Source organism: Stegostoma tigrinum, chromosome 36, assembly GCF_030684315.1.
Source record: "Stegostoma tigrinum isolate sSteTig4 chromosome 36, sSteTig4.hap1, whole genome shotgun sequence".
Classification (NCBI taxonomy): domain Eukaryota; kingdom Metazoa; phylum Chordata; class Chondrichthyes; order Orectolobiformes; family Stegostomatidae; genus Stegostoma; species Stegostoma tigrinum.
In genome coordinates this window covers 20,047,049-20,292,509 of record NC_081389.1, presented here as the reverse complement: position 1 = coordinate 20,292,509, position 245,461 = coordinate 20,047,049, and the positions used below count along the sequence as shown (strand labels likewise).

Below are 245,461 nucleotides of genomic sequence, written 5' to 3'. Positions count from 1 at the left end.
ATCCCCAGAGGTGAAGCACCCCATAGCCGCCTTCCTTCTCCCTCTCTTTGACCTTGCCCATCTCTTACTTCCCCAACTCGTTCTCTCTCTCTCTCTCTCTCTCTCTTCTCCCCCCGCCCCTGATCCAGTCCAGTGCATGAACCCTCGCCGTCTCCCGCGGCTCAAGGAAACGGGTAGGCACCCTGCGGAGAGAAAACAAAAAACCCACCCAAGGCGTATGGGTGGGAAAGGACTTCTAATTCCCCACTGACTGAGATTGCAAACCTTGGATTGAAGCTGCTTTTCTTATTGCCCCCTTCCCGACCCTCCCCAATTCTGGGAGATACCTCTTCCTCGTTACTGAGGCTGACTGTATTCTCTTCCTAATTATTCCCAAAAAATCCAGAATTGGAACAGTTTGCTGTTGTAAATCACCAGTTACCTGTAGCTTGTGAAGACTGGCTGAGTAGATCCTCTGCTTCTAATCAATATTAGACTAGTCTTCCAACCATAGAAGACACATTTTTGCCTTATTCACGATGTTTCTTGGTGTTGCTCTGGATTGCGTGGACTGCATTTCTTCCTAGGCAGCACAGTGTCAACCCAAGGTGTGAATGAGGGATTTGAATCTTGGCTAATAGATAGTGGCAGAATTTCAGCAATGGATTTTTGGTCATCTGCAAGCAGATGCAGAATGTGAAGTCTTTCTTTACACTTGAATAGTTCTTGCGGACATGAATGGAACATGCAAGGCCCAGCAGGACAGTTGGACACCCCTTCCTCCAGCTGTTGGCTTTAACACTACTGCTGGCGTTTCACCTCTGTGCAAGCGCACGATTTTAACAAGGACATCTGAACAGGGTTGTCTCCAGTTGAATGCTGTAAGATGATTGGGGAGAACAGCAGAATCATAAATGACAATTCCCCCTCATGCAGCTGAATCCTACAGTGTTGCACGAGTGGACTGATAATGTACACTGCTTCTTTTAGCTCTGTACCTGGTCAGTTTATGTTGGACTAGAGGTAGTCTTCAGTGTTGGCACTGGATTGATTTAACATTGCTACCAAAGTGCTTGTGTTGTGCAATATGCATAATTTTCCCTTGGCTAATTCCCATGGCAAGTATTTAAGTTTACAGCTCAATGTTCCTTTTGGGAATTCCAGCCACAACTAGCAAAAAAAATCTAGTAGCTCTGAAATAACTGACACTGCCGGGTTGTGTGCTTTTTTTTTAATAAAAAGGCGCAAAATGATTTGCCTATGTGCTCAAGGGCAAGGGAACCTGCTGTTCTCCAGGTTCTGGCCTTTGATTCCAGTTTTACAATATTTGAAATGGTCTAACAAGTCATCAAGGCAACTCCCTAATCTGTGCATATAGGGATGGGCAGTAAGTGTGGCGTTGCCAGTGTCACCCTCATCCCAAACCAAAGCATGGAAGAGCAGAATGTGTAGTTCTTTTGTATTATTCATGGCTAAAATTCCACCATCTGTGACAACACTGAGTGTGTTTATAACATCGTGCATTGAGATTTTAATCACAATGTAATCAATGTGATACATGATTTAAGTCTTAGCCTGGCAGCAGTTCAAGGTTTGAGTTGTACTGTTTCAGATCTCTACAAACTTCATACTACTAAAATTTAGTAGAAGCAGCACTCTATCTTGTGTACTGTGGGACCTAGCTGCAAAGGTGTCCTTGTTTACTGTTGGTTAACAGTGAGTGTTATAATATTAGGACATGCATTCAGATTATTCCAATTTTGTGTGTATATATTGAATTATACTTCAATCTTACTGAATTGTAAAGCAAGCCACAGCAGACTTTTAAAATGTTTTGGGTGAAAACTTTGACCCCATTAACATTTACAAAATGTTTGTTCAGTTAACTTTTGTCTAAAGACTGTACAGTTTAAAATTTGGTTTGGATTTATGTAAAATTCTGTTCAGATAAATATTTTTTTAAGCATCTGTATTGTGACACTTCATTAAAAACTTATGCTGCACTATGTTTTCACTTCATCTCTCCTGCACGGTGCATCTGTCATCATGTGCTTTGCATGCATCTTCCCTCAAGTTAATGGGTTGGGTTCTGAATCTCTCCAGCAAAAGCTTTACAAAGCAAGAAAAAGTTCAGATGCTCTTAATTCCTGGATACTGCTGTTCCAGTTATTGCTTAGAGTGAAGCATTTTGCACAAGAGAAACATTTGGGATGCAGTCAATCTCAAAAGATTTAGGTGCCTCCACCTTTTTGGTTATTTTTCTTCCTCACTACTGATATAAACTGCCCTGATCAACTTATTTAAAAAACTCGATGTGGTTGGAAAGATGAGTGCCAAAGCAGGGACACTGAATTTTGAAAGGCTGATTTACTCTCAGACTTTGTTGTTTTCTCCTTACTCGTGACTGTTCAGGATAATCTCATCACGTCTAGAATCTTACAGCATTAACATGGAGAATTTGTGTGCCTCTTCCAATATGGATTATTATAACTTGTCAGTGGGTAATGTGTATAAGTAAGAATCAATTGAGATTACTTATTCAGTCAATGAATAGGTGCCTCTAGATCAAGGTTTCATCTCTAAAACATAGCTAAGGCAACCAAGGGATAATCATAAGCAATAATTTTCAAATGTAGTCAATTCAAGTAATTAACCATAAGCACGTGAAAGATTTTTTAAAACATCATGCTCTATGATTTACTGGACACTGATTTCTGTCCAAGTGAGGGTTGATATTTTCCCCCCCAGACATCAATGCTAAAGACCTCTACTTTTTGATTAGAGACACATTGGCATTCAGATCACATGCAAAATTTGCAGGTACCACAGGGTGATAGAACGTAGGGCAGATGAAATTCAACGGCCAGTCAGAAAAGCTAAACACAATTTGAGGACTTTTTAATATGTTCTTGGGATATGACAAGGCCAGCACTTGAAGTCTGTTCCAGTCCCTTTAGAGCTAAAGGGGCAGTTAAGAGTCAACCATATTGCCACGGGTCTGGAGGTGCATGTTGGCTAGATGAGGCAAGGATGGCAGAATTCACCCCACCTTCAACAAGTGACAGTGAATTGGACTAATTTATTACATTCAAATCCTAACACCTGTGACAGGCTTTGAACAGTGAGTACACTGCATGTCATATGTCCCACAGAGAGACTGACTTAGTGAGCTGGTCAAATTTTAAGCAGGTTGATAAATAGCTGGGATTTATAAAAAGGCATGTTCCCGTGAAGGTAGAGAACACATTCACTAAAATAGCTTGAGGGTGTGAGTTACCTGAATAGATCAGACGAGTTAACTTGTTTTCTTTGCCAGAAAGGCAAGGAAAACGTCTGAGGCATCTAAATTCATGAAGTGATTACATGATAGTAAAAGGTGAAGCTGGTTGCATTTCTAATAACCAGAGGACATAAACCTGAGGAGTGACTTTTTTGGGGGGAATTTTTACTGTGGTGGGAACTGAAAACACAAGAAAATGTACAAGGATGTGGCGAAAGTGTAAGTGCAGACTTGATGGGCTGAGAAGCTGCCTCTGTGTTAGACCATAAGAAAGAGGAATAGGAGTAGTTAATTCTGCCCCTCCAAAAAGAACATCATTTACCCAAGTGACCAAAAATCTGAGCCTTAAAAAAAACACAAAAAGGACTCTGGGGCAAGGAGTTCCGAAGAGAATCCTCAGAACAAATTCACTACAACACAGGAACTATTTCTGTAAACACAAATCTTGTTTTCAGTCACCATTTGACTAATGTTTCATCTCAGGATTATCAGAAATAGTAAGATGCATTTACCTATCCATTGAAGACAATTCTCAATGTTGAACTTTTTTTTTAATAAAACATAACATTTACATGATTGTAACAATTGAATGATTACAGAAATTACACCAGATTAGAATTTTAGCTCCCGTTTTTAAAGTACTGCAATTCACACCACACCTCAGTTCAGCCAACAACTCAAAGCAGCAGAACACAAGTTCTGAAATGGCAGGGTGCTGCAGAATAAGTACACTGGTTATTGTAATACAGTAGATCCAGGCTAGATTATATGAATACTGATGGCTTGCATTTTCACAAAGAAACAGAGTCTGTCATCAGCAGTACAGAATACAGAAAGCTATGTGCTGTGTTTGGGTCAGTTGCATGCAAAAATCTTATTGTTTTTCTAAGGCGGCTATGAAAAGGCACCATCTCCAACAACACTCCCACACACAGTTGCTTTCTTAAGATAAAATGAATGGCTTGACAAAATAAGCCAATCTTCCATCTCATTTGGGCTGTGCTATTAATAGAAACACAGGATGTAAAAAAGGTGAAAGTCATAAAAATATGCTGCAAAATACTTGCAGCCCTCAACTTTTGACAACTTAATAAATTAACCTGCCTTCTGTTTTGTCTTCTATATAAGATATACAAAGTATGCATTTCTGGCATTTTGTATTCCAACATCCCCCTCATACTTGGTGTGAAAATTTTTTCAAGACTCAGAACAGCTTGTAGTTTTCAATTCATTTGCGGAGTTCGGTCTCACTGGCTATTCCTAACTGCCCTCAAAGTGGTGGTGAACCCCCTTTCTCAGCCATTGCAGTTTTTGTGGTACAGGTAAACAGGGTTGTTAGGACATTCCACAAGTTAACCCAGTGACTGTGAAGGATCAGTGGTATAGTTCTAAGCCAGGCTTGGGAGGTGATGTTTCCCTGCATCATCTCATCTTCCATTCCATTAGGAATTCCTGTATTTAGGAAATTAAAATTTTCACGTTGGCAGAATATGTTCCAAGTGGCATTGTTTAATTTCAATGCCAGGGAAGCACATTTGTCTAGACCATTCAGCTAAAGGAACCAAACATTTATAAAAATATATATAGAAGGGTAAGAACAATCTTTGTAAACACTGGTAATTTGACTAGTTTTGACAAAAGCACATTAATGCACTCAGATTCTGTACACCAAAAATAAACCTACTAAGTTTCATTATGTGCTATTTCTTTTCTAATACTGTTATCCACATACTAACTCTATGATCAGGCACTTCACTTACAAGTAGGGTTGCCACCTTTTTCTCGTGACCTTAGTTTGGATAAGAGTTGGAATGAGATCAGGGAGTGGGATCATCATGACTTAAGTCTGCAAGTTATGACATTTATTTGAAAGTTCAAAGATTAGCGAGCACACTTGCATCATAAACAAGAAATAAATATAGGGCCGAAAACTTGTAGTGTCTAGTTTTGTATCTCTGGACAATACAAAGTTCAAGAAGCTTTCCAAAAATTTGGAACAATCCCACCAATTTAAACAGTAGCATTTACAAAAGGGGGAATTTAAGCACCAAAATTTAAGCTCTATCAAATAAATTCCTCAGCTATTTGAACGCAAGTAGTTCAAGCTAAGTATGCACACTTTAAACAAAAACAAATTTTATTCAAGGTGCATCTTTATCATAGCAAAACATCCTTAAGTGCTTCATGGCAACATGATCAAAAAGCTTGACAGAGCTAAATAGGGAGTTATTTGGGCATATGGTGAAAGAGGTAGCTTTCTAGGAGTATCTTAAAGGAGAGCAAGCAGGGAGGCAGAGAGATTTGGAAGGAAATTCCAAAGTTTAGAATGGAGGCAGTTGAAGCCACAGTGGTTAATGGTAGAATAAAACTAGGAATACTCAAGAGGCCAGATTTGGAGCAGTGCAACTATCTTGGGAGTCTTATAGGCAGAGGATTACAGAGGTAAGAACAGGCAAGGCCATGGAGGGATTTGAAAACCAGGACGATAATTTTAAAATTGAAGCACTTCCCATGTGGAATCAAATGCAGATCAGGAGGCAGTGGAGCAATTGGAGAATGTGGCTCAGCATAAGCTAGGATGCATAATCTCTTTTTTCTCCAGGAAATATTTGTCAGCCTGCACACAAGTAAACTGCAGTAGTACAGGAAACAAAGGAATGATGATTATATTGTCAGGTGATGAGCTGTGGAAGGTGTGAAATCAGTTGATAACAGATGGAAAAGGCAGATTTTGTGAAGGATTTGTTTTCAGAAGCTCATCTCAGGTCAAATGTGGCAAAGTTGCAAGCAGCCTTGTTCAACATCAGTAGCTGGAGGTTGGTAAATAGAGTTCTTCTCATATTCAGTTGGTGGAAATTTCAACTCCTGTAATACTGTGGGTCAACAAACAAACACTCTGACAATTTCAGGATGGTAGACGAGGTTTATAGGTAGCTGTGTAGCATCAGCATACAGGCAGAAATTGATGCTGCAGCTGAAAGACATCATAGAGGTGAGAAATAAGATGCAATCAACAATAGATCTTCAGGGGATGGGAAAGGTAATAGTGTGAGAACTTGACGTCATTGTAAGTGATTCTGACTATTGGTTCGACATAGACCCAGGTGAATGCAGTTCTATCCAGTTGGAGGATGATGGAGAAGCACTGGAAGAGGACAATGTGGGCAAGCATGTCAAAGGCTGCAGAGACAGTTCATGAAGGATGAAGACTGATACATTTAGCTTTGGTATGTCGGAACGGCATTTCATGGGGACCTCGACAAGAGCCTTTTTGGCACAGAAAGGACACAATATGAGTTTCAGATTTACAGTTCTGGTAAATTTAAACAGTTTGGGTGGCAACAATGGCATATTAAAGCATTTTGGAGGGGAAAGAGAGGTTAGAAATTAGGCTGTAATTTACAAAAGAGGAATCAACAGCATTTTTTTTTCAAAAAAGGAGCAAGAAAGACAATGACAACAGAGGAAAATAGTACCTGAGGAGAGAACACAATTAAAATCCACTAACATTGGAGCTAGGAAAGGAAGTTAGATGATCAACGGTTTAGTGGGAATAGATTTGGGAAGGAGGTGGGTCTTGAGGACAAGACGAGCTGGAAGAGGCTGAGGGTAAGAGAGAAGATAAAAATGAGAAGAACTGCGGATGCCATGAATCAGAAGCAGAAATTGCTAGAAACGCTCAGCAGGTTTAATGTTTTGGATCCAGTGACCCTTCCTCAGACCCTTCCTTTAGATATGGTGGACAACTAGTTTAGTCATTCATTACCAGATCGTTATAGAACGGAATGGATTTTTCTTCTGGAAACCATTTCTTACATGTTCCAACATTCTGCACCCTCACCCTGCGTGAGGAACTCACGGAGATATCACTAGATTGTCATTAAAATTGAGACCATTCAATCAACTGCCTCTACTGCTTCCCTCTCTCCCGTTTGCTCATTAGACCCAACGCCAGCTAAAGGAAGGGTCTGAGGAAGGGTCACTGGATCCAAAACATTAGACGTGCTGAGCGTTTCTAGCAACTTCTGCTTCTGATTTATGGCATCCACAGTTCTTCTCATTTTTATCTCATCATATCCATTCAAATCTGCGTTCCTTCGACATAATGAGTTGAAAATGAGGGATCCACCAGAACAAGAGGCTAATGGTTTTCAGAATGACTGGGACAACAAAAGCATTAGCAGACTGGTAGCGGCATATGATGGACAGAAGACCAGGCCGTTAGGATTTTGAGTGTACTGTCTTAAGTGTTGCTTTCCCTCAGCGGGTACAACAAAAAAAAAGAGGCATGAGGGAAGAAAGTGATCAGATCTGTGAATGACACCATGATAGCGGAAAAACAATGCAAGATGTCACTGTTTTGTGTACGTCTTTGGGGTTGGGGGCAGAGGTGGGGGGTGGGCAGAGAATAGTTCTGGTTGTGAATACAAACTGGGATGTTTGTATCGCCAGCTTAAAAGAAAGGTAGGACAGCTTAAATCTTCAGAGAGAGAAAGCACATAATGAATTAAGATGGGAGGTTGAATTCACCCAAGGAGTAGTATTAGTTTTTGTGTATCCAGTCCATCTATAAAATATCAATAATCCTCCCAGCATTTCCACTGCTCTGACTAGCCACAAGGAAGGGATGGAATTCAAATGTAAACAAATGAGTCTGACAAATATTCCCATTCTAACAGGTGGTTAAAATGAAAATAATGGCTGAGTGTTGATGATCATCATTTCACACTGTAAATGCTCTAATGGGGAGAAAGTACAATCACATGTTTGGGAAAGAGCTTCGAGGTTATTGAAATTCAAGAGCTACATTTTTGCAGATTTCAGACAGGAAATGTGACAGTTGCACTAAGGGGCAACACTTACATCTGGAGTGGCTACAAAATGCAACTTGGCCTCTGGTACATGCAATTTTATTAAAAGTTCACCACTTGAAGGTCAAAATTTCACTCAGTCGCAGAAAGCCACAAAGTTTTGCTGTACGAATCTGATCCATTCATAGTTTAAAATAGGATCTTGAGACTACATATGAGCATGCCAACAATTGCATGACGTTCTGCTGACCATTTTAATAGAGAATTTGGCATGTTTGATTTTGTAATTACTTTCTTTTAAAAAAGAAGGAATCAAAAAGAATTTCATGTAGTATCAGTGAAATATTCATACAATAACACTTGAGGAGTTGTTTTGAAGCACAAGAGGCTGGAGACACAAGAGTATGTCTGTTCCATTTGCTAGCAGTCAGTTGAAACAAAAGTTTTTCTTCCCAGCTTCTACTTACTCCAAGTAACTGGGTAAAGTACAATTTTAGCTGATGCTTTGTTTGCTTTTGTTAAATCAAGAAAACAGAAATCTAATCAGAGATAATGGGAACTGCAGATGCTGGAGAATCCAAGATAACAAAGTGTGAAGCTGGATGAACACAGCAGGCCAAGCAGCATCTCAGGAGCACAAAAGCTGACGTTTCGGGCCTAGACCCTTCATCAGAGAGGGGGATGGGGAGAGGGTTCTGGAATAAATAGGGAGAGAGGGGGAGGCTGACTGAAGATGGAGAGAAAAGAAGATAGGTGGAGAGGAGAGTATAAGTGGGGGTGTAGGGAGGGGATAGGTCAGTCCAGGGAAGTGGACAGGTCAAGGAGGTGGGATGATGTGGTAGGTAGGAAATGGAGGTGTGGCTTGAGGTGGGAGGAAGGGATAGGTGAGAGAAAGAACAGGTTAGCGAGGCAGAAACAGGCTGGGCTGGTTTTGGGATGCAGTGGGGGAGGGGACGAACTGGGCTGGTTTTGGGATGCGGTGGGGCAAGGGGAGATTTTGAAGCTGGTGAAGTTCACATTGATACCATTGGGCTGCAGGGTTCCCAAGCGGAATATGAGTTGCTGTTCTTGCAACCTTTGGGTGGCATCATTGTGGCACTGCAGGAGGCCCATGATGGACATGTCATCTAAAGAATGGGAGGGGGAGTTGAAATGGTTCGCGACTGGGAGGTGCAGTTGTTTATTGCGAACCGAGCGGAGGTGTTCTGCAAAGCAGTGCCCGAGCCTCCGCTTGGTTTCCCCAATGTAGAGGAGGCCACACCGGGTACAATGGATACATATAGCCGTAGACAACTAATTATAACTCATAGCATATTACAGCATGCCAGAAAAAAATGACCAATGTCTTCTGCCTCTATTGATAAATATTCAGATCAGTTAAGCTGCTGTAAAGTAATACTGATATGTTGACATATCTGTTCCCTTTTAGTATGTATATATACACGCCACTCAAAACAGGGAACTCTTTCCACATATACACAATCACTTCAAAATATAGAATGGATTAGAATTACAGTCAACAAATATCTGTCGCACAAGGCTGCTCCATGAAAGAAAAGTTAAGAACACAGATCAGGACAGTATGCCTCTTGAACCAAAGATGCAGGCAGCTCATTGTACTCTTCACAGATCAGTGGTAATGCTGCAACCAGGCAACATCCAGGTTGACCTCTTGTTCCATTTCAGAAAAGAAAATCATTTTGGGATTATTCATGCCCTCTGGCTACAATTTTCATGGTATTGCTCTAAACTTCCACATGGTACACTAACACATTCAGGAAGGGACCACTAGCTGAAAAATTTCTAAAGAGTATCAGTGAAACTACTGACACCAATCGGTGTCCCCTGTTCAGTCAAATGATGCCAAGCTCACCAATCTGCCTTCAAATCCAAACAATCCATGCATTAAGTAATCCAACAAAGAATTGTTAAATTATTACGCTAAAATGATTTTTTGTTATTTTAAAAGATAAACCATATTTTTTACTGCAAAATAAAACTGGCAGAGACAGGAAATTAATGATACTGCAACTCGTGCTATTATAAAAGGCCATGCTCAAGATTTATTATGTCTATCTCAACTGCAATAAAATCACAAAAGATGTTATCACCAGGAAGACTTTCAAAGATATGACTACCATACAGGGTAAAGACTTCTACGATTTCTAATTCTGCATCCCTAAACACCAATATATTTAATAACCACCATGCTCCAGCTTCACTTCAACTCCCATCTTTTCACTATGGTTTGTCTGTATTCTTAGTGTTTTAGTTGGGATGTCATAGCACAACAACATGGGGTTCCAAGTACTCCACGATCGCCATTGACCCAACTCTACAATGGAGCAGCGAAAAGGCCGAAACCAGCAAAACAAGTTAACTGACTGCAAATATTTTTCCCCACTCCTAGCAGCCCTGCCAAAGATCTGATAAACCAAAGTTACATTTGTCTGACAATATGTTTTTGTGCAACTGACCCAATAATGCATTTTTCGCAAAGTGGCTGTAGTTTTGTTTTTTCAAGGCATGATATAAGTAAACATACAAATTGTCATAGCTTCAACAACAAACGTCAGAGCATCCATTTTAAGAGCAAGTTAGAGCTTGCATATGTGCCTAAGGAAAAAAAAACGGAAAAAAAAACATTTGTTGCTTAATATAGGCATCACATTCCAAAATGTAGAAATCTATTACGTACACTTTAAATACTGCCATTTACAAAGTCAGAACATTTACAAAAATTGCACATTAATCCAAATTTGGTGGGAGAGTAAAGGGAAGAGGAAGGCGAGGAAGGGAAAGCAAGCAGCAGTCACAGATTACTGGAGCTGGAGGAGCTTCACAATGTGACTGAGGGATTCGACTGAAGCAAAGGCCAAGTACTGACAACAAAGCCAGACCTCAAGGCTAACACTGCACTCTATATCTATGGCCTTCTCTGCAAATTTGATCATAAGTAGCGTTCGTTTTAGGTCCAGCCAGCTTTGCAATACATTATTTCTCTCTACAGTGCTGTTGAGAGAGTTGAGTGTTTGGAGCAAGTCATCACGTGGTCCCCATAGCAGGCACTGCAGGTAGACTTTGGCATCTGAAATGAGGATGCGCTCTGAGGGATTAGGGTGCAAGAGGAGACTTGCCAGCTGCTGCAGCCCCTGGGAGTAGACGGAGCGATTAGGGATGGCAGGTAGGTCTGTTCGAGTGTATTCCTTCTCTTTCAGTTCTGGATTTTCTTCAAATGGATTGGGTAGGTGCAACATCTCATAAATGAGTATGCCTGTTTGAAACTCATCACACTTTTTGTACTGAGTGATGGTGATGATCTCGGGAGCTAGCCGAGACTGATCCTTCAAGGCCTCAAGATCTATCACCTGACTTTTCTGCTTGGCCTGGGAAAAGTTACTGACAATCAGTCGGGCCAACTGTGCGTTTGGGTTAGTATTTTCGGATTCACAATTTCCTGAGGTTCCTTGTCGACATCGCACCAAAAGCAAATTCTCCAGCCTCAAGTCACAGTGTGTAACATGGTGTGGCTTTAAGTGATTGAGGCCGGCACAGAGTTGCAACAGTAGTAAGCACACTTGTCGCTCATAGATTTCAGGGTTTCTTGTGTGTCGTGGTGCTGATTCACGCACAAAGTCAGCAACGGTTTGGTATGGGACCTCTCGGGTGATCACCACGACTCGGCTTCTGTGTTTGCTGGATGTTCCCTTGCAGGTGGGGTTGTTGCTTTTTATGGCGCTTGAAACATCTGAACTACCTTCATTTTCCTCCTCTTCTAATACTGGGGTGTTGGGATCCTCCCATGGAAGCATGCGGACTGGGACCTCAGCTAGGAAGTGCCCGCAGTCCTGTTGGATGTTGAAGTGTACGGCAAGGCTCTGTCTTACAGCCAGGCTGTGGTAGTAGAGCTGTTGGGATGCTTTAGCTTGACTTTTACAAATCTGGAAAAAGGGTAGAAGATACAAGTTTTAAAAACAGGCCAGTGTAGAGGGCAACTTGCTTAGTGAGCGCAAAAATCTAATACCATTTCTATTGACACAAATTCCTGCACATTGCTACCACCAGATGGAGCTTCAAAATCTATGGGTAGCCACAGCTATGCAAGAGAAACTTACATTTACAGCGCTTATACAGAACCCACAGCACAAACAGGTCCTTCAACCAAAGGTTCGGCTTGGGTTTATGTCCATATGACACTCTTCCCATCCCTCTTCATCTAACCTCAATATATTTTACCATTTCATTTTACCTCATGCCTTTACTCATCTTTACTGAAATGCCCCTTTTACCATTTTTAAATACTCCTTGGGACATCCAATTCCACATTCTAATCAATCTCTGTTAAAGACTTTTTCCTGAATTGCTTGTTGGATTTATTTGTGACCACATTACGTCAAGATGCCCTAGTTCTAGATTTCCCCACAAGCAACACGTTTTCCCCAAGTTTACCCTAGAATTTCAAATACCTTCAACTGTGACCAACAACCTGACAAGACATTTGCGGAGAGCAAGCGATTCAATTATACTGAATTCCAGATGATGCCTATGAAGGTATAATCAGCCTTTTGTATAGGGGAGAAAAGTAGCTCAGGCTGAAAATTACAACTGTGTATCTCTCTCCCCCTTCCAGCAAGAGACAGTGGGTATCACTCAAACACAGGATTCCCTGCTCAATTTACCCTTCCTAAAATATTTAGTGACTTTAAATGTAGGAAAAGCCTCCATTTGCTTCAGAGACATTACATTCTCATTTCAAATACATGACAGAAAAAGAAAACATGAAAAGTTGAAAACACATATGACCAAAATGAGAGTTGAGGAGGAAATTAAGAGGAAAGAGATAAAATGGTTTTAAGGAGGTATTTCAGCACCTCCAGTGCAGATGGCTGAAGACTTGGATGTTAATACTGGAGCAAATATAGAAAGGGGGTATAAACTATCGGCCAGACTGAGAACATTTTAAGACGGCAAGTGGATGTTGGGCAGGATGACAATTAGAGATAGGGAAGCATAAAGACACGAAGCAATCTAAACACAAAGAAAAAAATATTACATTTAATGCTTAATGGATCAGATATAGGTCTGTAGAAACATGCCTGTCAAGCGTGCGAGACTTGATGCAGTGTAGGATATGGCTCAGTTTCGGATGAGCTGAAGTTTAGGAAAGATGGGACATTGTCAAGAGAACATTGCAACAGCTATCAAACCACAGGTACATTTGCTTTCCAATGTATTTTGTATTTTAAAAAAAATACAGTTAACAGCAGCCAAAGTAGGCCCACACTGAGCAAGCATCACAGACATACAGAGGAACATACAGACACTTTCAATGGCTCAGGTAAAAATTGATAGCAAGGATCCAGGTCTGATTCTCAAGTCTGTAAGATATGGATTGATTTCAGATATTACTGCTGTAAGGGCCTTGGTTTTGACTGACAGAGGTCCATTAGTAGCATAGACATATCAGTGATAGAATAACCAGGCTCAATTGTGATACAGCACCAAGGAGCCTAGCAGTATTCATAGCCCAGACAGACACACGGACACGATTCAATTATACTGAATTTCAGATGATGCCTATGAAGGTATAATCAGCCTTTTGTATAGGGGAGAAAAGTAGCTCAGGCTGAAAATTACAACTGTGTATCTCATTCCTCAGTCATTCAATCTACTTTTATTGGGGGAAAGACTAGTCCTGATAATTTTACGTTGTTCAGAGCATGAAAACATGTGAACTTAGTAACTATGACAGCAAAGTGGAAATTTAGTTGTGAAGATTGAATTATCAAATAATTTGGAGTAAACATTTTTCATTATGACTCACCTATTTGCTTTACCAATGCACCGTTAATAATGCTCTACATAACACTATGAAAATTAAGGTAACACATTTATTATTAAAAATCAATCACCAACACCACCTCAGTCACAAACAGCAAGGTGATAAACTTGCATTCTGAACTATGCCTGAAAAATACCTGAATTTTCAGCAAAGATAGGATGGAACTGTCTCCAAGGAACAAAGTTTATTTATACTTCATTGTGGATAAGTTCAGACAGTTCTTTTGAAGTACAACTAGAAACTTTATAGTCACAGGGAAAATGTCACAAAAAGAAATGACAGAAATGAAACACTGAGTTCCTAACTGGCAGACAAGTTCCTTGAATCCATTTTCTCCCCCTTGGTCCAGGAACTCCCCACCTATGTCTGTGACACCACTCACACCCTCCACCTCCTCCAAAACTTCTGATTCCCTGGTCCCCAACACCTCATCTTTACCATGGACATCCAGTTCCCCATGCAGATGGCAGATGACTTCTTCCTGTCCCGCAGTCCCGACCAGTCCCCCTCCACTGACACTCTCATCCACTTAGCTGAACTCGTCCTCACCCTTAACAACTTCTCTTTCAATTCCTCCCACTTCCGACAGACAAAGGGGGTGGCCATGGCTAACCACGTGGGCCCAAGCTATGCCTGCCTCTTTGTAGGATACATAGAACAATCACTCTTCTGGAGCGACACTGGCCCTACCCCCCACCTCTTACTCTGTTACATTGATGACTGTATTGGCGCTACCTCATGCTCCCACGAGAAGCTTGAACAGTTCATCCAATTCACTAACACCTTCCATCCCAACCTTAAGTTCACCTGGACCATCTCTGATACTTCCCTCTGCTTCCACGATGTCTGTTTCCCTCTCCGGCAACCACCTGGAAACCAATATCCATTTCAAGCCTACCGACTCCCACAGCTACCTAGAATACACCTGCAAAAATGCCATCCCCATTCCCAATTCCTTCGCCTCCGCCGCATCTCCTCCTGAGATGAGGCATTCCACTTCCGGGCATTCCAGATGTCTTCGTTTTTCAAGGGCCACAAGTTCCCCTCCACAGTGGTCGAAAACGCCCTTGATCATGTCTCTCGCATTTCCCACAACTCATCCTTCACACCCTGTCCCTGCAATAACAACCAAAACAGAATCCCCCTCATCCTCAAGTACCACCCCACTAACCTCCGGATCCAACGCATCATCCTCCGACACTTCCACCATCTGCAATCTGATGCCACCACGAAAGACATTTTTCCCTCCCCACCCTTATCTGCTTTCTGTGGGGACCACTGTCTCCGTGACTCCCTTGTCCACTCTACACTCCCCTCCAGCCCCACCACTCCCGCACTTTTCCCTGCAACCGCAGGAAGTGCCTCACCTCCTTCCCAGGCCACAAGAAGACCTTCCACATCAAGCAGATGTTCACCTGCATATCTGCTAATGTGGTATACAGTATCCGCTGTTCTTGTCATGGCCTCCTCTACTTCAGGGAAACCAAGCAGAGGCCTGGGGACCACTTTGTGGAACACCTACGCTCGGTTCACAACAAACGACTGCACCTCCCAGACACGAACCATTTCAACTCCCCCTCCTTGGACGACATGTCCATCCAGGGCCTCCTCTTGTGCCACAATGATGCCACCCGATGGTTGCAGGAGCAACATCGTATTTTGCTTGGGAATCCTGCAGCCCAAATGGTATCACTGTGGACTTCACAAATTTTAAAATCTCCCCACCCCCAACCGCATCCCAAAACTAGCTCAGCTCGTCCCTGCCTCCCTAACTTGTCCTTCCTCCCACATATCCCCTTCTCCCACCTAAAGCCCCACCCCCATCTCCTACCTACTAGTCTCATTCCGCCTCCTTGACCTGTCCATCCTCCCTGGACTGACCTATCCCCTCCCTAACTCATCTTTACAAGCTCCAACCCCACCTCTTTGACCTGTGTGTCTCCTCTCCACCTATCTTCTCCTTCATCCATCTTCTATCAACCTCCCCCCTCACTCCCTATTTATTTCAGAACACCCTTCCCCTCTCCCATTTCTGAAGAAGGGTCTCGACCCGAAACGTCAGCCTTCCTCCTCCTCTGATGCTGCTTGGCCTGCTGTGTTCATCCAGCTCTATACCTTGTTATCTCAGATTCTCCAGCATCGTTGTATCCTTCTTTCTAACTTCCTTAATGGGCTGTGGTGAGAGTTACCAGGTAATGTAGCAAGAACATTCAAAATGACCATCCCTCAAAGACTTGAATTACATCACAGTGGAAACTTCAGTTAGTAGGGTTAAAGAGAATCCAAAGGGATCTTATAAATACATTAAGGACAAAAGGGTAACTAGGGATAGAATAGGGTCCCTTAAAGATCAGCAAGGCCACCTATGTGTGGAACCTTAGGAGATGGGAGAAGATAATAAATTAGTTTTTCGCATCAGTTTACCGTGGAGAAAGATATGCAAGATATAAAGCGTGGGGAAATAAAGAGCGATATCTTGATTAATGCCCATATTACAGAGGTGGTGCTGCTCGGCGCCTTAAAACACATTAATGTGAATAAATCCCTGGGACCTGATCAGGTGTACCCTGGAACTCTGTGGGAAGCTACGTAAGAGACTGCTGGGCCCCCTGCTGAGATATTTGTATCATCGATAGCCAGTGGCAACGTACTGGAGGTTACCTAACGTGGTGCCATATCTAAAAAAAAAGATCGTAAGAAAAAGCCAGCAAACCATAGACCAGAAGACAACAAGGTGTACAGCTGGATGAACACAGCACGCCACGCAGCATCAGAGGAGCAGGAAAGCTGATGTTTCGGGTTTGGACCCTTTTTCAGATATGGGGAAGGGGAAAGGGGATTCTGAAGTAAATAGAGAGAGACGAGGAGGTGATGGAAGATGGATAAAAGGAGCAGATAGGTGGAGGGGAGACAGACAGGTCAAGGAGGCGGATATGGAGCCAATAAAGGTGAGTGTAGTTGGGGACTTAAGGTGGGGGTTGGTCAGTCGAGGGAAGACCATCAGGTGAAGGAGGTGGGGATGAGGCTAGTAGGTAGGAGGTAGGGGTGGGGGTTTAGGTGGGAGGAGTGGATAGGTGGGAGAAAGGGCGGACCGGTTAGGGAGGCACAGGAATGAGCTGGGCTGGTTTTGGGATGTGGTCAGGGTCAGGGAGATTTAAGCTTGTGAAGTCCACATTGATACCATTGAGCTGCAGGGTTCCCAAGTGAAATAATAAGGTGTTGTTCCTGTAACCTTCAAGTGGCATCATTGTGGCACTGGAGGAGGCCCAGAATGGACATGTCGTCCAAGGAGTGGGAGGGGGAGTTGAAGTGGTTCACAACTGGAAGGTGCAATTGTTTGTCACGAACATCCACCTCCCCCTCACTTTCTATTTATTTCAGAATCCCCTTCCCCTCCCCTCCCCCATTTCTGAAGAAGGGTCCAGACCCGAAATGTCAGCTTTCCTGCTCTTCTGATGCTGCTTGGCCTGCTGTGTTCATCCAGCTCTACACCTTGTTATCTCAGTAGCTCAGAATCATTACTTTAAGCCAGTGGGAAATCTCACATTTAAAATTTTTTTGATGAAAGACTAAATTTCCGCCAATTATTCCCTACCCACTTTGAGCATGACATTCCCCGTTGCAGGAATTTTACTACTCCAAGGTTGTCTCGTATCTCACATTACATTCCCAGACACTGTGACAAAGCCAGACATTTTCCAGTTGCTACTGTGTCGTGGAGAAAAACAAGTTTACTTTTGGCAGCTTTTTTTGGAGGGATGAGGAAAGAGATTGGGGCATGTGGAATCAAACCTTTTTTGATTGCTAATTTTAGATATCAGAAATTTTTAAATTTGACTGATCTCTCAAAAAAAACATTACTGAAGATTCTTTTAAACTGAAAGGAAGAATGTAAATATTAATACAAAGTTATATTAACACTTACTAGCAAATGGAACTCCATACAATCATGCAAAAATATAAAACGTATAGGAAGATGTCAGGCACCAGAGCTCATTAACATTATATGGCATTAAAACAAACAATTTATGATCCCGCTGGCCTTTAGATACATGCTGTCAGCCTCCACCGCTCCAGAAAGGAGACGATAGAAGTCTATAAAATTATGAGATGCAGCTGATGGTCAGAATCTTTTTCTTAGAGTTGGAATGTCTGATACTAGGGGGTTATGGATTTAAGGTGAGAGGAGGAAGTTTCAAAGGAGATGTGAAGGGCAAGTTTTTCTATACAGAGCGTGGTAGGAGCCTGCAAATGTACTGCCAAGGTGTTTAAGGGACTTTTAGATAAGCACATGAATATGCACGGAATGGAGGGATACAGACCAAGGGCAAGCAGAAAGGATTAGATTAGTCTAATTTGGCATCGTGTGCTTACGTTCTATGTGTATTAAGCACACGTAACTCGTCTGCTTAAATTTTCTTGAGCTCTTCTAAAGATAGACATTTGTTGAAATTGTTGAAGCAAAACTAAGGCAAAAGCAATCAAATATGATAAAAGCGACAGATCACTGCTGACTTGAGTGGGTTAAGAACAACACTCCCGTGCAGCTGTAAAGTCCAGGAATCTGTCTGAACAAAATAATTGCTGTTTGATTGCGTCAATTTCAACAAAAACCAAAAAAAAATGAATTCCCTACCAATATTTTAAGGCTGAGTGTAAACTAGTTTAGAAATATCTAAACGTGTTTCTGGACAAAGGTTAACTGACATCTAGAGTAAGACTAGAACATCAGACACCTGATTACTTAAAATGACTCTAAGAGTTAGCATAGTGAGCTGCACAACAATTGCATTAATTTTGTTATGTTGTATTGCAAGAATTTGTAAACTGGAACCTGTACACACCCAGGGTATTCCTGAATTCATCCAATTTTTAACCAGCCCAAAACCAGATTTCTGGAGAGATGATTTACTGCTACATTAGAACAATTATTTGTATTAATATTGTAACTTTAAATAGAGCAACTTCTTAAAGTGGTTCATGGAGATTTAACAAGGCCAAAGTAAATGCCAAGCCAAAGGAAGAGATAAATTTAACTGCTTCTGTCCTGAAAATCCCAAACACAGAGATACAGCAGGAAACTGATTGGTCACAGTGAAAATTGGGCAAGGCAGGATTAACTGAAGTGACACCTGAGGTGGCAACATCCAAGGCAATTGTGAAATTAACAATATTTTCAAGGCTGAATTTTGTAGTTTACATTTAAAGCATTTTAATAGTGTGGAAAATGGACTAAGTAAAATATTTTATCAATAAGCAGTTGCAAAGCATCCAAAATGGAAACTATAGTTAAGCGCTTACGACCACCTACACAGAAACCCTGAAGTAAGCTGCCAAATCCTAATAGCCACAGTTAATGAACCTAAATTTTTAAAGTAAAGTTGCATCTTTGCTCCTGTACTTAAAGGCACTTATTCAATTATGTGTTATTAATTATACCTAAACTTTAAGAAATTTGACCCTGCACTGCAATTCAAAACATATGTGAATTCTCAGTATCATATGAGGCAGGAAAAAGAAAGCTCTCCTTAAATTGTGCAAGTTGAAGTGCGAGTGGTTATATTCCCAAAGGTGAGGCAATCAAATGTCTGTTTCTTTGCCTTATCCCTAGAGCTGTCTGTTGTGCAGTTGAGTCTGACGTTACTCATCATACAGATGCAGGTGGCCAATAGATAATGCTAAAGCGTACTTGCTGCGGCAGTACCCAAGCACCAAATACAAACATATTCACATTCTCCTTTATAAAGGAGATCATTACAGACTCTTGGTAGCACAGTACTTTCCAAGTGGAGTGAAACATTGACTTTCTATTGTATTTGCATTATACTCTCTACTGACGTGTAACTGCAAGGAGAAAGACTTATGGGCACATTTCATTTAACTGGTCCTAAACACTTCTACAGGTTATTCAAGGAGAAAGTCTGCAGGCTTTCAACCTTTGAAATATTGAACTTGGCTCGATGTTTCTCTCTTCAATTTCATGCAATAATCACCACCTTTGTACAGAAGGTGTATATTTGGGAGGGGCAGAAAAAATAGAAGGTCAATGATTAACCACCAGAATAAGAGTAAAGCCTCTCTTTGGCTTTACTCTGAATGACGATTATTTCTGTGTGACAAGATACAGCACACAGAATTAGCAGGCAAGGACAGGCCATTCACCCAGCAGGCCCATGGTGGTGGCTATGTGACATAAAACCCTTTCCCTAACCATCTAACCCAAGCACTCGATTTCCTTCTGCCTCATGTATTTACTTAGCTTCCCTTAAATTACTGAGATTCTGTCCAGTTTTCCAATGAAAGTTGCAAATTTGTTGCTTTTGCTATGGTTTTTTGGTGACCAGATTTTGGTACATTAAAGGGTAGTAACAATGTGGAGTGCTCACCTTGATTGCATATTGGTTATGAAGGTCCTTAGCGTAGGAAGCTGTGTAGTAAACTGCATCACCTGCCTCACAGCAAGGTTTATCACTTGTCAGTCTGAAGTCTGACCAGTTGTCCAATCCAAAGCGAAGCTGGTTCTTTTGGCCCTCCATAAACCTGTCCTCACATTTACCTGCAAGTTTCCGCAGTGATTCTGTATGGAGGTTTCGAATCTTCATGATTACCTCCTCTTTGTTCTCAATACCTTTGTACAGTGTGTGCCTTTGTGGTTTTTGTATACTTTTACCAGGTCTCTGAGGAATACGATTCTTCTCGGAGAGTGAATCCAAGCTGTTTGAGTACCCCTCCTTACAGCTGCTCATAGTGAGGCTGCATGTACTGTTGACTGTTGATGATGCTCTGGCCTTTGTCATCGACTTGCTCACTGCTCGTTCCAGTGAGTCGCCTGACTCATTGTCACAGAGTCTGGCATCTGAACTGAGTGAGGAACAAGCGCTTGATGCATCCCAGTTTGCATCCCCAGGATACTCTATGTCATACAATGGATTTGCCAAATTCACATTGTGTCCAGAATTTCTTCCGTCTATCTTTTTCTGGGCATGGTCCTTTGATGTGGGATCAGTATTCGCACGGATTATGGTCTTCTTTGGAAGAGGTGGTGGAGTTGGCTGACTGTCTGACATGGTTTCCTGTTCTGTAGATCCCACAAATGCAATGGCATCATCCGAAGCTCCTTTTACTTGTCTTGGCTGCTTCAGGGGTATCATGTTGGCCCGCGATTGCCCTATGCAATCATGTAAAAGATGATTTAGTATCACAGTACAGTCACCCAATGTAGCACACATTTGAGTAAACAAATAACATTTTGGATAGAAAAACACTTCGGATTGAACATACCATGCCTCCGAATGCTAGTTTGAAATCTGCTGATCAATTTAAGATTTAGCCTTAGTGGAATGGAAAATAGCAGTTTTGATCAGTAAAACATGATCACAATGATCAGTGGTGCGCTGGAGTTACAGTTCATTCTCCTGCTTTTAGTGAATGAAGACCTTTACACTACAGACCTACTCTCACCGATCCATAAAAATAATCAAGGAAGAGGCAGCACGTAGTGAAGATTTTTAGACCAGTAGATTAATGTACTGCTGTCTGACACATTATCAGCTGTACAATAACTTCCATTTAGTTGGGGCTTATTTGATTCTTATCCCATTTTCTCTCTTTACATAGTTTGCAAGGAGCAATTACCCTCTATGTTGCACATAGATTTATGTTTGGCAAAATTAATTCAATCTATACTAGAATCAACAATGCATTAAGATTGGTTCCAGAGAAAGGCAGGAAGAACCAGTTTTGGTTACTGTTGTGATCACTGAATCTAAGATTATTCAACTACAACCAGATATTGGGCAAAACTGGTTAGTTGCGGAGTTAGTTAAAAAGTGAATTACATGATGATGATGATTTTAATGTAGCAGATATGCCGTAAATATATTTAAATTCTTTTTTTGAGTGTAACTGCCTGTGTCTGGACAAACTAAGGACTGCAGTTTCGCAAGTGCTTAAAACAAAACCATGAACTAAAATATTTTCACAAAAGGTTCTCTGAAAGGCTACATTCAAGAAATAGACACGTGCATATATGGCTCACTATGCTGACATTTAATTTGATTGCATTTATTTGCAAAATTTTTTTACAGCATGGAATGTGATTTTGAAGTGATATTTCGTTCTCCTGTAGATTATGATGAGTCAATATATCTCTATATCAGAAATCAGTGGTTTAGTGCAGGCCAGCATTTTCAAATTCAAAATTTCTACTGACAAGTAGGACATATCTAATCCAGTCTGAATAATAAACATTCTTCTCACATGCATTTGCAAGTAGATTATTAAAGGGGACCAACACATTAATGTAACAAACATTTCATACATTTCAGGAATCACGGGAGTCAAGGAGGACTCGAAGATGACATTGTAACACCCCTGCCCCTCTGCCTTCTTAAACAGAAGACAGGAAACTGTATAACAAAAAGTGTGAAGCTAGATGAACACAGCAGATATCCTCTGATCCTTCGTCCAGATCACTAATCTCAGGAGCACAAAAGCTGATGTTTCGGGCCTAGACCCTTCATCTCTGATGAAGGGTCTAGGCCCAAAACATCAACTTTTGTGCTCCTGAGATGCTGCTTGGCCTGCTGTGTTCATCCAGCTTCACAGTTTGTTATCTTGGATTCTCCAGCATCTGCAGTTCCCATTATCACAGGAAACTGTATGCCTGTTAGCCTGACCTGGTTCATTGGTAAGATTTGAGAGTACACTATTAAGGATGATATCATGGAGTATTTGGTAAAATAGAACTGAGTCAGTACAGCTTCATCTACGGGAGGTCATGCCTGAAAAATCTGTTTTAATTTTTTGAGGAGGTAACAAGCAAGTTAGACAAAAGGAAAGGCAGTGGATGTGATTTAATTGGATTTCTAGAAAGCCTCTGACAAAGTCCTGCATAGGAGGACGCCAAATAAGTTGAGCCCATCATGTTAGGGGCAAGGACAAAAACAAAGTTGCTGGAAAAGCTCAGAAGGGTCACTGGTCCTGAAACGTTAACTCTGTTTTCTCCTTCATGGATGCTGCCCTTAGGGGCAAGGTACTGGCATAGAAAGAAGATTGGCTGACTGGCAGAAGGCAGAGAGTAGGGGTAAAGGGGTCTTTTTTAGGATGGCAGCCAGATAATGAGTAGACTTCCACAGCAGTCAGCGTTGGGACCATAGCTATTCACATTATACATGAGTGATCTGGACGAAGGATCAGAGGATATTGTTGCTAAGTCTGCAGAAGACACAAAGATAGGTGGAAGGATGTTGGTGAGGCCTCTTCTGGAGATGATGTTTCCACTAGTAGGAGAGGCTAGGACCTGAGGGCACAGCTTCAGACCGAAGGGATGACCGTTCAAAACTAAGACGAGGAGAAATTTCTTCAGTCAGCGAGTGGTTAATCTGTAGAACTCATTGCAGCAGAGGGCTGTGGAGTTATCAAGTGTATTTAAAGACAGAGATAGAGAGGTTCTCGATTGGCAAGGAAATCAAGAGTTACGGTGAGAAGGCAGGAGAATGGAGTTGACAAACATATCAGTCATGATCGAATAGCAGAACAGACTTGATGGGATAAATGGCCTAATTCTGCTCTTGTGTCTTTCTCTATAATCCTTCCAGGGCAACTTTGGGGATCTCATTCTTTACCAGGCAGAAACACACAGTATGAATGATGATCAGCTACTCATTTCCCACTCTTGCAGATGGTTCTACAAGACAGTGCTTCAGTAAGCTCAGCTTGGTTAAGATTCTGTTTTAGCTAGCTAAATGCCATTATTATCTCTGCACTAAGTTAAACATCGCCTAGTCCTTGGCCTTGCCAATGATAAGCTCTCTGGAGCTCCAGGGGTTGAGGTAAATGGGCCAGAGTGCTCTTGTCAAACATCAACCGATCACAATAAATACCATTAACACAGAATGTTAAAAAACAAGTGTTATTCATGTGCTTGGCTACGAACCGAATAACTCATTGCAAAAACCTCAAAACTATTTTAATTAATACTTTAGACAATAAATCCCAGCGATGAGTAGTCATCAAAATACAAAAATCATATCTAAACCACATCCACTGGAATCATTCCCACGGTGGAGGCACAGCAACCAGATTTAACTCAAGAACTAATTTCTGGCCAAAGTTAAGAATTCCAACAATGCAAGGCTGAAGACTACTTCAAAAGATACTATGGAAGGAAATGTTTCAATTTCCTAAAAAGATTAATGAAGGCAGAACGGTGGATGTAATGTGGACTTCAGTAAGGTATTTGACAAGGTTCCACATGACAGACTGGTTAGCAAGGTTAGATCACATGGAATACAGGGAGAAGTAGCCATTTGAATACAGAACGGGCTCTAGAAGACGGAGGGTGGTTGTGGAGGGTTGCTTTCAGACTGGAGGCCTGTGATCAGTGGTGTGCCACAAGGACTGGTGCTGGATCTACTGATTTTTCTCACTTATATAAATAATATGCATGTGAGCATAGGTGGTATAGTTAGTAAGTCTGCAGATGACACTAGAATTGGCGGTGTAGTGCACAGCGAAGAAGACTACCTCAGAGTGCAACAGCACCATGATCAGATGGGCCAATGGGCTGAGTAGTGGCAGTTGAAGTTTAATTTATATGAACATGAGGTGCTGCATTTTGGAAAGGCAAATCAGGTTAGGACTTGTACACTTCATGATTAGATCCTGGGAAGTGTTGCTGAACAAAGAAACCTTGGAGCGCAGGTTCATAGTTCCTTGAAAGTGGAGTCGCAGGGTGATAGGATAGTGAAGGCTTGCCTTTATTATTCAATGCATTGAGTACTGGAGTTGGAAGGTCATGTTGCAGCTGTACAGGATGTTGGATAGGCCACTTTTGGAATACCGTGCGCAGTTCTGGTCTTCCTGCTATGGGAAAGATGGTGTGAAACTTGAAAGGGTTCAGAAAAGATTTCTAGGGATGTTGGATTTGAGCTATTAGGAGAGGCTGAATAAGGTTGGGGCTATTGTCCTGGAGCATCAGAGGCTTTCAGACTGGAGGCCTGTGATCAGTGGTGTGCCACAAGGATTGGTGCTGGATCCACTGATTTTTCTCACTTATATAAATAATATGCATGTGAGCATAGGTGGTATAGTTAGTAAGTTTGCAGATGACACTAGAATTGGAGGTGTAGTGCACAGTGAAGAAGACTACCTCAGAGTACAACAGCACCATGATCAGATGGGCCAATGGGCTGCGTAGTGGCAGAGTGGGGTGTGTGTATATGGAATGAGCTGCCAGAGGAATTGGAGGCGGCTGGTACAATTACAACATTGAAAAGTATCTGGATGGGTAATGAATATGAAGGTTTTAGAGGGATATGGGTTAAATGCTGGCAAATGGGACTGGACTTATTGAGGATAGTTGGGGTCATGTTAATAAGACATGGAGAGTGATGATGTATTGGAGGTAAGCAGAGGCTAATATGGTGAGTTGGACACCTGCAGGACCCACTTGAAGAACCTACTATTTAATCAGGAAACATGTACATATGTTGCCATGAACAAATACCTGGGAATGGGCACAGTCACTTCGGATGGTTCTAGATGCCAATCAAGGGAAATTATTAGGAGGTGGGCGTACATTACATATTCAAAATGAATAAAACGGGGGTGGATGTGCTGTTGTAGTACTTGTTAGAGATTTGTGCTGAGTATTTATCTACACCCAGGAAAGGTTCTGATTGAAACAAATTTGAAATAAACGGAACAAAACTGATTTTCATGTTATGAAAATGTGTGATAATACCTGGAGATTAATGAGGAACTTAAACAGTTGATAAGAGAATCCAAAATAAGCATGGTCAGATTGCATTTAATCTTGAATAACATGGAGAAAAGATAAGCAGAGAGAGAGAGATCTGGACAACGATTCGGATGGTTGTGATGTTGGACGGGTTGTATGCATAGGTAGGTAATTAAATTAACTTTACAGCAAAGGGCGCAGCAACTGTTCTCAACCTGGGATGCAACTCTGCCAAGTAAAAGCTGGGCAGCACGGTGTGACTTACTGTGGGGAAAAGCTGGCTTATGGAAGCTATTCTAAGTATTCAAGATTCTTAAAGGGATTGATGAATTGAAACAAATAACCTGCTTGTGATTGCCAGATACTCTAGAGGCCTGGAGCAACTGGTTCATACTCAAGGGACAGAAACATCAACAGTTTAGTTTTCTCTATATGGAGATAAAAAAAATTGGAAAGGGTAACTCAGGGAAGACTTGGAAACATATGGAGGAAATATTTAAGGGGGGATTGGACAAATAGCTGACAAAATGGTCAATTGATAGGTAATGCATTAGATTTGGAAGTAGCCAAAAGGATCATGTAATAAGATTGTTTATTCTATTGGTCAATTTACTGTTCCACTCTTACGAATAGTAATTGTTCATTTCAGTGAGAAATAAATTACAATAGCAAGTAGTGATCTGTAGTACAAATATTAATTTCCAATTCAAGTTACTCTTCCCGTCATGAAGATACTTTTCCAGGAATTATAATACATCTTTTTTTCCCCAGATTCTAGCAATTATGTAATCAGAGATGTTCATGCACTTCTCTTTAGATTCTCTCATCTGACCTCTACAGCACAGGGACTTATGACACATAGCAAAGGTAATCCAAATGTAGCCAGGGCCACTGACAGTCCCAGCTCACTCCTCCTCACCTGCAGCCCTCAATAAAGCAGTGGTTCCTGGAGTCTCTGAGCTTCCATCCACAGCCCGCCAGCTCTGTGATTTTGCTGGAGCAAGGATTACATACATATAAAAGAATAAGAAAAATACAGAAAAGGAAGAGAGAAAGAGAAACAGCAAGCTTGGAAAAGTGAAACCCTTAACGAAAGCTTAGTAACTATTGTACAAATATTGCAGTTACATTTTACCACTCAGCAATGCCACTTGCCGTACCGATGTCTCACAAGAAATGTTTTTATTTTAAATCCTGACCCAATGGCATGATAATTTTCCAAATGTTCAGGGAAACAGTCATATTTTGACAGGGCAATGATCTGGTGTTGCCATTGTGCATCAGTGCATGACCAGTGCATTAATAAAAATGAATTTTTGACAAAAAAAAATCAGATTTTAAAAAATGTTGGTGGACAACTATAGGAATCATTTGCTAAGCAGAGAAAGTTTTCATGGTGACAGATAAAATTGTTAAAAATAATCACAGGTTTGTTGCAGAACAGGCTGAGAAACTCATATCTGGAATAAGTGCAACCATCACTGAATTCCTTCCACAGGAAGGAAAGTAGCAGGGTGTTATTACTATTCTGGAATGGATTCTCACGCACGCAGACTAATATATGATGTATTCTAGATATGACGTGCCTTCTGGAAGGTTCTTGTAGTGACTCAACATTTGCCCTATCTAGACTTTTTTTTAGAACAGTCAGTAAAAATGCTGGTTTCTGGCTGATAACTCTGTAGCAACAACTACATTTTGGACACCGCCTAGTATGTGGCTCATTATATAAAATGCACAATTTCCATTCCACCTATTCTAGTTTGGACATGGTAGTGACATTGCCTTGGTCAGAAAACATGCGTGCACCGCAGAAATGGTTTGAACATGAACAAGGAGTGACTTCACCAGTCATGTGAGGTAATATGTGACAAATCAATCAATTGAAACAGCAAAAAAGCTCAGCTGGAATTAGTTCAAACTTTTTTCATTTAGTCCTCCATAAGAACTACGGTTACCCACTGAACAATTAAGCTTGTTTCTTGCATGTTTGCATTTGCAAAAAGAACTGCATACTTATGAGGAAAATGCTCAAAAGCTTTTTGAACTCAGTTCAACATTTTGTAGATGATTAAATCACCTGGGATATGTACATAACTGTGTAGCCATTTTAAAAATGAGCACAATGATTAGCAGGGTCAGTCCACATTAACAGGGAAATGTGTTTTGTTTTGTGAAGTAACATTGTATGCTGGAAAGTTCATTTTCCCACAACTGAAAACAAAAAAAAACAATAACCAGCAACAATTTGCAATTACATAGCACATTTAACATCAAAGATATCTCGTGATGTACAGATGACTCAAAGAAAACTAAAATACATAAAAGTACCATCAGTGAACAATTGAGAGTGAGGAAGCGTAACCAAAAAAGTGGCTGAGATCATGAACTGGTCAGGCATGTAATAAGGAAGAAAGATGGAGGGCTTTTGAGAAGCAGTAATTTCTGAGAAGCAGTTTTGTAAACTATATTGAGAGTCATCAAGACTGTCACCAGTAATGGGACAATAATGGGCGTGATACACAATTAGCCTGAGTTGAAGGAATAAATGGTGAAAAGGGAATATGAAGCTAGAGAAAGTTATGAAGATAAGGAGACTTAGCCCATTAAAAGGGTTTGAAGACAGGAAAATGATTTTAATTTCAATCTTTTGGGTGAACCCAAATATCAACACTAAATGGAATTTGGTTACATTGGGTTCACTGGGTTAGTAGGACAAACATTAAGAAATAGTCAAATAATTCAAAAACAATAAGAATTACATTATTACAAAGCCTAAGACTGGTTGAATACACTAGTGGTTATCCTCCAGGAACATGGGGTTTCTCCAGAATCAAATGGATTCAAAATGACATTGGGGAGGTGGTTGTGTCACTGATCTTGCAATCGGGAAGCCAGGCTAATGTCCTGGAGACTGGGGCTCAAATCTAATCATAGCAAGTGGTTAAATAAGAATTCATTTTTTTAAAAAACCCGGAATTTAATAAAACAAAAAAAATCGAGCACAATGGCAACTGTGTAATCCCTGCTGATTGTTGTAAATCTGGATCACTGTAGGGAAGGAAACATGCCATTCTTCCTTGGTCTGGCCGACATGGAACTTCAGACCCACTGAAATGTGGGGTGACTATTGTGTGCCCTCCGAAATAACCCAGCAATCCACTCACTTACACAGCAATTATTCAAGGGCAATAAATGCTAACCTTACCAGTGATGCCCACATCCCACACGCAAAGGAAGACTGGAACTGAGTTGATCTTCCAGAGTCGACGCAATATGGGGACATCTGAAACAACCAGGTCCACAGAAGACAATCGAAACTCACAGAACAGCCACACTAATGGGGCAGGGTCCAGGAAAATTAAACTGCCTCCATGGGCTGATTCTTTTTTCCCCCCCATTTGGCCACAAGAAGTACTGAACATATCAATAGTCAATTGTCCTGGCTGGAATAGCAGCAGGAATTTATCCTGTGTTCTGTCCAATATTAAACCTGAACAAGATCAGGATTCTTAAATTTTGGCTCTTTTCAGTTTCTGGCCAAGCTCTAGATATTGGATAAGTGATATTTCCCTCTACAGGAATGTATGTTTCATCAGATATATGGAAATTCTACAACTATGACTTTCTAGGTTTGGAGATTTTCAACACTCTTTCAGCTTTTCATTTGTGTTAGGTACCCAGCTGATCAAAGAAAAAAATTCACACAGATATGTAATTGTCATAGGGGACTCATTCTTGCAGCTTTCTTTAGATTTTATGCATTAGGGTAGGAAAATTTTACATTTGGTAAAAGTCTGAAGTGTTCCCATGTTAATTACAGAAGTTTGTTTACTTTTAAAAAAAAACAGTTTTTAAACTAAGAAAATCATGGACTGAAAGGCATATTTGAATGATGTTACAGAAGTTCGATTTTTCACAACAGAGCGAGAAGAAAGAATTTTTAAGCATGTCCTTTATCTGTACTCATGCATCGAATTGGTTAAGAATCAACTTTGTCTAAACTTGTAATTCTCAAAAAAAAGACAGCCTCATAACCTGCAAGACAGTTACCAATTATTTATTATGGCTCTAAAAACTAGAACACGATGAATGAAAGCCAAATCTGAGACAATGACGGTGTTCCTGCTGTGCAGTTAACATGTTGAAAGTGCACATTCCTGCCATATCACCGTAGCTTTTCTTTCCTCACCCAGTGTCTACATTGGTTTGTTGAACACTTCCAGCAATTTTTTCTTAGTATAATGCACAAAGTTAAAATGTTACAGTCCTACCTTTAACTGAACCCAGAAATCATCAAGCAAGGAACTTGAAAGAAAGAGGTGCCGTCATGTTGGCCCTCTTTACACGGTACAGCATTTGATAGGGCGTTTAAGCTTTAATCTAATCTCTTCCTGTTCGTTCTACCTAAACAGGATTGCCCACATTACAGCTGCATTCCTCACTCTGTAATTTACAATACTTACTGGCAGCCAGCAGGGACACTCATATCAATTAAACATTTGTTTTGCACATACATAGCTAGAGTCAGAGGCTCGATTGATGAATTTTAAATCTGGCAGATCTGGAAAAATGCAACAAACCTACAGTAAAAGAAAAAGGATAAATCAAATCTTCTTTCTCCCCTACACCTTACTACCAATTTTGTTGGCTCTTACCCAAATTACTATAAGTAGCGCTGCTGATACTTTCATCAGTGGATTCACTGCCTGCGTCCTTATCGTCCTGAGATCCTGCATTGACCAGCATCAAAGTCATTGTGCCAGGCGTTTCTTGGTTCGTTGATGCTGATCTTTGAACTTCTGATACTTGTGGTGGCATGTCTTCAACGGTCACCTCACCCGGAAGGCTGCATGAATAAAACGAAGTTTTCCTTCAGTCTTCATTATTAATAAAATGCTCATACGTAATTTATTGGTCTAACAAAACTCAGCCATTTATCTTGAATACTGCACTACAAAAATATTTCTAAGTTCTACCTCACCATGTGTTGGAAAAAATGCACAACCTAAGCACAGTATGCATTAAAATTATTAAGTAAAGACTTGCAAGAACTTGTTAGTTCAAAGATCCCTGGGCAATGTTAGCTTCATTTTACAGACTCTTCAGTAAATCTTGTTGCAGGCCACAATGCAGCAGAACAGGTTCTTTACCTTTATATACCCACAGAGAGAGAGCAAATCCTAATTTTAAATACATAATTTCTCACAATTTCTACAGGGCCCCATACCACAACAAAGGTATGTTTATACTTAACTAAGGTGTGTCCCATTTGATAACCATGAAAAGCCTTTGGTGTTTACAATGCAGTTGGTCAAAATGCCAACAACTAAAACCAAAATTCTCAGTGTGCTCTCAAACCCCGAAGAACACATTAAAAGATCATTCCTGGGACAATTAATTATTCCTTTTTGCTTCCAACTACTCATTTCAGCATTTTCTTGAAACTGTTCAGTACAAATTGAATTGCAATTCATGAATTTCAAGTCAGCATAAAACAGCAAAAAGCATCAGCTTTGTTACTGTACAACAGCTCTCACTTCCTTAAAACAGAAGTTTAAACTCTTAACTTACCTACTGAAATCACTCACACAACTTCCCATTGAAACAAGTGTTTTGAATTTGCTTCTTAACTTCATAAACATGCTTTGAAAACAGTTGATTAATTCAGAGCTCTAAAGCTCTGCGACAGTGATATCATCAGCCAGACCTTCCTACCTGGGGCTGAAAACCTGCCAACACACTCTACCTATAGTATATTGAGGTCACTGAACTGACTCAGACTTATTAACACTTACAGAGCTGTTGCATTCAACTTAATTTCACAGAATCCCATTCTACACTGTTACAGTGTAAAGCAATGCATGTGTTAGCACCAAACTAAAGACTCAATCAATATCTGCAAACCTATTTTTAAATTTGAATGTAAATCATGCAAATACTCTTTCCCAATTACAGCCACAGTTTCTTACTATGTAGTGCCAGTTTAGAATAGTATCTGAAAATCAAAATGAACTTTGCAAGTCTGCCTTTAGGAAAAACAGGAACTTTTTTTGCTCTTAGTTTGGAAGCTGTCTGTCTCCACCGTACTTTTTGTACTTTTCACTCACAAATGATAAATAACCATTTTGGACATGTTGTACTCTCCTTCTTCACCTGAAACTACTACAATCTCCCACAATTGTGGCATGAGTAAATGAAAGAGAAGAATTGAGCAACTCATTCCATGGCTTAGAGCTGCTGTGCACAGCAATGATTGTTATTTTATACATTGCTCCTTTGCAGTAGAGCTGGGAGGGTAGATTAGCTACTGTACCTCCACTGTCTGCCTTTCCAGGTAGTTATGTGGAGAATAGGTGGGTCATATTTGTCATGTTTGATTGTTTTGTAGGTGCTCTCTCTTTGAAAGCAGACATGATAGATCCACAGCCAATAGTTATTTGAATGACCATTTTGGAATTATAACTGACAAAGTTACTACTCTCAAGATACCCTATGAGGAGACGTCTTTTAACAAGGGAATAGAAACATTTAGGTGACAAAACTATTTGAAAGGTGGCAAAAAAGTTATGCAGTATCACAAACTACAAAAAGCAACCTAACATTCTCAATGCACTTATCTACACAAAGCAGAATGTTGCTGTAATACTTGGACTCCAGAGTTCCTCGTACTCTACAGTTTCAAACTTCAAAACAGAGGAGCGCATAATTAAGACAAATAACCAAAGCAACAAACTCTGTTGTAACAAAAATACAAAACCTGTTGGATAGTTTTTTTTTAAAAATGGGATGTGGGATCATTGGCTTGGCCAGCATTTATTGTCCATCCCTAATCAACCTATTTGTGGGTCTGGATCACACAGCAGATTTCTTTCTCTAAAGGAAATGAGTGAAACAGATGTTTAAAAACGACAATGGTTACATGGTCATCATTAGGCAAGCTTATAATTCCAAATATTTTTTGAGTTCAAATTTCATTGGTGGGATTTGAACCCCTATATCCCTAGAACATACCTGGGTTTTACTAGTCCAGAGACATTCCAACTTCACCGCTGCCTCTTTGGAAGAGATAAGAGTGACTGAACATGTATTTATATGGATTTTCACAATTTCAAGACATCCCAAAATGTTTTACAACTATTTGATGTGTAACCACTGTTTTCATTTTGGAAAAAAGCTAGATTTACGTATAAAAAGCACCACAATCAGCAGTCAGATAAATGAGTGGGTAATTTGTTTTAGATATACTGATTGAAGACTAAATATTGGCAAGGACATGGAAAAACGTTCCCAGTTTTGTTTAAATAGTTCAATGGGATATTTGAATGTCCACTGGGAAGGCAGACTAGGTCTTTGTTTAATACCTTCTTCAAATAAGATCACCTCCAACAGTGCAGCACTCCCTCAGTAATGCATAGAGGTGTCAGTTTTAGTTATCCACTAATTTCTGGAGTAGGGATTGAATGCACAACCAACTGACTAAAAGTCAACGGTGCTTCATTACCCAGACTAATAACTATGTAATATGTGTACAAGAATATAGTTATTAGCTTATAAACTCAGTGCCAAGCACAGGAGACCAGTTCTTTTCTTTGGTAAATTATCTGATTTTGTTACTACTTTTCTCAGTCATTGAGAGATCAAGTTGTCCCAACTAAAACAGGGAAGCTGAGATGTAGGGTGTATATTGCATATATATTTCACAATTATTTTTAAACTAACAATTGTTAAAATGATCAATTAAGATTTCCGTTTATCAGTACTCAAGTTTTCAAGCAATGCTGCTTCCAACTAGGGACAGTGTTACTGTTGAGATACACAGGTACATAGTCATGCTGGCTTTACTCTGTGATAAATACTGTCTGAAAAACACCTTAAAAATTGGAAGATTGACTAAATACAATCTATCCTTAAGAAACTGAGATGGAAATGCTTAATTCTACAGAACCTTGAAGGTCAGTGCATTCACTATGAATGTGATTACATGTGATCATTATCATATTAGTCACCTCTTCATTCAAATACATATTGTACTCTGCTCCTTACAACTATTTCACAATGTACACAGAGCTACACATTAATTACTTGTCATAAGTCAGTAATCGGAAGTCACCAAGACAGAAAGCAAATTATACATGCACTCATCAATCTTGAGTTCTTTGAAAGTTCTAAAGAATTAAAAGCAAATTTGTTGTTGTAAAATGTAATCTGACAACAGATATTTATTTGTTTCAGTTGGATACTTAAAACTGGCACATACTCATAAATAAATTATATGATTATATTTCAAAAACCCAAGAAAAATTGAATGAATCAATAATTTATCTTCATTCTAAAATTTTTCTTTTCTCACATCTGCAACATCTTGTTGTCAGCAATGTGCTGATATCAATTTTGATTCACTGATAGTTTCTACCATTGGATTATGATCAGAATGTAGTCATTCAGAATCACCTGATGTTACCATAGCATGCAGACTTCAAATAAAATGCTCAAAAGGTAGATTTTAACTCTTAAATGATCATTTAAAGCTGTCAGTCATCCAGACATGACAGAAGCGAGGAGGACTGTTCCATTTCAAGGCCTGGCACATGTTTGAATAAAACCTGCAAGTAGCCCATCCCAAACAAGTGCCCTGATGCAACTCACTGTCTTTAGTGCAATACTGGGTGCCCCATAGAAAGTCTGGTCCAGATTCAGACGTTGGAGAGATGGTGGCAAAGAGGCAACTTGAGGTTGAGCAGACAGCATTATTTCTGGACCTCAGAGTCGCAACCCTGCTCAACAGCAATTTACATTTCTACAGATATAGCAGGAACTGCCGATGCTGGAGAATCTAAGATAACAAGGTGTAGAGCTGGATGAACACAGCTGGCCAAGCAGCAGAGGAGCAGGAAAGCTGACATTTCAGGTCTGGACCCATCTTCAGAAATTTCTGATGAAGTGTCCAGACCTGAAATGTCAGTTTTCCTGCTCCTCTGATGCTGCTTGGCCAACTGTGTTCATCCAGCTCCACACCTTGATGTGTTACATTTCTACACAGCCTTTGACATAACAAAACGTCCCAAGGCATTGAATCACATTAGGGAAAGGTGTTGTCAAAATGGTAGTTTTTAAAAAGGAGGATGAAAGAAGGCCAGAGGAATTTAGGGAAGGAATTCTACAGAAGAGGGGCAAAGTAGCCAAAAGCACCAGTGCCAATAGTGGAGCAATTGAAATTGGGGATAGCAAGTGGCCAGAATTAAAGGAGCATGAAGACCTGGATGGGTTTTCAGGTTAGAGGAGGTTATAGATAGCAATGGACAATGTCACAAAGATATTAAAACAATGGTTAGAACTTTCAAATTTAAATGTAAAAGAAAATAACTAAATCAACACTCAATTCTAAAAAGCATAAAAATAACATGGATTCAAATATCCCACTAACGTACATTTATAGTTGTGCTATACAATAATGAAGATATTAATACAATAACACAACAGTAAATTTACTTGCTACAAATGTAGTTTGCTTTTGCCACATTTCCCAATGACATATCTTCCTGCTTGATGAGTGGCAGTTGCCCAAACTCCAGACAGCCTTTGCAGTTCAGGTGGATGGAAGTAGGAAGGGAAGGAGATATTGAGGCAGTGACCATTTCTGCTTCTCAGTGCAGTTTCTGGGAAATCTCCGTAGTAAGGGGATACTTATGCACTGCCTTGTAGAATCAGTTTTTTGCTGATTTAGTAGATTTGAGGATATGCCAGCCAAATGGAATTCTGAGCTACAGCTGGAGAGGTGTGTTTCTCACAAGCTCAAAGCTGCAGCTTCACGCATAAAATAATGTCAAATTTTCAACTAAACATTTCCTAAAACGTGAAAAAGTCACAAAAGAAATTTTATTAATTATCTTATGCTACAGAAAAATTCTGATTAATTTGAGAGTCAAGAATGCTTGCAGCTTTCTGCTGTCTCATAGAATCGCAGCACGGAAGCAGGCCATTCAGCCCATCGAGTTCACACCAACCCTCTGAAGAGCATCCCACCCAGAACCACGCCCTACCCTAATCCTGTAACCCCACAGTTCCCATGGCTGACTGACCTAGCCTGCACATCCCTGGTCACTATGGGCAATTTAGCATGACCAAACCACATGAACATCTTTGGTCTGTGGGAGGAAACTGGAGCACCCGGAGGAAACCCACATGCAGGCAGATAGTCACCTGTGGATGGAATTAAACCCGGGTCCCTGGCACTAGTCAGACAGCAGTGCTAACCACTAAGACATTATGCAACCCCAAAATACTTCAGATTAAAGTTTGTTCAAAATGTTCCCAAATGTCAAAGGAGGTCAAAAAATAAAACTTCTGTGAGCTTCTATGAAATTCTTTCATAATGCCGAACATAAGTGAGATTACCCCCAGGTATTAGCTTTAATATTACTTAACACTGACACATTCAAAATTGTCAACTAGCTGTCCACTGAGGCAAGATTCAGATTAGTCAAGATTTTGGAAGTCCACCCAATGATGCAAATAAACTGGCAGTGAACATGGTCAAATTCTGGTCCAAAAACATTTAGAATGTGAATTTTGGTCAACCATTCTTGTCAAAGCTTCGGTAGAGAAGAGATGCATAATAATACCAAGATCTTCATTTTTTTTTTAAAAATCTGCTTGCCTCAAAGTAATAGCTTCAAAGAATAGATCAAGGATGTAACAACTGATGAAACGTTCTGATTAGCATAAAGATATTTTGTACAAAATGAAAACAATGTATCAGCCAATTAAGAATACATTTCTTTTTTGATCAAAGTATCATGATGTCAGAGGTGAACTCAAAAAGAATTAAATTCCATTATCAGAACCAATCCAACCTCTTTTCCAATGGGATTGCAATATAGTGTATACAGTTTATGGAAGTTCCGTATCTGCATGCTTGAGACTGTAAATGAAATACTAGTTATCATCACCAGGAAAAACAATCCAATCTATTTGTCATTAGTATATTTTTATCGTTAAAGTCAAAAAAAGTTCTTAAAAATCCTCCCGTAAGCTCATCCCAACCAAAAATACTGGTAGACAAAATGAACATTTGCTACAATACTGCAAGCTGAGCACTTCAAAGTGAATAGTAACCTTGAAACTCATCCCCAATTTCTTTGTTCTTCCTAGAAAGAAAATGGCTGCCATCTGATTTGATCGTAGAGTCATACAGCGCGTAAACAATTCATGCTGAACACAATCCCAAACTAAATAACCCACCTGCTCCTGGCCCAAATCCCTCCAACCCTTTCCTATTCAAGTACTTTTCCAAATATCTTTTAAACGTTGTAATTGTGCCCACTTCCACCACTTCCTCAGGAAATTCATTCCACACGTGAACCAGTCTGTGTAAAAAAAATTCTAAAATTTCTATGCATTAAATAGGGCCTAAAACATCCCAAAGCACTTCGAAGAAGGACAACAAGCCAAGTGGTAATAATACAAGAAATAGGGGAACAAGTTTAACAAAGGAATCAGCTCCACAAGACTTTTGAAACTGGGGACAGAAGTAACAAGGCATTGGGTATATGGTTGCAGACCCCAGGGCACATAAGCTGCAACTATGAGAAGAACTGAAGGAGGGGAATGCAAAAACTGAAGGAGGGATCACATGGGAACAACCAATTTTAAAGCAGATTACAAGGCAGGTTAGTGAGGTCATGGAAACGGTGAATGAGGAATTTAACATTCTGGGAGCAACGTAAACAACAGAGATTATCAGGAAAGAAAAGTTGGGAGAACAGGGTTTGAAGCAAATTAAGGGAGGCCAGTCAATGTTCTAAATGAGTTTACGTTTGTGCAGAATGGAGCTTTAGCCTTGAGTTGCACTGCCCACAGGCTATGTCGTTTCATTATATCAATGGATTTTTATGCAAACTTGTAAAAGATACAACAATGCTTGACCTTGTATCATGTTTTCAACAAGGCATTCATAAGCATGAAATCAAATTTTAAAAAATGACTGAGCCAACTGCAACATCTTTAAGATACTTGTGCAAATGTTTCACAGAATAAATAATTCTAAGGAGCATTTTAAAGGAAGTAAGTGAGGGATGCACAAGAGGCCAGAAGTGATAGAACAGAGAAATCGTGGAGGCTTGCAGATCTGTAGATTCATTCAGAATAGGGATAGTGCAAGGACACAGAGATGCCATAAAAGGGAGTTGAAACCAAGTACAAGAATTTTAAATGGGCCAGATGCTCACAGGTCAGCAAGCATACAGTTGATGGATGAACAGAACTTGGTATGATTTAAGACATGGAAAGCAATGTATTGAGTGACCTCAAGTTTGTGGATGGAGGAAAATGGGAAGTCAGCTGGGAGAATATAGGAATAGTAGAGTCAAGAGATATGAAAAGCATAGGTAAGGATTCCTGAATCCTGAAAGATAACCATAACAATTACTGCTGCCTTGAATTCTCATATGAATACTAGAAGTTTCAACTTGTCCAGGCATTGAAAATTCCGACCATTCTTTCAGAATTCATTATAAAAAGAGTCTGTGCAGAAAACCTCTGTTATATGAGCAGCAAATATAGGCATGTTTTACACATGCTCATAACTTACAAAAATCAATAGCTGCACAATGAAATGCTATCATACTTTTCTTTGATCCAATGTGAATTCTGCGATTTCAGTATTTTACGTAAATAAAATATAAGCACAATGTTAAAAGAATAATTTTCCTTGCTGTATTATCTACAATAATTGAACTGACATGAATCAGTTTTATTTACTTTTGTGCATTGCAACAAATAATTACATTCTTTTGATATTACTGTCAATCAGGCCAAGTATAATTAAGTAAATTATTGACTGAAATGTAGTGCAATGATTACTACTATGGAAAAAAGTCAATTGAAACAGAACAAAACTGAGCACTGGAGTTAAAGGTTACAAATTAATCTCAAGATTCTCAGTATGCAATTCAGTGCAATAATTTTTTTCCTTGGTCTTTCTTTGTTTGGCTATCCAGGGAAAGGGAGCAGAGGAATATTATTAGATAAGGGATATTCCAAAAGCAAGATGAAGTAGCAAATTTCTAGTAAAACCTAAGGCTTTAATTAAACCAGCAGCCCCATGATTTTCCTCAGCCTCTCCAAGTGCAGACACACCTCTCCTCACTCAGTTATTGGAACAGGCCTACAGTGTGGGGAAAAAATTCAGGATCATTTTGTGCTGTTAAAACATTGCTGTGGATAGGTCTCAAATAGCCCAATTTGAAATTGTGGTTGCTGACAAAGGCTGGTGATATATAGGGAATTGGATTATGTTTTAAATGGATACGCGACTTGCTTGTCAAAATGTGCACAGGGACGTTTTTACCCTTTCAAATGAAGTCACCCTACACAGAGGAGAAATAGATTCAATCCCTTTAGAAATTCCCAGTGGATGTGACAACAACGGGAGGGACAAGATCTTGAAGTAATCAATGTTCAGACTCAAACAGATCAGTTTGATAGCTTTTCTCTTGTGACGTGGTGTAAATGAAATACAAGGGTAGAGAGTTTTGAGAAGATTTGTAGCTCACGTTGAGGTTCTGGATGTAAGTTTGCTCACTGAGCTGGAAGGTTCGTTTTCAGACGTTTCGTCACCATTCTAGGCAACATCATCAGCGAGCCTCCGGTGAAGCGCTGGTGTTATGTCCCGCTTTCTATTTATCTGTTTAGATTCCCTTGGGTTGGTAATGTCATTTCAATGTAAACACATTGATTTGGAGCCCATCTACCACCCTCTGAGAAAAAAGAACAGGAAATGACATCACCAACACAGGAAATGACATCACAAACCCAAGGAAACCTAAACAGATAAATAGAAAGCGGGACATAACACCAGCCCTTCACCGGAGGCTCGCTGATGATGTTACCTAGAATGGTGACGAAACGGCTGAAAACGAACCTTCCAGCTCAGCGAGCAAACTTACGTCCAGATACAAGGGTAGAGTTGCTACTTGATTTGCTCTAGTAATATAAGGACTTCACAGAAAGCAAATCAAAGATCCAAGAGATGATTGGTTGACAACGCAACTGATCAATTCAAGTAAAATTCACAATATAAACAAAAAATGGGTGATCTATTTTCCTTAATGTTCTGCTATATTTGGAGAATTCTGAAAATTAACAGAAGTAGCGTACTAAAGAGGTGGAGCAAGAGCAGGAAAACACGAAAAAATATTCACCCATATATTAAAATGAAACAACTAAAGGCACATTTGTGAAACAGGTTTGAGCACAAACAAATGAATAGACAAGAATTTAAAAGAGGACTTGCTTAACATTTGATAAATAGTAAAACAAAATCTAAACAAAAGGCAACACTTACTTGTTACATTTCTTTGGTGGAGGTGGTGGGGGAGAATTTTGACTGCTTACAGTTTCTTTTTCACTTTCAGAAACATCCATTGCAGGCTTCTCATTGTCCTGCAATCCAGATACCATGCCATGTGCTTCACTGCCAGTAGAGTGGGTTTCAGTGTCTATTCCAACGACATCCAGTTTGTCAGCATCAGTCTTTACACCATCAAGTCCAAGCTCCTGTTTATAACTCAGTATGGCAGTCAGCTTCTCAGATGGTTCTAACATCTTCTGATCACTGCAAAGGTGATGTCGTTGTATGGGGGGCGGTGGCAGCATGTGTATTACCCGTCCATTTAGTCCAATTAATTTGTCTTTATCTTTTTCTTTCTCCTCTTCTTCGTCAGTTTTACGGCGACGGAAAAAGCTTTTGAATGAGATCCATCGCTTTGGTTTGGCCTCCTGCAAGCGTTGGCGACCCTCTGGATTCAGTGGTGCGGATTCGATCTCGGGTGTCCGTACAGGACTAGTTGGCTTCCCCCAGTTACTGAAGTGCTTGTGCAGAAGATTGCTGGCATGGTAAGGGGATGATGTAGAACGTGGAGGAGGAAATGGGGGCAGTTGTTCGCTTTTAGGGCTCAAGCTGGTTGCACCAGGAAATTGTACAGTACTTGGTTTAGATGTGGGGACAGTGACCTGCTTTGTTAGAATGCTTTCTTTTTGTCCTTTTGCAAGAGTGTTGTCCATCACTTTGGATACTTCAGTTTCACTATTTGCCTCTGGGGAAAATAATGACTTTGGGCGGACATGGACATCTCCATTGCCTTCTGAGATGGCAGGTGGCTGAGAGTAAAGTTCTTCTGCACTACTGGCTTTAGATTGTGTCTGAGGATTTTCAGGTGGCAATTGTGGGGGTTGAATAGATGCAACAATTTGTGAAAGCACAGTGCTTGCATTTTCCCTGCTTGCTGATGATGTCTGCCTTTCTGGAGTTTCTTCCCTTCTGGCTGGTGAATCTTGAGTAGCTCTCTGAATCCTAGAAGGAGAGCTGTGATTGGATCCAAAGTTTTTATGTGGTGAGGACTGAGACAGAATTTGCGCTTTGTTTTGGGCATTGTTGAACTCCTGCACTTTCTGTGCAACAGAGCCAAACACCTTTCGTTCTGTGCTACAGCCTGGCCCTTTTACTTGGGGCACATCTGTAGATTTCCTTACTGTTGATCCGATTTCTTCATATGTATGACTTGCCACGTTTTCTAAAGATTCCTTTTTCAAATGGGATCCACTTGGACCCAAGAAGCTTTTATAAATGGCCAAGTTGTCATAAGCGTTTGGATTAATTACTATTGGTACTTTTATAGCCTTGTGCTTTGAACTCTGCGCATATGTTGGTTCATCATGTATAATGATGGGGAAAGGGGGCATTCCAGCATTATTATAACTATTGAACTTGATCTCAGACAGATTTGGAGACTTCACAGGAATAGTTTTTGAAGTAACATTTGAAGTAGTTGGTGACGTAGGAGCTGATTTATGACTCATGTGTCTTGGAGGTGGTGTAGGACCAGAACTACTTGACATTAAAGCCACTCTGGGCATTTTCTGTCGCGGGCTAGTGCTAGAAGTCCACACTTCTTGATATCTGGTAATACTTGACTTTTTCTGGTTGCTTATCTGACTTGAGAGTGATGTGGGTGGGTTTGCACTCACTGGTGAAGTCTTTGCAGATTGGAGAGATTCGGATGAACTATCAGTCTTTTTATTGTTCATTGAGGCAGATACGTCAACTACAGTGTACGGTTTGCACATCCCTGGTGGTTCTAAATCCACAACTCTGTATGGCTTTGCTTGTTCTTCCTTTGGAATAATATTAATTGTCACAGTTTGCCCAGAGCATTCTGTGGAATTCATGGTGAATTCCTGCTTCTCACTTTGTAGTGCTATCTTCCCATCCTTCTCTTCCAACCTCAATGCAAGAACAGCTTTATGAGTTTCTAGAGACTTTGCTGCTGTGCCTCTTGCTGGTTTAAATGGAGCTTGCTTTACTTGGGAAATCTGTCCATTTTCACTTATACTTTCATAATCTGGTTCTATAAACTTGGTACTTTTGCAGTCACTTGAAGACAGATCACCATTACAAAGTTGTTGATGTATGGTTTTGGTCGTTCCAGTTTGAGATCCCTCTGTCATCGAGGAATCAGGAGATGGAGATTCAGAAGATAATATGCTTGGCATACTATCCTGACCATATGGGATCAATGTTTCATCACCATATCCATTTAGAATTTCATCATAACTATCATCGTAGTCAACAGCACAAATTCTCTGCAATGACTGCTTTCGTAACGGCACTGTGTTCCACTTTTTATCACCACGGAACCTGACAGGAGAGAGTGTGTTGGCCCTAAAATTAGCAAAACGTGGTTGACCACGCATACGTATTTCCATTGCCAGCAACTCTTCATCACTTTCATCCCAACTTTCTCGCTCTTCAGTTGCATTCTCACTTGGTTCATTATCCACTCCTTGATCACTGTTAAAGGAGCAGTCTGGGTAGCAGAAGAGTCCTCCTTCATTGCTGATGATATCAGAGCTGCTGCTGAGCATTACATGTTTACCTGCATTCTCTTTCATACCTGCCACAATACAGCTAGGAGGAAGCTTCCTTTCCAATGACCGCTGATAACATTTATTAATCCTTCCAAGAAAAGACTCTCTGTCACATTCTTTGCTTTGCAAGTGTGGCTCAGGCTCAAATTCAACAATTTCCTTCAACACATCAGTTAATCCATTATTATTGTTGTTGGGTATTCTATTGTTAAAACCTCTGTCTGGCTTACAAGCCCTTTGAGTATTGCTGTTGTTCTCTTCATTGTTGTTATTGTTCACTGGTTTCCTGTTGAGAAGAACACCATTCCTATTCCATCGTTGCTTATTTTCACAGCTTTCCAATACCTCCATTTCTGTACTCACAGTCTGTCCATCCATGACCATCATGGTGGGCTTCACAGCAATTGTTGGCTTCTTGGCAACAGGAGGTCGGAAGTTACCAGTGCCTGACCTACCCCGGTGGTTGTTGCTATGGTTAGCATTAGTTTTTAAATTCTTATGCGAAAGAGGAGGGGTTTCAGTGGCAGCAGATAAACAATGCAAACTTTTGGGTTTAAAACAGTTCTTGCATTCACCAGGCTTCCACACGTGCTCAGTGAAGGTGTTGCAGGCGGACATTTTTCGTAGAGCTATTCATGAGATACCCCTTGCTTACTGCATTCTACTACATTCATTGAGAAGTTTCACTTCTCAATCACCAAGTTCATTGTCAAAGTTCAGTGTCAATCTGTACCTAGGAAAGACAGAAAACACTCATTAAGGAAGAGTGCATTGAGAGAAGACTCAGTGCTTGACTTATACGTAGATGGGTAACTAAAACTGAACTGTTTTAATTTCACTCTCTTTGCCCTTACAAGTGTGAATTTGCCAGAATAAATACAGACTGCAACCTTTCTTCATCTATTTTCTCTCCCAACCGAAATCTCTGACGAGTATGAGAGATAATACAATGATCAACACCTCTACTGGATCCACAAAAACAGCAGTTACAGGATTAACAGGCATACAAACAAATAAATTAGGGGGAGTACACTTTTCTGCCCTTTGTGCCTGCTCAATTAGGTCATGGCTCATCTGATTGTGACCTCAATGCCACATTCCTGCTTACCAAAGTTATATACCTCAGCCTTAAAAATATTAAAATACCGCGTCTCAATTTCTCCTGGAGAAAGATTGTTCCAGACTCCTAAAGCAAAAACAAAAATTCTTATCTTCAAGGGGAGGTGAAGCGAGTGAAAGCAGATGATCTTCTCAGTCTGGAAATTTCTGAAGTGGAGAAATAGCTGAACTTCAAGGATGGTCGAGGATTTAACAATGGAATACATCTATCCAGGTTCACTCTACATTTTGCTGAACTCCATTCATTTTAGTACACCATCAGCACTAACACAGGAGATAGTTTTGGAGGACATAGCCATATTACACATCCATTAGTAATATCTGCAGAAGGAGATGAAGATCTTTAAACTATTATTGCATCTTGCTTTATTCTGCTTGGTTCTGTATTGCAATTGCCCTGTAGCAACATGGATGTGGGACCATAGAGTATTCACGTTCATTAAGAAAAGCTTCCTTCACTGCGTCCCAAAAAATTGCCTTAGTGTCAAGGGGCCAATTCCACTGAATGAAATTGGTGTACTGCCATTTTTTTTCTCTCTCTCTCTCACACACACACACACACACACACACACACACACACACACACACACACTCTTCTCTAGCCCTAGTGGAACGGCCAATTTGATGCAACAAGGTTGTGCCCGACTGATTCTGATGACATGTATTTCGCTGTACCTGATGGAGGAAAGACTTTCAGAAATGGCTGATAGATGAAAGGCAGTGTCCAAACCAACACATTATATCTGCCTTCTCCACCTAAGCCTCTAAAATGGTCAGTTGTCCCAATTAACCTGTGCCAGCTTTTATGCTTCACACAGCCTCCTTCCGTTCCTCTTCCTTGATCAGTATGATTTCTTTTGAGTCATGGGTTTATTTGCTTCTACTTAAATGCTACTTGCCACAAATAAGCTGGTGATTGCTTTTTCTTTATATAATTGGGTCCAATCAATAGATTATTTACTGTTAAACACTGATTCATTTATGGAATGATTGTCACGTCTGGGCCGGCATTTATTGCTCATCCTAGTCATCCTGAGAAGGTGATGATGAGCTGCCTTTTTGAACTGCTGCAGTCCATATGCTATAGACAGGCCCACAATGCCGTTAGAAACGGAATTACAGGATAATGACCCAGCAACACTGAAAGAACAGCGATATATTTCCAAGTCAGGACGGTAGGTGGCTTTGAAGGGAACTTGCAGGTGATGGTGGTGCTCCTATGTGTCTGCTATCCCTGTCCTTCTAGATGGAAATGATCATGGGTTTGGAAGGTGTTAAATGGTTGCTCATTATTCTACAAATGCTATCGTAGATTTTCTGATGGCCAACTGAAATCCATTAATTGAAATGGATTACTGTCATATTCCTATCTATTACCAGATCTAAGTATACATTTTTTCATGAAAAAAAATTGTTAATCCTTAACCATTTGTTTGCAGAAATAAATACTGTACGTTGTAACTCAAACTGCATCAACATTTGCATGCCCTATCAGTGTGGTATAAAGTTAATACACAGATCTTTTTGCTCCATTCAATCTTAAGAAAAAAAATGTTCACCAAATGCTGACTGAAAAAGTTTGAAGATCTGAAAGAAATGACATGGATCATCCAGCCCACAACCCAAAATATACACTCTACACCATCCTGGATTATGTCATACTTATATAGTAGCTCCCTAAAGATAACTGAAGTATTTTTCCTTGATTGTATCAGTAACTAAATGAAGCTTCAAAAGAATCACCCAAGAACCTTGAATGATCCAATTTCATACCTTTGACCCAGCAAAATCCTATATTCCAAGAAGTTTTGATTGATGATGATTAAAAAAGATGAGCTTGCAGGTACAAGTTTACAGATCATTACAACTATTAATAACAACAATTTCTCAAATGAATTTTAGGTAGTTCAACTCAACTTAGTTGTGCAATTGACTGGCTGACTATAATGCAATGTATTTTTTTAATTGATCATTTACAACTGCAGAAGACGACAGCAACATTACTTTGTAGTAATACAGTCTGATCAACAGAGGGCATGAAGTCACCACATATTTTTGAGGCAGTACATGTATTTACAAAACTTCTCACCATTTTCAAATAGAATTCTACGCAACTTTTGAAATAAAATCATTTTAGGGCCACAACTTCAGAGATGGGATAGCAGGAAGGGTTGCAGATATGTACAGTACTTTGTCAGCAATGGTGAAGTTGTAAAGTTGACAGAGGCTTAATGTGCTCCAGTGTTGATATCTTAGAGGACATGGAAGATTTTTAAGAGAAGGATAGCCTGTTACCAGCAGCAGGGTGGACTAAAAGGTAGGAAAGCAGTTAACCAATTAACTTTCTTTATACAAAATGCAGATTAGCTCACATTTCGACAAAGCAGCTTGTAATAGTACCAAAGGAAAGATGTTTCTGCAGTCAAGGCAAGATTGGGAACTAAACATAACTAGTTTATAGTTTACATAGATGCACTTATCGAGCAAGATTTCCTGGTAAAAGTGAAACTTCACAAGTTTAAGCCATTATATTTCACCGAAATATTAGATCATGATATTTGAATATTAGCATGATCTAATAATCAAGAATTTTAAATAATGAAGGGTGCATCAGAACAGAGGAGCTGGATGTTAGCTTGAATTCTAAGGCAGTTCATAGCAAATCCAAGTAACCATTCATCACACAAGCTTGGAAACCTGTAAAATACATTACCCCACTGCCACAGATGCAAAGCAAATAAGATCAGTCAAATGGGATACATGTATTCACTTAAGATGGAGGACAGGGAATTTGAGACTTCAAAGTACAGAGCACTGTCGCTAATAAAATAAGACTACTATTCACAATAACCTGACTGGCATACTACTGTACTCTTATTTACCTCTTCCCACATAGTTATGTTAAAAGCAACTTCTATACTCACTTCAATATAAAAAGATGCAGTTCAGCAAATACTGTATTTAGGTAACTCTGTAGATTGCAGTCAAACATGATTAACAAAGTAAAACATTCCAAATTGTTTCCCGTCTGTATAAAATTACACGGAGAATTATCAACATGACTCATTACCACAGTACAAAACCAAGAGCAGATCACAAATTCACCATTGTACAATGAAACTGAAAGTGTATTTAACACATTGGGTAGGAATCTCTTCGGTGTTGCTCACAAAGTTTTACTGTAACTTTGTACAAAGTGCAGTAGATCATAGTTCAACCAGATTGTCAGTAAAATTACAGTTATAATGAGAATAATTCCATATAAATTCTCACTCATAAGCTCCCTTCATATTATTAAATGCATTTTTATGCAAATAATTGACCTGCAGTTTTTTATTAATTTTAAATTACTACCATTTGTAGGATAAGACAGTTAAATTGGTATTTCTTTGCAACTGCTATTCACTAATGAGTTTTGAGAAGATTTGTAGCTCAGCTTGAGGTTCTGGATGTGAGATTGCTTGCTCTGCTGGAAGGTTAGTTTTCAGATGTTTCGTCACCATTCTAGGTAACATCATCAGTGAGCCTCTGACGAAGCGCAGGGGTTATGTGATGTCATCACCAACCCAAGAAAACCTAAACAGATAAATAGAAAGCGGGACATAACACCAGCGCTTCATCCGAGGCTCACTGATGATGTTACCTAGAATGGTGACGAAACGTCTGAAAGCTAACCTTCCAGCTCAGCGAGCAAACTCACATCCCACTATTCGCTAATTTATATCAATGCTAGCAAATTCTTTAAAGGATTACTGGATTTGAATCAGCACAGTCAGTCTCAAAAATTAATCAGGCCAAGCAGCATCAGAGGAGCGGGAAGGTTGATGTTTCGGGCCTAGACCCTTCTTCAGAAAAAAGGGTCTAGGCCTGAAACTTCAGCTTTCCTGCTCCTCTGATGCTGCTTGGCCTGCTGTGTTCATCCAGCTCTACACCTTGTTATCTCAGATTCTCCAGCATTTGCAGTTCTTACTATCTCAAAAATTGATCAGTTCTTCCTTGGGCCATATCCTATCAGGTTTGATCGAAATTCGTGTGTTAGTTTTTTTGAGATAGTTTGGTTGCCAATAACAAATTTTTTTTTAAAAAATTGAATGGTAAAGGCCCTGTTTGAATGCAGCTATGATAATCCACGTTAATCTAGGTGTTAAAATGGTTATAAATATCACATTCATTGTGACAAAAACATAAAATGTAAACTTCAGTCTGAGTTTCAAGACCTTCTTACCAATGAGTCTGTCTTTTGCTAACTTAGTAATAGAGAACACTAACCATATGAAGACAATTGTTATGTGTATGCAATAGGTATTCAACCTGTTTTGAAACAAAATTAAAAACAGTACTAATACAGTCGTTAAAGGTGCCGGGGTTAACTGATTAACACAGATATAATAGGGGAAGAAAGGTGGGACTGGTGCATGGAAAGAGTAAGAAGACTGAGTAATTATTAAACAAGCTATTTTGGTTTTCTGTTTCACTAACTGGCTCAGATGTGATAGTCATTCAGGGTGGAGGCAAGGAAACAATATCAAGGTTATCTTATTTAAATAACCTAGGTGATAAGAGTCTGAATAATGTATTTTTGTTCCAAACAAGCTTACTAATGCAGTTTTACTAATTCATTATTCAAAAATATTATAAAGGAACAAAACTAATTGTGGAGAATATAAATATTCAGCCTCACAACAATATTCCAAAGCTTGTAATTAAGTTTAAATGTTCCACTGCTGGATATGAATTACCCAGTCTAAAAGTCAGATCTGCTTAAAAATAGAGATAGAAATCATTACTTATTAAATCATTTAAAATCTACTGTCTACCATATTCCTTGCAGCACAGGAACAACCAAGTAATTTCTATGTGTGGGATGTGTGCTCAAGTCTCATTTGATCTAATGTGATGAAAAATCTTTGTTTGCCACAACCCTATCTAAATTGAATGATCATTTCAAGCGTTGTCAGTATGTCGCCAGATGGCATTCGCTTCTGTTAATTTGGCTTAAATCAGTGGTCTTATGAAGGCTGGGTGGGTGACAAACACAAACTGATTTCAATGCTAAGCAATATATGTTACTACACAAGCATAGCACCATATAACAGGCAGCAAAATAACATTAAACAGTGAAGAGGACACTCAGTGGTCCTCCATATCTCCACCATGTGGTGTTACCTCAGTCCTTCTTACAATTACTCAATTCTTCCTTGAAGCTTTGTCCTATCTTGGTAACTACAAAGCTGAAGAAATGTATATTTATTCAGAGCTTCTGAATTTTTGTTTGGGTCAGGGGAGACGGCATATTGCTCGAATTCCAAATGTCAATGTCTAAAATTGGAAAGCATTCTATTTCACTGAACTTACATTCTTTACAATCTAATTAAAACATTAGGAGGAGTTCCATGTGGCACTTGGGATTAAAGTGATCAAAGGAAATGGGGGGGAATAAGTGGGAACAGTGGATTGAGATGGATGATCAGCCATGATCATATTGAATGGTGAAGCAGGCTTGAAGGGCAGAAAAACCCTACTTCTGCTCCTATTTTCAGTGTTTCAACTGCACAAGGCATTTGATACACAAATTTCTGGAGTTCTGATTTTTAAAAGTTAAAAGAAATTCTATCAGCCTTTACTGCTCCCAGTAAGTGTATTCCTTAATTCGGAGGTCAAGACATATTTCACTTCTAGTAATTGCAAATTTAACAGCTGGAAACTGATTCAAAAACTTCAGGAAACACAAGATAAAAGCTGGAGACCCACCAAAATAAATATCAATTGAGCTGTCCTGACCAAACTGTACGCCAGCAATATTTATGAAAAATAATTCTGTTCAGTTTTATTCATTGCAAAACAAATTTTCAGCTAATCTGTTTAAAAAAGGAAGACTCATTGGTAATGAAAACCTGAAACATGGACAGATGTTGACAGTTGTATAATTCTGTCACAATTAGCATGACAATCTTAATTATCATTGGAAATCTCTATCACTTAGCTTAATTTAGATTCAAAACACAACTTTTTACCTCCAATATTTTCATCCCTTTGTTGGATTGTTTACACACAAGATTGTCACAAAAGATAAACGTGAATGTAATCTAGTTGGGTACTTCCCCAGGAAGAACTGAAAGATCGTTTTTTGGTAAAATGCAGACATGATCCTGGAATTTTTAAAAGTATTCATTAACACTAGGAAATTGCACCAAGTGACTTTTTTAGGCTATTGCTGATTCTTGAGAACAACATGAATTATCTCAGTTGTTCTGGGGCAATTTTTCACAGGGATCAAAACATTACTTTCTAAGGCAGATTAGCAGATGTGGATTGACTTAAAGCCACAGCCCCAAAGTGACACAGAAGCTCTGATTAAATATACATTTCTTCAGCTTTGTAGTTACCAAGGTAGGACAAAGCTTCAAAGAAGAATTGTAAGAAGGACTGAGTTAACACCACATGGAGGAGATATGGAGGCCCACTGAGTGTCCTCTTCACTGTTTAATGTTGTTTTGCTGCCTGTTATATGGTGCTATGCTTGCGTAGTAACATATATTGCTTAGCATTGAAATCAGTTTGTGTTTGTCTTCCAGCATTATGCTCAAACAATTTCTTTTTAAATGACAAAGCTCCTATGAAAAGTAGATGCAACTTTTCTCTTTGTTACTGCCAGAACTCAGCTAAGGTTTCCCAAGTTATTACAATTTCAAACAGGATACCCCAAATTGTCAAGTTCCCAGGTAAACAAAATGAACTAACTTTCCTTTTGATTCACCTGCCCTCTCAAGTTAATTTACAGAGGATTGCATTCCCTATAGATACCTTTCTTCCAGGCCAAAGGAACTTTGGTTTTAAAAGAAACTAATTTGACCAGGCTTTCTTGAATTAACATAAAAGTTTGGATTTATTAATTACTAAATGAGAGATGAAATAATACAACATACACAGGTAAGAAATGAGAACAGAATTAAATAATAAAAAGAAGTTAAGTGACTGCCTCTGGATCATTTATGAAAAGCAGACAGTGGAACTTAGAGATGTAACCAGTCAATTTTGGGATTCTTGGCTTGGCAGATTAGTTGAAATTCTCTCTTATTTCCTTTTGGTAGTTGGCTGGCAGCACTCAGAAGTGAGAGAGTCCTTTTGTTCGATTTCCCTTTCGACTGGGTTGGTGGCAAAATAGCCGCCTTATAGATCACAGAGCAAAAAACCTGCAACATTGTGTTGCCTAGTGAGTAGTTCTTCACAGCACATTATTATTCAGGACCAAGCTAGTATATATAAGAACATCTCAGTTCACTGGCACTCATACAGAATGAGGTTGAATGGCTTTTAACACCTGTTTTGTATATTCTTGAAAGGGGAAAACTATGTCCTTTCTTTTATCATGTTACAGTCTCAACCAATTCCCAGGAGATTGGGGCTCAGTTTGTAGTGCTTTTCTGCCTTTTAAATCCAACACTTTGAAGATTTTCTGGCACTTCGGGTGTAACATTCCAGGGTCTCCCTCCCCAGACAGCCACTAAATTTATATCTATGGTCATCTTTTGGCAGTATGTCCTGTTTTTTTCTCAAATGTTGTAATTACAAGTTCAAAATGTCTGTAAAAACTTTGAGGTTCCTCCATCATCACAACAATACATGTTAGAGAGATTAAGGACTAATATTTAAGGGCAAACTGGATAAGTCCAGGAAGAGACCAAGAAAAGGAGAATAGAGTGACAAAGTTAGAATGTAGGTAAGGAGAAGCTACTACAAAACATTACTATTAGTATATACCAGTGCACTAAAAAGGTCTGTTTCTGCTTGTACGCTCTTTATAATTCAATACAAATATGCAGAGTGGTTGCAGACTAACAATTTTAATCACTATGGCAGTCTTATTGTACCAATTAACACAACTTCATGTTTAATTACAGACATCCTGTAAAACTCCTTTCACATAATATACTATTAATCTATAATTACTTTCATCATAAAATGTCCTGCATCCACATTCTCATCAAGATTTGTTGACATGCATAAAGTACATTCTATTGGGGTCAGACTGCAAGAGACATAAAATTGAGATCCTGAGCAATTAGGTAAATTTAGACATGGTTTGTACATTTAATTACATAAGCTATTATAAGTTCCCCGCACACCACCGTCTCGCCTCCCCCCCATCAAAAATTGGAAATCTACTTAAATTATGTTTTCTCTGTTGAGGCAGCGGAAGTTTTAGAAATTATAAATCAAAATAGCACTATTCAACCAGAGGATTAGTTTCTAACACTCCACATAAATATATCACAATGGAACATTTGCAATCAGGGACCCTCCCAAGAGTCAGGAAAAGGATGCTTCAGTGTAATATGCAACAGAAACAAGGAAAGCTCTCATCATGCTTGTCCCTTGTTTTAAAGGAGCAAAAAGAGATTGGAAACACTGAATAATCAGTGTATTTGAAATGATTCTTTATATATAAAAATTTACAGGGGTCATGTTACTCAGTGCTCCCACTGCGGGGAGGTTAGGGTCATCACAAGCATGCATTTGCATATCCTGCCTACATCCTTTCATTAAGGAACAATTTCTACACCACCACAATCAGGCAAAGTGAAAATGTAAGAATCATGATGAGTAATTTAGATCAGTGATCAGTCAGCACAGCTGTTGGTGTCATTAACCATACAAGTTAAGGAAATTGGGATGATAGCACTTTGAGTTTTTCCTCAACCCCCCACATCCATATGCACACACCATCTCCTGCAGTAGAAAAAAAATGATTAAAAGCAGCTTTCTTACTTTCAGGACAATCCATTCGTACAAGTAATCAAAATGAAAACACAGACTTTTAGGAATAAGAAACTTCGCAAGGTACAAGTCTATAGAATACAATGTTGTCAAATGAACAAGTGAACTACTTGAAATGTCTTCTGACAACTGGACTGAAAATACGTTCTAATGAGAAATCACCGACAACATTTTGGAATCCTTTAAAGGAACTAGCTAGCCAAGGCTTTATTTTGCATATCATGTTCATACCTGATCCACTGTACAACATCATGACCAATGACTGAAGTAGTCCACTCTGGCAGTAATTCAGTCACCGACACATTTATCTTTCATGTCAGTTTTTCAATTATATGGAAGAGTATAGGGCTGAGATAAACAAATACACAACTTCAGCGTACTTATCCACATACAATGAGTTTCAAACGACTATGAATGTCACATCACACAAAAGTTTTAAGAAATTAGATTGTGATGCCTGCATGTCCATTTTTATAAATTCATCCATTTGTCAGCAAACTACATTCTTCCCTCTGAATGAGGTGAGAAAGGTCACCGGCTGAGTAACATTGTGAGATTTAGATTAATGGATACTTTGGTATTCATTCAAGAGTTAAAGCAGGGAGTTCTGTAGGCTTAAAACTGTAAGAACAAAAACTTAGAGGTCATTTCCAAATTCATGCATTAAAATGCAACACAGCTGTTTTTTATCCCCAAAAAGCTGTCTACAGGGTTACAATGCAGTAATGTCTCAATAGTTAGTAATGTCTCAATAGTTAAGAGTTAAGCTGAATGAGAAAATTCTGTGCAGCAAATAAGAACAAGTTCTTAATAAAAATAAATGTCCCTGGAGTAGAAATTACATTAAGCATATGAGTTGATTGGGAGCTTGTTACATCTTGAGGGGAAATATCGATTAACAATATTATATAACATGTATAACATTGTTTTTAAATTGACTACAATTACTTATTAGATCACTTTGTCCGAAAGTTTAATAAAAAAAGTTAGTGCTAGTATGAAACAGAAAATACATCAATGTTTGCATCTCTGCTCTGGTTCTCAATCCTTTTACAAGCAGGAATTCCCTCCCTGGTCTGTCCAGAGCTCTCATGATTTTGAAAACTTTTATCACACTTCCTCTCAGCCTTTGCCTCTCCAATCTATCCTCACAACTGGAGTTTCTCAAACATGAGACGATTCTCGTTCAATCATTTCTGCATGCTCTTTAACGCTTTCACATCATTCCTAAATGGTGGTGCTCAGAACTGTACTCCAGCTGAGGCCTAAGAAGTGTCTATTCAAGTTCAACATAACCTTTCTGCTCTTCTACTCTGTCCATATTGAAGAAGTCTATGTTGCATACTTTTTATCACAACCCCACCTCTTCCTCCGTTACATTGATGACTGTATCGGCACCGCCTCTTGCTCCCCAGAGGAGCTTGAACAGTTCATCCACTTCACCAACACCTTCCACCCCAACCTCAAGTTCACCTGGGCCACCTCCAACACATCCCTCACCTTCCTGGACCTCTCAGTCTCCATCTCAGGCAACAGCTAGAAACTGATGTCCATTTCAAGCCCACTGACTCCCACAGCTACCCAGAATACACCTCCTCCCACCCACCCTCCTGCAAAAATTCCATCCCCTATTTCCAATTCCTCCACCTCCGCTCCCAGGATGAGGCATTCCACTCCCGCACATCCCAGATGTCCACGTTCTTCCAGGACCCGCAACTTTCCCCCCCACAGTGGTTGAGAACGCCCTTGACCGCGTCTCCCGCATTTCCCGCAACACATCCCTCACACCCCGCCCCCACCACAACTGCCCCCTGAGGATCCCCCTCGTTCTCACATACCACCCCACCAACCTCCGGATACAACGCATCATCCTCCGACACTTCCGCCATCTACAATCCGACCCCACCACCCAAGACATTTTTCCATCCCGACCCTTGTCTGCCTTCTGGAGAAACCACTCTCTCCACGACTCCCTTGTCCACTCCACACTCCCCTCCAACCCCACCACACCCGGCACCTTCCCCTGCAACTGCAGGAAGTGCTACACTTGCCCCCACACCTCCTCCCTCACCCCTATCCCAGGCCACAAGATGGCCTTCTATATCAAGCAGATGTTCACCTGCACATCTGCCAATGTGGTATATTGTATCCATTGTACCCAGTGTGGCTTCCTCTACATTGGGGAAACCAAGCAGAGGCTTGGGGACTACTTGGCAGAACACCTCCGCTCGGTTCACAACAAACAACTGCATCTCCCAGTCACGAACCATTTTAACTCCCCCTCCCATTCCTCAGACAACATGTCCATCATGGGCCTCCTGCAGTGCCACAATGATGCCACCCGAAGGTTGCAAGAACAGCAACTCATATTCCGCTTGGGAACCCTGCAGCCCAATGGTATCAATGTGGACTTCACAAGCTTCAAAATCTCCCCTTCCCCCACCGCATCCCAAAAACAGCCCAGTTCTTCCCCTCCCCCCGACTGCATCCCAAAACCAGCCCAGCACGTCCCCTCCCCCCACTGCATCACAAAACCAGCCCAGCCTGTCGCCACTTCCCTAACCTGTTTTTCCTCTCACCCATCCCTTCCTCCCACCTCAAGCCGCACCTCCATTTCCTACCTACTAACCTCATCCCGCCTCCTCGACCTGTCCATCTTCCCTGGACTGACCTATCCCCTCCCTACCTCCTCACCTATAGTCTCCTCTCTACCGATCTTCTTATCTCTCCATCTTCGGTCCGCCTCCCCCTCTCTTCCTATTTATTCCAGTTCCCTCTCCCCATCCCCCTCTCTGCTGAAGGGTCTAGGCCCGAAACGTCAGCTTTTGTGCTCCTGAGATGTTGCTTGGCCTGCTGTGTTCATCCAGCTCCACTCTTTGTTATCAATGTTTGCCTGAGCTGTTTCAGTAATAGCTGTAGTGAGCAGAGAAATACTGAAACCATTTATGTCTACCCATACCAGATTGCTAAAAGGCTTATAAGAAAGATAATGAAACTTGACTTCCCCAAAACCACTTTCCACTGTTTGTGAAATACACCAAATTCTCACATTCTTGTCAGAGAATCATAGAATACCGTAGTGAAGGCAGCATTTGGTTCATTGGTTCTCTGAAATGTCCGACTTCGTCTCACATTTAAGTATTTTCTTCACTACCTTGCAGGTTTGACTTCAACTATACATCCATTTCCATCTTGCAAGTTTCTACGGTATTTGCATGCATCACTCTTTCAGGCAGTGCCTTTCTGATCTCAACAAATATTACGAAGAAATTTTCAATTCCCCTCGATTATTCTAATTGAACTATTAAATGTATTACTACATCTTCCATTCTGGTTATGAACACACTTTACAAGGTAACACTTTCTCCCTATTTGTTGTATCCAAGTCTCTCATTTTTTGACATGTATAATTAGATGTCCATTTAGCTTTTCATGTAAAGGAGAACAATCTCAGCTTCTCCAATTACTCAACCCTGATATAAATCAAGGCAAATGCCATTAAGCCATTTCCAAAGGCTTGATATGACTTTTCAAAACATGGTGCCCAGAACTGCCCACAATATTCGAGCTACCACTCCAGTTGATGTTAAACTATTGATTTGTAAAGTTTTAGTGCGTATCTTTGCTTTAGCATTCAAAATCCCTACTTACAAACCCAAACATGCCTCAATACCTTAATAGTCATAACCATACATATCACACACCCTATTCAAGCCAATAAAGCATCACCCTCATTGTCTTCAGCTATCTAAAAAGATCTCTAAATATATCAAAATCTCTCACTAATTTCCTTAATCTGCTTTAACTATCTCACTGATCAGAGCTATGCATATGTAAACACGCACCCTCAAAATACTACCAATTGATGAGACAGTTTCTCCACACTGTTGAACACCGAACAATCACTTCATATTAATCTGCATGAAACCTCTCTTTCCTCTCTGTTCCAAAAATATTCATAAAAGCTGTAAGAACTGCAGATGCTGTAAATCAGAAACAAAAATAGAAATTGCTGGAAAAGCTCACAGGTCTGGTAGCATGTGTGAAGAGAAATCGGAGTTAACATTTTGGGTCTAGTGACCCTTCCCCAGAACTGATGGCAACTAGGAAAATGCTGGTTTATATTCAGAGCTTAGGGTGGGGGAAGAGGGTAAGGAGTAAATGGTAGGTGGTGACAGAGCCTAAAGAGAGAGAACAGTTGGACAGACAAAGGAGTGGATAACGATCTGGCTCGAGGATGAATAACTGTGAATGAGACTGTTAGTGGCTAACATGGGTTGTGTGCAGTAGCAGACTATGTGATCACAAGGCTTGGTGTGTGGAGGTAGGGGCTAGGACACTATTGAATTCATTAACCTTAGGGCTTGAATTCTCCAGAGTCTAGAAGGCTGCAGGGCCCACAAGTGAAAAATGAGATGTTGCGCTTTCAGCTCACACAAATTCTTTGGAGCACAGCCGCAAAACTGAGACAGAGATATTGGTCACGGAACAGAGTGGTGCACTGAAGTGGAAGGCAACTGGAAGCTCAGGGTCACTTTTGCAGGCAGAATGTAGATGTTCTGCGAAGTGGTGACCCAGTCTACGCTTTGTTTCTCCAGTGTGGAGGTGACCACATTGTGAGCAGCAAATACAGTAGACTAGATTATGTGAAGTGCAGGTACAATGCTACTACATCTGAACGGTATGTTTCGGACTTGGGATATGGAGGAGGCACGTGGGCACCTGTCAATGAGTTACACCTTCAGTGTTTGCAGAGGAAGGTACTGTGAGGCTGTTGGTGCTGGTGGTGGTGGTAGTTCCCGGGGGTGGGGGATTGTGTTGGCAGGGAGAACAGGAAAGCAGAGTATTATTTAAATGAAGAAAGGCTGTAGAATGCTACAGTGCAGAAGGATCTCAGGTGTTATTTCACATGAACCACAGAGTGTTAGTATGCAAGTACAGCAAGTGATTAGGGAGACAAATGGAATGGTGGCTTTTATTGCAAGGGATTGGAATATACCACCAAGGAAGTCTTGTTACCACTGGACAGGCAGTTGGTAACATTGTAAGTGAAGTACAAACGGACAGTTTTGGCATTCTTACTTGCAAATTGGAAGCAGTTCAGAGAATGTTTGCTAGGCTGACTCCTGGGACAAAGTGGTTATCTTCTGAGGAAATGTTGAACAGACTGTGCCAATACATTATTGGAGTTTGGACAAATGAGAAGTGACCTCACTGAAACAGAGAAGATTCTGAGAGGGCTTGACAAGGGAAATACTGAAATGTTGCATTTCATACGAGAACCTAGATCTAGAAACCACGGTTTAAAGATAAGGAATGTAATGTTTCCATTTTCTGTTGAAGTGTTTAGCCAAGTGAGGGACTTGGTATCTCCCTTCTGCGGCTCTGAACGTTACTCATTATTATGATCTGTGGAATTCCCTTTCCATTGTAGCAGTTGAGGGTGCCTTGTTGAATGTTTTTAAGGCAGAGACAGATTTTTGAACAGTCAAGGAATTAAGGGTTATGGTGTACAGGAGAGTAAGTGGAGCTGACTCCACAAAAAGATCAGTCATGATCTCACTGAAATAATGGACCAGGCTCGACGGACTAGATGGGCGACTCTGCTCCTATTTCTTGTCATATTCTTGTGATCTCAACTGATAGCACAACTGGACAAGTCAGATCCCAGAATGAATAGTGTCTTGATCAGTCATTTTCTTTTTGTTTAGCTCGTGGCGTCTGGTCATGGAGTGTCAGATTTTCTTTAACAACAGAACAGAAATTTATTACACAAATGAAGAAAAAAAACAAACTATCTAAACACAGAAAACAATTAGCAAGATCTAAACACAGTAAAAGCAAGGTTCTGACCCAGTTCCAAATACTATCCATTACAGAAACCCAAGTCTACAGAGATTACACCCCCATCACATTGAAGTTTTATTTAACTGACACTTTACAGGTTCTTTGCTGTGGAATGTGGAGACAATTTAATGAGTCTATTCCAAATCTGCTGACATGAACAAATCCGAAAAAGGCACAGATTTCTAAGCAAGCTCTCAAGGTTTGGATGCCTTAAAAGGATTAACCATTCTGCTGTGGTAACTTGTTCCTTGAACAACCCTGAGACGTTCCTTTCGGGAGAGAAACTAAACTTGCTTCTAAACTCAACCCTGGTGTCTTCTGAACTAATTAGAAACTTATTCAAAGCTAAATTCTTCTGAACTAAAAACAAAGCTAATTGCCTTACAAGTTTACTCTACCATTTGTAAACCCAACTGTACAAACAACTTTCCATCAACAGCACAGGAGTCTGCAATAACCTGCTTTCTGATAAAATGCTAGATTTAATCACTATTCTGGAAGGACTCAATGACTCAATTTTTTCGAAAACTTCACAAAAAGTAACCAACACCATTTTCTGCTCTTACATCACTAATCATACACCCAGTCATTCTGATGCCTTTCAGTAAAATGCATGGTCATGCAGGCAGGGGTTTGTCACTGCACATCCTTCTGATACCATACTTAAAAACAGTTGCAAACTCCAGACACTGCAATTCAGGAACTGCCCTTCATATTACAATGCATCAACGTTCAAAACTGGCCTAGAGGAATGATAAACTCAATCCCCACATCACAGACAGGGGCATGGACGTGTGGGTGAAGGAGTTGGAGGAGAATGGCCTTACTTCCACTCCTATGTCTTATGGTCTTATAAAGCAGCCCATTTTCCAGTCATATCTCTAGACCAAGCCAGCCCAGACACAAATTGCAGACTGGGTGAGTGTTGCGTGTTGGCTGAGACAGGATGCCAGCAGTGCAAGTAGAACAGTGATCTGTGGTCAGTTAGAAACAAGAGTAAGTGCTACCATCTTGACTACTATCTTAATCAGGACTACCACATTAACTGTCACTGCAAATGCCTCTCATTACTGCATACCTCACACCCACTCGGTGGCTCACACCTATCTCATCATCCAAAACTATGCATATATCATGCTGTTTGTGCACCAATGTGCTCACCAAGGCACTTCACTTGCTCTCCTGCTCCTGTGTCATCAGTAGCTATTCTTCTGTCATATGCAGTCCCTCCCACTACCAAATTGTAAGAGAAGTTGGTGTCTCCCTCCTCAGCAGCCCAAATGATGTACCTGCAATATCCATTCTAGATGAAGTTGACCTGTAAGACTGATTGGTCCAATACAGGACTTCAAGAGCAAAGATCCTTAGAATTGGATAATATAAAGCTGCTGACCAACGATGGCCAACCTCCTGCAATTGGATGAGCTCTTTGACTGGCTGGGATTGACTGTTGTTTCCCCTCACTCCACTGATTTTCATACATGGTCATTTGCTTGAAGCACAAGCAGTTTATTTGCCACATAACCTGCTGGCACATGCTGCAGGTGAGACGTTGATACAACAGCACCATACAGTGCTGCAGTTGTTTGGATCAAGCCCGTGGTACATAACTTCAGATCTGCAGCCACCTTTATGTGATTGCACAAGCTATGCTATTGCTGACATGATTTCCAAGCATGGTTTCAAAAAGTACACCAAGTTCACCAATGACTTCCCTGGAGAAGTTAGCCTCTGCAACAACATTTCAACTAACAAATCCAGGTGCACATGTCTGAATCCATAAAGATAGTAGCCAGCATATTACAACATACTGATTAATCTCTGGAATCTGCTGGTATAAACTGTGATTCAGCTTCTACAAAGAAGGTGTATAATAGTTCCTCCAATAAACACCATATAATGACAATTCCCGAAACAATAGGTACAGATAGAGACATATAGCATGGAAACAGACTCTTTGGTTCAACTTGTTCAGATTTCTCGATCTAAAGTCCCACATGCCTGTGCTTGGCCTGTATCTGTCTAAACCTTTCCTATTCAAGTACCTGTCCAAATGTACTTTAAATACTGTAATTGTATGTGCAACTACCACTTCCTCTGACAGTTCATTCCATATATGCACGACTCTGAGAAAGAGTTGTCCTTCAGGTCCCAAATAAAATCTTTCTCCTCTCACCTTAAACCTATACCCTCTAGTTTTGCGCTCTCCTACCAGAGGGTAAAGGCCTTTGTTATTCACCTTATACAAGCCCCTCATGATTTTATAAACCTCCACAAAGGTCACCCCTCAACTTTCTACTTTATTCTCAGGTGAATGAAGTCCCACCCTATCCAGCAATCTTTATAACTTAAATCCTCCAATCCTGGTAACATCTTTGTAAATCTTTAGTGCATCCTCTCCAATTTAATATCCTTTCTATAGCAGGGCAACCAAAACCATACACAGTATTCCAGAAGTGACCTAACCAACATTCTCTACAACTGTAACATTACATCCCAACTTCTAAATTCCATGATCTGAGCAATGAAGGCAAGTGTGCCAAACAGTTTCTTTACCACCCTGTCTACCTGTGATGCAACTTTCAAAGAACTATGAACCTGAACCCCTGGGCCTCTATTCAACAACTATCCCCAGGGTCCTACTATTAAGTAAGTCCTGCTCTTGCTAATCTTACCAAAATGCAACATCTCAAATTTATCTAAATTAAACTCCATCTGCCATTCCTCGGCCCATTGGTCCAATTGATCAGATCCCTTTGTAGTCTTAGATAACGTTCTTCACTGTCTACCAACCAACCAACTTTGGTTCATCCACAAACTTACTAACCATGCTTCCTATGTTCTCATGCAAATAGTTTATATAAATGATAAACAACAGTGGACCCAGCACCGATCCCTACATAATACCGCTGGTTACAGATCTCCAGTCCAAAAAGCAATCCTCCACCATGAGCCTCAGTATCCTATTGTCCAGGTAATTTTGGATCCAATTGGCAAACTCCCCAAATCCCATGTGATCCAAATTTACTAATTAGCCTACCATGTAGAACCTTGTCAAGGGCTTTGCTACAGTCCATTAGGTAACATCAATTGCTCTGCCCTCAGCTATCTTCTTGGTCACATCCTCAAAAAAAACTTAATCAAGTTTGAAAGACACTATTTCCTATGCACAAAGCCATGCTGACTATTCTTAATCAGTGCCTGCCTCTCTCAAACGTTTGTAAATCCTTTCTCTCAGAATGCCCTCTAAGGACTTGTGAAACTTTGAAAACTCTCAGCAAGACAATTTCTTTCATTCACCTTTTCTTACAACAGTAATTTAGCACAAAAGCAGCACGCAACAAACTATATAAAAATTAAAAACAGCCAAGTGATTTCAACAAAGATCTACTTGAGGATCGAGCCTTTGCCTGCAGAGCTCACCTCATATGAATGCTGAGGAAACATGCTCACATTCATTCATGATAGCTCGTTACCAAAAGAGCTGTTAATAGCAAGTTTATGCCAGACATGGAATATTAACTTAAACATGGCAGCACTTTTAAAACCAGTCAAACAATTGTCACTCAAATGGAGTGGCTGCCATTCTTTTAGTGTAGTATATCCTGTATCTAAATTTTTTCATTCAAATCTTAAAACTATTATTGGAATGAGAACCAGCTACATGATATTCCCTAGCAGAACTATTAATATCTGCACTTGGATGTCTCCAGAATGCACTTCAGTGCGCAGCTTTCCATTTCCGCATTATCTTTTCATCACCAAATCCTACCTTCATAAACAGCAGTAACCGTAAACAACAAACAAATAAGAGAAGAGAAATGAGCATTTTTACAGCAACTTACCTAGGTTCGAAACATTTAGAAGCAATGAATGTTCACAAACAATGAATTATCTTTTGCAGTGGAGTTGTTACTGTATGGGAGACCTAGATAGGAAAGCATAGTTGACGCACATACAAACACCATAATTGTGTAACAGATGTAAGAAATGAAAGTATTAAAACATTTTAAAAAAAGGAATAACAGCTCACATGAAAGCACTATTTAGAATCCAAACCCTATGGTATTATTTTAACAAGTCATCTTTCAGTCACATCAACCTCCTGGTACTGAAAGATGTGTATCATGTGAAATCAATCAACTTGTCAATAAGCAATTGGATCCATGCTGGCGCCTCTCACCCTGTCAACTTATGTAAAAAACTTCAAGAAGCACCTGTTGTCATATTGACATAAGCATCACACACTGCAATGCGGTAGTGATATAAAAATAATTTAACCAATTAACCCTTTGACAACTGAATCACCAAGTTATTTGAAACAAAAAAAAACTTGGCATCTTTTGTTCTGTCAAACTGTATATTTGCTTCCCAATCTATACTTTTAGAAGGTCAGGCAAGGAGTTGAGCAGGAGAATACAACATGTGCCTTATAGTTTTGTTTACACAGCCACACTCCAAAATACTCAGATTTATCTAGAGCTCAGTTAGTCAGATGAGGAAGCTTCTCTTAACTCCCATATTTTGCCACATGCCCTCATAAAGCTAGCTTGGTCCCCTACATGCCTACCACAGTGACATTATCCAAAAACATATCAGATTCCACCAGTGATGATACAATCACTATGCAGCGTCCAAATTGTTAAATAGTTTGTCCAACATCAAGAATTGGATGAGAAGAAAGTTCCTCCAGCTAAATATTGGGAAGATCAAAACAGCCACAAGTCTTCAGTACCTACCAGAAACCTTTACTCACTGGCCTGCAACTTATTTAACTGTCCTAATATCATCTTCATAGTTCTGTGTCAACTTTTATTTGATAACATTCCTGCATAATGTTGTGACATATTTCAGGCTTCATAAACACGCAAGTTATCGAGAACTGAAGTTTTAATCAGTTAAGTGGAGAAACTGCAAATGGCCTGTATGCCACAGGGCTGTTGCAGGAAGAAAACAAATTTAAAATTCCTCCTGGTGACTTCCTAAGTGAGGTTTGGTACTCATTCTGGACAAGACAAGGTCTGTTCCAATTCCTCAGGTCGAGCTCAAGAGCTGCATTACTCCAAAAGATACAATCTTCAGGAATAAGTCAATAACAGAGCAAATTAAAAAGTGAGTAGAAACATATTGTAGTATATTTTATTAACAAGATGCTTGTCACGACAATGGCAAGTCTTGCTTATTGTATCATTAAAAAATCCTTAAAGAGTAGGTGCAATATGATTTTTCTTGGCTTGATTTTGAAACCAAATTGAGAAAGTATGTAGATTTCAAATAAAAGCTTTGGATCCCTGTCTCACATTTCCTATTTGCCAACAGTCTGACTCAAGTATTTCTGGCCTAATTGCTGGGACACACATTGACTAGTTCAGAAGCCAATGAAGCCATGATTTAGAGCATAATTATATGCCTAATGTTATAACCTAACAATGACAGTTAAAAAAATATTGCTTGTAACATGCACAAAAGACACATCAACAAGAACTAATGATTAAAATGTAGTCATCAGAATTATATATAATATAATATAATATATAAATATATTTATAAAAACAATATACTGGTCAATTGAAGTGCTCATTTTGTAAAAATTGTGCATTTTGAAGCTGATTGCAACTCTGCTTCTCTCTGTCTCATGCATTGATACAATAGCCTTGATTGCTATGAAAGGTGCTTGACCCTACTCTTTAAAGTTGTACTTTAAAAAATGATCATTAAGAAGTTATGGTTTGTTCAAATATCACATTCACCGTAACAATACTGGGAAACTGCACATTCAAAAGATCAAATTAGAATCCAAGTTCTACTTTTTATTCATCCGTGAGGAAAAAAAATTAGCAAAAGTTTTCTTGTAAATTTCAGAGATTTGAACACAATAAACACTTTTAAAAGGGCAATTTTATACTAACTGAATACACTAACAGAGAGAACAGTATGGCACAAGAGCCATTCAGCCCCAAAGTCCAACTCAGCATTTTTCCCCACACTATCTTTTTTTCTAATCCTACATTTCAGCTTGCTCCCCATATTACTTAATGCAAGTCATTTCTTCAGAACAATTCGGAAAGATTCTTTCAATACAACTTGAGGGCTCCCTGGTACGAAGATGTACAACAGTTGGCCCCCATCTTTCACCAAAATAAGTATTTTATAAGATCTACCTCAACTCTTATGACCTTCTATTTATGCCCTTTAGTTAGCCTCATGCTGACAGGTGGAAACTATTGATCACTATTCACCTCAACATAATCTTTCACAATTTTCAAAGCCTCTATCATCAGGTAATCTTCCCAGATTCTTCCCTGTACTAGTGAAATAAGCACTAGCTTCTTAGCCAATACTCCTCATTCATAACTTAATCAAGTCTTGAGCCTCCAGTCAACAACTAATATCAATAGTGGGACAGGGTGGTCTGCTTCACCTGACAAAGATAAACTGGATAAAAACAAAACGTGCTCTTTAATTAATATCTTACTACAATAAGAAGAAAATTGGCTATATGTCAAAAAGAGCAAATCAAAGGCACATCAATTGAATGGGGGGAGTAGAGTCAGGGTAATCCACAAGTTTAAAGTACTTGGAGCCTAGTTTGACCCTTCACTTCTCTCTTCTCAATTCTAAAGCCATCAGTTTTTCTGGAAAGTTTAAAAAGAAAAAGGGCTTTCCATTCAGCAATTTTTGGGTCACTGGCCATCTCCAATTGCTTAATATAACTTTTACAAATTAGCATTAGGCTATTCAGCCCTCAAGTCAGCTCTGTTCTTGGACAGCAAGACAGCAAGTACTTTCCAAAGGATAGTCATGCTCTAGAGTCATACATGTGCAGGGAATCTTGTGGTCAAGAACAAAGTGTGCTGCCAATGGAGCCACAGCTGATTTACAAAACAATTTAACTTAAAATCTTCAGCAGATTAAAAAAAGAGTCAGGAACCAACCTATCTGACTTACACGATGTTTTACAAATTAGTCAAAATTGCCTTATTTTTAAAATGTTAATTTGAGCTTTGATCTTCAAGTCAGAGCAGATGTGCAATTCAAAAGCATCTAACAAGATTTCAAATGCCAATGATGTTCAAAGGAACAGCAGGCAACAAACACATCTAAAACTAGGTGTCATCCACATTACTTGCTCACGACCGTCTCAGGGAATTTTGCTACAAACCGGAAGAATAGCACACTGCCATTGCCAAATCATTTTGTGCACAAAGTCAGAAGTCACATGAATTCACAGGCCAACGGGTTTATTTGAAAACACAGTCTTTCACAGCGCTGGTCCTTCATCAATTGAGCTGGTACATTTTTGAAACGATACGCCTCCAGAAACTTTTTTAATCTCTATTGATCAAAATTGCCACTCAAAAACGTCAGTGAATCTATTGGTTAACATCCACAGCACATTCACGCTGTATCAAGATTTCAATTCATGAGTAGAGAACCTAGCATTTGACAATGGATGTAGTGAAACCAATTTTCTCATTGTAATGGATTCTAAAACTACAGCAAATGTTCCTTCCCCAATTTCTTTTTAAAACAAAGCACTGGTAAGCTTGGACAAATCACAGTTCTTTCAATGTGTTTTCTTTCGTTCAAGCTGGTAATCAATAAAGTCAGTAGTTCACAAACACATTACTTGTACTAGAATGTTGAGTGATACCTGAAGTATTTGCCTGAGCCCTCTCGACTACTTATTGGCTGATTTAAATGATAGAACATAGGACATAGAACAGTACAGCACAGAACAGGCCCTTCAGCCTACAATGTTGTGCCGACCATTGATCCTCATGTACGCACCCTCAAATTTCTGTGACCATATACATGTCCAGCAGTCTCTTAAATGACCCCACCATGATCCTGTACTGCGCAATTTAGAATTTATTTTTACAATAGAGCTTCAAGGTGATGATGAACTGTGGGAGAAACTACAGCTTGATTCAGGACACTGATGCACAATATTTCAGCACATTAAGTGCACAAAGATGCCTTCATTAAACTAGTTTGTTGTGGTGCATGAAACCAAACCATTTAATCTACATACAGTCAGATAAAGTCAGATCAAGAGTTCTTGAAACATTCATCTAAATTTTCAGGCTTCCAATTATTGCAATCCATGAGACTAAAGTAGAAATAAAAGACGTTTAATAATCAACTTCATTTTTGTGGTGACCCTTTGTCTAAAGTTTGCTGTTTTTATTTCAAGTATCAAGCTTTTACAGATGAATATAAAAGCAAAGACCAGTTGGCCTTTTGAGGCATTTTCACACCTTCGTAAGATCATTGCTGATCTGATTCACTTTTCATCAATTTAACGTTACTAAGTTTATTGCACAATGATCTTATGCGACCTGGATGAAACTTCGTAAACCTGTTGAAGCAGAGAAGGAGGAATCAAGACCTCATCTACCTATACTTTAATATATTGGAAGGCTGTCCAGTTGTCCAATTCCCACCATCAAGATGAATCAGGATCTAAGTTCCAATGTATAGTCAGTTATTAATTCAGGTCCATTTTATGGAGAAAACAAATAGTCATGGCATTTTGATCCAGATTCACCTGCACCAAGTCATTGCTATACAATAACTTTAACTCACCAAAACATTTGATAATCTAGTCACTTGAGATTTTTTAATGCTGTAATACACTATGAATTTGATGAGAGTAAAATAACGTAGATACTGAAACATTGAAATAATAGCAAAAACTGCAAGTGTTCACCTGAATGAGCAGCATCTTTGGTGAAAGGTCACCAATCTGGCATTAACGCTTTCTCTCCCCACAGAGGTTATTAAACCTGCTACATTTTTCCAGCATTTTATTTCATATTTCCAGCATTTTATTTCATAGTTTATTTTATCCAATAAAATGGATTTAGAAGCCATTCTAGACCAGACTGTTGAGCAGCAGTTCTGTATTTGTTCCTGTTGAAGGAAGGCCTATAGAAGTACTAAACAAAGAACTCTGGATACTGGAAATTCCAGACAAAAATAAAAATTGCTGGAGATACTCAGCAGGTCTGGGAGGATCCATTGAAAGAATGCAGAGTTAATTTTTTTGGGTCCAGTCCAGTGTTTCAAAGGATTATTGGACCAGAAACATTAACTCTGCTTTCTCTCCACACATGCTACCAAACCTGCCGCGTTTCTTCAGCAAATTCTGGCTTTGTGTGCTGTAGAAGTGCTAATGCAAAGAAAGCCTGGTTGGCTGTGAAGCAGTTATCTGGCCAGCAATTATTACCTTCTTTGAGGGGAAAAAAAGACAGACAAAAGCAAGAAGCACTGTAATGGGACTGAACCAGCTTGAATGGCAAGCCAGTCAAATACATTAATGGTGCCTATGGATGTATAGCCATCACTGAGGGCTAGAATACTTTTCATCTAAGTACCAAAAGAAAATATTTGCAGGTAGTCTTAACAAGTCGGTGTGTCCTACCCAACAAATAACAAGAAACCTGCTGAAAAAATCTTGTAAGTTTTAACCCACTATACTCCAACATATATCTGTGCATACTTGGCATTCATACCAACCTGTGGCTAAGCCACTGGACTTGGCTAAGTAGAATTCCAAAAGAAAGGGCGAGCACATTCTATTTGTGAACAAGTCTAGAATGCTTTGTGTAGATAACAAAGCTCTTGATAGTTATTTCCTAAAAACTGATCGGAAGAAGCAGCTCCCATTTTTCGAAATGAAGCAAATTCAAATTAACTGTTCATATACAAATCATGGCTCCTCTCAATATGGAAACTTACTTTTTTTTCCTCACAGCTATTGAAATTTTAGAACTTATGTCATGGTTCGATTGTTTAAGGAACAATAGTTCTATTCACTTACCAATATTCTAGATCTTGACAATATACAGTTTGTGAAGAATGTACAGACATCATCCTGTTCAGTTAAACTGAAGCACAGCCACAGTCTACAATTGTTAAGCTTTACATCTTTCCAAGTATTAAGCCACTTACCATACACGAATGTTGTCTCCATTTCTAGTATTGCCACAGACCACTGCTTATTTATGACCATTGTTTAGGAGCTTTTAATTCTACAGGCAGTAATGTTATGGGACTCAACTTTAATCAGGTATCATTATATAATTCAGTACAGCTTTTTGTGTGTTTTTCTGCTATGTTGTTTGCAAGGTGTCTGGATTGAATGTCTGAGATAAATAGCATCGTCATATGGAAAAAATGCACTCTAAAAAGAATGTTGCTGCAGCGTACAACTAATGCCATAGCAACTGCTAAAATATTGGGATTGTATGCCAGAGACTAAAGCAACCACAAGCAAAAGCTAGACGGCACATCGTTTCAGCTGTAAATCACTTCAGCCATTGGTCAGCTGTTACCTGTCATATTTATAACCAATCTCAGACAACAATGATGCAGATCCTTAAGTGCTTCTTACATGTGGTTTAACTAAAGAAAATAAATTTATATTTCCATTACTTACAGCACAGATTAGTCTCACAACTATACAGGGGATACCTCAAACCAATTGCAATTGATAGTATTAATACTGGCTGGAGCATTTTTTTTAGCTTTACCGTCCCAACTTTTTAAAAAAAAGTTATTAACGTTTAGATTAATTGTCATATGTCTAATAAAAATACAGTGGACAGTTTCTTTTCACATACATGTGACACCATGTTCTGGCACCATCTTGCAACAGTGAATATCATGCAAAATTTTTCTATTATAGAGTTCATCTTTTTCTACTCCTTGTTCCTCCTCCACTGCTGCTCTAGTTGCCAATTGACATCAGCCAGGGTCTCTAAAATGGGCTCCAGAGTCTCTGTAACGAGCCCTGGGGTCTCAGTTTGGGCCTCAGTCAGCCCCACTCCTGCAACTACTGCATCCAAACTAGGAGCCATTGGCCGGGGAACCCGCAGGTTCAATCACTCCTATTCAATCTGGTGCTCCTCCAGACGCTGCTGCCAGTCATCGGCGTCCTCCACTATTCCTATCACTGATGTTCCTTTCAGGCACCCAGGCCTAGCTGCAGACTGGGCAAGGGGAATCAGCCTGGGACTTGGTCCTCGCTCACAGGGATAGCTTGGGCTGGGGTGGAACCACATCTGCCTTGTACTGGCATTGCTGCTGCCACCGCCGGAGGTCTCCTCCTTCACTTGGCCTCAGCCATTGTCACTGTCCAGGCTGTAAAGAAAATTAAGAAGAGAAAGAAGAAAAAAAAAGAGCAAAAGTAAAAAGAAAAAAGAGGAAAAAAAACAGGTGGGAGCAGATGAGCCCTGCTACTCTGCCATCTTGAATGTCTTGTGGGTTTTGGATTTATTGAACAATTACCACAAATCTATTAAACTCACACTTTCACTTTTTAAAGTATGTTTGATCTTGTTCTCCCTCAATATTAATAAGTACACTTTGCAAAGGGGACCTCTAGTCACTTGATAGCAAATGGAAACAGGAACAATAGCAAAATTGTTTTTACTCCTTAAATGTAGGAACAGAGGACCAGCTGTTGCTCCAAATTAAGATCAGCTAACTCAACACAAATCAGATCAAACCAGGCATCTTCCAGCCTGTTATGATTTAGTGTCACATCACAGGATGCGTTTACTTAACTACGCCTTCAGAAGCATTCAGACCCAATTCAAAATAAATTGTTTCAACTTCAAAAATCAATACCACATGCCTAACTATCTATTAATTGCTAAAACATGAAGATATACAGCATCTTGTTCTGAATGGATATCTTTATTATTTTGTCCATTGACCATTACAATCAGCAGTTGCGTTTTACGGTGAAGTTGCATACTAAAATTACGCCCATTCATTGCAGTTTCCCACCTGGATATGTAGCTTCATGTCTTCCTGATCTCAATTGCCTATTTTTTTTTCCCCAAATACAAGAACTGTGTCATGATTAACACATGTATTCAACAAGAATGGGCTTGAGTAACTTTAGCTAAAATAGTGTCATTTAACACTGACTACCAGGTATAGTTTTAATTGTTTGGTTGTGTGAGGATCTGAAAAGGTTAACATTCTAAAAAAGTGGAAAATTTCATAAGGTTCCCTTGACTTATGGCAGAACTTAAAGAAAAAAAAAACAGAAGCCCTTAAGATTCCTTCTGTTGGCATAAGAAATTTGTTTCATACCATCAACGAGATAGGAACCCGAGACCATTCAGGATTGGCACAAATGTTTTCCATTTCTTTCAACATTAAAAGAACATTGGGAGTGCAAGAGCCAGCATGGTTTGTGAGAGAAAGACAAGCAGTGAGATTGCTACTGAGTAGCACAGCCAACTTGGGCCAATCGATAAATCTGTAACTGATGCAACTTGCAGTGCAACATAACTTGAAGAAGAAACAGCTGCGGCAGATTCAAATCTTATGTTAGATGCGAAGGCGATTCAGAAGAGAAGACAAAGCAGAATATTTGACTTCCTTTTCTTCCCAGAAAGAATTCCCAGTAACTATGAGAGATGTTGTGTCGTGCCAGAAGCAATTATCAAATAGTAAAGGAAGGAAGTGAACATGTTAATGATAATGCAGTAACTGAGAACAAAGAGTCTAAACGCATAACCAAGTTGAAGTAAGACGTTTACATACTTCGGCACAATTCTACAGGTGGATTGAGAATAAAGTTCTGTTGACACAAATTGAAGATGTCTTCCATACAACTGGGTGCAAGTCACTGCAGGGAAGGGATGATCAATGTCCAAGAAATTGCCTCGTTCGGAGATTCAGGATATCACCAAAAATAAATTGCCTTGTTTAGCAGGGATGCCATCTTCCAAGGGGGAAATCTAAGCGATTAAAGATCCCCCAGTTTAAAAAGGGACCTATCGATCTCAGATAGTCAAGGAAGATAATTCAAAATAATTAAATCTAATGTCTCAGAAGTTATTCTAGATTTGCAACATAACCTTATCCAAAATGTTTCCCCTAAAAACATTACCGAACAAAAACCTTCTAAAAAAATACTGCATACATAATTTCAGCAATTTTAACTCTTCATTGTCTGAGTTATATATTTGTATAGCATGTATTTTAGATTATATGGTATTTGTTTAAGATTTCAAATTTTGAAATAGTGGCATATGACTGTTTACCTTTTTTTGAGAAGGCATTTAGTAATTAATGCCATCAGTCTTTTGGAATGATAATTTTAAACCAGTTTGTGTCAGAGTACAGATGATTGAAGGCCTCCTGGAGAGTTAATGGAAATTTGTTTACATTGTACAGTTTGATGAAAGGAGGAAAAAGTAAAACATTAAGACATTAGCTTAGCAGAAGTCTTAATTCAATAATCGCAGACTGAGAAGTAACTGACCCTTGCTGAAATATCCATTTGGATATTCAAGTGAAAGAAGAATTGTTTCATGTGTGAGCCATCTCACGACTCGAAGAGCTTGGCAGAAATCACTGTCTAGGCACAAAAGAGGGAGAATGCAGTCAGCACAAACAAAACTTTCAGTACCTTGAAAGAAAGGGGAAAAAAAAAATTGACAGTGAAAGAATGGACTGCCAACCAATTTCCATTCACAACAATGGTGCATGAAGCAGTCTGGCAGCAAGTCCTTTGAGACAGGCACATAAACTCAAAGTAACACAGTCTTAGTCTCCAGTATTAAAATATCCTGACACTATCTTATGACAATAAATACCAGAATTACTCAAATACAGAGCTTTGCAACAGAAAGAAGTTGCCAATCTATTACTCCTGTCCACTAAAAGAGGACTCTCAATTCTTATAAGTTTCAAGTATGTCTCCATTATGCTTTTAAAACTACTTAAGATTTTGCTTTGAGCCCTGAAGAATGTGGCATCCTAATAGTTTTAAATGAAAGCCCTCCAAAATAGACCTCCTATTCTTTTGCAAACTGCCATAAACTTATACCATCTGGTTACTGAATCAGCAGCCCCTTGAATTGTTTTGCAAAGTTAATATCTTGCACCTTATAATGTTAGGTCCTCTAGTAATATACCCTAATTTCTTGTTTCTCCAATTTTATTCAGTTTAATCATAGTTTAACCTTCTAATCCAAAGCCTCGTTCATCATTTTGTTCTCCTCACTGGCATTCTGGGGAAGGATACCATAAAGGAGAGTATATTCTTAGTCTGGACGAACCACTACTTGTGTAAGTTGCAAGAATCTAATTACAACACTTAAGATATTTTAAATGAAAAGCTCTCCTTTTTCAACATGTTTCAACATATTTTTAAAACAACAGTGGCAAACCTTTCCAATTAAATCTGCATTAAAAGTGTCCCTTCAAAGTTGGAGATAAAATTAACGCATTGTACTGTCAAATTATCTGCAGTGGAATAAATATGCTTGCTGTATAGAAAGCCATCAAAGCCTTTTGTTATTCTGCAGAGTAAAACAATGAAGGTCACATTCCAAAGCATGGGTTATTTAAATGTCAGGTACATCAGTGTTTGTACAGACCAAGGCAGTTCTTGCTGTTTTAATGCAAACCTGATTGAAAAACTGCACTTTTCATGATAAAGAAAATAACTTGCTATGCACAAACATAACCGCCACATCAGAGAACATATTATTAGGACTGCCAAACAGACCATCATAATCACTTTCAGGTCTGGAAAAATCCAGTGATTCATGCAATAACTTGTAAAATATTCACACTTTACATGGGTGAAAACACAGATTTTTGAATGCAATGTCTGAGTCTAATGCAATTGGCCCAGAGGATGACAAATGTTCACTTTCCAATACATTACGTGGCAATATTCTGCTGACTATAGCAGACTGCCAATAAACAAACTACTTAACTCGTTAATGAATAAAAAATGTTTATTGTTTGACAAGGAAAACATTTCTGCCAAGTAATATCTCAAGAATAACTCGAAACTATGTACTTCTCCACTTTTCATCATCTGTGGATAGGAATTAAGATGGGGGCACAGCAGTGAAGAATCCTCAAAACTATTCCAGCTCAACATTTGTGTTCTATTCCTAACCTACTTTGCCTCTCAAACATCTTCATGTATCTACTAAAGCCTCACTAAAATCTGTTTATTTTCTTCATACCTTGAAGCACTTCCACTGGCTTCCCAATTTCTCCTAAATATAACATTTTCAAGCTTTTACAACTGGTAGTATAATCAATTGCCATAACTGTACTTCTATCTCACCAAGTGAAATGTCAGAAAAGTAAAATGCAAAGGAGAGGAATTTGTGATGCCCAGTGTCAGTAAGGTGAAAGCCGAACAATTATTCATCATTAGCCTATGGAGACATCAAAATGAACTTGTCAGTAGAATTATATAATTTTCCCAGTTTCTTTTCAAACCAGTTTCAGGTCTGTCAGCACTTTTTCTCCCATTTTAACTGTTCCGAATCTCTTACACAGTTTGAGGGCACTACCTACCAACATGCATGTCCCAGCTCTGGTGGTCTTTCACATTCTACCACCTGCAGAGCAGGCATGCAGCCCTTCAGCCATCTCCACTTTCCAACACATCTTGACAGCAACAATTAATGACTTACTAACTGTGATATCTAGCAGCTGAAGAAGCTCAACTAAGGCCTCCAGGCAACACAGCTGGTGCAGCGTTTGTTCGCCACAGGGTACTTGGCACTGAAGTCTTTTTAACCCACAAAATGGTACTTAGTGTCCATTTTGTGGGTTAAAAAGATTTTAGTGCCAAGCACACACTGGAATTTAATACAATTCTCCATTTGTACTGATGCCAGGCCTCCTTAACCCGTCACAAAATCAGATTTCCAAACAGACAATCTTTACATGTGACAATGATTTTGAAAGTCATTTTCCTTATACTGAAGCCTTCTCTCTAATTAAAGCAGACTTCAATTTATTGTAATTGATCATATACGACAATCCTAACCAATTGTTAGCAGAACAGACAACTTGCTTAATTCAGAGTTTCATTTCCTGCTTTATTTTGGCAAATAGACCTAATCATTTTAGGGAGGGCACAGCTTTTCTCAAAACTGTCCTGCAGTATATAGATGATGTTTTCACATTGACAGGATTGACAACAGGAGATGAATGAAGAGCTTCCAGATGTTCTGTTATAAAATGCAGATTGTGTTGCAAAATTGTGAGAAATAGGAGCAGAAATGGGCCACATGCGGCCTTTGTCCCATTCTACCACTACTTGGATTCGTTCTTGATTGGATACATTGTGACCTATGAATAATATGAGTCTAAATCTAATTCAAGATATATTGCAAGTTCCAGGTATGCTATTTTGCACCCAATTGCTAGTAAAATATTAAAATGTCAAAAATGTGTCTATCCAAAAGGTATAGATTAGTTCAGTTTCAACTTTGGAAAATGCATTTTTGGTTGTTGATCACTGTGATCCAGTAATTTTCTTACTCAAATGTTTCAGATCAGTGTACAATAAACAATGCTGAAGATGCTGAAAGTAAACATGATGGCAATACACCTTAAAGTCACCTAACACTGATTCATCATGAAAGAGTCCTGTAAATCATTAGTAATATATACACCTGTATCTATACATGTATAAATAATTCAAACTATCCAGTGCTTCAGTAACAAAGCAATGGTCACTCTATCACTAAGTGTACAATATCCCCAGTTCATGAGCAGCAATATTCAAAGTCACTTTAGTTAATCACAAGTGTGATCCAAAATGACCAATTCCAGGTATATGGTGCAATACAATTAAATCTGAGGGACTGCCACAATTTGTATAGGGAAATTAAAACAGGTCCTTATTAACATGCCAATATTGTACCATCAGTGCGTAGCAATATACATCTGGCTAAAAGCTTTCTCAGTCAGTGGCATTGTATTCAATTTGTAATTTATTTGTTCATGGATTGTGAGCATCATTAGCACAGTTGTCCCTTAATGGCCCTTGAGAAGGTGGTGAATTGCTGCAGTCCATAGAGTGTAGGTTTAGGTAGCGAATTTCAGGATTGTGACCCACCGAGAAGTTAGGACAGTGTGGGATTTGGAGGGGGATTTCAGGTAATGGTATTCTAATCCATTAACTGCCCTCATCCTTCTAAGAGGTACAGGGTGCAGGTTTGGAAACTACTTTCAAAAAGTACTTCAGGTCCTGCTGTGGTGTGCACTGATACACAGTGATGCCACTGTGTAACTGTGTTGGAGGAAGTAGACGCTTAAGGTGATGAATGGGACTTCAATTAAATCAGGCTGCTTTATCCGGATTGTTGTTGGAACTGCATCTGTCCAGACAAGAGGACAGTATTCCACTACATTCCCGATCTACGCCTTGTAATGGTGGGGGTAAGAGGCTTTGGGGAATAAGGCAGTGAGTTCCTTTCCGCAGAGTTCCTAGTCTCAGACATGCTCTTGTAGACAGTATTTATATGACTCATTCAGTTCAGTTTCTGCTCAGTAACAACCCTAAAAATGTCGATAAATAGAGGATTCAGCAATGCTCATGCCAAAAAAGACTGTCAAGGGGAGATGGCTAGATTCCCTCTAGTATGTCTGTCCTCCCAACCTGATGAAGAGAATGCATCTCAAACAGCATTGAAGACACCTTCCCAGAGCCTTACGGTGGCATCTAAACATAGTCCAAGTTTCAGGGTCATATAGAAGAGTCAAAATGATGACTGCCTTATACACAAGGAACTCTGTATCAGCACAAATGTCACAGTGAAAAGATTCTCATCCTTTGGTGTACGAAGGAGGAATTTGCAGATTAGATGCAATGTTGAGTCTCCACATCAATGTTGGTGTTAGCTGAGAGGAAGCTTTCCAAATAAGGGGCATGTGCCATGTTCAGGAGGATTTCTCTGTTGATCCCAATGGAAGATAGATTGGAACTTGGGTTGGTACAGATTGGTAAAAGAGCTTGAGTCTAAGGTCTAAGTTGAGGCCAATTTTTTGGTATGCTTCTGCAATGGAGTTAGTCAATATTAAGCTCAAAGAAGGCACCCAAGTGAGAGGAGAACTAAAGAAACATTTCAAAGACTCCCTGAACTTTTCACTTGAGAAACGTAACACCAATGTCAATGCATGGGAGGTCCTTGTTCAGTAGAAACCAATTTTGAGGATGCTCCTGTACGAAGGGATGTAATTCGTTGAGAAAACTAGCTGGCAATAGGAAGTTTGAAAAAGGAAATGGAGAAATGAGTGTCAACAATTTCATGGCTAAGGACCAATGCCACCCCCAGAAACACTTCCCAAATTCATTGCCAGAAATGCAAGGGCCCACAGAATCCACAACCAGTGACACACAGTTTTCTAGGTGGATAATCATACAACCATAATCAATAGCAAGTGTTTGCTGATGACAACATTGCCTGGCACTCAGGTGCCACACGTTTCTTGCCACCTATCAGTCCAAGCCTAAACATTATCTAGGTCTTCCAGCATATAGGTGTGGACTCCATCAGTAATTGAGGAGTTGTGAATGGGGTTGAACACTGTGCAATCACCAAATATTCCCTCTTCTGACCTTGTGACAGAAGGAAGGTCATCAATGGAAAACCTAAGTATGGTTCAGCTTGAGTCACTACCTTGCGGAACACCTGCAGCCATGTTTGCACTGAGGTGATTGGCCTCCACTGACCACAGCCATCTTCCTGTGTTGGAGATGACTCCAACCAGTGGAGAGGTTTCCCTATTACCCACTGATCTCTGTTTTGCTAAGGCCCTATAATGTCACAGTCAATCAAATTATGCCTTGGCTTCAAGAGCAATCACTTTCACCTAAAGTTTTGCTCTTTTATACACATTTGGAATAAGGATGCCACGAGATCAGGAGCTCAGCGGTCCTGACAGAACAAAAACTAAGCATTAGTGAACAGGTTATTGTTGACTAAGTGCCTGTTGATAGAACTGTCATTTTGATAAAGATTAAGTGTAATCTGATGGGACAGGAATTGGCTGGGCTGGATTTGACCTACTTTTTTTGTGTATAGGACATATGTGGGCAATTTTCCACATTGTCAAGATGATGTCAATATTGTAGTAGATGAGCTACAACCACGGCTAGCTCTGGACTACAAGTCCTCAGTCTCAGAATGAAAGTAGCAAGCCATTTAGGATTGAGAAGGAAAATTTCTTCAGAAGGTGATGAGTCTTTGGAACTTTCTATCCCAGAGGGCTGTGGAAGCCCACTCATTAAGTATACTTCATGCTTTTCTTTTTCAAGACAACACAGTATCAATTTTGAAAATTTTAACACCTATTGTGAAGAATATTTATCTGCTTTTAGTGCTCCCTACATAACCAGATCCTGTGAACTTCAGCAATTTTCCCATGAAAAAAATATAGTTACTAATGTCACCATTATGGAGCAAACTCAGTAATACAGACTAATGTGGACAGATTGTCAGATCAGCCATGATGTCATTGAGTGATGGAACAGTCTCCATGAACCAACTGGTCCATTTCTGCTCCTAAGTCTTATGACCTTATAGTTAAATAACCATGATCTATATGCCAGAGCAGGCATGAAGGGCTAAGTGGTTTACCCTGTCCTATATTCCTATGACTAATTTGGACACATCATAATCTTTGAAGAAAAAAAGTTACATTTGTTGAAACTGTGCATTGCTTATCTCATCTGTAAAAGACGCAAATCTGTAAAAATTGCTCTAATGCTTTATGACATTGAACATTAATCCATTAAATTACAACTTCATTTGTTTTCTGTATGTACTGATGTGTTTCATCCATAAAATTAAGATTAGTCACACCACTGGTGCATTTTTCTCTATCATAATAATCTATAATAGCATTAGTCACTCAAAGACATTATGATATCTTACATTAGAAATAATTGGACTGGTGGTTCCCAACAAAAGCCATCAATTTGGAGTACTTCAAACATTAAAAACGACGTTACAAGATACAAGCTTTTCTTTTTCAAGACAACACAGTATCAATTTTGAAAATTTTAACACCTATTGTGAAGAATATTTATCTGCTTTTAGTGCTCCCTACATAACCAGATCCTGTGAACTTCAGCAATTTTCCCATGAAAAAAATATAGGTTTGACCTGTCCAGGATATTCCACAAGCAAAGCTCCTCAGTCTGGTCATTGGGAGATGCTATATCAATGGATATATTTGGTTTTCTCAATCTTTTGATGAAGAATATCATTTCTCTGATTTGGTCAGTAAAAGCCTTCATGGTGCAACATATTGTACAACAAATTTTGAAGCAAACATATTATGTTGCTTTTCAGTAATGAAGGAGGATGTACTGAAGGTAGTGATTAGTAAGCTCTGTGTGTTTCCAGCATTTTCTATTTTAAATTACTGCAAGTGTTCTCTAAAGTTTGAAGTCTCAGTTGGATTTATCAGTAATTTCTAGAAAATTCTCCAATATTTTTCAACAAAGCTGCTTTGCTCTGTTCTTTTCTTCCAGCAGCACAGAGTTATAACAGTAATTTCAGAATTTAAGCAGTTAAATATCAAAAATTGACTTATACATGGATTAAAACAAATTTCTAAGCCTGGTACTGAGTCATTCCTAAGCATTTTGCATTGTCCGATTTGTTATTAATACAATTGCATTGATGGCTGTGAAAATTTCAGCATGCTAAACGTACAATGAAATAAAAGCTCCACTTACAAGTCTGTTCAGATTTCATCCATTACAATTTCCAAAAGAGTTCAGGAGAAGCTTCTCTGTTTCACAAAATGCTGTTTACCCCAGAGATCCTTCTCTCTTTTCAGTGCCCTCTTCTCTGGTGCTAGGAAACAACAATGATTGTTACTCACTTAAGATGCCAATAGTTAAATCATCTTTTACTAAACACAGAACGCTGATGTTAAGATCTCCAACTGCACAGGAGGATTTCCAATTCAACACTTACTGCAAATTAGCTAGAACAAGTTCCTTGCAGCCCTGTGTGTGGCCTCTTGTCTGTTAAGGAATGATGTGCCTGAATCCCTTTCCTCCCATTTCTGACTTCAATATCCTGGCAAATTCATCTTATTTTTATAGTGCAGGCTGACAGATATTTGAATTCTGCAATAGTACCACATGCCAAAAAAGCAAAGATAAAATCTAATTTAATCATTTAAACTCTGGGGCATTATCAAATTTAAGAAAGGTGCAATTTTTGTACACTGGTATGGCTCAATTTTTTTTAATAAAAGCAGCTGTTTAACACCACCACCACAAAAAAAAAGTGGAGGTGGGGGTTGGGACAGGGAAAGAGTGAGGGAGAAGCATTTTCAGCTCAATTAAAAGGACACAGTTCCTGATGAATAGTGATGAATGTAGCTAGACTAGCTTCCTAACATACATCGCCTATTGACACCATATGGTGCAATCACCACAATTACTTCAAGTAATGATCCTGTAAATAGCTAGGTTTCCATGCCAAAAAAAACCCAACAATGTACAACTTAATGAGATTTAAGGATATTCCATTTCCAAATATATTTCTGTAACACCAGAGTTCAATTACTGGTGGTTAACTTAGCTAACTGTCATTTAAAAAAAACAATTCCCTTGCATTAACCAATCATGCCTTCACAGAAAATTACAATTAAAGGATTTTTATTTCTTTAATTCTATTACATAGGGAACAGTAGAATGAAGGCACAGGTGCAGTAGATTTCAATCAACTACAGCCATCACATGCCTATTTTACCAAAATAAAACATCCTTAATTTTTTAACTTTTGCAGTCAAGCTCCCTTTTGTTCAGAAAAAAAAACAAATGTCTTATACCAAAGTAACGATCTAAAGAGAGGGGTTTGGCATGGATTCCCAATTAACAACTGTGTCATCTACAGCTCACCTCGTTTACTCGAAACCCCATGCTACATGAAGTTATGATATTACATTGTTATGAACAGTACTACTTTATACATTAATAAATTCTGTTATTAATATATTACATAACAATGTTGAGAGGGACACGAGTGCAGTGGTAGTATCTCTACCTCTGGGCAAGGAGTACCAGATTCAAGTTCTACCCAGTCATCTCATGTCTGAACAAGTTGATTAATATTATCCTTAACAGTGTTGCAAATTACTAACTAGAAGGGCAGTTCAACAGACAAACATCCCAACACATTACCTTGTAATGATTTATCCAGTGAGAATATGCAAATATACTTTCATAACAGCTGGGATATTATTCAATGCACAACATTTTGACGTTATTGACCTGGGCCAACTGAGTAAGTCAAATTGTGCCTTTATTATTTGCCCTCAAATCTTAAATGCATACTTTAGGGATTGAATGGTTATTTTATTTTCTGAAAATAGTGAATCAACATCCTTCATTTTGAGATGGAGATCAAATCTTTATCTTTTTAAACTAGAGAAAATACGTACTGGAACAGAGGTTAATATCACCATCAGGAAGAGGTGAAGAAGACACAGATACAAAAGATATACTAGGAAGCTGGAAAGCTGTATGATGGCTGGGGACAGCAGGATCAGCTTAGGTCACACTAAACCAAATCGTTCAGTCTCCCAATCACCAAAGTACAAACAACCAAAGACATATGTCTGGACCATGTGAAAGTCCAGACGGCACTCTCCTATATAGGATTTGCCCAAGATGTTTGATCTAATCTAGAATTGGAGACTTCAGACAATTCTAATGGAGTTACTTGAATAGCTGACCAAGAAATGTTTAACAAAAGAAATCTTTTAAAAAGTAAAGTCATTGGCACGTAAGCTTGGCTAGAAGTGACATAATTCAGTCTAGTCCTTTAAACTTACAGGAAATTGGTATCTTTTGATTTCTAAACACCAAAAGGGTACCCCAAGAACTCACAATGATAACCCTGCTATCCCATCCCCAATCCCCGTCCAACTCCTACTGCCAGATCCAATTATCCTGCCTCAACCTCTGTGCGGCTCAACCACACCCCAACACCAAATACCTACCTGATCTTTTTGGCCATTCCAGCCACTTCATCCAACGCATGCGCCACAAACAACTTAGCCCCACCACCCTGTCCCCCAGTTAACCTCAAGAGTTTGAAAAAGACAGTCCATAATAGTTTGCATTAAAGAACATCTGACCATGCTTTCTATAAAACAATGTATGAAAGGAAAGGGAAATTACTCACTTAAACCAAATCTAAAGTTGAATAATAAACCACCAATGCAAAACAGAACATAACAGTGAGGTCACTCATCCAATCTTCCAGAATCTGTTAACAGAATGTGGGCACTGCTGACAAAGACTTATTTGTTGCTAGTCCCGAAAATGGCCGAGACGGCAGTTGTGAGCAGTCATCTTGTTTGGACTGCTGTATGTACGCTATTAATATTATGACACAAGGAGTTACAGGATTTTAAACTAACGACAGTGAAAGAACAGAGATATAGTTTCAAGTCAGTTTCAAGTATCTCAAAATGATAAATGCTGCAGTGGAACAGCATAGACATTTTTAATGAAGTATTTACTTTATAGATAGACAATGTGGGTATTTTTAAGAAAATCGAAAGATAGCAATTTGGCACTGGGTTTAATGGATTCAACCCAATATGGTTGTCTTACCCTAGTTTCCAAAGACTTTGCTTTTAATTTTGAAAATTAAACTTGATCTCAACATCTTGCATTTTATTTGAAGCTGTCTTAGTTAATACCAAGAAAAATTGAGCAATTGCACGGATGAGTGAGAGGGTGAATAGCTCTCACTGAGGAAACAGTACAAATCCATATCCGCAGTTACCAACATCATGAATTCCTGAGTTCAGAAACAGCTGAATTTTTTTTTAAGAAATGGAGAATACTTATACATTGAGACGCATGTGGAAAATCTGAAATGCCAGTTATTCTACCTCTCTCTTTCATCAACAGTGGACTCTAAGCTGGTCAGGATAGTGAAGAAAAATTGAAAGGAATATATTAATTGTTTTTAATAGCAAGAGGAAATGGGGACTGCAGAAGCAAAGAACTCCAACCAGTCAAAGACATAAATCAATAGAGACTGCACTGGCAACACAGACGTCACAGTGCTTGAAGACTGATCATAAATGAAAACAATACAGTACGGGCGCTCCTTTATCTCATGTGTAGGGTCTCAGCTTTCAGAATCAGTATTAATTTTCTGTCCTGTAATGTTTGCATGGATGTATTTCTATTGATTTGTAGCTATGCATTTTGTATACCATAACATAGTAAATATACAAACAGGAAAAAATTTCAATAAGTATTTGCATCAGAAACGGCGGCATTTATACAACCTGACTTCCTCAGGCAGCTCAAAGCATACTCGAGTGCTGAGTAAATTTGCAAGCCAACGCATAGCTTTTCTGATGTGCAAAACAGCAGGATTTCATTTATACCTCTGTTTCAGTATAAAGTGATTCACTGGGTACACATCAATACCAAAAAAATTGCAGTACAACTGGGATAAGTACCAAACACACCATAGCTCTTGGGGGGGGGGGGGGGGGGGGGTGCAAATTCATTTCAGAGCTCACAATGGTTTGAGCTCCCAAAACATTTTACTAACCCATTTGTGTACTTGGTATTGAGACTCCTCAGAATGGAAAATGTTCTTCGGACCAAAGTTGAATTTCAGAGCACTCTCTGTAATATTTATGTCGAAATGTTTATAATGCACTGTTAGAAATTTTATGAATAAAGTATGGTTTTGGTTTAAAAAAAGTTTGCTAATCCTGTTTGAACATGTGTTACATATTGTCATTTTCTAAGGTTCAGGAGAATGTGCTGAAAGACACACCAAAGCATGGGGCAGTAGCAGCCAAGGGCTCAATGGAGAAAGGTCACTAATGGAGACCCTCTGACCCTAGAAAACCAAAGAACTGGAAAGTGCCTCAAATCTCCAACGAATTTTTGGAATGAAGATAAATATACCATACTGAAATAAACAGATCTACATTGCATAATTCAAATTTGACACTGCATGATTTTACAAATTTTAGAAATGAAATACATTGAGAGAGAAAAAAATTCTTCCAGATTCATATCAACTTGGCTAACATCGCTCTTTGATCTGTGTGAAACTGATAAAGCACTGTCAACAACTCACGAATGCAGACCACCACTTTTGGCATCAACTTGGTTGCAGTAGTTGTCAGAAAGATTACAGAGTTTGTCCCAGTCCATCTTTGAACTTCATTCCTGACTTTCTGCCAGTGCTTTCTGCCTTGGCCTTCACATGTCTCAAGGTATCCACTAGGTAGTGAGATTATTTGCCCATTGCTGGCAGTTTGGTTCTTGAGTGTCAGAGTGCATACACATGCTGGCGTGCTTACACACTGCATGTCTGGGGACAAATTCGCATTCCTTTGAAGATTTAGCCCGGGGCTGTGGGGAACACAATTTGTCAGCACAAGGATGTACAGCACAGAACTTGCCTATTGGGAGGCTGTGTACAGGCAGAATGAGAGTTGCATATTTGGCTCTCCTTCATATTGCTCCTGGCCAGTACGGTGGGCTGAACATGAGAAGAAAACTAGCACACAAAAAGTGAGAAGCATGCTAATGCTGACATTGCACTTCTTGTAATGTCAAATTTAGATTGTTATGTAATGCAGCTTTACAAATCAACTATACTTATAAGTCAAAACAAATCCACTTTCTAAAGGAGGCAACTTTACGAGACAATGACTACACAACGCTTAAAAATCTTGTTCATTTTGAAAATGTTGCTGTGAGCTGCACAATTTGCTAATGTAGCAACTAAATTGACAGTGAATTAACTTTGATATATTACTGGCTCCAAAAGCCAAACAAACAATATTAGGCACAGAGAAGAAAGCTGATGCAATTTGTTAGGTCATGCAGCTAAAGGAACTGATTTTCTCTCAGATTTGGTGACTAAAGCTGTCTGACTGTGCTTGATATAGAACTGTATGTTAATAATGCTGAGAGTTAGACACCCATCTGAGATATATGCCCCCGTCCAATCTTTGGTGCATCATGACATCATTTGATGACACCTCAAATTAAACTGCAACATGCTTATGCACTAATAATGTGTTATGGCCAGTCAGCATAAATATTACTTAATTGTTGACACAAATTTAAACAACTTTAAGGAAGTACAGTTTTAAACTTCACATTAAACAAAACAAAAAGTTTTAAAACACAAGCCAAAGGGCTCCTGTGCACTGCAGCACTAAAACGTGTGATGCTAGAGCTTTTGGACTCATTAAAGTACATCTAAGCTGGCAAGCTATGATTATCGCCACAATCAGTGCGGTGTATTGAAACTGGCCAAATTCCTCTGTGATGAGCGCTAGTGAGAAACAGTCAGATACATACAAATGGAGACAAATCTGGCAATACGGTTGAATAAGAGACAATCTAATTTAAGATCAAGTTTGAGCAGTGGTTCAAATACCATTTCAAATGTAAAATTATATTCTAGCCTGAAGGAATACTTCAGTGTTAAGCAGAATAAACTGAGGCTTCTTTTCTGTTCTGTTGGTTCAATTGGATATCATCGATCCCACAGCAATATTTGAAGAACAGGGAGTTCTTTCAGTTTATTTCTCCACACTATTCCCTCAACCAGCATCCGAAATAAAGCTTAAGTTAACATTCATCTCATTTTTCACTTACAAATGATTGCCTGCCTTTGGCTACAATCAGAAATAATTCATTAAAATACACTCGCTCAGTGTGTAGCTCCATAAAAGTAAACCATTTCTTTCTTTTTAATTGTTCCTGGTAAAGGAGAAATACAATTTTCCATCAGTTTGGTGCAGTTATTTTCAAATGAGCTATCATCAAGGAGTAGGACAGGACAGTTCAGGGAAACAAAGCAGGATTTAAGAAAGGAAAGCAAATAATGCAGGAAAATAAAGGGAATATTGCAAGGGAGGAAAGTGAAAACTAAACTGTGCCTTGTGTTTCAGGTAGTAAAATACATCCTATTCTTTGTTGAAATCCTATAACAACCCTCGCACTTGATATAAGCTGTGCAGAAAACCACTCCAAGCTCACAGTCCACATATAAAAACATCCAGCAATTTCACAGACTGCTTCAATATCAACAGTTTCTTAAATAATACTTCAAGGATCACAAATTAACGCCAAGCTTAATTACCAAGGTATGCCTGATTGTGTTCATTAATCACAATTGCTAATATAAATAGTTCATTTTAAGCTTTTCACCTCAATCAAATGTGTTGAACAGTAGCTGAAAATTGCTCTGAAGATTACAGTGTAATATTGAAAATGCTATGATATGAAAACCTAATTGCAATTGAAATTAACGTAATAAATCACAAAAGGAAAAAACAGAACTGAGGAAGGGTCACTGGACCCAAAACATTAACTCTGTCTTTTCCTTCATAGATGCTACTAGATCTGCTGAGCTTTTCCAGCAATTTTGTTTTTGTTCAGCTTTGAGTGCGAAATCCATAGGTTACACTTATTCTCCAATGTGGCAATGTGGGTGAAGTTGACATTAAAGCTACGATGACAGCTTCTGCTCCGAAAAACCTTACGAAAGAAGAAAACAATTCCCATTTGAGAAGGATTTTCAACATTCTCCATAGATAACCTGCAGTGAGAAAGTGGATTTCTGACTAATATGTATTTTACATGTTTGTTGAGATGGCTGTAACCACTTAAGAATGTTCATTCTTGTGAACAGGTCATTATTCAAAAGAAAAGGTTCTTCAGAGAGGTAAGTGGATGGTGAACAGGATTAGGAAGCAAGAATCGAAAAAAATGGCCAAAGCAGCTGGCAGCTCTTCTGTCAATGGAATACAAAAGGTAGACTGGGGACACAAAAACCATCAGGACACTAAACTACATGTGAGGGGTTTCAGCTACTGAAACATTGTCCCAGATAATTGAGGTAAGGCCTTCTAAACAACCCACCTCAGCACTCAACCACTTTCGTGGCATTCTCTAATTTACTTCCATGATTGGCAAAGAGCAAACATCACGCATAACTGGGCCCTTTAAACCTCAGGAAACTGCTCAACTTGACCAGCCCACCTCATTATGCTTCAAAACAGTTCAGAGATCCCATTCAAGAACAATACTTCTGAAAAATTGTTAACTGCTGTGATTGAACAATTTTTATATGACAATGTAGGCGATGTTTGTATTTTAATTTTAAGATCAGCAGCACACGTATAATTACAGCTGAAAAATGCATTCAACATTTTATGAATGGTACCTTGTGTTAAATAACAAAATGTTTCATGGGTACATTAAAATTAAGATTTTATTATTTCCTCATCCCAGATGCAAAACATTTGGAAAATATGGCTATTTTTTATAGAAAAATGGAGCACATTAACCCAGCACTCTAGAATACAAAGGGGTAAATTATGCTTTATATGCTTAAAATGATTGAAACTTGAGTAATGATTGGCCTCATTTTAAAAAATTGGTCCCCGAATACTTAGTTAAGAACATCCAAACTCTACATACTTACCACTCATTTGCCACTGAAATCAAACTCACCTTGCCACTCAATCTACTTAAATTGAATCAGACCAATGCACCATCAATGGCTGTTCAACTCCTTGGGTCTATGCACTTCAACACATGATGAGAAGACTACCACCTACAACTGGTGCACACTACAAATCCTGCAGTTTATTATGTTATGAAGTTAGGTCGAGTGTTTATGAGTTTGAAGGCAGGAAATTAGAATTTGTGGGTAAAAATGATTGTGAGGGATAAAAAATGTGCTGTGGTCCCTTTAAGAGCTTATGCTTTGTCTGTGCTTGGAAGTTTATGAATGCAGGTGTACAGAGTGTCTGAACGGAAACATTTTCTACAGAACAGCATTTTTACCAAAACAAGTTTGAATTTGGCCAATTAATTTAAACTAAGCACCTAGACATAGAAAGCCAGCTGAATTTAAATCTGATGGTGTTGACAACCTGAAACCAATCACGTAATAAGAATTTGATTATGTCATTACGAGTGTACAAGATGAGGGCATTTGGAAAATCAGAGTTGCCAGAGCTAGCACCATTCAGCTCTCAGAGAAAGCTCATCTAATAAATCAAAGGTACTATAATATTTTAGCTCAAAGTCCTCATTTAAGAAATTATAGAGATAAAACATCCCTGACAGCAGAATTAGCGAAAGAAAGGCTTTTGTGAAAAGAGTGGAGAAGCCAGTGTAGTCCAGAAGACAGTCTGAGCAAACTTGGAGAGATTGATTATAATTCATTTTTCTCCTATTAACTATGTTTATTTGAACAGTATTCCAGTAGAATTTAGACCAGTTAGGAAGTAGATAGTAGTCTAAGTAGGAATTGTTGGTTTTTTTAGGAATTCTGGTAATTTGTTAATTGTTGTGTTAAATAAATAAATTGTTTCTTGTCACTTGTAAATTGGAGATCAGGGATTTTCTTTCTTTCAACCAATCCCAATAGATTAGGAGGTGAAAGTCAAGCTTCTCTGGGTGTTTCGGGGGTAATTATTAGAAGAGAACCTCTAATCCCATGATAGCAAATTGGGTTTGTGTTTTGGTTTAACAATTAGAGGGGTTCAGCTATTGCCCCTCCATAAAAATTATGACAAGTATCAAAAAGTGAAGGTAGATACAAGACTCTCTTCAAATTTACAGCTGTTGGAACTGCACAGCAGATAAATAATTGTGTAGCAGTTAGAGAATTCATAAGAAATTAGAGGTTGGAGGAAACTCTTAAACTTAGAAAATGCTCAAAATAAACAGAGAGAGGAAAGCTAGCAGGTAGCCATCATTAGAAGTTGAAGTTGCAAAATATGTCAATGAATATCAACAAAATGGACTCTAAACAAGGAACTGTATGAATCTAGGCCTGAAACCAAAACAAAAATAAGGCATTACAGATTTCAAGGCTAACTCTGGATGTGCATCGGACTTTTGAACAGAATCAGTTTTGCACTATGGCAGCTGACCAAGATTTCAGAGTCCCCAAAAAGAACTTGATGACAGGTTTATCACATTTCAGTCTGTAAGCAAATATTGACAAAAAAAGGATACAGATTAGCCTATTTCGAGAACACAGGTGAGACTCTACGAATCTCGATATGCCAGCCAATCAAATGGTGAGCAAAGTCAGAAAGAAAATTGTATCATGAAGGGAGTGGATTCAAAGTTGTAACCATAAGATACAGACCAGCAAGTTGCGGGCAGACCAAAGAGTGTCTTTCACCGCATTGACGGTCCTCCAGGCACAGTTGATGTTGGTCTTGGTGTGCGTCCTGGGAAACAGCCCGTAGAGCACGGAGTCCCGCGTCACAGAGCTGCTCGGGACGAACCTCAACAAATACCACTGCATCCCCCTTCAGACCTCCTGTGCATAGGCACACGCCAGAAGGAGGTGATCAACAGTCTCGTCCCCCCGGCAGTCGCCTCAAGGGCAGCGTGCAGTGGCGCAGAGATTCCGGGCATGCATAAAGGATCTCACTGGCAGAGCCCCTCTCACCGCCAGCCAAGCAATGTCCTTGTGCTTGTTTGAAAGTTCTGGCGATGAGGCATTCTGCCAAACGACTTTGGCAGTCTGCGTGGGGAACCACACGACGGGATCCACCCTCTCTTTTCCCCAAAGGGTCTTGAGGATACTACGTGCTGACCATTGCCTGTCGGCCTTGTGGTCAAAGGTGTTTCCCCTTCAAAAATTTCTCCATGAAGGAGAGGTGGTACGGGACGGTCCAACTACTCGGAGCGTTCCGTGGCAACAAGGCCAGGCCCATCCTTCGCAACACCGGGGACAGGTAGAACCTCAGTAAGTAGTGACATTTGGTGTTTGCGGACTGAGGATCTACGCACAGCTTGATGCAGCCGCACACAAAGGTAGCCGTCAGGGCAAGGGTGGCGTTCGGTACGCCCTTTCCCCCATTTCCCAGGTCTTTGTACATGGTGTCCCTGCGGATCCGGTCCATCTTCAACCCCCAAATGAAGTGGAAGATGGCCCGGGTGACCGCAGCGGCGCAGGTCCAGGGAATAGGCCAGGCCTGCGCCACATACGACAGTACCAAAAGCTCCTCGCACCTGACAACCAGGTTCTTACCCGCGATGGAGGGGGACCGGAGCATCCACCTGCCCAGCTTCTGCTTCAGTTTGGTGATACGCTCCTCCCAAGTCTTAGTGCACACCCCAGCTCCACCGAACCAAACACCCAGCACCTTCAGGTAGTCTATCCTGATGGTGAAGGGGATGAGGGAGCGGTCGTCCCAGTTCCTGAAGAACATGACCTCACTCTTACCCCTATTGACTTTGGCACCAGAGGCCAGTTCAAACTGGCCGCAGATGTCCAACAGCGTACTCACCGACCAACGATCAGTGCAGAAGACAGCGACGTCGTCCACGTACAGGGAGGTCTTGACCTGAAGGCCTCCGCTGCCTGGGATAGTCACGCCCTTCAGGCTGACGTCCTTCCTGATGGATGCGGCGAAGGGCTCCACACAGCACACGAACAAGGCGGGAAAGAGCGGGCAGCCCTGCCTGACTCCAGATCTAACAGGAAAACTGTCCGATTCCCACCCGTTGATCGAGACTGTGCTAACGATGTTGGTGTAGAGCAGCCAGATCCAATTGCAGATGCCCTCCCCGAACCCCAATTTGGAGAGGATGTCCCTCACGTAAGCATGAGAGACCCTGTCGAAGGCCTTCTCCTGGTCCAGGCTGACGAGGCAGGTATCCACCCGCCTGTCCTGCACATAGACGATCGTATCCCTGATGAGCGCGAGGCTCTCAGCGATCTTCCTGCCCGGCACAGTACAGGTTTGGTCAGGGTGAATCACCGACTCCAGGACAGACCTGACCCAGTTGGCTATGACTTTGGCCAGGATTTTGTAGTCCACGTTCAATAGTGAAATGGGACGCCAATTCTTAATTTCTTCCCTCTCCCCCTTCCTCTTGTAAATGAGGGTGATGATGCCCTTCCTCATGGACTTGCACATTTCCCCTGCACGAAGCGCACTATCGTACACCTCCAGCAGGTCCTGGCCGACCAGGTCCTACAGAGCGGAATACAGCTCGACCGGTAAGCCGTCGCTCCCGGGAGTCTTATTCCTCTCCAAGGACTAGAGGGCTCTGGTCAGCTCGTCCAGGGATATCGGCCGGTCCAGCCACTCCCTCGTGCCGTCGTCTAAGACCTCCGTGATAGACGACAGGAATGACTTGAGGCCATGCTGTCCGTGGGCTTCGTGTCACACAGTCCGGCATAGAAGGATCTGCTGATCCTCAAAATGTCGGGCCGAGACGACGTCACAGAGCCGTCGTCCTCCTTCAGCTGGCTAAGCACAGAGCTCTCTTTGTGCACCTTCTGAAAGGAGAAACGTGAGCACGTCTCGTCCTGCTCCACGGAGCGGACCCTGGACCAGAAGATTATCCTGGAGGCCTCTGCGACGAAGAGCGAGGCTTGCTGGCCCCTCACCTCGTGGAGGTCCTCCGTGACATCGACCCCCATCAACTGCAGAAGGAGCAGGTTCTGCACCCTTTTCTGGAGTCGCGACAGCTTTCCCCGCCTCTCTCTTGCCTTCTGAACACCCTTGAGGACAAAAAACCTCTTGATGTTCTCCTTCACCGTCTCCCACCAGTCACCCAGACACTCAAAGAGGGGTTTCACGGTTCTCCAACCGGCGTACTCCCTCTTAAGCTTCTCGACATTCTCTGGGGTCAACAGAGTCGTGCTGAGCTTCCACGTCCCCTTGCCGGCCGGCTGGTCATCCTATAAGTGACAGTCGGCCAGCAGGAGGCAGCGGTCAGAGAAGAACACTGGCTCGACGCCGGTGGACCTGACCCAGAACGTCCGCGACACAAACAGGAAGTCTATCCTTGAACGAATAGACCCATCTGGCCGCAACCAGGGGTACCTCCGCTGTGCTCCGTCTGCAGGGGTGCTGTAGACGACGAGCAGCTTGGCGCCCTTCACCGTGCCCATCAGGAATCTGGACGTGACGTCCAGTTGACTCCCCCCACCCACTGTCCCCATGCCGGATCTTCCACCTGCATTGATGATGCAGTTGAAGTCTCTGCCTCGGATGACCGGCCTGGACGTAGCCAGCAGGGGTGGAAGCCGCTGCAGGACGGCCAACCGCTCACTCCGTACCGCTGGGGCGTACACGTTGATCAGCCTCAGGGGAGCGTTCCTGTAGGTGACGTCAGCCACTAGGAGGCGCCCCCCCCCACCACCTCCTGAACTTGAGAGATGGTGAAGTTGCGCCCCCGCAGCAGAATAGCCAGGCCCGAGCAGCGACAGTCGTTACCCCCCGACCAGATTGAAGGCCCACAGGTCCAGGCACCGGACCATTTCCCGTACCTGCTGAGGTGCAGTATCCCGCACTCCTGCAGAAACAGGGAGGTCTGCCTTGACGGTGGTTAGGTAGGCCAACGTGGACACACATCTTGCGGTGGACTTGACGCTGCGCATGTTAATGCTCGCAACTCGTACCCCCATTGTGGGCAGTGACCGCAGTACCCTCCTCAAGTCCAAGGTCCAGCCCCTCCATCTGTCCCTTCATGCCATTGCCCGGGCTAACTGCTGGATGCTCTCCGGGGTCAGGAAACCGTCCGTGCTGCCTTCTGGGTGGCATCCCCCTGTCGGGGGTATGGAGGCAGGAGAGTCTGGCTCTGGGTCAGGCTGGGGACGTGCTGTTTCCTGCTTCCCACCTGGAAGTTCCGGGGGCCCCTCCAGGGCCCCAGCGGCGCGTGACTGGGTGTCGGAGGGAGCCTCAGGACGCCTCCCGTCACCCGGAAGTGGGGTGCTGCTTTCTTTCTCCCTTGAGATCTTTAGCTTCTGCATTGGGCGGGCCCCCTCCGAATCTCCCTCATCAGAGGAGCTCTTATAGCGCCCCCTGTAGCTGCCTCTTCCCGCCTGACGGTTGCGGTTCCTGGGCCCGCCGACGCGCCTTCGTCCTCACTTTCCGGACCGTCGTCCACTCCCCTGGGTCGCCTGTCGCTGCCTCCATCGACTCTGGGTTGTCGGTTGGAGGGGGGGGGGGGAGCAGAGCCTGGAGGGGCGCTTTGCTGGCCTCGGTCCCATCCTGTGGGGCTGGGCCCACCTGCACGACCTGTCCCTCCTGCACATTAGTGAGGTCTTTGCAGAGCCCTGGTGCCTTCCTCCCCTCCGGGGGGTGCTGGCCCCGCATTGCCCCTGCCGGTGACCTGGGCGTAGGTGGTCCCCCACCACGGGCATGCCCTACAGAGGTGGCCCGCTTCCCCGCAAAGGTTGCAGCTTTTTTCTTGTGGGCAATCCTTTGCAAGGTGTCCCTCCTCCCTGCAGATGGTGGCTTTGCAGTCGGCCGCCACGTGACCTGACCTACCACAGGCATGGCAGACTTTAGGTTGCCCTGCTTAGGTCAGGTAGCCCTTGCTCCCACCGATCGCGAAGCTGGACGGTGGGTGTACAATGTTCCCGTCCGAGCCCATCCTTAGCGTCACCCTGACCTGCCTCTTACTGGTCCAGATGCCAAAGGGGTCCATGATGTCGGTTAGGTCCCCTTCCACCTTCACGTACCTTCCAAGGAAGGTCAGGACATCAACTGCTGGCACATGCGGGTTGTACATGTGTACAGTCACCATACGGCTCCTCTGCGCTGGCATCACAAACAGTGGGACAGCGGTCAATACAGAGAGGGGGCCCTCACCTCCTTTCTCCTTGAAAACCTCCAGGAAGCGCTCGCAAAGCTTGGCACTCCTGAAGGTTCCATCGTAAAAACCTCCTCCGGGGAAATCCTGCAGGCAGTAAATGTCCGCAGCAGCGAACCCACAACAGTCCAACAGGACCCTCTTCATGAAGAAGGTGCGGTCCACAGGTGCACCTTCATCCACCTTCTTCATGGAAACACGGATGGTGTTCTGGACCCCCTGACCTGGGGCACGAGCACTTGCTGCAGCCATCGTTGCAGGTTGGCTGCTCCCCTGAACTAGCGTTAGGCCGAAGCCAGCATTAAGATCCACCGGTTGCAAGGGTGCACAGCCAACCCGACGTCTTCCTTCCACCTCCAACACAGCACTCTCCTCCTCTTGGTCCACAAAAGAGTGGGTCTTTATTTTTTTCCGGATGTAGGCTGGTTCACTGAGCTGTAAGGTTTGGTCCCAGATGTTTTGTCACCATTCTAGGTAACATCAACAGTGAGCCTCCGGTGAAGCGCTGGTGTTATGTCCCGCTTTCTATTTATCTGTTTAGGTTTCCTTGGGTTGGTGATGTCATTTCCTGTGTTGGTGATGTCATTTCCTGTTCTTTTTCTCAGAGGGTGGTAGATGGGATCCAAATCAAAGTGTTTATTGATGGAGTTCTGGTTGGAAATCCATGCTTCTAGGAATTCTCGTGCATGTCTCTGTTTGGCTTGTCCTAGGATGGATGTGTTGTCCCAATCAAAGTGGTGTCCTTCCTCACCTGTATGTAAGGATACGAGCGATAGTGGGTCATGTCGTTTTGTGGCTAGTTGGTGTTCATGTATCCTGGTGGCTAGCTTTCTGCCTGTTGTCCAATGTAGTGTTTGTCACAGTTCTTGCAAGGTATTTCGTTTTGCTTGTTGTCTGTGGAGGGTCTTTTAAGTTCATTAGCTGATGTTTGAGTGTATTGGTGGGTTTGTGGGCTACCATGATGCCAAGAGGTCTGAGTACTCAGACAACAAGCAAAACGAATGTCATTTACAAAATACCTCAGCATTTTAGGAGAAAAGGGTCAAACACTTTCACAATGTAATATCTACAGTCTACTCTTGTCCTGCTTCAACCAGAAAATAATACAATGTAAAATCAAGTCATTTTTAGTTTAATCAGGAACTGAAATGGAGCTTTGCACAATCAAAAGTGACAAACATGTACAGTCATTTAAAGTAAATGCAAGTCTAACATGATCAAGGTTTATATTCACCTTCACAATTAAATATGCATAATCTACCTTTGTGGTTTCAATTTCACACAATGATTAGTAATGAAAAAAAATCAGTATTTCTAAAATTTTCCAGACAAATATTACAAAAAAGGGATAATCATTCAACATTACCAAAAATGGTTTTTAAAAGTTAATGTCCATTCACTATTACTTTCAGCTGACAATCGGTATCGCACAAAATTGTCCATTATTTGTAAAATCCTTCTTTTCATTATTAGTCAAAACCTATGATAAGTAAAGCTACCTTTAACTTTATGGCGATAATGATGACTGATACCATCTGTAACTGCAACCATGTGGGTAGAATTTGCTACAGCATGCAGAGGAAGAGCACATTTAAACTTGAATTTAATCAAATTTTGAAGAAAACTTTTACAATTTTCGCTGATTTTTATTATTTGCTTCTACAACAAATTGTACTTTCTTGCTGTGTACCTGGCAAGCATGTGTTAAATTTGAAAGACTTCAGTCTGTTTAGAAATTGATGGAAATGTTGAAACTTATCAAAAACATGCTGGAATTCGTTCCATTTTGATGATTGCAGCATATAACAATACTGCGCTTTTTGGATTGCTAGTTTATTCATGACACAAAGCCAGGTGGTCACATAACTCTCAAATTCTACACTGATAAATATAATAAAAGCTTACTTTTATGGCAATCTGATAATTTAGAGTATTTTAGCTTCATTTTAAAGTTCACAAGTCACGCAGTGACAAAAATCAAAATTCATCTGAGTCATACCGACTCACCAACTCATTGTACATGGGTGTATCAAGGCTTCTTTGAGCACTTGGGTTGTTTTACAGATATTGACAATAATGGATGGTAAATTATTACTTAATCGACTTCAGAACAGCATGGCTGCAAATCCCACACCAAGATATCAACTTCCTAATGGAACAATAACTATGTTTTTGCTGGACAAATGCATAGCTTTCATTTGATTCAAAGGCTGCCCATCGTGAACATCCTCAGAAACCAGATTTGCTATGCTGGAAGTGAAATATTGACTAGTTTCAAACTCAAATAACAAACATATTTGGGCATATAAATCCACCACGCATAGTTCTACAGTTAGATCAAAACAATTAATTTTTCATCCTTAATATTCAACAGTCTAGCAGATTACTAAGGATACAGTTGTGAACTTATTTTAATGCTGTACTAAAATAATGAGTGGTAGTCTGCACAGCAGTGAAACTAGTTGAACAACCCAGTACCTTAAAAGAAATACACAGGCCTTCAGAAATCTCTACTTTCAGTTTGCTTTTCTGAAACTGGAACACAGGAACAAAAAGGAAGAGGAGTGGACCATTCAGCCCTTTAAATGTGTTCTGCCATTCAATGAGATCATGGCTGATCTGTAGCCTAAAAGCCCCAAATCAGTGCCAATGAATAAAGCAAATATAGAAATGCACCATCTACCCCCACCCCAGCAATGTTATACAGCATCGTGGAAGGAAGAATATCCAAAATGTTGGGCTAACAGATAAATAGTTTATGCCAAGTTATATTTGACACTCATAACCAAATATAGTGGGATGATATTGGCAATCATTCTTTACGATACCATAACTCTCTACTCTTGAGAATGTGATGCTTGGATAATAAAATTCTAAATCTTTAGTTTTTAATAATGTTTTCAATAGAACTATCCAGAGAGCTTTAGGATTTACAACTAAAAAATGTAAAAAGTGCAAGCTTTTAAACAAAGAGAGAGTCTCACCCACAGATCACTCGTACATTTAATCATGTTTTAAAGACATTGGTTATTAAAAATACATTCATTTATAAATTGAGGGATCTTCACTGTATAGTTAGCCAATGAGCAGCTACTGGTACAGTCACGTTATAAAACCAATGTCAGGTTTAGTAGGACAGCCAAGTTTCTTTGGGACCATATTACGTTTCCATTAAAAAGAGACAAGGTGGAATCTTGGGATGAGCATTTAATGGCATCTGAAGGCAGCAGTAAATCCACACTACTCCTCCATAGAGTTGAACAGGAAGCACTGAGTTTGAGGGAGGAGGGGAGAAGTCAGTGAGAAAACTGATGGGATGACAGTTGACAAGAATATTATTAGGCCTGGTACAAAAACAATCAGTGCCACATCATAATGGGTGTTATTTTCTGCCATTAAGATTATTCTTGTGAAATTTCTACAAGTAGAAAAAGAGAATCAATTAGGAACAATGAAAGCAACTTTAAAAATTTCAAAATGATCTATCCAAACTGGGTACAGATTGCAAAAATATTCTCTTCTAGAACTGCATGAAGAGCCAGCAATAGTGCAAGCAACTGTCGACATTTTCATCTCAGTCACTTCTAAATCTGGACTGACTGCCCCAAAGACTAAACTTTGGCATAACTAAACTGGCCCACTGCAGATCGTCTATTTAAGGTTGACAATCGTTCGCAGCATACTACCCAGCCTTCAGGGCATCGACTACAAGACCACACAACCCTGCCACGGCAACCTCCACAAGACATTTCAGATCATCGACATCGATATCACCATCACACATGGGAACACCACCCACCACGTACATGGCAGATGCTCATGTGACCCAGCCAACGTTGTCTACCTCATACGCTGCAGGCAAGGATGCCCCAAGGCACGGTAAATCAGTAAGACCATGCAGATGCTACAGTAATAGATGAATGAGACCACACAACAAATAGCCAGACAGGAACATTCCCTTCCAATCTGGAAACACTTCCGTGGTCAAGGACATTAAGCCTCAATCTTTGGGTAAGAGTCCTCCAAGGAGGTCATCAAGATACACAAAAATGCAGAATCACTGAGCAGAAACTGATAGCCAAATTCTGGACCCATGAATTCAGCCTCAACTGTGATCTTGGGTTCATATTCCTTCCTGTCCTGTTTTAACACCATCACCTTGATAACTTGTTATGATCTATCTACCATAATTAGTTTGTACAGTTTTGGATAGACCCTTGGCATGCACCTCTTATACCTAGCATGTTATTCCAGCCATCTGGTCTGTCCCCAGCACCACCTTAATTTAATTTTTTTTGTGATCATCTCTTTGCCTCAGTTGATTGGATTATAGGTCATCCCCTTCACTTACAATTCAGCTGTTGACACTTTACTCACACCATCTGACAGTCTTGATTGCCTACAGATACTAATTATTCAGCCTATCGACACTGCATTCACACCATTTGTGAGATCTTTGGATCTCTCTGCCCATTGATCTCGTTGCCAGCAAGTTCTGTGCCTGGATGCTTTTCTTTACTTCACCTAACAAAGGGGCAGTGCTCAAAAAACTTGTGATTTCAAATAAACTTTCAAATGAACAGTCTGGTGTCATGAGACTTCCAACCTTGTACACTCACGTCCAACACCAGCACCTCCATATCATGACTGCAGATTGTACATGGATGATCCCTGCTATCATAGCAACTTCAGGCACGAAAAGGACAACTCCAATTTTCAATCTGCCCATAACATTAGGCCACAGTATCATCCAAAATTTTCCTTCCAAGTACCAACAGCAACCTAGCAAAACAGTGAAGGAATAATTGTCAGCAGTAATTGTTAAATTATGTAATGGCATTTTTTTTCCCATTTTTCTTACATTCACATGTGGGATGTGGGTATTGCCACGGGCCAGCATTTAATCCTCGCTCCTAGTTGGCCTTGAGGTGGTGATAGTGAGCTGCTTTCTTGAACTGCTGCAGCTTATTTGCTGTGGGTAGTCCCAAAATGCCTATCAGGGAGGGAATTCCAGGATTTTGACCCAGTCACAGTGAAGAAACAGTGAAATATTTCCAAGTCAGGATGGTGAGTGGCTCAGAGGGGAATTTGCATGTGTTGGTGTTCCCGTGTACCCATTCTTCTGCTGCCCTTGTCTTTCTTGACAGAAGTAGTCATGGGTTTGGAAGGTGCTGTCTAAGGGCCTTTGGTGAATTTCTGCAGTGCATCTTGTTATTAGTACACACTGCTACGAATCAGATCAATGGTGGAGGGAGTGAATGCTTGTGATGTGGAGCCAATTAAGCAAGTTGCTTTGTCCTGGACGGTTTCAAGCTTCCTCAGTGTGGTTGGAGCTGTACCCATCCAGGCAAGTGAGGTGTATTCCATTATACTCCTGACTTGTGCCTTGTAGGTAGTGCTTCAGGGAGCTGAGGTGATTTACTCACCACAGTATTCTTAGCCTCTGCCCCGTGCTTGTAGCCATTATCTTTATAAGGAGCAGTCCTGTTGGGTTTCTGGTCAATAGTAATGTCTAGGATGTGGACAGTGGGGGATTCAGTGATAGCAACACCATTGAATGTCAAGGGGTGGTGGTTAGATTCCCTCTTATTGGAGATGGTCGTTGCCTAGCATTTGTAATGACACGACTGTTACTTGTCATTTGTCAGCCCAAGCCTGGATAATGTCCAGACATTGTTGCATTGGAACACGGACTGTTTCAGTTTCTAAAGAGATGGTACTGAATACTGTGCAATCATTTGCAAACATCCTCACTTCTGACCTTGAAATAAAAGTATCAACGAATCAATACAAATTAGTTTACCCTTTTGGCTGCTGTAAAATCCAGTTAATTTTTTTGAAAATCTGAGCAAGTACCAATTTCAGACAGCAGCCGTAGACTAATGTGTCCTGAATATATGGCACGTTTCATTCATTTGGGCCTGGTCACCTGCTTTGAAAAATCTCATTGCAGCAGGAAATTCTAGTCGCTGGGTTCCAACAAAAGAAAAGACCAAAGCAATGTTTAATACCTGGTGGCTCATGTCTGACATTCCACCTTCCAGCAGCTTGATCCAAAATCATACATTGCATACCAGAAGTACTACCAAAATGTTTAAATGCTATAAGTTACATTTACTTTACGATGGCAGCTCAGCTCAGGTTGGCGCTGGCAAAGGGCTGCTTAGAAACCTGAAGCCACTCCGCTGCAACCACGCAACCAGGCCTGTGATGTGCTAAAGCAGCTCAATGGTTCCTTGTCCAAATTGCACTCCTTAACGAACAGTCCTAAACAGTAAGTATCAGCACACTTGTTGGCTGCTGACACATCCCTGCATAAGCTAGGAATAAAACTCTGGGAACTCTACGTAAACCGTGAATCAAAGTGACATCATTCTTAGTATATGTCTCGCATTGCTGACATAGTGCTACTTGATCAATAATCTAACATAGGAACTAAAAATCACACTAATTTTACAATGCCCCAACTCTTGTCCAAAGCATTGTTACGGACAACATCATGAACAGGGAACTTGTTGAACACTGGGACAATGCAGACAAATGCACCAAAGAAAAACATTGTTTTGTGTTTTAATTTGGTATTGGTCTAACCAACAGAGCATACTTACAAATACAAATCCACAAGATAAATTATCAGTATTGAAGTTACTTCATGGTCCATGCTCTTTGTTCTCAATGCTTGGAATGCACAACAACAATGATCCCCTTACAAATCAATAACTGGACGATCTTCAAGCTATGCATCACCACCAGCAGTCTTCCACAGTATTCATGGGTCATCAGCTGCAATTTTTCACAGCTTATGAAACCAGAATATAAAGTAAACACTTCAAAAATGGGTGAAAAGGCTGTATGAATAAAATGAAAGATGAATTGCCCTGCTTATTTAAACAAAAAGATGAAAATACCAGGTTCTACATTAAATTTAACAAGCATTGGCATCTGATAAACGTAAATAGATATCACAGTATCATCGAAATGGTAATTAATCCTTTCACTTTGTGTGACCACAACAATTGCTTCAGGGGAATAATCCCGTGTCTTCTGGGCCTTCTCACAGAGATAAATGACTGAACCTTTCACAATATTTCTAACATACTTAGAGTCAGAGTCGTACAGCACGAAAACAGACCCTTCAGTCCAACCGCCAACCAGACATCCCAATCTGACCTCGTCCCATTTGCCAGCTTATATCCCATATTCCTTCCTATTTCATATACCCATCAAGATAACTGTTAAATGTTGTATCCAACACCACCATTTCCTTTGCCAGCTCAATCCATACATGCACCATCCTCTGCGTTAGAAAGTTACTCCTCAGCTCATTTTGAAGTCTTTCCTCTCTCACCCTAAACCTATGGCCTCTAATCTTGGACTCCACCACCTTGGGGTAAAGACCCTGGTTATTTACCCTATTGCTGCTGCTCATGATTCTTACACAATTTTTATTCTTTGACCTTATTTTGGCATACTTCACAGGAATAATCGGAGGCAGATTTTCAAGACAGGTCAACATTTGGGATCTTGTTCACTTGTTCTTTTCATGAAGCTCTTATATACAAGAAGTTATATAGTTTGATGTGTAATTATATGAATTAATCTCTTCTGTGAATCAGCATAATCTCAAATGGAGTGAAAATCTATAGTGGAACCTTAATTACGAGAGATCCGGAAGGAAAACTTGATATTAGCTACATACAATGGTATAATTTTGTTCCTTTGCTTGTGATCTTGCCTTATTAACACCAACATTATAAAAGGTCAACAGGCACCCCAATCCTTATATTTTGCTTATTCCCTCCGATCTACTGCACTTTTTATTAAAGTTTTTGCATATTATTTTCAGATCATCAAATTATACCTGAGACCACTTCTAAAAGAATCCTAGAATCACAGAATCCTTGTGGAAACAGGACATTGGCACAGAAAAAGACTACAATAAATACAGGTCTGTCATCCAAAATTAACGTGGCTAAGTTTTTAAACTGGAACAGATGGGCCAATGGGCCGAGGAGTGGCAGATGGAGTTTAATTTAGGTAAATGTGAGGTGCTGCATTTTGGAAAAATAAATCAGGGCAGGACTTGTACATTTCATGGGAAAGTCCTGGGGAGTCTGACTCAACAAAAACACCATCGAGTACAGGTTTATAGTTCCTGTTAAAGTGGCATCGTAGGTAGATAGGACAGTGAAGGTGGCGTTTGGTACGCTTACACTTATGTGTCAGGGCACTGAGAAAGTAATTGGGAGGTCAAGTGGTGGCTGTGCAAGACATTGGTTAGGCCACAATTGCGTGCAATCCTGGTCTCCCTGCTATAGAAAAAAAGTGTTGTGAAACTTGAAAGGGTTCAGAAATGATTTACAAGGATGTTGCCAGGATTGGAGAGTTTGAGCAACGGAGAGGCTGAATAGATTAGGGCTACTTCTGCTGGAGCGGAGGCTGAGGTGTGACCTTATAGAGGTTTATAAGGTCATGAGAGGCATGGATAGGGTAAATAAGCAAGGTCTTTTCCCCAGGGTATGGGAGTCCAAAACGAGAGAGGGACAATTTTTTCTACACAGAGGGTGGTGCATGTATGGAATGAGCTGCCAGAGGAAGTGGTGGAGGCTACAATTACAACATTTGAAAGGCATCTGGATGGGCAGATGAAGAGAAAGGGTTTAGAGGGATATGGGCCAAATGCTGACAAATGGGGCTAGGTTTATTCAGGATATTTGGTTGGCATGGATGAGTTGGACCGAAGGGTCTGTTTCCGTGCTGTGTATCTCTATGACTCTAACTTAGTATCTTTTCAATATGAACTGTGGCTACTATTTTCCAACTGATGTCTTCAGTACGAAAAATCGATGTTCAACTCAGGTAATTAATTCATAGGCCTTCGTATTCTGTACAATTAAGTTGCATGACAAAGATAAACCTGCAACCTTCGAGTCACGAAAAGAAGAACATTTTACAAACAGACTAAATGGCAAAATATATCTAATTAGCATTACAATTTATATCATCCAAGTTATGTACAAAACTTGAAACAAGACCAGTTATCATGCAGAGACTCATGTCCTTTGGTTCCAAATTCAAACCTCAAATCATTGACAATTCAATGACTGTGGTGTAAACTCAACTTGCATTTAAATGACCGCAAAAAAGTTTTATTTTCTCATTTGTCACCTCACCAGCTTTTTTAATTCACAATGGTATGAGTCACAACACTTCATTTTTGACAGTGCATTCTCCCATCCTAATTAAATATATGATATACTTAATGTGTAATGATCATTTTTGAATTACTGTCAGTAACACCACCACTTACCAACATGTAATCACAAGTACTTCACCAGCACCGCCACTGGTGGAGGCAACTTAACCACAGAGTGATAATTTAACATAAACTGTCTCCATTTGAATGAAGAGATGTAAGCACTGAATATATATTTTGAAAATGTGATTTTTCTTTCTGTACATTTAGGTCCAGTTATCTCCTACCACAAAATCTTCTTTCATCTGAAGACTGCACTTGTCTCAACTCTGTACAACACGACAGATGACGATAATGATAACAGCCTCAAGTCCCTCAGCCTTTCCTGGTAAGACCTTCCCTCCATACCAGGCAACATCCTAGTAAATCTCCTCTGCACCCTTTCCAAAGCTTCCACATCCTTCTTAGAATGCGGTGACCAGAACTGTACACAATACTCCAAGTGCGGCCGCACCAGAGTTTTGTACAGCTTCACCATAAGCTCTTGGTTCTGGAACTCGATCCCTCTATTAATAAAAGCTAAAACACTGTATGCCTTCTTAACAGCCCTGTCAACCTGGGTGGCAACTTTCAAGGATGTGTGTAGATAGACACCGAGACCTCTCCGCTCATCTACACGACTAAGAATCTTACCATTAGCCCTGTACTTTGCCTTCCGGTTACTCCTACCAAAGTGCATCACCTCACACTTGTCTGCATTAAACTCCATTTGCCACCTCTCAGCCCAGCTCTGCAGCTTATCTATGTGTCTCTGCAACCTACAGCATCCTTCGTCACTATCCACAACTCCACCAACCTTAGTGTCGTCTGCAAATTTACTAACCCATCCTTCTACGCCCTCACCCAGGTCATTTATAAAAATGACAAACAGCAGTGGACCCAACACCGACCCTTGCGATACACCACTAGTAACTGGTCTCCAGGATGAACATTTCCCATCAACTACCACCCTCTGTCTTCTTTCAGCAAGCCAATTTCTGATCCAAACTGCTATATCTCCCACAACCCCATTCCTCCGCATTTTGTACAATAGCCTATTGTGGGGAACCTTATCGAACGCCTTGCTGAAATCCATATACACCACATCAACCGGTTTACTCTCATCTACCTATTTGGTCACCTTCACAAAGAACTCAATAAGGTTTGTGAGGCACGACCTTCCCTTCACAAAACCATGCTGACTATCCCTAATCAATTTATTCTTTTCTAGATGATTATAAATCCTATCCTTATAACCTTTTCCAACACTTTACCAACAACTGAGGAAAGGCTCACTGGTCCATAATTACCAGGGTTGTCTCTACTCCCCTTCTTGAACAGGGGAACCACATTTGCTACCCTCCAGTCATCTGGCACTATTCCGGTGGACAATGACGAGTTAAAGATCAATGCCAAAGGCTCGGCAATCTCCTCCCTGGCTTCCCAGAGGATCCTACGATAAATCACATCCGGCCCAGGGAACTTATCTATCTTCACACTCTGTAGGATTTCTAATACCTCTTCCTTGTGAACCTCAATCCTACCTAGTCTAGTAGCCTGTATCTCAGTATTCTCCTCGACAACATTGTCGTTTTCTAGAGTGAATACTGTTGAAAAATATTCATTCAGTGCTTCCCCTATCTCATCTGACTCCACACACAACTTCCCACTACTATCCTTGATTGGGCCTAATCTTACTCTCGTCATTCTTTTATTCCTTAAATACCTATAGAAAGCCTTAGGGTTTAACCCTGATCCTATCCGCCAACAACTTCTCATGTCTGCTCCTGGCTCTTCTGAGCTCTCTCTTTAGGTCTTTCCTGGCTACCTCGTAGCCCTTAAGCGCCCTAACTGAGCCTTCACATCTCATCCTAACATAAGCCTTCTTCTTGCTCTTGACCAGAGATTCCACCTCCTTCTTAAACCACGGCTCCCGCGCTCTACAGCTTCCTCCCTGCCTGACAGGTACATACTTATCTAGGACACACAGGAGCTTTTCTTTGAATAAGCTCTACATTTCTAATGTGCCCATCCCCTGCAGTTTCCTTCCCCATCCTATGCTCCCTAAATCTTGCCAAATCTCATCGTAATTGCCTTTCCCCCAGCTATAACTCTTGCCCAGTCGTATACACCTATCCCTTTCCATCACTGAAGTGAACATAACAGAATTGTGATCGCTATCACCAAAGTGCTCACCTACTTCCAAATCTAACACCTGGCCGGGCTCATTACCCAGTACCAAATCTCATGTGGCTTCGCCCCTTGTTGGCCTATCTACATACTGTGTCAGGAAGCCCTCCTGCACACATTGGACAAAAACTGACCCATCTATAGTACTCGAACTATAGTGTTCCCAGTCAATATTTGGAAAGTTGAAGTCGCCCTTGACATCTACCCTGCTTCTCTCACTCCTATCGAGAATCATCTTTGCTATCCTTTCCTCTACATCTCTGGAACTATTCGGAGGCCTATAGAAAACTCCCAACAGGGTGACCTCTCCTTTCCTGTTTCTAACCTCAGCCCATACTACCTCAGTTGATGAGTCCCCAAACATCCTTTCTGCAACTCTAATACTGTCCTTGACCAATAATGCCACACCTCCCCCTCTTTTACCACCTTCTCTGCTCTTACTGAAACATCTAAATCCTGGAACTTGCAACAACCATTCCTGTCCCTGCTCTGTCCATGTCTCCGAAATGGCCACAACATCGAAGTTTAAGGACCCATGCTGCAAGATCACCCACCTTATTCTGGACGCTCCTGGCATTGAAGTAGACACACTTCAAACCAACTTCTTCCTTGCCGGTGCCATCTTGCGTCCCTGAAACTTTATTTCGGACCACCCTACTCTCAACCTTTTCTATACTTGAACTACAATTTTGGTTCCCATCCCCCTGCTGAATTAGTTTAAACCCACGCGAATAGCCTTAGCAAATTTCCCCCCCAGGATATTGGTACCCCTCTGGTTCAGGTGAAGACCATCTTGCTTGTAGAGGTCCCACCTACCCCAGAAAGAGCCCCAATTATCCAAGAATCCACAACCCTCCCTCCTGCACCATCCCTATAGCCACGCGTTCAACTCCTCTCTCTCCCTATTCCTCGCCTCACTAGCAAGTGGCATGGGCAACAAACCAGAGACAACAACTCTGTTTGTCCTAGCTCTCAGCTTCCATCCTAGCTCCCTGAATTTCTGCCTTAAATCCCCATTTCTCTTCCTACCTATGTCATTGGTGCAAATGTGGACCACGACTTGGGGCTACTCCCTTCCCCCTTAAGGATCCCAAAAACACGATCAGAGACATCACGCATCCTGGCACCTGGGAGGCAACACACCAACCGTGAGTCTCTCTCGTCCCCACAGAGCCTCCTATCTGTGCCCCTGACTATGGAGTCCCCAATGACTACTGCTCTGCTCCTCCTCCCCCTTCCCTTCTGAGCAGCAGGGACAGACTCTGTGCCAGAGACCTGTGCCCCACTGCTTTCCCCTGGTAAGTCGTCCCCCCCAACAGTATCCAAAGCGGTATACTTATTGTTGAGGGGAATGACCACAGGGGATCCCTGCTCTGCCTGCCGGTTCCCTTTCCGTCCCCTGACCGTAACCCATCTGCCTTTTTCCTGTACCTGAGGAGTGACTACCTCTCTGAAACTCCTCTCAATAACCCCCTCTGCCTCCTGAATGATCCGAAGTTCATCCAGCTCCAGCTCCAGTTCCCTAACGCAGTTTTCAAGGAGCTGGAGTTGGGTGCACTTCCTGCAGATGTAGTCAGCAGGGACACTAGTGGTGACCCTTACCTCCCTGCTGTCATTCAAAACAAGGCCATTGGGGAAACAAAACAAAGAACTGCTGGAAATCTGTAACAAAAACTCAATTTGCCAGGGAAGCTCAGCAGGCTGGCAGCATCTGTGGAGGGAGAAAAACAGAGACAAATGTTTCAGTCAAGTGACTTCACGTTCTGAAGAAGGGTCACTTGAGCTGAAACGTTGACTCTGCCCTCACTTCACAGATGCTACCAGACCTGCTGAGTTTCTCCAATATATTCTGTTTGACTTAAAACGATTTTTTTTTGAAATGGAGTCACAACAGTATCTATGATAGAGACAAGTTACTAAACTGGACCCCTATGCAACCTTACGCAGCATCTGTATGTACTTTTGGCGCATAGAGCCATGTAAACACTGGTCCCAATCTGATTCCAATGTATTTCCAGTCAGACCACAGATAAGCAATTTTAAAGCAGCTCTTCAGTTACCAATCTGTAATCTGGCAAACATTATGCACAGTGAATTATGATTTGAATAACAGCACAGTCCTTAGTGTTTCTCTCAAATTCAAACCATTTGAAAAACATTTCCTTTATTCTTTCGAAGACTGACAAACTTTTAAATCTGCTTTCAAACACCAAGGCTTCTAAAACCAGCGTGGCAACACAGTCATCTGATGTTTCCTAAATAGCAATGGAGACCAGATTTACAAAGAGCAACAATTACTAGGAGATTTGCAGCTAACAACATACAAGAGGAAGTTATCCACCTTTGCATCTTCTACACCAAAAACTGGATTTCTACATGAGTGTCAGCCACTGTCATTTTGTTGCCATAGTTAAGTATTCCTTTTGAAACCTTTAAAACTATCCTTTTCTTACATTGAATCAAAATGAAAATAGAAGCCAAAACGTACGAAATGTGCAATTTGTTTTAGTTGTTCATGAGAAATGGATGTTGTTGGTTGGGCGAGCATTTATCCCTTAAAGTGCTTAGCAGCCTTCTTGAACAATTGCAGTCATTTGCTGCAAAGTCATTAGGTAAAGTATTCCAGGATTTCAACCTGACAACATTGAAAGAGCAGTGTTATATTTCCAAGTCAGGATGGTGATGTTCTCTTGTACCATTGCCTTATGGATGTATCAATCAAGTGGGCTACATTGTCCAGGATGATGTCAAGCTTTTGCAGAATTATTAGAGCTGCATTCATTCAGGCAAGGGAGCAACATTCCATCTCAATCCTCACTTGTGCCTTGTAGGCAGTGGACATCAGGTGGTGAGTTACTGGGTCTAGGTTTTCTCGCCTCCAAAATGCTCTTACACCCATAGTACTTGTATGACAAGCCCAGTTCAGTTTCTGGTCAATGGTGTCCCCCCAGATGCTCACAGTTGTGATTCAGCTCTGGTAATGCCATCAAAAGTCAAGGGGCAACAGTTAGATTCTTTGTTGGAAATAGTCATTGCCTGGCAGTTGCATGGCATGAACATCACTTGCACTTGTCTGCCCAAACATAAATATTGTACAGGTCTTTTGCATATGGATTACTTCAATATCAGAGGAGTCATGAATGTTCTGAATATTGCAAAATCACCCCCAGTTCTGATCTTATGATGGAGGGAAATCGTTGGTGAAGTAGCTGAGGAAGGTTGGATGAGGACACTATCTTGAGTAACTCCAGATATCTCTACCCATGACTGAACCTTTGATGCCACATACCTCAGTCAAATGTGGCCTTGATGTCAAGAGCCACCTCTGGAATTCAGCTCCTTTGTGCAAGTTTGAACCAAGGTTGTGACAGATGAGGAGCTGAATGACCCTGGTAGAATCCAAACTAAATGTAAGTGAGCAGATTATTACCAAATTAGAGCTCTTTGCTCGCACTATTGATGACATCTTCCATCACCTTACTGATGATCAAGAATATACTGATGGAGCAGTAATTGGCTGAATAGGATTTGTCCTGCTTTGTGAATAGGTCATACCGGGGCAATTTTCCATGTGGATGGGAAGATACTAGCATTGTGGCTGTACTAGAGCATCTTGGCTAGGAGCATGGCAAGTTCTGGAGCACAGGGGTTCAGTATTCTTGAAATACTAGCCATTGCGTTACCCTTGTGCAATCAACCATTTCTTTACATTATCTGGACTGAATCGAATTGGCTGAAGACTAGCAACTCTGATGCTAGGGACCTCTGGCGGAGGCTGAGATGAATCATATGCTTGGCATTTCTGGCTGAAGATTGTCACTAATGCTGCACCTTCTTGTTGGTTTCCTCACCACCAGCAAAAGACCCAGTCAAGTAACCACGTCCTTTATGACTCAACCAACTCAGTCAGTTGTGCTGCTGCTAAACCATTCTTGGAGTTGAATGTTAAAATCTCCCAGCTAATATTCACCCTGCACCCTTGCCACCCTCTGTGCTTCCCCAAAATGGCATTCAACATGGAGGAGCACAGATTCATTAGCTGGAGAGCTAGGGGTTATGTGGTAAATCAGGAGGCGATTTCCTTGTCTATTTTTGGCTGGATGCCAGGAAATCTCATGGGATCACGAGTTAATGTTGAGGACTCATACATGGCAATTCCCTCCTAGCTATATACTTCTGGGTCGGTCCTGCTGGTAGAGATGCTGGTATTATCTGGGGCTTGATCAGTTTGAGAGAGTGCTTCCATTTTGGGACTATCCCTCAGATATAAGGAAGGAGGAATTTGCAAGGTCGACAGGGCCAAGTTGGCCATTGTCATTTCTGGTACCTCATTCAATACCAAGTGATCCCTTACAGTTTCTTTCCCTTTTTTTGAAACTTTCCAGCGATTGATAAAATGGAGTAGCTTCCTAGGCCATATCAGAGGACAATCAGGAGTGAACCACATGCTGTGGGAATTCAGCAAAACGAACCAAAACTTTTGCACAAAATAATTTCAAGAGTGAACTCAACACCGGAAATGTCAGAATTTGTTTTTGTTTTGTTAACGAGCTTGGAATCATGAATAAATGGAATACAGTGACTAGCATCTTGGAACCAGCTTGCAATGAGCTCAGATATACATTCCACGAGGAATCAGTGGCAAGTAATCAGGTTTAATTTATTAAAATTACCACCAGCTTTGAATAGAAATGTAACTTAAGCTACATTCAAACAGTTAGAGAATCACAGAATCCTAGAGTGTAGAAGCAGACTGTTCAGCATCTTCAATTGAAAATAAAACTGAATCAGAATTTATTCATTTTTTTTAAAATACAAGTCATAAATTTTTTAAAAATCAGTCCCAGGCTAACTTATAAAACTGACTCTGTTTTCTAAAAAAAAAGGTAACTTTCCTAGGTGAACGAGTAGACAAGCTTGAAGCTCAGTTTTACAGGACAAAATATAATGGTGAACGCCAAGATCTATTGCAATTTTAGAGACAAAAAGAATGGATAACATCTTAATCATCTCAGTAAATATTTGCAGATTTTAATGTAGTTTTTCATGTACTACATTTGCACAGAGAAAAAACCAAAATTACTTGGAAATTGAAAATATAATACAATAATGTTCTGTGCAGTCAAGTAAATAGTCACTCTTGTTAAACAGATAGCATTGTTGAGCTACATCCTTTATCAGAAGTATTGTTACCATTGTTGCTTGCATCAGACTGACACTGCACTCCAAGACTAGGATATATAATTCAGACCAAAACTGCATTGAGAGGAAATGCTGCATGTCAAAGATATCAACTCTTCAATGAGACAATAGCTTGAGCCTAATTGAATCAACATCCACATGCAAACAGGAACAACCCATTATAATATAAATTTTAACAGGGCAGTTCTAAGCAGAGCTTAGTGATCATTACACTGAGCTGTCAAATCAATTATGCATGGTAAATTATTTATGAAAAAATGTGCATCATGCCACTTAAATGGCGTTCATTTGCTAAAATTCAATCACAAAATTCCTGCTATTTGTTGCCTTTAAGTTTTAAGTAATTTTAATATTTGCCTCAATACTTTGTTATACATTTGCCAAAAAAACTTTTCTATTCATGAATCAAGTCACTGACTTAAAGGTGACCAGTTAAGTAACTCTCTATGTGTTCAGCCTTGTAGAACCTTCCAAATTAATTGCTAACTTCAAAATTCTAATTGAATAGCTGTTTACATCATTAAGTCATTTACTTTTTTCCAGCCAAAAGCAAAGATGGAAATGTAGCATGCATTTATATTTTCAAATACCAACGCCTCAGCTAAATCTTCTCAATGCTTTGTTTTAAATACATTAGTCTAAATTCTAATGAAAGCTTCCACACTTAGGAAGATTCTCCCAGTTACTGCAGGCCCTTAAGTATATTGGCATAATTATGTAACAAAGGGTAGATGCATCGCTGGTATCACATCCTTAGAAGGAGCACAAAGAGAATTGCTCTTAGTTAGCAGTTAAGTGTCTTATAAATCAAATAGTTTTCAAGAAATGTAATGAACAAATTTTAAATGCTATGGATTTGATGCAATTTTATTTCTGACTTGCAACTAAAATGAGCCAAGATCAATACAACAGCAGGGATTTCATTAAAAAAAAGCATAATACAAATGTGAGTGTATCAAGCAAAACCATAAAATTGCTCAAAGGCACTCAAGGCAACAAATGCATGGACGTTAAATTGTCAAAAATGAAGACCAAAGTGCTGAGGTAAAATATTTTTCCTTTCTTGAAGGCATTGCAGAAATTGTCAAAGTTATGAATGGAGATGTACATCAACATCCTTCAGTTCATGAGGCAAAACAATGCATGTTAGAGTTTTCTTAAAGTGACTGCCATACGAAAAGCTGCTAATGTAAATACCAACGTTTTCCTACTAACTCCCCACATTGTGCCAGAAAATAAAACAAGACAATGGATTCTATTACCCAATCAGCTATTATTAGTAATGAATTTATGGAAGCTAGAGGTAATGACAATACAGCATCATACTCATTGTGACTTACCTATCCTGCGATAATATCATTCAAAAGGCTTACTGCTCTCCAAACTTCCTTCTAATTATTGGCTAATTGTCCATCTATAAAATTTTAACATTTATAAAATAGTTTTTTCCTTGCTAACCAGAGACAAACAGAATAAGTCAAAACGAATCATGGGTTCATACCTATACCCGGGGTTATACCTTTATTTACCAAACGTGGTCATGTACAATGACAAATGAACTTCCATTCAGTCTGAAACAATTAACTAACACTAACACCAGGAGACCATTTTCAATGCTATACTCCTCTACCTTTACATATCCACATTTCACAACAAAGATAATTTCACATCCTTAACTTTACAGTATTAAACGTGAAAAGTGAAAAGTACCATTGCCCTACAGAACAATAGATTGCTCTCTCATTAGAAAGAGATGACTGGTGGTGACCCAAGGACTAAACCTCAGGTCAGGGGGATAGAGGTTGAGAAAGCAAAGCTTCACAGTGATCTCAGTCCATATGAGAAATTAAACATGTGGCATCACAAATTAGCCATCCAGCCAACTCAGCTGACCAATCTCCATTTTAAAAGGCATTAATGCTCACTTCAAGTCCATAGCAGCCTTCTTGCACCAGACTTAAAAAACACACATGATATTCACTTCAGATGTGACTGCAAAATCAGAATACGACAGGAAATGCAAACATTCTTTTGGTCAAGTGGCTACTTCACCTTAGGTTGTAAATCTTTCACCTTTGGTTTCAGCTGCAATAATTTTTCAGCGATCATCTGGACTAGCCTATTTAAAGACAAGGCAGACAGACAACAAATGTTGTTCTGACTAGTGGCAGCCACATTCCAAGAATGCATAAGACAAAAACTAGATTGTGCTCAAACTTCCACTAGTGATGGGGAGCAAGAAAGTACAATTGTACATTTTCTTTTAAAAAATACAAAGGACATTCAGTACAAAGGGCTGAATGCTCCTGCACAGGCAATGTTTTATTTTAAATACAATGCACACACAGTGACAACCGTCTGACCATTTTCAGCCAAGGCTCCAAGCATTTTTTCTTCTAATGCCCTTGATTTAACATCATATAATTGAAACCAGTCTCAACTTTAATGCATTTTATGATAGATTGTAAAGGTTTTTCAAGTTAATGTCTCCGACAATAATACGATTAGTCAAAAAAATTACAGTTAAACACTTAAGCTTTATAAAGACAAGACATTTGAGAAACACATCTTTCATTTGTCAAACATATTAAAACAATATTTTTTCAACCTTAGGATAAAAATGATCTAGTGATAACTCATTAAAAACAACTTATAGTATAATGTTCATTCAACAACCTTTAAAATCCCAATTTAATATTGGAATAAGGGCTGGCAGGTAACTGAAGACCAAAACTTCTAAAGATAGTGTCCCCTTTGCAAAACAATCCATCATCTCAGCATGATGAAAGGACACAATGTATCATTTAATGTTGAAAATAGATTTTTCCTAGCAATTCGAGACTCATTAACTCTCATTCTGATGGCACAGAATTTACTGGTTAGAATTTAAAATGCAAACCTAATTTGATGTGTTTTTGCCTTTAAGATAATCCTAATTTCACAATGACATTGATTTACGATCACCAAATGTTTGGCTCTAACTTGTTGGGTTGAATCTTCAAAAGGAAAATTGCTAATCAGAACCCAACCTTTGAAAAAAACTTACTTTTTAAATATATTTATGGTATGTTGTGAATAGTCAACTCAAAGCAAACATTTGGTCATAAACCTCAAACTTTACACTTGAAATCAATGTCGTTGAAACCTTTTCTATGCAAAATATCCCATGCAACTTGAAACAATTCTAGCTCTTTTTCTAACTCCCAAAACAGAGTCAACAATTCTTAAAAACAGAAATAACTACAAAGAAATTTAGAGAAATCAATACAAAATAACATGAAGACAAAAAATTAAGAAAATTTCAGAAGCCAGATGGAAAGTTGACAAACTTTACATGATCCTGTAGAAATTATGGTAATACCTGCATGTGCCTATGGTAATGTCCAGCTTGAGAATCTGTCTCTAATTTGGAATTAGCATATCTCAAACATAGTTGAATATAGTCTGCACGTGCAGGTATGGCTGTGTGTATGTGTTGCAGGGGCTGGTGCTGGTGTTGGTGGTGCTGGTGGTGTCTGTGAGGAAGAAGAATGTGGATTGAGGTATGTGGGACATTACGTCTAATGATTTAAATCAACACAATATTTCTTTGAAAGCCACTGTAGGATTCTTATCGTAATGATACTGTATCAAAGGAATGGCATCAGAGATTGGAAAGACTAGACGGGAAAACAAACTTAGCAGAAATATGACTCTTATAACCAGAGTTTGTGCTTGTACTTAAAAACATAAAAGTCTAATTGATTACTTAAATCAAAAAAAAGTGTCGAGCCTTCTTGCATGGGACATGTACAACCACACCTTGGGAGCCACATGACAAGGTTCAAGTTTTATTTGGATTAGTTCTCACATATCTCATGTTACAGGTACTTATACAACTTGATGTGTGATCAATCCAGATCTAAAGGAACAGTGCTAAAAGTGTCTTATTCCAAACTCCCAGGTCCAAAATTCAACTAGGAGAGGCTAGCAAATCAAAAATAAGTACAGATTAACTAGTGGCTGCATTTTTAATGGCCTGACTTACCTTGGTTTCTCAAATAAACAGGGATGACAAATGAGTATTTTAATACATATGGCTCTTCTCAAACAGAGGTCAGTGAAAGCACTTTTGAACTGACAAAGAAAAGAAGAAAGTTGTGTCTTCCTTTCATCTTCTGTAAAATGAGCAGAGGTCGATGCAGTTCAGAAGCAATGTTGTAATCTTAATCACTCTCGGTTTCACCAATATTTAGTTTCATCCCTAGAGTAAATGTCAATTCATGAAACAGAGCCAAAGGGAAAATGAAGTGCAATATATAATCCAGTTATTAGCAGAGTTTCATTATAAATGCTATTTGGAAACACCTTCCTCAGGTGCTGGACTGCAAACATATGCACACTACAGAACATGTGCCAGTTGCAAACTTGTCCACAGCAAAAAAAAACAGCAAGTTTGTACTACAAGGGCAAATTTTACCCAAATTTCCTTTCAGAAGAAATAAGATTGAGAACAAACAGAAGTTCCACCCCCAAAGCAACTCCTATGGCCCTCAAAAACGTAAAGATAAGTTTGACTTTTCTTGAACTATTAAATATAATAACAAAAAATTAAGTTAAAAATTAATCTAGATGAGTCTGACCATTCAGGCCTTGCATTTGCTTTAATATTTCTTGCTGAAAGGTGACAGCAGGGTGTTGGGCAGCAGGTGACAGCGGTGATAGAGATGAGGAAGAACTGTACAATTGTTCTGGATTTTTGGCCACATGCCCAGCACAGAGTGTCTCATTTCTTTAATATCTTTCAAAAATGGAGGCTGAAAGCAAGCTTGCAAATTCCTACTTCAAGAGGGGGTTGGTTTCCTACTTAAATCTTTACATTTAAGCAGCCCCTAAGCCAAAATGTAATCCACAAAAATAAAAAAGCGGCCTCTAAAGAGACAGCGTTCAAGGAACTATTTTGATCCTAGGATTATACAAGATGTGCATGAATATCAAGTCAATTTAGAATGCAAAAAATCTTATTTATCATGTATTGCATTACAACTCATGCATTAGAATGCTAGGAAAAAATTAACGAAAATGCAGAAGTTAGTTTTAGATGTAAAGAATCAGAAGGAATCAGTTACATAAATAAAGTTGATGTCTAATCTGAATCACACACAAAACTTCAAATAAAATGCACAAAACATTGCACAAGGAAGAGCAAAAAGCAAATTTTACTTTTCAATGTCGGCAATCTGACTGAAGAGGAGATGGGCAGCAACTTAAAGTTGGAGAAAAGGCACGTCAGGAGTATCCTGAGCAAGATAATGTGAAGAGTCATAGCAGTCTATGAATGAATGTCTCAAAATTGTTTATTACAGAGGTTTGTACTATACTCAGCTACCAGAAATATTACATGCAGATGGTATATTATGCATATTATATGTATAGTCTATTATATGCAATTACAAGGTTGAATGAATATGTGGATAAGCCTGATGTAATAGTAACTTCAATAATCATGTATTAGAACACTGCTAGAGATTTTCAACAAATGCAGCTTTGAGCAAAGTACTCTGTTGTTCTATCATCATCATCATCATTTATAATAAGCATTGCTTTGACAAAAAGAACCCTCTAATTCAGTTTGAGCTTGCAAGAAGAATAGGAGAAACCACACTAAAACTTCGTCAAAATTGCAGTTCAGTTTGAATTGTTACTTGTTTATAGATTTCAATTTTCCTCATATGGGTTAAAAATGTGAAATCTGTTGTGAACAAATACCTGCTTCTTTGAACAGAAATAAAAGTGTAAGGAAAAGATAAGCAACATTTTTGGGAGAAACAAGTTAAAATATGAAGTAAAAACATTTAAAGTTGAAAGGCAACTGTCAGGCATCATGAAGTACAACCGTGTCGCCTATGTCATACAATTTCACTGTACTGTTCCTGATACAAGAGGTAACTGAATCTGTGCCAGTTGTATCACACCACCGCAGAGAATGCAGTGTTCTCTGCATGAAACAGCAAATCACATTATACTAAAATTGCAATTTCTGATTTATCCCACTGACCCAAAGCTCCTTCATTTTTTTTTAGTTCATCCAGCCAGGTCTTAACACTATAATTGCTTAATTAAACCAAAATCATGCTTGCTCTAATTAAAGATAGTGGCTAGGAATGTTGCATAAATTATGGTAAAACATTTCAGACACATTGGACTCAAGTTTAATTGTACAAATAGGTGGGTATCAAATGAGTTAAAATCCATTACTTTATAAATTTGTTAACGGTAGAAATAAAATGTAATGTCCAAGGAGCTCTGGCAGTGAATGTATTGCAGGTTTCCCATACACTATGAATTGGAACGAATTCAAAGCAAAAGTTTAAAAATGAAATTTGTAAGTAGATTATCTGTAAAACAAACTCCAGTGGACAACGTAACAGCAAAAGACAAACCAATATGAACTTTCTATCTCAGCATATCAAATGAATTATGAACTGCAGTTTCTGTATACCAGGTACTAATCAGTCAAATAGACACAGCTGACAAATGCACACCATATTCAGTATGAAGAATAGATGCTGTCATTAGCTCTGATCTGATCTAGGGTCTTGGATCCTTCTATACAATGACAATAAATCATAGAGACAATAGTGAACACACAAGTCTCTCAGGAAAATGCCATCATGTTTAAATCTTACAAAGAGATGATCTTCTTCCCTCAACCTTCTCACTTTACCATTCCACTTCTAATGACCTTAGCTAAGCTAACGATAAGTTTTCCTAGGGAGCGTGGGGAGGGAGACTGAAACTCATGATGGGGTGAAGGGCACTTCCATTACTGCTGATTTATACCCGGTGTCAAGTTGGTCCACTCCTTTTGGAAAACAATTATTCTGCACCACTCCATCAGCAACCATAATCATTCTGCTGATAAACATTATACCACTTACCTAGTTCATGTTCCTGGAAGAACAAACTAAAAGTTGACTTTTGGGTCAGCCTGGATCCTGAAAATATTCAAACAAGGAAACTAATTGAGAACATAATAAACCCAACTGTGCTAATTTCTAGCATCTATAACTTGCCGAGTCAAGAGGTTATTGGGTCAAGTCCTACAGAGAAGTTGTAACTTATCAGCTAAGTTGTTACTTCAGTGGTGCATTAAAATTAAGGCATTTTTGAAGATGCCATACTTGGAATGACATGGTAGTCTGAGGCTTCATCTGCATGCTCAGGCAGCTGCAACATATGACATTATTTAAGGACGGCAGGTAGCTGACTGTGATTTAAGACTTGGCTAAGCAGTTTCTTTAAAAAAAGCTTTTAAAGCTATTTCATATCATTCCAGCACCTCTTGGAAAAAAATAATGCAAATATAGTACCAGAATTATAATGCAGAAAGGTCTATTGGTAATTATAATTGGAGGAAATATGTCTAATACAGGACAGTACCCTAGGAAAAGGCAATTGCAGAGAAAGATGAGGAGTGCTGGCTATTAACAGATGCAGTCATTCATAAAGAAAAAGGTGTTTGAAGAACAATACACACAAGTAAATACTCACAAGCATGTGTCCATGGAGATGGGGAATCATCATTTTCGGTGTAAATCAATAAAGACAACGGTGTGAATGTTTCTTTAATTCAGGCAAGAATACTCAAAGTAAACAGGACGATTATGATTATTTTCTTCACTCATCCTAGGATGAGCATCACTAGCAAAGCCTGTACCTGATAACCATCCATAATTTATCTTCATCTGGCTCCCTAGGGGGACTTATAGGGCACTTAAGAATCAACCACACTACCATATATCTGGAGTTGCATGTAGGCCTGATCAGGTGAAGACTGTGGATTTCACAGAACTAAACAGGTTTTCACAAAGACTGGTGATAGTTTCACAGTCACCATGACTGTGAAAGCTTTGAATTCCAGTTTTTTTCTCCCCACTCCCCCCAAAAAAAATCCAGTCACATTTAAATTTCACAGCTGCTGTATGTGCCCTCCAGACTGGTGACACAATCTTTACCAATTATTCCAAGGCCTTACAATTTCATTTGTAAATTATCAATCTGCTTCATCAAAACATTTGGGGAATGTGAATAACCCAACCTGTATTGTTCAGGAATGGAGATGCTCAAAATGCAAAATGTAGCTCCAAATGGAGGCACTCAATGAATAGAGAAATGAAGCATGAAACAAGTGCAGTTGTTACATAACAATTCACCATGGCAACAGTATCCTTTCAGGGAACATTAGACTGGCTTTTCAATGATTTCACAAAATATGCTTGTTTTCTTGCACTTATAGATTATTATCCATGGTTACTAAATTCAAATGCACAATTTCCAAGCACTATAGATTATCCATATTTATCATCTAAATAGGTATGTTGTATGATTTGTTTTGCAGACAGCATAATGAAAATGTGTTTTATGAAATGCAGCAAGCTCTATATAAAACAAAGGTATAACGTCTTAGAGCCAACACATTTTACCAGTGAGAAAGCTCATCATATTCACAAATCATTAAAATTACATAGCACTAAAATCCCTCCAAGATACGCAAGCAGAAATTTTTATCCGGATTGTTTTCCCTCAAAAGCCTTTCATAAAAAGGGACTTATCCTTACAATGAATCCCATAATAAATTTGTTTTTTTAATAGACTCTGGAAAATAAATCACATTGAGCACTGCCGTTACTCCACAGACTATGTATTTAAGAATGGTGAACTTTCAATTTAGTGGAACTGCTAGATTTTTACAACATCATTTTCAGCTATTTCAACAGCCTTCCTGTCATAGGCTGGTCATTTTTCTTTTCCATATATACAGTCATTTTAACTACCCATATGAAATTTCTGAAAAATTGGCTCTCTTTATTTATTATAATCTGCAAATATGATTGACTTGCATTGAATCTCTTACTTGACTGACACATAACAATGGCCCCAATTCTCTCCTTCAGTCATGCCATTCCGCACTTCCTCTGACAGTATCTGTATATCTTTCAGTCAACTTCTCTACAGGAACCAAGAATCCACTGGGAATCCACTCCACTTAAGAGTTTCAGACAGAAGTATAATTGTTGAGCTTGGCAAAATGTTTCTTTGAAGTAAGCACACTGTTGCATCAGGCTTTTCACACTTTACTCAGGTTAAAAGCCAAGGAGGTTGACACTTCCGGCATCTACAATCCGACCCCACCACCCAAGACATTTTTCCATCCCCACCCTTGTCTGCTTTCCAGAGAGACCATTCTCTCCGTGACTCCCTTGTTCGCTCCACACTGCCCTCCAACCCCACCACACCCAGCACCTTCCCCTGCAGCCGCAGAAAGTGCTACACTTGCCCCCACACCTCCTCCCTCACCCCTATCCCAAGATGACTTTCCACATTAAGCAGAGGTTGACCTGCACATCTGCCAATGTGGTATATTGTATCCATTGTACCCGTTGTGGCTTCCTCTACATTGGGGAAACCAAGCGGAGGCTTGGGGACCGCTTTGCAGAACACCTCCGCTCGGTTTGCAACAAACAACTGCACCTCCCAGTCGCAAACCATTTCAACTCCCCCTCCCATTCTTTAGATGGCATGTCCATCATGGGCCTCCTGCAGTGCCACAATGATGCCACCCGAAGGTTGCAGGAACAGCAACTCATATTCCGCTTGGGAACCCTGCAGCCCAATGGTGTCAATATGGACTTCACCAGCTTCAAAATCTCCCCTTCCTCCACCGCATCCCAAAACCAGTCCAATTCGTCCCCTCCCCACTGCATCACACAACCAGCCCAGCTCTTCCCCTCCACCCACTGCATCCCAAAACCAGCCCAGCCTGTCTCTGCCTCCCTAACCTGTTCTTCCTCTCACCCATCCCTTCCTCCCACCCCAAGCCGCACCTCCATCTCCTACCTACTAACCTCATCCCACCTCCTTGACGTGTCCGTCTTCCCTTGACTGACCTATCCCCTTCCTACCTCCCCACCTATACTCTCCTCTCCACCTATCTTCTTTTCGCTCTATCTTCGGTCCGCCTCCCCCTCTCTCCCTATTTAATCCAGAACCCCCTCCCCATCCCCCTCTGTGATGAAAGGTCTAGGCCCGAAACGTCAGCTTTTGTGCTCCTGAGATGCTGCTTGGCCTGCTGTGTTCATCCAGCTTCACACTTTATTATAAAAGCCACGGAGATTGTTCATACAGGATCTTCACTTCTTCAGTCCATGTTAATTGCTATTTACAAAGTACCAAATTATCAACTGTATTTACATGATAATGTGGAAGTCTGTTTTTTTTATGATACTGAAGATGGGCACATTAGCCTGATGCTAATCTACTTGGTTTTTTGTTCTGAACTTAATGACAGTCAGTGCCCCACATATATCCACTCGTCTCTTTGTATTCTTTGATACGTATCACATATCATCAGAAATTTGAGGCTCAGCTACAGTCTTCTGTTCCTGCCATGTACTCCAAATCCATCAACTCTATCCCTCTGCCTAATAACTCCAAAACTGAACAATGCATATCCCGACCCTGTTGCCAAATTTGACTGTGACAAGAGTAATTACCTCTTTTCCTCCAGCCCTCTAAGACATTTACATTGCTTCAATTCTGGCCTCAAAGGTCTGGATTTTTAAATCAATCCACCAGGCGGTTATGCCTTCAGACGCCTAAACCGTAAGCTCTGTAAATCCCTTCCTAAATCTCTTCACTTTTCACTGGTCAGCACGGAAGAGTTGGACAAAAGGATCTGTTTCCACGCTATACAGCTCTAATGTTTGGCTAAGCTAGTCACTCATACTTCAAAGTTACTCCTCATTTTTCTCATGTTCAAAATTATTTAAGGTGGCTTCTATTCCTTAAAATTTCTGGATATCAAATCAAATTTTATCATTGTGGTTTCTGTTCCTACAAGCATAGTGATTCTACTTCCTGTATTACAATGTCAATGTCTACACTCAGACAGCTTTGCTGAAGCTTGAGAATGACACTAAAAAATAGAATCAGAATCCCTTAAGTGCAGAAAAAGGCCATTCAGCCCACTGAGTCCACACTGACCATCCAAACAGTTTCCCCTAGCCAGACCCTCTCCCCTCTCCCCATTTGGGTCTTTTTCTTAAAAATGGCTAAGCTACGTAACCTGCACATCCCCGGAGACTACAAGGCAAAGCAGCCTCTTCAAGTTCTTTGAATTTCACAGGACTTATTGAAACTTCCAAGGGTATGAGATTCCACACATTTTTCTAACTATTGGATCATAGTAAAAAGATTGCTGTTATAGCATCAGATATAACCAGAAACTGGTCATCTGGACTCAAGTTAACATATTTACCACTATAGGGCAGTCAAATAAAGTTTGAGTATCACTTTGTTGCTTTCCAAATTATTTGGTATGATGCATTAAGAATACAGTTTTGTGAATCTTCCAGAGAAAAGAAAATTAACAAAATGAAAAATTCAAAACGCCTCAAATTACTCAAGAGACAAGGTAAAACAAAATCATTAAATATCATGTATCCAAGCTTAGGTGCTTAGACCAAAAAACTCAGATTGGCAACAATAGGTTATTACGTTCCATTTTTAGTAATTTTAGTATACTTACTTTAATCTTCTTACAGGAAAGTACTTTCTTATGGAGATCTTAAGTAATGAATCTGTGGAGTGGAAATAGACTTTTCAGTATATACACTAAATTACACAGTCACTAAAATTACCCAGATGATAGTGAACTCATTCCAACTCCCTTTTGAACAATATTGTATGTATATTTGAAGGAAAGAAAATTGTTGAGCTACAGGGTAAAATAGAGTTGGAATTGGATAGTCTTTTCAGAAAGTTGTTGGGCATAATGGACACAATGGCCTCCTCCTTTGCTATATCACTGTGCAATTCAATTTTACACACATTTCACCCAGACTTAGTAAAGCCATTGTTCTACAATTCTTTCATCTCATCCATCTCTAGTGAAAATTTTGGTTACAACTGGGCTTTAGTTTCAAATATGTCAGTTTTTCTGACACTATTCTTCCTTCGGGAAGTTTTTTTTAAATGAATTTGCTCTTGGTTTTGGTGACAGTAATATGGCTATATTTATTGCCAATAATTGATGACACTTGTCCACAAAAGTGATGGTCCACCATCTTTTTGAATAATAAAGATGCAGCACTAAGAGTAAGATTACTCTTGTGGAGCTGCGTCACACATGGCCTGAACTATCTCCTTCACTGAAGAACGTTAATGATCTAGTTAAATTTCGGCAATACTTTTCTACCATTGTTTTCGACTACCAACCCAGAACCCTACCCCATTTATCAAATTCAGTTTTACAATAATGGTGATTTGAGTTCTAAATCTCTGCACAGTGTGCTCATGTAACAACCATTACGCCACCATAACTTCATAAGGAACATACAGTCAGAGTCTACGACATGGAAACAGATTCTTTGGTTCAACCAGTCCATGTTAAACATAATCCCAAACTAAATTAGTCCTACCTGCCTGCTCCTGGCCCATATCCTATCCATGTATCCATCCAAATGCCTTTTAAGCATGTAATTGTACCCACATCCACCACTTCCTCAGGAAGTTCATTCTGCATGCAAACCTCCCGGTGTAAACATTTGCCCTTCATGTCTTTTTTAAATCTCTCTCCTCTCACTTTAAAAATGTGCTCCTTAGCCTTGACATCCTGTATCCTAGGGGAAAGACAACTACCATTAGCTGTATCCATACCTCTCAATATTTTACAAACTTCATCAGCTCACCACAATCGAGTCAGGGCAAGCTTGGACTCTATATCCATATGAATATATATATTCAATTGCTACAGGAATAATTTTTTTCTAGACCCCATCCCAGCAGAACTACAGCCATTAGTGGGACTACAATCCCAGTTGAGATCAACTCTCTTCTCACAGGTCTGAGAAAAATTGTGGAAACTTGCTTGTTTCCCAGTTCATTACTTAATAAAATTGAAGAACAGCTAGGGAACCAGGAAACTTAGCTCTAGTTAGGAATGTAATTTGGATATGGGTCTGGCAGCATCAGTGCAGGGAGAAACAGATTTAACATTGAGTCCAGTGATCCTTCGTCACCACCAAGTCACTGAACTTAAGATGTTAACTCCATTTTTCTCTCCATATATGTTACCAGACATCCTGAGTTTCTCCTGCAATTTTCAGATCTCCTTCATCCAGAGCTGTGTTTTATTTCATAATAATTTCATTGATATGAACTTGCTCACCAGGATGACAACTTCAAATTTCGATTAGTAAGTTCCATTAATGCAGGAAAAAACTATAATAATGTAAATGTTCCAATTAGCAAGTTTCAAATATTTCCAAATATTTTCAAGTACTTTGTTTCTTGTATTCATTATCATACAGATGTTTTCAGTAATATATTCACTATGATTACAGCACAGAGAAAAAAACAAAACGCACCAGTATTGTACGTTTTATACTCGTGATTATACAGATGGTGTAGCAATACCTATGTAACGTTACCACAAATTCCATTGAGAAGAATGATCAACGACCAAGCCTTCAGGTATTTTTTAACTGACAAGAAGCCACTACATTAATCCAATGAAAAACCTGTGAAAAATTAGCTAGCATACCACTACACAACAAAAGAAGCCGACTCAGAGATGTTAACATTCTGGTACACATATGCACATGGCTACTTGGGAAAACTACTGAAGTACACTACCACATCAGACACCAGAAACAGTGCTATAGAGAATTCAACTCTGGTCTTGATGGTAGATGTGCAATAATTGATTGTGAAGATTATCACTTAGTTTAACTTGTACTTTCACAGATTACCTATTCAAACAGTTCCTTCAGTAAGAGTCCAGAATTAGGACATTCCATAAATTGACTCATGCCAAGTAACTTTGTGCCTGATGGTGAGCCAAGGAAAAAGTCTTTTGTCTGTTTGTTTATTTCCCTTCCTTTAGGTAGAAAGATTCCTGGCTTCCATCCAGGAAGAACAGGAACCCGATACTGTACAGGGAAATCATAGAAATGAGTCTGCTTCCTGCCACTCCAGTTTTAGCCACTGAAATTAGGCAGATTCAAATGGCAACTGTTCAGAATCAGATCGAATTGGCCCATAAACATTACAAGAATGAAAATTTGATCTCCAACTTGTGCTGAACTAATTAATCCCAGCAAGGCAGTGGTAAGGAATGTTCAATTGAGTATCAGAGCCCCTTGACAGAGTGGGTTATGTTTGTTTTCAAATACTACACTTCTATATACATGTATTTTTACACACACACACCAGATGTAGTTATCAATTCTCCCATGATTTGCAAGTAACATTCTCAAATCAATAACGCTCAAGTGCCAAAAAAGGGTCATGACGCCTTAAGGGATAAAGCAGGACAATAATAATATTAAATATTAATGAAGCTTTAAGCCAAGTGCTTTAAAGCCAACCTTTCTGTATGATGACTCTTCTACTATTAAGCAGAAGAGAGGATTTCCTTCTTCCAAAAATGTTTCAGTTGGAATTTAAAAACTGAAGTGTTGCAAATACATTAAGGTTGTATTTTCATCTGATGTTGCACTTTTGTTGAAAACCATACTCATGTTTCTGCATCATACAAATAGAATTCAACAAGTAAATACTAATCAATCAAATGAATCACTAAAAATAATCATGCCAAATCTAAAGATAAATTTGCACGAGAAGTTACTTTCAAGTGCCAATTACCAAGACTAAAAATCTGTAGAAATTCACTGATCAGAACTGGTGTCACAATTCACAGTTTTACTACATTGAAAGTCACTGATCTGAAATACCAATTATAATCAGATTGACTGCATCAACAATGATCAGCTAATCCACTGGATTTCCTGAACTAAACGGACTGTATCACAGAAAAAAGGAAATGTAACGCAGCTGGTGCCAGGCTGCCTTATGTTCATGAATCATGTCTCTGTTGTTTAAAAAGTTCAATCCATGATGTTGCATGCTTTTGTACATAAATCCAGCTACATCAATCAATGCTGTGAACTTAAGGTTACAGGAAACAAGTTTCTTTCTCAGAACAATAGATGCAATAGAGATTTAACTGTCCATTTAACTAGAAATCATTAAGAATCATCAGTTTAACAGTTAAGCGCAGCACATTCAAAGAAATTACAAGTGACTAAATTAGGTGGATGCATTTTGTAAAAAAAGAGAGAAGCAATATAAACAAAATGGCACAATTTTAAGAGAAATACAGTAACAGAGACATAGGCTCACATACAAAAGATAGTACAAAAAACTTGGGCACTGCTGAAAAAGAGAGATATACCATTGAAGATTTCCCACCTTGTTCTCATCAGGACAAACAAGAATGCCAAATTTTAAAAGGAGCAAGAACTTATACTGCCTGAGAAAAGGGCACCAATTGGCTGACAAGTCAACTCTGATTCATTGAAGTGCTGCAACAAACAACTACTTTTCCTCTCATTTTTGCTCAAAATCTTTCAAGGTAGAAAGTTGTTCAGTAGAAAAGGGAGATGGAATCCTAATACTTCTGTTTTATGGAAGCTGGGACACGAAAGGAAGAAGCTAATGTTAAACATTTAGAAATCACTGGTTAGGCCTCAGGCAGAGTAGTGTCCAATTTTGGGCATCACATTTTAGGACGAATGTCAAGGCTTTGGAGTGAATGCAAATTTTTATCCAGATTATTACCAATCTTGCTCATCCCTGGGGTGTTTAGATATTTGAGCAGTTAAAATTGCTCACAGAGGACAAAAAGATTAAAGGCAAGGTTTAATAGCTGTGATCTAAAGAAGAACTTTTGTAAGAGTAGACATTTTGTAAGAGTAGAGAAAATGTTTCCATTGGCAGGGGATTCATAACTACAGGACACACATTCAAGATAATTGGCAAAAGAACTGGAGTAGAGATGAAGTGAGTCATTTTACATGCAGAGTTTGAGCGATTTGGATGCACTGCTGAAATGATGGTGAAACAGACGCCGCAGTGACTTTGAAAAGGGAATCAGACATGTACTTATAAAAGGCAAATGGGGGAGAAAAGAACCTGAGAGTTTGATGAACTGAATAACAGTGACAAAGAGCTGGAACAAGTACCATGCTGTATGATCTTAAAACACAAATACTCATAATATCATTGTGAAGGTATCTCAGTTCCATTATTTATAATATAAAGCACCACTATAATATTAGAATTCTGACATGGAGTGGATTGCATTGCACAAATCGTAGCAAAAAGCTACAACATTCTAATAGTATTGATACCATGGAATGATAAATGACGGATCGTCATTTGGTCTAACATGCCTGTGTCAGCTCTTTGTTAGAACTTTCTAGTTAGTCCCACTTCCCTGCTCCTCCTCCAAAGCTTTTTATTTCCTTTTAATCTTCCGATAATTCCTCTATAATGGTTTTAAAAATCGATCTGCTCACCAGTCCTTCAGACAATACTGACAGAACAGTTTATTTCCTCTCCCCCCACCTCCCCTGTGGTTCTTTCACCAACTGACCTTGGGTTATCAACCTGTCACACTCTGTTCTAATTCTAAAAGCATGTATTTCATAACCTGATAGCCGCTATACACATAATGGAAGTACTCCAATGATATATGCTTTCACTAGGTAAGCTAAAAGATATAGAGCAAGTAATAACCATTTCTTAAATGCAAGCTAAATTGTTGTTGTGAGTAATGCCAGAAAAGAAAATTACAGCAACCTCTCAACCTTCTCAAACTTTCACCAATTGCAGCATTTATCATCTGATCTATGATTCCACAGATGGCAGTAACCCTTCCATCCATCACCCAGTTGTCTTCTGAATAGTCTTACTTTTCTCGTACACTTACTCATGCATTCAGTATAGTCTTCAAGAGCATGGTCGGTGACTGATTACTTCCTTTTCTCTACCCCTAAATCCAGGAAAATGCAGACCAGAGAGTTCCCTCATCATTCAGAAACTGGGTAATTGACCACCACTCAACAACTGGAAATTGGACTTTGCAAATCCACATGGCTAAACATCACACCATAACATCATTTTGAGGTAAGCATTCAAAGCAAACCAGTTGTTCAAACAGATCATTGTTCTCAGGCAACCAGACTGCTTTGTAACAATTGTTCAACAGCTTGTATATCAGTCACATGCAAAATTTAGGAAATATTCTGGCAAAAGCTGACTTTTATTGAATGATGTCAAAGTTTAAAACAGAACAATTCAATTGACAGAATGCTAATTTTTCAACTCATTGTTAATGGGCTAAAATTATGTTACATTTTACCAAATGATCTTGGGAAAGAGGGTTGCCAGCCAATGCCACAGACATGTGAAAAGAAAACCACAGGACTTTAAAACGTCTTTGTGAAGAACAGTGAACAAATGGATTGTGGTATTAATACATTCCAGCTAGTTCTTTAGAAACAAAATTATGCAGGTACACAGAATGTAACATTCACATGCAACATTTCAAGGAAAAAATCCAAGTTTATAAGTTAACTGCATTAGATGTCCTGGTTTTAGCTGCAAATAAACATTCTATTTAATGCAAGCATAATGAAAGTTTGAATGACCCCACCATTAATATTTATGGCTAAAAGAAACTTTGCTCAAAGTTGTACTCCTATTTCACATAAATCTATAACAGAAAAGTGAATTATTAGCGACAACATAATCGAGAACATTTAATTAGACGCTATACTTAACTGGAGTCACAATAGTTTCTTCAAGCTCAACTCTTTATAAACAACACAAAAGGCAGGCAGATTTTCTATCATTTTCAAAACATCTTTCAATCATCAAAAGGACAAATTCACAACTCATCCACAAAATTCTTGAATCGCAAGAGAATTAGAAGCAGGAGTAGGCAATTTAGCCCTTTGAGACTTCTCACCATTCAGTAGGATCATGGTTGATGGCGGCCTTAAACTAACTTTCGTGTCTGGACACCCACGTCCCTTAACGCTTGACTTTCTTTTAGATTAAAAAATCTAATTCAGTCTTGGATATATTCAACGCACCAGCTCTCTGATGTATAGAATTCCAAAGATTAACAACCCTCAGAAAGATGAAATGTTTCCCCATCCCTACCTTAAATCAATATCATGTTATTTTGAAATTGTGTCCCCACTTGTAGATTGAGGGGAAACACCTTCTCACCAACTAGTTTTCAAGTACCTTCAGAATCCAATGTTTCAACAAGATCACTACTGATTCAATTGGTGAAAAATCAGAAATGACTCAACTTTCCCCTTCACTTCATCCCAACAATCAACCAAAAGTCCCTTCTCCGAACTCTCTCCAATGCCATCAACAGATTGATCTCAAAATTATTTGGAATTCTTGAAAATACATTATGGATTCAAATTCACTATGGATTTTTTTTAAATTGATAAAATTGGGACATGTTCTAGCTTCAAAAAGACGACAACTCAGATTTTCATGGCGTTGTGGTCATTTAAAAATGGCAGGCAGGACCCATTTCTGGGATTTCTGCCCCAATGCAGGCACCAGCAATTTTCACAGAGTATGGATGGCAAGCCCCTTCTCCGCACTCCCAATCTGGTCACTCAAATTCAGAGGTAGACACTTTAAATTTTTGTAGGGTTGGCCCAGCATCTCAATGACACATGTTTCACAACCTTTCAGCAGAGTTGTGACCATTAAATGGACTGGGATGCCAAACAAGGTCTTGACAATGAAAAAAAAAATTGCTGGAAAATCTCAACATTCTGCCAGCATCTGTGGAGAGAAATCAATTAACTTTTGGATCCAGTGACCCTTCCTCAAAACAGTTAGCAATGAACTCTCCTTTTCCTCCATCATCTTTCTATGTTACTCAGCTAGTATGCATAATGCACAGAACTGATGTGCCATATAATAACAATGACAAGAAGAAAACTGAAGGAGTGAAAAATGTACATTACGGGGCCCTTTATATCAAAGAGTCCGCCAAGCTTGGAAATTTCCTGACTTAACCAAACACCTCAGTAGCAAAAAATCTAATCTTACAAGTTTTACATGTTATCAGGAATCCATTCACCTCTGAAGGGTCCTGACCCAAAACGGTGGCTTTCCTACTCCTCTGATGCTGCCTGATCTGCTGTGTTTCTCCAGCTCCACACTGTGTTGGCACAGAAGTTACAAACCTTTATTCCAGTTCACTCACTTAAATTCTCCTCCTTAATATTAAATCACTTTTAGACTGGCAATCATACATGCAATTCTCAACATTGACACATCTTGGGACTGAAAAAATAATAATCCATCTAAGTTAGTTTTTGGCTTACTGCTCAGAAAATTGTCCCCTAAAAGCCTGCATTCATTTCCACAATCCCATTTGATGTTCAAATTGCAAAAGAAAACTGTTCTGGTATTTTTATCTATACAGCAATGTCCAACTTTTTTTCCAGTTAATAGCCCAAAACAGGAATAAATGTGGTCCTTGCACCTTAAAAACAGCTAAAGGAAAAATGCACACAGATGCTGCTGCACCACTTGCTTGATATAAACAGGCTACATATTACAAATCAACTGTATTCATTATCCTTCTCGCAGCTGGTGGGCAATTGTGACTCCAAAGAAAACAGGCACACAAGTTTTTGTCTTGTCATTGATACCATGGGATCTCCCCTCCAATCTAAATTAGACCATTTTCTCACCACCTTAGGTTCCAGTACATGCAATCTCAAAAACAATTCTGGAACTCAAATTCAATACACATGGTAAATATTATTACAATAATCACATGTTGAAATTACAAAGCATCTGCCTAGCCAGGTACTATAAATATTGGTGAACTGAACACCTACTGTGTGAGATCTTGTTGTAATTTTGAGTGTGATTCGTCTTCAAACCATACACAATTAAAAATTGCTTCAAATCCTTGGAAACTCAGTTTCTTCACATGTGCATTCACAATTAACTGAATTTCAAGCTTCTTATCGTGGTGATTTTCAATGATTTATTGGAAGAGTACATATTAGTTTTTATTTGTTGATCGGCATTATGATATTAGACACCTTTGACTGAAGTAACAATAAATAACTCCAGTTTCTGGAAATGCAAGCTTCTAAACAGAAGGACAGTTCGGCAAACAGAAATGGGCCTGAAGAATTTGAACAGATCATTCTACATGAGGGAAGAGTGGTCAAGTGACTGAGAAAATAAGGTTAGTGGTTGAGGAAACACCACGAACTATGGGAAAGGTACAATGCAAATTTCAGTGCAATGCTAAGAAAAAGAACCAGAGGAAACAGAAAAATAGCAATATCACTTGGATTCTATTATCTCAACGCAGGCAAACTATGATAAGCCACCCAGTATTATAAAATAGAGTGCTAGCTTATATCATACAATGGATATCATTGGCTTGCAATCCATTTCACGTTGAGAAACAATGCAAAGCTTCCCCAATGAGTTCAAATTGCATACAGTACATTCCATATAATTCTGTTGACCCCTCTCAAAATGACATGAAAGTGCCTTTCACTTGCATTCCACTAATGCACTAAAAACTGAAACAGCTTGCATTTTTTATTTTGACACATAATGCTTCCTCATAGAAGATCATTCATTCAATAGTAAGAAAAGCATTATGGCAGAATGAACAACATATTGGGTGTAAAAAAATAACTGCAATAATATATTAGCACATAATACACTATACACATATCAGATTATTATAGTTATATAGTTGATACTTCAGTGGGGCACTTCGTCCAAATATTCAAAAATATATTAAAGCAGTCTGCAGTCTTGGAGACTTCTTAGGCACTGTTTAAATTGATTCTTTTTAACATAAATAATTCAGTAGTGCACTCAAATTACTGGTAATGACTTCATACCATCTATAACCATTGATCAAGAGTTCAGAGAGAATTATTCAGTATTTGATGAATTGTCAATTAAAAATGACTAAATCCAACAGCTTAAAATCATTAAACAAACAGCAGATCTGGCAGCAATTGTAGAGCCAGAAACAGTGTTTGAAGGCCAGTTACCCTTTGTCAGAACCTGTTGTGTCTGTTCTGACAATGGGTCATTGGGTTCAAAACATTAACAGTTTCTCTCCCTACAGATGCTGTCAGACCTATGGGGTTTCTCCAGGACTTTTGGTTTTTGTTTCAGATTTCCACAGTTCCTTGTTTTATCACTAATTAATCCTGCTAAACAACTCAACCACTTACACAGAAAATAAACTGGATAAAGGCAGGACCCAATCATAAAATCTGGATTTATTTGGAGGAGGTATTGAGTAGGTTTTACAAAATAAGTTCCTAAATTTGCTCATCACTTTGTATCAAGAAAGGATCAGACGCAAATAGTATAAAAGGTGTAACAACAATACCATGGAAAGGAAGGCGCCTAATCATATGAATTATGCTTTTCTCACCTGACTATAGCATTCGCAAATGTTAATCAAAAGCTAAGAACAAACCTGGCTGGCGTGCCCATCATAGTAGAAACAGTTGTTCAACATTCACATCCAACCTTACACATGAATATTGGCCATTTATGCAAGGTGACTAATCCCTGTGAAACCATACCAAGAGAAAGGCAACACATCCTCAAGAGAGGAGCAGAATAAAGAAAATCTAGTAAAAGCTTTTAAGAATGTAAATTTTGTCCCATTTAACCCAGATAGACAAATGAATTCTCTAACCTGATCAGTAACAAAAAGCAGAATTTTCCAGACTGATCGAATAGTTTCAAACAAATCTGTCCCTATTTTTCACCATCTGTCTGTAATTGCATATTGTGTTTTATTTTATCCACTTTTTAAAGTGAAGGATTGGGATGGGGATCATTTCCTCCACTCACTCTGTGGAATCTGACTTTACAAGAACTACCATACCACTGTGGCAAAGTTAAATCAGAAGCAGGGTTTATATCACCCACTCTTAGACATTGAGAACACTTCGCAGCACAGTCATGCTCGAAAACATGTACTGAGTGATGGAATTGGACAGGATAAAGGGATAATTCAATTAGCAACAACTTAAATACAAAACAACTGACAGATACAAGTTTAACAATATTTTCACGCCGTAGTCCAAAATGTCAACACTGGTGTTACCTGTTTGAAATTCCTTTGTGGGCATGGTTGATTGGCTAATAAGTAGTGAAGCAGTTGAAGGTTATTTCTTTTCTAAAAATCTCTTCAAAAGGTCACCTGTTGCTGAAATGCAACCTCAACTTCTTTGTACTGAAGAAGGAAGTTGAGGCAAAGTTGCTAAAGTCCTCTTGGGCCATAGGGCTGCATTCTCATTAGAGAGATGACTGGAGGTGACTGAGAGTCACCATGCCTCAGCTGAAGGGAGAACTTGAGAGGGTGAATCTTAGGGTCAAAGAAGAATAGGTCAAAAATAAAGTCAAAGCAACATCATTAACACAAAGTGGCTAATGCAATTATGAAGCGCAGTTGTTGTGCTTAAAATTAATAGGAAATTCATTGCTTCAAGTGAAGTATTACTGAAAAGTATCACAGCAGCATTTAGTTCACTGCACTCAGAACTTGCCAAAGGAAAACTGGTCAGTGAAGATTAACAAGGTCAGTTCTAAATTATGGGGTTAAGATTATACTCACTAACTGTACTTTAAAAGGTTGCATAAAAGCAAAGGGAAATAAATTATCTTTATGTTGATTTTAAAAAGTTATCTCTGATGATTTGTGATTCTCACTAAAAGATTAAATTTAATTTTACAATGTTACTCAAGTATGGTTATATAAATTAATTTAAAAGTTGTCCATAAATATTCAAACGTTGTGAAGATTTTTATATAAAAGGTACCTGCCAGTTGGAGAAACTAAAGCAGTTGATGTCTTTAAGCCTTCACATCAGTAAAAGATTTAGAATGCATTTGAAGTTAATTGGTAACAGATAACATAAAAAGGCAGCAAGTGCAATTGCTTTGGGACAGTCAGAAATCAAATCGCTCTAGTATTTATGCATGCATGATTTATTTACAGTAATATCAAAAGCACCTACAAACTTATATTTCTTCCCATTTCACAAAGCAGCTTTGAAGTTTTTTTAATAGATTGAATTATAACAGATGAGGTTTATGGAGAATAACAAAATTAATTCAGTGCAAACAACTACAGCATGTATATGTACACAATGAATGGGTTCCAGACAAACACGGTTGCAATACTGTAGATTTTCCCCAAACAAGTTTGTAAACATGTACAATGCATGACAAAGGAAATTAACTGTTGGATGTATGCGATTTTCTGCTCTGCAATAGAGAAACAAAACAGTAAATTAACATTTATTTAACACAGTGTGATGCTTGATGAAAACAGCAGGCCAAGTAGCATCAGATCAGCAGGAAAGTTTGACGTTTCGGGTCGAGGCCCTTCATTTCTCAACCTGAAACTTTCCTGATCCTCTGATGCTGCTTGGCCTGCTGTGTTCATCCAGCATTACACAGTGTTATCTCAGATTCTCCAGCAATGGCAGTTGCTACTAGCTCAGCTCTATTCTAAACTCAAATGATATAGGTTATTTTTAATTTTAAAAAGTGTGCTAGTTCAGTACATACACCTCACTGTCTTCAAACAACAACTGTACAGGTTCGTAAAGCATTAGCTTAAAAGTATAATTACAACTTCTTTCATACTATTACAAATGTTCAGTTTTGGACCTACACTTTTTTAAAAAATAGATCACAGTGAACGATGAGATGAAATGAAAAAAATCTTCTGAAAGTATCTAATCATGTCATAAGCCATTAGGTTGACCTTGGTCCCCAGAAACCTGCCTCACGAACCTAGATCCTCAAAATGACCTTGTACAAGACAGTACTCCAGAACAAACGAGCTGACGCAGCAGCCAGGGTGTGGACGCACACCTCCAGAAGTGATAATGGTGATCACAGATCCCCTTAACAATCAGTGAATGGAACCCATTCCTTTTCGAATTCCACAGCATTCTGATACAGCCCTCTCTGTGCCATGTGGGTACAGTGATTGAACCCTGCATCCACAAGAGCCACCTACTGTACATTTCTAAATCCAATGGCCTAGGCTGCAGCACAAGCCTTATCATTGGGGAACAAATGAATCTGTGAGACCTTGTACAGAGGGCATCAGTCATTGTCCTGATGAATTTGTGGGTGCATGAGAAATCAGTCAAGAAGTTCATCTGTACTCCTTGGATGCAGCCAGTAGCAGAGAAGTTCAGCTTCTGTGAACTTCTATTCAGGATTAGAGGCCTCAACACTAGCGGGAGACGATGTCCTCTCATTCCTGCAGCCAGCATTGTTCCATCACAGAGTCACAACTTAAGACCAAGATAAGGACGAGTTTCTTCTCAGAGGGTTGAGTGCCTGGAGGGGCTGGGTCTTTGTTTAGATATAAGGTTTAATCAGTTTAGGAATGAGGTTTATGGGGAAATACGAAGTAGATACGGGGAATGCCAGTTCAGTCATGATCCTATTGAATGGTAATGCAAACATGAGGAGCCATTCAGCCTTTTACTGTCCCTATTTCTTATGGTCTTAGACATGCCGCATGTGGATAACAAGGGACTAGGCTCCATAGCCTCTACAAGAAATGCCATACCATTTGAGTGAAGGTCTCACCAAACTCTGGTCTGATTCCCCTACACACATTGTCATAGATCACTTTGCTTAGACCCCTGGAAAATTTCATCTGGGGTCTTGGTCTCATCCAGAAGACAGCAGGTTAACAGTGCTCACACCACTTTGTTGTTTCTGCAGTTCAGAGACACAGCAAAAGCATCACTAAATCAGCTCCTGCATCCCCCAACCCCTGAATACCCCACCCCCAAAGCATCCAGTCGCACTAGCCTAAACCCAACTACAGCAATTAGCTGCTGAGCATTGTTCATTGATGAAAGCCAGTGTTCTATATTGTACAGCTTGTTTAAAATAATGGGCCTTTCATCTGCACTAGAGGTTTCTTCAAGATAAAGCTTCAAAGATATTAGTCAATTGCCAACTGACAGAATTCTGCTCACTTCCCCATGTTTGGACTAGGGTCAGTAAAATGGCTGTGTTTTTTTTTGAAACGGCTGATCCACAATGCAATAACTAGGTTTGCGCCAGAAAGTCTTGGAAGAATTAATTCACATTTCATGGTAAGCTGAAGTCGGTTAGCCCAGCTGTGCCTACTATGATCAAGCCGAACTACAACTGAGAAATAGATGGGCAAGACAAGCTGTTTCAAGAACATTTCGGGTGCAAATTAAAATGAATTAATTTTTAAAATGTATTCATGGGATGTGGGCATTGCTGAGTGAAATGAAGTTTGTTGCCTATCCCTAGTTGCCCCAGGGTGTGCTAAGGGGTTTATTTCTTGAACTGTTGCAATCCATTTCCTGAGAGTAAACCCACAATCTCATTAGAGAGGGAGCTCCAGGATTTTGAGCCAGCAACACTGAAGGAACAGTGAAATTTTTCCCTAGTCAGGATCGTAAATGGCTTAAAAAGGAGGAAGTGACGGCCTAGGGGTATTGACACTGGACTGCTGACCCAGATAATTTTCTGGGGACCCAGGATCAAATCCCATCATGGCAGACTGTGGAATTTGAATTCAATAAAATAAAAATCTGGAATTAAGAAGTCTAATGATGACTATGAATCCATTGTCGACTGTCGAAAAAAACCCATCTGGTTCACTAATGCCCTTTAGGGAAGGCCCTGCCATTCTGGTTTGGCGTACGTGACTCCAGACCCACAGCAATGTGGTTAACTCTGAACTGCCCTCTGGGCAATTAGGAACAGGCAAAAAATGGGCAACAATGCCTTCATCGCATGAATGAATTAAAAAAGGGGAACTTACAATTGGTGGTGGTATTCCCTTGTATCTGCCGCCCTTGCCCTTCCTTATGATACTGATCTGAAGTTTCAAAAGGTGCTATCTAAGAAACCTCAGTGATTTTCTGTAGTGCAGTGTGGATGGTGCACATTGCTGCTACTGAGTGTCAGTGGTGGCACACATTTTATTTGACATTTGTCAGCCCAAACATAGATACTGTCTAGGTCTTGCTGCACATTTTTTTTAACATTAATTGCTTCAGTTTCTGAAGCAGTCATAAACGGTGCTAAACACTGTGAAGTCATCAGCAAAACATCCCCACCTCTGACTTTATGATGGAGGGAAGATAATTGACAATGCAGCTGAAGATAGTTGGCCAAGGCACCTCCCTGAGAAATTCTTCCAGAGATTTTCTGGGACTGAGAGGACTGATCTCCAACAGCTACAACTCCAACCAGCAAGTTTCCCCAATTCCCATTGGCTCCTTGATGCCACTTACATTAAATATTGTGGCCAAAACAAAAACATTCAACAATATCTGGACAATTTCAAAGCAAATTAACTTCAAAGTAAAAAAGAGAATCGTTACAAAGAAGGAGGCCATTCAGCCCATCATGTCTGGACCATCTGAGATTTTTGCTTTTCTTCTGCTTTTTCCCGTGACCATGCAGTTAATTCCAATTTGCAAATGTAAATTAACAGAAATGTACTACTGCTCATTTGGGGTTTTTTTGAAATGCCAGCTCTTACATTACATAGACGGTTTTGGAAGTGATTAACAGGGTCACATTTTTTAAAAAAGTAAAGAAGTCAAATTCCATTGCTCCTAAAATGAAAGCTAGGTTTTTTTAAACTGCATTTTAAAATGATCATATTCCACGATAAGGTTCATTTAACTTGTCACGACCAAAAGATGCTCAACTATGTTAACTGTTGCGAAATGTCAATATCCAAGATTGGGCGACTCAATCAGTTTTCTACGAAAGGAGGTTGACACTGACCATGTGAGCGTGTAGGTTACTTAAATTTAGCCGGTGAAATTTCATTGACAACCACAGACAGCGACTGATTACTTCATTACCTGATGAAAGCGCTAAGTGTGTACTATGTCACAAATACTTCCTTAATTTTAATAACTGAGGAGAGCAATTTAGGAAATTTCACAATGATGTGTTATAAAGTACTTTAAAGGTACTGAAGATTGCATGAGACTTCACATTGAAGAGAGACAAAATTAGCAAGACACAGCTTTAAAGCCTGTTTTTGAGAAGGGCTATAATGAGAAGCAAGTTTTGATGGGTGGCAGATGCTGAATAACAGTTTCTTTTCTCTCATATTTAGAATAAACCTGCATATGGATATGAAATTGCATATTATGTAAGTACATGGTTCAAATAAACTTATTTTATAAGGAAAGGCAGTCTTTTTCATGAGTGCGCCAATATGAGATCTGAAGAAACAAACAAACAGCAAAACTCTTCAGCACGAGGAGCAAATTCAGTTGCCACAATTTTTAAAAGAATTGTAACACAAAATTCAGCACAATGTTGAATATCATTTATGTTTCCAATCCATATATGTCAACATTTCCCCTCAGTAATGTAAGTTTTTGTAAAAAAAACAGGAATTGTAAAGACATAGTTATCTTAATGTTCCATACAATAGGAGCAAAAATTTAAACAACATGCACAAGAGCCAGAATCTGACAGTGGTCGATTAGTATGCAGTACCCAAGCTTTATTGTGTGTGTCAGCAAAAACATAACCAGAATATTGTCAACAGTAAACCTCCATTCCTCATAACCTACGAAATAGACCTGGATTCAAAATAGAAAATAAACAAAATCTATTAGCATCAACCACATTTTGCAAATTATCTTCCAAAATTCCTGTTCACATTACAATATGAAATGGTTTAGGAGTTGTTTTGTGCCGAAGCTACACAGAATATTTTTTCCCGTTTCAACATTATTATTAGGCAAGCACTGAATAAATATGCACAGTCCTTGTCATTACTTTATACAATAATTTCTGACGATGTAGTTATGTGGTACAAGAATAACGTACTGTGACTTTTCACACCAGTCTGTGCTCTCAATCGAACTTTGTTACTCTGAACAAGTTTTGTTGTAAATACCATAAATGTCTCCACTTGGAGAAAAGGAAACAGAACCTGAACCAACTCATGCTCCAACTATCTTAACCACAGAAGCTGAATATATTCAAATACTGCAAATATCTTCAACCTCTGAACACGAACACACACACACACTTCCATCTAACATATGCTGCATTTCAAGAATGATTACAGAATTTTCAGCTATCAGAGTTTACCTCAATACTGCATTTTTCTGGTGGGTGCATACTAAAATAAAAAATCAGCAGTTTCTATAACATGAAGCAGTCAAAGATGCTGCCAATGATTTGATCTCAGTCTTTAACAGTGCTTAATAATTCTCATTGAATGAATTTATCATAAAATTGGTTCCTTTATTTGATACAAATGTAATATTTAAAAGCTCACCAAAAACAGGACACCAACAATTAATAATGTTCAATTTAATATTCAGCAACTTTAAATGCAATTTAAACTGTAAATACACTGTGTGGTAAGCTTTGTTCTGGAATTATTTATCTTCATCCTGTTATAACATCCTCAGTCTACCACAAGCAGTGCTGTATTTTTGCACAATGGGTTTAGTTTTCTGTAGAGTTCATGCATTTTGATTTCATTCTTCTCTATGAGCAGCACCGAACACCCAGAATGAGTTACATAAAATGTTTCAAATGTGAATTTGAAAATATGTAACAAGAGATGGGTTGCACTGTAGGTCACATGCCTGTCTCGCCTGAAATGTCTTTTTTTAAAAATGACCTCAGTGGCGTTTTCTTTCATATGTCTCTTTTCATTTCCATTCTACAAGCAACCAAATTAAATATTATTTACTTCATTTGTTTTCATAGTTGTAAAATATTTCTTCGCCTGCATGTATGAGTTCCTTCTCACATTCAATTATTCAACCTCCCTGGTTTCATGTCAAACTTTCTCAGAGTTAATTTTCCCAGGCTATCTTCTCCCCACCCCCAACACACTTTAGTCTTCTAAAGAAACAACTTCAAACAACATCAGCACACGCTGTAGAATTCACTGGAATGGGAGTTGGAGGCAGGGGAGGGAGAGAGAGAGAGAGAGAGAGAGAGAGAGAAAGCACCAGGAGTCTTGCTTTAGAAACAAATCCGAAATGGTTCTGATACACAGATTTCAGAAATAACCTTCAAATCACAACACACAACCCAAACAGCAAAAATAGCAAATATGTTTCAGATTAATCCTTCTCAGCATACAGAAAAGTCACTTATAAATACCATATTCAGGATTTGAGAAATTTTGAGGTGAGCTTTTTGTTGCCTTTTTTCAAATCTGCAGTATTAGTGCCATGACTATGTTGAGCCATTGCTGAAGTTGTCCTCATAGTTCAGTAGTTAAAAATATACCACATGCCTGTCGCAGCCCAAAAAAATGGGAAGGCCTAGATCCAAATCTTGGTCAGCACTAAATTAGTTTGGTTAGCAGTCAGCACACTGGGTTTACTGGGTGGACAGACTACAGAATACAGGTGAGAGAGAAAATACAAAACAGATTGGCCAGGTTCTTCACACCTGGCAGCCATTCAATGACCTTGCGGGTACATTTATGAAAGAGGAGGATCAAGTAAAAAAACTCAGCAGAATAGGGTTATACATTTCTCAGGATCTGCGTCAGTCACATGCAAACAATGTGTGAAATTATTGCATAAAATCATAACATTGCAGAGACTCTTTGATTTTGTAAAACAGGCACAGCCTAGCACAGCAACATGAAAAGCTGAAAGGAAGAATAGCTTTCATTTATATGGCACCCACAGCAGGAAACGCTCAAAGGGAAATTTTGTACGAAACAAGCAGTTAAGAAGCAATGTACTTAGGGAGCTGTAAAGGAGGAACAGCTTAGAAGATTTGAGATGAGGGACAACATGAAGTTGAGGTTTTAAGTTTAAGATGTTGAGGTCCGACAGTCAATTCAGGTCAGCACACAGGCAAATCAGTAAGCAGGACTAAATGCAGGGTTAGGATACTTATTGATTAGGATACATGCACTGGAGATTCACATAAGGCTGAAGTTCACAGAGTAAATAGGGTTAGCCAGGAGATCACTGAAATAATAGTCTGTAGATGACAAAGGCAAGGGAAACCTTTCCAGCAGCAGATGGGCTGAGACAGACAGAGAGATGAGCAAATGGTTTGAAGTTGACAGACTTTTTACAGGAGGTACATTCAGAAGAGATGTTTAACTTTATATCTGACTCCCAAGTTAGGTATGTAAAGAGCTTGGTTTAACCTGAGAATGGCCAGGTATAGGGTGGAAATCCTAAGAGCATGGATTCTGTAGCGAGCTCAAAAGATAAGGGGTGTGGCTTTATTAATAGTCAACCCCCAAAGATTTATCAGAAAATGGGGATGATACTGTAATGGAGAGGATTTAAGGAGATGGAGGGGAAAGAGCTTGCAAATGATCATGAGATAACAAGACTGTATCAGAGATAATGGGAACTGCAGATGCTCGAGAATCCGAGATAACAAAGTGTGGAGCTGGATGAACACAGCAGGCCAAGCAGCATCTTAGGAGCAGGATCATTCTTACTCTTCACAATCAACTTAGAAGTGACTGATTTTAGCAGAGGACAGGGAGGCCCGATAGTGTACAGCAGAAAAAAAAATCTACATAGCTTAATCAGTTACCAGAAATGCTCATGGATCTACGTAGACATATTTATACATATTTTGAGCATTCTGGTAATGTGTAGAAAATCAAGGTTTGCTCGCTACAAAAAAATCAAATTTTTTTGATGGCTCAAAGATCATGAAATTATTACCCCTTATTATTTGTTAATTAAATTAATCATGGTAATATGTAAATCCAGGATATTTTTGGAATTAAGATTGCTGCGGTATCTCTGGGAATCAAATTAAAACTCTGCACTACTAGTTTCCTGTCACTAGAGGGAACTCAGTAATTGAGAACTTTGAACTGTATATTTTAGATGTATGGGAAATGTGATGAGCCTAGTTATCTCTCTCCAGGACTCAGTAAATTTGATTAAATATAAATGATCTAGTTATGTTTAAAGCGTCAATAAGCCAGGTGAAATATTGCTTTCTATGAGGTTTCAGTTATGACTGCAACTGAAGGTGCTAAAAATTTTTAAATGCAGCAAGTGATTCAATTACACAAAATATTAAGCTTTACGTCCATTTGGAAAGCTGCTATGGGTGACTACACTAAATATGGCTGTCCAGCTCCATCAAAAAGTTCTGTCCCCTCAGAAACGATAGTCTGGCTACTTTTACTCACACTGAACAACATCTTAGCAAATTGCTAAACCGATTAAGCAGATCTTAAAAAAGACTGAGTTGTATACTTCGAGTATTTTGACAGCCTTGGGATTTACGTACACATTAAAGGTTAGTATCTCTGAGCAGAGAGCATTCAGGTTTAACAATGTGAAAAATTCAAGTTTGCAAGTTCAACAATATCCAAACTGACTTCAAACCATAGTAGTACCAAACTAAAATACTGCAAAAAAACCCAGCAAATGTAGTTACAGACAAGCTACCTTTCCATATTTATTATGGATTTCCAAGAGGCTTGGTACCTAATAAATACCAAAACTGTAGATGATCTTCTGATCAATCTACAAATAACGATAGAGACCAAGTATGCAGCAGTGTCTCACATTATCCAGTTAGTCAAATTCCTAACCTAGGTTATCTTGCAATGGGTTAACGTTGAAGAATGGCCTTTCATCTCCTATAGTTGGGAGCAAATATTAATGGAAGCATTACCTCAGGGCAATATCTTCTTAAACGTTAAGAAATGTGGACAATTGATATCTTACACAAAAATCAGGGCAATTTTTTTTTCTACAGTACAAGAGAAACTAGATACACACTTTCAGAGTTGACCAGAAATGTGGACCAAGGAAAAACAAAAACCAAAAGAACCATGGATGCTGTAAATCAGGAACCAAAACAGAAGTACCTGGAAAAGCTCAGCAGGTCTGGCAGCACCTGTGAAAAAATAAAAGATCAGAGTTAACATTTCGGGTCTGGTTCTGAGGAAGGGTCATTGGACCCAGAACGTTAACTCCTTTTTCTTCACAGATGCTGCCAGACCTGAGGTTTTCCAGCAACTTGTTTTTGAACAAGCAGAAACATTATGTATTGAGCAAATTGGTACTGAATAAACTTAAGATTTGCATTTTATTACATTGGAATGCTTGTCAATGACTTCTCAGAATCCTTAAATTTCACAGAATAGTCATTTTTGTAAGCATATCAGTCATTATCCTGGATGTTTCACGTTCCCTCATAAACACTGGGCCACTACAACTACCTATTGACTCAATAAACTTACTCTTCTAGAACATAGAGCATAGAACAGTACAGCACAGAACAGGCCCTTCAGCCCACAATGTTGTGCCGACCATTGATCCTCATGTATGCACCCTCAAATTTCTGTGACCATATGCATGTCCAGCAGTCTCTTAAATGACCCCAATGACCTTGCTTCCACAACTGCTGCTGGCAACGCATTCCATGCTCTCACAACTCTCTGCGTAAAGAACCTGCCTCTGACATCCCCTCTATACTTTCCACCAACCAGCTTAAAACTATGACCCCTCGTGCTAGCCATTTCTGCCCTGGGAAATAGTCTCTGGCTATCAACTCTATCTATGCCTCTCATTATCTTGTATACCTCAATTAGGTCCCCTCTCCTCCTCCTTTTCTCCAATGCTTAATAGTTTCAGAATAATTTGAGCAGGGTGGGGGTGGGGGGGGGGGGGGTTGTGGGGTGGGGGGGAGAACAGAGCTAAGAAAATGTGCCATGCAGAATAATTTACGTTTTATACTTGCAATAAAACTCAAATGTTTTTTTATACCAACCTGATTGTAATGTCACAAATCCAACGACATCCTACGAAGCAAAAACACTCACAGACCTGTAGGACCAAATGGCATATTTCGTGGCTAAGTACTACGTAATTCAAAGAAAACTGTACAAAAATTCAATTGTCAAAATTGATCAACTTAAAACATAGAATATCATAACTAAAAATTACTGTTATTGCATTAATTTTCAGCACATTTGTCTATGATTTCAATTAAAGAAACTGTAAGAGCATAAGTAACTGTGCTTCCAAGAGCACTTAGAGAAAGCAAACAGTGCAAGAATGTAAGATAATAAAATGTGAGGCTGGATGAACACAGCAGGCCCAGCAGCATCTCAGGAGCACAAAAGCTGACGTTTCGGGCCTAGACCCTTCATCGGAGAGCCTCTGATGAAGGGTCTAGGCCCGAAACGTCAGCTTTTGTGCTCCTGAGATGCTGCTGGGCCTGCTGTGTTCATCCAGCCTCACATTTTATTATCTTGGATTCTCCAGCATCTGCAGTTCCCATTATCACAGTGCAAGAATGTAGACGCGCGAGAGAGAGAGAGAGACAGTGAGCGAGTGGCTGTGACTGTGACTGTGAGAGAGAGACAGTGAGCGAGTGGCTGTGACTGTGACTGAGAGAGAGAGAGACAGACAATGAGCGAGTGGCTGTGACTGTGACTGTGAGAGAGAGACAATGAGCGAGTGGCTGTGACTGTGTGAGAGAGACAGTGAGCAAGTGGCTGTGACTGTGAGAGACAGAGAGAGAGAGACGCACAGACACACGCACACACTGTGGGGGAGGGTATGTAAAAGAGTTCATCCCTCCTGAACAGTGGATCAAACTCCTTAACACTTTTCTGTTGCCAACAGAACTGTGGAATCTACCTCAAATGAAGAATTCCACAGCACTAAAAGTCCCTGATTAAATCAGATGGAAGATGTGCATACAGGACACTGCCTTTACTGCATTCGAGATTAGAAATCTGTTTGGACAAAATGCTGTTTTGCACTGTTTAGGGTCTTGACTGAAAGTCACAATGTTCTTCTTCTACTATCACGGTGGCCCGTTCATTTGCAATGCAGCTGGAATAGTGATTTTACAATTCATCCCATTACACAGAAAAAAGTTACAATAGCCAAAAGATTGCCATTATTTTGAAATGGTAGTGGTTACCTTGACAGGTTTATGCAGGTTGCAAATTCGCTCCCCAGATCATAAATACTTAGCATACTTTTGGAGGCCTCAGGAGATAAGGAAACTATTACACCATACAAGCTGTCAAACAAATTTACATTTTATGAATTGACATATGCATTCAAACTGTAGTAACACTCTTCCTACTAACTCTTCATAGAACAATACAGGGCCTGTTCAGTGCTTCGGCCCTCGATGTTGCACCGATCTGTTAACTAATCTAAGCCTCTCCCCCACACTATCCCATCATTATCCATATGCTTATCCAGGGACTGTTTAAATACCCCTAATGTGGCTGAGTTAACTACATTGGAAGGCAGGGCGTTCCACGCCCTTACCACTCTGAGTAAAGAACCTGCCTTAAATTTATCACCCCTCAATTTGTAGCTATGCCCCCTCGTACAAGCTGAAGTCATCATCCTCGGAAAAAGACTCTCACTGTCCACCCTATCTAATCCTCTTATCATCTTGTATGTCTCTATTAAATCCCCTCTAGCCTCCTTCTCTCCAATGAAAACAGACCCAAGTCCCTCAGCCTTTCTTCATAGGGCCTGTGCTCCAGACCAGGCAACATCCTGGTAAATCTCCTCTGCACCTTTTCCAATGCTTCCACATCCTTCCTGTAATGCGGCGACCAGAACTGCACGCAATACTCTAAATGAGGCCGCACTAGCGTTTTGTACAGTTGCAGCATGACATCACGGCTCCGGAACTCAATCCCTCTACCAATAAAACCTAAAACACCGTAAGCCTTCTTAACAGCACTATCAACCTGGGTGGCAACTTTCAGGGATCTATGTACTTGGACACCAAGATCCCTCTGCACATCCACACTAGCAAGAATCTTTCCATTGACCCGGTATTCTGCCTTCCTATTATTCCTCCCAAAGTGAATCACCTCACATATATCCGTATTAAACTCTATTTGCCACCTTTTCGCCCAATTCTGCAGTTTATCCAAGTCTTCCGGCAATCTGCAACATTCTTCCACACTGTCCACCATTCCACCGACTTTAGTGTCATCTGCAAACTTACTAACCCATCCACCTATGCCTGCATCCAAGTCATTTATAAAAATGACAAACAGCAGTGGTCCCAAAACAGATCCTTGGAGGCACACCACTAGTAACCTGACTCCAGGCTGAATATTTTCCATCAACCACCACTCGTTGCCTTCTTACAGAAAGCCAGTTTCTCATCCAAACTGCAAAATCTTCCTCAATCCCGTGCCTCTGTATTTTCTCCATTAGCCTACCATGTGGAACCTTATCAAAGGCTTTACTGAAGTCCATGTACACCACGTAAAGCCCTGAGTTAAATAACCAAAGGTTCTTCGTGATAAATGCATTGTAGTCACTTGTTAAAAATCAAAGAATAAAAAAGTAACACCACAGAATGCAGCCATTCAACTCATTAGTGCCTGTACAAACCAAGAAAAGAAAAAAAAAATTTTAAAAAGGTAGCCACTCATTCCAATCCCAAGTTCCAGCACTTGGTCCATAGTGGGATACAGCACTTCAAGTGCAGATCCAGGTATATTTTGAATGATTTGAGGATTTCTGACTCCACTTCCAAACTAGAAGCAAATTCCAGTTACCCAGAAGGTGGCAGGTGTAAGAGTGTTTGCATGTCCCCTCTAATTCTTCTACAAATCACCTTAAACCTGTGCTCCCTGGCAATTGATCTCTCCACTAGGGTAAATCAGCATTTTCGTGTCTGCTCTATTGAGGCTTCTGTCAATTTTATACAACACATGTAAGTAATCCTATAAGTCTGTTTGAAGGAAAACAATCCTGGCTTATCTAATCTTCCCTCATTGCTGCAATTTTCAAGTCCTAACACCACTCTTGTACATTTCCTATATACTCTCTCCACATCATTTACCTTTCTCATGTGAACTGTACACAAAATTCCAGATGTGGCCTAGCCCGTGTTTTTTATGGTCCAGCATTAAATCTCTGCTGTTGCATTCCACACATCAATGAATGAAAGCCTTCCAGATGCTTTCATGACCACCTACCTATCTGTCCTGTCATCTTCAATGGCCTATGGAGAAACACACCGAACAAGGTCTCTCAATCTTTACTCTCTCAATATCCTCCTATTCATTGTATATCCTCTAGCTTTGTTCACCCTCCCCAAATACATTAATAACCCAGATTTACACTTGTCACTTTTCCACCCACTCAACCAAACCACTGAGATCATTCTGGAGTCAATAGTTATCCTCACCATCTCAGAGCTTTAACACTGCAATGCAGGGGATTGTTCACCCAGTCATGTCGGCACTGGATTTTTGAATGAGCATTATGATTTAGTGTCTCTCTTGCATTTACCACATTAAATAGAAACAATATTCCAGGTAAAATGATCAATTTCTTGGCAGTGTGATCCACACCCTAACTACTTGCTATGTGAAGACTTTTCTTCCTCACATATTTGCTTTTGTACATTACTACATATTATATCTATGCCCTTTCATTCTCAACCCACGTGAAGGGGACTTTTCTCCCCATCTGTTCTGTCCAGCCCCTTCAACTTTGAAAGCTTTATCAAATGTCCTCTTGGCCTTATCCTTTCCAAAAGAAATGGTCCTAACTTCTCCAAATCTATCCTAATAACAGAGAGAACAACTATTCTCTCAAACCTCATCTGTTCCCTCTCCAATGTTTTTACATCCTTCCTATGGTGTAGCACCCACAACTTTATATACGTTCTTTCTACCAAGCTATTGCCTCACACTTCAACATAATGCTTCTCATCAAACAGCTACCTGTCTGTGACCTTTTCCAGTTTTACACTGTCCTCCTCACTGTCAACAACGATTCCAAATCTATTTCATCTGCAAATTGGGAAACCAAGAACTAGCTGATGAATAAAGCAAGAGTCCCAAAACAAATCCCCAGGAAACTCTTTTACAAATCTTCCTCCAGCCCAAAAAATGCCATTATTATTCCTCTGTGTCTTCTATCTCTTAGTCAATTTTGTGTCCATGTTGCTACTGTTCTGTTTATTCCATCAGCAATTGCTTTTCTCAAGTCTGATGCGTGGCACTGTATTGAGAACCTTTTGGAAGTCCACGTACACCACATTAACAGCAGTAACCTCATCTAATCTGTTAAGTCTTCAAACAACTCCGGCAAGTTAGTTACAACTTTCTCTCAAAGTGTTTATGCTGGCTTTTCCCTATTGACCCACATTTTTTCATGTGATTATTAATTCTACACTAAACAACTGTTTAAACAGGTCTCCCCCACCACTGAAGTTAAAATGACTCTTGTAGTTGCATTTTATTTGACTGCATTATTTCACATTTGATAATACAGCTAGCATACTTGCCTTCAGTTTGTGAATTGCAATGGAGTTTAGAAAGATTACTGGTACTTTTCATTGACATAGCAAGTTTATCTAGTGAGCAGCTGACCCATTCCTATCCAGTCAAGTTCCATGTATGATTTTCAATATTCTACCAAAGCAAGCATTACACAGAAATGCTGTAAATAACATCAATTCCTTGGCATTAGAGATGGAAACGAAAAAGCAGCATTCTGATGCCTGGCAGAAAATGGGTGACATTTTGCAATTACATGAATATAAACACTGACTATGGACAGATTAGTTTATGGTGACCCATAACCAAAAGGACTGAAGAAAAAGCTAGAGCCTTAACTGAGATGACAAGGTGTAGAGCTGGATGAACACAGCAGGCCAAGCAGCATCATAGGAGCAAGAGAGCTAATGTTTTGGGCCTAGGCCCTTCTTCAGAAATAAATTTCTGAAATGGGTCTAGGCCCAAAACATCATCTCTCCTGCTCCTAAGATGCTGCTTGGCCTGCTGTGTTCATCCAGCTCTACACCTTGTTATCTCAGATTTTCCAGCATCTGCAGTTCCTGCTATCTCTGGAGCCTTAACTGATTTTTTATTATTTTCAGGTTTTTATACTTTAATCACTTTTGGTTTGGAGCAGTGAATTGGGAACGGTGAGCTAAAGATGACTTTTGAACTATGGCTAACAGCTTGTGTTAAAAGGAAAAACACCAAATAAGCTTTCGTTTATTCAAGAGACTAGGTCTGGAAGTTCAGTGCAGGTTGATTCCTGAATTAACATGTTCTTTAAATGCTTCATCACCAGGGAACAGCATTATATTTAATCAGAGAACAGAGATTGGCTACTCTTGAAGTCAGACCTAGGAATTGGCTCCAGTAACTCCAAGATCTTTTTTCTCAAGAAGATGGCAGATGTTGAATAGCAATTGGGACTTCAAAGGAAGAGACAGTCTGTCAGAGAGGGGCCCCAAGTTGGAACTGGTTTTTTAAACACATTTTTTGTGAAAATAATTCATCTGGCTGTGGTGCTACAGCATAGAGATTTGAAAGCTCTCTGCCTAACCTCCTATGAGCAACTCTTAGTATTCTAATCTCTGAACTTCTAAATGCTACTATCCTTGTCAGATTAAACTGAAAAAGGTGACCCAGATCAACATCTTCAGAAAAATCAGCCAAGAAACCATTAGAGTCTGTGGAATAACGCATCGTGTCAACCACTTAAGTAATCTGGCCAGTTTTGTTATTTTCTTTTATTTATCCCTTAACTGTGTGTATTTGTCTGTCTATCCATTCTGTGATAGGGCTAAAAAGGTTTTTGGGTTTCTAGCATCTACCAGTTAGATTACTTTGTTGTTTAATTTTTGCTCTGAAGTTACTGTACTGTTAATGAATTGCTAAGTGCTTTGTTTAAGATGCAAACCAGTGACTGGAGTTGATTATTCGCAGAGTCTGGGATTGGCTATTGAAAAGTCTGGTTAGGAATCACTGGGTTCAGGTTGAGAATCTTTGAAAGTTTTGTTTTATCATTTCGTGAATGCAGAGGTTGAATGGCTGATTTGGTTCAGCTGTCTGTCTGTGTCATAACAGACTAATTTCTGTGAAGTACAAGTGAGCACCCAGATGCATAACAAAGTCACAGGGAGAGAACACCTATTTGAAAAGGGAAACATTAAGTCAAATATTTATGAATTTAAATTTTACGCGTTAGAAGCCCAAATTCCGCGCCCCCCCCACTAAAAAAAGACATATTTTGCAATGTTTCAATTTGATATCCAGTTAACTAAAACTCAGACTTGCCCAAATTCTAGGGTAATTCTAAGCATGGCTTAGAAAGGGTGGACGCTGGGAAGTTGTTTCCGTTAGGCGAGGAGACTAGGACCCATGGGCACAGCCTGAGAATTAGAGGGGGTAAATTTAAAATGGAAACGAGGAGACATTTCTTCAGCCAGAGAGTGGTGGGCCTGTGGAATTCATTGCCATGGAGCGCAATGGAGGCCGGAACGTTAGATGCCTTCAAGGCAGAGATCGATAAATTTTTGATCTCACAAGGAATCAAGGGCTACGGGGAGAGTGCAGGGAAATGGAGTTGAAATGCCCATCAGCCATGACTAAATGGTGGAGCGGACTCGATGAGCCGAATGGCCTTACTTCCACTCCTATGTCTTATGGTCTTAATTTAGCTAGGCACGAGTTCTTGGCGTTGGTCTAGCTGAACTACTACCTTCTGAGTCAATCCAAATGATGCACGGCCCACACAACCGGTCAAGCAACTTAGTGCTTTCAGTGTACCAGTATTATTTCCATGTCTTATGTCATTGGAATCATGTCAGGAAGGCCAGCGGACAACTTCATAGGCAGCAGTGTGAAAAGGATACATCAGCTGTTGTTTATAGACAAGAGATTGAAATTACCACAAAAATTAGAGAGAGGTACACTGGTGCAAAAGTCAGGATCAGCAACTTGGTTTAATTGCCCAATATATGAAAAAGTCAGAAAAATGGGAAAGGTGCAGGATTTTGGATATTCAGTCCATGCTATACTCCATTCTACAAGCAAAACCAGCGATTACAGGTCCTCATGTTAGAGGTTAATAATACCAGAATATAAATTACGCACAGAAAATTCATGAAATGTTTAGAATTAAGAACTAAATTTCACATACTGAAAATTATGCATGAGTATCAATTTAAAAACATATCTCTTCAGTAATTTTACATCCTGCAGAACTCCAAATGACAAAAATAAAAGCAGCCAATTAGTGTTTCCTCTCCATCCCATAAAGGTCACGGTCAAAAGGATGTTAATTCATCATCTCTACACTACTCCCATTCTTTAGCAATGCAGGTGTGGAGAACTACAGTGCGTCATATTTCCAGTGCATGGACACCAGCAGAAAGAAAGAAAACATGGAAGTGGAAAGTCTTATAACTGAATTTAATAGATGTAAAAGGGTGTAGTCAAGATATAAGGCCTATGAATACCTCAAAAGGTTTTTTCTCAAGATGCACAGTTGTAATGGAACATTGATTAATTAAGTTAATTAGATTAATAATAAACAGAAAATGCTTCATTTATTTTCTTTATCTATAAACATTGAATGCCTTAAAATTTTAATATTATTCACAATACATTACAATACAGTGATCCTATCACATCTCATTTTGATAAAAATAAAATCAGCAAAATTTCAAGAGTAAAGTTGCCATTGGCTCATGTAGAAAAAAAGCTAATGAAGCAGTACCCGTTCATTCAATTCAGCTTCGTCAAGGGAACATCATGCCTGACAAATCTGTTAGAATTCTTTGAGGAGGTAACAAGCAAGTTAGACAAAGGAGAGCCAGTGGATGTGATCTATTTGGCTTTCCAGAGGTCTTTGGCAAGATGATGCACAAGCCTTGATAAATAAGAAAGGGCCCATAGTGTTAGCAGCAAGGGACTAGCATGGATACAGGATTAGCTGACTGACAGAAGGCAGAGTAGGGATAAATGAGTCTCTGTCAGGATGACAGTAGCTGGTGATTAATGATGTTCCACAGGGTCTATGTTAGGACTACAACTCTTCACATTACACATTAACAATCTGGTTAAACGAGCTGAGGGCATCGTACCTAAGTTTGTAGATGTTACAAAAAAAAAGGTGGAGGGGTAAGTAGTGTTGAGCAGGCAGGGAGGCTACAGAAGGATTTGAGCAGGCTAGGAGAGTAGGCAAAGAAGTTGCAGATGGAACACAATGTGGGATAGTGTGAGGTTATGCACTTTAATCGAAAGAATAGAGGTGTAGACTATTTCTAAATGGGGAAAGACTTTGAAAATCTGAACATAAAATAGACTTAGAATCTTAATTCAGGATTCTCTTAAGGTTAACATGCAGGTTCAGTTGGCAGTTAGGAAGGCAAATGCAATCGTTGTATTCATTTCAGGAGGGCTAGAATACAAAGGCAGAAATGTACTGTGGGGCTGTAAAAGGTTCTGGTCAGACCACATTTGGAATATTGGGAGCAGTTTTAGGCCCCATATCTAAGGAAGAACGTATTGGCTTTGGAATGGTTCCAGATGTGGCTTACAAGAATGATCTCAAAGATGAAGAGCCTGTCATATGAGGTGGTGTTGAGGACTCTGGGTCTGTACTCAGCAGAGTTTAGAAGGAAGGATGGGGGTGGGGGGGGAGGAGATCTCAGTAAAACTTACAAAATGCTGAGGGACCTGGACTGAACACGGAGAAAATGTTGAAAGGATGACCCTTTAGAACTGAGATGAGGAGGAATTTCTTCAATTAGAGGGTGATGAAGCTATGGAACTCATTACTGTAGAAGACCATGGAGGCCAAATCATTGAGTGTCTTTAAAAAACAGAGAAAGATAGGTTCTTGATTAGTAACAGGGTCAAAGGTTACCAGAGAAGGCTAGAAAATGGGTTGAGAAATATAATCAGTCATGATCAAATGGCAGAGTAGACACGATGGACTGAATGTCCTAGTTCTGCTCCTTTATCTTACGGTCTTACTATATGCTCACGTAGTTAAACTCAACTGGGACATGAAAACTGCTGTCATATATCTGAGTCATGAAGAAGTAAAGAAAAAATTAGGAGCAATATTGAAAACAAAAAAGTGTGCCTGGATTTCAAATGACAGTGCAGTCAAGAATAGCTGTGATCTCTGAAGGATGAACAGTTTGCCAACATTAATCATCCAGGCTGAAGCATGACAACTGGTCATCTAAGAAACACACCACCAAAATCAACTGATATAAATGGAACAATCGCAGTAACTCCAAAAATCTGAACTCCATGTGAAAAGTTGTGCAGACAAGGCATAAGTTGAAAAATCAAGTCAAAGTTGAGGGCATGAAACAACTATTGCACATATTGCAAGAATCAACATCTTCAGAAATGAGAGAAAATAATCTGGGAAACTGAAAATTTCATGACTCTGTACAAAGTAGTAGGCAGTATCAAGATAATGACACAAAGGTAAATAAATGAATAAGAAGTGAGAAAAAGCAGATAATTGCTTTTCGATCTTACCCTCTTAATGTTTCATTGTTTCCAAGATCCTACAACACCTACAATATTCTAATATCTTCTGTTTTGATACATCATACTGTTCCCAAACAAACATTCACATTTACACTATTAGGACAATCTACAAGTTTCAATCAGAACTTCCGCAATGATAATTATACAGAAACATCTTCCGTAAACAATACATGACCATACATCAAACTCTGACCAGGACAAGACTCCAGCGCATGGCTCATCATGGAAAACAAGCTTGCTTATAAATTAGCAGAGACTTCAGAATGCCGGGAGACAGTCAGTGCAAAAGGCTCTGTAATATGGCAAAGTCTTTAGAGACACAAAATAAAAGAAAACAGTTATTTTTATTTTAGGGCCTAGAATTTGAAATCACAAACATAGCTTACACATTCTTCAGAATTTCAATAGCTGCAATTCTCACGCAATAAAATTGCAATGCTACGTACAACATTAAAGATGAAGAAAAATTTAAATTTGTTTGCAGTATGTTGGTGTAGTGACTCAGCAAGTGTTTATTGCTCATCCCTAATTGCCCTTGAAAAGGGGATCGTGAAATTCCTTCTTGAACTGCTGCAGCCTATGCAGTAAGGAGGAACTTCCAGGACTATGACCCAGTTACCAGTTATGTGCATGGTTCCAAGACAGGATGGTGCACATTGAGCAGCTTGCAGTGTTCTTTTAGGTCCTAAAGGTCTTGGGTATGGAATGTGCTACCAATGGAGACTGGTGAGTTGCTGCAATGTATCTGGTAAATGGTACACTCTGCTAGCACTGTATATTGCTGTTGGAGAGTGTGAATGTTTAGTGCGATGACAGATGCGATGGTAGTTGCACTCACCACTTTGTCCTGAATGGCAACAAGCTTGAGTGTTGTTGGAGCTGCACCCCAGACTTGTGCCTTGGGTGGTGGACAGGCTTTGGAGAGTTTCCACTGCAAAATTCCTTATGTTTGACCTGCTTTTGTAATTACAGTATTTATGTAATTGGTCCAGTTCAATTTCGGATCATTGTCAATTCCCAGGATGTTGATTGTTGCGGAATCTTTGATGGTACTTGTACTGCTATTTAACGTCTCTGTTCTTGGAGATGATAGCACAAGTAGACAAATCAGCTGTTAAGCATTGCTGACGTTTAGTTTTTAAAAACTAACAAAATCCTTCACTACTATTCTGTACTTTTAAAAAATATATATATAATTCTCTACTCAGGGGAAAAAAAAATCTGCTTTCTCAGCATTTCTCACCAAATTCCTTCCAGGTAGATTGGCATGTAAATAAACAAAACAGTTCAACAGTATTTCAGAACTGTAGCAACACTTTGCCAATCTTATAAGAATAACTGTGATTCAGCTGTTACATTTTATGTTTAAACACATAACAATTCAAAACAGTTGAATATTTTCCTCAAAAAGGTAAAACATGTACAAATCAACCCAAAACTCGCCATTGTCCTAGAAAGAGCTTTAGTTTATAAACATTTGGAAAAAGCACATACTGTAATTAAAAGTTCCCATCACATATTATAACTAACAAAACATCCACTATAATAAGAAAATGTACCCACTGCAAATATATTTCAAATGCAGTGCAGAAAACAAACATCGGAATTCAAATTGTGGATTTAAAATGATAACAATTGCTCTGTTAGCAAACATGTGCATAATTGGGTAATGGTGAACAAAAAGATCTCAGGTTTACTTTTTGGTTTGTGCCAAACTGAGGTCACAACGCACTGGGGGTAATGCACTCAACATCAAGCCCCACTACTCCTGGGATTGTCACCAATGAGAAAATGTTAGTCAAGCTTTCAATGTCCTCAACTTACCTGACTGACAAACTCAGTTTGAAAAGAAAATGCTCACTAGGTTTCTGTATTCTATAACAAAACAATTGCTCATGTCAAACAATTCATTTTAAAACCAATGACAGGAAAGTAACAGGAATTGTGAACCTATAATCCCCTATAACTTGACCTCTCTGCTTTAAAATCCCTAAACTGACAAACACAGACATGGAAATGGAGAGTGGAAAACAATTTCAAAAATATTGGAGAAACAACACCAATCTGGACCAAAGGATTTGAGAAGTTGTTTCATTTTGTTCTCTTTCAATTCTTCGATGTAGACACAAGGTTGTTTTTGCGTGTTGGTGTTCAATCTTTTACTCATTGAGAGAGAATTTTTCCTTTCAATGTTTCTGAAGGGAGTTATATTCCTCTTTCAACAAGGGATTTGAAGGGAAAGGCAAGTGGAAGCTAAATGGCTGTTCCCGGAAACTTCATGGTATTTCCACACAGTAGGTGGAAGAGAATGAGATCGAGCGAGAGATTTTATACTCTACTTGCAGGCTAAATGTGTCTGCCGCACTGACCCCACATACCTAATCAGGAGCCAAAGAGAATATTGTTGTCAAGCAACTGACCCCTAGTCAGTGGTCATCAGCTCCATTCTGTCTGCTGTCCCAGGAAAAGGCAACATTGCATACAACTCTCAATTGTTGCAGTATATATGATTTTTAAAGCTGTGCAGACAGAGGGTTGCTGTGCAGAGACAGAGTATCATCCTTTTCATAAGTCCACAGTGCAAAAATTAAAAGGAGATACAAAGATGTGGTCCTTACACCAACCATAACAGGATGGGTGTTAAAAATGAACTCAGGATAATTTTCTTTGGAGTGGAGAACAGAGAGGAAAGAATCAGCTGCTGCTTTTGCTCACAATTATTGGAAAATGCCTACCTATGAAAACTGACTTGAGACAGAATTAGACTTGGTAGTGAATGACCCCACACCCCTACCACCCCAAATGTGGTACTGACAATCACTAATAAAGCACTAATACTAGGTGAAAACTAAATCAGTGGGAAATAAAACCACAAAATTTGTCTAAATAATAGCAAATATCAGAATCAGTGATTTTTGGGAAGAGAAATGCACAACTCAAAATCAAAAACTTTTCAGATTTACTGGGTCACTATCAGCTTCACAAGAGAAAGGTATATTGTTGCTTAATTCCTCATTCAAATAGTGATTGGCAGGAAGTTCTTGCAGTTCCATGACAAATATGAAACAAATTCACCTCAAAATTAAGGTGCAGGCACCCTATCAACAAGCTGATGTGTTGATTACAGCCAGTCTCTCCAGCATTTAAATTAGCTGCTAAGTATCATTCTTTAAGGTTTTAATTGCTAGAGATTTTGTTTTGTTATTTAAAACTTTAATCCTTTTCTTTCTGTATCTGAATTAACACCAAATTCATCATTTTAAATTTTTCTTATTAGAAGAATCATTACAGTACATCAAGTCTATGCCAGCTCTTTGAAATGCAATCCAGTCAAACCCATTCTTCGACTCTACTGCCCCTTAGCCCTGCAAGTTTGTTACCCTTGAGTGCCTATAGTGGTTCCCTTAAAATTATTGTTCATCCCTGCTTCCACTACCCAAGAAGGCATCCACTTCTGTCTCAGATACCCTAGGGAAGGTTTTGCACATTTTCCATCTTACTCCCAGAATCCAGAGGACAAAATATCATAGAGACCGAACAGATTTGGTCAAGTATAGTTAAGGGCAGGCACCATTCTTTACCAAGGTCAAATTACTTTGTAACAGATTTAGTTACGTCTTCCACTAAAGATCACTTTTATCAAAAGCTTTGAATTCTAAGCACTAACTGAAAGTGAAGCTTGATACTTAACACTGCAGTTGTTCATGAAGAATGAAGTCTTGATTGCCAGAAAACCGAAGTGCAGGTGTCAGTTCAGATGGCATTGCTGTCACGATATTTAACTGGAGTTGTTAATTAGTTCAAGCTAATCATTCCAGTTTCCTCCAACCATTCACCACGTTTCATTATCTGTCATTTCTATCACATAGTAGATTGTGTTCCTTACATAACAGTTCAAGACAGCACGTAATAACTTCTTTTATCAGAACAGCAAACTGCAAAAGGAAGTGTTCAAGGTCATTAACAAAGCATTTGAACATCCTGTTACAATACAAAAATGTTGAAAATTTAACAACCAATGAATCCAATCATCAGTGATTTTCAGGCTGGAAATGACACAGTGAAAAAGTGTGGCTATGGCACTCAATTAACTTGTTTAGACTTGGAAGTATTTTGAACCTTTCTTAGATACACTTTCAAAGAGACTTCCTTGCATATCATAATGACATAACTGAAAATCAGCATGAAAATTTCACCCTCCTGCAAAAATTCCATCCCCTACTCCCAATTCCTCCACCTCCGCCGCATCTGCTCCCAGGATGAGGCATTCCATTCCCGCACACCCCAGATGTCCAAGTTCTTCAAGGACCACAACTTTCACCCCGCAGTGGCCGAGAACGCCCTTGACCACGTCTCCTGCAACACATCCCTCACCCGCCACAACCGCCCCCAGAGGATCCCCCTCGTTCTCACATACCACCCCATCAACCTCCGGATACAACATATCATGCGCCGACACTTCCGCCATCTACAATCCGACCCCACCACCCAAGACATTTTTCCATCCCGACCCTTGTCTGCTTTCCAGAGAGACCACTCTCTCCACGACTCCGTTGTCCGCTCCACACTCCCTTCCAACCCCACCACACCCGGCACCTTCCCCTGCAACCACAGGAAGTGCTACACTTGCCCCCATACCTCCTCCCTCACCCCTATCCCAGGCCCCAAGATGACCTTCTATATCAAGCAGATGTTCACCTGCACATCTGCCAATGTGGTATATTGTATCCATTGTACCCATTGTGGCTTCCTCTACATTGGGGAAACCAAGCAGAGGCTTGGGGACCGCTTTGCAGAACACCTCCGCTCGGTTCACAACAAACAACTGCACCTTCCAGTCGCAAACCATTTCAACTCCCCCTCCCATTCCTCATACGACATGTCCAACATGGGCCTCCTGCAGTGCCACAATGATGCCACCCGAAGGTTGTAAGAACAGCAACTCATATTCCACTTGGGAACCCTGCAGCCCAATGGTATCAATGGGACTTCACAAGCTTCAAAATCTCCCCTTCCCCCACTGCATCCCAAAACCAGCCCAGCCTGTCTCCGCTTCCCTAACCTGTTCTTCCTCTCATCATTCCTTCCTCCCACCTCAAGCCACACTTCCATTTCCTACCTACCACCTCATCCCGCCTCCTTGACCTGTCCGTCTTCCCTGGACTGACCTATCCCCTCCCTACCTCCCCACCTATACTCTCCTCTCTACCTATCTTCTTTTCTCTCCATCTTCGGTCCGCCTCCCCCTCTCTCCCTATTTATTCCAGTTCCCTCTTCCCATCCCCCTCTCTGAAAAAGGGTCTAGGCCCAAAACGTCAACTTTTGTGCTCCTGAGATGCTGCTTGGCCTGCTGTGTTCATCCAGCTCCACACTTTGTTATCTTTGATATTTTGAGGAATTGTCTTTATTTTTGAGGGGCGAGCAGCAAGGAGAGAAACCTCCAGGTTTTATTTTCCAATTTTAATTTCTGGATGAGCCTGACACTGTTCGTGTTTTGAAGATTAAAAATGCAAACTCAAATCAAATTTGATCCCTCCACTAACAGCAGATTGTAAAAGCAAGTGCTCAAGGTCATTAAAAAATTTGAACATCCTCTTATAATGCAACAATGAAGAAAATTTAATTACCAATGAATCCAATCATCAGCAATTTTCTGGGGAGAAAGTGAAAAAAATACAGGTTGATTTAGTAGCACTCCACTAATTACAGATTACAATTCTCGAAATGCTCCCGTAATCCCAACTCTGTCTTCTATTAGTTAGCCAATCTTCTATTCATGCCAATATCATAGGCTCTTATTTTATTAAGTAGCCTAATGCGGGGAAAAACAAGTCCTATGACCAGGAGAAGAATAAAGTTACAATGTCGTCCTGGATTACTTCTTCACCAGGAAGGAAACGTCGCACGATGGACGTATTTGTCGGTTTCATGGGAAGTAAATTTGCAGATAAATATTTGCTACAAGAACAAATATTGGAAGCACTAAAAAAAAATTCCTAGAAAAGCATTCCTTCCACATGATATTTATAGCACATGGGCCAATTGGCATAACAGAAAATGAAGGACATAGTGTTAACAAATTGGTGAGACTGTCTAAATACACCTCATGGACAACAGGTACAAAAGGAGAATTGTAACAAATTGAATTAAGGGCAGAAATGCTATTCGAAATTGTGGAGCAAAAGAAAAAAATTTGAGATTTGGAATAAGCAAATGAACTGCAGAAATGCTGTAATTGATGTTTCAGGTCTGATTCAAAGTACATTACACTATGACTTCTTCCAAACTTCATAATAAGGCATTTATAATCAAACATGAAAGAAGATTCAGAGGAAGAAAATAACAATACAGATATAAAGAGAGGGCATTGTATCAACCACAAGAGGTTTCAGCCCAAAGGTGAACGTATTGGCGGGAAAAGTCTTTCAGTTGTGCAATAGTACACAGTCTATTTTGTATAGAATAGACTGGTTAGAATGCTACCTAGACGGAGTAAAAAGGATCAGGACATAGTTAAGAAATCAGTGTTCCACTATCTTCAGATCTGGGGATGAAAAAGTATTATAATATTTGAAAACAGTGATTACTCCTCATAAACCAACTGGGTTTAATCATCTTATTAGCATTAATATGACTTCTTGCGAAATACCCCTGTTATTAAGTAGACTATTCATGGAGAAAGCAGTAATGAAACCATATACGGAAAATGCCAATGCTATTTAAGTTACAAGATCAGTGAATTTGCAGATTGGAAAACTGGGACACTATTCTTTTCATTTAATGGAAAACAATCTCTCCATTAAAGTTATTGACATTAGTGGTAGAAATTTAGTTGGTAAAAAGTCCACTGTGTTAAAACTACATAGAAAATTTGTTCATCTGCCTTCTAAACATTTAAAATTTCAGTAAAGAATGTACAAATAAGGGCTGGGGAGTACAACAACTCACAAAAGTTTTTTAGTGCTTCCAATATTTGTTCTTGTAGCAAATATTTATCTGCAAATTTACTTCCCATGAAACCGACAAATACATCCATCATGCGACGTTTCCTTCCTGGTGAAGAAGTAATCCAGGACAACATTGTAACTTTATTCTTCTCCTAGTCATAGGACTTGTTTTTCCCCGCATTAGGCTACTTAATAAAGTGTGAGATCTCTAAGAAATATTGAAGGAAACTACAGGCAATAATAAGTCAACACGTAGCAAGAGATTTCAATCAGGTAGTGGCCTTAAAGTGGATTTAGAGTTAATGGGATAAGTATTCTAATTTTGCATGTTGTAGATTGACAAAATCTGGTTGTAAAATCAAGAAAGTTGTGGGTAAGGCAAGAATAAAAGGAGATGGGCACTAGACTTGATCACTGGCAAAATTTCTACGACATAAATTGATGGGAGTTTGTTAGTGCAAATACAAAAACAATAGTTCTGAATACTGAAGCAGAAAGCCCTTTTTAGTAATAGGATATGTGAAAGCAACCATGCAGTAATAGATGAAACAATTTGTATCATTTTGGTACATCAGCTAAACTGTAAATTATCACCTGCATTACTGCGGCTGTATATGCGAAGAATTTATTATAGATAATGGGAGAACATTTCCATATCAGTTTGCAGCAGAAATTCTGAAGTTCCATCAGTAACAAGTGATCAGCCCCAGTTCAGGATGGGACAACAATTAGCTCTGCTTTTTCAGAGCATCGGAATGCACTGCACATAGGCAGAAAGGCTTTCATTAAACGTTAAAATCTCAGGATTCAGCGAGCCTAGGCTTCAAGATAAAGTCATTGGAAACAGTTTCAATCTGGTTTATCATAAGACAGTGGGGCCTAAAGAATAGAATGTCCCAAGGAAGGTTATTGGTAAAGATGAAAACAAATAATAAACACAAAGCATCAGAATTACACTATTTGGGTCAATTCTTCAATATTGCATGATATGGGTTACAAATTTGCAGATTCTGAAGGAACAATCTGTTATTGAAAACAGTGAGGAGCCAGGTATTATTCATAACCAATTATCAGACAGCTACAAGGATTAAACTGTCACAATTGACAGCTTATCTGATGATGGACAACGGTGTTTTGATGGTTAATAGGAGGCCATTAGTGCTAAAGCTTAACTGCCAAAAGTGTGTGTGAAGAGAGATGATCAACTCTGGCACTCTGCTGCAAGCTACACTGAGTTGACTGCTTGTATACTCCTGTATGGTCTCAGTCACCTTAATTAGGATCCAGATTCTGCTGATTCTTCAGTAAGCTGCTCATTCACCATAACTGTTGAAGAAAAAACCTTGCTTAAAGCTAGTACTATTGAATTTAAACTGTCGGCTTCAGGTTTTATGCCAAATGCAATCTCAATTTGGTTGTCAAATTAAAAGTTTCATCATTCTTGACCAACAAATGTAGGCACAGAGTGCCAAGTTAAACCAAGTTTGCTAGCTGAATTTATGTGCTAGCGAGACAAAGGGTCTAAACTACTCATTGACTTTAAGAGATGTCCCTTGTAGACTATGGACAAACCATGGCATAATAAAATATTTTTCGATCTTTTGATGCAGACTAAATAATGAATCAACATTCCTACGATGCATGCTTATAAACAAGCTTGTACTCAAACCTATTAATAATTCTTGGGTTTTAACCAGGTGCAAACTTATGTGAGACAGAATTGCTCTAAATACAAACTGCAATTTCAGTACTAGAAATGCTAAAGTTTAAGAACATAATAGACTTGCATTTTTTTTGGGCTTGTGACTTCAGAAAAGTTTCCAGTTTTTGTGCTTACCACAGGAATTAGAATTGAGGTTATGACCTTCAGGAATATAAAACACAAAATTCAGTAACTTTCTAGATGACCAGAGTATTAAGAGGTTTTCTTCCATTAAGCAAAGCTAACCACCCACAAAAATAAACTGACTGTGCCAGAAAACCTTTAAGAAAATATTTATTTTCATAATTTTGTGCTTTGCATTGAGAATTATTCCAATCTGAAAGGAAGGGTGGTAATGAGATTCTCAGATCACTTTCAAAGGTCATATTCATTATTAAATAATATTGTCTACAACACCAGGAAGAAGGCTAAAATGAGATGGCAACACTACACAAAACTAGTTTCAGCTAACCAAAATGAAACATAAATCTGTCCAGATGTACATAAAACTTCAGGCAATTAGTATTTTTGTTCTTGAAACAACCATCTTGTAAAATATATTTAATTTCCAAGATATTAGATAATAGAAGAAACGATAGCACTATAAACTGCTGAGTGAGAGAATGCTGAGACTATTTTTAGATAAAATATTCACAAGTACAAAGTGGATTTGTCATGCCAGGAGGAAGACCATTAACGTTTCAGTTCATATTAAGTACGCATTTAAAAGTCTGACTTGGTTTGACAAACTATTTCCGTATTAGATATTAAATAAATATTTCCATTAAATGAAAAGAAATTTCGCATCACAGTTCCAGCTTCCAAATTTAGCATACAAAGGGTAGCTAAAGCTTCGTTAATCTGTCAGACAGTGGTAACATTGACCACTTCCATGATGTGAGAGTAGGAAATACAAAGGGCAAAGAAGTGTTGGATAATAACTGGTTTACTTCAAGTTAAATACTGACCATCGCTGCCACCAAGAACCAAATCAACGAACACAAAACAGAAGATGCCTTTGTTTAAAAAAAAGTTCATTAGAGGCTGTGTAATAAATAGAAGACGGGGGGGGGGGGGGGGAGGCTCAAACATTTTGCTTGTTGAGGAATTCAATCTTTTATCTCATCTGTCTTTTATCTATGTAAAGAGATGTTTGCAATTTTAAAGGAGAATCAAGAGTTGTATATACAACGTTATTGTTTCCTGGAGCAGTAAGGGAAAAATAACACCGAAGGGCATCAGTAGCTCTCTGAACAATGGGGCAATTGCCTGACAACAATATTCTGATTGGTTCCTGGGCAGGTGACTACAGCATGTCTGTGTGGGCAATACCAGATTCAGCATCCAGCCTGCAAACAGAAAACACCCAAAACTCTTCCTCATAAGCATTTAGGTAGAAGAAAATCTCAGCGACTAGGAGATTTTCTGGTAGCTGTTCTCATTCATCATTTCCCTGTAAACAGTCTTCTCTGCAAACTCTTATGTCACTGCAAGACAACAAAGTGTGGAGCTGGATGAACACAGCAGGCCAAGCAGCATCTCAGGACCACAAAAGCTGACGTTTCGGGCCTAGGCCCTTCATCCAGCTTCACACTTTGTTGTCTTGGATTCTCCAGCATCTGCAGTTCCCATTATCTACGTCACTGCAAGCCCTGGGCAGAGAATGGCACAGGGAAAGAAGTCCTGGAACTTACCATGGAGCAGCTAAGTGCCAGTACGGAGTGTAATAGAGGCTTGGATCGGTGCAGGGCGACTGTTGGACTAGGGTCTGGCTAGGGCGGTCAAACCACGTGGAGGCCCCGTGCTGAGTTGCTACAATGTAATATTTATTTGAATTTTTTAACCTGGCTGTAAAGTCAATCTTTTAACAATGTCTTGTTTTTAAAAATCTGTCAAGTAATGCAACTGCTTTTTATTCCTCTTTTGTATCCAAGATTTCTACCTAGATACTTGTACCTAAAATGGTACCATAAGTGGCGGACATCGTAACTGAATTCATCACTGAAGTAAAGTAAGGACTTTGGATAGTTTGAATAAAATTCTAACTGTTTAAGATTACTCCAACGGGTTTGATTTTCAGCATACTCCCCAAGTGAATTGTGAATGCAGTCTTCGCTATACATTCAGATCTTCTGCTCATTTCAAATTATAGGTGTCAAATGGGCAGAACCTTAACTCCACAGGGTGGAATCACTACTTTGTTCCCTATACACTTCATGTAGATTATTTGAATTCAAACATCTTTATGTGGACACTACCATTAATCTTGTAACATTTCATTAGTATTGGTCTCCAAACTAGATACAACTAACTGTACAAATATATTTCATGCTTCTAAAATAATTTGACGTTTTAAAATAATCATCCCAGTTAAAAAGCACTCATGTCCTGATTACACTTTCACTTTCAAAGCAGTCCTCAGCAAAATGGCTTAGGAGTCAGTTTCATCTTTACATTCCTTTACCTGTGGATTATTTTCTACTTAAGATGCTTTTGAGTTCTCAAGTGTGCGCCTAACTAGGTGTAAAAATTCCCTCATTGATCTGGTTGATCACACCATCCTCCTTGAACATCCCTCTACAAGAATTAGATTGCACTCGCCCAATCTTATCTAACCATGCTCAGAATCATCTGCAACTGCTTTTCTTGTTGTGCCCATTTTACCGCTTGAGCACTCTGCATGCCCAAATGGCCTATGCTTGTCGAAGTGTTGTCCCATTTTTTTAAAAAAAATTCATTCACAGAATGAGGGCATCACTGGCTAAGTCAGCATTCGTTGCTTATCCCTAATTGCTTAGAGGGCAGTTAAGAGTCAACCACACTGCTGTGGGTCTTGAATCACACGCAGACCAGGTAAAGATGTCAATTTCCTTCCCCAAAAAGACATGAGTGAACAAATGGGGTTTTCTGACAATCGACAATCAATCCGTCATCATCAGTAGACTCAATTCCAGATTTTTATTAATTTGCGTTCCACTATCAGCCATGCCAGATTAAAGTCAGGTCCACTGAACATTGTCAATCTCAAGATTGTCAGTACACCAACATCAAAAAAGAATTTTTACACGCATGCTGACAGTACTAAGCTCTACTAGATTGTCACCTGACTCTTCATCCGACATCTGGTCCTGGATATCCAGAAAATTCCTCCAATCAATTGTTAATAAAGACTGAAACCATTGTCTTCAGTCCCGATCATAAACTCCACTCCTCTCTCTTAACCGATGCCGAGCCAGACCATTTGAAACTCTGATCTACCTGACCCCCACATGCACACACCATCACGTAAATCACCTATTTTCACCTCTAAGATCTCTCACTCCGCCTCACTACATTTGCTGCTGAAAGCCTCAGACATTCTAACATACTTGTGACTGGTTTTTATGTTCTACCTTGACATCATCCGAAAGTCTGTTTCACCCTTTGTTAACTGCTTAGTTCCCAATTAAGCAGTGTCTCAAAGTCCAATTCTCATCCTCTTCTCCAGTCCCATAAATCTCTGCACTCCTATTCTGGCATCTTGTGCATCTCCAGTTTTCACCGTCCATTATAGCACCAGTGCCTTCACATGCCTGGGGCTCTAAACTCTAGTGACTTCTTTCCATTGCACCATCCCTCTACCTTACTTTCTTCTTTACAACGCATCTTTAAATTTACCTCTAAACAAACTTTCGGTTCTCTACCTGCATATATCTTTATATAGCTCAGTGTTATTTTGTTCTACAATTCTCCTGTAAAACACCTTAAAACATAATTTTGTTAAAAGGTGCTATGCAGATACAAGTCACGTGGTTGCAAAATATTACGTACAGAGATGAAAGCACAGAATTCGTAGGCTGTCTTAGCACATTGCTCAGAAGTATTGTGAATTGCTTCACATGGAATAAATTACTCTGAAGTACAGTCACTTTTTTACTTAACTGTGTACAACATGGCGGCAAATGCACCAAAGTTATTCAAAAACAAATAAGAGATGACTGACCAGTTTAAAGACCGAAAATTGGATACATACAAGTCTATCAGCTACTGAGCTTAATGGGTCAACTGTGTACTTTTCATTACTTTCTGTCAGTTTCAGATTTCCAATAATTACAGTTTAATTTTTATATGCAATGTGTGTTTGAATGATGAGAATGGGATGAGAATGATGGGGAACGGTTACTTAGAATATCATAAGCATTCACTATTCTTATTAGCCTCCATTAAATTCCAAGAATAGTGTGATTGATACATGACTTCAAGGAACTGCCAGTCTACATTATATGTTTACAGTTCTACAGCGAGCCTTATACCTTTTGACTCAGAAGGTGTTGTTCTCCCTCCAGCACATAAACTCGATCCAAAATGCCTATCTCGGTATCCATTTTTACAGTCAAGGTTCATTGGGCAGCTTGGTATATTGGCAAGATATTCATTTCAATATCATTATATTTAAGGCACTTAGAATCAAAGCAATCAGGAAATTGCACCTCCAAAACAATTAACCAAATCTTCTGCAACTTTTAAGCCCAAGATCAAAACTTTTTTTTTTGTTTAGAAAGGGTACTAAGGAATAGGGAGGAAAGGCTGGAAAATGCAGTCAAGGTAGAGATCAACTAAGATCTAAGTGAATGGCAGAACATAAATGACACATTGTGTGACTACTGTAACTATATAACTATCAAATTAAAAAGGATTCATCACTGTGGCACTTAGGAGAAAGGCTTTCTAAGTTACTGCTTGGAATTTAGGTTTACAGTAAAAAAAAAGTGAACAACAGTACTCAAGCAGGTCGCACTATTACATAACCTCTCACATAACGCAATTCTATGAGAGTGTAACTGATATCTTCGGAATCACAGGCTAGCCCTCTGCCTCTACAGACAGAAAGAACAGCAGAATAATTCAAATTTCAAAATGCACCAAATTCAAAATTTACAATTTTAGAAATTAAATCTAACTATATCAGATTTAAGAGGATATTACAAGTCATATGAAGAATGATATTTGTAGAAACTATTTTTAAAAAGTTGACAAAGCAAGTGCTGCATATAGTTCTATGAATTTGGAGCAAAAGTAGGCCATTCTGCCTTCGAGCTCGAATGGTGTAGAAATAAGATCATGGCTGATCTGTTTGTGTTTTGAATTGCTCCTTCCCATATCTCCCTGATAATATTTGATTCACCCGCCCAGAATATTCTGTCCACGTCCATCTTAAAATATTCAATGACCCACCTTCAACATTTTCTCAGAAAGTGTTAGTCTGATAAGACTGAGTCTGGACAATTAATATCAGAAAATAAAGATCGAAAAAAAAATCAGCAAATACAAAAAATCACAATAGAGAGTACAAGTAATATCCCAAAATTGCAATAAATAAGGACATGAAGGAAGAGAAACTCAGGAAAATTACAATCTCCAGACAGGTGGTATTGAGTAAATTACTGGAGCTGTGGGATGATATGTGCCTGGAAGCCCTTATGAACTTCATCCTAGGATCTTAAAAGAAGTGGCTAGTGAGACAGATTTGCATTTGTTGTATTTTTCCAGAAGGCCCCAGATTCAGGAAGATCCCATTAAATTGAAAGATAACAAATGTAACTCCCTTACTCAAACAGGAATGCAGAAGGCGGGAAAGCATATCAAAGGGAAAATAGATAGAAGCTATTCATAAACTTATAGCAGGAACATGGTTAAGTTCAAGGCAATCAGGCAGAGTCAACTTGGTCTCATGAAGAGGAAATCCTGTTCAAACAATCTATTGGAGCTCTTTGAAGTAGTAACATTCTATGGATAACAGGGGGAGGCAATGGCTGAGTGGTATTGTCATTGGGCTGTTACTCCAGAGACCCAGATAATGTTCTGCGGACACAGGTTTGAATCCTGCCAGATGGTGGAATTTGAATTCAATAAATATCTGGAATTAAGAATTTAATGATGACCATGAATCCATTGCCAATTGTTGGGAAATACCCATCTGGTTCACTAATGTCCTTTAGGGAAAGAAACTGCATCCTTTACCTGGTCTGGCCTACATGTGACTCCAGACCCACAATGTGGTTGACTCTTGACTGCCTATAATTAGGTTTGGGCAATAAATGCTGCCTAGCCAGCAACACCATCATCCCATGAATGAATTTTTAAAAATTAGAAGATGTACTTTATTTAGGTTGCTGGAAGACATTTGATAAGATGTCACAAAGGTTATTACAGGAAAATAAAAGCTCATGGTGAAGGGGAGTCTACTGAGGTGAACAGGAGACTGGACGCTCAAGAGAAACAGAAGGCTTAAGTGGATCTTTCTCAGTTGGAATGCATGGTTTGTCACAGAAGTCAGGACCAGGGTCTCAACTTACAACTTACAGAAACTGACTGGGGTGAAGGGATCAAAAGTATGAAATGCTACATCTGCTCACGTCACAAAGATAGATTGGAACGTAAGTTGCAAAAAGGACACAAGGAGGCTACAAGAATATGTAGTTGTAGGTCAAGTGAGTGGGCAAAGCTCTGAAAAATTGAACCTTCCCTTTCACAAGGCCATGTGCGAATGTGGTCATCCATTCTAGGAGGAAAGGAAGAAAAGCATTGTCTAAATGGTGAGAAATTGCGAAGTTCCAGGATGTAGATTTGGTTGTGCGTGAGTCATGAAAGACTACGATATAGGTATACTAAGTAATTAGGAAAGCTAAGGGGAACTGAAAACACAAGTAAGGAGAAAATGCTTAAGTTATACAGTGCATTGCTTTATTGCTGATCACTTTATTTGAGGAAAGTGATAAATGCATGGATGTAACTGTTCCAGAATAAGAGGTCACAATTTAATAGAGAGATATGGCAATTTTCTTCTGTCAGAGGTTCATGATACTTTTTAAGCACTGCCTAAAAAGTCAGTGGAAGCAGAATCTTTGAATATTTTTAAAGATAGAGATGGTTAGAATTTTGTTAAGTGAGAGTCGAAAGGTTATCAGGTCTCTGGGAAAGTAAATTTGAGGCTATAAGTGGATCAGCCATGACCCTTTTCAATGGCACAGCAGTCTGAGTCAGGGGAAATGGCCTACTTCTACTGTGTGTTTTAATTCTTACTTGGGATTCCTGAAGAGGAAATGCATTATTGTTCTTTTCATTTAACGATTAAAATAACTTGGATTTTGAGGGAGAGGAAAGAAAAATAACAAATCAATATAAAAAACAGAGTTAACATTACCAAATACTTCTGATACTTCAGAGACAACGAACAGCATCACCAAACGAAGGAAGCAGCATTGGAAGAAAGGGGACTTAGGGTAGAGAAGGTTTGCAACTGCAACTATTCTCTCTTTCCTATTTATAGCAAAGTTGCAAATGAGCCATACTATGAAATTATAAACAAATGGATAAACAGTGAGCAATGGAAAATTCCCCATTTTTGAAGCCACTGTCGATTTCTGCTAGTGACGTAGAGCATGCAGTTTTGCTGACTTCTCAAATATCAGTTACTAACTGCAGTCCAGCCCCGAGAAAAGGTGCAGGAAACCCTTCTGTTTTAGCATTCCTTCAATGTCCGTAAGCTGCAGTCAACTAAAAGGAGTTGGGAAGCTCGTAGTGGAGGATATTTTAGTACATTTAAGCAGATCAGTGCTTTCAAACATTCTAAAATGGTGAACAGTAGTGTTGGGGATGGATAATTTTGAGTTCTGAGCACAAATGGAGTGGTAGATTAAAATTAAGTGCCAAAGTTTCAGCACAAAACAAAGATCAAAAACACGACAGATGTGGCTTGCTGCTGCTAGTGTGGCAGTGACAACAGAAAGCAACAGAGGAACCTAGAGTGCAGGTACAGAATTCTTTAAAGTTTGCATCACATATAGACAGGACGGTTAAAACTGCATTTGGCACACTTGACTTCATTGCTCACTCCTTTGAATATAGGAGTTGGGGGTGTTATGTTGAGGTTGGACAGGACAGTGGCGAGGTCTCTTCTGGAATACTGTCCCCAGTTCTGGTCGCTCAGTTATAAGGAGGATATTATCAAGCTGGATACAGTTCAGAAGAGATTTACCATGATGTTGCCAGGTATGGAAGGTTTGAGTCATAAGAAAAGGCTGGATAGGCTAGGACTTCTTTCGCTGGAGTACAGTAGTATAGTTGGGTGACCTGGTAGAAGTTTATAAAATCATGAGAGGTATAGGCAGAGCTGATGGTGATTGTCTTTTCCCTAACATGGGTAAATTTCAAGACTGGGGGCACATTTTTAAGTTGAGAGGTGACAGCTTTAAAAGATATAAAAGACAATTTTTATTTTACACAGAGGGTTGCTTGTGGAATGAACTTATTGATAAAGTGGTGGATTCGGGTACAATTACAATGCTTAAATGCCATTTGGATGGATATATGAATAGGAAAGGTTTGGATGAATATCGGCCAGGAGCAAGCATGTGGGACTGGCTTAGTTTCAGATTATGTTCAGCGCGGACTGGTTGGACCAAAGAATCTGTTTCCGTGCTGTATGACCCTATGATTCTAGAAACAGAAATAAATCTCGCTTAAATTAAAACATGAATTTCCCAAGTCTAATTGGCTAATGATATTCACACAATGGAGTCCTAAATGGCAGTAATAAAGAACTTCTATTTATACAATGTGAAGTGCTGCTGACATAAAAATCAATCGATTAATTATTTTTGAACAGCAGTTACTGTTGTTACAAGAGCACACAAAGCTGCCAATTTATGTACAGCAAGATCCTACAAAGCTCAAGTTGGTTACAGGTTAACATTCTCCTGGCCTTCTTCAAATAACAGAGCATTTGACATTCACCTAAATAAGCAGACTGTTTGTGTTTTTATCATATCCAAAAGACAACACCTCCAACCAACTTGGCACCGTTCCCCTTAGTGCTCCACTGAACTGTCAACCTAACTTAAGCACTTAAATCCTGTATGATATTATACAATATATTCAGATTCCGCTGAATTGATGCTAAGCTGATTCTTCACACTTGCATCACCCTGAAAGCACAACAACCCATCGTCTACTTGGAAGATGAACCATTTATGTTTATAGTACCATCCAGACTGCACGCATAGTTTGATTACTCCATAAAGGCAACCGCACCTTTTGTCGTACTCTTAAAATCTTTTACTGAATGGAAGGTATGGGTCTGCCTTTAGGGTATGCCTATGGTTAGCTGTGATGTATAATTATCTGCGGCAAAATTCCAGGCAGCCCAACAGTCAGAAGATACTGCAGTGAACTAAGCACAATTAACATTAGTGATACGGATGTCTCTGCACTCAAATATGCACTAATTGAATAGGAAATGCTATTGACTTAATCTGAAAGGAAGATTAATTGCTTCAGCAGCTAACAACATCTGAAACAGATATACTCCGTTATCCTGAAAATTACTTTTGCTGTTAGTTATCACAAAAATAAATAGGCACATTTAGTCTATCCAGTATTAGGAAGTAAATCAAGGCATAAGGATTCAAAATTTATGCTTCAAATTGCAGAATCAGAATTTTCAGCTGGCTGCATGTCTGATAAGCACAAAGCACTCTTGTACTGTTACAAAATACAAATGGATCAAGACCTGTGCAACAGTATACAATGGTTTGTACGTATTAAATAGGCTGAATAAATTAAAGTAATTTACAGATAGTCTATTGAAAAATATAAAATATCAGTGACTAGAATGAATTTCAGCACTGTAACCAACTCCACCTATATTCCTACAACTTCAGCTCCTTATGCACTTCCACCTTCAACGGCAGATGAGCCTTATGGCATCTCAACCTTAACCTTTGCAATTTCATCCTCAAAAAGTGTCTTTGCTTCTCTACTTCTCTTCTCTTTTAGGACACTAGATAAAAATTACTACTCTCAGCAAGGATTTAGGCATGTCCCATTGCTTGTCAACACATATTTATCTATTCATGCCAAGAAAAGTCTTAGGACATGTATTAATTAAAAAGTTCCATAACCATGAAAGTTACTAGCTACACCATTCACTGGGGTGACAGTCCAATATCATGGCAGACATGAATGAAGTGAACATGTACTTACAGTTGACTATCGTACCTCCAGTAGTATTGTATTTTTGGACTTACCACATGCAATTTATTTTTTAATGTCAACAATGTTCTACAAAATCTTTGCTGTATTACTAGGGCCACAGTTAGGTCTTGAATATTCTTTTATTAGAAAAAAGGCACAGCCCTGGGAAAAACTATCCACTAAGTTGGATTTGGGTTGAAATGGCACATTCCTTTAGAGTTAGAGTTTAGTTATAGAGATGTACAGCATTGAAACAGACCCTTCAGTCCAACTCATCGATAATTGACCAGATATCTTAAATTAATCTGATTCCATTTGCCAGCATTTGGCCCATATCCTTCTAAACCCTTCCTATTCATATACCCATCTAGATGCCGTTTCAATGTTATAATTGTACCAGTCTCCACCACTTCCTCTGGCAGCTCATTCTATACACACACCACCTTCTGTGAGAAAAACCTGCCCCTCAAGTCCCTTTGAAATCTATCCATACGCACCTTAAATCTATGCTCTCCAGTTTTGGACACCCCAGCTGCGAGGAAAAAACATCTTGGGTATTCATCCTACCCATGCCCTCGTGATTTTGTCCTTCAGAATAAGCAGTGACTGTTAGTTAATAAGTGATTTTATACTTTTTTTTGTAATTATGTTACTTGCTCATTTGTTAAGTATCGGGGATGCATTGCTGAAATTTCTTGCCACTGTGAGAATTTGTCTAAGTCAGGTGCAAGTGTGAGATGCCAACTAAATTTATGAAGGCAAAGTAAGATAGTCCGAAGCTTCATACAGCACTCTTCACTTACAGAACATGCATCAAATTTTCTCCTCTTTTCAGAGTGGACCAACTCAGTCCACTTCCTGAAAGTTATGCAAAAGATCTTGATGCTGGATTACCTTCAGGTTATTCGTAATAACATAATCTAACTATTTTAAGCAATTAATTCTTTAATATTGATGCCATTTGAGTTAGTTACAGTATCATCATGACTTGTAATTATGTCGCCACTGCTGCATGGTCAAAATCAGTGAACTCCCAAACAGCATTGTGGGTGTATTTGACATCACACTGACTGCAGCAATTCAAGGTGGTTGTATGGTGGCTCAGTGGTTAGCATTAGTGGCTCACAGCACCAGGGACCCGGATTCAATTCCACCCTTGGACGACTGTATGTATGGAGTTTGCACGTTCTCCTCGTTTCTGCGTGGGTTTCTTCCATGCGCTCTGGTTTCCCCCCACAGTCCAAAGATGAGCATTTTAGAGTAGATTGGCCATGCTGAATTGTCCATAGTGTCCAGGGATGTGCAGACTCTGTGGATTAATCATGGGAAAAGCAGGGTTGCTGTGATAGGGTAGGAACGGTGGGATGCTTCTTCGGAAGGTCGATGCAAACTCAATGGGCTGAAATGACCTGTTTTCACACTCTAGACATTCAATGATTCTCACAGCAATACTCTCAGAGTATAAAGTAGCAAATTCCCAATGCTAAAGAATTCATAATGAAACAAATAACACGACGCAAAACATGCAAAGATGATCTGATATAACAATCAGCCAAATAATGTACTTTTCAGAAGACAAAGTACACTGAAAATTATGCCTGTAATTGCAATTTACAAAGTATCCTCATTGCAAATTGCTGTGCAGTTAGTGCCAAAAGCCCTCAAGACACACTGTATTTAATGTAAATCAACAACTGATATAACATTTACAAGCATAATGCCAAACACATTAAATTGACAGCTAGACATACTCCATCTACTTTGCTTGTCTTAATGTCTATAAAAAGTGTTAGCTTAATTCAGATATTGTACGATACTGCATATTTTTAGTCAGCTAAGTTTTGAAGTTAGCTGACTAGTTCTGCAGTGTTCAATAGGTAATTGTACCGCATAGCATGGGGAACCACAACCAACATCCTTGAGCCAGTGAAGGCATGGAACTAATCTCAATGGCTAGTACTTTTCACCACTGACTGATTATGTTGAGCTACAGTGTATGTAGAATGAAACACAATGTGTACAAATATGCTTATCATTGTCACCCAAACCCTAAAGCATATTACTGCTACAAAACTAACTTCACAGAATTAAAATTTATAACAAAACAAGGGCTTTTTAAATTTTAGCTTGTTCCTTTTCAGACAAGCTACTGTGATATATAACAATGGGCAACAAGCCTAGTTTGTGAGTTTTCACAAACAGTGACAGCAAAATTTAACCAAAAGAAACTGTTTATGCACAAGCTGTGACAGGATCTAATCTGAAGTCTGGGCGATAAATCCTGGTAGAATCAGAGATGCAGAGTTGGAATACAATAAATTTGTAATTGAGTTTAAGTGATTTGAAATGGATAAGTTGTGCCTGGGTGAACTTGTTGAATTTTTGGGAGAGGCGCAATACAAAGCACTGTGCAGGGCAATGACCGTGTATATTATTTTTCTGAATACCCAAAAAGCACTTGTTAAAGCATCTCAAGCAGTTAGCTAAAAGCGAAGATCATAAAATCAAAGGCAATTTATTGAACTGGTTTGGAAATTGGCTGAATGGCAGCAGAATGTACAGAACAGACCAGTACTCTCATGGACAAGTCGTGACTACTGGTGTCGTAGAACATAGAACAGTACCGCATAGCACAGGCCCTTCGGCCCACAATGTCATGCCAACCTATTATCCTACTCTCAGATCAAACTACCCTACATACCCTACCTTTTATCATCCAAGAGTCGTTTAAATGTCTCTAATGTATCTGACTCCACTACCACCACCAGCAGCACATTCCACACACCCACCACTCTGTGTAAATAACCTACCTCTGACTTCTTCCCGATACCTTCCTCCAATCACATTAAAATTATGTCCCCTCAGAGCAGTCATTTCCACCATGGGAAAAAGTCTGTGGGTATCCACTCTATCTATGTCTCATCATCTTGTACACCTCTATCAAGTCACCTCTCATCCTTCTTCGCTCCAACGAGAAAAGCCCTAGGTCCCTCAACCTTCCCTCATAAGACATGCTCTCCATGTCGCGCAGCATCCCGGCAAATCTCCTCTGCACCCTCTCTAAAGTTTACACATCCGTCCTATAATGAGGCGACCAGAACTGAACACCATTTTCAAGTGTGGTCTAACAAGGATTTTATACAACATTTTATGCAGCATAACCTCACCTATTAAACTCTATTCCCCTGCCAATGAAAGCCAATACACCATACGCCTTCTTTACAAACCTATCAACTTGGGTTAAAATTGTTACAGAGACAGTGGGAACTGCTGATGTTGCACAATCTGAGATAACACTGTGTGAAGCTGGACGAACACAGAGGCCAAGCAGCATCTAACTGCTTGATGCTGCTTGGCCTGCTGTGCTTATCCAGCTTCACACCATGTTATCAACTTGGGTAGCAATTTTGTTGTCCTGCAAAGATCTGTGATGCAACCTCAAGTATTCACTGTATTTAACAAACAACCAAGACAAACAGGTATGCAAAACATTTATCGATGTTTTTCAATTATACAAAGGTAGGTGATTTAGTGAACAATGTAGTTGGAACCATGAATGAATATTTTAATAGATTTAGTGGATGGGCAAAACAGGGGTAAATGGATTTCAAGGTAAGAAGGTGAGATCACCAATTTTGGGCCTTGAAACATAGAACATGATACTTTCTAAACAGAGAAAACTGTGCTGTAATGTTCTATGAGAAAAGCTGGAAATAGTGAATATCTGCAGTCTTAGAGGTCCCAGTACACAGATCATTAAAATTATCATGAACAGGTATAGGAAATAATCAAAATGTCAAATGAAATGTTGGCTTTTAGATATGGAGGATTAGAACAAGCACTGGTTAGACAATACTTGAAGTACTGTCAACAGCTCTGTGCAACACACCTCAGGAAGAATAGATTGGTATCAGTGGGGGTACAGCACAGATTTATCAAAACAATTCTTGAACTCCAAGGGTTACAGTTATAAGGAATGACTAGACAAACTATGGTTGTAATCTCTGGAATTTCAAAATTTATGGGGCAATTTGACATTTTAAAGATATTTAAGGGAAAACCGATAAATTACATAGAACCTATTTCTGTTGATTGAGAAATCTAGGATTAGGGGGAGGAGTTGGGGCAGGATAAGAAAAGAGGAGAACAGACAGTGACAAAAACAAGAACCAGAAATGTCCAGAAGTGAAATTAGGGAATACTTCTGCTTTCAAACTTTGGAACTCTCCCACAAATGCCAGATCAGCCATTTTTTTAAAATTAATGTGAAACAGTCGTCACTGGCCAGACTAATATTTAATATTCATTTCTAACTGCCCAGAGGGCAGTTAAGAATCAATTACCACATTGCAGACCACGTAAAATTTCTTTCCTTAAAAGGATGCTAGTGAACTAGCTGGGCTGTTATAACAATTGACCGTGGTTACAAAGGTCACTATTAGGCAAATTTTTATTTAGCGAATTCAAATTGTGTCATTTGCACAAATGGGATTTAAACCCATTTCCCCAGAACTTTACTCTGGGGTTTTCAGTTACTAGTGCAGTGACATTATCACTGTGCCACATTACTACCATCAAATTTTAATTTTAAATTTTAATTTAAACTGACACTGATAACAACTTTGGTTAAGAAAAAAGTCTCAAGGGCAAAGGTGGGTATATACAATTAGGTTCAGATCGTTCACGGGGCTACCTTCTTAAGAGTAAAGAGCCTCGGTAAACTTCAGTGCCAAAGAAATGAATCACAGAATCGCTACAGTGCCAGTAGAGGACATATGGCCCATCAATTCTGCACCAACCCTCCAATAAGCATCCCATCCAGACCCACCATCCAACCCTATCCCTGTATACCCACATTTACCGATGGCTAACCCATCTAACCTGCATATCCCTGGACACTATGGGGTGAGGGGAGGTGATGGCCTAGTGGTATTATGGCTGGACTGTTAATCCAGAGACCCAGATAATGTTCCAACGACCCAGGCTTGAATCCTGCCATGGCAGATGGTGGAATTTGAATTCTATAAATATCTGGAATTAAGAGAGTCTAATGATGACCATAAATCCATTGCCAATTGTCAGGAAAACTCATCTGGTTCACTAATGTCCTTTAGGGAAGGAAACTGCCATCCTTACCTGGTCTGGCCTACATGTGACTCCAGACCCACAACAATGTGGTCAACTCTGAACTGCCCTCTGAGCAATTAGGTATGGGCAATAAATGCTGCCCGGCCAGCTACACCCTCATCCCATGATGGAATAAAGAAAGAAAAATTTGGCATGACCAATCCACTTAAACTGCACACTTTTGGACTGTGGAAGGAAAATTGAGCACCCAGCAGAAACCTACACAGACTTGGAGAGAGTGCGCAAATTGCACATAAACAATTGTCCAAGGCTGGAATCAAACCTGGTTCCCTGGTGCTATGTGACAGCAGTGCTAACTGCTGAGTCAACATGTTGCCCATGAGAGCCACAATGAACGAGAAAGAATTTCTCATGCAATGACATTTATTTATATTTTAAATAATTAAATGAATAAACATTTAATTTCACACTAAATAAGACTATTACTTAAACATTTTAAATAAGCAGAGTAATTCAGACTAACATCCTTTGAAAGAAGGACATATTCTTTTCACCCCAATTATTTGCTTAACAGTTCCTCTAGCTTGAAAACTGATCATGTAGATATACATTTTCTCAGAGAAACACACAAGCAGCCTAATATCTACCAATCACTATTAGGTAGAATGCAAGGAACAGTGGAATGATTTTGACTCTCCAAACACAAATTAATTTGCATTTAATACATTTCAGCCAAGTCCAGTGTTCATTTCCACAAACTTTAGAATGCATTTGAAGCAGCAGTGCCGAGGTGGTACAAAATGCAATGGGATCCAAATGCAGCCCACATACTAAAACAAAACAAAAGTCATTTTTCTTGCTAATTTTAAAATGCATAACAAATAGAAATAGATTGATTTCATATCCCGATTGTGGAACTGACCTTAATTACTCAATCCAACCGCTCAATAAATATCTAATTCCACAGCTCACCACCTCTGTGGTTCATGCCTACACATAACGGGTCGATGGTAACTAATTATCACTGATGTAAGTATGTGTCAAGTATGATATGCCTTTAAAAACCGATTTGGTTTGAAGTATTATTGTTGTTGTAGAAACTAGCGATCTCATTCCTGTTTTCAGTTATGCCGACACAGTCCGGATCTATTTTTTTCAGATGTTAAAACCGGTTTAAGCATAAATTTTGTCTCAGATTCCGTTGCAAAGGGCAACCACTGTAAACTCTAATTCAATTATCATATTTTAAAATATCTTTTTGTTGTGCAGTAAATATTTTGCCGCACTTCCGTCACCCCAGTCGATGTATTACATCGAGCTCAAAGCATGCACCACAAAAACAAAGAATGCAAAAAAATTAAACTTGAGATAGAAATGGAGAATATCCGAATTTTTCCCAAAAGAATTCGCGCACCTAAGCTGTAATAAAACCCAAGTGATCCTTGCACGTTTCAAAAAAAAATTGGAATACAACTTAAGGACGTAAATAAGTTACATTGCCGTCCCTCCAAGAGAAAAATACGACATTCGCTAATATAAGCTTTATCCTCCCAAACTGAAGCTGTACCAGCCTGAGAGCAAGGACATAGTCAAAGAACTGAACTGTCCCGACAACAATATTGGCGAAAATAAAACAATCCATACCTTGAAGTCTCAAGACAAAATAAATATATATTTCATATAGGCGTATTTTAAAAACTTCAAAGGGTTACTACTTAGATAGTTGGATAACAATCCCTATTCAGTACCTGAAAGCAAAGAAGACCGCTTCTTAACTGATTATACACATGAAAAAGAACAGTAGATCCAAGAATATCTTCTGGTTATATCAAGGAGAGGGTGTAATTTGACAGTAGGTACAGTACAAACAATAGATGGCCTTTTCAGAGTAAAGGAAAGTTTGCCTGAGTCCCAGAGATAACTTGACCGAAATGAAAGGCGCCAGCAGTCTTCCCTCAAAATGTCTGGGAAAGAAAATATTATTTCTAACGATATCTTCCTACACATCCACATTCACACACAAACACAAACACAAACACAAACACACAAGGAAAGATTGCCTCTAAGGAAGTGTGCCACATTGCCGGCTGCTGGGTTAAGGACTGAGGGAGCAGACTGTCTGAAGCAGCTTCTCCCGCCGACAGGATTCCCCCTCTCACACAGACTTGGCTGAACAACTTCCAAAGGAATTTCTTAAAACTGAAAGATTGTCATTATCACCAACTGTTTTAAGGAAAGAACAGATTCCAGCCTTACCTGAAGACAGGGTTGACAGCTGATTGAGGAGGGGAGAGGGTAAGGGTTGACTTTTTTCTGGGGGTTTTGATCTGTTTTAATCCCTACACAGCACTTCTCTACCTTTTTCCTCTGTTTTTTAAGAGCTGCCTACCAGCCGCTCAGCACTCGGACTGAAAACACTGACGCGCGCTCCCGGCAGCGTGCATTCGGGGGCGCGGACGCTATCACGGACATGGCGTCGCAAAGGAGCGAGCACGCAAAGAACACATTCGACCTTCCTTCCCCCTAGCCAACCTCCTCTCAGAACCTACACTACCCCGCCCCTTTCAACACGCTTCCCCGCCCCTGCACAGTGTCCCAACCTATTCGACAGATTGACCCGCCCCATTATCGTCAGCCCCGCCCCTTTACAGACCGCCCCGCCCATTTCGGCGCATTTCCCCTCCCCATAGCCCAACCCCGACAAAGGCCTGTTCCATCCCAGTCGCCGCACTGCACCGCCCCATTACGGCCAGTCCCGCCCCTTTCGTCACGAAACCCCGCCTGCTCACTGCCAGTCCCGCCCCATCAGTGTCAGCCCCCCCCATTCCTCTCCCACCGACCCTTCTGCGCAGACTCCTGCCTCCTCACCTTGCAAAACCACCACGCGCGATGTGGCAAAACTCAAATCAGGCGTCTCGAGCCGAAAGTTCCAAACCGTTATTCTTGAGAGATGTTGAGAGAAAGGTTAAGGTCAAAGACCATGGGGCTGCTCTCTCATTAGTGAGAGATGGCTGGTGGTGGTTTAATCTAAGTGTCACCATGTTTCTGGCGAGGACAAGGTTAAGAAAGCGACTCCTCTGTGCTAACTATGGTTCCATGGAGAATTGAACCCGCGCCATTGGTCTCACTGAATCACAAACCCAAGGTTCAACTCACTAACTCCCCTGAGGTAGGATGGAGAGGGTGGATTTGGAGTTGGAATAAATTGTTACTGAGGGGAGTTGACGACCTCGTGATATTGTCACTGGACTAGTGTTCGAAAGAACTGCTTATGCTGGAAATCAGAAGCAAAAATAGAATGTTTCACGTCCAGTGACCCTTCCTCAGAACGGGACACTGGACCAAAAACATTAATTCTGATTTCTCTCCACAGATGCTGTCAGACCTATTGAGCTTTCCCAGAATTTTCTGTTGTACTATTTGAGACACCCAAGTAATTAAACCTGGTTTTCAATTCCACCAAGCAAATGTGTAGAATTTGAATCTAATCAAAATCTGCAAGTAAAAGTCTAATGATAACCATTAATGCTGTTTAAGGAAGGAAACCTCACCTGGTCTGGCTCGCATATGACACCACACCCATGGCAATGTGGTTTACTCTTAACTGCCCTCAAATGACTCAGCGAGACGCCGAAGAAGGGTCACTGGACCCAATATGTTAAATCTGTTTTCATTCCACAGATGATGCCGGACCTGCTGAGTTTGTCCAGCAATTTCTGTTTTTGTTTCAGCAAGACACTGAGTTGTATTAGCTCCTACAAAGGAAAAAAAAATGAAACCAGAAGGACCAGCAGGCATTAACTAAGACACTAAAACAACAACAGCAAAAACTGATCTGTTGACCTGCAAAGTTGCCCTGACTCTGAGGCCTAGTGTCAAAGACAGCTCAAGCAACAGCCTGAAATAACCAATGCATGGAATCATAATTTAGGCACATTGTCCTAGATGACACTGTCACCACCCTTGGATATATTCTAACTCACCAGCAAGACAAACCCAGCAGAACTGGCAGCATTGTGGTATACTGTGGAGAGCTGCCCTTGAAGTCTTCCATATTGACTGTGGAACTCATGATGTCTCTTGCTATCAGGCCAAGTATGGGCAAGGAGACCCTCTGCTGGTTACCAACACAGCACTTGCTTAGCTATAACCTGCACACTAACACTCAGTTCAGATTCTGCCAGGGTCAGTCAGCAACTGACCTCATTACAACCTTAATTCAAATATGGCCAAAGGAGCTGAATTCCAGATGTGAGGTGACAGTGACTGCATCTGACATCAAGGCCACATTTAACTTGAATGTGGTGTCAAAGAAGATTGAGTTGAAAGAAAATGTAAGGGAAGAATGAAGAATGTGATTGGAAAAGATGTTGATGGAAAAATTCAGAGACAGTAAGAACTGCCAGTGCTGGAGTCAGAGATAACACAGTGTGGAGCTGGAGGAACACAGCAGGCCAGTCAGCATCAGAGGAGCAGGAAAGTTGAGGTTTCAGGTTGGGACCCTTCTTCAGAAATGGCCTTGATGGAAAAACTTATGTTTTGCTCTGATAAAATACACATTTACATGATCAGTTTTCAAGCCTTGATCAGTTTTCAAGCAAATAGAATAATGGAGTAAAAAGATTTTGTCATTATATTGAAGGGCATCAATTTGAAATACTCTGCTTATTCGGTGTCTTCTGGGTGTGAGAATACTTGAAGGATAGAATGTGCGTGAGAGAACATTTGGAGGGAAGAATCATTGAGGGAAGACTGTGAAGAATGGGCTGGAATGATTGGGAATGAGAAAATATGGTGGTGAAGAATTTGGAGGGTAGAATGTGAGTAGGGGACTGCTTGGAGAGAAGTATGGCATATTCTGATTAAACAAGTGTTAAATGTAATACAGTATAATGATACTCACCTGTGAGAAATTACATAAGATCCACTGCATAGAAACTGTCCATTCAGTCCAGCATGTCCATGCTAGTGCTTACACTCTACAGAAACATCCTATCATGCTTCAGCTGACCTTGTTATCATATTTCTTTCTCACTCATGTTTCTATTTAGGTTCCCTTTAAATTAATTCATAATAATTACCTCAACTATTCCTTCTGATGGCATGTTTTACATTCTTGCTACTATTAGATCAAGATGTTTCTCCTGACTGATTGAGAATTTACAGATGGCAGAAATGACTGTTCAATTTCAATTCTTCAGGAAGAAAAAAAAACTTATTTTATTATTAAAACTTATTTTAATATTTTCTTAATAATTTTCATCACTTGATACTGTGTATTAGTGCAGAAGTGACAATATAGTTGAAATTACTGAATGCATTACAGTCCTTAGTTCTGAGAATCAGTGCACAGGGCCAGTTTCAGTATAAGTCCAGCATGATTAATATCTGATACCAGATGCCAAGTTTGTAAAAATAGCTATGTTTTTCATTGTATTCAGCCTTTCCCCACTGGAATTGGTGACATACTTTAGAAGCAAAAATGATGGAAACTCATTGGAAATAAGATTTTTTTCCTGAACTTTCAATTTCTTTTCTCATACCCCATAGAAATGACCATTGATTAATATATGGGAGTCTGCTCAAGTATGTATCTGTCCTGCAAACTGGTTGACCCTAGAAACCTAAAAGACAAGTTAAAAAAAAATGATGCCATCAATCATGTCAAAGACATAGATTATACTATGGTCATAGTAGCAAACAGAATGTCAGCGACTTTTTTAGGTAAATTTAGTTCATCAGAAACCTGATTAGAGAAATTCATTAAAATATTTACAGAGGAAATTAGCATAAAATTGCAAGTTTTTTTCTTTAAACATTGAGTTACCTGCTCAGATTCATTGTACAGATTATGATGAGGACCAAAAACAAGCCTAGGACTGGTGTCCCAACACGTTTTCAGGATAAAAATGAAAAGAAAAGCATTTTCTAGTTAATAACATGTGAAGATGAGCAAATTCCAAGACAAAGGCATATCACAGTGATACCCAAGTGTTTGCAACACTGAAACATCAATGCATCTGTACAAGGGTAATCAATGAGTCCAAATTATGCAAAAGGCCCAGGAATATGTGATATACTAACCAGACAAAGAAAATTATCAACTTTGAAAACTAAATGAGAAAAATCACTGTTTATGTTTTAGGTACAGTTGGCATATATTTGAACAGTTTATTGTAACCACTGATTTTACATTTTTTATTACATTTTTATTCAAGAAAGGAAATAAATAATTTATTATACCCTTTTTGACAATATTAGGGTGTCCCAAAATATTGTACAGATGATCAATTACTTTTGAAGTGCGGTCACTGTTAAAAGGTGGGAAACACAGTGACCAATTTGTGCACATTCAGTTTGAAATTTCTGTGGCCAGGAAGGGGAAACATATACCTAGACACTGACAAAATATTTCAGCCATCCTATAAAAAAGGATGCCCTTGACAGATTTAGATATTGTAATTACAGGAAATCAGAATTAAAAAGAGTTCTATCAAGCACAAAGTTTTCTGATAGGCATTACCTTAAAGTATTTTTTTGGAAAGAAAGACTGTACATTTCAGATTACATTTTGATATTGCCATTTCAGAAATTATAAATTTTAGTTGCTATGTGAAAAATGTTCCTACTGTCCACAGCGGACCAAGAAAGTCCTGGATTTGAAGCCCAAGACTGAGCTATCTGACTTCAGCAGATAAAACAAGTAGCACTCAGGAGTAAAACTGGTCATTTCAGTAAACTCTGTGGACAACTAATCAATTTGAATGATTATGAAGAGATGCCATCTGATCCATTTCAATCCAAGAAACAAATCTCATAGTTGGTCAACACCGATGGGCAGGGAAATAGTTGGACAAAAGCATCTTAGGGTAACTTGAATTCTGAATCTTTCTTCATGATGTGGCTTCCAAATGCATTGCCAAAAATTATCCAAATCAGCTTCAAAATTAAACTACAACAGCTTATGTGGCATACTCATAGCTTTTGGATATATTCATGCTTTAGCGTCTATAAGATGCAATTTTTAATACATTTCGTTAGGCAGCCACCAGAAGCTGGAGCTTGAACTAATTTCTATCCCTGCATTGCAGTGGCCACTGAAGCTCTCATAACTGCCTCAGTTTAATACAGACTTCAAACCCTTCTGCTGTATATGTCTGAAAAAAGCTTAAGTCACACTCTCTGAAGTAACCTTGAGTTATTATGCCACCCTTGCTTGAACGGGTTTTGTAATCAAACTGGGTGGGGGCTTCATGGAGGCAAAGTAGCAGGGAGTAAGAATTCAGCTACCATCAGGCCAACTTTCACCTCAGCTTGGGTTAAACAAACACTTCATGCTGTTTGGGTTTCTCCTGCTCCATTTTTCTTAAACAACTTCATAGAGAAAGACAAAAGCAGTAACATTGTGGGAAAACGATTGTTCGCAAGCACCCTTCCAAGACATACACCATCCTGACTTGGCCATATGTCAACATTCCTCGATTGATGTTGTGGAATTTCCTACCAAACCTTATTATGGGAGCAACAGTTGAATAATAAACTTTAGTTTTTCACATGAGCTCAGAGACTGCTTCTTCGAAACATTTAAGTGGAAATTTAAAGCTATATAACGATCTTCGTGCTATCATTTCAAATGACCATCATGTCAAAGTATGGCGATAACTATCTACAGCCACTGGGCAAGCTTTCTTGATGTGTTATTTGTTTATCTCTTGCTAAGTACAACATAATAGGTATTATTATAATAGTGATAAAATGTCTGGACTGTAGTGAACATTTTTATTATTTTCTCTTAACTAATTTGTGAGAAAACTGATTATTTCACGTCTCATTTTTAAGGTTGAACTGCGTTCTCCTTATTTCACAATATTACATTTTCTAACACATTTATACTGTCGATGTACATATCTACATGTAAATCAATTAAAAGTGAAGCTCTGGCTCTGATCCCTCAACTCCCGTTCCCCACGGTATATCCTGGGCTTGTAGTTTTTCGAACGCTTTCCCAAGGCTTTTAAACGTGGAATCTGCATTTAAAGCAAACTACAACTCCCGAAAGGCGTAGCGGCGACTGAGCCGGGCTGGGAAGAGACTGCGAGAGAGGAAAACACACCCGCTTACGTAAAATAATCCGGCGGCACTTTGGGAAAGTGACCTCTTTCCTTCTGAATTTTCCCTTCTTCAGACGGAATGTGAAAAGATCAATCGGAACCATAAATGTACGTAATTTTGTTTTAAAGTGATGGTTGATTTTCAAACGTTGAAAGTAGTTCCGCTCACACTGCGTTCCTTTCCTCTCTATACGTTGCCATGGCGCGTGGCGGTTGATTCGCCGTGGTTTTGGTGATGCGGTGCTGGAGGGATTGACGCCATTTTGTTCATTTGTGGAACCCCCCCTATAAGGAGCAGAGTGCAGCCAATAGTTGGAGCCCAGCTTTGTACCAGGTCAGTGTGAGGAAGCAAGGGGGAAATGGGCTACTCTCTAGTATTCAGTTTGTTGGCTCGTAGTTGATGTTTTAGCCGTTTTTTTTGTTTTCAAGAGGGCTCCCTTCATTTCAGAGGTTAGCAAGACAGGTTTTAAGGGGGGGAAAAAAAACTAAACTACAATGATATTAAGCCAGCCCTCAGTCTTGTTAAGTTGAGAAGTAATTACCTTTCCAGCAGATACTTTGCGCTTTCTCACTGTGGACTGATGGAAAATAAATACGTCTGGGGTAGACAGGGCCAAATTAAAGAGTATCAGGCCAAAAACTTGAGGTTGGAAAGTGAACAATTGTCAAGTCTAACCTCGCCTTTCCAAAAAGCTTATGCTATTTTTTATAAATGTTGGTTTACAACCAATTCTCATTGGTTATATTAGCACGTGGCTAGATAATTGCTTTGTACCTCAACTTGGCTGTGCTTGCCCCACACAGCTTTTTTTTCCCCCTTTGGTTTCCAGTTATATGTTGCTGTACCTACAGTAGGTCCATGGTTTCTCACCTTTTGTAAGATTAAGGTTGGATGGTGGCCACTCCTACCTACTGCACACCACCCCCAAAATGATAGTTCTGCCAGTCTGGAAATGATGTCCTGTTGCATGCAGTTGGACATCCTGGATGACTGCTGTTAGATTGCAGTTTCCATTAATTATAATTGTTGTCTGTTGTGTGATTCATGCCCTGAAATAGAAAGTAGCTAAATGTAGACTGGCATTGTGCCTGCATCTGCACCAAGTGTTTTTTGCCACTAGCTGGGTCAAAATGACAGCCTTTTTTTTGGCTAAATGATTGTTGTTTGGTACATTAGCCAGATGTGGTGAGTGTTTTTTTATTAAAATTAAATAACTGATGAATTCACATGGATTATGCATATGCATGTTTTCCTCTTGTATATTTATTGGCACATGGCAAGACAAAAGTACAATGTACAAATGTTTGACTGTTGTGCTTTACTTCCTTGGGTTACAAAATGGTGGTGAATATTAAATTCAAAATATATATGCAGGCAAGTCTTCTCCATTAAAACAGTGAATGTAATATTTTCCACAAAAGTCAATATTTGAAAACTTAAAGTTAATATAATAGTGCATAATGAATTATGGAAGGTTTGAACAAGTTGACTCAAAAAAGGTTTCTGCCATGTATAGAGTTTGAGCACAACTGATTATTAGCAAACTTTGGGAGAACAAAAGAAAGGAACTGTGGCAGTGCTGGTTTTTAAACTGAAAGGTTGATTTTTCTTTTGGTTCTCCCATGTGATATGGGTGTCACTACCATAGGCAGCATTTGTTGCCCATCTCTAGTTGTCCTTAATAAGGGCAATCATGTTGCTGTGGGTCTGGTATCACGTGTAGCCTGTATCGCAAAGGACGGCAGATTTCCTTCCTAAAATGTATTAGTGAGAAATCAAACAATGTTTTCTGACCTTGTCCATCCCAGTCCAACACCAGCACCTCCACATCAAAAGCATTAGTGAACCAGATGAGTTTTTGGAACAATTGATGATAGTTTTGTGGGCATCGTTACTGGACCTTGCTTTCAATTCCACATTTTATTAATTAAACTTAAATGGGATTTGAACCCTTTGGATTTCAGGTACAGAGACATTACTGCTATTCCACTATGGGGATCAGTTGAGCTGAGTTGGTTGGATGGCTGTTTGGTGTCACCTTTGCATCACATGTGAGGTTACCATGAAAGATTCTGCTCCTCAACCTTTCCCTTCACCTGAGGTGTGGTGACCGTTTGGTTAAATCACTGCCAGTTGTCCCTCTGTAATGAGTGAGCAGCACTACGATCTGTCAAGATTGTGACTTCAGTTGGTAGCAAGGAGGATTGAGACAGGTTCTTGTCAATAAATGGGATTCAGATTTATTCAAAATTATTTTATGGATCGGTACATCAGATAGAGCTAAGGTGTTCTCCCTGAGATCCCTGAGCAAATTAGCTCCCATGCCACTGCTGCCCAGAAACATGAATTTAGGGAAGGCTTATGATTAGAGCCAACATCATTTTTATTCGTCTGTATGCTTTTTAGATTAATTTTTTATTTTAAGCTGCTATCAACAGCTTTTAATTAGATTAGTTGAAGACTCTTTTTGCAGGTACTTTGTGTGAATGGTACAGATTCAGTCCAAGTTAAATAATGGGGAATGCCCAAAGATACTTGAGATTTCAGGTGCATAGATCTTTAAAATGTCATGAACAAGTGTAGAAAATAATCAAGAAAGCTAATGGAATGCTGGCCTCTTTATCTAACAGACTGGACAATAAAGATGTAGAGGTTAGTTACAGTTATAAAAATAACCCTGGTTACACTCCAGCGATAGTAGGAACTGCAGATGCTGGAGAATCTGTGATAACAAGGTGTAGAACTGGATGAACACAGCAGGCCAAGCAGCAGAAATGCTGACGTTTCGGGCCTAGACCCTTTTTCTGAAGAAGAGTCTAGGCCCGAAACGTCAGCCTTCCTGCTCCTCTGATGCTGCTTGGCCTGCTGTGTTCATCCAGCTCTACACCTTGTTGTCTCTGGTTATATTTCACTCTTGGAGTACTATGAGCAGATCTGGGTACCACATTTTAGAAATGCTATACTGACCTTGAGAGTACAGCATAGGTTTACAGGAATAATTCCTGGATTTCAGGGGCTAAGTTATTGCATTGGATTATCAGCCTTGAAACCTGTGGTAAAATCTATAGCATTGGATTTGAAACCACAAACTTAATACTTAGAGGTCAAAGCACTACTTGTTGAGCCATTGTGTTGGCTGCATTGTTGCAAGTAGCGTGCAGTTGTGTCACTGGTGTGGTAAACTCTCTCTACCCTCTAGACCCTCTTGCTTCTTTCTGTTGTTTAGGTAACCTTTGACAATTCCTGAGACTGCAGATTACATTATTGAAAACAAAAAAGGAAAGAACAAAGATAGAGTGAGGCTGTTGATTTGCTTGCTGAACTGGCCTTGCCATGTGAGGTAACGTCATCAGTGAGGCCTCCGATGAAGCAATGTTGTTCTACTCTGCTTGGAATTTATACTGTCTGGTCCATTATGTTGAGTTGTATTATTTCCAGTTCCATTCTGTGTGGATTTGTATATGGGCCCAATTCCATGTGTTTGTTGATTGCATTATTGGTTGAGAACCGTGCCTCTAGGAATTTCCGTGCTGTGTACGTTTGGCTTGGCTTGGGCTAGGGTTACTTGGGTGCAGTTATCCCAGTTAAACTGATGACCTTCATTGTCCGAGTGTACTGAAATTAGGGAAAGTTCATCATGTCATTTTGCTGCTAGCTGATGTTTGCGTATTCCGGTGGCTAGTTTTCTTCCTGTCTGTCCGTTGTAATGTTTGTGGCAGTCGTTGCATGGTAGTTTGTAAAGTATGTTGGTTCTGCATGTCGCGAGTATGATGTCTTTAACCCTAGTGAGTGTTTGTCACAGCTTGGCTTGGGCTACTATGGTCACATTGTCCCAGTTAAACTGATGGCCTTCATTGTCTGAGTGTGCTGATATTAGGGAAAGTTTGTCGTGTGCTACTCATACAAGCCCACAGCCATAGAAATGCACGGGAATTCCTAGAGGCATGGTTCTCAACCCATAATGCAATCAACAAGCATATAGAATTGGATCCCATTTACAAACACGTACAGAATGGAACCAGAAATGACACAACTCCCCATAATGGACTGGACAGTATAAATCCCAAGCGGAGTAGAACAGCATCACTTCATCGGAGGCTTCACTGATGATATTACCTGGCATGTTGACAAACTTCTGAATAAAATCAAGCCAGCTTGGCGAGCAAGTCAACAACCTCACCCACAAGCCGAGTTACAAATCTCTGCAAAAACCTTAAAGTGACATATCGAGACTGCACTAGCTTCTGGATATTAACACAGTACTCAATATATCTGCTATATTTGTGTGTTCACAGTATTTGCTTTGTTCACATTCCCTGTATCACAGTTTTACCTAAAATTTCATTATCTGAGTAGATGTTATTTATGATTTCCTATTTTCCTTGCTTTTGCAATTGTTGAGAAGTTCATCCTGGTACCCTATTGAAATTGCAGTGCTGATTTTGCATGCTGTGTTGTAACATAAAATTAAGACTCTAAAGTGATTCCAGAAGACAGGATCAACACCTATCCCGTGGCTTTAATTTCCTGCATCTCAAAGCAAAATGCTGACAATAATAGAAGTTGCCACAGCCACCATTTTCTGCTGTTTTATCTTGTGTGAAATTGAAATTCTCCAAGGGATAGTGTTCTGAAGCATGGCATTTTTTGGATGCATTACTACAGAATCCCAGGAACCCATGTCAGGCCTGACCTTGGAGTTCTTGCTACCCACAGCATGAGCGCTCAAAAGAATGAGAGCAGAAGAAAAATTATAGTTTACACAAATGAATGAAATGGCACATTTCAGTATGTGTCCAAAACAGATGCGACTCAACCCAATTAATTTACAGATTCAACAATCTATCGATTTGTTGCATACAATGTTTGCACGTTGTTGGTTCTATTAAAAAATAGTCCAGAGCTTGGGCTCAGTGCCCGTATATTCTCTTACTGAATGAACAGCAGCTCAGTCACATCACATTTCTGAGTAATGTGTGCACTGCTCAACTAATAGAGACCAATACCACATTTCTTTTTTTTTCGAAGATAGTGCTAAACGAAGTCCTCTTTCAAATATCATTCATGGTCCTTTTGAACTTTCTTATACCCCTTTCACTGAGCCTTGACTCGCCAAATATAAACAAAAAGTATGTGAGTGTTTTTTAATAAGGGCTTCAAAAACTGGATGTGTCAGTGGTTCGGCCAGCTTTCACAGTAAATAATGTAAGTGTGGAATATCCTCAGATTAACTTCTGTTTGTCTTGAATTATCTGATCGCAGCTCCAAAAGCTGTAGGTGTCCAACAGTTGGTTAGCACGCATCTATGTAACAGGATCCATGCTTTGTTACTAGCCTGTGATATTTGCAGAAAATGTACGAATGAACCTTTGATAAGAACCCTGATGCTCTCTGGTCAGCTAACCTGCAAGCATTTGTAATCTTGCCTTATGGCAGACGTTACTTCCGTGGCCTTACACATATCCCTGGAACATCTGGACAATGAGTATACCTAAGTCGGATCAGCACAGGCTTGGAGGGCCAAAGAGCTTGTTCCTGTGCTGTAATTTTCTTTGTTCTTTGTTCTAAGTCGTGCTCCTTTTTATTGACTGCAACTCCACTTTCAACACCATAATTCCAAGCAAATTTATTTCCAAACTCTGAGGGCTAGAACTCTGCTCCCTACTATGTAATTGGATTCTCAAATTCCAAACCAACAGACCGCAATCAGTAGGAACAGGTGACAACATCTCCTCCACGATAAATCTTGACACTAGTGCCCAGCAAGGCTGTGTATTCAGCCCCCTACTATACTCCTTATACACACGCCTGGCTACATTTGTAGCCAAATTCTTCACTGACTCCATTAACAAGTTTGCAGATGATACCACCGTTGTAGGTCGGATCTCAAATAATAGCAAAGTGGAGTACAAGAAGGAGATAGGGTGCTGAACAGCATGATAGAAAGACAACAGTCTCTTCATCAATGTCAGCAAAACGAAGGAGCTGGTCATTGACTTCAGAAAGTGGCGTGGAATGCACACCCCATTTGCCTCACTGGTGCTGAAGTGGAGATGTTCAAGAGCATCGATTTCTTGGGAGTGGCGATCACCAACAATCTGCGCTGATCTACCTACACTACAGTCAAGAAAGCATATGCAATGTCTCTACTTCTTCAGGAGGCTAACGAAGTTCAGCACATTCTTAAAGACTTACAAGGCCGAAAGAAATTCCAAAAACTTGTGAACGCAGCCCAGTCCATCACGCAACCAGCCTCCCATCCATTGACTTCTCTATATCCCGCTGCCTCAGGAAAGCAACCAACATAATCAAAGACCCCTGCCACCCCGTTATATTCTTTTCCACCCTCTTCCGTCAGGCAGAAGATATAAAAGTTTGCATACGCATATGAACAGGTTGAAGACAAGCTTCTTTGCTGCTGTTATCAGACTCTTGAATGGACCTTTTAAATGTTAATGTTGGTTTGTCTCTGCACCTTCTCGGCAGCTGTAACACTATCTTGCGCTCTGTTCTCTTACCTTGATACACTTGTATAATACTATCTGCCTGTAAAGCATGTAATAGAATGCTTTTCACTCTACCTTGGTACATGTGACAATAATAAATCAAATCAGAAGTGAAAAATAGGCACGGCACAATATCAGAATTTTCTTCACTAATGTAAATCGGCTTGAGTCACCTACTTCGGTATACCTTCTTACTGCTATCGCTGTGATCTCAGATGTCCAGTAGGGCATCAGAAATGTCAAAAACTTTTTAAAATATGTTCTGACGTCTTTCTGTAGCTCTTTTGACACTACAGCACTAACCCATTATCTATTAACTTAACTTTTACGATATTTTGGCTTCGTTCCATTTCTTCCAAAAGGCTGTTTAAAGTGAGAATCTTGCTAATCTGTACCTGTTCTTGTTTCTTTCTGAAATTAGTCTTTCTCCTTGTACAGAAACAAAAGTATACGTAGCAGTCTTCACCCATATCAAACTTCAATTAAAGGCATTGTAAAGAACAGCAAATTGTAAGGTCATTTACATTGTCCAAGGTGTGGGGTCTAGAGGGCAAAGTGTTCTGTGAACTGTTAAGTTAAAGGCCGAGTTGTCCAGAGCTAATGACAAAAGGGACAATTTGAAGGATCAGTTTTAATGAAAAACAACCAAAGGAAAATAGAGACTCAAGATGAAAGAAACAAAATAGTCACTCTCAGGAACTCAAAAATATATAACCTCCATGTGACCAGAGACATTCCTGAGATAGATTAGAAAACTTCTTTGCACTTTCCCCCAAAGCCTATTATCACTAAGTAATTGTCTGATATAGTAAAGTAATTTATAAAATGCCCAGAAAGCAATTACAACATAGCGGTTTTCAAGTACAGTTTCACTCTTTATTCCAACCAGCTAGTGATTACTACTGGATAGTTCTGCCTTTCCACACAGTGGAGATTCTATGATTTTCTTCACTTATTTCCTGATTGGACTCATGGGGTGCTGACAATAATCCAGTACCTTCTTGGAAGAGCTTAGTTGGCCAAAATCAGCAAGTGATTTGATCGTAGGGTTTTCATATCCAAGACTATTTCACCTCATTTCACCTTACCTCACCTTTTATTTACCCATATGTCCAGTGTGCAATTTTACACTGTTTTGCAGCAAGCAACAGGAGTGGTTGCATCAGTGTTGGCTTGGTAAAAGTACTTTTGCCTGTGAGCCATAATGTTTGGGTTCAAGCTGTATTTGAGGACTTGAATGCATAACTGAAGCTGACACTTCACTGAAACATTGTTAGAGTCCTGTCTTTTAGTGGGGTAATGTCTTTGGAATCAGACATAAAACCAAGGCCTTTTTTAACCCTGCGGGTGTGTCTGAGACCTCCCATAGTCAGTTTAACAAAACCTGAGAGACCTTGCTGGAACCTGTTACTGGGGACAGTATGCATGTGCACTTACAATGAGCAGATTAGTTAGAATGGATTTTTGAAAAGTAGGCCATGATTGACAAATCACTGAATATTTTGAGACAGTTAGTGTATGGTGGATGGGAAACAGGATGCTCTCCTTCCGGTATTGTCTATACAAACTTCCCCAAAATCAAATTGTTATCAAATACCATCAAAAACCTCTCAAATATCTGTCAGCTGGTAATTTATTTTATTGTTTTTGTAGCACCTTGCTGTGAGCATTTGGACGTAGCATTTGTCTAAATAAGTAACCACACTTCAAAAGTAATTAATTAACAGTAAGTATTTTGGAATATGATAGACTCTGCGTGGACATAAATTTGCTTATTCTTCCCTATCTAAATTAGATAAGATTTAACTGGTTTCTGCAATTGGCTTCTGGATTACGCCTGACGGGGGATCTGGCCATGTGCTTCCAGTTAACCAGTATGACCACTATCAGGAAGCTCCCTTTATGTATGTAAGATGAATAAGATCCAGTTTGGTTACGATGAAGCACTTCAGCTGATTAGCTTGCTGACATTCAGTGTGAAACATTTGGGTAAGGTGCTAGAATAGCTGGCATAACTGGAACAGTATCCAAGGAAGAGGTATGACTGAGAAGAAAAAGAATGTTGAATTGTATTCGCTGTTCACAGTGTAGTCTCCTCTATATTGGGTAGACCAAACACAGATTTAGTGATAGCTTTGCAGAATGTCTCCATTCATTTCACAGACATGATTCTGCTCTTCCGCTGGCCTATCACTTTTAATTCTCTACCTTGCTTTTACACTGATGTCTAGTCCTCAGCATGCTGTAGTGTTCCACTGAAGCTCAATGCTAACTTGGGAACAACACCTTATCTTTGAATTTGAAACTGTACAGCCTTCTGGACTCAACGTTAATTTCCAACAATTTCAGACTGTTATCTCTGCCCCCCCCCGCCATTTTGTTTCTTTTTCTTTGCATAGATCAGTCTTAAATTTATTTTCCATGGTCTTGTTTTCTGAAGGTAGTCATTTGTTATTCTTTCATTCACACCGCTGGGTCCATAGATTTTGTTTCTTCTTTGTTTCATTATCACTCCCTTTGATTCTGCTGTAGCAATTTTTTTGTCATATAATGTCTCCTGTCTTGCACCCTTTCGCAAATCTCCATTTTATTATTTGTGCACCCTCCCCCATTTTATTTCCTTAAGAGCTGCTACATTTCTAACTTTACCAAAACTCTACATTGCAAGGAACACCAACTCCTTGACATTTCCTCTTTCCTCACTTTGGATCATGATCCCAAAACTGACCATTATTTCCAGGTTTTTTACTGACCTCATCTCCACAAATCATCTCGAGAGTTTCCCACATACTTTGCATCTCTTATTTTCTGTACAAACCTCTAAGGCATTCATGCGATGAAAGGCATCAGCATGCTGATCAGTGTGCACAGACCCTTGGAGCAAAGGTGTGGGGACATTGCTTGGAGGGAACTCTGCATCCCACCTCATACTCCCTAAATGCTGAAACGTCTAGTTTCTTCCTTCTGGTTGACCCATTGTTTCAGCCCATTTCTGCCCCACTGAATTTCTTTCTTATCTTAAACCTTCTGTTCTGGCCACCTCCACTGAAGACGCTTCTTCTCTCATCATTTCAAATGTTGCCTGTACGTTAACTCTGTTTCTGTCTTCACAGTTGCTGCCAGACCTGCTGAGTTTCCCCAACATGTTTGACTTTTATTTTGGGCATCGAACTTCTCCTAGGTCTGTTGAATGGCCTGTTAAACTGCTTCTGTGTCCATCAGTACTGCAAAACTGCTAAGTAATACCAGTGTCGACCAGTTGGGCTGAATGGCTTGTTTCTATGTGAATTCTAAGTGTTTCCCTCCCGTACATAGAAATCAATTTTAGTGTCACAGCTGTTGAAAATATGCGGTTTAGTAGCATTTCAGTTCAGATTGTGGATGCTGGAGCCCACTAACGTATAGCCAGCTAATTGAAGAAATATTTGCAGTTGAAATAGCATAAAACCAGTCCTTGAAAACACCTGTGTGTTATTATATAAATGACACACAGAGATACATTTCAGGTGCATGATGCATCCCAGTGGGGTTGAAGACTGAGATGTCATTCATTCTTTGCTTCCAACTCACTTAGCTTAACCATTTTACACTGAATTTTCTATGATATCCTAACTGTGTTAATCATGTAAGGACTGTGAAATTCTCTTAAATGGTGTCAATGCCCTGATATTTGACTTGAAAGCTGTCAGTGCAATTGCATTCAAATTGATGTCTCACCTGTAATAATCTCAGGGCTTAGCTCCCACGTGTCTTTCTCCACCCCAAAAAATGTGGGTACCACATGTATCTTGTTTATCATTAAAATCAATATTGCTAATTTCAGTTTGTAATTTGGGATGATAATGTTAATGAGTCTTGTGTATAAGGTACCTAATTTTCTGTTCATCTGTCACCTATCTAATTATGGTAGGTGTTGATGATCACATCAGACATCGAGCAGATGGCCTGGGTCTGATGTAGTATGGTATATTGTAACAATGTGGCATTTTTCCATCTACCATGGGTGTACGCAGACCACCTTTGAATCACTCTGATGCCCACAGTTCAAAAGCCAAGGCTCCAAAATCCATCCTTGTTTTGGCCTGTGTCTTCTGTGTTTCTCACCACTCCCTCTCAGCTTGGTAAGTGTGAAATGCTCAATATGAGTTCTCACCACAGAGCACCTGCTCACTGCTGCCAAAAGTCCTTTGGTAAATATTTAACAGCCGTAAATAGGACTATCATGCATTCCAGTGACATGAGCCACCAAAATCAGCTCATGTTTTACTGCGACTGTATTGAATCTACTTCAGTAGCAAAATCTTCTGTCCTGTTCAGTATCCTTGAGGCCATTCTCTTGCCACAGGATGTATTTTTTATCTCTCAGGACTAATTATTCAGTGTTTTAGCCATAGTAATCCAGCACATAATGTTGTGGTTAAAACATATGGGTCTGTGTTATAAACTTTTTAGATGTTCAACTAATAGGAGAATAATTGATTCATTAGAGGGAATTTTGAAACAATGTAAGGTCAGATTACTTTGGAACGTGAGATGTAATTACAGCATTCTGTTTAATGGTTGGAATTATTGCCTTGAATTGATTTTTATTTTGCAATTTTCTTCTCATTTCTGATAAAGGTGCTGTTTACCAGTGGTTAGGTATCCAGTAATTGTCTGTGGACGTGACCGTATATGTGGGTTTGTTATTTGACTGTGGAAAGCCTCACTGCACATCATACGTGTGTACTTCAACAGTCACCTGATGCACATCAGGAGTAGGATTTTTTTTTTCTCTAATATTCTAAGAGATGGTGAGATTAATAATACCTTATTTTCACCCTAATTCAGTGGAGACATGAAAGATGTAACACATCTTCTTATGTTTTCTTCCCTCTTCCTTGGAGATGGTCTTAATGTTTGCCAGGCTAACAGCATTGTTAGTCAGTTGCCATTTTTCATATAAACTTAGAAAATGAATGTCCAGGTGAAAAATGTCTTAGCTTATTCTGATCTTACTTTGGTCTCATGTCTGTCCATTTATACTTTTCTCTGAGGGATCAATTATTTCGCTAAATCAGAGAGATTTGTTTTTGTGATATCCTGAAGAAGTTGAGTTCTCAAACTTGTATGTTTCTGTAATGTATCCCTCTGGGTGTTGAATTTTTGTTTACAATTAACTGCTGTCTAGGAAAGACTAGGACGATGCCACTGTTTTCTTGAGGTATGATGAATAAGTTCAGTTCACTCTCTAGGTTTTTGTCAGACTCTAATTCAGTGTTAATTCTGGAACTTAATGAGTGTTGATTGCTGCCTCAAGCACTGTGTACAATATTACCCTGGCAAGCTTTCTAAGGTACAGTAATTGAGGCCTCAACTGGCAAAACATCTGTTGTGGAAATGTGAAAGTCTCCTGTTGTGGGCAGTGCCAGCCATTTGAACTTGTCAAACATTATTTTTCTTGAGGCTCCGCAGATGCAGAGAATTTAACATTCTTTGCTTTTCAATTTACATATTTGTAATAGGTTGAGTTAACTTTCCATATCCTGAGCTAAGCAGCCACCAGATAGGTATTTTGTAACACACTGTAATACACTGTGAATCACAGTTTAATGATGCCAGGTTAAGCCATTTAGGACTGAGATGATAAATTTCTTCACCCAGAGGTTAGAGAGCCTATAGCATTCTCTATCACAGAAAATGGTTAAGGTCAAAACTTTGAATGTTTTCAAGAAGGCATTAGATATCATTCTTGGCCTTTGATCGCTTTAGCCTAATGAGGAGAAAGCTGGAGCAGGGTACTGAGTTAGATGATCAGCCATAATCCTATTGATGGCAGAGTGAGCTCAAAGGACTGAATAGCCTATTGCTGCTATTTTCTGTTTCTTTTCCATGTGGTTATTAAACTGTGATTACAAGCCATTTTCACAGTAATGATTGTCAATTTCCCGTTGATGACCATTTAAATCAGGTGTGTCGATTTGACATTGGAAAAGATGTGACAATTTACATTGCTTGTCTCTCTAGGCCATTCAGCATTAATTCATAAATCAACTCTGAAAGTACAAATTCCACAGAAAATACGGATGGAAAAAATTAAAAGTAGTGCCAAATAAACAATAGTTTAAGACAGACATACCCAACTGATAGAGTCAGTGTTGGACTCCTTTACTAAATATGGCTATTTAGCTCCCAACTCATGCCAGGGTACTCTTATGATTTGCTGGCAGTCAGCTTGAACAACTGAGAAATATTTACTATTCCTTTGGAGAGATTCTCCTTTTAACCTCATTTAATTGAGCTAGCACTTTACAATGTAAGTTTTATATGTCCAGCATTTTGATCACTCAAGTTCCAGGTTCTGCCATAGTTTCTGCTCTGGCAGTGCATGATGAGGTCTGTAAACAGTGTGGATAAATCCCATAAAATGTGGTATCTTCAGTTTCCTCTGTGGTATTTTAACCTCTTTTCCCTCCCTCTCACCGGAGAACAATAACTTGAATTTAGATCTCCTTTCATAGGTGATGGTGTCATTGTGTCCATCATGAGAATACCGACTGATACAAAGTGAAAACCAGGAAAAGCTACAGTCAGCCACAGCAACTCTTCCCCAGCCTCCCCCAAACTTCCTTAGCTGTGATGCTAATCCTGCTCTCCCTTGCTGGTTGAGATCAACATGGTTTGTTGTTAGATGCCATCTTACTCCATAGTCCTTTTAGCCAACAAGACCAAGGGAGAATGAGATGTCTGCCAGCCATTCTGAGAATATTGCTGAAGTTGATTTTAAAAAATGAATATTAAGTTTTCAACAAATAAGATGTGATGTATTTAAAGTCATTTTCTCCTTGCTTATGACATCATAAAGGTGATGTTACCAAACATGTCTCTGGAATTATGCTGTCACTATTCACAACTATGAACCAAATGTTTGTGGGTTTTGTTATGAGTGCAGGAGAAGTATTTGTTTTGAAAAGGACCTAGTAAGAATAATAACTTCCCTTTGCTTCAGCGTGGGAATAATTTAAATGTAGAAACTATATTGCACGTTAGTTTCTGGTATAGAATGCAGTTTGGTCAACTTGAGTGTTATTTAGCTTCATTCTGTTTGTCAGCCGAATCCAGCATTTCCCTTGTTGTTTTGGGCCAACTGCTTGCTTCGCTGATGTTGGTCAGCCCGATGTTGATTCTGTATGGGGGATCTGAATTTAGAGTCAGCATGGGAATGTGAAAAAATATTCTCCCTCCTGTTCACACTATTTATTCCATAGAAGGAATGGCATTACAGACAACAACATCTCATCTGCCCCATCCAAGTGCAAATGGTTTCAGCAATTAGCCTTTACAAAGATATCTCATTTAATGCATAGTTTGTTGTACTGTTTCCCAGACACTGAAATCAAATCATTTGTTTACAAAGTTTAAATACTTTGACCTCCTCACTGTTCCAAACCTCAGCAGTGCAACATTCCCCAGGGTTTTGCATTTGGATCTCAGTTTGTTTTTTCTGGAGGCCCAGAAGGGGACACATTTTGTACAAATATCAATCCTGGGAAATGGACATTTATTCTTTTCTCTTCCCTAACTCTTCTGATAAATATAATCCAGTCATGCACCGAACATTAAATGAAGCGTAAACATCTTTGCATTGTTTCAGCGATGTATTTCATACCCAAACCATCAACGTAAGTCTCTAATTTATGAGATTGCTGTTAATGACAGTGACTCCCTTTGAACTATGTTTTGGAACATTGCATAAGACATAGGAGTAAACCACTTGTCCCCTCAAGCCTACTGTGTCATTCAATAAGATCTGATCCTGGCTTCAAACTCGTATTTTCATGCCTCCTCTCTGTAATCCTAGAGTTCCTGTCGTTAAAGAATCTGTTTATCTCAGCCTTAAACGTATTCAATGACCCACCCTCTATTGCTGCCTGGGATACAGAATTTGAAAAATCATACCCCATGAGAGAAGAAATTCCTCCTCATCTCAATCTGAAACTATTTCCCCTAGTTCCTCATTTCCCTACAAAGGGAATAATTCTGTCAAAATATTATGTTTCAAGAAAATCACCTTTCTCAACCATACCCAGGTATAAACCATTTGAGCTTTCTTTAAACTGTCTCCCATGTAAGAATGTGTCTATTCAAAAGAATTCTTGTGACTCAGTAGTAGCATCCCGACCTCTGATTTAGGAGGCCTGGCTTCAAGACCCACCTGCTCCCGTTGAATGTAAAAGCACCTCTGAATAGGTTGGTTTAGAAATACCTGTACCTCTTCTGATAGGAAATTTGTGGTTATAGGTTGAGATGCAGTTTGGGCACCTGCACTAAGGGACTCTGTATAAGACTTCACTTTTTGAAGGATTTGCAGGGAAAATCTTCAGTCTGGGATGGATTTCATTCCAGGCCATATAAAAATGAACACAGTGTTCTGACCTTATCAATCCATTTAGCTAGTAGAAAATAACAAATGCATTCAATGAAATCGTGACAGCAAAATAATTTCATCCCCACACGTATGCTGATGCAACAAAATTGGTAGTTCGGATTGCTTCTTCAGTGTGTTACCATAGTTACATGCCATCTGCCAATGCAATCGAATAAATGGATTGCAAGTTCCAATATGTTTTGCCTGATGCTGTCTCAAATTTCTGATACAGTAAAATGCCGTTCATTATATGTTCCTTATGTTCTAACTTAAATCATATCATCCATTTAGGAACATAAGAGCAGGAATAGACCATTCAGCCTGCCAAGCCTACTCAGCCATTTAATACCGTCATGAATTATTATCCAATTCCATGTCTTTTTCCCTAGATTATCTCTATATTCTTTTATGTCACTCATTTTTATCAATCTGTCAAGTTCTACTTTAAACATCCTCAATGATTGAGATCCCACAGCCCTCTGTGGTTTAGAATTCTAAAGCTTCACAGCCCTCTGAGTAAAGTAATTTATCCTCATCTCAGCCCTAAGTGACATCCCTGTTATTTTGGAATGATGTACCATGGTTGTAGATTACCTAAGCAGCAGAAACATCCTATTTGTGTCTAATCTGTCTACCTCTTTTCAGTAATTTGTAAATTTCCATCAGATCACCTCTCATTATTCAAAGCTTCAGAGAATGCAGGCCTAGTTTTTACAATCTTTCTTGATAGGACAGTCTCACTATTCCCAGAACTAGTCTGGTGGTCCTCTGTTGCACTCTGTTGTAAGACATTAAGATGTAGGGAGCAGAAATAGGCTATTTAGCCCACTCTACTATTCAATGAGATCATGGCTGATCTGATAACCCACTTCCCTGCCTTAGCACCATAACCTTTAAATGCCTTCCTACTAAAAATCTGTCTATCTCAGCTTTGAATATGCCTAATGACCCAGCCTCTACAGATCCCTGCAGTAAACAATTCCACAACTCATTACCATCAGAAAAGAATTTCCTCCTCATCTGTCTTAAATGGGTGACCCCTTTCTCTGAGAAAAGTCCTCCTGTCCTTGACTTTCCCACAAGGCTAACTTGCCGCAATAATATTCTGCTTAATCTGCGCACACTTTTCAAGGCGCTGTACAATTGAAGTAAGACTCCAATACTGTCCTTGTGATAAAGGCTAACAGGCTCAATGGTTACCATTGCTACCACACAATGCCAGGGACCCACATCTGATTCCAGTGTTGGGTGACTGTTTGTGTGGAGTTTGCACATTCTCCCCGTGTCTGTGTGTGTTGCCTCTGGGTGCCCTAGTTTCCTCCCACAGTCCAAAGATGTGCAGGTTAGGTGGATTGTCTGTGCTAAATTGCCAATAGTGCTGAGGGATGTTTAGGTTAGGTGGGTTAGACATGGGAAATGCAGGGGTAGGAGAATGGGTCTGGGTGGGATGCTCTTTGGAGGAGTGGTTTGGACTTGTTGGGCCGAATGGCCTGTTTCCACACTGTAGGGATCCTATGATACCAATAACCGTTCTAATCTCTTGATGCACACACATGTTACCCTTCAGTGCTTTAACAATGAGAACATCTGGGTTCTCTTGTAACGTCTACACTTTCTAATCTAATCTAATCTAATTCTAATTTGCACATCGGTTCTTCCAACCAAAGTGGATAATTTCACATTTTTCCACATTATCTTCTATCTGCCATGTTCTTAGCCAATCACTAAGTCTATCTAAACATTCTCAAAGTTGCTTTTCCCAGAGCACATTTCCCATCCAGCTTTGTGCCATCTATAAACTAGGAAACATTACATTTAGTCCACAAATCCAAATCTTTGATATGTATTATAAATAGCTGGGGTTTAAGTACTGGCCCTTGTGGTATCCCACTCATCTAGCCTGCCAACCTGAGAATGATCATTTATTCCTGCTGTCTGTTTTCTGCCTATAAGTCGATTCCTTATATTACCTCCTATCCCATATGTTTTAATTTTACTGACCATCTCCTGTGTGGACCTTTTCCTGGCCTTGGTTTATTGACAACGATAAAGCTTTGTATTGTGGTGTGATTCAACAATATTCCTTTCCAGTATGTTTCTGGAACATGACAGATGATAGCAATTATCAGTCTGGTATCGGTTGCTTTCAATAATTTTTTCCACACCCAATGAATTCTAAGCTGCCTTGCTGTTATACCATTGTATGGACTGGCACATGAAAATGCCAGAGTGAGTCTGAGTTAACTTGGACTTCTCATTTTGGTGGGGGGCACTCAGCAGTTGAAATTGGTGACAAAAGTTGTGGTCTTTTGCTAATTGATGGCTGCAGTAAAATCAACAATTACAAGAGAATGAAGTGGGTAGGCTTCAAGTTGAGATTTCTGATAACAAACTAAGGAAGAGTGAAGTACAAGTAATTCATAAGGACACTATGACCTGTAGCAGATCCAGCAGTCTGTTTTTGGTTTTAATTTACTTTATTTCTGCCCTGAAATCCCGTGGTGACCGTGACTCATACATAGGTGAATTCCTCAGGTTCTACTAAATCTGCTATTTTTCTCAAATGGCCATTTGTCTTTTATTAGCCTGGACAGTGAATATTGGCAGGCTGTTAAGTATTAATGGATATTAGAGTTGATAGGAATTCTGTTTTCGCCCCACAGCAAAAGATGTGCATGTTGTGTTTGCTGTATCTTAAGGCCATTATCTGAAAAGCTGAATAGACTTCTGCCAGGAACCAGGTGGACGGGGTTGTTAAGAAAGCATATGGTGTTTTGGCTTTCATTAACAGGGGGATTGAGTTTAAGAGTCGTGAGATCTTGTTGCAGCTCTATGGGACTTTGGTTGGACCGCACTTGGAGTGCTGCGTCCAGTTCTGGGCGCCCTCTTGTAGGAAGGATGTGGATGCTTTGGGGGGGGTTCGGGGGGGGTTTGCCGGGGTGCTGCCTGGACTGGAGGGCTTATCTTAGGAAGAGAGGTTGACTTTGCCGGGGTGCTGCCTGGACTGGAGGGCTTATCTTAGGAAGAGAGGTTAACTGAGCTCGGTCTCTTTTCATTGGAGAAAGGGAGGAGGAGAGGGGACCTGGTTGAGGTATACGGGATAGTGAGAGGCGTGGATAGAGTTGATAGCCAGAGACTATTTCCCAGGGCAGAAATGGCTAGCACGAGGGGTCATAGTTTTAAGCTGGTTGGTGGAAAGTATCGAGGGGATGTCAGAGGCAGGTTCTTTGCGCAGACAGTTGTGGGAGCATGGAATGCGTTGCCAGCAGCAGTTGTGGAAGCAAGGTCATTGGGGTCATTTAAGAGACTGCTGGACATGTATATGGTCACAGAAATTTGAGGGTGCATACATGAGGATCAATGGTCGGCACAACATTGTGGGCTGAAGGGCCTGTTCTGTGCTGTACTGTTCTATGTTCTATGTTCTATGATCAAGCAAGGTTCACAGGCTAGTGATGTGTGAATCTGGCTACAATCTTTTTGTTGCTTTTCTATTTTACTCACCCATCAAAGTCCAAGTCAGTGAAACTGTTCGTAGTTACACAGCCTTTTCCTGCAATACTAATTAAGGTCAGTTAACCGTCACAGGATTGAATGTTACTGATCTGTAGTGCTCACACAATGCATTTACCAGTGAAGGAATAGAAGTAATTTAGACTTTTTCTTCTTATTTTTTCCTTCTGATGGTGAATATTAGCAAGGAATTAAGCCCACAGAAAACATAACCCTAACCTTAATCTTAACCTTCCAAACCTGCAACCACTTTCATTTAGAATGACAAGGGCAATGGATACATGAGAACAATCACCACCCACCACCTGCAAGTTTCCATCTAAGCCACTTACCAACCAGATTTGGAAATATATCACCTTTCTCATGCTGAGAATGGGTCAAAATCCTGGAACTCTCTCCCTAAACATGTTTACAGCGCATGGACTGCAATAGTTCAAGAAGGCAGCTCACCAATGTCTTGTCAAGAGGAGCTAATAAATATTGGCCAAGCCAATGATCCTTATGTCGCATGAATGAATTTTAAAACAAATACCTGATTCTGTCAATTATTCAGGTCCGTTCTTGTGGATTTCTCACATGAATCAGTGGATAGTGACTAGAAGGGAGATTTCCACCTTGGCTTGTTTTGCTGTTCTTAACACAGCAGATTGAGAACAACAGTAACCCGCCAACTGGCACTATACCAAAGTTGGCATGATGTTAGGATGAAGGGCAAGGCATCACTGTTCTGCACAACTCAAGGTCTTAAAACAAGCTGATTTTCATGGCTTCAGCTGGGCAGAATTGGGGTAGGACCTCTTAGAAAACTTACTGCCCATTCCTGCTGATGCTGCTGACATTACTTCAAGCTATTGCTACAACTAGACAGCCAGAGTATCCATTGCCCATGTTGCTGCTTGTAAGCACTCATTCAGTGTCCGCAGTTCATTCATTTCAGGCCAAACTAGTAAAATAGCTCAGTCCTTTCACTGACAATGTCAAGCAGCTACTGGACCATTCACTGAATGATAAAACCTTCTCGGTTGGCAAACACGGTCTGAATTCATCAACCAATTGTGATGTTGACAGTTGCAGTCTGGCTACCATCTATGAAGGTGTTCTTGTGCTGAACCCTTTCTTATATTGGATAGCAGTTATTTCAAAAAGTATTTCCAGTCCTTGACTTAATTCTTCACACACATCTTTACCTTTCTTCAGTATATTTTATGCAATGCGATGTATGTTGATTTAAATTATGTTCCAATGTAGTTTTTCTTCTAATTTTGTTATGCGTTGTACATTGTGAACTGATATCTACAGTCTGATCACTGTCAAGCAGCACAGTGCCCATAAAGTTCAAATTACTTTAACAGGGCATTAATTGTTAGAAAAGTCATGGAAATTTAGTATTGAGTGACAGGGCAGACTTTTCGGTTGTTTCAACCATTAGCTTATTGAATCATAAAGCACCCTGCTGATGTACTATGGAAAGCACCAGTGCTTTAGTACATTGACAATTGCTTAGATCTAAATTAGAGAGATTAAGATGTGTTTTTGATTTTTTTTCATAATTGCATTTGAAATATATTTCTTTATGCTGTATGAGGAAAACTGTTATGTTTCTGCATAATAACGTAAGTTTTGTAGTGACGCCAAATTAACACTCTGGCCTGATATTGCTTTGGGCATCTAAAAGTGAGTGAAACCATCAGCAGCAAGGCCCAAAATAGGACAGAACACGGTGATAACCTGGGGTGGAGGGAATTGGCTTGGCACCACCATCCTGTCTACAATCAATCAGAGCAAGGTTGTCCCTGTACCCTAGAGAGGCAGAATCTGAGAGCAGCTATTGTTCCAATCAAAATTCTATCTTTCTCATGCTTCTCCAATTACAGGCTGTTCCCCTACTGCATTTTCTGGTGATTGGCTCACTAGCAGTGAGCAAGTCACTTGGCTTACTGTCCTGTGGCAACCTGGCCTTCTGGGAATATCTGGGATTTTCATCTACTACGATCTGCCAGGGATGCTCATGACCAAATGGAACTAAGAAACAAATGATAGTTAGGTCATAATTAAGGAATAATTTGATGAGCACTTGACTGGGCATATTTGAAGGGGAACAAGTAATCAGTACTGTTGATGTTTGTGAAATATGTGGATGTAAAACTCTGACTAGAAAAGTATATGATAGGACGCAGTCTAACCAGCATTTAACCTCTGGAATTCACCAACCACTGGAGGTATCCAAAAGGAGCCTTGTCTTATGGAATTTTCCAGCAGATGCTGGGTCTTATGCAGACTGAAGCTGCTGGGAGCTGGGCATTAGGGATTTCTGCCACTGGCCAAGCTTTAAAGGGATTAATGCTGCTGGGAGCTGGGTCATAGGGGGATTGCTGTTACCAAGCGTTAGTGGTTTGGGGAGCTAGGTTCAGAGATTGTTGATGTTCCCCAGTCTGAGAAATGAGGCCTGAAGCCAGAGTTTAGATTGGAGTTGGACGGGAGAAGCAGACTGTGAAGGGTTTTGAATGTGGCAGGAGACTGCAGGAGAAAGATGGAAAAGAGGAAGGTAGAAGCATGGGCATAGAAAGCAAGAGGCTGCAAGCATAAGGCATTGGAAAGGACATGGCAGCAAGTATGGAGCAAGAAGGAAGAGGCTGCAGTGGGGACAAGAGGGAGAGGGTCTGTGAGAAGGAATTAAACAGGCTACAAGATGAGGGGGAGCAGAAGGAGGCTCTATGGTGAGAGAGAAGGTTGCAACAGACAAAGAGCAGTTTTCAGAGATTTTAGGAAAACCGAAAAACACTGCAATAATTAATTCATTGCAAATGAATTTGGAGTCTCTTGCTTAAGGCTGCGTGTGTTCAGCAATTTCTACAAAGGGAAAATGTAGTGGATCCTTATTAAATGAATAGCGTGATATTTGTAACCCCTGTCATTCACGATAGAGTGAACTAAAGGTCTGTTTAAAATGGTCTAGGTTTGTGTACATGTAAAGAAACTGTATTCGCTATGACTTTATTAGTCAGTGGAAGGACACTATTAAGCTGGAGAGGTTTCAGAAAATGTTACGAGGATGTTGCCGGGAGTGTAGGGTTAGAGTTATGAGGAGATGCTAGATAGGCTAGGGTGTTTTTCATGAGATGTAGGAGATTGAGAGGTGACCTTTATGTAAGTTCATAATATCATGACGGGTGTAGATAAGATGAATTTGCAGGTGTCTTTTCCCTAGGATGGGGGATTTCAGGGCTGGGAGCTATATCTTCAAGGTGAGAGGAGAAAGATTTTAAAAAGACATGAGGAGCAACTTTTTTGCACAGAGTGATTTGTGTCTGGTGGATTTAGGTACAGGGACAATATTGACTTTGGATAGGTACATGAAAAAGAAGTGTTTGGAGGGATATGGGCAAAGCACACGTTAGTGAGACATGTTTAGTTTGGGATTATGGTCAGCATCAACTGATTGGACCGAACAGTCTGTTTCCCTGTTTCTCTACGTTAAACTCCTCAAATTCTGCTTCTGCATCAATCCAAGTACCATATATGTGAACATATCATCCAATAAACGTGTTCTTGATTCTGAAGTAGTGGCCCATTAAAATCAAAGTGTAGCCTTTGAGAAAATCTTAAGAGCTCACAAAGGAAAATTATTTTGATGTAGGGTCAGGTGGAGCTGTTTAGATAATGTGAACAACCAAGTTGTGTCTGACAAAGCTATGCTTGTGCAATCGGTTCTGCTATAACATGACATTTGTGTTCCTATGCAACTTCACATCATAGAAAATTGCGCTATAGAAGTAACAGAGCCTATGGGAAAAGTGGGGTTAGGGACAGATCACCAAAATAAAATCACTCAAAAACCTAACACAAAGGATAGCACAGTTTGAATAAATGTGAATTTATATCTAATAATGATATAAAAGTAAATTTAACATGCTATCTCGAAAAAATGTCAAGATGGCTTGATGGGGAGGAGATTTTGAGGTTGCTGTATTGTTAATACAGGGGCTGAGGGCCGTCTTCGTCATCGTCGTCATCGTCATCTGCAGTTGTGGTTAGGGCAAAAATCCAGAAGTGGATGGCTGTGGTTCATTGTCTTCTGACTGTTTGTTTCTTGGGGGTTGGCTTAAAAAGGACATCCACATTTTGCTGCTTTGTCCTTTGTCTTCTTTCATGAAGCTGCTCGTAGGATGCCACATAAGAGCTTATTCCACAAACTGCTACCCTGCTGCATTCTGCATTGTAATCTTTGTCCTCTAAGAGCTGCAACTGCTTCTCAATTTCCATCAGGATAGAAGACAAAACAGAAATGGAAAGCTCTCGTTGTACTGCATCCTGGATTTCATCTTCATCTCTAGTTTTCACTTATCCCTCAATAACAAGTTGTTGTAGTTCAGCTGAAGAGAGGTCTTCACAGTTTTTCAGCACTCTTCAACATCCTCACACACCACTGCTTCAAGTCAAATTTGCTTTGCGAGATCAGCACAATGTTCTTTGGGAGCTCCTCAGACAGATCAAAGCCTTTAAAATCTTGAAAACAATCTGGGAGAAGCTTTCGCCAAGCTGCATGCAAGCAGTCCTTACTGACATCACCCTAGGCCTTCTACATCAATAGCATTCTTGATGTTAAAACTCTTCCAAAATTGAAGAACACTGCCCTTATCCCCCTCAGTGACTGCAATCAGCTCTTAAGTGTGCGCCTTCAGTAATAAGCTTTAAAAGTTGCTATTACACCCTGGTCCATCTGTTGAAGGAGAGAGATTGTTTTTGGAGGTAGAATAGGTTATAACCAAAACAAGTTCATGTTTTAGAAATAGTGTTCCCCTATTCTTCAGTCATGATATACCCAATTCATGTTGCCAGAACATGTGTTATAGCTAAACTGACTGTACAATATATTCTATCGTAACCTGCCATTTGGAATGTCTTTATAAAATAGAGCCAAAAAGAATGAAAGCCAAGATGTTTTGCTGAACCAATAGAAAATAATTTGATTCCACTGCAACGTTGGTTTCCAATTCTCAGAAAGAAGTGAAGACTTTGTGGAGACTTGAGAATAAATGTTCTTTGTAGAGCTAAGATGCTCAAAAGGATTTGATGAAGATGGATAAAATTATTGAGGGGTAACTGGAAGAAATAGAAACTGATTTCAGTGGCTGGAGGATTGATAATTCCATAACGCAGACTTCATAGGTTAATTGACAAAAGAACCAGTGGCAACATGAGGGATAACAGTCACACTGAATTGGCATATACCCATTCCTGATATTTTGGTGGATATGAGTTAAAATTAGAGTTAAGAAGAAAATTAGACAATACTTGGAGGAAAAAAAAGGAAATGAATAAGTGATGGGCAAGATGGTAGGGTATATGGATTTCTATTGGAAAAACTGCAATATTATACTCAATGAGCTGCACTGTGTATGCTGCACCGTTCTATTCCAGAGGACCCAAAGCACATTGCGAAGCCACTCAACAAAAGCTATTGAAGGTTAAAAGGACAGGTGGGATAAGGGCTTGTCTCCTTGGGGATGGTCTGCAGTAGTTCCCTTATTGAGGTGTAAATGTCATTTTGGGCAATTCATTTGCCAACCTATTTCTTTCTCACTTGTAGCTTCAGAACATCATCGCTATATATTCTGTTAATTACACCTCACAATGTGGTCTGAAAATAGATTTGGAAGAGCTTAGGTAACTGAGTTGTCTAATACCACATTTGTATCGTGAGGTCTGCAGCAAAACAAGCATTTCTATAATACCTGTAACTTCTTCTAAAAGAAGCAAAACAGCAAATAGATTGCATGCTGTGAGTACAGACTGTTGTGGAAAATTACATTGCCCCAAATCCTATGCCATGTTATTGTGAATATATTTACTCCTGACACTCCCTTGATCACTGTCCCATTTTGCATGTCATCCATAAGACTACCCAAAATAAGTGTTTTTCATTGTAGTACTGTATGAAGAATTAAACATTAATTTTATAAGGAGTTTCAAAATAAATAATGAATAAACAGCAGGTGAAAGATACATTGGGGCCCACCATTTATAAACTGTATTTGCCATTTGTAATTCCACAGAATACTCATTTCTGCCATACTTGATATATTTTTATATATTGCAAATACTTGACCTGTCAAATCATTTGATCCAGAGTAGCTAGTTCATATTTCACAGGTGTTTTGGTCAGATGATACTGCAACAGTTGCAGCATTTTATACATACAGGAATCTGTCTTTTGATTTTTAACACAATATTCCTGACAAATGAGCACAGTTGTGATGACAGAAATGCTGAAACATAGATTAAAACCATTCATCGATTCTAGAGGCAGTTACCCTATGAATGACAAACAAATTCCAAACAAACATTTTGGCATTTGAAACAATATTAAATGCAAATAAGATAATCTTGAAAGAATGAATAAAATGATACTCAAAAAAACAAGTTGAACCTATGCAGTTGAGAATGGGAATTTACTAAAATGTAATATTTTCTTCTTAGAATGATGGATGAACTCATGTCGAACACAGCATTACCACCCATTTTTGCTGATGATGATGTGTCAAAAGAGAGTGCAGATCTGACAGTTGATGCAGGGTATGTTAAACTGCAGTCTTACCAAAGGCACTGAACTTTTGTATTGTAGTTAATTAATTTATTCATGAGAGGATAAAAGAAGCTGGAAGCTAACTGGGTAAGCAGAGCCTTTTTTTATTTGTTCTCCTGTACATAGTGACTGTTTCTCCAAGATACTTTAATGGACAACAAAACAGAGTTAGCATTCAGAGTCTGACCACTCTTTGTCAGAACAAGGGTCACTGGTCACAAAAGGTTAAATTTCATTTTCTCTCTCTACGGATATTGCCAGACCTGCTGTGATTGTCTGGCAGTCTGTTTTTCTAGATTTCCAGAATCTGCAGTTCTTTGTGTTTATTATACTATAGTGGATGTTGGCAAAACCCAGTAATCTGCCTATGTTCTCTGTGAACACATACAGTATATTCATTGGGAGGCAAGTGAATTGTGGAAGTCCTCAAAATTTAGCTCCAAGTCTGAATTAGCTGTTAGCTGCAACAGATCAGCATGCCCGAGATATGGAGATGAAAGGACCCCCTCCATGACCAAAGAATTGTGTTGACTAAGGCTAAGATTGGGTTCAGCTGAGTTGTTCCCCAGAGTCTTTGGAAGGTCACTAACATGCTGACCAAGCAACAACAGTTAATTGGGTGATGTCATCAATTAAACTACCTCAGTCATGAGCTGAAAACCATTCAGAATGGTAAGGAAGAAAATTAACAGCAATTTATTATATGAGGAAGGGAGTCGGGGACAGAGAATTGTATCACCTTGTTTTACATATTCGCTCTCCTCCTCGCTTCCTTTAAACCCTGACTTCTACCTAGTATTATTTTACAGCCACTAGTCAGCCTCATTCTCACTGAAATGATCATTTGTTTTGCGTTGGCCTTGACAGACAGCATTACTGGACCATTCAAAAATGGGAGCATCATGAAAGACACCTGCTGTCCTTGTTCAACATGTCCACAGCAGCTAGCATTCAGAGCAGATAAGAGAACAGAAGCAAGGGATTTAAACAAAATGTCCATATCCCCGGAGTGTGCATCGTATTGTTGATACTGTTATGTAACTGGGCAGTAATTGCTGTACAAGCTGCTGATTTGGAAGGTTGCCAAATGTTCTCACTTTTTGCATTCATCCATTTCTACTAAAGTGATCTTGTTCAATGACATTTTCCATATGTTGATATTTCTGCCATACGCCTTTTACTTTATATTTGCGATTGTAACAATTTTGTTAAGCAATTTTTCTTGATCAGTAAACATCTCGTAGAGACCTTATCTTATGATTAACTCGGTCTAGAACAAAAGCTCTTGCTTTTTTGAAGCCCATTGAGAACAGCAATGTTTACGTGCACAAATCAGAATTTGAAGGCCTATCATAATGTGAATAGCCTTAACGCAAGGGATCCATGTTATAGATGGGGACTCTTCACCTCATTTAACTTTAATTCCTACTTAAATATAGCACAACCAAATGAGAAACATTGTCATTTGTGTGGAATTAGTACAGTCACTGGATTCAAGTGTATCAGTATGAATATGCTGTAGAAAGATTTGGAGTTAAATACATATTCTCTAATGTGTGACATAGTTCAAATTGCTCTTATCATCACAATTACCAATGACTGACCTGTAACTAATGATGTTTCACTTTTTTTGTGCTATAAAGTTAAAAATATTATTTTCAAAATCGAACGAGCAAAATCTATTGTTGGCTTGCCAGTGCTCTCATTGTTTAAGTAGGCACCTATTCATAGACAAGTCACAGTGCTCTTAATGGAGAGAAAAATGATATGTTTAAGTAGACATTGGCAGTCATATTTTTCCATCGAGATTGTTCTCAGTCTCTGAAACTGGTAATGTTTCTTGTTGATTGACTGTAGCACCGTGCTACCAAGGAAGTTATTTGCCTGAAATGTGTCCCAGAAATCTGTCAGTTTCTAGTTTGTGAAGAAGCAGTTGACTTACCAAAATTCTGATAAAGCACAACAAAGTCACACAGCCTGGATTTTTGCTGCAGGAAGCCACAGTGGTCATTGACCTCCACAGGCCTCAGTAAAAGTCAACAGTGTCGTCATTGGATGCCAGTGAAGGGTAACTTACTTTCTGAAATTTTCGGGGGTTTTTTTGTGTTTTTCTTTCCACTAAAGGGTACAGGTGGGTGCATGGATTGTTTGTGCTATATCGCTTTGAATTGTAAAAAGCACACTAGCGGTGCAATTACAGATGTTGTCTTTCTGAAGTTCTGGATTATGCTTGGAGAGAGCATTTGAGGTAGGCCATGACATCATCCTGGTTATTGTGGTTGTCGACCTCTCACAGTTTTGCTAGTGGGAAACTAAGAATATTATATGAGCGGAACATAAACAGATGTGCAGGTTTCTTTTTGCCGGAGCATATTTGTGTTAATATGTGAAACAGGTCTTGTACCATCAATGCATTGTACTCTGAACTGCTTTGCAGAGCAAACTTTAAAGCCTTTTTTGTTTCTGTACAGTTTTTCAGGCCCAGAAAGCTCATACAGTTCTGGCGTCTCGCAGTCTCTGAACAATCCAGAGTTTGTGGAGGATTTGTCCCAGGTGCAGTTACTGCAAAATGAGTCCCCTCAGGCAGCAGACAGCAATGAGCAAAGAAGTGAGGAGGAGGTGAGTTTCAAAGCCATCTGTGTTCATCCTTAGATTGCTAAAGAACACAGTGGAAGCATTGTTTCTTCAGGCACAAGCAGTACTTTTTTCATTCGTCTAAGGAGAAAATTCATATTTCTTTGGAAATTAATTTGATCAAATTCAAGCTGTCTTTTTTATCCACTTAAGAGAATTTGATTAAAAATTTCAAAAAAAGTGGACATAATATGAAATGGAAATAAAACTAATGTGGAAAATTAAGGAGAACCAAACATTTATCCAACAATAATAACTAGTTGCACCTTTAACCAAGAATCCACGTAGCTTCATGCGAGCATTATTAAATAGTACAACATCAAGCCACATAAGTTTATTGAGTCAGCTTTCAAGAAAGAGATGGATAGAGCCTTTAAAGATAGAGGAATCAAGGGTTATAGGGGTAAGGCAGGAACACGATACTGATTGTGGATGATCGAGCCAGCACCACCATTCATTATGATCATGGCTGAAGGGCCGAATGGCCTACTCCTGCGCCTATTGTCTATTGTCTGACCAAAGACTTAGTCGAAGAGAGAGAGATTTTAGATAGTGTCTCAAAGGAGCAAAGTGAGGTAGAGATGAACAAAGGTGTGGGGATGAAATTCCAGAAATTATGGCATAGATCTATCTTTCTTGCTTTCCGCCACCATTCTATATTACCTAGTAACAATGCCATTTTTTTGGAAGTTCTCATGTTCATATTAACATTATGGCTACTACCTGTCCTTTTTTACCTAACCCAAGTTATCATCTGTCAATTATGATTTTGCGCCATCAAATGAACATTAATGACTGGTAGAGTTTGGGTACAGGAACCATGCTATTTGTTTGTCTTCCTTTGTTGCTTGGGTACATGAGGGGGGAGTATTATCATTCCAGCTGTATTCAGTTAATTTGACGCTAGTTAGGAATCAAGTAAACCTCCACTGTTTCATATACTTAAGTATGACGAAAGGTCATTCGACCTGAAATGTTAACTCTGTTTTTCTCCACAGATGTTGCCTGACTTGCTGAGTATTCTCAACATTTTTGTTTTTATTTCAGCAGCCTCCTGAACTACTAGCCTCACTACTTTAATGTGAGGAACTAGTTCTTCTCCTAGGAATTGCTACTGGCTGAAGCATGTGTAGAACTATCATGTCTGTTACTCAAGTGAGTTATTTGGGAACTGGATAATATACTTAGCTGGGACCTCTGAAATCTAACTCATTCTGGTGGAATTAATGCTTCCATTTCCCAGCTGTGAGTGTTAGAGAGTTCTAAAATATTCAAATGGCAATAATTCAAATAGTTTTCTAACATTTTCTTTTGTCGGAGAGGCCAAGGATGGTTTGAAAGACAAACACGTCACACTAACCCAGTGAGATTGGCACTGAGGTACATCTGCAATTCACTGTACATTAGGTGACCTGCGAGCGTTCAATGCTTATGCTTTGTGCCTGAAATGGGTATTGTTCTCTTCCCCAGTACTGATGCCCTTGATGTTGACAATCTCAAAATTTGTACCAAAAGTCACATTGATGCATTGTATGTTCATTTCAGCAAGAAAGAGCAATGGTGAACATTTCAAATACAGGTATTGGACACTGTAAGCCTTTTATTGTTCAGTACAATGCGCACCTTTGTGTTTGAAATCACATTGGTGACCTCATGGTTTTTACCCTTGTTATCTTTCTTTTATGTCTCAAGCCAAGGTAATGTATTTTCTGCCTACCAACATTATTATGTGTAACGTGATAGCCACCTCTGTGGTCAGAGTGAGATTGAGAAGATTTCAAAAACCATTTCTGAGACAGGTGCAAACATGAATCAATCACAACTTGGACTCTCAACAGGAAGTGAACCTCGTCCCTGTGGGGAGTAAACTGTAAATGTCTATGGAACTAATTATATTTTGGTCATAGGTTGAGGTTTAAATATGAAAGCTATAGATATTTTTGGAATGCTCCCATTGTCTAGCAAGATATTGAATATTGCAAAAAAAATTCCAATCTTTAAGGACAGTGCTTTCATATGCACCAGCTACATTCTGATGCTTTGTCCAATTATTATTCTCCTTATGCTAGTAGAAACGATGTGCAACTGAACGGTGGTGATGCCATAGCTAAGCTGAATACTGTCCTCCATTAATGTTCTCAGAATGGTTGATCGAAAGCAATTAGGAATGGGAACTCTGGTTCTCTTTCATTCCTTCCTTTTGAGATTGCTGTGTTTCCTGTAGAAACTAGGCTGAGGTCAGTTAACTCAGCACAGACTGGGAATTGAATTTGACGTTCTCTGTATTCTATGACTTGCTACTAGACCGGGTGGTATCTTTAGCAGAAGTCTGTATCTGTTGAAATGTTTCATCTACTGTATAGTTTGCTCATAAAGTGAGATGAGCAATAAAGCTTTGTGAATGCAAGCATTGAAAATGTTCATTTATAATAAAACATGTAATAACTAATTGACTGATAGCATGCCAGGTTGGTTTCGTTCTTTGCAGCTTCCATAATCTTTCTGTGGTCACAGATTTATGTGAAATAAGTTAAACTGCTGGTTTGAATGGAATAGCAAACTGGGTAAGTGAATGAAAAAATGGAGTTCTAGCTGGTCTAGAATAAGTCTTATCCAAGGCACATATGGATTGGTTTGTTTTTTGACGGGTGAGAGTGTTGAGCCACATCTTGCAATTTGCCATACAGTGTTTAAAATTTTCATTGCCATGGAAGGCGTCTTCTGTCGACATTCTGCGATCTCTTTGACGTGGTAAACAGGCTTTCTTTGTATTGTTAAGCAGAAAACTGCCAAGAAAGGGGGCTGGCCTAAAGGAAGAAAAAGGAAAAAAGCAACCAAGGACAGCAATGCACCAAAAGCTCCACTGACTGGATATGTGAGATTCCTAAATGAACGTCGGGAGCAGCTTCGAGCACAACGGCCAGATGTTCCATTTTCTGAAATCACCAGAATGTTAGGAAATGAGTGGAGCAAATTGCCCGCAGATGATAAACAGGTACTGAGAGGCTGGACACGAGACAAAAAAAACTCAAAGAATTGTGGATGTTGGAAGTCAGAAACAAAAACAGACAGTGTTGGAAAAACTTTGCATGTCTGGCAGCATCTGTGGAGAGAGAACAGAGTTAACATTTCCGGTCCAGTGACCTAGTGAAGACAAATTTCCTGGCTACTGAAGTTGTGAAGAGGGGTCACTGAACCTGAGACATTAACTCTATTTTCTCTTCACAGATGCAGCCAGACATGCTGAGATTTTCCAGCAATTTCTGTTTCTGTTACAGAGAGGTTGGATTGAATAACAGTTATAATTAATTATGGATGGTATTTAAACTCCCAGATTTGCAGACTTCCTTTTTAATATGAGTGTAATCTTGTATAATTTCTTCGTAGTAGCAGAGGTTTAACTGACATGATCCACAGCTCTTGCAAGAATTTGTTAAATGTATTCAAGAATTTTTTTAATCAATATGTAAATATTCTACTAGAGAAGGAACAAACTTGACCTTCTCTTGGGAAATAAGGCAGAGCAAATGACTAAAGCATTAGCAGGGAAAGGCTTTGGCACTATTAGTTTTAAAATAGTTATGGAGAAGGATAAGCCTTGCATAAAAGTTAAAGTTCTTCATTGGAATAAGATAAATTTTAATGGTATGAGACAAGAACTTTCAAAAGTTGATTGGTGTAGACTGTTTGCAGGTAAAGGGAACACGGACAAGTGAGAGCTTTCAAAACTGACGCGAGTTCAGAGGTATTAGGTTCCTGTTAGTGAAAGGTAAGGCTGATAGGCTTAAGAACAATGGATGAATAAAGATATTGAGGTTCTAATCAAGAATTTTTTAAAAAATCATATATTAGATATAGACAACGGGGATCAAATGAATCTCTTGAAGAATCTAAAGGATCTAAAGACATTCTTAAGAGGGAAATCGGGAAGGCAAAGAACAGGTATGAGATAGCCTTAGCAGATAAGGTTAAAGATAATCCAAAGAGATTCTACAAGTACATTAGGAGCAGCAGAGCACCTAGAAAACAAGTAGGACCACTTTAAGATCAGGGAGGTGTCTTTGTGTTGAACCTCCAGCTATGGGAGAGATATTAAATGAATATTTTGCATCGGTTTTTACTATGGGGAAGAAAACAAAGGCAAGAGAACTCAGGGAAATAAATATTGATGTTTTCAAAATAGTTCATATTTCAGAAGAAGTAGTGCTGGAGCTCCTAGAAAAATTAAAGGTAGATAATTCTCCTGATCGAGTGTATCCCAGGATGTTGTGGGAAATAAGGGAGGAAATTGCAGGGCTCCTAGCAGAAATATTTGTGTTATCTATCAGTACGAGCGAACATAGAACATTACAGCACAGTACAGGCCCTTCGGCCCTCGATGTTGTGCCAACCTGTCATACCGATCTCAAGCCCATCTAACCTACACTATTCCATGTACATCCATATGCTTATCCAGTGACGACTTAAATGTACCTAAAGTTGGCGCATCTACTACCGTTGCAGGCAAAGTGTTCCATTCCCTTACTACTCTCTGAGTAAAGAAACCACCTCTGACATCTGTCCTATATCTTTCACCCCTCAATTTGAAGCTATGCCCCCTCATGCTCGCCGTCACCATCCTAGGAAAAAGGCTCTCCCTATCCACCCTATCTAACCCTCTGATTATTTTATATGTTTCAATTAAGTCACCTCTCAACCACCTTCTCTCTAATGAAAACAGCCTCAAGCCCCTCAGCCTTTCCTCGTAAGACCTTCCCTCCATACCAGGCAACATGCTAGTAAATCACCTCTGCACCCTTTCCAAAGCTTCCACATCCTTCTTAGAATGCGGTGACCAGAACTGTACACAATACTCCAAGTGCGGCCGCACCAGAGTTTTGTACAGCTGCAGCGTAACCTCTTGGTTCCGGAACTCGATCCCTCTATTAATAAAAGCTAAAACACTGTATGCCTTCTTAACGGCCCTGACAACCTGGGTGGCAACTTTCAAGGATCTGTGTACATGGGCACCGAGATCTCTCTGCTCATCTACTCTACCAAGAATCTTACCATTAGCCCTGTACTTTGCATTCCGGTTACTCCTACCAAAGTGCATCACCTCACACTTGTCTGCATTAAACTCCATTTGCCACCTCTCAGCCCAGCTCTGCAGCTTATCTATGTCTCTCTGCAACCTACAGCATCCTTCGTCACTATCCACAACTCCACCGACCTTAGTGTCGTCTGCAAATTTACTAACCCATCCTTCTACACCCTCATCCAGGTCGTTTATAAAAATGACGAACAGCAGTGGACCCAACACCGACCCTTGCGATACACCTCTAGTAACTAGTCTCCAGGATGAACATTTCCCATCAACTACCACCCTCTGTCTTCTTTCAGCAAGCCAATTTCTGATCCAAACTGTTATATCTCCCACAATTCCATTCCTCCGCATTTTGTACAATAGCCTACTATGGGGAACCTTATCGAACGCCTTGCTGAAATCCATATACACCACATCAACCGGTTTACTCTCATCTACCTGTTTGGTCACCTCCTTAAAGAACTCAATAAAGTTTGTGAGGCACGACCTTCCCTTCACAAAACCGTGCTGACTATCCCTAATCAAATTATTCTTTTCTAGATGATTATAAATCCTATCCCTTATAACCTTTTCCAACACTTTACCAACAACTGAGGTAAGGCTCACTGGTCTATAATTACCAGGGTTGTCTCTACTCCCCTTCTTGAACAGGGGAACCACACTTGCTATCCTCCAGTCATCTGGCGCTATTCCGGTAGACAATGACGAGTTAAAGATCAATGCCAAAGGCTCAGCAATCTCCTCCCTGGCTTCCCAGAGGATCCTAGGATAAATCCCATCCGGCCCAGGGAACTTATCTATCTTCACACTCTGTAGGATTTCTAATACCTCTTCCTTGTGAACCTCAATCCCACCTAGTCTAGTAGCCTGTATCTCAGTATTCTCCTCGACAACATTGTCATTTTCTAGAGTGAATACTGTCGAAAAATATTCATTCAGTGCTTCCCCTATCTCCTCTGACTTCACACACAACTTCCCACTACTATCCTTGATTGGCCCTAATCTTACTCTCGTCATTCTTTTATTCCTTAAATACCTATAGAAAGCCTTAGGGTTTATCCTGATCCTATCCGCCAACAACTTCTCATGTCTCCTCCTGGCTCTTCTGAGCTCTCTCTTTAGGTCTTTCCTGGCTACCTCATAGCCCTCAAGCGCCCTAACTGAGCCTTCACATCTCATCCTAACATAAGCCTTCTTCTTGCTCTTGACCTGAGATTCCACCTCCTTCTTAAACCACGGCTCCCGCGCTCTACAGCTTCCTTCCTGCCTGACAGGTACATACTTATCTAGGACACACAGGAGCTTTTCCTTGAATAAACTCTGCATTTCTAATGTGCCCATCCCCTGCAGTTTCCTTCCCCATCCTATGCTCCCTAAATCTTGCCAAATCTTTTGTAATTGCCTTTCCCCCATCTATAACTCTTGCCCAGTGGTATACACCTATCCATTTCTATCACTAAAGTAAACATAACAGAATTGTGATCGCTATCACCAAAGTGCTCACCTACTTCCAAATCTAACACCTGGCCGGGCTCATTACCCAGTACCAAATCTAATGTGGTTTCGCCCCTTGTTGGCCTATCTACATACTGTGTCAGGAAGCCCTCCTGCACACATTGGACAAAAACTGACCCATCTATAGTACTCGAACTGTAGTGTTCCCAGTCAATATTTGGAAAGTTGAAGTCCCCCATGACAACTACCCTGTTTCTCTCAGTCCTATCGAGAATCATCTTTGCTATCCTTTCCTCTACATCTCTGGAACTATTCGGAAGCCTATAAAAAACTCCCAACAGGGTGACACCTCCTTTCCTGTTTCTAACCTCAGCCCATACTACCTCAGTTGACGAGTCCCCAAACATCCTTTCTGCAACTGTAATACTGTCCTTGACCAACAATGCCACACCTCCCCCCCTTTTACCATCTTTTCTGCTCTTACTGAAACATCTAAATCCCGGAACCTGCAACAACCATTCCTGTCCCTGCTCTGTCCATGTCTCCGAAATGGCCACAACATCGAAGTCCCAGGGACTCATGCTGCAAGATCACCCACCTTATTCTGGACGCTCCTGGCATTGAAGTAGACACACTTCAAAGCAGCGTCTTGCTTGCTGGTGCCATCTTGCGTCCCCGAAACTTTATTTCGGACCTCCCTACTTTCAACCTTTTCTATACTCGAACTACAATTTTGGTTCCCATCCCCCTGCTGAATTAGTTTAAACCTACCCGAATAGCCTTAGCAAATTCCCCCCCCAGGATATTGGTACCCCTCTGGTTCAGGTGAAGACCATCTTGCTTGTAGAGGTCCCACCTACCCCAGAAAGAGCCCCAATTATCCAAGAATCCAAAACCCTCCCTCCTGCACCATCCCTGTAGCCACGTGTTCAACTCCTCTCTCTCTCTCTCTCTCTCCCTATTCCTCGCCTCACTAGCACGTGGCACGGGCAACAAACCAGAGACAACAACTCTGTACGTCCTAGCTCTCAGCTTCCATCCTAGCTCCCTGAATTTCTGCCTTAAATCCCCATCTCTCTTCCAACCTGTGTCGTTGGTGCAAATGTGGACCACGACTTGGGGCTGCTCCCCCTCCCCCTTAAGGATTCCAAAAACACGATCAGAGACATCACGCACCCTGGCACCTGGGAGGCAACACACCAACCGTGAGTCTCTCTTGTCCCCACAGAACCTCCTATCTGTGCCCCTGACTATGGAGTCCCCAATGACTACGGCTCTGCTCCTCTTCCCCCTTCCCTTCTGAGCAGCAGGGACAGACTCTGTGCCAGAGACCTGTGCCCCACTGCTTTCCCCTGGTAAGTCGTCCCCCCCAACAGTATCCAAAACGGTATACTTATTGTTGAAGGGAATGGCCACAGGGGATCCCTGCAGTGCCTGCCAGTTCCTTTTCCATCCTCTGACCGTAACCCATCTGTCTTTTTCTTGTATCTGAGGAGTGACTACTTCCCTGTAACTCCTCTCACTAACCCCCTCTGTCTCCTAAATGATCCGAAGTTCATCCAGCTCCAGCTCCCTAATTCGGTTTTCAAGGAGCTGGAGTTGGGTGCACTTCCCGCAGATGTAGTCAGCAGGGACACTAGTGGTGATCCTTACCTCCCACGTTCTGCAGGAGGAACATTCAACTGCCCTGACCTCCGCTCCCATTATTCTAAATTCCCAAGACTGTTAAAAAATAAAGAATAAAAAATAAACTTGTTACCTTACCAATCAGGTGCACAGAACCTTTTTTTGGTTAGAGGAGGAGGATGGGTGGAAGACACTACCCGAGTAGTGTTTCAGTTAACGCAACCACACAAATATATTACCTCACTTACTCACCAGTCCCATGTCCGCTCCTGCTCAGCGTACCTCCGCCTATTCACGAGGTAAGCTTTTTAAAGATTCAAAAACAGTGACTCACCGGCTTCCTGTCAGGCTCCCGCTCGCGCTGCTGCTCAACCAGAGTGAGGTGCTGGAGAACTAGAGGGTGGCTAATATTGTGCCTTTATTTAAGAACGGCTGTAAGGAGAAGCCTGGAAATTGTAGATCTGTGACTTTGACATCGGTGGTATGTAAGTTGTTGGAGGTGATTCTGAAAGATAGGATTTACATATATTTGGAGAGGTACGGAATATTTAGGAATAGTCAACGTGGTTTTATGTGAGGCAAATCGTGCCTCACAAACTTGATTTGAGTCTTTTAAGGAAGTAACCAAAAAAATTGATTAGGGCAGAGCGCTAGACGTTTATTTGGTAAAGCCTTTGCTAAGGTTTCGCAAGGTAGTCTAAGTAGTAAAGTTATATGACAAGCCATTCAGGATGAGCTTGCCAATTGGATACAAAATTGGCTTTATGGTAGGAGACAAGGGTGATGGTGGAGGGTTGTTTTTTGAACTGGAAGCCTGTGACAGCGGTGTTCCACAGGGATCTGTACTGGATCCACTTTTGTTTGTTATTTATATCAATGATTTGGATGAGAAAATAGAAGACATGGTTTCTGGATGACACCAAAATTTGTGGTACAGTGGACAGTGAAGAAGGTTATCTCAGATTACACAGGGATCTTGATTATTTAGGTCAATGGTTTGATTAATTTAATTTTGTTAAAGGTGAGATATTACATTTTGGTAAAACAAACAAGGATAGGACTTTCTACAATTAATGGGAAGACCCTGGGTAGTGCTGTAGAACAGAGAGACCGAGGGGTTCAGGTACATGCCAACTGAGATTGTACAGGATGTTGGTAAGGCCTCTTCTGGAGTACTGTGTACAGTTCTGGTCGTTATAGAAATGATGTTATTAAACTGGAGCGGATTCAGAAAAGATTTACTGTGTTGCTGAAGTGAAGGTTTTGAGTTATAAAAATAGGCTGGGACTTGTTTCACTACAGCATAGAAGATTGAGGGGTGACTTTATAGACGTTTATAAAATCTTGATGGTCATAAATAAGGTGAATAGCAAACCGTCTCTTCCCTAAGGTGGGGGAGTTCAAAACTAGGAGGCATATTTTCAAGGTGAGAGGAGAACAATTTAAAAAGGACATAAGGTGCAACTTTTTTACGCAGAAAGCCGTCAGTGTGTGGAATGAACTCCAGAGGAAATGGTAGATGTAGGTACAGTTACATCATTTAAAGGAAATTGGGAGAAGTACAAGAATGTGAAAGGTTTGTAGGATGTGGGCCAAATACAGGCAGTGAGACTTGGGGTTGGGGGATAATGCCTGAAACATTGACTGCTTCTTTCCTCCAGATGCTGCCTGCCCTGCTGCATTCTTCCAGCCACCTGTTTGTCTACCTTGGATTCCAGCATTGGCAGTTTTATTATCTCTAGCCAAGACCAGATTCAGTTTGGGAACATGGTTGACATGGACTAGTTGGACCAATCGGTCTGTTTCTATGCTGTATTACTATATGAATCTGTGGGATATGTGGGCTGGAAATGTCATCTGCTGCAAAACATGTGCTGTGCCCAGAGCCCAGGAAGTGTGTGTTGGTGCACATATAATCATTGGGGCCCAAGCACATTGACCATGTGGCAGCACTGAAAACACATGGGTGCAGAGGGCATTTTTGCCCCCAGAATGCCCAGGAATATTAGGTTAAAAGGGTGCAGTAACTTAAATGGACAAAATCTCTGAAAAGCTGCTTCTCCAATCTTAGGCTGGTTCTCTCCTGTGCTTCAGCCAGAGTTGATTGGAAGAGAAGCCTAGCGGGGAAAATGGTGGAACAACAGTGGCAGGAGTTTCTGGGGGTAATTCGGTAAAATTCATCCCAAGGAAAAAGAAATTTACTTAGGGGAGGACGAAGCAACAATAGCTGACAAGGGAAGTCAGGGACAACATAAAAGCAAATGAAAAAGTAGACAATGTGGTGAAGATCAGTGGGATTCTTTTTAAAAACCAGCAGAGAACAACTAAAAAGCAGTAAGAGGTGAGAAGATGAAATATGAGGGTAATTAATATACAAGAAAATTTAAAGTGTATTTTTTAGATCCATAAAACGTAAGAGAGAGGCAAGAGTGGACATTAGACATCTGGAAAATCAGGCTGGAGAAGTAGTAATAGGGAACAAAGAAATGGCAGAGGAACTGAATATGTATTTTGCATCAGTCTTCATAGTGGAAGACGTTAATAGCATACCAGAACTTGAAGAGAGCCAAGAGGTACAGATGAATGCAGTGGTCATACTAAGGAGAAGCTAGAAGGGCTAAAGGTAGATAAATCACCAGGACTGGATGGACTACACACCAGAGTTCTGAAAGAGATAGCTGAGGCAATTGTGGAGACATTGGTGGTGGTCTTTAAGGAATCACTGAAGTTAGGGGGGGGTTCCAGAAGACTGGAAAGTGGCTAATGTAACAGTCTCGTTGAAGAAGAGAGGGAGTCAGAAGACAGGATATTGTAGGCAGTTAGCCTGACCTCAATTGTTAGTAAGACTTATATCGTTCATAATTAAGGATGAGTTTGAAAGTGCATGGTAAGAAAAAGGCTGAATCATCAGGTTCAACAAGGGGCAGTCAAGCCTGACAAATATGTTAGATTCTTTGAGGAAGTAACAAGCAAGTTTGACAAAGGAGAGGCAGTGGACATTATCTATTTGGATTTCCAGAACACATTTGACAAGTGCCACTCAAGAGGCTGCCAAATAAGATTAGAGCCCAGGATGTGATGGCAGGCTACTGACGTGGATAGAGGACTGGCAGAAGGCAGAGAGTGGGGACGGAGTGCTGTTATTCAGGATGGCAGCCAGTGACTAGTGGAATTCCACAGGGATCAGTGCTGAAGTCACAACTGTTCACGTTATACATTAGCGACCTGTTTGAAACAACTGAAGGCAATGTTGCCAAGTTTGCAGATGACACAAGGATAGGTAGAGGGGAAGATAGTGTTGAGGACGTGGGGAGGCTGCAGAAGGACTTGGGCTTGTTAGGAGAGTAGGTAAAGAATTGGTAGATTGAATGTGGGCACGTGTGAGATTTTGCTCTTTGGGCGGAATATTAGAGGGATAGACAGTTTTCTAAATGGGGAAAGGTTGTGAAAATCCACAACTTGGTGCCAAGACTGCTTGAAATCACTGATTTGCTTGAGCTGATTAACTTATTGCAAATGAATATGGAATCTCCAAATTTAAGGCTGCAATATTCAGGAACTGCTAGATCGGAGAAAACCAAAAGAACTGTGGATGCTGTAAATCAAGAACAAAAACAAAGTTGCTGGAAAAGCTCAGCAGATCTGGCAGTATCTGTGGAGGGAGGAGAAAACAGAGTTAATGTTTCGGGTCTGGTGACCCTTCCTCAGAACTGATGGCTGGGAAAACATCAGTTTATAGGCAGAAAATAGGGAGGTGGGGTAGGGAGTAAACGATAGGATAGAGCCCAAAGAGAGAGAAAGATAGTTAGACAGACAAAGGAGTTGCTAACAATCAGACTGGGAGGATGAATAGTTGTTAATGGAGACTGTTAGTGACTAACAACGGTGGGGGAGGGGGTGTAGTGCCAGGCTATGTGGTAACAAGGCCTGGTGTGTGGGGTGGGGGTCTGGGACACGGCAGAGTTCAGGCCCTAAGATTATTGAACTCACTATTGAGTCCGGAGGGCTGTAGGGTCCCCAAGCGGAAAATGAAGTGTTTGTTCCTCCAGCTTGCGCTGGGCTTCACTGGAACACTGTAGCAAGCCGGAGACAGGTATTGACCAGGTAGCAAGGTGTTGCGTTGAAGTGGCAGGTAACAGGTAGTTCAGGGTCTTTTTTGTGAGCAGAACGTTCTATGAAGTGGTCGCCAAGATTATGCTTTGTTTCCCCAATGTAGAGGAGACCACATGGTGAGCAGCCAACGTAGTAGACTAGATTCTTGGAAGTGCAGGTGAAGTGTTGTTTCACCTGGAAGATATGTTTGGGCCCTTGAATACTGGGGAGGGAGGAGGTAAATGGGTAGGTGTTGTGCCTTCGCAGGTTACAGGGGAAGGTGCCGTAGGGCTGTGGGGAGGTGTTGGGGATGACGAAGTATGGACCAGGGTGGGTGTCCTGGAGGGAATGGTCCCTGCAAAAGGTGGACAGGGAGGGGAGGGGAGGGGAGGGGAATATGTGTTTGGTGGTGGCATCTTGCTGGAGGTGGCAGAAATGGTGTCTGACGATCTTCTGAATGTGGATGCTGGTGGGATGGTAAGTGAGGATAAGGGGGACCCTATTACCGTTGTGGGAGGGAAGAGAAGGGGTGAGGGCAGGTGTGTGGGAGATGGGTTGGACCCAGTTGAGGGCCCTGTCAACAACGGAGCTGGGGAATCCTCAGTTGAGGAAGAATGTGGGCGTTTTGGAGGCTCCCTTGTCAGAGTTGGCCTCATCCGAACGTATGCGACAGAGACGGAGGAACTGAAAGAACGGGATGGAGTCTTTATTCCCTAACCCACCGACCTTCCTTTTTTCTGCGTAAAAACTGACGTTTTCCCAGCCACCGTCAGTTGTGAGGATGGGTCACCGGACCCGAAACATTTTCTCCTCCACAGATGCTGCCAGACCTGCTGAACTTGTCCAGCAACTTTTTTTGGTAGATGAGAGAAAATATGGTAGATGCTATTGTAATGAACAGTATGTTAATTGTTAAACTTACATTTAAGGTGGAGTGAAAATGTTTGCAATGTTTAAAATCCTCCAGCTTTGTGTGTATGCAATAGAAGTGTAACAGCTGTGACTTCACCATTCTGTGGAAAGTGTGTTTAGTTTGATTGCTTTCAATGTGTTGATCTGTGTCAGTGATCTTGGAGAGAGAGAAAAAACTTCTCCTAACGTATGCTTGTTATTTTCTGTCAATATACATTTTGTACGGCCTAAGAAGTAACAATTTCATTGTGTGTTGTGACTTTTAAGTTTAATGGAGAGATGGTAAATTTGAGGTATCCTCGTTCGGTTTCTTTGTTAGTCTAGCTACACTGTATGTCAATGCAAATATGTTACTATGCAGCAGTCGCATAACAAATAAGTTGATGAGAATGAAAAGTACTCTCTCTAAATCAAAATCTTGAATGAATCTGAACAAGAGCCCTCGGGCAGAGGAGTAATGTTTTGATCCTGTTCCCAATTCTAAAGAATGTGAAGGGAAGGCTTAAAGGTGACGATGGGGAATAAGAGATCGAGAAACAGAAACACCATGCTAATGGTTTATCCCCCTGGATCTGACATTCAACATGTCTGTCAACTTCAACATGGTGAATTATTATTGTTGTGAATCAGTCTAACGTTTATGCAGTTGAAGAGATCAGGTTGAGTTAACGTTTCCTCAAAACATACTTTTAATATGCCCCTGCCCGTCCAGGACAAAAATTGAGGACGGTGAATAAAGAGCCAGAGGCTCACACTGAGGGACTCCAGGAGGTTAGATAAATTAATTGGTATGCTCCAGGTGAATCAGACCAAACTCTGGGTCTTTTAGTGCTTCTCAGCTGTGTGGACTGAGTAGAAAGACAGGGGTTAAACTGTCTTTTGTAGTGGTTGAAATTAAATAAAGATCTCCTTTTGGGAATTATTGATCTGTAGCGGCTCAAATCTTGGTACAAGGACACATTGTACCCCCAAGGTGGCCTGTCCACATACATTTAACAATAACAATGTTTATAGTAATGAAGTGATTGGGGAATTAATTTGGTTCATTATCATTCTTTGTTACAATCAAATTCCTGTGGAGTGAACCAGCTAGAGGTTGTTACAATTGCAGTCTGTGCAGATATTCTTAATCACTACGTGCCCGTGTGCATACTGCAGTTGCTCTGTATAGTTGCTATCTGAGTGAATATTTGATCAGTTTGTGCTCTCTGTTTGGCACCAATCCTATAAATTCCAAGTGCGTCCCATCCCTAAGACCCTTTGTGTTTCTAATCAGTCTTTTCTGTCTATCCAGCATTATTTAGATGAAGCAGAGAGAGACAAAGAGCGTTACATGAAGGAGCTGGAGCAGTACCAACAGACTGAGGCTTATAAACGATTCAGCCAGAAAGCAGATGACAAACGACACACAAAAGGACTCAGCCAAGGTAAAAATAGGGAGGCTTGTTGTTCAATGGAATGTTGTCAGCAGTTTAATCACGGGTACAATTGGCTCCTGTGAAATGGAAATTCAGTTTTATTTCAACCTCTCCTTGTTGAATTTCCTCATGTCAGACCCCTCCACATAGCAATCTGAATGCATTTTTGCATGAAGCAAGAGAAAACAACTGTAGACACAAGTTTTCCTCAATTGGCTGCGTTCCAAAATATAAAGATCAGGTTTGGAGAACGAACATCATGTGTGTTCAGGAGAGAAGGCTAAAATTAACCAAAAAATGTTGTATTCATGCTGTCTTCTGACTTAAACAAGAAACCAAACCGACATTGAAGTCAAGTATTATAAGTGGGTTGAGTCTTGTTAATGCTAACATACGTGGAATTTTTTTTATATCTTCCCTGTCCTTTAGATGAAGGATCCCGAGCCAATAACTTTTCTGTTCCTGAGGTAGGATTGATAATTTATTATTTTTACCATGTACAATGACAGAAAAATTATGAATGTATTTATAAAAATATGTCTAGGAGATAGGATATGTCCTTAGTGAACCGAATAGAATCGTAGCATGATACAGCACAGAGAAAGTCAATTTGGTCTGTTATATCCATGCCAGCTCTCTGCAAGAGTAATTTGTTGAGACCCACATTCTTGCCTTCTCCCTGTAGCCCTACAAATCTTTATTCTTCAAGTAATTATCCAATTCCTTTGAAGACCTCGATTGAATGCCTCACTACACTCTCAGGCATTCATTTCCAGATCCTAACAGTTTGTTGCATAAAACGTTGATCCCAATGCTGCAGATTCATCTTTTGGTAAATCATTTTCAAACTGATGTCCTCTTGTTTTCAATCTTTCTGCCAATGAAAATAATTTCTCCCTACAAACTCTAACCCTGATGATTTTGATCACCTCTATCAAATTTCTTCTTAGTCTCCTCTGTTGCAGAAACACACATCCATGTTTTTGTTATCTCCAAAATCGATGCTGCTGTGCTTTCCTGGGCTAGACCTATTTTCCACTCTCCACAGCCTTAAGCTCATCTGCATGATTGCATTACCATATTCTAACTTGCACAATGTCCTGCTCTCTCATAATTTTGCTTACTGACTAACATTGTTTAAGGGCTCACTGACATCTCAATCAAAAATTCTCATGTTTTCGTCATGCCCATTGTTTGTAACCTCTTCCAAACTTAGAATTCTCCAAGAATTTTGCATTCTTCCAATTCCAGTTTCTTGCATCTGTCTCTTCCTGTACATTAGTTTAATGGTGCTCATTCACATTGGATTGTACTTTAGAAATTTCCACATGCCTCGTGAGTATTTTTTAAAAAACTTTCTAGTTCCCTGAGTCATGAATGGGTTATGATATGTTAACAGCACTACTCATTTAAGCATTTCCACACCTGAAGAATTGCTGGTGTGAGACAAATATTAGTTTCTGAAATCAGATGTGGTTACACTGCAATAATGCAAAGAAGAAAAAGGTATTCATTTGAATTAGCTCATGTGGAGTACTTGAAAACACACCTTGTCCTAAAAGCAAAAGGCACAGATGAGGGATAATGGTGTTATTGTGGCTTCAGTTTTAATGTTACCGTATTATTGTGGGGAAAAAAAGCGAATTGATAAAGGAAACTCTTCATGTTATAAGTAGGGTGCAGAATCTGAGGGTATGGATTTGGAATTTTCTAGTAGATCACTCATAAACACATGGTGGTAACAACAGGCATACTGACTTAGATCACGGCCCCACAAAGTGGGGATTGGAACCCCAGTGGGGTCATGAGCTGAAGTTTTGAGTTTGCAAGGCAGCAGTGGTCACCTTGGACATCCAACCAAGTTATAGCAAATGCGCCCCTGCTGGATGGACACCTGCTGTCATAGATTCCATCCACATTTCCTCCACCACTAACCCCCGCCGCACCCCAAGGTCTACTCCTATCTGGACTCTAATGTTGCCCTCCTCCCCCTCTTCTCTCTCAGGCCTCACCGATATAGCATGACAAGCCTCCAAAAGGTCATAGAAACGTTTTAGAAGCACCGATGTACAATCCTTCCAAAAGCGATTAGGTTTTAGTAAAGTATTACATTTCAGTTGCGAGCAGCAGAGGATGCTGCAGCTGTCTCAGCCATGATCCCAGCTGGTGGATAAAGAACCACTGGGGAATGTACAAGATTGAAATCACATTGAGAAAAAATAGGGAACTGTAGCCAAATTATAAAAGGGATTAAAAATGGACTTTGGAAGTTTGGCAGGTATACAAATGACTTGTGAGAATAAAAATAGCTGACGAATTGATTCCATTGAATTTTCCTCAATTTAAAAGAAAATGTTTGTGCAGTGAATAAGAAGTGGGATCTGCTTTTCCTAAATAATGTGCATAAGTTTTGAAAGAAGGCCCTACGGATTGAAAGGTTAGCGTTCACGAATTTGGAAATGACACTATTTCCACAGGAGGTTGTGCTAACTCCATCAAATAAGCATTAGGAATTACTTTTTGTTCATTATGATGACATCTTGAAATGATGTTCTCAACTGAATTTCATTGAGTGTTGCTGTTTGCCAGAATTAATCCCGCAAAGGGAAACTGTACGATGTTTGCCAGACAACAGAATGGACTGAAATGGATCCACTCATTTACCTCAAAAGTTAGATCTGCAAGTTTTTGGTTCTCTGTCAGTTAGATTTGCAAAGTGTATTTTCAACTAATCCACATGCGCCAATTCAAATGAGTATTTTTTTCTTCTTTTGCGTTGTTGCAGTGTAACTGCATCTGTTTTAAGAAATTTGTACATGGCTGAGGATTGGTTTTATCAGTTAAGCATTAAGACAGTGTATCCCATGCAATTAGGCATAGACCTAAACAGATTCACTGAAAAGTCATTTGTGTGGTATGATAGCTGATCATTGACCTTTTTTCTTCACTATATTACATAGTGCAAGTTTGATTTTCAGTGATGATACATATGTAGTTTTGATACCAGATTTAGTAATTACTATTTTATCTCATAAAATTTAAGGACTCTTGCAAGGCTTCTGATAAGCACTTTGAAACTGGTTGAAATTTACTCAGGACTTGTGTGCCTGGTGGCTCCCCTGCATGCTCGATATCTTTATATTCTGTGAGCAGTAACAGTCAAGTGAAGTTTTAGGTTCCAACCCTGGTCTGTGCTTAGTTGCCTGCTGCTGCTCTAGCTGAGATCAGCTAAGTGACAACTAACTCAGGAATAAAAATGTTTCTTAAATGGGCAGGAATTACTTTTATGATCACTTTCAAATAGTTGCAGCTAGAAAGTGGATGATCACTAAGCTCCAACTCAGCTGAGCCTTTCATGATCAACCAGCCTACCCTCCGCAGCCAATTCATCAGACAGTACAAGTTGCACAGTTTCTTAAAGAAAGCAGAAATTAACAAATAGTTAATGGGGGTGAAAGGATTGTCCATATTTTAGCTGGGGCTTGTTCCCTCCAGTGATATACCTTTCCTCTCTCACTGCCTCCTTTAGAAGTCACTGTGCCTAATAACTTTGTCAGGAGGAGGATATCTATGAGATAGGAACCTGTTTCTCGTTGTTAGTCCATTGTATAAGCTTCTATTGGGTTGCACCCAGAAATGGTCTGTGTTGATTATTTGTTTGCCGCCTCTCTGTGACTTCTCTCCCTGACCACTTAGATAGATCAGATACTCTCCATATGAATTATCAGTCCATGCCATCCTAGCTGAGGCAGTATTTGGGAATATGAACATGAGTTATAAAGTCATAGAGTCATACACAGCGTGGAAACAGGCCCCTTGTCCCAAATCATTCATGCCGAACAGATTTCACAACCTGAACCAGTCCCATTTGCCTGCATCTAGCCCATATCCCTCCACACCTTTCTTATCTATGTACCTGTCCATATATCTTTTAAATGGTGTACCCACCTCTACCACATCCTGTTGTAACTTGTTCCATATACATGTACCATATTAAAGCAATGTGACTGAATAGTGGCACCAAAGCCTGGAAACAGATGAACTAATGCAGCCTTTCATCCAGATTGATATTTAAATGTAAGAGTTTGTTAACGGAACTTGCTGTCTATCTATTCTGTCAACTATCATTTTTGCTCTCTGACTAAATTACTGGAGGTGGAGTAAACTAGAAAACTTACTTGAGAGTGGAAGAGAATGCTTTAAAACCCACCAGAGTCCCTTTCTACAGATGAGTCTGCATGATCCTTATCTTAGTCTGTAAATAGATTTTTGATTTATCTCCATTTGAAGACGGTGTGTTATAAACAGCCTGGTAATACAAAGTAAAATGTACCTTCATTGCAAGATGCAGTGAAAGAAAAGCAACCCCCAAAGGACAGCAGGGGTAAATATAGGGCTCATTGAAGATCTAATATAATTAATGCCACAGTGTTGCTGACTTGTGGGAGGGTGGCAAATTGGATGTCAACGATTTCCTGAGCATTATGCAACACACTCTTGTGTACTTCCAGGAAGCCTGTTACTGAACAACATGAACAGTGTGGGAATAGACCGCCAGTCAGGCCTCCTATACCAGGAGCAGGGGTGAGGGAAAGAGAAAGTAGTTTGTGTCAGAAAATGTGGCAAACGTCTTCACAAAAGTACTCTGGGATTTGTTCTCATGTATTTTCTGGAAAGCTGTTTAATTTGGTGTCTGTCAATGATGATACTGAACTGTTGGTAAAGTGTAAAAGTACAAAAGGAAGCAAGTGACAGTAGGTTTTTCTGCCATTGGAGAAAACGATTGATGATTCCTCTTTTGTTTTAATGATGATTTTGTTTTTACAAAAGCAGAGTGAGCTGAAGGATCGATCTGTGTTGGATATTCCTATTTTCTCTGAGGAATTTTTAGACCACAGCAAAGGTAAGAAGTGCCAATGTAAATATTATAGTACAAAGCATTTAATTATGGGGAAAATAACATTTGAAGCTTTTTATTGAAATAAATCAAAGCTAAAATGTTGAATCTGCTCATTTAGGACTATTTATCTATATGAGGGAGCAAGTTGTTGTAATCACATTTACCTTACTTGTTACATCATTCTTTCAGTTCCTTCCTATGCATCAAACTATCCAGTCTAACCTTATGGTTGATAGAGTCTGCTTCAACAATTAACCAAGAAAGTGAATTACACAGTCTCACAACTCTTTCTGTTGAAATGTTCCTCTGCTGTCAGTTTAAAATAACTCAGATTTAATCTTCTAAGTATTCCCTCTTTCTTGACACCTCAGCTGCAATTTTCATCGATCTACATTGTCTCATCTTTCATAATTTTAAACATTTCCATTATATTAATGAGAAAAGATCAGATTTTTCAAGTTGCTCTTTATTTGCGTATTCCCTCTTTCTAGACAACATCTGAGATCATCTTAATTATATCCTCTTGAAAGTCTCAATGCCCTTCTCAATACTGCACACAGTATTGTAATTGATATCTTAAGATTTATTTAGGCTTATCGTTATATTGTGGCTTTTATATTCTATGATTCTTGAGTTAAATCATAAAAACTAAATTAGCACTTTTGTTCTGTACACCTGTATCTCTCAATCCCTCTATCCTTCCACATCACTGAGCCTATTTAAATTAATGGTGTAATTGCAATTATTCACTTTAATGCAGAGGAGATCTACAAATTTTCCTTAGCTTCTTTCTTGAGTATTCTGATTTGAACCCCAAATATAAAATTTTGATTTTTATTCAGCTCGAGAAAGGGAGCTCCGGCAGCTGCGAAAGTCCAATATAGAGTATGAAGAAAGAAATGCAGCCTTACAGAAGCATGTGGAAAGCATGAAAACAGCAGTCGAGAAGCTAGAGATTGATGTGATGCAAGAAAGAAACAGGAACGTTGTCCTTCAGCAGCACTTGGATACTCTGCGGCATGCACTGACATCAAGTTTTGCCACTGTACCATTGCCAGGTGCTTCAATCTTTGTACATTTAGAACATTACACTTCCAGAGTTGAAAGGTGAAAAAAATTCTGAGCCAAAAGTAGGAAAGAAATGTAACAAGCTACCTTTGTGCCTCTTTAATGTTCCAGTTGCTATTGAGCAGCGTCATGATGACAGAGAAAAAGTGAGCAAGCTGGACCAATATGCGATTAATATGTTCTGTGGAAAGAGCATAATCCAGTTATGTGGGTTCTCCATACCAGCCTAATTGGTAGTTCAACCCCAGTAGTTTACTGAGAGTGTGCACTTTTGGAGAATTAAGTTAATGCTACAGTACTATGACTCATTGAAGACAATTAAAATTTTGGCAAAGTGAGGAATCTGATCTCATGAGCTAATTGTGTTACAGTATTGAATCAAAAAGATCAGCAAGTCTCCAAGGTCTGTCCCTCTGAAGCTAAGACACTAACTTTGGTACTATTGTTGGTCTTTCTGATCCTGTAGAAGTGAGGGGCAAGAAAATCAGGCAGGTTGTTGCTCCAAATTAATAACCAAATATTCCTGCTTCAAATTGTTGTGGAAATATGGCTTGAGTGAAGGCAAAAACAGGCACATTTCTCTGGGATTTTGCATTTAGAATAGTTACCCTAGCACAATATCAGAATATTGCCACTGACCATGGAAGCAACTCAATTGGAGTAATCACCTTCGGAGTAAGAAAGAGAAAATGGGAAACACAAAATATGGTGCTTGTTAACAAAACGTACCTTAGGATATTGTTTATTGTCATACAGTAATCTTCTTTTCATAAATCAGAAATATCCAGTGAAACAATACTATAAGATTCCAAGGCAGCTTTACGAGAATTACACTGAAACCAAAACCTGGTTTTAGTTCAAGGATTCTTTACACTTTGAAAGTCACAAGAGTAATTCAACTTCAGAGTTGCTCTGGGAATGGGACTTTCTATATTGAGTGTCTGTAAACGTGCCAAAATTCCATAAGCTGATAACCTGATCTTGTGGGAGTTTCATATTGAAAGGTTAAAATGAACATTGAGTATAATTGCTGACAGTAGATTGCTGCCATATCAGACTAAATTTTGTGACATTCACATTAACAAGGGGCAGCAGGTGTCTCACAAAGAATCTTGCTGCTGAAGACAATGTTCTAACAAATGGTGAAGAAGAATCGGTATATATATTTTGCTGTAGAATACAAAGTGATGCACTAGACTCTTGTCTGTTATTACTTAACAGCAGATAGTTAATTTTGGCAAGACTAAGATAGGATAGTAAAAGGAACAGAATGGTGAGATACTTCATACCATTTCCCTGTACCTTTCAGCCGTCAAATCGGGAACTATTTTTGAAAGAATTATAGAACTTAAAAGGTTTTGTGTTTTATTTCATATTTATGATTGATAAATGTCATTACAAATCTCTTTTGTTCAGTGTACTATCCACCTCCTAAAACCATACCTATAATGACTTAATGAGATATTTCAATTTTTCAATTTTCTCCTGTCCTGAAACCATGATTACAGTTTGTACTTCAAGTTCCTGAAGTGAAGCTTGAAATGAATGACGATATCTTCTTCAAATTGGTTATTCATGTACAATGATTTTTCTGCTGGGCATATTTTATTAATGGATTCTAACCACACTCGTCAATACATTTTATTTGATTTTATTTGTTTACTAGCCCAGCAGTTCTCTCCCAAAACTCTGGTTGTTACCCCATTATACATACTTTTAATCAAACCATTCAGACATATTATGACATGCCTCCGAGCAAATGATACTTCAACCCGAGACCTTCTGGCCCAGGGATAGAAACATTACTGCTATGCCACAAAATCCCCTTGGTTCCTCCTTTATGTATAAATTAATCAATCAGCAGCCATCACATTTTTTCTTTCTAATCTTAATTACTTGTATTATTAATATCAATCAGCAGGGAACAGGATGTTGAGTGGTTTGACTTGATCTGCAAGGTTATATATTCCACGGCAAAGCTCACCTAAAAGGAAGGACCACTGGGGGAGATACCACAGGTTATTCCAGAGGAATGCGATGCTTTCAAGGGAATGAATGCAGAGATAAGTGACAAAAGAATGACACTAGCCTATTACTGATGCTATTGTTATCCAATAATTGGAAGTTTTCCTATTTTTTGCAGGCTCTGGGGAGACACCCACCCTGGAAACCATTGATTCCTACATGAGGAAATTACACAGTATTATTCTATCCAACCCTCAAAATAATGAGAATCTCATTGCCACAGTGCGTGATTTAGTAAGCCGACTTGACAGGTGAGGAAGCAGTATCCATTTTCAAAGACTACTCTGTGCTGATCGTCAGAGTGCTGTGTGAGAGTATCAGCAGCCAGTGGGAAATCTCTGTTTAATGATTAATTTGAACCTTATTTGGACATTCAAAACTATCCATGTTTGAATTTACTGTTTTTCCAGCAATTATTGGCTGGACTCAGTGTGGTGCCATCAGAATTATGATACAGATACAACATGGATTGGGCGCAACACAGTGGCTCAGTAGTTAAAACGGTTACCTCACAGCACCTGGGACTTGGGTTTGATTCCAGCCTTGGGTGACTGTGTAGAGTTTGCTGAGACTCTGGTTTCCGTCTACAGTTCAATGATGTGCAGGTTAGCTGGATTGGCCATGCTGAATTGCCCCACAGTATCCAAGGACGTGCAGGCTAGGTGGGTCAGCCATGATAAATGCGGAGTTACAGAGTGGATTATGGGTTTGGGTGAGATACTCTTTGAAGTGTCAGTGGTGACACGATGAGCCAAATGGCCTCTTGCTGCACTGTGGGGAGTCTGTGACTCTATAGATGCCGCAAAAATCTTGTCAATACAACATGCATGATGGATTAATGGCGGAAAGGAAGGAAACCAAATGTAAAATAACTGGCAATCTCTGGCTTGTGTGATGTCATAATAGGTCAAAATTGAGAGACTGCCTCCCTGTAACTACATTTATGTTTACATACATCATGTCAGCTGCAATGGTTCAAGAAGAAGGGCCACCAACGCAGTGTGGATAGCAATTACAGATAAGCAATAAATATCGGCCTAGCCAGAAACACCCGACATCCTATGAACAAATGAGAATCATAGAATTGAGAACAAAAGTGAACTTTAAAGTGGAGTTTTGCAGGATAAATTTCAAGCACAAGCCTAGCATGGCTGATGTTTGCTGATCCTTTTTGTAAATACATTTATTCGAACCCCTGCGAATATATATAAATGATTTGGATGAAAATGTCTGATCTGATTAGCAAGTTTGCAGATGACATGAAAATTGGTGGAGTTGTGAATGGTGAGGAAGGATGTCAAAGGATGCAGCAGGACGGAAATTAGCTGGAAAGTCGGGCAGAGAAATGGCAGATGAGTTTAATTTGGACATATGTGAAGTTATGCATTTTAGGAAGTCAAATGCAAGAGAAAAGTACACTGGAACCTTAGGGTTCCAGTAATATGGAGAGGAATATTGGGCCCCAAATCCATAGCTCCCTAAAAGTGGTGGAATAACTTCACAGAGGCTGGTATCCCATCTCCACTAGAACAGATCTCGACTTTAGAATTGCCTCATACAGAGTCACGTACCAGATTGTCAGTGTCTTTGACACTCCCCCCTTTTTATATGTCAGCCAAAACTCCCTGATTGTATCAGATTAACAGATCCAATCAGGGAACTCCATATTCTGTGAGGTCCAGCTGGCTGACGTACACTTACTACAGTGGCAACGCATGTGGCTAAGGTGGTAAAGAAAGCAAACAGCATGCTTGCCTTCCTCAGTCAGAGCAATGAGTACAAAAGTTTCCCAAGTCATGCTGCAACTGAATAAGACTTTGGTCAGGCTACATTTGAAGTACTGTGCTTAGTTCTAGTTGCCGATTTAGAGGCTTGCACAGGGTTCTGAAGAAGCTCACCAAGTCGTTTTGGATTGGAGTGCATGAGCTTTAACGGAAGGTTGGACAAACCTGGATTATTTCAGAGTGTCGAAGGCTGAGGGATGACCAAATAGAAGTATATATAATTATGAGAGGCGTGAGTAGGGTGGACAGTCGGAGTCTCTTTCCTTGGGTGGAAATGCCAAATACTGGGGGGCATAGGTTTGAGGCGATGAGGGCAATGTTTAAAGGAGACGTGCAAGGAAAGTTTCTTAGACCGATGGTGGTAGATACCTGCAACATGCTACAAGGATAGCAGAAGAAGCAGATATGATAGCAAAGTTTGAGACGTTTAGGCAGACAATAGAAGGATCTGGACAATGTGCAGGCAGATGAGATTAGTTTAGAACAGCATCATGGTCAGCACAGACACATTTGGCCAAAAGGTCTGTTCCTGTGCTACACTGTCCTATGTTCGATGAGAGCTTCAAAAATGCACAAAGTTTCTGGATGAGTTGTAAGTGACTGACAACTATGGGATTTGACCCCTACAAGAAGTTGATTCCATCATGAGGTTGGTGGAGAGGGTGGTTGTAATAGAAATGGAGCAAATTGCTTGGTGGTAAGGGGAAATCATTGCTAGTGAACTCAAAGCACAGCAACATAGAATTGTTCTTGAATTTAACATCTGTTTGTTTTTAAAAATGTTGCAACACAGGGGCTGAAACCAGATGCGAAGGGGAAAAATGTTGGATGATTAATCAGGAAAGCTCTTCCAATTCTGAAGAGATGTCGAAAGCTTTGTCAGTTTATAATTCTTTAATGGAACAGGATTTTTACATTTAATTTTGTTTTACCCTTTTCTTTTACTGCCATATCCAGTTGAAATTATGGTCGATTCTGAAGGCATCAGCATCTGTTTACACAGCTTGAGCAGTCGGAAATGGAAGATGCCACTTAGACTTGCAAAGGGAATGAAATGGCAGCTACTGTCTGAGGCCTTGGAGTTCAGCTTGCTCTGGAGGAGAACTGTTCCCAGCCACAGGTCTTCTTTCATTCCTAATGTGCTGAAAGTCTGCCAACCTATAGGGGATCGTTGTGTTGCCCCTTGTTCTCTGGAAGCTTGATCTCTTCTCATTCCATCAGTGAGTGACTAAATGGATGACTAAAGCCAAATGTTCCTATATTATTTGTGTGAAACCTTCTCTTGTGGCATTGAAGACTTTGGGTTCTTACTCATCAAATTCATCCATTGAATAGCTTTTTAAAAACTAAATGGATTCTTTGTTTTCCTTTTCTACCTTGAAAATGGCAACATGTATTGCACATAGAAACAAGCTGCTAGATGAATCTGATTTTAATGATTCTGGTTGATGGTTTTCTGAAATCCTGAATGAGTTAACTAAGCCATAACTCTTCTTTTTAAAAAAGAAGTCAAGAATTCCTGTGTTTGATTTGGCTAATGTAAAAGTAAGTTAGACAGAATAGAGAATTCCTACATTCAGTCCCTGGCCTGTGTTGGCTTCCTTGATCTCAACCAGTTAACAGTGCTGCAATTGGCCATAACCATTCTAAATGAAGTGGAAGTGGAGAAGGTTGTCCAGAGTTACCATTCTCTATTGCTATCTAGTCATTCCTGCTTGAAAGTACATATTTGACAAAGGAAATAACTAGATTTGACATGCCCCTCAATGAGATAAGGGCTGTACATGGTACATGGAAGTACACGGTTGGTGAAGACTGAATCTAACCCATCAGAATATAACATACAGTTTGCCAAAGCATACTGTATAAGCTGAAAAATGACAGCAAGAACCTGATAGTAGAGTATCTGTGGTACCATACTTCAGCAGCATCTTCAAATGAGGAGAGAAAACTGAAAACATCTAGCATTACTTGCCATCGGACTGGTAGAAATTACTTTGTATTGGTATCTAAATCATGGATTCCAGTTAAATGGCCCAGAGGACATATTCATTTTGTGGTGCTTTCAACACATTATTGTTGAGACTGGAACATAACCCCAGAGAATATATTCCTAGACTTGTCTGCTGTTTCATGTGAGGCTTGTTTCTTTTTAATGTTTTCTTGGGAGGTACGGGTGGGAGCTGTCATTTAGGAATTGAAGTCAATTGCATCTATTGAAATTGAGACTGATGGTCAAATCTGGGTTTGTTGAAGGAAAGGGTTTAAATAATTGCAGTGAGGCTATTTGGGTTGTGCTCAAGAATTTGAATCCAAGCCAACAGAGGGTACTGTTTCCTTGGATGGATCCGGTTTACATAGCACCATTGGGTCAGATGGATTTCTCAGCTTGTGTCTATTCTCAGATTCTGCAGCCTGATCTAAGGTATGATCTAACCAGTGTATGTGACTGATTAACTGATTGCATAATAGAATGTCTTTGAATATTTAGGAGAATGCACCTCAGGCACAAGTTTTAACCTCAAAGAACAGAGGTCATCCTCGTCCATGAACTGGGCAGAACATAGCATGTTCCAAAGTGCTTTCTATTGATCATCCTCCATTTAGAAAAATATGCAATAATATCGGTCAAGTAGAATTGCATGTCTGTTATACAGCCCCCTCATTTTTACAACAAGGAGTAAAACATTGAAACAAGCTCAGCGCACTTGCACTGGTGTCAAGGTGGCCTCCAGAAACTGACACAGTTGGCTGATTTTAAGATACTCCAATTGGTCATCAGGGAAAATTCTATTGGATTCTCATTTCCTCATCACTATCCAGCAACATGTACGAGAAGAATTTCTGCTAAATGAAGGTATCGTTGAACTTTGTCCACTAGTTTAATAGCCCTCTGATGCCCATTATGTATACTCTCATATGGAGCACATATTTTTGATTGTCACCACTCCCTATTGAATTATATTCCTAGCATGAGTCATTGCTTAAGTGAGTGAGAACAAAATCTCCTAGCATAAGATTTTCTATCAGCTTTACTGGTGCCTAAAATTCTGGTGTTCCCCATCTAATACTTCACCCAACTTTAAACACATATGTGCTGAAACAAAACATTATGCTCCTCTCCTGAAATTCTGTCCTCCAATGTGTACATGTTTGAGAGTGCATTGGAGTACACCAAATGAGAAGAATAAGTTTATCAACTCTCAGAATTTCTCCAAGAATTTCTGATCTTTCTCTGCAAATTGATCCACCTTTTCTTGTTTCGAGACTCTTTAATCTTCAGAGTTCTGGAGTTTGTATTTTGTTTGAATATAGATGAAATCGTAACCTTAAAAAACATACAAACCTTATAAGGGTCAAACAACAAAATTTCCATTTGTAGAAACACTGTGATCTCATACTGTTTTGATAAACTGTCTCTCGAAGGTTGTTGGGGAGCACAGCCTGATCTAAGCCACTGCCAGTAGACATGATAATGATAAAGAGAATAGTCCGTAATGTTCTGCAACTGAGCAGATGCTCTTTCAAACTGTTAACTGATTGAACAGTTTATGCATACGGTGCATTTTGAAGGAGTTACAGTGTAACTGCAGTTAAACATGAAAACTATTGAATATTTAGGAAAGTTGATCACTCTTATGTATGTGTTTTTAAAAAAAAATGTCCATGTCACTAAAGAACGAGGTACGGTCACAATAAATACTTTTTGATTTTGCTTTTAGGAATCTGGATAATTTTAAGAATTCTCCCACTAGAGAAATGATGATACACATATCTGTCCTTATGCAAAATAATCGTTTGAGATCTGTTTCAAGGATTTTTACCAGGAGTTTGAGGTCAAGTTGCTGAGAGGCTAGCCTACATTTTGTTCTTTTTTTCAAGAAATTGCTGCTTGTTTCCAAAGAAATTGTAAGTAATTTTAGGGTGAGTTTATCTCTGCTGGTAAGTACGTAGATCAGGAAAACCCCAGGTTTTGATTGGGTTCTGTTAAGTTTTACTTCTGTGTATGAGGGCTATCTGAGAATCAAAGTTCCTTTTGTTGATCACTTTGCAGTGATACCTACTGAAAAGCACGTTTGTGCAGATAGAAGCAGCCTCAGTTATGACCAATAGTTAACAGTTCAATGATCTGTCAGAATTTGTTGACTATGCTAACACAGAAAGAATGGCAACTGACACATCCACGAAACACACTGCAGTGACAATTCCACCCTTTGCACAGTAAAGAGAAGGCCCAAGGAAAACTTCAAATCATGCTTTCCATTTCAACTATAGCAAGAATGTCATAAAAAATAGGAACAGGATTACGCCATTTGACTCATCTCTACCATTCAATACAGTTGTGGCTTTGAGCATTAATATGTTTGTCCCAACACTCCGTAATTCTTGATTCCCTTGTCAACCACAAAAGGCTGTCTATCTGGATTAAAACAGTAGAATTGAGCAAATAATATAACTGTAATTTTTTTTTGTTCACTCAGGATTTACTTTCATAGGAGAAACATAGATAATTTCAACTGGCCTCCAACCCCACCACACCCGGCACCTTCCCCTGCAACCGCAGGAAATGCTACACTTGCCCCCACACCTCCTCCCTCACCCCTATCCCAGGCCCCAAGATGACTTTCCGTATTAAGCAGAGGTTCACCTGCACATCTGCCAATGTGGTATACTGTATCCATTGTACCCGGTGTGGCTACCTCTACATTGGGGAAACCAAGCGGAGGCTTGGGGAACACCTCCTCTTTGCAGAACACCTCCGCTCGGTTCGCAATAAACAACTGCACCTCCCAGTCGCAAACCATTTCCACTCCCACTCCCATTCTTTAGATGACATGTCCATCATGGGCCTCCTGCAGTGCCACAATGATGCCACCCGAAGGTTGCAGGAACAGCAACTCATATTCCGCTTGGGAACCCTGCAGCCCAATGGTATCAATGTGGACTTCACCAGCTTCAAAATCTCCCCTTCCCCCACCGCATCCCAAAACCAGCCCAGTTTGTCCCCTCCCCCAACTGCACCACACAACCAGCCCAGCTCTTCCCCTCCACCCACTGCATCCCAAAACCAGTCCAGCCTGTCTCTGCCTCCCTAACCTGTTCTTCCTCTCACCCATCCCTTCCTCCCACCCCAAGCTACACCTCCATTTCCTACCTACTAACCTCATCCCACCTCCTTGACCTGTCCGTCTTCCCTGGACTGACCTATCCCCTCCCTACCTCCCCACTTATACTCTCCTCTCCACCTATCTTCTTTTCTCTCCATCTTCGGTCCGCCTCCCCCTCTCTCCCTATTTATTCCAGAACCCTCACCCCATCCCCCTCTCTGAAGGGTCTAGGCCCGAAATGTCAGCTTTTGTGCTCCTGAGATGCTGCTGGGCCTGCTGTGTTCATCCAGCCTCACATTTCATTATCTTGGATTCTCCAGCATCTGCAGTTCTCATTATCGCTAATTTCAACTGGCATTTTGTTTTTGTCACTGAGTTCTTAATGGTACTATCCTATTGATTGAGCCTCCCTCAACCTTTTGGATGCAGTTCTAATGATAAAGAAACTGGAAATATTCATGTGGAAGCTGTTAGAAGACTCCATTTTTACTGCTGCCACATTGTTTTGTACAGAGCTTTACTTATGTATTTGAAATGCATTTAATGCCTTCAGTGACTTCTCCCAGGCAACTAGAGCACCCAGTGTCCAAAAGGAACAACAATTAGTTTACACAAGAGCAACATTCACAACGCGACTCAGGCATTTCTACAGTGTTAGTCACTCAGTCTAAATCAACAGCATCCTATGACTACCATGTGAAAGCAGCTCCAGTCTGGTTCACAAATCTCCCTTTCATTATAAATGGGGTCTAAGTATAAGTGGTTATTTTTAGCGCTGGACTGAAACTATTATTTTTTTCTTTAGCCTGTTTTCTTTATCTGAGTTTGTCCTGCATCTGTTTTCTCTAGTCCACTGCCGTGCAATTGCATTGAGCAGCTACTGTGACATGAAATAATTGCTGCTGCTGCTATTCTGCTGTAACTTTGGAGTCAGAATGATGATCTGAGTCCAATGCTACAAGCCACTCCTTGGATTCTGCCTTGCCCACTTAAACAATCTTACAGGTATTACAGTTCTTAACATTTGCCTTAAACTGCTTTACTTAATTTTCCAAGTTCTAAAATTAACAATTGTACTAGTTTCTTCTTTTCATTGCTTAGATTTATTCTGTCTCCACTGTGTTTCCTTTATCCTTCTTAAATGCTGAATGCAGTGCTGTGCATTCTTATGGAGTTGAGTTAAAACTTCTCCAGCCAATGGTTTGCTTTCTAGTCAATCAACCGCAGTTTTTAATTGACAAGTCTTTCTTTCTTAATATTGTATTTATTCAGCAGCTGCTTTGTATCCCGGGCCAAACCCTACAGTGTCAGTCTGGGGCTCAGTAATACTGTTGCTTTGTCATCTTCTAAGAGGAGGATGTTTCTCTTGTTTTTGTAAACTCTGGACATGATAATCGTCTAGCTACAGAAATTGGAAAAGCTCAGCAGGTCTGGCAGCATCTGTGGAGAGAAACCAGAGTTAACATTTCGGGCCGAGTGACCCTTCCTCTGACCTGCTGAACTTTTCCAGCAATTTTTGTTTTTGTTTCTGATTCACAATGTCTACAGTTCTTTCAGTTTTTATTTTATAATCTTCTATCCATTATAGTCGTTAATTTTGTTGAAGAGATGGTTTGCAACAGATACTGGCATTGAAAACACTTCCCTGCAGGAATTTTGATAGGATAGAAATTACAGTACAGAAGGTGGCCTTCATATTCATGTTAGGTCATTAATTGAAGTTCACTTTTCTTAATTTCATTTTCTTGTTACATCCTTCTATAATTTTCTTTTTCAAATACATATCCAGGTTTCATTCATATGCTATTACAGTTTCTGCCTGAAAAACTAGTTGTAATAAAAAATATTCAATATTCTAACTGCAAAAAAGATTTCCTGCTGTGCTGTATGTCTATCTACCGGCAATCTTGAGTTATGCTGTCTTGTTAACAATTATACAAGATAAGCATTAATGAAGAGAGAGACATGCTGTCAAAAACTTTTCATCCTGCTCTCATCAGCACAAAAACAAGAATGCCAAATTTCAAGCTGTCACTACAGTTTATGCTACAGGAGAAAAGGGTATTGAACAAAAACCTTGTATTATTCATAATTCTGCAAATTTCTAGTCAACTCTTTTTAATCCCTATTGTACTGGATTGGAGGGAGAGGAAGGGGTTAAAGACTTTTTTAAAAAATTTTTCTTCCAAACATTAATCTTTCTGATGTGGTAGCATTCTAGCTGGTCTTAGTTATATCCTTCCATAGTAGTAATATCCTTCCTTTAATGGGTCGAGTAATTAAACTTGGAAAAATATTTTGAAATATACCAGGGAGCTGGAAAGAAAAGGAACAGGTTTAGGTTGTGAAAGACAATTTAGACCAGATGGCAGGAAGTATTTATTTACTAACAGCTGGACTGCTTTAAAAGCAGCTGTTTAATGTGAAGATGGTGGGGTAGGTAATGTGGAAGCATGAGATCAAATGAGCTAATGGGCCCTCTGAACCTGAACCCAACTCTCAATTCTTCCAAACAAAAACAGAAATTGCTGGAAAAACTCAGATCTGGCAGCATCTGTGGAGAGAAATCAGAGTTAACATTTCGGGTCCAGTAGCCCTTCTTTAGAATTTGCAATACCTGAAACGTTAACTCTGATTTCTCTGCATTGATGCCATCAGACTTGCTGAGTTTTTCCAACAATTTCTGTTTTTGTTTCTGACTTCCAGCATCTTCAGTTCTTTCGGTTTTTCGCAATTCTTCCAAGTATGTTTATGTGATTACTTTTATTTTGAAACAATCTCTTCTTATTCTAACTCATTTCTCTAGAATTCTCCTGCATTCTGAGTAAGTAAAATCAATACCATAGGAAGTTAACTTGACCAACTAGACTAAGAAAGAAACAACTTATTTATAGAGCACCTTTCATGCCCCAAAGTGTTTTACAGCCAATGAAGTACTTTTAAATGTAGGCACTGCTGAATTACATAAAATGTGGCAGCCAATTTATAGACAGCAAGGTTGAATGACAATGTGATAATGGCCAGATAATATATTATTGTGTAATAAGTATCAGCCAGGACTCAACAGTATAATTTCATGGAATTTCTTACATTTACATGAAAAGGTACAAGATGATGCCTCTGCTTTGTAACAGCATGTTCGTCAAACTGCACTGTGTTGTCAATCTAGATAACAAAATGTGAAGCTGGATGTACACAGCAGGCCAAGCAGCATCTCTGGAGCACAAAAGCTGATGTTTCGGGCCCAGACCCTTCATCAGAGAGGGTCTTCACCTGAGATGCTGCTTGGCTTGCTGTGTTCATCCAGCTTCACACTTTGTTATCTTGGATTCTCCAACATCTGCAGTTCCCATTATCTCTATTGTCAGTCGAGATTTTGTTCTTAAGTCTCTGATGTGACTTGAACTCTAACTTTCTGATTTAGAGGCAAGAGTGCTGTCCCAGAGCTGAGTTGTGTCTCCTGCCTGGCCTGTGTGTATGACCATAAGGTGTATGAGCAGAAGTGGGCCATTTGGTCCTTCACATGCACTCCACCATTCAATGAGATCAAAGCTGATCTGATCATTCTCTACTTCAGTTAGATGATTCCTGTTGGGTCAGCAAGTGAAAGGAGCATTAGTACTATTTGTTGGTTTAGATAGGTACGAGAAGTTGACAGGGAAAATGTCTGTCAAACATAAAAAGTTGTATTTACACCTAATTTTAAGTCTGCCGTATCTTTTTCTTGTGCTCTAATATGCAGTGTTCAAGAATCTAAACTCCCACAATGTCATGTGTATATGCATAGTTAGGATGCTGGAGATTTTGAGGGAGTGGAATTTCTGCACCTTTACATATCAATGTCAGGTGCTGATTCATTGGTGTAACTAGTCAATAGCTGTGCAGTTATATGTTAAGGTACTAAGAGCACAACTTAAAAATGTCAACAGTTTTCTGTTACATAGAACAGCCAGGATACCAAGATCTGTAAGTGATTGTTGGGTTTCCCCCGCCACCACTGTCTATCAGTTGGCTTAGGACAATATTTAGTTTCATAAACCCTTCAGAAAAGCAAGCTACTGCCAGGAGTGAAGAGAATTAGGAAAAACATTCATTAGTTAGCTCAACAATACAGTGACAGTCACTACACTTTTCCTATCTGTTTCTCTTTGAATTCGTGATCTAAATCTGTATTAATTTCGAGCTTTATATTCAGCCACTGAGCAGGAGATGAGATTATTTGTGTATAGGGATGCTGTGCTATGGTTGTCTTCTGTGTTTAAAACACAAAACAAAACAAATCTGTTCCTCTTTTATGTTCTACAAAGTAAAGGATGCTGGTTTACAGAAATTGCCTTTATGATGACTTAAATACATCTGAAGTGAAACAAGCTTGTATAAAACCACAGATGTGGGAAGTATGCTTTGATTATTTCTTTGTTTACCATATACTTTTGTGTGTTGGCAGTGTGCTGCTTTGTTTAGCGGTCTTGTTCTGTTTGTATATTATTTGTTTTCTGACCAGTTGTTCCTTCCCTATTTTCTCAATCTGATTTTGTTCCAACCTTGGAGGATTGTCTCATCATTTGGAGACCAGCAGCCTTCAGGTAGGTCTCCTGAGTACCTTCTCTCTCAAATCTAAAGTATGATATGTAGATGTCGGTGTTGGACTGGGTGGACAAAGCCAGAAGTCACTTTACCTGATGAAGGGGCTGCAGTCCAAAAGCTTGTGATTTCAAATGAACCTATTGGACTACAGCATGGTGTCATGTAACTTTGAATCTAAAGTA

General features: G+C 39.8%; 2 protein-coding genes across 12 annotated transcripts; one reads left to right on the top strand and one right to left on the bottom strand.

Annotated features, from left to right (window-relative positions):
- Nucleotides 1-7,282: 7,282 nt before the first annotated feature.
- peak1 (pseudopodium-enriched atypical kinase 1) lies at nucleotides 7,283-177,898 on the bottom strand. Of its 7 annotated transcripts, XM_048520837.2 has the most exons (10): nucleotides 177,717-177,898; nucleotides 142,160-142,215; nucleotides 120,996-121,047; nucleotides 116,347-116,403; nucleotides 78,868-78,988; nucleotides 40,003-43,317; nucleotides 30,314-30,504; nucleotides 26,575-26,649; nucleotides 20,299-21,080; nucleotides 7,283-12,011 (listed from the first exon to the last, which is right to left on the bottom strand). In XM_048520837.2, the coding sequence occupies exons 6-10, from the start codon at nucleotides 43,200-43,202 to the stop codon at nucleotides 10,890-10,892; spliced, it is 5,370 nt and encodes a 1,789-aa protein (XP_048376794.2). In that variant the 5' UTR covers nucleotides 43,203-43,317; nucleotides 78,868-78,988; nucleotides 116,347-116,403; nucleotides 120,996-121,047; nucleotides 142,160-142,215; nucleotides 177,717-177,898; the 3' UTR covers nucleotides 7,283-10,889. The 7 variants fall into 7 exon arrangements, with proteins under 7 accessions (XP_048376794.2, XP_048376792.2, XP_048376798.2 ...); XM_048520835.2 differs by lacking the exon at nucleotides 142,160-142,215; XM_048520841.2 differs by lacking the exons at nucleotides 26,575-26,649; nucleotides 142,160-142,215.
- Nucleotides 177,899-183,597: 5,699 nt separating this feature from the next.
- On the top strand, nucleotides 183,598-239,299 carry hmg20a (high mobility group 20A). Of its 5 annotated transcripts, none has more exons than XM_048520831.1 (10): nucleotides 183,598-183,679; nucleotides 208,479-208,574; nucleotides 211,056-211,203; nucleotides 214,001-214,213; nucleotides 225,684-225,816; nucleotides 226,237-226,274; nucleotides 230,638-230,710; nucleotides 231,550-231,765; nucleotides 233,919-234,051; nucleotides 236,542-239,299. In XM_048520831.1, exons 2-10 carry the CDS (start codon nucleotides 208,480-208,482, stop codon nucleotides 236,543-236,545), a joined length of 1,053 nt encoding a protein of 350 aa, XP_048376788.1. In that variant the 5' UTR covers nucleotides 183,598-183,679; nucleotide 208,479; the 3' UTR covers nucleotides 236,546-239,299. The 5 variants fall into 5 exon arrangements, with proteins under 5 accessions (XP_048376788.1, XP_048376789.1, XP_048376786.1 ...); XM_048520832.1 differs by lacking the exon at nucleotides 183,598-183,679 and adding an exon at nucleotides 183,801-183,905 and having other exon boundaries at nucleotides 230,641-230,710; XM_048520829.1 differs by lacking the exon at nucleotides 183,598-183,679 and adding an exon at nucleotides 183,801-183,905.
- The last annotated feature ends 6,162 nt before the right edge of the window (nucleotides 239,300-245,461 follow it).

What these genes read in the sequence shown, in the direction of transcription:
- peak1 (XM_048520837.2), bottom strand. Translation starts at nt 43,202, where the DNA reads ATGTCCGCCTGCAACACCTTCACTGAGCACGTGTGGAAGCCTGGTGAA. An exon ending in CGCTACTTATAGTAATTTGG is followed by an intron (nt 26,650 to 30,313) that starts GTAAGAGCCAAC and finishes TCCTTGCTCCAG; the next exon opens with CAAAATCACAGAGCTGGCGG. An exon ending in ATAACCAATATGCAATCAAG is followed by an intron (nt 12,012 to 20,298) that starts GTGAGCACTCCA and finishes CCCTTTTTCCAG; the next exon opens with ATTTGTAAAAGTCAAGCTAA.
- hmg20a (XM_048520831.1), top strand. Translation starts at nt 208,480, where the DNA reads ATGATGGATGAACTCATGTCGAACACAGCATTACCACCCATTTTTGCT. An exon ending in GATCTGACAGTTGATGCAGG is followed by an intron (nt 208,575 to 211,055) that starts GTATGTTAAACT and finishes GTTTCTGTACAG; the next exon opens with TTTTTCAGGCCCAGAAAGCT. An exon ending in CACAAAAGGACTCAGCCAAG is followed by an intron (nt 225,817 to 226,236) that starts GTAAAAATAGGG and finishes CCTGTCCTTTAG; the next exon opens with ATGAAGGATCCCGAGCCAAT.